The following is a 288,358-nucleotide window of genomic DNA, read 5'->3' on the forward strand; positions in this document are numbered from 1 at the left end:
CCTGCCTAGGACACTTGTCTCCACCCTTCTGTTTTTTCATAGGGGTCTGGTATTTGAGCCCTGGCGTAGCAAGTTTCTTTCTGATGATGGTGACCCCCTCATTCGGGATAGGTTAAGCAGTTCTGCTCCCTTTTACTCAGACAATAAAGACAACATTGATAACATTTCTCTACCCCTGCATTCAGTACTAAAGTGATTTGTAACCCAACACCAGCCAAATTTGACCACTTTGAGCAACACAGCTCTATCTGCTGGATAACTTGGCAGAGTAGATATGTTCATGTAAATACAGTTTGCTCCTGAAGTCTCTCCCCCTTCCAGTTAGCTGTCAGGGGAGAGCTCATTCAGATCCTGCTTACATCATGATTGTGGCCAGCTACCATGATGGGCACTTATTGAATCCTTGTAGTAAACCCAACACAACCAAGTTCTGATTTCCATCTTGTTGCTGTACCAGGCTTGAAGTGCTAGGAACGGCCAACTATTGTAAAAAAAACACAACAAAAAAAGGAACAGTATTGTTTCTGGGGAAGTCCTGCCATCTTTAATCAAGCAAGACTTCTATCACAGTCAATAGGGATTTTGCCTAAGTAGGGGCTTCAGGATTCATACTGTAAGTTTTTGTAAATTATTAGTTTCACACAGTTCATTGTATAGTATTAATGACTAGGGTAGGCATTATTTCTTTCCTGAACATTCCCGTTGTTACTAAGATCACAGTGAGTATATTTACATAGCCCTTGGAAGTGAGCCTCTTAGCCTGGCTCAACAGGCTTGGGGTAGCTGGGCTCCAACTAGTGCTTTAAAAATGGCTCTGTAGACAGAGATTTGAAGTTGTGGCTTGAGGTTTGAAGCCTAGAGAGAGAGGTGAACACTAAATCTGTCAACCTGGGCTGGGAGGCTTGCTTCAACAGGCTGTGTAGACATGCCCTGTGACTTTCCAAGCATGGCTGTTATCTGCTCGTTCACTCAGCTTTTGGGGAGTTTAGTCTTCTCTGTGCACTTCATTTATGGAATTCACTGCCCCTGAAAGTTCAGAGTCTGAGCCTTATGTCTGAAGATTGCATTAAAGACCTCTGTTTAGTTCAACAGTTGATTGGTTGCTTGCTGTAAATCAGCTTTTTATTGTAAGGTGCTGAGGAGACACGTGAATACAGAAGAAAAGCACAGATAAGAACAAAACATGTTTATTCAAATAAAAAAGTGGAACAGAAGAACAAAATAAAACTGACAGTTTCAAAAAATGAAACTCCGCAAGAATTTTGACACCACTATCTCAGCAGGGTTCCATATGCTCTTTCAGTGGCTGATCTGATAAGAAAAACACTGCTTTTTCAAACTTCCAGTATCCTGTGTTTTGTTAAAGATATTGCTTCTCTTCTACTTTTTAGATCAAATACTGCTTTTCTCCCTCAGGTTCATCTAAAAAACCCATCAGAATAAAATGAGTAAAGCATAATCAAATGTAACTGCCAATCTTTATATAACTATATTTATCCTGTCACCAGGATCTGGCATTCAGAGTTTTAAGCAATCATATTCTCTTGGGAAAAGAGGAGCTATTTTTAAAGAAATAAAAGTTTGTATAACCCACTCACATTTCCAGTTCTACTTTCACAAAGAACTCCTACTAGGCACTATGGCCTTACTTGCTACTGGCTGATCTGGAAACATTATTTGCTAAATCCACCATTTCCCATGTGCTAGGTATTTCTGCCATAACAGTTTTTTTTTTTTTTTTAAAAAAACCCTCTCAAGAATCTTGAAGTTGCACAGCTAAGTGCTGATGTCAGGAATTTTTCTCTCTCTTTAGGATTATTTTAAGTCTCACTATGCATCCATATTATACTGTAGGAATCTATTACAAAATTAAAATACAAATCATACAGTCCAGGATTACTTACTCCACCCTGGGATATAAATAAATATCCACTGACAAATACAATGGTAAGAAAATAAATCCATTGGCTTCAAGCCAGAGTCAGTTGCACATGCAACCTTAGCTCTGCCTCTTGTGTGAGTGCTTTTGGATACTCTATTTACAAGCTCTCATAGTGTTTTTCTAATTTAATAAATTATACAATTTTTCTATAACTCTGTGTGTGTTTAGCATCTTGCAATATATTTTCACTCTTGAATACTTACACTGGATCTTTGTAACAACTAAATCAGTGTATCTTTATTTACCCAGGCCCAATTCACAAACAGCTCCATGTTGGTGAACCCCACTCTGTGCCCAGACAGAGCCCATTGTAGTAAAGCAGGAATACAGGATTGGGCTCACAGGCATTTTACATTACTTTTATCTTTTTACCTTTACGTGTATTCCAGTACCTTTGACAGAACCATCTATGTTGCTATTTCTTTCCAACCAACTAACTTCCTTAGGGTTGATTCAGGTGATAGGCAGTTAACTATGAAGCTAAATTGCCTACCAATTTAGGTACCGTATCTATGTCACCAAACTTTCACAGTTCCTCTAGGTTGATATGGGTTGTTCATAGCCAATTGTTTGGTACTATAGACACATCTGTGACAATTTAGGGAATCTTTCTATTTAAAATGTATGGATTCTGGTTGATGTTATGAAGTTGTTACGGATTTGTTGTATCAGGGAATGCCTCTCTGTGGACATGGAATCCAACATTTTCTGATGGTATGAAGCATGTCCATATCAGATGGACAACAGAATGTTATTATGGAGAGTGGCTGGAGCTGGGAGAAGCTACTTCCTCTAATTGGTTTGCAGGAATGGTGACGTGAACACAGTGCAAAATCCCCAAACAGGACAATGGGTCAGAGGTGACATAACAGGGGTTTTAAAAGGATTCATAGGAGGAACAAAAGGGAAAGCTTTGGGAAGGACATGAACTTTTGGGCAGGAGAGAAGAAGAGATGGGCAGGTTTTCATAGCAGGGGTGGGGATGTTCAATTTAACGCTGGTCAGTAAAAGAAAGCTAGCTGGGATGAAAAGGCTCCACGATTCTGAAGAGCATATAGGAGCTGCAGGAAGAGGATCCTGGACACTCCAGAGGATTCTTTTGGCTTTCACTGTGGCAGAAGAAGTAAGCTGTAAACCCAAAGGCTTGCATGTTTGGAGGGATTCTGGGGAATGTTCAAAAGCTGCTGGGAAGAGGCATTAGTTGCAGGGTCCAGGCATTTGGACTGCAGTGGTCCCCATTGCCTGAGGAGTGTCATACGTGAGGTCTGCCCCTGGAGTGCTGGCCTAGAGGCTCAAAGCCAGGAACAGTGGCTAAACTCTGCCCAGCTCCGGTAAGCTAAGGGCATGGGAAGGTCACTGTATGGATACTCTCATAGTAGTCTCAGTGTCCACCAGCGGGAGTGTGACCAGATCTGTCAGAGAATCTTGGGCTAACAATGGACCTGTTAGGAACAGACTCCAACAGGAGACTGCTGAATTGGAATTAATTTGCAAACTGGATACAATTAACTTAGGTTTGAAAAAAGACTTGGAGTGGATGGGTCATTACAGAAAGTAAAACTATTTCCCCATGTTTATTCCACACCCCCCCCCCCCCCGCCCCGTTCCTCACACGTTCTTGTCAACTGCTGGAAATGGCCCGCCTTGATTATCACTACAAAAGGTTCCCCCCCACCCTCCTGCTCTCCTGCTGGTAATAGCTCACCTTACCTGATCACTCTTGTTACAGTCTGCCTGGTAACACCCACTGTTTCATGTTCTCTGAGTATATAAAATCTCCCCACTGTATTTTCCACTGAATGCATCCAATGAAGTCAGCTGTAGCTCACAAAAGCTTATGCTCAAATAAATTGGTTAGTCTCTAAGGTGCCACAAGTCCTCCTTTTCTTTTTGCGAATACAGACTAACACGGCTGCTACTCTGAAACCTGTCATCATGCAAGGCACTGAATTTAGCCGTATGGAGTAGAAATCTATCAACTTCATGAAAAAACTCATACAGACAGACATCATCTTCCTTTCCAAATGCAAACAGATGGATATCATACCAAAAGGACTGAAGGTAAAAAATCCATTACCATCTACATACCACACAGACTATGCTGACAGCTTATGCCACACATTCTCAAAGAAACTGCGGAACCACCTAATCAACATCCTCTACAGCAAACAGGGAGAGATTAAGAATGAGCTCTCAAAACTGGATACTCTCATAAAAAAACAACCTTCCACACAAACTTCCTCGTGGCTGGACTTTACAAAAACTAGACAAACCATTTACAACACACACTTTGCTTCTCTACAAAAGAAAAAGGACACTAAAGTATCTAAACTACTACATGCCACAAGGGGCCACAGCAATGGTTCCCTCAACCCACCTAGCAATATTGTTAACCTATCCAACTATACTCTCAGCCCAGCAGAAGCTGCTGTTCTATCTCGGGGCCTCTCCTTCTGCCCCTCCACCCCCACGAACATGATACAGTTCTGTGGTGACCTAGAATCCTATTTTCGACGTCTCCGACGCAAGGAATATTTCCAACACACTCTGAACAACATAATATGTATGGGGAGACTTTGGCAAACCAGTAAAGTGCCTAAAACCACTATGGCTTATTGCTAAAAGCAGCCAGGTCAGCAGGCTGTAAATTGGCCATTCAGCACTCTCAGTTTGACAAAGACAGGCGTGGGTGGGGGGGGGTGGGAGTTTTGGGTGCCACAGAAAGGGCAGCTTGACCCCACGTCCTTCCTGATAAGAATTGTGTTGAAGTGGCTGATACATGCATTTTCGAAGAACTGGATGTGTCCCAGAAATGTCTGCTGGGGCCTCAAGGCTGCAAACTCTGGAAAAACCCGCACCTGGTTAATCGATAATCAGAAGGAACCTCTTGCTTGACTATTGAAACTGCTTACTTAACAAGTTTTCTTTAAGGGACATGTCATTCTATTACTAATGTATAAATGAGGGGGAAAAGTTTGAGGTAGTTGGACTCTTTTTGGACTCTCCCTCTGGATACATCTTGCAGTCCCCACTGGCAGACGGAAGATATGGCCACCGGAAGCCTGCTGCTGTGCCACTTGAGAGCCACACTCAGCTTTGGTAATTATCAAGGGTTGGGGGTGTTTTACTAACCTTTTGCGGACGTGTGTTAGTGCTTGAGACCTCATAAAGTTTAGCTTTCCGTGAAAGCACTCTGGTGTTGTCCTGTTTGTGCCAGCCATCTATTGGTTGAATGGCCGTGTCTCCCCTGATTTATTTCCTGACACCACCTCACACAGAGTAAAAGTTACCAAGAGCTTTGGGTGGAAAGAACCCCGGGTAACAACTAATCCACAGAGACCTTCCTACCAAGACTACAAAAAGAAGGATTCTGGGTGGACTCCTCCTGAAGGTCGAAACATCAGACTGGACTTCTACATAGAGTGCTTCCGCCGACGTGCATGGGCTGAAATTGTGGAAAAGCAGCATCACTTGCCCCATAACCTCAGCCATGCAGAGCACAATGCCATCCACAGCCTCAGAAACAACTCTGACATCATAATCAAAAAGGCTGACAAAGGAGGTGCTGTCGTCATCATGAATAGGTCAGAATATGAACAAGAGGCTGCTCGGCAGCTCTCCAACACCACTTTCTACAAGCCATTACCCTCTGATCCCACTGGGGGTTACCAAAAGAAACTACATCATCTGCTCAGGAAACTCCCTGAAAAAGACCAAGAACAAATCCGCACAGACAAACCCCTAGAAGCCCGACCAGGGGTATTCTTTCTGCTACCCAAGATCCATAAACCTGGAAATCCTGGACGCCCCATCACCTCAGGCACTGGCACCCTGACAGCAGGATTGTCTGGCTATGTAGACTCCCTCCTCAGGCCCTACGCTACCAGCACTCCCAGCTATCTTCGAGACACCACTGACTTCCTGAGGAAACTACAATCCATCGGTGATCTTCCTGAAAACACCATCCTAGCCACTATGGATGTAGAAGCCCTCTACACCAACAGTCCACACAAAGATGGACTACAAGCCGTCAGGAACAGTATCCCAGATAATGTCACAGCAAACCTGGTGGCTGAACTTTGTGACTTTGTCCTCACCCATAACTATTTCACATTTGGGGACAATGTATACCTTCAAATCAGCTGCACTGCTATGGGTACCCGCATGGCCCCACAGTATGCCAACATTTTTACAGCTGACTTAGAACAACGCTTCCTCAGCTCTCATCCCCTAATGCCCCTACTCTACTTGCGCTACATTGATGACATCTTCATCATCTGGACCCATGGCAAAGAAGCCCTTGAGGAATTCCACCATGATTTCAACAATTTCCATTCCACCATCAACCTCAGCCTGGACCAGTCCACACAAGAGATCCACTTCCTGGACACTACGGTGCTAATAAGCGACGGTCACATAAACACCACCCTATACCAGAAATCTACTGACCGCTATGCTTACCTACATGCCTCCAGCTTTCGTCCAGACCACACCACCTGATCCATTGTCTACAGCCAAGCTCTACGATACAACCGCATTTGCTCCAACCCCTCAGACAGAGACAAACACCTACAAGATCTCTGTCAAGCTTTCTTACAACTACAATACCCACCTGCTGAAGTGAAGAAACAGATTGACAGAGCCAGAAGAGTACCCAGAAGTTACCTACTACAGCACAGGCCCAATAAAGAAAATAACAGAACGCCACTAGCCATCACCGTCAGCCCCCAACTAAAACCTCTCCAACGCATCATCAAGGATCTGCAACCTATCCTGAATGATGACCCATCACTCTCACAGATCTTGGGAGACAGGCCAGTCCTTGCTTACAGACAGCTCCCCAACCTGAAGCAAATACTCACCAGCAACCACACACCACACAACAAAAACACTAACCCAGGAACTATCCTTGCAACAAAGCCCATTGCCAACTGTGTCCACATATCTATTCAGGGGACACCATCATAGGGCCTAATCACATCAGCCACACTATCAGAGGCTCGTTCACCTGTACATCTACCAATGTGATCTATGCCATCATGTACCAGCAATGCCCCTCTGCCATGTACATTGGCCAAACTGGACAGTCTCTACGTAAAAGAATAAATGGACACAAATCAGACATCAAGAATTATAACATTCAAAAACCAGTCGGAGAACACTTCAATCTCTTTGGTCACTCGATTACAGACCTAAAAGTGGCAATTCTTCAACAAAAACACTTAACTTAGTGTTAACTTAGTGGATACAATTAACTTAGGCTTGAATAAAGACTGGGAGTGGATGGGTCGTTACACAAACTATTTCCCTGTGTTTATTCCCCCCCCCCCCAAGACCCCCACTGCTCCTCGGATGTTCCTGTTAACTGCGGGAAATGGCCCACCTTGATTATCATTACAAAAGGTTTTCTTCCCCTCCCGCTCTCCTGCTGGTAATAGCTCACCTTACCGGATCACTCTCCTTACAGTGTGTATGATAACACCCATTTTTCATGTTCTGTGTGTATATAAGTCTCCTCACTGTATTTTCCACTGAATGCATCCAATGAAGTGAGCTGTAGCTCACTAAAGCTTATGCTCAAATAAATTGGTTAGTCTCTAAGGTGCCACAAGTACTCCTTTTCTTTTTGCGGATACAGACTAACACGGCTGCTACTCTGAAACCTGTTAGGAAGTGTAGGAAGGATGTGCTTTTGCAGAACTGGGATTAGACATAATTAGAAGTGTCACAATGTTGTCACAATTTAAACATGAATGGAATGGAGGATGGATCTAGACTGTTCTCAGTGGTACCAGATGACAGAACAAGGAGTAATGGTCTCAAGTTGCAGTGGGAGAGGTTTAGGTTGGATATTAGGAAATGCTATTTCACTAGGAGGGTGGTGAAGCACTGGAATGGGTTACTGAGGGAGGTGGTGGAATCTCTTTCCTTAGAAGTTTTTAAGGTCAGGCTTGACAAAGCCCTGGCTGGGATGATTTAGTTGGGGATTGGTCCTGCTTTGAGCAGGAGGTTGGACTAGATGACCTCCTGAGGTTCCTGCCAACCCTGATACTCTATGATTCTATGAATGTTACTCACCTTCCAAGGAACTGAGAAATTTGAGCTTTTTTAAAAAATGCCAAGCTGGTGATCAAAAGGAGAAAAAGAGTGCCTCCAATTACAGTTCCCAAAATGATGTTATCGGAAACTTGGAAAGAAACAAACACAGAACATTACACTTTGCAGTCAGACTTACAGACACAAATGTCATAAATATTTAAGTAGCAAATGTAGCTTGTCATTATATGGAGTGTGCATGTCTCTCTCACACACATACAGACAGAGCTATCTCATGTGTAAATTATGTAACAATGCTAGCAAAGAAGGTTTGTCAGGACCCTCAAACATGCAGACTTTGCAAAAACACATCTGTCTAATTAACGGTCTGAGGAAACCTCTTGCTTTACCTTTGAAATTGCTTGCTTAAGAAGTTTTTTGGATGGACGTTATTGTTATACTAACACAGTAAATAAGGGAGGAGAAATTTGGGCTAGATCAGGGGTTCTCAAACTTCAATGCACCATGACCCCCTTCTGACAATAAAAATTACTACACGACCCCAGGAGTGGGGACCAAAGCCTGAGCCCACCCAAGCCCCACTGCCCCAAATGGGGAGGTCAAAGGCAAACCCCAAAGTCTTCAGCCCCAGGCAGGAGGCCTGTAACCTGAGCCTCACCATCCAGGTTTGAAGCCCGAAGGCTTCAGCTTCGATCCCAGACAGTGGGGCTTGGGCTTCAGTCCCAGGGCCCAGCAAGTCTAAGCCAGCCCTGGCGACCCCATTAAAACTGGGTCACGACCCACAGTTTGAGAACTGCTGGGCTAGATGGATCACTTTGTGAACACATCCAAGGCTCCCCAACGGCAGATGGAAGATGGGCCATCGGACGTCTGTCACTGTACCACTTGAAAACCACTCCACCAGACTTCATGACTTATTAAGGATTGGGGTATTTTACTAACCTGTTGCAAATGTGTGTAAGTGCTTCAGACTAAATAAAGTGTAGGTTTAAGTAAGAGCACTTTTGTATTGTACTTCTCGTGTCAACCATCTATCAGGCGGACAGCTGTGTCCTCACTGATTTATTTCCTGCCACTGCTTTGCCAAGAATAAAGTTACCAAAAGCTTTGGGTTCAGAAAACCTTGGCTAACAGGCAGACATCATTAGAAGTTCTGTGAAGCAGAACTGTCTGGGCCAATAGGGTGCTAAGAGAATAATACTGGCTCTGTTGCGATGTATCTTCCCTACAATTTGTGGAAATAGGGGAATGGAAGGACAGGCATACTTGAGGTTGTTCATCCAGGACAGCAGAAGACGCATGGCTTCTCTGGAACAATATAGGTGAAGCTTTCTGATAGTTCGAGATGCAAAAAGGTGTATCCCACTGTGTAAATATCTCACTTAGGACTATGTTGTGGACATCCCACTCACAGTTTGCTGAGAAGTTTCTGCTTAGTCTGTTGGCAAAGATGTTGTGAACACAGGTGCTGGAACTGTGGGTGCTACCGAACCCCCTGGCTTGAGAGCCATTGAACCAGAATGATCTTATGCTATGATATGACTACATCATATGGCTTCTCAAATATAGAACAGAAATATTTATTGAACTCTTCAGACTTTTCTGTATCATGATGTGGTTCCTGATGCACCAGTTCCAGAGACTGACGGCTTCCAGACAGAAGAGACAAGACCTTGCTCCTCCTTGTTTGTTTATATAGACGACAGTGGTGATATTGTCTGACATTATCTACATGTATCTTGTCAGCAAGTTAAAGAAGTATGGGCTGGATGAATGCACTGTAAGATGGGTAGAAAGTTGGCTAGATTGTCGGGCTCAACGGGTAGTGATCAATGGCTCCATGTCTAGTTGGCAGCCGGTGTCAAGTGGAGTGCCCCAGGGGTCGGTCCTGGGGCCGGTTTTGTTCAATATCTTCATAAATGATCTGGAGGACGGTGTGGATTGCACTCTCAGCAAATTTGCGGATGATACTAAACTGGGAGGAGTGGTAGATACGCTGGAGGGCAGGGATAGAATACAGAGGGACCTAGACAAATTGGAGGATTGGGCCAAAAGAAATCTGATGAGGTTCAATAAGGATAAGTGCAGGGTCCTGCACTTAGGACGGAAGAACCCAATGCACAGCTACAGACTAGGGACCAAATGGCTAGGCAGCAGTTCTGCGGAAAAGGACCTAGGGGTGACAGTGGACGAGAAGCTGGATATGAGTCAGCAGTGTGCCCTTGTTGCCAAGAAGGCCAATGGCATTTTGGGATGTATAAGTAGGGGCATAGCGAGCAGATCGAGGGACGTAATCGTCCCCCTCTATTCGACATTGGTGAGGCCTCATCTGGAGTACTGTGTCCAGTTTTGGGCCCCACACTACAAGAAGGATGTGGATAAATTGGAGGGAGTCCAGCGAAGGGCAACAAAAATGATTAGGGGTCTGGAACACATGACTTATGAGGAGAGGCTGAGGGAACTGGGATTGTTTAGTCTGCAGAAGAGAAGAATGAGGGGGGATTTGATAGCTGCTTTCAACTACCTGAGAGGTGGTTCCAGAGAGGATGGTTCTAGACTATTCTCAGTGGTAGAAGAGGACAGGACAAGGAGTAATGGTCTCAAGTTGCAGTGGGGGAGGTTTAGGTTTGATATTAGGAAAAACTTTTTCACTAGGAGGGTGGTGAAACACTGGAATGCGTTACCTAGAGAGGTGGTAGAATCTCCTTCCTTAGAAGTTTCTAAGGTCAGGCTTGACAAAGCCCTGGCTGGGATGATTTAATTGGGGATTGGTCCTGGTTTAAGCAGGGGGTTGGACTAGATGACCTCCTGAGGTCCCTTCCAACCCTGATATTCTATGATTCTATGATTCTATGTGGAGCAAGCGTCTGAGCAGAAGGAAGGTTTTGCACGCAGACCACCCTCAGTTCCAGTACATCTATATGTAGTCTGACCTCTCATGGGGTCCAGGTACCATGAGCAGTGTGGTTGTCCACATGAGCACTCTACTCCAGGAGGGAGGCATCCATCACAATGATGGCTCTGGGGCTGGGAGGGCTGAACGGAACACCCACCAGGACTGTTTTCAGGTTCGACTATCAGTCAAGGGAGGTGATAACCCTGGTAGAAATGGCCACCTTGGAGTTGATGTGGTCCTTCTTTGCCTGATAGATCAAGCAGAGCTAGGCACTGCAAGTAAAGCAAGTCAAGAACATGCCATGCAGATGAATATAATTAATATAATGAATGAATATAAATGAGAAACTAGGAACTGTAGAAAATTGACAAGGGAAACAAAAGGACACAAAGAGAAATTTATGAGCCAGCAGAGGTCAGGACAATAAGTAGGAATTATTTAAGGAACAAAAAGAATTCTAAAAGTGGTATTGATCCATTACTAGATGCAAATGATAAACATCCATAATGCAGAAAAGTCAGAAGTGTTCAATAAATATTTCTATTCTGTATTTGAGAAGCCATATGATGTAGTCATATCATATGATGATGATGAAACACTTTCTATTCTGATAGATGGATATTAAGCAGCTCCACTAAAGTTAAACATTTTTAATCGGCAAGTCCAGATAACTTACATCCAAGTCTTTGCCTACATCTTTGGGGATCATACTGTCACTGGCCACTGTCGGAAGACAGAATACCTATATGGACTATTGGTCTGACACAGTGTGGCCATTCTTTTTTGTTCTTAAATTCCAGCCTACATGCATAAGGTGTAGAAAAAGTCATATCCCAAGAGATGATTTATGTCCAGCTAGAGGAAAAAGGTTTAATGAATGCACAAATTATGGACATTTTGTAGTGTTTACCACACCAAAGCAGTCAGGGAGTTGACTTATATTACAGACAATCAAGAACCATTATTCCCCTGATCTATCACATGTGATGGATGACACAGAGCCTGCCTGGAGAGTGTAACTGAATATTCTTGGAAAAATGATTGATTTAAAAATTGACTTCGGAGCTGATTTTACAGTCATCTCAGAAGGGATTTACAATAACCTTCAAGCCCTCATAAAGCTGAAGTCACATGACACAGCTCTGACCAGCCCTGGAGGTACTCTGAACTGTCTGGGCCAGTTCACCACAAAAATAACTCACAAAGAGAAAAGTTTTGCATTCAGAGTGTATGTGATCAAAAGCGCAAAGACCACCAAACTTCTCAGCTGCAGTGTGGCATCCACGATGGGCCTAGTAAGAAAGGTGGAAGAACTCGATGGAGGATTTGATGTTACTGAACTTTTGAAAGGACAGTACAAATCAATGTAAGAGACAATGCTGCACCATAAAATGTACAAAACCTGTACCAGACAGACCTTGGAAGAGACTAGCTGCAGATTTATGCGAATTCAGAGGACATCATCACCTGATTGTAGTGGACTATTTTTCCAGGTATATAGAAATAATGTACTTGAAAGACATAACATGTTGCAATGTTCTTGATAAACTAAAGTGCATTTTTGCTCATTTTGCTATTCCAGAACAACTAGGGACAGACAACGGACCAAAATTCACTGCAGCAGAATGTAAGTCATCCTGAACAAAATATGATTTTGATTATATTACTAGAAGCCCACATTACCCACAAGCAAATGGAGAAGCTAAGAGAGCTGTACAGACAGCCAAGAAAGTCCGACAGCAGAAAGATCCATTCCTGGCAACTCTGACCTACAGATCAACACCACCAGCAGCTACTAGATATAGGCCAGCACAACTCCTGATGGGAAGACAACTCAGAAATCTGTTCCATCTTTGGAAAAGAATCTATCCCCAAAGTGGCCAGACATGAAGAGAGTAGCCAAATTGGATAAAAGAGCTAGAAGAGCTTATGAACACTTTTACAACAGACATCACTCAGAGAACTGCCAGGTCTAGAACCTGGTGACTATGTTCTGGATGGAGAAAAAGAATGGACAACTCCACGCATCGTAAAGAAAAATAATAGAGTGCCTAGATCATGTGTAATCATATGTGACCATGAGAGTTCAACAAAAACTGTCAACAGCTACAGTTTGTGCCTCAGAAAGAAAAAAGAAGACAATGACTCAAGGATTCCAGACTCATCACATCTCGTCATTGCAAGTAATGGACAGCCAGACGACCAAGTTGTTACATATTTGGGTCACGGAATTAGAAAACTAATATGATTCAGACATGCTTAACAGACTGATCCGTATTGAACATCAAAGTCAGCATGATAGTGTAAATTTTGCAAATGGTAGGAATGTAGAACTTAAAAGGGGAGCTGTAATACACTGCTAGACTGTATTTATACTGTTTCACCACTAGGTGGCACTGCGCACAGCATTGTTATTTAAGCTAACCTCAGCCATCTCTGGCAGAGCATTCAAACATCTTGTGATGAACACATCGGGTGTACCTTGCTAAGAAGGAAGCTCTGTAGCCAGTCCATATCTGTTACGGGGCAAGACAGTGGTTAGCAAACTTTTTAGAAGTGTGGCTCTCTTACAAATACAGTGGGTGCTGCAGGGCTCTGCCCTGGGTCCAGTGCTACTCAACATTTTTATTAATGACTTGGATAATGGAGGGATCCAGATAAGCTCCCTACCCGAAGTGGGAGTCAAAGTGTCTGTCATCAGCTTCTTGGTTGATAGAGATGGAGAAAACAATTCATACTGGAGAGGACCCTTCCACCAATTTAACAATGAAATGACTTCATAGGGGACCTGCACTCTTGTCTTTATGTGATGTCTATTGGGTAGATATACAGATTTTACCCCCATTGTATGCAGCATACATGAAATCTGGCATGCTCTGTGATAATATGTGCAGAGGGCCATGTGATCTTGAAGTGTGAGCCAGACTCTTACTGATGTTTGAGGGTGAGCCTGCAGCTGGCTGATGAGATTGACTAATGATGTTGAATCTGTCCTGAGGTAGATATGCCTGAACTCGGGTTTGACTTGGGTGCAAAGTTGTAGAATCTGATGGATGGAGCTGTTTAATTGCTGAAGTGATGTTACTCGAATAAGCCAATCATTAAAGTGTGGGTACACTTATAGATTCATAGATTGCAAATCCAAAAGAGACTATTGTTATCATGTAGTCTGACCTCATGTATAACACAAGCCAAATAACTTTCCCAAAATAATTCCTAGAGAAGATCTTTTAGAAAAACATTGAGTCTTGGTTTAAAAATTGTCAGTGAGGGAGGATCCACCACAATCTTTGGCAAATTGTTCCAAAGATTAATTACCCTCACTGTTAAAAACATATGCCTTATTTCCAGTCCGAATTTGTCTAGCTTCATTTTCCAGCTATTGGATTGTGTTATACCCTTCTCTGTTAGATTGAAAAACCTGTTATTAAATATTTGTCCTCCATGTAGGTACTTATAAACTGTAATCAAGTCGTCCCTAAACCTTCTTTTTGTTAAGCTAAAGAGATTGAGTTCCTCAAGTCTATCACTATAAGGCATGTTTTCTAATCATTTAATCATTTCTGCGACTCTTAAATCCTCTTCAGTTTATCAATATCCGTCATTAAGTGAGGGCACTAGAACTTGACACAGTATTCCATCAGTGGTTGCACCAGTGCCAAATATACAGGTAAAATAATTTTTCTAGGATCGCACCAGTTCTTTCAGCCACTGTATCACATGGGGAGCTCATGTGCAGCTGATTATCCACTACAACCACCAAATCTTTTACAGAGTCACTGTTTTGCAGGTGACTAACCCATCCTTCAATTATGGCCAAATTATTTGTTCCTAGATGTGTACTTATAAATAGTTTTAGGCCAAGAACATATCACTGTGGGACCCCTCTAGAAAAACACACTCTCAATGATGATTCCTCATTTACAGTTACATTTTGAGATCTGTAAGTTAGACAGTTTTAAATCCATTTATTGTGTGCCATATTAATTTTATATTGTTCTAGATTTTTAATCAAAATGTCATGTGGCACCAAGTCAAACATTTTACAGAAGTCTAAGTGTTTTACCTCAACATTATTATTTTTATCAAACAAACTTGTAATCTCTTCAAAAAACATATCAAGTTAGTTTGACAGAATCTATTTTCTATAAACACATGTTGATTGTCATTAATTTTATTACACTCCTTTAAATCTTTATTAATCAAGTCCCACATCAGCCGCTCCACTATCTTGCTGGGATTGATATCAGTCCTATAATTACCCACATCATCTCATTTACTGTTTTTAAATATTGGCACAACATTAGCTTTCTTCAGGAACTTCCCCAGTGAACATCAATATTAATAGTCCAGTGAACTCCTCAGCCAGCTCTTTTACGACTCCTCAATGAAAGTTACTAGTACCTGCCAATTTAAAAATGTCTAACTTTAGTAGCTGCTGTTTAACATCCTCCTGAGATACCAGTGGAATAAAAAGAGTGTTACCATCATCATATGATGAGATTACAACTTCTGATTTTCCACAAAAGCAAAACAGAAATATTTATTGCACATCTCTGACTTTTCTGCTTTATTATTGATAATTCTACCATTTCATCAAAAATGGACCAAAACAATGATCAGAATTCTTTTTGTTCCTACTATATTTTTAAAAAACCTTATTCTTACTGTAGAGTCATAGAACCATAGAATTGTAGGAATGGAAGGGACCTTGAGAGGTCATTTAGCCCAGTCCCCTGCACTTATGGCAGGATTAAGTATTATATAGACGATCCCTGACAGGTATTTGTCTAACCTGCTCTTGAAAATCTCTAATGATGGAGATTCCACAACCTCCTTAGCAATTTATTTCAGTGCTTAACTACCCTGACAGTTAGAAGTTTTTTCTAATGTCCTATATAAACCACCCTTGCTTCAATTTAAGCCCATTGCTTCTTGTCCTATCCTCAGAGGTTAAGGAGACAATCTTTCTCCCTCCTCCTTTTATGTACTTGTCAGGGTTCCCTCCCCACTCTGAACTCTAGGGTACAGACGTGGGGACCCACATGAAAGACCCCCTAAGCTTATCTCTACCAGCTTAAGTTAAAAACTTCCGCAAGGCACAAATTGTTCCTTGTCCTTGGAATGCTACCACTGCTGCCACAAAGTGAGTTAGACAAAGATTTAGGAAAAGGACCACTTCATAGAATCATAGAATATCAGGGTTGGAAGGGACCTCAGGAGGTCATCTAGTCCAACCCCCTGCTCAAAGTAGGACCAACCCCAACTCAATCATCCCAGCCAGGGCTTTGTCAAGCCTGACCTTAAAGACCTCTAAGGATGGAGATTCCACCACCTCCCTAGGGAACCCATTCCAGTGCTTCACCACCCTCCTAATGAAACATGGGTGTGAGAGGAGAATCAAAATGGGGACTATAAATCCAGGATCAAAGTGCGCAGGATTTACACTGATGTCACAGGGAGCAGAATCTGGCCTCCACTCCAGTTGAAATGCTTCTTTTGCAATTGGAAAAACACTTCAATCTGTTAAAAACAACGAGGAGTCCTGTCCAAATAAATCCGTCAGTCTCTAAGGTGCCACAAGGACTCCTCGCTGTTTTTGCTGATACAGACTAACACCGCTACCCCTCTGAAACCTGTCTTCCATCTGTTGCGGCCGCCAAAATACTCCAATCCGCCAGCACGTGGCGCGAGAGAGCTGCTGTCAAAGCCGGCTCTCCTCAGCAGTGTCATGTAGACACACTGCAATGCGGTGTCTGTACATCATGCTTCAGGGCCGGACTTGGAGTTCCTGTTTCCCCAAAATATCCCCCCAATATCACCTCGTCTCCTGGGGAGGCTTGGGAGTAAACAAGGTGAGCACAGACCAGCCCCTTGCGTTTTTAGGATACTAAAAACCAATCAGGTTCTTAAAAGCAGAACTTTATTATAAAGAAGAAGTAAAAGAAGCACCTCTGTAAAATCAGGATGGAAGGTAATTTTACACGGTAATCAGATTAAAAACACAGAGGATTCCCCTCTGGGCAAAACTTAAAGTTACAACAACAAAAAAATAGGAATAAACCTTCCTCTTAGCCTAGGGAAAATTCACAAGCTAAAACAAAAGATAATCTAATGCATTTCCTTCCTATTACTTACAATTTGTAATCTTAGATGCTTAGTTCAGGTATGGCTTTAGGAGATGTATTTTCTCTGCCCTGGTTTCTCACTGTCCCGGAGAGAAAAACAAAGAAACCTAAAACAAAAACCTTCCCCCACAGATTTGAAAGTATCTTCTCCCCTTATTGGTCCTTTTGGTCAGGTGCCAACCAGGTTATCTGAGCTTCTTAACCCTTTACAGGTAAAGGAGGGATTTTATGCTACCCTTAGCTGTATGTTTATGACAGTACTTGACAACTGTTATGTCCCCTCTCAGTCTTCTGTTCTCCAGACTAAACAAACCCAGTTTTTTCAATCTTCCCTCATAGATCATGTTTTCTAGATATGTAATAATTTTGTTGCTCTTCTCTGGACTTTCTCCAATTTGTCCACATCTTTCCTGAAATGTGGCACCCAGAACTGGACACAATACTCCATCTGATGCCTAATCAGCATGGAGTAGAACGGAAGAATTACTTCTCATGTCTTGCTTACAACACTCCTGCGAATACATCCCAAAATGAAGTTTGCTTTTTTTGCAACAGTGTTACACTGTTGACTCATATTTAGCTTGTGGTCCACTATGACCCCCAGATCCCTTTCCACAGTACTCCTTCTTAAGCAGTCATTTCCCATTTTGTATGTGTGCCACTGATTGTTCCTTTCTAAGTGGAGTACTTTGCATTTGTCCTTATTAAATTTCATCCTGTACACTTCAGACCATTTCTCCAGGTTGTCCTGATCATTTTGAATTTTAATCCTATCCTCCAAAGCACTTGCAGCCCCTCGCAGCTTGGTATAATCCACATCCACAAACTTTATAAATGTATTCTCTATTCCATTATCTAAATAATTGAAAAAGATATTGAACAGAACCAGACCCAGAACTGACCCCTGTGGGACCCCACTTGATATGCCCTTCCAGCCTGACTGTGAACACTAATAACTGATAGTAGCTCCATCTACCCTTGTTTGTTTATGAGAAGGTCATCCAAGACAGGATCAAAAGCCTCACTAACGTCAAGATATACCACATCTACTGCTTCCCCCCATCCACAAGGGTCGTTATCCTGTCAAAGAAAGCTATTAAGTTAGTTTGACATGATTTGTTCTTAACAAATCCATGCTGACTGTTACTTATCCTCTTACTATCTTCTAGGTGTTTGCAAATTGATTGCTTAATTATATGCTCCATTATCTTTCTGGATACTGAAGTTGAGCTGACTTGTCTGTTATTCCCCATCCTTAACTCTGCTGACCCCATAGCTTTCTCCTTGTGTCCCTTTGCTTACATGATCAATTTTTTTACAATTTCTAGCTTTTGATTTATTACTATCAACCACCCATTTCTTCCATTTATTATACACAATAATTATGTAATAGAATATATAATTATTTCTTTCATTTGCTATTCATTATTTTATATATTATTATTTGGCTTCCCTATTTTCTCAGGTGAGCAGCACTTTGTGAAAACTCTTGGGGCTACTGATAGAAGGAATTTCCCACTTGGAATTTCAGGTACTTTCTGTTTGCCAGGTTGTTATGTGAAAATATCCATCCTGAGCTGTAAGCCAGTCCTGAGGCTCTAAGGATGGAATTATAGAGGCTAGGGTTACCATCCTGAACTTGAAACAGCAGGTGAAGGCACTAAGCTGCCTCAAGTCCAGGACTGGGCATCAGCTCCCCTCCCCCCCCCCGGCATCTTCTTCAGGATTAGATAATAATGAAAACCCTTCCCTCTGAACTTTAGAGGCACTTCTTCCACTGCTCCATGATTTAGAAGTGAGTCCACTTCCTGCTATAAGAATGTCTTGTCATAGGGGTCCCCTGAATTGGAAAGAATGAATATGCCACTTCTGAAGGTGGAGATAGTTTGACAGATATCCCAGGCTGAACTATGGACTCTGCTCTTACCGGCACTAATGAAGCATACCAGTATCAGTGGTTGGTACTGTGGATGAAATTCTCACCACCAAAGACAGTAGTGATGATTTAGGCTGAGCACTCACCATTAGGTCGCTTGGTACTGAAAATGACTTGAGTGTTGAGAAGTTTGGTATCGAGTGGTCACCAACCCCAGAGTCATGGTGCAGTTTGCATTCCAAGGATACACTGAAGTTGGTATTGGAAAGTCAGCAGCAGGGGAAGTATGGAACTCGATTTGATATGGTGTCAGCATTGCTCAGCAACATGTCTCTGTGAGGCTGTCAGAGAGACCCGCTCTGGGCCGTGAACTTTCTTGAGAAAGGCGGTTGAGGCAGTCTGTCTTTTTCTATGAGGTCGTGATTCACGTGACCTAGACTTGTGCTCTCCAGTGCAGCAGTGTTCTCTTTTACCCCTTTCAGTTGACTTAGCTTCTTTTCTGGTCTCAGCAGACACCTTCTTAGTTGAGAGAGCCTGGGAGCTTGGAGTTAAGCTGGTGCTCACATGAACACTGCAATGAAGGCTGCTCAAACCTACCAGGGCCTTTCTTCTCCAGATCTGAGGGGCTGAAGATTAATGTAAGGCAAGCCTCTCTCATCAGCTGTGTCTTTTTATAAACAGAATGGCAAACAAAACTTCTGTCAGGGATGTGCCCCTCCATGAGGTAAAAAAGACACCTTGAGTGTCCATCGTTCAGAGGAATGGCTGCACTGCAAGATGGGCAAGTCTTGACGCCAGGAGTCTTCGGTTCATTCACAAGGGCTATATCTCGGTACCAGGTAAATCCCTAACTAAGAATTATTTTTTAAATATATACTAATGGACACTAACAAATACTAATACCATGCTAAGCTAACACTATACTAATTAACTAGTTATTTACAAAAACAGTTTTTGGGTCAAACAGTGTGCAAGAGATACGGATATAGCCAAGTGTTACATTTCACTGCAATGGGCGATAAGGAGTAACTGAGGGATGGTTGGGCCCCCTCCACTTTATGCCTTCTCGTGGGAATGTGTGAGGACGTGTAAGGTGCAGACACAGTCCCAAGGACACTGCGGGCCAAAATAATCTGAACTTGATTGTGTGGGACACATGCATTACAGAAGTGGACTATTTGTGGACTATCATTTGAAGAAGAACTGGGGATATGGGAATTTAGTGAGTTTACAAAAAAATTGGAAAGTAAAGTTAGGATATAGATATTCAGGCCTGTCTGCAAAGGCCTGTACTTTAAGAATTTAGGTGTATTCTTATCACTTGTCTAGTTCTAGAGGTATAAAAGAAAGAATCAAAATCACTGTCTGCTGGTGTAAGGGCCTTCTCTTACTGTGACAGTCTGAGGCCCTGTTCTTAGGCTAAGGCCTTTGGCTAAGCAGCAGAGGCAGCCATAAGCTAGGAAGTGAACAGTCACATCCTCACATTCCAAACTAGTCACATTGAAATAAGGTGCTATTGGGCTGTTAGGCACTATCAGGACAGGACTGTATTCCTATCACCTCCAGAGAAAGGGAAGTGCCTAGAAAATGTAAAAGGAAACAGCATCTTGTCTGGCAAGAACTCACTTATCAATAGCTGGGATGTGAAATCCTCACTTCTGTATTGTCTTGTCATTATAGTTCCCACTTTGCTATTGTTTGTCTGTATGTAAGCAGTGTCAGGATGAGCTCCACCCTGACATCTGGTGGTGAAGTGTGGCAAGTTGTGGAAAAGAACTTCAGGGGCCAATCTCATTTGCATAGGCACACCCACCACGCCTAGAATGAGACCATAGCTGCCCAAATGGTCACTTTGGCTGCTGTGGGATCCCCAATGTCTCTGTTATTGGGGCAGGAAGAATAAATGGTTATTACCCTGATTATGGGAACTGTGCTTGGAACTGTACGTGGCCTTTTGTTATGATGGAGGGATTCACCATCAACTAAGTAGCACTCGCTAGGCAAGGGTCATGGGTTCCAAAACTGTGTGAATGGAGAGAGGCTGGGGACAAGTATTAATACTTGGTGGCATGGGCCCCTTGGTGAGGGCCTTACATGCTAATTGCACTTCCTCCTCTCTCCACTGTGGAATATCAGAACTAATTTTGATTTCATTAGAAGTCTGGTTATAGGCTGCTGAGCTCACTTTGGGCTGACAGTGCACCAGCACTGGGGCTCCCCTACTACAAGCTGAATTCACCTAAGAGCTGAAATCACTGAGTGTTGTGTTAAGGAGTGGGGGAGCCTGAAGATATATTGTGGAGCAGTTCGACGTGGAGCAGTTTGTGGATGGCAGGAGCTGCTTGTGGGCCGTGGAGCTGAGCGAAGGAGCTCGTGGAGCTGAGCGAAGGAGCTCGTGGGGCGGCTGGCGGAGCGGAGCGCAGCTGAGCGAAGGAGTTTGTGGGACGGCTGGCGGAGTGGAGCGGAGCACAGCTGAGCAAAGGAGTTCGTGGGACGGCTGGCGGAGCGGAGCGGAGCGCAGCTGAGCGAAGGAGTTCGTGGGACGGCCGGCGGAGCGGAGCGCAGCTGAGCGAAGGAGTTCGTGGGGCGGCTGGCGGAGCGGAGCGCCGCTATGGAGCTATGGGGCGGTCAGCTTCAGATCATGTAAGGTGCCTCTTACCCCCGTCCCATTTCCACCCAGGTTGGGAGGTAAAGCTCCACAGATAAACTTTCGAACTCTGGGGCTGCCCTGACCAGGGACAGAGACTTTTGGGGCATTGGACTTTTGGGACTTTGGGTGATTTGGGGTTGCTGGACTCAAGAACCAAAGGGAAAAGGGCATGCCCCAATTTGCTTGGGGTGGGTTTTTTTGCTCATGGGTTGTGTTATGAATCCTGTTGGTGGTGTTTCCCCAACATAATGCCACATTGTTTCTCTCTGTTATTAAAAGGCTTTTCCTACACTCAGACTATGTGCTTGCGAGAGGGGAAGTATTGCCTCTTGGAGGCGCCCAGCGGGGGTGGTATATATTTGTCCCAGGTCACTGGGTGGGGGCTCGAGCCGGTTTGCATTGTGTTATTGGAATGGATCCCCTAGATATTGAACCCGGCCCTTGTTGCTGCCAACTCTGACGGGCAGAAGGGTTACATGTATAATCTCTGTCTGGTTCTGTGATTGTTCCTGTCTGCTGTATAATTAATTTTGCTGGGTGTAAACTAATTAAGGTGGTGGGATATAATTGGTTACATAATCATGTTAAGATTGGTTAGTTAAATTTCAGGAAAATGATTGGTTAAAGTATAGCTAAGCAGAACTCAAGTTTTACTATATAAATCTGTAGTCAATGAGGAACTGAGTGGGTGTGGGTGGGTGGGGGAGATGGGAGCAGGGAATGGGGGTAAGAAAATTGGAATCATGTTTTGCTAAGGGGGAAATGGGAACAGGGAATGGGAGTAAGGAAGTTGGAATCATGTTTGGCTAAGGGTAGGAATGGGAACAGGGACACAGGTGAAAGGCTCTGTGGTGTCAGAGCTGGGAAGGAGGATACTAAGGAAGGAAACTGGAATCATGCTTGCTGGAAGTTAACCCCAATAAACATCGAATTGTTTGCACCTTTGGACTTCGGGTATTGTTGCTCTCTGTTCATGCGAGAAGGACCAGGGAAGTAAGTGGGTGAAGGAATAAGCCCCCTAACAAGTAACACTCAGTTAAAAGGAATGGGTGACTCAACCCACATTGCGGGATATAGGCTTATAGTCAGATAGAGAAATGCTACATAAGTGAATAGAAAAAGTTCACGCGCTTTGGGTAGGAACATAATTGGGGCCAATGTGCTACACAGAAAAAAAGAAGTGCATGACATTCTTTCCCATACTCTTTTGCCTCTGGTGTCCATTTAGGGCCAGATTATGATACCCTTACTTATGTTGAATAGTACCATAACACTCCAAGATCCTACTGAAGGCAGTGGAGCCATTTCTGGAGTAAGGTATGTTACGATAATTGGTCTATAAATTTTACCTGCTTGGGAATTAACCATGAAAAGAAGGCCAATTTATTTAAAATAAAGAATGTTATAAACAGGTACAAGAAAACCACACAGAGAGACTGAATTAGTCCAAACGATAAAGGCCTACCGATATGGTTCAATGACTGTGCTGAGATTGGATTTAATAAGCAAATGTGAGAACGAAGTTGTCTACGCCAAGTTTATGAAAACAGATTTAACTGGTGAACAAAATAATGAGGGAATGAACCAGGGGGTCACCCAATAAAATTAATAGCCAATATGTTTAAAACAAACAAAAGGAAGTACTTTTTTACACAATGCATAGCAACCCATGGAACTTGTTGCCAGAGAAATATTGTGAAGGCCAAAAGTATAACTGGGTTCAAAAAGAAATAGATAAGTTCATGGAGGGTAGGTCCATCAGTGGCTACCAGCCAAGATGGTCAGGGATGCATCCTATGCTCTGGGGCTATGGCTACACGACAGAGCACACAGCGGCGGAGCTGCACTGCTGCAGTGCTGCTGGTACAGATGTTCTAAGCCGACAGGAGAGAATTCTCCTGTTGACTTAATTGCTCCAGCCCCCGGGAGTGGTGGTAGCTATGTTTGCAGGAGAAGCTCTCTCACCGACATAGCGCTGTCCACACCAGCACTTAGGTTGGTGTAATTTACATTGTTCGGGGGGTAGCTTATTCATACCCCTCATGTAAGCTGTAGTATGTACATAAACTGGGTGTCCCTAAGCTTCTGACTGCCAGAAGCTGGGAGTGGATGACAGGGGATGGATCACTCGATAATTGCCCTCTTCTGTTCATTCCCTCTGAAGCGTAGGCCACTGTCGGAAGACAGGATTTGAGGCTAGATAGACCATTGGTCTGACGGCTGTTCTTATGTTCTTATCTCATCTTCCCTGACATCAAGACATAAGGAACAGACCAGACTGAATGATTGTCTTCCAGACAGGAAGGCCACCAGTCCTTGCTCTTGTGTAAGGAACTTCGTTTTTCATCTGTGAGACCTGAAAGTCACTATATCATCATGACATCCAGTCCTCAGCCCATAAGGTGGGATACCTAATTGTCAGCACCTCAGAGGCCCAAAAGATCCTGTTCTGTCTTCCTTTTCCTTTTGTGTTACTTTCTACCCAACTATTTCATAGAATCATAGAATAGAATATCAGGGTTGGAAGGGACCTCAGGAGGTCATCTAGTCCAACCTCCTGCTCAAAGCAGGACCAATCCCCAACTAAATCATCCCAGCCAGGGCTTTGTCAAGCCTGACCTTAAAAACATCTAAGGAAGGAGATTCCACCGCCTCCCTAGGTAACGCATTCCAGTGTTTCACCACCCTCCTAGTGAAAAAGTTTTTCCTAATATCAAACCTGAACCTCCCCCACTGCAACTTGAGACCATTACTCCTTGTTCTGTCATCAGCTACCACTGAGAACAATATAGATCCATCCTCTTTGGAACCCCTTCAGGTAGTTGAAGCAGCTATCAAATCCCCCCTCATTCTTCTCTTCCACAGACTAAATCATCCCAGTTCCCTCAGCCTCTCCTCATAAGTCATGTGTTCCAGTCCTCTAATCATTTTTCTTGCCCTTCGCTGGACTCTTTCCAATTTTTCCACATCCTTCTTGTAGCGTGGGACCCAAAACTGGACACAGTACTCCAGATGAGGCCTCACCAATGTCGAATAGAAGCGAATGATCACGTCTCTCGATCTGCTGGCAATGCCCCTACTTATACATCCCAAAATGCCATTTGCCTTCTTGGCAACAAGGGCACACTGTTGACTCATATCCAGCTTCTCGTCCACTGTAACCCCTAGGTCCTTTTCTGCAGAACTGCTGCCGAGCCATTCGGTCCCTAGTCTGTAGCGGTGCATGGGATTCTTCTGTCCTAAGTGCAGGACTTTGCACTTGTCCTTGTTGAACCTCATCAGATTTCTTTTGGCCCAATCCTCTAATTTGTCTAGGGCCCTCTGTATCCTATCCCTACCCTCCAGCATATCTACCTCTCCTCCCAGTTTAGTGTCATCTGTGAACTTGCCGAGGGTGCAATCCACACCATCCTCCAGATCATTTATGAAGATATTGAAAAAACCGGCCTGAGGACCGACCCTTGGGGCAGTCCACTTGATACCGGCTGCCAACTAGACATGGAGCCATAGATCACAACCTGTTGAGCCCAACAATCTAGCCAACTTTCTATTCACCTTATAGTCCATTCATCCAGCCCATACTTCTTTTAACTTGCTGGCAAGAATACAGTGGGAGACCATGTCAAAAGCTTTGCTAAAGTCAAGGAGCAACACATCCACTGTTTTCCCCTCATCCACAGAGCCAGTTATCTCATCATAGAAGGCAATTAGATTAGTCAGGCATGACTTGCCCTTGGTGAATCCATGCTGACTGTTCCTGATCACATTCCTCTCCTCTAAGTGCTTCAGAATCGATTCCTTGAGGACCTGCTCCATGATTTTTCCAGGGACTGAGGTGAGGCTGACTGGCCTGCAGTTCCCAGGATCCTCCTTCTTCCCTTTTTTAAAGATGGGCACTACATTAGCCTTTTTCCGGGACTTCCCCCGATCGCCATGAGTTTTCAAAGACAACGGACAATGGCTCTGCAATCACAGCCGCCAACTCCTTTAGCATTCTCGGATGCAGCGCATCCGGCCCCATGGACTTGTGCTCATCCAGCTTTTCTAAATAGTCCCGAACCACTTCTTTCTCCACATTTTTCCTGCTATCCTCTCTCTCACTTTTTTGGCTTTTCATCAGATCCTAAGATCAACAGAACTGCACACATCAGCACAGCGAGATGAGATAGCCCATCCATCCACTGCCTTGTCTGAGCAGAAAAGACCCAACCAGATGATGTTCCTGACAGGAATGTGATTCAGGGTCCAGTGAACAGATGTTGTGGCTGACCTGCCAGCCTAAAGCATCCATTTGTGACCATACAACAGGTACTAATTGGTTTGACTAAGATATCTGAATCAGGCCTTCTGGGTTTTGTATAAATAATGACTTCCAGTTCTTTTCAAGGGCAGCCCCAAGTTGATCACATTGTTATAGTGCAGACTGGAAGTGACAAAGATGTGGGTGACATCTGCCAGGTTTACATTAGAGTACAAGTTACAGCTTCCTGGCCTTAGATTAAAAAGGTATCACAATTCATTCACCCCACATCAAGAATTCAACAGCAGTGATGGGACCAGTAAAGCCTCAAGTCAGCAATCAGAAAAAAGAGTGAACAAGCCTCACAGCTGAAGATGCAGACAACACTTGCATATTTGCCTAATATTTCCCTCCAACTAGCATGACTTCCATCTTATATGAGTTACAGCCAGTTTGCTCTCATTCCAGTCCTTCTCTTAGTCAAACTCTGGGAAAGTAGACATCTCAGAATCTGCATCCAAGAAGAAGACATTGTAGAGCTGAATCAGTCAGTACACAGATGAAAATGCAGTTCCTGAGGCCTAGTATGAGCTTTCAGACAGTTCCATAGAGTTTGTTTATACGCCACTTCTCTCGCATGTTCATGGTAAGTGAGAAGTACCAGTGTTAGTTAACAACAGTGAAACCCCTTCCCGTCCTGGTTTCAGACTGCTGTATTTGATAAATATCTGTTAATAACAATATCTAACTTATCCAAGTTCCAGGGAAAGCCTAGCCATTAAAAAGATAATAGTTCAATGTGGAGAAAGAGACGTATCCCTGATACGTATTAACAGGAGAGTTTAGGATAAGATGGTAGGGGCAGAGAGTAAGGAGGTGATCCCACTTTATCTTTCAACCTTCTGGTGGCTGCTTTTTCTGGTACACTCCCTTCAGATGTAAGTTATGTTCATATTGCACATCCAGTGAGTGCCTAGTTGGAGCAAGGTACATTACTTTACCACCTACCACCCATGGGCAGTTTCTGCCAGCATAAGTCACTGAGGAATGTGTCCTAGAAGTTTCTTTGGAAGATGCACCTGCTTTCACCAGTTCTAAATTTGACCCACTGATTAATTACTTAAAATTAATAAAAAAAAAAACCTAGATAAGTTCATGGAGGATAGATCCATCAATGGCTATTAGCCAGGATGGGCAGGAATCAAAACCATGCTCTGCAGTGTCCCTAGCCTCTGTTTGCTAGAAACTGGGAATGGGCAACAGGGGATGGACCACTTGATGATTCCCTGTTCTGTTCATTCCCTCTGAAGCACCTGGCATTGGCCACTGTTGGAAGACAGGATACTGGGTTAGATGGACCATTGGTCTGACCACTATGATCGTTCTTATGTTCTCTTCACCATGTTCCTGTGAGGTATGGTTAAATATTATTTCTCTTTTAGAGATGGGAAAACAGAGCCACAGAGAGGACTTCCCATGGCTACAAAGGAGTTATTGTCAGGGCCAAGATGAGATCTCAGAAGTTCCTAGTTTCCAGGCCTGCTCTCACACCATTAGATTTCAACTCTTTCTCTAAAATGTTTGGAATGGTATTAACAAATATGGGAGGATTAAGCAATGGTGAGATGTAGTATGGTTAAATTATGGGAAAAGAATGAAAGGTGGGGTGTGTTGTTGTTGTTTTTAAGAACAGATGGAAAAGTACAACCTTAAGAGAGAACAAAGGTCTCAGAGATAAAGAAAAAGAGTGATCAACTGGAAGAAGAGAAGATAAAAATTCCAGAAGCAGCAAGAGACAGACTGTGCAACGGAAGACCCTAGCAGCCAAGAAAATCAGAACCTACAGAAAAGGAGGACATAAACAGAAAATATAAACATCAATCCATAGTGCTTTACTCAAGGACACAGCCAAGATCAATCCACCCAAAGCAGCTGCAAATCTGATGTTACTAATTTATATATGAGTAAATTACCAAATATAAGACTTTATCTGTTAGAATCTGTTATTTAATTGATTATTGCTTAAATGGTGTTTTACAAAAGGTTTTTCAAATTTTTCACAAAGCAAATTTCCAAAACAAGATTCAACATGCTACATGTTATTATACTCAGAAGAACATGAAACATGTTGTTTCCCCTACAGCAGATACCACGAAACCAAACTTAAGAACTCACTGGTTTGGAGGAGATTTGGTACAGATTGGAGGTCACTTGTTTGGCGTGTGAGAGCAATGTATGTAAGCTCCCGCATTCAGACTATATGTTTTAGAGTTTGCCAAGCCAAACTGGCAAGAGAAAGAAAGGTTACCCACTATACAAATATAACTTATGGAAGTGAAGTCTGGAGGCTCAGCAGTGAAACAAATAAAAAGATTGGCAACAGCAGACAAACTGATGTTGATGTAACAGAAGATAGAGAAGAAAGTGAACTGTCTCGAGTGCTTAGTTTTTCACAGCACTTACCATTTGGAGTCGGAGGGGGCCCACTGTCAACACTTCCTCCAAATCCTTTGTATTTACAGTCTGGAGGGGCCCACCCAAAATCACAATGGCAGTTTCGGTTGCTATTGCACACCTGAAATAAAATAAATGTATAAATGGCATGAAACAATAAAATCTAAGGGATAGCATTATTGAAGGGCTAATATATGAAAAATTGTAATTTTATTGAATCATGTTGAAAGCACACAGGAGAAAGATAGGTAGCAAGAAACCAACAGCAGAGTGCATATGGGAGAGTTGTTTTTTTCCTTCTCTCTGTACTATAAAAAGTAGAGACCTGGGTATTCTTATCTTGGAGGAGAATCTTTTACTGTCAGAGCTAGGTGAAGCTGGCTGTATTAACCTGTAGTTCTTGAACTCCACTTGTTGCCATTCCAGTGCTTCTGTTTCTATTTTTCCACTGCACCATCTGGTGCTAGGAAAGCAGCTTGGAAAGCGGGAGTTGGCTCACTGACTGATTTAAAGTGGAGGAGGATCCATGGGATTTATAAGCAGGTTTTCTACTTCTAGGAGTAAACTGAGGTCAGAACACAATGCTAGTTGTTATCATTTAACATTTATTTTGCAGAAGTGCCTAAAGGAGACAAAGAAGGTTGGGACACCATTGTGCTAGGTGCTGTACGAATGTGTAATAAATGACAGTCCCTGCCCCAAAGAGTTTGGTTAGACCTTGGTTAAACTCAGGTTAATACTCAGTAGTATGGTGACCTCAGATCAGACCAGAAATCAGACAGATGTTTTTTACACTGTAAAATTCCGTTTTACGAAAGGATGATTCTTAGTGAAGGTACTACTAATGGTCTAGCTCAGAAGGGAGCATGTACATCCTGTCATACTATCATCTTGTTCTTGTTTCAGTTTCCTATTTGTGTGTGATTTAAATAATAATTGCATCTGTGGTCTGCATGCATCTTCTTATACTGCTGGACTTAAACTCCTGTGAACCTCAGGATGAAAAATGTCCAACTGCAGATGAGTAAGTAATGAAGTAACTGTGTGCATTGCTTTTTAGTGGCTGACTGACAGAGGATATGCGATCCACTTCCATTATTAGCTGCTACAGGAGCTCTCCTATAACTCAAGTGGCAGAGGCAGGTGAGGACTTTTGGAGTCAAAGGATCAGGGTTCTGGTTCTAGTCCCAGCCCCCAGGGCCTTATAGCCATGTCTAGAAGGTATCCTATATAGTCTGTGCCATGCTGGGGCTTTGGGCAGTTTATCAGGAATCCAGGTTACTCCAGTTTCACAGAATTGATGACATTAAAAAATTGTTCATATTTATGTATATCACTACAGCAAAGTATTTCATTGGCATTTGAGATTTTCTGTTCCTCAGTATCATTTATTCCAAAAGTATCTGAAATACCCACATTCATCTCTCCATGATTCCGCCTAGACTTTTGGTGTGTACAGCTAAGCTATTACCTAGAGTAGACAAGCCTTTATCCTGCATAGCAAATTTCCTCTTTAAAATTAGCATGGGATGGGTTCAATCTTACTGTGGAGGGCAATCTTTTATCTGAGGTTTTCCCATTCAACTGACACTCTAGAGGTGTTCAGTCTCTTCAGTAAGAAAGTCATAGAACAAGGGTTGCTGGTCATAGGACTGTCACAAAATACAGGATTTGTAAACATTCCTATGAAGTCATCTAGAAATGCCATGCCATTAAGAGCAAGGGAAGTTACAGTTCTATCATTTTCTTGTTGATGATGGAATGAAAGTTGTTGTGGGGAGAAAACAAGAGAGAATAAAGAAGAGGAGACATGGTTGTACGTGGATGGGAAGCCTGGTCAAAAGGACTAATGAAAACTAATGAAATACTTTGCCCCTTCCATCTGAGGATCTCAGTGCACTTTAACTGAGGTTTGCAAACCTCACACCCCTCTGTGAGGAATGTATTACTGTATCCAACAATAAACCATGGAGTCCTAGGGGACAGTAATGGCCCAAAATGCCTTTTATCACCTTCAGCTGGCCTGAAGATTATGATCTTTCCTATCTAAGGCAGACCTCACCTCAGTTATCAATATCTCTGTCCGGCCCATGCTGGATGACTGTATTGTGCTTCATTTAGTGCTATTCTGGAACCTTCATCTAGTGCTATGAGAATGTAACACCCGTGTTTCTTGCTCTGCACTGACTCCCTAGCTGATTGTAAGTGCAATGCATAGAAATAATTTATTATCTATAAAACCTATAAGGCATGAGTCCTGACTGCTTTGGAGATCTTACTACATCATGTGTCATACACTGTAGTGGCTTTTCATCAGATGGAGCACAAGATAGCTAATGTGAAACATAGCTTCTGAGAGAACTAATTCCAGTGTTTTATTTATTACATTTTAATATACAAGGGATGTTCCAATCTTTGCTACTTACCCCTCTACCACTGCATTTTTTGTCATGACAGTCATAATTCAGAACTGTTATATTGACACATGTCCTGTTTATACATATCTGTAAAAGTTCACACATAAATATACGTTAGATAATGGAATGACAGTAGGAAAGCCTGTATTCTGACTGATTAATAAATGTGGAAATCACACCGTGGGTCAAAAAGAAAAATTAGTGGTAAATAATTGTTTTTTCAAAGTTTCACTGCATTCTTGGCACCAAAGCCGAGCCCTCCAGAAAGTAGCAAGCATAAAGGCTGTGAATGTGCTCATTTGCAGAATGGTGTTCCTTCCACTTCATCAGAATCTATATCAGAGATGCCGAAGAAGTGGGGAGGGTGGATCTATATAGACCAGGGGTAGGCAACCTATGGCCCGGGTGCCAAAGGTGGCACACGAGCTGATTTTCAGTGGCACTCACACTGCCCGGGTCCTGGCCACTGGTCCCAGGGGCTCTGCATTCTAATTTAATTTTCAGTGAAGCATCTTAAACATTTTAAAAACCTTATTTACTTTACATACAACAATAGTTTAGTTATATATTATAGACTTATCGAAAGAGACCTTCTAAAAATGTTAAAATGTATTAATGGCACGCGAAACCTTAAATTAGAGTGAATAAATGAAGACTCGGCATACCACTTCTGAAAGGTTGCCAACCCCTGGTATAGGCAGTCTACTCAAAGAATCAGTTTCTAGAAAATAACATTTCTCCTTTAAGTATTTTTAGTGTAAAACCTTGCACTATAGGTAGCTCTCTTGAAACATTACATTTAAATTTCTTATCTTTCTTTGTTACCCTCTCAGTGCAGTTGGTCACATTTAATAATTTTTGGCCAGTATTTGACTAGTTCAGTATTTCAAGCATTACTCAATAGGTGCAAACCTTTTATTTTATATCCTATGCCTTTTGCAAGATTAAGGTCAATTCCTGTTGGGGAGATTCTCTGTCGTGAAGCTGCTCCTTAGGTATATCATATTGACATCTAGGATTAAGTTTTGTACTTTATAAATCAATTGATCATTGAAGATTATATAGGAAGATGAGAGCAAGGTGGTGAGCAGCTACTGGGTCAGATGGGGAATCAACCTGGAAACTGAAATACCTAGGATAATGGTGGTAAATTGAGATGAGAAGAAAAAAGGTGAGCCAAGCATCAAAAAGAGTGGTTACTTCCCTTACAGTAACTGTGATTCTTTGAGAAGTTCTGAACATGTGGATCCCACTCATGATTTCTGTGTGCCCCAGGACAGGAATTTGGAACATTTTAGCTAATAGTGTACAGCAGGTATTGTGCTTGCACCCAGTATGCTCTCACACTCCCTCTCCTGATGGCATAAAGGGCCTGGCGACACCAACTGCCATGCAGTTCCTTTGCCACCTAGTCTGAATGTTTGAAGGAGGACTCACTAATATTGTACAATATCCTAATACAATCTGATATCCATTTTTAGAGTTTTTGTGATGAAATAGCCATCCCTTTGGATTTATTACTATAAACAACAAAAAGTTTTGAAGTCTTATTAATAGGTTTAGTTCTATCCAGGTAATATAACAATGATCTTCTCACATGTAAAGTATTTAATTTAGATTCAGCTGACAAGGAATGAGGTTTCTGGGGAAAAACCTGGTAAGTGAATAGACTGATTTATACGAAAGTCTGACAATACTTTTGGAATCAAAGACAGGTGAAGCCTCATAGTTATTCTAGCCATATCAAAAACTATGTTGGGAGTGTTGATCATGAAAGCTTGCAATTCACTTTCATTGACAATAGATGAACTGAATAATTGGATAAAGGTTCAAAAGTAGGTTCCATAAGGGTGGAGAGACTGGGAGGCAGGGAGGCTGGGATATTTGGCGGGCGGCTGCTCGGGCTCCCCGCTCAGGGCAGGGGGAGGGTCTGCTGTGGCTCTGCACAGCTGCCTGCCCGGCTCTTCCCGTGGCCGGGCTGCAGCTCCGAGCCACCTCCCTGGCCGTAGCTGGGGCCAGAAGAGCCATGCTGGCAGCTGTGGGGAGCCTGACTCTGTCCACCTGCCCTGGGTGGGTGGAGATGCTGGAGGGGCGGGGATATGGGCGGAGGGGCTGGGACATTTGACGGGGGGCTCAGAGGCAGAGGCATTTGGTGAGGGGCTGCACAGGAAGAGGGTGTTCTGCGGCTCCCCACAGCTGCCAGCGCGGCTCTCCCTTACCCGGCTCCGTCCGGGGAGGGTGGTGGCTTGGAGCCGCAGGCTATGGTAAGAGCTGGGCAGACAGCTGTGGGGAGCTGCAACAGACCCTCCACCTGCCTTGGGCGTGGAGCCCAAGCAGCCCCCAGGCAGCTCCCCAGGTCTCCCCCTCCCCCCCGGCCAGGCCAGCGTGGAGCCCAGCTAGGAAGCCTTGGGGAGCGGTGTTGGACCCTCCACCTGCCCGCAATGCGGGCGGGGGTGGGGGGCTGAGAGCAGCCCTGACTGTGTCCCCGCCCGCCAGGCTTACCGCCTGGCTGAGGGCAGGTGGAGGGTCTGTGACTCCACGCAGGCTCCCCACAGCTGCCCACGTGGCTGTCCCCGACCGGGCTCCGGCAGGGGGGATGCCTTGGGGCCTCAGCCTGGCCCCCAGTGTAGAGCCCTGCAAACCCACGAATATCTGCGGATATCCGCGGATATTTTTTGCGGATAGCGAATCGGATGCGGATACACATTTGTGTATCCATATAGGGCTTTAGGCAGTGCTCACGCCTTTTGCCATAGCCCCCTCCCCTCGCTAGATGAAGTGGCACTGCCCCCCGCCCTCCTCAGTTTCTTCACCCCGAACATCCATGAGATGAGATTCCAGTACAGAGGGTGGATCATGGAATATACTCTGCATCACATCTCGAAGAATCACAGTTACAGTAAATAACCATTTCTTCCTCTTGCAAAAGATGCAGCCATGTATTCCACTTGAGTAATTCACAAGCTGTACCCCTCCCAAGAGGAGGGCCTTGGAGTCTACCTAAACAAGAATTGCAGGACCACCCTTATGAATCTTGTATCCGCCGTGGAAGATGTGGTAATGGCATTATGGTTCGAAAATGTATGTATGTATGACCACGTAACAGCCTTGCAAATATCCAATATGGAAATGTCACTGAGGATTGCTACAGACATTACTTGTGCTCTTGTTGAATGAGCTTGCACCCACTGAGGTGGCATAGCCAAAGCTATTTCATATGTAGTCTTGACACAAGATATTATCCATTTAGAGATGGTCTGTGAAGAGAACACTTGACCCTTCATGCGATCTGCATATGACACAAACAGGTGAGGAAAAGCATGAAATGGTTTAGTCCTATCCAAATAGAAGGCTAGGCATTGCCTGACATCTAATGTTTGGAGACGCTGCTCCTCCAGAGATGAATGTGGCTTATGAAAGAATACAGGAAAGTATACTGCCTGGTCCAAGTGAAACTGAGAGGCCACTTTAGACAAACATTTTTGGTATGGTTGTAAAGTCACCTTATCTTTGGAGAATCTTCTATAAGGAGACTCTGCCATCAGAGCCTGTTCCTTACACCCTCTCTTTGCAGATGTTATTGGAACCAGGAAAACAGTTTTCCAACAGAAGAGTGGAAAGGGACAAGATGCTGTGGGCTCAAAAGGAGGCCCCATTGGCACCACTATGGCTATTTAAAGGTCACACAGAGGAACTAGCTCTTGAACTGGCAGATATAGGTGAAGAAGCCCTTTTAAGAACCTTGCTATCATGGGATTGGAGAAGATTGATCTTCCCTTGCTAGGGGGATGAAATACGAGTATCACTGCCAAATGCACTTTGAATAAACTAAGCTCAAGTCCCAAAGACTGAAGGTGCAGCAGGTATTCCAATATGTCCTGGATAGAAGACAGTATTGGTTGAATTCCATGGGCTAATGACCACACAGAAAACAGCTTCTCTTTTGCCATCTTACTCAGAGATGCAGCCACACACAGTAACAGGTCCTGGTATGCTTTGAAATCCTCTGGTACCAAAGGGGAGGAACATCCCAGCACCACAGAACCACCCAGGGGTGAGAATGAGGCAGGTAGGTGTGCCTGAGCTGGATCCTGCTCCAGGGCTGATTGGCCCAGGCAGGACAACTCTGGAGGCTCCCTGAGGGGAAGCCTCACCAGTACCTGCAGCTGTGGTGAACTGACAGTCACTGCCATAGATGTAGTCAGTGGTCTTGGCCTTGAGCAGGACGAGGAGCGGGATCTCTGCGACTGAGGATCGTCCCATGGATTTTGTGGAGATTACTGGTATGCATAGGGCATTGGTGGCCCATAGGTGCCAGGGCAGGGGCCTCCATCAGATAACGAGATGTGTGCCAATCCTGGTACCCATAGTGTTCCATGAACAGCTCTCAATCAGGTGATGGGAAGAAAGAAAGAGGAAGGTCCTGACTCAATTATCGAGTGGTCCTGGGCTTTGGGGAATAGTGGTGAGCCAACCCTGAGGGTGTGAGTAGCTGGTCCCACTCATCCATAGCCCAGAATGACAAGGGGGCGCACCAACAGTGGAAATGGCACTGGCATCACTGAGTATGCCTTTGTTGCTTCCAGTGCAGGGAGTGGGGTTGACACCAGAGTCAGCATTGGTACTGAAGTAACCAATGACACCAAAGTTGAAGGCAGTGACTGCCAACATGGCAACACTTGTGGTGCCAGCCATAGGGGGTACCAAAGTTCCTAGTGCCATGGAGATCCTTGTGCTGGGTCTGGTACTGGCCCCATTTCCACTGAGTTTGGAAGGGAAGCATTTGGGTGAAGCACTGACAGACTCTTAAGTTCAGTGGCCTGGCCAGCCAATAGGGTTATAAAGGAGACAGCCCTGGCAAAGTTCTGGACCAACGGAGAGCTGAGGACAGAAAGGCAGAGGAGGTCTGCTATTGCCTGATATGTTGCCGGCATGGAAGTAGCTGGTGCCACTGTTGCCCTCATTGGTATCGGACTCAGTGGATGCCTCAGGGCTGGAACCAGCGTTAACAGTACAGGATCTCTGACCTCCCTGGTTGACAGGACATGCTCCATGCCGTGCACCAGGATTCATCGCTTCTTCTGGGGGAGGGAGATAAGTCCTGAATGACCGAGGCCACTCCATGTCCCGTCTTACATGACCTTTTCCTCGGTGCACTTGATGGGGAACTACTCCTCTGCCTCCTCAAAGAGGTGCCAGCTCCAGGATGCGAAGTGGCAGCATTCTCTGCACTAGAGGGCAACCTCTGAGCTGATGAGATCCTCTGTGCCAAAGCAGGCTGCCTGGCTTCTTCAAGCAGGTGCTGTTTCAGATGAAGATACCTTGCCACTTGAGTCTATTTCGTGAACGATCTGCAAATTGAACACTACTACTTGACATTGGCTTCACCTAGACACAGCAAACACTCCACGTGGGATCGTTCCCAAAACAACAGACAATGTTTAAATCCTGGTGAGGGCAACACCAGGGAAAACTTCAACAACAACTACCTAACACTAAATCTAAGTAACTATACTCGGGGTACTAATTAACGATATACAATTAGAGAACAAAGTCACTAAATAGAAGAAGGTGAAATAAAAACCACACAGAGCTCTGACTCCAGCTACGGGCGATAAGAAGGAACTAAGGGAGGCTCGGGGCAGCACTGCCTGATATAGTCAGTGCAGGGGCTATGGCCATGAGATTATTGGTGAGTCGGGCTCTGTAGTAATCCTGAGATCTAGTGAGGACACAGAGAGGTGTCAAGAAATTACTTGTAAGGGACATCAGTGCTGAGGAAGCCGGTGCCACATCCCTCCATATTGAAGATTCCACAGAGACTGAAACAGTCAGTGGTGAGTGGGATTTATTTAGTAATGGCAGTGCCAATATAGATGGCACTGGGATGACCATGCTGAACACCCTGGAGCTGTGAGGGATAGTGCCAACAACTCTGGTGTCATGGTGGAGTGTAACAAGTGCATCTGTGCCCTCCTATCCCCTCAAGCCTTCGGTACCAGCTCAGAAGGTTTCTGGGATGGTTCTTTATGGTGATGCAACACTGACAGCTCTGACCCTGCTTCTTCCCATGCCAACTCCAACAGCACGATTAAAAAACATTTCCTCCTACCCAGCACTGGAGACAGAGAATGGTGAAGAGAAGCTGACTTGGAGTCCAGCTCTCTCAGTCCTTGGACAGCAGGGATCCCTAACTGACTGAAGGATTTTGTAGAGTCTCTTTTGGTTTCTTTGCTCCTCCTGAGCTTGGTGTCATGTCTCTGGTAACATGACTCTGTTCAGAATCCACCATAAACCTCATGCATTTTCCATGAGGAAAATGTTTATTCTAGTTTGTCTCTCCTTCCATGTATATTTCTTAATAATTTGCATATTGAACACTTAGCAATGATGGGCTCTTCATCCAAACAGTAGAAATACGTGTCATGGGTCTCTGTCAGAGGAATACCCCCTCTCCCTCATCTCCCCAGACACTCCTCAACAAGAGGGGCATGATTTAAAGCCAGGAAATCTGTTAGACCTGCAAGAGAGGTCTCCCTACTGAATGGGGAGCAAGCAGATACCGGAGACAGTGTTGGTATATAATACTTTAAATGCTCTTTATTGATTATAAAACAAACCTTACTCCACATTCACACCCCAAACATACTATTCCAGAGTCCAAAGATCAGAGTGGTCCTGATGGCTAGTCGACATTCCTTCCATCAGGATAAGTTCATAAGATGCGGGGAGCCGGCGAAAACCACATCTATATCCAGATGGGGCTCTAGATCAATAAATGACTCTGATTTGCAGAAGTCATAGGCAAACATTTATAGTCCATTCTGTCGCGACATCGGTTCTTTGCCTTTGTTTACTAGGCCTTCTACGCACACAATTCCAAAGAGACAATCCTGGCCAGGCCGCCATGATCCAAGATGTGCCACTTCCTCCAGTTCTAATATAATTTTATATTAGTCCAGCTGGTGTTATTTCATTTTCTGATGATTTCCTGTATTTTTCTCGGAACATAAGATTGTTTTTGCACAAATAGTTCTAATAGTCCTTGACCTTAAATTCTTGTTTCAGTTGCTAACTTGCAACGCACGTATTCATGTCAAGCATGCGTCATTCATACCAGGCCGCAATGACCTATAACATACTACATTGTGATGAATATATATATATATATATCCCAACAAATCTAGGCTCAGCCATCATTCCCAGATACAGTCTATGCTCTATTATTTTTTATTTCTTTTTTTTTTAAATATATTTTACTGCCAATGGGCTAAATGAAACATTAACAACTACAGGAAATTAAACAAACTACAAACTTCTACTCTAACTACAAAGTAACAAAGTACAGTAGGGACACAATGTTATTCCAACTTTCTGTCTAAGCAGTGGGAAGGAACAGAGTGGCACTTGGGAGGGGGAGCACGAAGGTGTATCTGGTACATTCTGAACTCCTGTGATGGGGCACACAAGCACCTTTAGTGGGATCCAATTTTGCAGTAACTCAAAGAAGAATGCAGACTTCCTTTTATGCTGTTGGGGAAAAGATACCAATACAGGAGTTAAAGAAGTTGTACAGAAATGTTGTTGTTTATAAATTTCCTGGGCCTTTTTGCATTTTTAAAGACAAACTTTAAAGAATTTAAAAACCACAGCTGAGAAAGTGAGTATTATGCACCTAGTAGACTAGATTGTACAGTCATAAAATAAAAATATAGTCACAGAAAAACAGATAAGTAGCTAGATAAACTCCTGTACACTCACCCAATGGAAGAATGAAATGGGCCCAATCATCCCATCAGTCACAAGCATGTAACTGCTGGGACAAATACCCTCCAGGTTTTTAAGCACTATTTTAACATTTGAGGATTTTGCTTCTAGATTAATATTGCAAACCCAGACAGATACCCAGGCAGAGCAGGCTTAGCTCAAGCCTAACTATTCTCAGAGCATGTTGCAAGATACACCTTTTTGTACAAGCCTTCTTCCTGGAACATTAGCATGTGTCTTTTTATCCTGTGCTGGCATATACAGAGAAAATGAAGATTGATTTAGACAGTTTAGCACATTCAGGAGAGTAGGAGACATCCAGAGTCAGATTTTTAAAGGTATTTAGGTGCCCAAAGATAGGCAGCTAGTGGGATTTTCTAAAGTGCCTAAGCACCTAACTTCAATTGAAATGGGAATTAGGCACCTAGGAGCATTGGAAAAATCTGACTCTTATCTCTCCACATACCCCACAAAAGGGAAGAATATCTGTTGCCACTAATCACTCATGTCTTTTGAAAGATTAAGAAGGGGGTACCTACTGGTCTGCCTAAGCCACCTGTGGAGAACAGGTTGTCCTCAGAAGTGTCTTAGAAGCTTTTCAGGTAAGGGGAGGGAAGGAAACTTAGAGAGGGGAACAAGGGTTCAAGTCCTCCTCTGTATTTAATCCATTCACAAATCTAACCGTACTTACTACAGTACCTTGTTATCACCACATGCTGTGCCATCTCTCACCGATCCAATGTCTACTACCTCCATCCCAGCACTAAATTCTGTACCCCAACACAAAACATTGCCAACTGGAGTCTGAACTATGGACCCACGATAATTGCTTTGAGATATTTTTTTAACATTAACACACTGTAGTCTTCCACACAAGACATCTCTGAAAGAAAAACAACAAGAACAATTGCTTCAAGATTTATACAGACATTTGAAGAATTCTGTATGGGAGTTGTGGTGTATCTTACCATGGAAGATTCAGAATCACTCCCATAAGACCTTCCCTACATCCTCTGTGCCTTGATAATCCCACTAATAGCCCAGCCTATGATTACTGACCTTTCTGCCATGGAGGATTGTGTCCAGTTCAATCAGGAGCTCATCAGTATGGTTGCAGTTGGTAAAGAGGTGAGGGCAGAACAATGTGGGTTGCTGCCTCTGCCTCCTAGGCTGAGAGCAATGGGGAGGGGTGTGCACTGCTGGCCTGATGCTCAGGAATAAAGAATTGAACTAAAGACCTGAATTTGGAACCTAGTCTATAAGCCTACTGTTCTACTCCAAGCCCTATTACCATTCTCTGTAAAGTGCTCTGGTATGTATGAATGAAAGTAAAGTGATTTACCTAACAATACCTGAATTTCTTTGAGATGTATTGTATATATATATATACACACTATATATATATATATATATATTCTACTCTTGTTGCACATGAGCCACATGCACTCAAAATTGAAGTCTTTTGTCCAGCAGTAGTGTCTGGTGGGCCTTCCATAAACCCTGAGTGTCCTTGTGCTCACATACCAAGGGCACAAAGGATGGAGCAGCTCCCAGTGAATTCCTTTGCCACTGCAGAATCTAGAGCTCTATACTAATAGATAAGATGGGCCATGAAATATATATATTTATAAATATATATTAAATAAATATATATATATGGACAACACATTTAGAAGAACTGCAGTTACTCCAGTTCTTTCTTTTTAAGGGCTTTTCCATATATATATATTCCACTTTTGGTGACTCACAAGCAGTAACCCGAACTAAGTAGGTAGAAAAGACACATCTGACCTTGATGTTTCTACGATGGAATACTGATTTGTAAAAGTATGGATTGAACCCACCTAGCTGCCTGAAAGGGGTATGCTTTGTAAGAAAGCTACAGTAGTATGAGCCAGAATCCATCCTGGGGCAAATAAGATCTAGCTGTGTTAGAGTCTGTTACTGCAGCCATGTATTCTATTCTTTGCACCAGTGTTAATCTAGACTTTTCCTTGTTGGCTCTTAGGCGGACAGCAAGGAAGAAATGAAGAATCAGTTGGATGGTGGATTCCACCTACTGTGGTGACTTTCCCCGAACAAGCCAATAGTCCAGATAAATTACATTATTGTACCCTATCTTCTTAGGTAAGACAACTGCTAGAAGCTTGATAAACACTACTGGCCTTGAATAGATACCAAAAGAGAGGGTCCTCTGAGACTCATAGGGATTCTATCCAAGCTACAGGCTTAAACACTTCCTGTGCACTGGATGTGAAAGTGTGCGTCTTGCAAATTAAGAGTTGCAAACCAGTTTTGCGGATCTAGTGATGGAACAGTGGATGCCAGGATTACCGTTCTGAATCTGAAGTGATGGACGAAGGTATTGAGCTCCTTGAATCCAGAACGACGTGCCGATCTCCCTTCTTCAGAGTTATGAAATTATTGGAATAAAACCTTTCCCTCTGATATTGAGGCTGAGCCTTTTTTATTACTCCGAGATACAGAAGTGAGAGCTCTCCCCAGTGCAACAGCCGCCTCCCATGAGATGGGTCCCTGAAGAGGGAACAGGAAAGGTGGGGAGAGAATAAGAGCAGTATGGAACTGAATGAATTATCCAGATGAGATTATTTCTAGGACCCAGCAGCCTGCTGGTAAGTTCCATGCATCATGGAAAAAGCAGAGATGCTTCCAAAGTGGGAGGGGAAGAAGGATCTAGATCCTGTGAACAGACTGTAGTGCAACTCTTGATCAACCCATCACAATGGCTGCTTGGGTGCAGATGAAGATTCAGTTGAGACTGTGTCTTGAGACAGGTCTCCTCTTTTGACAGCATTGCCCCTTTCAAAGAGGCTCTGAAGTTCTTTGGTGGAAGAAAGTGCTGGGCAAATGTCTTTGTCTTGATGAATTGCAGGGTCTTCCTTATTTCTCTTCGGGGAAGAGTGTAGATCCAAAAAGAGCAAAGAGTGGCTTGGGAGTCCTTCAGGAAGTGAAAGACATCAGCAGTCTATGTACTAAAATGTTCTGGACTGTCCAAAAGAAAGATCTTCCATGGTTCACTGGGTCTTTTGAGGAGATCTAGAACCCTAGAGCCAAGATATCCTCTTCATTAACACTGAAGTTGCCGTAGGTCAGGGTATGGTGTCAGCAGCATCCAGAGCTTCCTAGAGAGATGTTCTTGCAATTAATTGGTTCTGTGAAATTGATGCTTTAAACTCTTCTGATACCTTGAGGCAAATTTTTTATGAAGTGAGAGAATTTATTATAATTCAGAAAATTATAATAGGCACATAATGCCTAATAATTTGAAATTCTAAACTGAAGGCTTGCTGATGAATAACTTTAACATCCAAATCAAGATGTTTTGGTATTTTTCTTTTGTTTTCATTTTTTGTTGTCTGTTCTTCTCACTGGCAGCAACTAGCACCACCAAGCCTGCTACCAAGTGTGTGTAAAAATATTTTTGTTAGGTTTTGTCTCTGGCCAGGAGGGAATTTATAGCACTGTATACAGAAAGGTGGTTACCCTTCCCTTTATATTTATGACAAGGGAACAGGAAGATATGGCTATAAGCAAAGCTAATTTACTGGTCTGAGGCAGCTCCTGCTCAGAAATGTCCTCTGAATGTTCAGGTTGATGTACTGCTAGTTGAGAAACTGCAGTTTCCTGATAAGTAGCTGTCAAGGCTGATTCCCAACTCTGGCACTTCGAGTGCAGAAGCTGGGGGCCCACAAGGATTTTAAAAATTAATACTGGTCACTCCAGGCTGGTATTAAACTCCTAAGGTCACAGCTTCTCTCTGACCTTGGATAGGTACATGCTGCCACCACCCAAGTGCGAACCCCCCCGCCCCCTTTTGAGAACCCAGGAAGGAACACTTGGGAATTCCTTCCTGTGGGGCACCCTCAAGCCCTTTCACCCCCCTTCCCAGGAAGGGCTGAGAAAAATACAAAGGAAATCAGCTGTTGCCACCAGCTAATTAAACAACATATGCACAAACCTTTTAGGGACACAAAAATCCAATTCTGTTCTTAAAAAAGGTAAATTTTATTAAACCCAAAAAGAAAGGAAATACATTTGGAACTTAGGCTTTTTGCTAGATCTTAAAAGAAACAATTACAAAAATCAAGCATCAAGATAGCTCTCTTGAGGTTCAGCTTAAAGGTTACAAGCAAAACAAAAGCATCTGGGGTTAGCACAGAGGCGTCCACAAGCCAATAAGAAATAAAAGAAAAAACCCTAATCGCGTCTTCCTAGACATTCCCTAATTACTTACATATTTGGGGTTTCAGATAAGTAAGTTGAGGTATGATCTGATGCTTTTTCATACTTGATTTTAAAGCTTTTTACAGCATAGCTCCAAGCCCTCTCCTGCTCTGTCCCCTCTCTCTGGGGGGGGGGGAGGGGGGAGCGGAAGGGAGGGGAGGGACAAAGGGAAGTTTTTTCTCCCAATTTTAAAAAGTTCTAGCCCTCCCATTGGCTCTTTTGGTCAGGTGCCCACTCCTTTTCTTTTACCCAGCCAGGGAGACTTTTTAACCCTTCACAGGTAAAGCAAGCAGATAACAGCCATCAAGAGGGACTTTATAGCTAACTGGCTGGCTGGGTGTCCATAAAAGGCAGCTACGCCCCTTCATTTATCACAGTAGCAAAGGAGGACTTAATCCTCGGAGGTGATTTAAAGGTGTGATGTCTCAAATGATAAGGACCCCAGGTGTTCCAATAAGGGTGTGTTGGGATGTTGTAGGGGGAGGGGCCCGGGGGTCATGGGACAGGATACCAGGGCATATGTCTACCCTCATATTCCCTAAAAGAACAAGATCTAAATGAATCCCTCAATTTCCAACCTAGTTAATTCACATGAAGAGGCCTTAGGGGAATAATGAATGGATCCCCTGTCTATTATGTTGTGACTCAGAAGACAAAGAGAATAAACATTCCAAGTCTAGGGGAGGGGCTGCCAAAGCTGACGTACTAGGCTGAAAGATAAGTCTAGGGAGCTTGTTCTGAGGAGACACCCAGTGACAGTGGGCATTGGTACTGTCGAAGGAATGTTATTTCTTGCAGGCAGTAAAGGAGATTCAGGCTTCTCTGACACTCATAAATCCCCTGGTACCACCTACTTTCTTGGTACCAACCAGAATGGCGTTGCAAAAAAAAATCACACTTGATGGTGCCGATATGGTAAGTACCGAAAAAAATCAGTATCAATATAAGCTCTATCAAAGTGGTCATTACCAACGATGCTCTACCATGACAGCCATCGTTGGAGTGCTCGGTGCTGAAGTAGCCATTTATTTAGTATGTCATTGCAGTACCGGGATTCTGGTACCATGCTCCTTCAGAGGTACTGCAGTACTTTAAGACAGTGGAATCTCATTGGAACAGGAGCTATGGGGTGACTTGGACCTCTTCTTAATATAGGTTTATGTAGGTGATCTCCCTCTTTACCTGAGGAGTGATGCTCCTTTTCCTCTAAAGACTTAGTTCTGCTGGTCCTAGCACATCTGAAGCTGAAGCCTTGAAAGACAGGGCCCAGGAGCGAACAGATCCTGAATTCACAGGGACGCACCTGAGGTGGATTTTGAGGACTTTACACATACCTGGATCTAAAGCCGGTTGCCAAGAGCAGTCTAACAAAAGCAGCCAGTACATTGCTGGCCGAGAGATCCTGATCTTGAGCACATGGGACACGTGCACACCAAGAGTGGAACATATATAACCTGTTCTTCAAAACCTCCAATGATGGAGATTCCGCAACCTCCCTAGGCAATTTATTCCAGTGCTTAACCACCTTGACAGTTAGGAAGTTTTTCCTAATGTCCAACCTAAACATCCCTTGCTGCAATTTAAGCCCATTGCTTCTTGTTCTATCCTCAGTGGTTAAGAAGACCAATTTTTCTCCCTCCTCCTTGTAACAACCTTTTATGTACTTGAAAACTGTTATCATGTCCCCTCTCAGTCTTCTCTTTTCCAGACTAAACAAACCCAATTTTTTCACTTTTTCCTCATAGGTCATGTTTTGTTCACATCTTTCCTAAAATGTGGCTCCCAGAACTGGACCCAAGACTCCAGTTGAAGCCTAATCAGCTTGGAGTGGAGCAGAAGAATAACTTCTCGTGTCTTGCTTACAACACTCTGGCTAATACACCCCAGAATGATATTTGCTTTTTTTGCAACAGTGTTGCACTGTTGACTCATATGGACAAGCACTTGTAGAAATAGTAGTTTTCTTGTTATTGTCATCAGAGTTCTGACAGGGTCTATTGTGGTTGTCCTGTTTCAGGTCAGAGCTCAGATGGTCTCCCTTCCATGCATAGGAGAGAGCTGATGAAAGACATTTTTTTCCTGGATGGGGAAGGGGGTGAAAAGGTAAGGGGAGCAGGACAGAGGCCAAGGAGAGAAAGCATGGAGATTTTGGGAGGGGAAGGCTGAGGAGAGATCAAGGAGATATGGAGGTGGGCTAAAGAAAGATAGGAGAAGGAGGAGAAAATGAGGGCGAAAGGAATAAGAGGATTTCCAAGACAGTTATGAAATGAGAGAACCTTTGAGCATTTGGCTAATCTAAAAAGGGTCTCTCCTGCTTCAGCTCTGCAGAGTCATACAACCCACCACCTAATGAACACAGTTAGTCTGCTCCCTTTCAAAAACTACATCTCTGAGGATAGATTCCCTGTCAGCCTCCCACCCAGGGTCATCAGCTTAAATATCCTCCCCCACATCAAGAGCAATGGAGCAGGAAGCTCTAACTGTGGTACACGTGGGGCCGATATGTAATAATTTAGGAAAACTGATCTATATTAATTTATTGTATTTAACCAGGTCATGGGGAATGTTTGCTGTATGACTATATTGAAATCTTTACTGTATGCATATGGGGGTTTAGGTGAATAGCGGGCTGTTAGAAGGTAAAACACCCACCTCCTGGTAAAAAGGGCAGGAAGTGAAGAAACAATGCCTGTGCTATTAAGCTGTGAAGATGCTGCTCCCAGGCAACAGATAAATTACAAGATTTATTTTGCCAAGATTTGGAGTTAACAGATCAAAACGACAACAAACAGTTAAAAAGTCACTCTCTAAAAGGGAGTAGGGGAGTTGTCAGAGAAGTATTCAGAGGAGCAGACTCACTCAGAGACAGGCCCTGCGGGATAGGTCTAAAGCAACTGGGTCTTCCTAAGCTTTCAGAGGTATGACAAGCTTTAGATAACACAGGTATATATGGCACCTTAGAGACTAATCAATTTATTTGAGCATGAGCTTTCGTGAGCTACAGCTCACTTCATCGGATGCATCCGATGAAGTGAGCTGTAGCTCACGAAAGCTCATGCTCAAATAAATTGGTTAGTCTCTAAGGTGCCACAAGTCCTCCTTTTCTTTTTACGAATACAGACTAACACGGCTGTTACTCTGAAACAGGTATATATATATATAGACCTTTTATTGTTTTCAAATCTTTTTTCTCTTATGCTGTGCTGTGTTCCTGCTTTTAAGAATCAACAATGCTTTGTTTTAAGAAGGTTGTCTGGTTATTGTATAAAACATTAGTCACAACTCAAGGGAAGTTTTGCTGGGCCAAATTCAGTCAGGCCTGCTGACAAATCCTGGTTGTTACACACAGGGCTGTAGCCTGAGACCAGTCGGAAGGGTGGGATAATCATGGGATGCTACCCCAGGACAGGGGAAGTCAAGAGGGGAGTATGTTCAGAGAGAGTAGAGGAGTCAAAGGTGCAGCGAGCTCTGTAACTGTGACACTAACTTCCTGGCTGTTTAGAAGAAAGGTGGATACACTGCAGTCAGGGAGCCTCAGTGCTGCAGGGAAATTCCACCCAGTCTGCAGGTGAAATAGGTTGTGTATTACTTTCAACTAAAAATTGAGAAGGCAGGACATACTGCAGGATGAGAGCCACATCTCCATCCAGTGATCCTTTGAATGAGAAAGGCAAAGTAAAATGGACACTTCTCTGGGCAGAACTCTGCATTAATTAATTCTACAGGAAGGAAAAGACTTAGGGAAATAATCATCAAAATGAACCAAAGGCAAACCCAAACTGACCCATGGCAAAATCAAAGCTTGGCTTAGTTAACAAGAAAGTTATTACCACATACTGGGAGGCAGGACAAGTCGGCAAGATCAACTATCCAGCCTCCATTTACAGAGGATGAGAAATATGAGGCAAATAGGCCTGCATATACAAACTGAATCCCCAAATTATGATTATTTTTAGGAGGAAAATACTTTTTAATGTCTCAAAGTTAAAATCTAACTTTTCATCTAGATTGTGGGTGAAAAAATGCTGTTCAAAGTTGAGCCCCTGAGTACCAAAATATAAACGGGAAGTTACAGCATCTGTTTGTAGAATAAGGAACTGTGCTCTATGTGCATGGCTGAGTGTATGTACAATTGGTGCTTTCCTATTATTTCAGTTACAACTTTTTACCAGCCTTGCATTTTTAAAAAAATACATTTTTGAGTTGTGGCATTTTAGGATGGTTGATCTAACCTCTGTGAACTGACCCATGACTTCAACAGACTAAATACACTTTTCATCTATGTAATTTCTGAAATTACTGGATTGGGCTAGTTCTTCACTTACTTAGAGGTGAACTAATCAAACCCAATTGGGTAATGCCAGTGACCTCAGAAGGAGAGTGTCCCATTCTGATTCACCAAATGATTCCTGAGGACTTTCAAGGGGGAGGAACCACCTGGCTACCATCTTCAAAAACTGAAGGAACGGAAGAAGGCTTGCTGCTCACTTACCGGCTTCAAACCATGGCTTGCTTGCCTGCAATAGTTGTTGCTATGACCCTGGCTGCAGGGCTCTGGTTATACAATGTTATCATGTCTGACAAAAAGGCCTGTGTTTCCCTCATCCTCCCAGAGGCCACTGAGGGGTAGGAGTCTAGTAACAAGCAATATGTAAGATTCAACATCTACAAGCAAGTAAGCTCTAGCCACCTGCAAGTCCATTCATATAAAACAGCAGAGCTGACAAGACCACTGACTAATCTTTTCAGCCATGTGTCAGCTCCTGAGGTAGAATGAAATCACAAGAGTTGTGACAGCCATTGCCACTGCCCAGGCTGGCATGTTGTAAACTACCTTTCAAAAACCAAAGCACCCTCCTCAAACCCACTGTGGGTGAAAATGAAATGCTTAAATAAACTGTACCTCTGGTGAAATGCTGCTGAGTCTCCTCTCACTTGTCTATGACTTATTCTTCTACACTACTTCTTAAAATGCGTTTTTTTATTTACAGTGATTTCTCCTGAGTACATTTTCCAGTAGATCATACAGATCAATGTAAACAACTTACTTGTGTTGGCACTTCTTGTAAGCAAGACCATCCCCACCACAGTTGCCACACCGGTCACCTTTAGTGTTCACTGTTTTGAAACAACTCAGTGGGGCCAGATGTGCTTCTGCAAAAGGGGGAGAGGAAAAGCACAAGGTAAATGACAAGGCAGAAATAAAGTGCATGGTGCATTGTACTAACCCCTCCAATCATTTCAAGGGCTTGAAGAAATGGAGGTTACTCACTGTAACCCGAGTTCTTTGCGATGGACTCGGCATAGTCACATGCATGGGAGGCACGGCCGGTGCAGCTGTGATGGTGGAACCTTTGGATAGCAGTGTCTGTTGGGGCACTCTCACACTCTCTTCTACCGCTGCCCTCATTGTTCCTGAATATTCTGAGGGCAGGACTGTAAAAGGGGACATGGTGCTCCATCCGCCTCAGTGCTTTCTGCTGCCTCCTCCAAATCCCAGGTTGTCTTTAGGACTTGGAGGAAGAGAGGAAAGTGGGGTAGGAGTGTGAATATGAAGAGTCCCTCTTCAGAAACACTAGTCATAAATGAGTAACCTCCATTTCTTCTTTGAGTGTCCTATACATATTCTCAGTCACGGGATAGTCAAGCATTACTCCTGTTAGACAATGGTGGGTCCTAATTAAAGAGGGATTGAAGTACTGCCCTGCCAAATTGTGCGTCCAATTTGGGTGCTAAGTCCAAAGAATAGTGTTTTGTAAACGTGTGCATGGAACTTCAGGTTAAAGCCCTATAGATCTGTATGAAAGGAATATGTGTAAGGCATATAATTGAAGCTGCGTTGGTCCTAGTGAAATGCGACCTCATTTTCGGAGGGACAGGGTTCAATACTAAAGTGCTGGCCTCACGAATGCACAACCTAACTCATTTTGAGAGTGTTGGAGATGTGATCACTTGACCCTTTTTATTAACAGTATAGGGAATGAATAGATGACGGCACTTTCTGAATTGTACAGTCTGATTAAACTGAAGTCCCTTTTGCATCTAAAATGTGAAGCTTATTTCTCCTACATGTGTATGTAGGCTGGATAAAACCACTGGCAATTAAGCACTTCAGGTAGGAATTTGGGATAGGAATGTAGCACAACTTTGTCCTTATGCAAAACAGTGAATGGTGGGTCAGTCACAAGGGAGTGAAGTTCACTAACTCTTCTGGCAAATGTTATGGCTATAATGAAAGGTGCTTTAGCCAAGAGGTGAAATAAAGAGCTTTCTGCCATTGGCTCAAATGGAGGTTTAATTAGCTACGTGAGGACGATGTTGAGGTCCCGTGCTAGAGAAGGGTCTTTAACTGGTGGAAGGATTTTCTTAACCCTTTCATGAATCTCTTAACTGTGTTGTGTGTGAATACATGAGAGAATGGTATACTGATATAACTGCTAGATGCAAATTAACTGATGATAAAAAGAGACCTGAGAGTTTCAGCTGTAGCAAATATTCTAAGATATGCTGAACCGGGGACATTGTTGGGGCTACATTATGATTGTTTGGCCAGAGAACAAATCTCTTCCATTTGAGGCTATTACACTCCAGTATTGATTCTTTCCAAGAGTTAAGTACGACATGTACTGGACAACAAGATTGTTCTATCAAAGCCCAGGCCATCAGATGTACAGAATATAGGTCTGGGCAATCTACTTTTCTGTTAAGTCAACAGATCTGGTGTAAGAGGGAGAGATTGGTAAACTCCTTTTGATAGCTGAAGGGGGTCTGGGAAACACTGTACTTCTTTGCCAATCAGTGCCTGAAATATCTCATTTTTGAACAAGGTGTAATGTGTTACATATGTAGCTGAGGCCATAAAGGTCAATTTGCATTTGCCCTATATTACTGACTTCCCCAATCCAGACAACTAAAACCTCAGTGAGTACATAACCCTTTAACACCATGGTACCGTATGCCATAAAAACTAGAACAATATAAAATACCTTAAATGGATTAAAAGTGAGCCAATACATCTTAAAATGTAATTGTAAACGGGGAATCACCATCTAATGGGGTCCTGCAGGGATTTGGTCTTGGCCCTGTACTATTTAACATTTTTATTGATGAACTAGAAGAAAACATGAAATCACCACCGAAAAAGAGTGCAGAATACACAAAAATTGGAGGAGTCGTACATAATGAAGAAGACAGATCAGTAATATGGAGCAGTATAGATTGCTTGGTAAACTGGGAAGAAATAAACAATATGCATTTTAATGTGCTAAATGTAAAATGTATACTTCTAGGAACAAAGAATGGGGGACTCTACCCTGGGAAGCAGTGAGTTTGGGGGGAGGGATAGCTCAGTGGTTTGAGCATTGGCCTGCTAAACCCAGGGTTGTGGGTTCAATCCTTGAGGGGGCCATTTGGGTCAAAAATTGGGGATTGGTCCTGCTTTGAGCAGGGGGTTGGACTAGATGACCTCCTGAGGTCCCTTCCAACCCTGATATTCTATGATTCGATGAGTCTGAAAAAGATTTGGGGAGTGTGGTGGATAATCAGCTGAATATGAGCTTCCAGTGCAATACTGTGGCCAAAAGGGCTAATGCAATCATTGGATGCACGAACTGGGGAATCTCCAGTAGCAATAGAGTGTCAGAGACGCAAATATAGGTGGTCATGCCTACTCAGAACCAAAGTCAGAAGTGGGCTTCTGGCCAGAATTGGAGCTGAGGGTCAGAGCTAGGTTATCTCGAGTGAGACAAGGCAAAGACAAGGCCAGAGCCAAGACAGGAACCAGGCTGGTTCCAGGGCAGGAGCAGGGCTGCGTCCCAGGCAGGTGCAGGGTTGGAACAAGGTGGGATCAGGGCTGGGAACAAGCAAGCAGAGGGCCGTGGGCAATCCAGTTTCTCAGGTTACTTCTGAGGGAGCTCTTAGAATATCAGGGTTGGAAGGGACCCAGAAGGTCATCTAGTCCAACCCCCTGCTCGAAGCAGGACCAATTCTCAGTTAAATCATCCCAGCCAGGGCTTTGTCAAGCCTGACCTTAAAAACCTCTAAGGAAGGAGATTCTACCACCTCCCTAGGTAACGCATTCCAGTGTTTCACCACCCTCTTAGTGAAAAAGTTTTTCCTAATATCCAATCTAAACCTCCCCCACTGCAACTTCAGACCATTACTCCTCGTTCTGTCATCTGCTACCATTGAGAACAGTCTAGAGCCATCCTCTTTGGAACCCCCTTTCAGGTAGTTGAAAGCAGCTATCAAATCCCCCCTCATTCTTCTCTTCTGCAGGCTAAACAATCCCAGCTCCCTCAGCCTCTCCTCATAACTCATGTGTTCCAGACCCCTAATCATTTTTGTTGCCCTTCGCTGGACTCTCTCCAATTTATCCACATCCTTCTTGTAGTGTGGGGCCCAAAACTGGACACAGTACTCCAGATGAGGCCTCACCAATGTCGAATAGAGGGGAACAATCACGTCCCTCTATCTGCTCGCTATGCCCCTACTTATACATCCCAAAATGCCATTGGCCTTCTTGGCAACAAGGGCACACTGCTGACTCATATCCAGCTTCTCGTCCACTATCACCCTTAGGTCCTTTTCCGCAGAACTGATGCCTAGCCATTCGGTCCCTAGTCTGAAGCTGTGCATTGGGTTCTTCCGTCCTAAGTGCAGGACCCTGCACTTATTCTTATTGAACCTCATCAGATTTCTTTTGGCCCAATCCTCCAATTTGTCTAGGTCCTTCTGTATCCTATCCCTCCCCTCCAGCATATCTACCACTCCTCCCAGTTTAGTATCATCCGCAAATTTGCTGAGAGTGCAATACACACCATCCTCCAGATCATTTATGAAGATATTGAACAAAACCGCCCCAGGACCGACCCCTGGGGCACTCCACTTGATACCGGCTGCCAACTAGACATGGAGCCATTGATCACTACCCGTTGAGCCCGACAATCTAGCCAGCTTTCTACCCACCTTATAGTGCATTCATCCAGCCCATACTTCCTTAACTTGCTGACAAGAATACTGTGGGAGACCGTGTCAAAAGCTTTGCTAAAGTCAAGAAACAATACATCCACTGCTTTCCCTTCATCCACAGAACCAGTAATCTCATCATAAAAGGCGATTAGATTAGTCAGGCATGACCTTCCCTTGGTGAATCCATGCTGGCTGTTCCTGATCACTTTCCTCTCATGCAAGTGCATCAGGATTGATTCTTTGAGGACCTGCTCCATGATTTTTCCAGGGACTGAGGTGAGGCTGACTGGCCTGTAGTTCCCAGGATCCTCCTTCTTCCCTTTTTTAAAGATTGGCACTACATTAGCCTTTTTCCAGTCATCCGGGACTTCCCCGGTTCGCCACGAGTTTTCAAAGATAATGGCCAATGGCTCTGCAATCACAGCCGCCAATTCCTTCAGCACTCTCGGATGCAACTCGTCCGGCCCCATGGACTTGTGCACGTCCAGCTTTTCTAAATAGTCCCTAACCACCTCCATCTCCACAGAGGGCTGGCCATCTCTTCCCCATTTTGTGATGCCCAGCGCAGCAGTCTGGGAGCTGACCTTGTTAGTGAAAACAGAGGCAAAAAAAGCATTGAGTACATTAGCTTTTTCCACATCCTCTGTCACTAGGTTGCCTCCCTCATTCAGTAAGGGGCCCACACTTTCCTTGGCTTTCTTCTTGTTGCCAACATACCTGAAAAAACCCTTCTTGTTACTCTTAACATCTCTGGCTAGCTGCAGCTCCAGGTGCGATTTGGCCCTCCTGATATCATTCCTACATGCCCGAGCAATATTTTTATACTCTTCCCTGGTCATATGTCCAACCTTCCACTTCTTGTAAGCTTCTTTTTTATGTTTAAGATCCGCTAGGATTTCACCATTAAGCCAAGCTGGTCGCCTGCCATATTTACTATTCTTTCGACTCATTGGGATGGTTTGTCCCTGTAACCTCAACAGGGATTCCTTGAAATACAGCCAGCTCTCCTGGACTCCTTTCCCCTTCAAGTTAGACCCCCAGGGGATCCTGGCCATCCGTTCCCTGAGGGAGTCGAAGTCTGCTTTCCTGAAGTCCAGGGTCCGTATCCTGCTGCTTACCTTTCTTCCCTGCATCAGGATCCTGAACTCAACCAACTCATGGTCACTGCCTCCCAGATTCCCATCCACTTTTGCTTCCCCCACTAATTCTACCCGGTTTGTGAGCAGCAGGTCAAGAAAAGCTCCCCCCGTAGTTGGCTCCTCTAGCACTTGCGCCAGGAAATTGTCCCCTACGCTTTCCAAAAACTTCCTGGATTGTCTATGCACCGCTGTATTGCTCTCCCAGCAGATATCAGGAAAATTAAAGTCACCCATGAGAATCAGGGCATGTGATCTAGTAGCTTCCGTGAGCTGCCGGAAGAAAGCCTCATCTACCTCATCCCCCTGGTCCGGTGGTCTATAGCAGACTCCCACCACTACATCACTCTTGTTGCACACACTTCTAAACTTAATCCAGAGACTCTCAGGTTTTTCTGCAGTTTCGTACCGGAGCTCTGAGCAGTCATACTGCTCCCTTACATACAGTGCTACTCCCCCACCTTTTCTGCCCTGCCTGTCCTTCCTGAACAGTTTATAACCATCCATGACAGTACTCCAGTCATGGGAGTTATCCCAGCAAGTCTCTGTTATTCCGATCACGTCATAGTTCCTTGACATCACCAGGACCTCCAGTTCTCCCTGCTTGTTTCCAAGGCTTTGTGCATTTGTATATAAGCACTTGAGATAACCTGTTGATCGCCCCTCATTCCCAGTATGACGCAGGAGCCCTCCCCTCACAGACATTCCTGCCTGTGCTTCCTCCCGGTATCCCGCTTTCCCACTTACCTCAGGGCTTTGGTCTCCTTCACCCGGTGAACCTAGTTTAAAGCCCTCCTCACTAGGTTAGCCAGCCTGCTGGCAAAGATGCTCTTCCCTCTCTTAGTAAGATGGAGCCAGTCTCTGCCCAGCACTCCTCCTTCATGGAACACCATCCCATGGTCAAAGAATCCAAAGCCTTCTCTCCGACACCACCTGCGTAGCCATTCGTTGACTTCCACGATTCGACGGTCCCTACCTAGGCCTTTTCCTTCCATGGGGAGGATGGACGAGAACACCACTTGCGCCTCCAACTCCTTTATCCTTCTTCCTAGAGCCACATAGTCCGCAGTGATCCGCTCAAGTCATTCTTGGCAGTATCATTGGTGCCCACATGGAGAAGCAGGAAGGGGTAGCGATCCGAGGGCTTGATGAGTCTCGGCAGTCTCTCCGTCACACCGCGAATCTTAGCCCCTGGCAAGCAACAGACTTCTCGGTTTTCTCGGTCAGGGCGGCAGATAGATGACTCAGTCCCCCGGAGGAGAGAGTCCCCGACCACCACCACCCGCCTTCTCCTCTTGGGAGTGGTGGTCGTGGAACCCCCAACCTCAGGACATAGCATCTCTTGTAACAGGTCTGGGATGTGCATGTTCTTTACAGGTTCCCAAGACTGCTCATCTGGACCACAGCCTTCCCAGTCACCAGGTGCTGGTACTTTGCCCTAAATCGCTGTGAGTCAATGTCAAGGTTCCTCCCCCACGCTGAACTCTAGGGTACAGATGTGGGGACCTGCATGAAAAACCTCCTAAGCTTATTTTTACCAGCTCAGGTCAAAACTTCCCCAAGGTACAAAATATTCCACCCTTTGTCCTTGGATTGGCCGCTACCACCACCAAACTAATACTGGTTACTGGGGAAGAGCTGTTTGGATGCGTCTTTCCCCCCAAAATACTTCCCAAAACCTTGCACCCCACTTCCTGGACAAGGTTTGGTAAAAAGCCTCACCAATTTGCCTAGGTGACTACAGACCCAGACCCTTGGATCTTAAGAACAATGAACAATCCTCCCAAAACTTGCACCCCCCCTTTCCTGGGAAATGTTGGATAAAAAGCCTCACCAATTTGCATAGGTGACCACAGACCCAAACCCTTGGATCTGAGAACAATGAAAAAGCATTCAGTTTTCTTACAAGAAGACTTTTAATAAAAATAGAAGTAAATAGAAATAAAGAAATCCTCCCTGTAAAATCAGGATGGTAGATACCTTACAGGGTAATTAGATTCAAAGCATAGAGAACCCCTCTAGGCAAAACCTTAAGTTACAAAAAAGATACACAGACAGAAATAGTTATTCTATTCAACACAGTTCTTTTCTCAGCCATTTAAAGAAATCATAATCTAACACGTACCTAGCTAGATTACTAACTAAAAGTTCTAAGACTCCATTCCTGGTCTATCCCCGGCAAATACAGACTATAGACAGACACACAGACCCTTTGTTTCTCTCCCTCCTGCCAGCTTTTGAAAGTATCTTGTCTCCTCATTGGTCATTTTGGTCAGGTGCCAGCGAGGTTACCTTTAGCTTCTTAACCCTTTACAGGTGAGAGGAGTTTTACTCTGGCCAGGAGGGATTTTAAAGGGGTTTACCCTTCCCTTTATATTTATGACAGTCAAGGATTCAGTGGACCAAGTATTCCTCCTTTCCATAGACTGTTATGGGCTTTGGTTGGCAGGTTGGAACAGTTTGAGTTTGGATTCTCAATGCAGGGCTTTAAAAGTGAGATGTGAAAGATGGGGTAGATCTTCAAGGACTCGGGCAGCTGTAACCTCTGGGTTTACCTGTTTTATAATCTTGAAAGGGTCCAGGTGTTGGTAGTCTAGTTTGGCGGATAGGTGGCTCAATTTAAGGTTCTGGGTGTGGTAGAAAGAGAGAGCCTGAGACATGAGGCCTTGTATAAGAAGCCCACTCTGAGGCCTGAGGCCTGAACTAAGGTAGTGGTCAAGCCCTGCTACTATAAAGCAAAATTACCAAAAGTCAGGCTGTGAGCAGAAGCCAGGCTCTGTCTGCGTGCTGGCTCATGGACACTGGCAAGAACAGGGCTCGTATTGCAAAAACACACACATTCCTGAGAAGCGCTAAGCACAGAACACTCATGCAAGCACATTCCAGAAGGGTGGTACCAAGTACGGTATGAAAACACTCCCCATAGATGATACAAGGACACGCTGACCCCCTCTTAAAGATAAAGTCAGATAGCAGGGTGATGGATATAGATGATTAGATTGAACCAACACGTACAAGGTAAAGGGTGGTAACTAACCACATCAGAGGGGCAGTAACTAGCTACATCAGAGGGCAATATGTAACTTGTTTGTATCAGTGTATAAAATGGAGTCTCAGAGGGAGTGTCTTTGGCCATCCTAGGGGGGAATGCAAAGTCCCGCCATTCACTGAGCAGAGTCCATTGTTACAGGAATACACATATTAGTGGTCCGGTAGAGTCTGTGGGATAGTAGTACTGTGCTTTGTTGACAATAAACCTGGCTGGGTGCCTTCACTACTAATCTGAGTCTTGTGGTCTTTGTGGGCAGTTCTATCAAGGTCTGCTGTGTCCACTACCTGCTCAGAGCTGGGACAGCACACTGAAAGAACACACACACAGCCAACATCTGACAACATTGGGCAGAGACCCACACCTTGTCCCCTACAGCCAGATTGGGGGCAGCCTGATGATCTTGGTCCACATGGTGTTAATAGGCCTTTTTGACTGTGTTCCCTGAGCTCCTGGTGCACCTCATGTAGGTGGGAGGCTAAATCCATGGCGGCCAGTACTGGGGAACTTATGGGTAAGTGGGGCTGAAAACTATAGTTTGCAAAGGATGTGCTATATTGGGTCATGACATGATTTGCATTCTTATATGTGAACTCAGCACAGCACAGCAGGGGGAGCCTGAAAGGAATCAATTGCAAAACATTCCAGCATTCTAACGCTGGAGATTGCATTTAGTTATATTGTGATACATGCCTTAAAATGTAACTGAAATGAAAAACTGATTTGGCTAAAAGTGAAAATCTATTTATGATATGAGAATGTGTATATGTACTGCACACTTAAATGCTGCACAGTAAAAAGAGTGAACAAACACTGAGTATCATTGTAAACAAAGCAAACACCTGGCAACTGGAGATTTTACACCTATTTGCAACATTAACCTTTCAGACCAAAGTAGGAATTGAGGGTGATTTACATTCTTTCTGGGTATCTCAATACCCCATCTCTTATGCTCCAAAATGTAGCCTGGCCCCTCAACATTTCTTTTGTCCTCAGTCTGTCCTACTCCCTCTACTCTTTAAAGTGAGCCCTTCCCATATCAATAGTCTGGATCTAGCACCTTCTGTAGTCAAAGATGACTCCCTTACCACTTAAGCAGGCATCTCATCCAACTTTCCCAAATCACCTATTCCCAAACGCCAGCTGCTTTGCTATCAAGGAGCCACTCCCGACCTCTACTGTTACTTCCTGGGTTGAGGGAGTGTGAAGGATCTAGCAGCAGAAGTTGGGCACATTATGAATGTTTAGGTATGACAGTTGGGTGACCAGATGTCCTAATTTTATAGGGCCAATCCCGATATTCGGGCCTTTGTCTTATTTAGGAGCATATTACCCCTCTCCTTCTGTCCTGATTTTTCACACTTGCTATCTGGTCACCCAATATTACAGTGACTGGTGCTATAGAATAAACTAACATGTAGGTATGATGTTCAAGATTCACTAATTAGACAGGATAAGTTCAGGGAGAAGGGGGGTTTGCCAGCAGAGGGCAGGCAGTGTCACTCAAGGCTCACTGCATCCAGGAATCTTGACTTGACATTGCCTCCCAGTAGCCATACAAACTCTCCCTTCCTCTATGGCAGAGACACCTTCCCAAAAGGAGAATTAGCCCATCCCCAGATGGCAGCCATTTAAGAAGTTACCAGTTTCCTAAGAGTTAAGTGATGCTATTATTTATTTTTATATACAACCAGGGAAAACTTGCCTTTGCCAAATATAGCTTTGCACTGTCTCTCATGGCTGGGGCATCTCCTTTGGAAACAATGGACATTGTCACCACACGGAGTTCCATCTTGCTTAAACACATCCTTTGGGCACCATTCTGAAGTCCCATTGCAGTACTCAGGTAGGTCACACTCACCAATTCTTTCTCTGCATATTTTTCCTTCTCTATGAAACTGTTGAAAATAATAATACAAAGATCTGAAGGTGATTTCTCTCAGGAAGCCTATCCCACAGGCTGTCATTAAAATGTTGTTTTAGCAGTTCCCTAACATCTAACCTGTAGTTACTTAGCCATTTGTTTTAACACAGCTCAGGTAAAAGGAAGATGCAAAATAAATACATTAAGTAGAACTCACTTTCTTGGTCTTATGTTGACATTTATCACAGTGCATTCCAATTCTAATCTTTAAAATAATTGTAATTCTTTTCCACTCCAAAATGATGATTAAACTCTTAGTGCTTTTAATAATTAACAATGATCAAAGAAAATATTGATTCTTGCCTATCTATTCATTTTCTTTTGCATGTTGGGTCTGCCAAGGCTAGGCCTGGGGTCACATCACTAACAATGCACAACAGCTGGAGTTAACAGTCACTGGTAAGTGGGGGAAGGGACTCAGCCAGCAATTTACTTCATATCTTTTTACAGCATTAGAATGTCTGGCGTAAATGAGGGTCAGATCAGCAGATCCCCTATGTCAAAGAAAAGAAACTGATAGCTGAGGGGTGGGCAAACTTTTTGGCTGAGGGCCAAATCAGGGTTGCAAAACTGTATGGAGGGCCGGGCAGGGAAGGCTGTGCCTCCCCAAACAGCCTGGCCCCTGCCCCCTATCCGCCCCCTCCCACTTCCCGCCCCCTAACTGCCCCCCTCAGAACCCGTGACCCATCCAACCCCCCCGCTCCTTGCCCCTAACCACCCCCCCAGAACCCGACCCCCTTCCTGTCCCCTGACTGCCCCGACCTCTATCAACACCCCCGCTCCCTGACAGGCCCCCTGGGACTCCCACGCCTATCCAACCCGCCCTGTTCCCCGTCCCCAGAACCTCCGCCCCATCCAACCGCCCCCTGCTCCCCCGTCCCCTGACTGCCGCCTGGGACCCCCTGCTTCTTATCCAGCCCCCCCGCTCCCCGCCCCCTCACCATGCTGCTCAGAGCAGCAGGAGCTCGCAGCCCAGCCACCTGGCCGGAGCCAGCCATGCCACTGTGCTGCCCAGCAGGAGCGGTGGGCCAGAGCTGAGGCTGCGGGGACGGGGGACAGCAGGGGAGGGGACAGGGGCTAGCCTCCCTAGCCGGGAGCTCAAGGGCCAGGCAGGATGGTCCCGCGGGCCAGATGTGGCCCGTGGGCCGTAGTTTGCCAAACCTCTGTGATAGCTTGACAGGTAGGAATTAAACCTCTCTCTTCTGGAGTACTGAAGCTGCTGAGCCTGTGTATCTGGGCATCAACATGAATGATTCAGGTTGCTAAAGGTTATCACATTTTTATCTCACCTGACAGTTTTCACAGCAGAGTCCAGAAATACAGGCAGCACCTGGCTTTACCGTACAATTGGCTAGGCAACAACCATTCCGTAGGCACACCTTCAAATACAAAATGAAATAGCACCTCACTATAACAATCTGCTGCAGAGTTCTCCTGGCATAGCACTGCTCTCATACTTTATCGTTTTACTGAATGTCATTAGTGCTATTTCTTTCAAATAGTAATAAAGTTAGTGAAGTTGAGAGACAAATTCCCATTCCCCACCAGAGTTCAAATCATATAGATTTAAAAGAAATATTAAAATTTTAGATCCAAATGCTACACAAGAAATCCAAAGAGAATGCTACCGTCTAGAGAGGAAGTATAGTCCAGTGGTTATGAGAGTAGCCTAGTACTGAGAAGACTGGGTTTATTTCCATGCTTTGCTGTAATCTTCATGTGAGCTTGAGGACAAGACACTCAGGGAACGGAGGCACAGAAAAACTATTTGTGAACAGGGATAAGAGTACTTCCCTATCTCCTTGGGGTCTTATGAGGATAAATACATTTAAAAGATTGTGAGGTGTTCAGATTCTACAGTGATGGGGGTCACATAAGTACCATAGACGGATGTAATATTTCTAATGATTTGAAGACATGTGCAAACAATCTTCAATAGTTTTATTTTATGTATGCTTTTAAAAGCAGATTCACCAGGACACTAAAGAAGCATTCAGCAGCCAAAGCGCACTCGAGAATCTGGTGCTCAATTTGTAATTTACCTGCTGGTTTAGAGGATTGCATTAGTGAGACTGGTCCTATGTGCAGTTAGGTATGGGGATAGCGTAGTCCCGGGGTCTCAAACTCAAATGACCACGAGGGCCATACGAGGTCTAGTACATTGGCCTGAAGGCTGCATTACTGACACCTCCCCCCATGCCACCCTCGGCCCCACCCCCACTCCACCCCTTTTATGAGGCCCTGCCCCTGCCCCGCCTCTTCCAACCCCTTCCCTGAGGGCCGGAGCTGCTCTAGGTAAGTGCTGGGTGGGACAGGGGGACCGCAGGGAGCTGGCAGGCCACAGGAAATAGCCCTGCGGGCTGCATTCGGCCCACAGCCCATGTGTTTGAGACCCCTGGCGTAGTCCCTGAGTCCCAATGTTTCTGGGTTTTAAGGGCTTCCCCTGTACCCCCATCTTAGTTCTCCTGGTACTGCTGCCAAAATGGGAGTGGTGCTAAGGCAACAATGGCATGGAGAGCCTTACAGGCACTGATGCAGCCATGGAACCTTTAAAGAGCAGTGACAGTTGGGCCAAGTAAACTAGATGTGTCCAGTCTCCGCTTGGACCACTGAGTCATTACAGCCAACAGCACGGTTGCATACAGATTAGCAGCAGAAGAAATTTGGCAACTGGTGTAGTTAGTACTGATGTCACAATGGCCCCAGTGAAGAGTTACCCAAGCTCTTAAACTGAGCCTATTAACGGCCTATTATGGTGACAAAGGTGTTGGTAACAACTTCATAATGTAGGTTGAGTTCCATTCTGCACTTACAGCAGGGATTCAACTGCTTTGGTATACATGAAAAATACAGCACCTCCTTCCCAAAATGGTAGCACTTACTCTCTCAATAGAGACTGAACTAATTTTCTAGAATTTACAATTTTAATTAGTTCATGGGTTAAAATTAACGATAAACTAGGTCCTTTAAGAAATTTAGCCTCCCCAGGGAAGAACCCAAGGAAGGCAAAGAGGATACAGATGAGTCATTTATGTCTAAGCTAAAGAGCTTATTCCCATGAGCCTCTGGGGTTGCTGGTAGGGAATCATAGAATCATAGCACTGGAAGGGACCTTGAGAAGTCATCTAATCCAGTCCCCTGCACTCATGGCAGGACTAATCCCTGACAGGTTTTTGCGTAACCTACTCTTAAAAATCTCCAATGATGGAGATTCCACAACCTCCTTAGGCAATTTATTCCAGTGCTTATTCCACCTTGACAGACTAAAGAAACCCAATTTTTTCAATCTTCCCTCCTAGGTCATGTTTTCCCAGACCATTAACCATTTTTGTTGCTCTTGTCTGGACTTTCTCCAATTTTTTCACATCTTACATGAAATATGGTGCCCAGACCTGGATACAATGCTCCAGTTGAGGCCTAATCAGCGTGGATTAGAGCAGAGAATTACTTCTCGTGTCTTGCTTAAAACATAAGAACATAAGAATGACCATACTGGGTCAGACCAAAAGTCCATCCAGCCCAGTATCCTGTCTACCAACAGTGGCCATTGCCAGGTGCCCCAGAGGGAGTGAATTTAACAGTAATGATCAAGTGATCTCTCTCCTGTCATCCATCTCCACCCTCTGACACACAGAGGCTAGGGACACCATTCCTTTCCCATCCTGGCTAATAGCCATTAATGGACTTAACCTCCATGAATTTATCCAGTTTTCTTTCAAACCCTGTTATAGTCCTAGCCTTCACAACCTCCTCAAGCAAGGAGTTCCACAGGTAGACTGTGCGCTGAGTGAAGAACTTCCTTTTATTTGTTTTAAACTGGCTACCGATTAATTTCATTTGGTGGCCCCTAGTTCTTATATTATGGGAACAAGTAAATAACTTTTCCTTATTCTTTCTCCACACCACTCATGATTTTATATACCTCTATCATAGCCCCCCTTACTCTCCTCTTTTCCAAGCTGAAAAGTCCTAGCCTCTTTAATCTCTCCTCATATGGGACCCGTTCCAACCCTAACCATGTTAGTTGCCCTTTTCTGAACCTTTTCTAATGCCAGTATATCTTTTTTCAGATGAGGGGACCACACCTGTATGTAGTATTCAAGATGTGGGGGTACCATGGATTTATATAAGGGCAGTAAGATATTCTCTGTCTTATTCTCTATTCCTTTTTTAATGATTCCTAACATTCCATTTGCTTTTTTGACTGCCACTGCACACTGCATGGACGTCTTCAGAGAACTATCCACGATGACTCCAAAATCTTTCTCCTGATTAGTTGCAGCTAAATTAACTCCCATCATATTGTATGTACAGCTGTGGTTATTTTTTCCAGTGTACAGTTCTTTACATTTATCCATATTAAATTTCATTTGCCATTTCGTTGCCCAATCACTTAGTTTTGTGAGATCTTTTTGAAGTTCTTCACAGTCTGCTTTGGTCTTAACTATCTTGAGCAGTTTAGTACCATCTCCAAACGTTGCCACCTCACTGCTTACCCCTTTCTCCAGATCATTTATGAATAAGTTGAATAGGATTGGTCCTAGGACTGACCCTTGGGGAACACCACTAGTTACCCCTCTCCATTCTGAAAATTTACCATTTATTCCTACCCTTTGTTCCATGTCTTTTAACCAGTTCTCAATCCATGAAAGGATCTTCCCTCTTACTCCATGACAACTTAATTTACATAAGAGCCTTTGGTGAGGGACCTTGGCAAAGGCTTTCTTGAAATCTAAGTACACTACGTCCACTGGATCCCCCACATGTTTCTTGACCCCCTCAAAGAACTCTAATGGATTAGTAAGACATGATCTCCCTTTATAGAAATCATGTTGACTTTTGTGCAACAATTTATGTTCTTCTATGTGTCTGACAATTTTATTCTTTTCTATTGTTTCAACTAATTTGCCCGGTACTGACGTTAGACTTTCCGGTCTGTTATTGCCAGGATCACCTCTAACCAGTCCTGTTACAGTTACTTCTTAGACCAGACCCTGTGCTCCACTCAGGACTAGATTGAGAGTTGCCTCTCCCCTTGTGGGTTCCTGTACCAGCTGCTCCAAGAAGCAGTCATTTAAAGTATCAAGAAATTTTGTCTCTGCATTTCATCCTGAGATGACATGTACCCAGTCAATATGGGGATAATTGAAATCCCCCACTATTATTGACTTTTTATTTTGATAGCCTTTCTAATCTCCCTTAGCATTTCTTCGTCATTATCTCTGTCCTGGACAGGTGGTCGATAATAGTGCCCTACTGTTATATTCTTATTAGAGGCATGGAATTATTATCCATTGAGATTCTATGGAACATGTGGATTCATTTAAGATTTTTATTTCATTTGATTCTACATTTTCTTTCACATATAGTGCCACTCCACCGCCCCCCCACATGACCTGTTCTGTCCTTGCGATATATTTTGTAGCCGGAATGATTGTGTCCCATTGATTGTCCTCCCTCCACCAGGTTTCTGTGATGCCTATTATAGAATCATAGAATATCAGGGTTGGAAGGGACCTCAGGAGGTCATCTAGTCCAACCCCCTGCTCAAAGCAGGACCAATCCCCAACTAAATCATCCCAGCCAGGGCTTTGTCAAGCCTGATCTTAAAAACTTCAAAGGAAGGAGATTCCCCCACCTCCCTAGGTAACGCATTCCAGTGCTTCACCACCCTCCTAGTGAAAAAGTTTTTCCTAATATCCAACCTAAACCTCAACCACTGCAACTTGAGACCATTACTCCTCGTTCTGTCCACTGCTACCACTGAGAACAGTCTAGATCCATCCTCTTTGGAACCACTTCAGGTAGTTGAAAGCAGCTATCAAATCCCCCCTCATTCTTCTCTTCTGCAGACTAAATAATCCCAGTTCCCTCAGCCTCTCCTCATAAGTCATGTGTTCCAGTTCCCAAATCATTTTTGTGGCCCTCCGCTGGATGCTTTCCAATTTTTTTGCACCCTTCTTGTAGTGTGGGGCCCAAAACTGGACACAGTACTCCAGATGAGGCCTCACCAATATCTAATAGAGGGGAACGATCACGTCCCTCAATCTGCTGGCAATGCCCCTACTTATACATCCCAAAATGCCATTGGCCTTCTTGGCAACAAGGGCACACTGTTGACTCATATCCAGCTTCTCATCCACTGTAATCCCTAGGTACTTTTCTGCAGAACTGCTGCCGAGCCATTCGGTCCCTAGTCTGCAGCGGTGCATGGAATTCTTCTGTCTTAAGTGCAGGACTTTTCCTTGTTGAACCTCATCAGATTTCTTCGGGCCCAATCCTCTAATTTCTCTAGGTCCCTCTGTATCCTATCCCTACCCTCCAGCGTATCTACCTCTCCTCCCAGTTTATATCAATATCCTCCTTAAACAAGAAGCACTCTAGTTCACCCATCTTATTATTTAGATTTCTAGCAGTTGTGTACGAGCACTTTAAAAACTTGTCACTGTTTATTTGTCTGCCCTTTCCTGATGTGTCAGATTCTTTATGTGAATGTTTCTCATCTGATCTGGTCCATACTTTACCCTCTTCCATCCTCTCCTCCTGACTAAAACCTAGAGAATTTCTATCAATAGACTCTCCTCTAAGATAATTCTCTGTCCGATCCAAGTGCGCCTCTGCAGCAATCAGCTTTCCCCCATCTCTTAGTTTAAAAACTGCTTTGCAGCCTTTTTAATGTTAAGTGCCAGCAGTCTGGATCCACTTTGGTTTAGGTGGAGCCCATCCTTCCTGTATAGGCTCCCCCATCCCAAAAGTTTCCCCAGTTCCTAATAAATCTAAACCCCTCCTCTCTACACCATCATCTCATCCATGCATTGAGACTCTGAAGCTCTGTCTGCCTACCTGGCTCTCCGCGTGGACCTGGAAGTATTTCTGAGAATGCCATCATAGAGGTTCTGGATTTCAGTCTCTTTCCTAGCAGCCTAAATTTGGCCTCCAGGACGTCTCTCTTACCCTTCCCCATGTCATTGGTACCTACATGTACCATGACCACCGGCTCCTCCCCAGGACTACACATAAATCTATCTAGAACCTTTGCACCAGGCAGGCAAGTCACCATACGGTTCTCCCGGTCATCACAAACCCAGCTATCTATGTTTCTAATGATCGAATCTCCCATTACTAACACCTGCCTTTTCCTAATGACTGGAGTTCCCTCCCCCAGAGAGGTAACCTCAGTGCGAGAGGATACCCCAACATCATCTGGCAGGAAGTTCCCAATTATGGGAAGGTTTCCCTCTGTTCCTGTTGACTGCTCTCCTTCTCTGGGCCTTTCATCCTCCTTAAAAGCGCAGGGGCTATCTGACTGGAGGTGGGACAAATCTACAGTGTCCCGGAAAGCCTCATCAACATACCTCTCTGCCTCCCTTAGCTCCTCCAGTTCCGCCACCCTGGCCTCCAAAGCCCCTACACGGTCTCTGAGGGCCAGGAGCTCCGTGCACTGAATGCACGCATACGCCACCCACCCACAGGGCAGGTAATCATACATGCTACACTGAGCGCAATAAACAGGATAGCCCCCACTCTGCTGCTGGGCTTCTGTCTGCATTTTCTCCTATAGCTAACTAGGTTAATAATAGGGGTTTTGTTTAAATCAAGACGTTTTGATTATAGTTTAGTTTTGATTATAGATTATAGTTTAGTGTAAAGGTTTTAAAGAATGGCAAGTGTACCTCGCCCCCTTCCCACTCTCCTTCCCAACTCCCTCTCGAAACTTCCTGTTAGTGGCCCCTGTTCGCAAAGCTCCCTGTTCGCTTGCTCACTTCTTTATAAAGCCCTGGCCTTCTTGATAGCCCTGCCCCCTGACGAAGGCTCAGCCAATGAACAGAGGCTTCTAGATTTCAAAACTTGTTTAGAAGGTCACAGCTTCCAACTGCCGACCAGAGCACACGGTCCTTGAAACAAACAAACAAACACACACACACACACACACACAAGCTCAGCACACAGCAAATAACCCCCAAACACAAACACACACTACAGTCAGCCACTTACCCCAAGGGTCCCGTATTTGCTCCTCCTTCACCTGGAGAACTCCCTCTCAAAACTCCCTGGTCGCGGTCCTGCTAATACACTCCTGCTAATACATCCCAGAATGAGGTTTGCTTTTTTGCAACAGTGTTACAGTGTTGACTCATATTTAGCTTGTGGTCCACTTTGACCTCCAGATCTCTTTTTGCAGTACTCCTTCCTAGGCAGTCATTTCCCATTCTGTATGTGTACTACTGATTGTTCCTTCCTAAATGGAATACTTTGCATTTGTTCGTACTGAATTTCATCCTATTTACTTCAGACCATTTCTCCAGTTTGTCCTGATCATTTTGAATTATAATCCTATCCTCCAGAGCACTTGCAACCACTCCCAGCTTGGTATCGTCCGCAAACTTTATAAGTGTACCCTCTATGCCATTATCCAAATCATTGATGAAGATATTGAACAGAAGCAGACCCAGAACTGATCCCTGAGGGGGTCCACTAGTTATGCCCTTCCAGCATGAATATGAACCACTGATAACTACTCTCTGGGAAGGGTTTTCCAGCCAGTTATGCACCCACCTTATAGTAGGTAGCATCTAGGTAGCATTTCCCTAGTTTGTTTATGAGAAGGTCATGCGAGACACTATCACTATAAAGACACTATAAAGACACTATAAAGCTTTACTAAAATGAAGAAGTACCATGTCTATCCCTTCCCCCCTCCATCCACAAGGCTTGTTACCCTGTCAATGAAAGCTATCAGGTTGGTTTGACAAGATTTGTTCTTGACAAATCCATGCTGACTGTTACTTATCACCTTGTTATCTTCCAGATGTTTGCAAATTGATTGCTTACTTATTTGCTCCATTATCTTTCCAGCTACAGAAGTTAAGCTGACTAGTCTATAATTCCCCAGGTTGTCCTTATTTCCCTTTTTATGGATTGGCACTATTTTTTCCCTTTTCCAGTCTTCTGGAATCTCTCCCATCTTCCATGACTTTTCAAAGCTAATAGCTCAGATATCTCCTCAGTCAGTTCCTTGAGTATTCTAGGATGCATTTCATCAGACCCTGGTGACTTGAAGACATCTATCTTGTCTAAGTAATTTTTAACTTGTTCTTTCCCTATTTTAGCCTCTTCTGATCCTACCTCATTTTCACTGGCATTCATTATGTTAGACGTCCAATCACTATCTACCTTCTTGGTGAAAAACAAAACAAAGAAATCATTAAGGACCTCTGCTATTGCCACATTTTCTGTTATTGTTTTCCCCCCTCATTAGTAACGGGCCTACCCTGTCCTTGGTCTTCCTCTTGCTTCTAGTGTATTTGTAGAATGTTTTCTTGTTACCCTTTATGTCTCTTGCTAGTTTGATCTCATTTTGTGCCTTGGCCTTTCTAATTTTGTCCCTACATACTTGTGTTATTTGTTTATATTCATAGTTTGTAATTGACTTAGTTTCCACTTTTTGTGTGACTCTTTTTTGATTTTTAGATCTTTGAAGATCTCCTGGGTAAGCCAGGGTGGTCTCAAGCCATACTTCCTATCTTTCCTACACAGTGGGATAGTTTGTCACAGGTGTATAGATTCCAAATGATTTCAGTGTTGCCCTGGAATCTTTTAGGCTATGCAGCTTATCTTCCATCTTTTGTGAAAAGAGGAAGAGACCCTCAAAGAGCAAATCCTGGATGGTATGCTGTATTTCGGGAGGGAAACCAGAAGACTGCAGCCACAAACACCTCCTAATAGATATGGCAGATACCATGGATCAAGCTGCTGAGTCTGCCATATCCAAGCTGTCCTTGCCACCAGCTTGCCCTCCTCTATGATAAGAATGAATTACTGCCTGGAGTCCTCCAGTAGCCTGTCTTTAAACATCATGATATTTTCCCCTAGGGTGAAGTCGTAGCAACATAGGAGTGCTTGTTGGTTAGCAATTCTAAGCTGTAGGCCTCCTGTAGAATAAAGTTGATGACCAAACAAGTCCAGCCTCTTTGATTCTTTACCCTTTGGTGTCAACCCTTCTTGGTGTCCCTGCCTCTGCCACTCATTAGTTGTTGCAGCTACTGGAGATGTAGGGGGATGAGAGCAGAGGTGTTTGGAACCCTTAGAAGGGACACAGTGTCTGTTCTCTGCCTATTTAGCCGTGGGGAGAAAGGGTTTGCAAAAATGTTTTGATTGGTTCCAGAACTGCTTCGTTAATTGGAAGCGTCACGCTGGAGGGCCCCGCACACGCTAATATGTCCACTATCTTGTGGGATTTTTTCATGGACCTCTTCTGCTTGAATGTCTAACACTGGGGCACTCTTTTAAGCAGTCCGTGGTAAGCCTTGTAATCCTCTAGTGGTGGTGCATACTTCTCTACAGCCTCATCTGGCAATGAAGAAGATGCACCAGGATGCCGAGGCAAAGGCTGATCTACCTCTTGCAATGGAGGAGCTGCCTGAGCAACTTTCAGCTGATCAGTACCAGTGCCTGTACTGGGTGTTGGAGAATGTTGTCTGCAGTACTGATGGTCTCTGTGCACCCTTGAGGAAGGCAACTCAGATGGGAGAGGGGTTGTCATAGCAGGGGCTAGGGTACTTCACAGGGTCCAGAAAGGCCACTGACATAGCAGTGGTGGACTCCATGGTTGTACAGGCCATTACCCCTTATGATTTGGCCACTGTTGATACTGCTGTGACTTCCATGGACACTAAGGCTCTGACAGAGGATAAGCTTCCTGTATGGTATGGGACACAAAAGACCCTTCTTCTGAATCCAACAAAGATGAGTCAGATTCCTGCTATAACAGTGGAGAAGAACCCATGTGGACAAGAGATAGGTAAGCTGAACACGGAGATGGCGGTAGTGAGGATATTAATAGTGGCTTGCCCCTGGAACATACTGGCTTTTTAGGTACCGGAAGCAACATCAGAACCGCATGTTCTTGTGGAGCTGATGTAGGAACTACAGTCACTAGTACCAGCTGAAACCCTTCCTTAAATGCTGGGGACATTGATACCAAAAGGTTAAGCAAATCTCAGCATTATTGGTACTGGAATTGGGTCTTGAGTCTGGTGTCTTTGTATAGAAATTTCGTGGGTCAGGCTTGATGGGTCTAGCATAAGTTCCAGAGTCAAAAAACACTCTTGTAGCAGATGAATGTTCTGTGGAATGCCATCCCACAGAGTCCTTGTCTCTAGCTGGTCTCAGTACCTAAGGTCTTGCTGAATGAATTACCGAGGCCTTGGAAGATCTGTATCTCTTCTTTAGTACTGGAGACACAGAACGTGGTGCCAAAGACATCTCAGGAGGCACCTCTGTGCTGAGGGTGCCACACTTGGAGTATATTTTGAGTCCTATGTTTCCATCAGAGGGTGAAGTGCCACCTCCATAAGGAGACACTTATGCCTTGCTGGTCCATCCTTTTTAGAGTGAGGCTTAAACCCCCTACAGATGTGACACTTGTCACTTATGTAGGATTCCCCCAAACATTTTAGACAGTTTGGGTGCAGGTCACTGACCAGCATCAGTCTGGCACATGACAGGCAGGACTTAATCCCAGAGGGCAAGGCATGGCTCTGGACCTAGTCCTGAGAATCAGATTTCGTCCAAAAAGGACTTAAAAACTGAAACTTATCACTAACACAATCTAAGCACTATATCTACTAACTACTAAACAACAAAGAGAGTATATGCAATGAGTGATGGAAAAACTTGGATAGCAAGACTGGAAGTGCACCAACAGCCCTCTCTGGTGGTAAGAAGGAACTGAGAGGGCTGGGGTCAACTCCATCCTCTTATACCCATGATGCACAATGGCAGAGGGTGCTCAAGCCACCCCAATGGGTATCGCTGAGAGAAAAAGTTCTCCAACAACTGTGCACAAGGCGAAGAATAACAAACATAAAGAAGTACTTCTTCACACAATGCACAGCCAACCTGTGAAACTTGTTGCCAGGGGATGTTGCGAAGGCCAAAAGTATAACTGGGCTAAAAAAAGAATTAGAGAGGTTCATGTAGGATAGGTCCATCAGTGGCTATTAACCAAGATGGTCAGGGTATCCCTAAACTTCTGACTGGCAAAAGCAGGGGCTGGATGACAGGGGATGGATTAGTTGATCATTCATGTTCCCGTTCATTCCCTAGGCTAGATGGACCATTAGTCTGACCCAGTATGGTCATTCTTATGTTTTTATGTTCTAATCCCTGCTTTGAGTGCCAAACTGAACTCAGCCTTAACTATGGAACCATGAACAATGATAAAACCAAAATGACCTCCCCACAGTATTTTCTTGAAGAGTAGTTTTGAAATTGGATAAAACACAAGAAACGTACAATGCTTCTGTAAAACCTGCATTAAACTGATGTCTTCAGTTACTAACCTCATCCATGCCACAGTCACATTCCTCCTCATCGTCTGTCACACCATTACCACACATCTGTACTCCAAATGCTTTCTTTTCTGGTATGTCAAGTAGACAAGTTTTTTCTGGTTTTCTTATCATGTCATAATAGTTTGCTCTAGAGCAGTTACTGAACTCTGTACACTGTATCCTCCTGCGTAAGGAGAAGATATCTAATACTAAAGAGCACTTTAATCTGTCAGATAGATGTATATCAAAATCCAATGGCTGGAAGTTAGACTCATAGACTTAAAGGTCAGAAAGGACCATCATGATCATCTAGTCTGACCTCTTGCACAGTGCAGGCAACAGAACTCACCCACATACTCCTGTAATAGACCCATAAACTCTGGCTGAATTACGGAAGTCCTCAAATCATGATTTAAAGACTTCAAATTAAAAAGAATCCACCATTTACACTAGTTTAAACCTGCAAGTGATGCACGCCCCATGCTGCAGAAGAAGGTTAAAAAAACCCTGGGGTTTTCTTCTTGAAGTAGAAACATGTATTACTTTGAAGCCATTCATTCAGATGGTGGTCTGATTTAAAATTAAATGGACTCCTCTAATACACAGACAAACTGACCATGCACATAAAATATAAAAAACAGACTAATCACTTTACAATAATGTTTATACTGTAGCATGAAATCAACTTTGCTCTATATTTTCAATTGAATATTCTCTGATCAGGAAATTAAAGTTGTTATTAAAATACTTTTGATTTTATAATGAATCATGTTTTAAAAATAATTCCTTACCTCATCATTGTTCCCTGCAGATTGATTCCATTGGTGCAAACTAGGTGGATAGTCCTTTCTGTATATGCAAATCAGCTTGGAGTCAACCAGTAGTAGCTGAGAATTTTCCCACTCTCAGTCACTGACTCCTCTTCCTGTTTTCTCCAAAGTTTTTCAAAGCTGTACCTTCAGTTTAAGTGAGCCAGCAAGTGAACTGTGGGGGGTTGTAGTGTTGGATTTTGTCCACAGAGAAGAATTCCCAGATGAGAAATTCTTTCTTCTGCATCCTGTTTCTACCAGGATGAGAGACAAAGCTGTGGTGAAAGGAATATCTTCCCTCTCAGCAGGGGCTAGGAGGGAGAAGAGTCAGAAAGAACCAGACATCAGAGCTTTGGAGGATTGGGAGGGATGGTCCTAGCAAAGGAGCCTATGAAAGAACACAGAATCATGAACTCGTAAGACTGGAAGGGACCTAGAGACGTCATCTAGTCCAGTCCCCTGCGCTCATGGCAGGGCTAAGTATTATCCCAACATGTTAGAAAAATGAAGGTTACTTACCAGTAACTAGAATTCTTCAAGATAGACTCTGCTTATTCTGACTCAGCGGATGCTCTGACCAGTGGAACCCTAGCTAGCAATGCCCATTACAGAACTCACACAGCTCCCCTGCCCCTCCCCTTAATGAATGCAGAATGTTCCACTGCAAGGGTATACAAGGGCACAGTGCTTCTGCAGTCTCAGTTACTTCTGCTCCGGCTTAAGGTCCTTTGGTAAGTAAGGCTTCCAGGAAGTGGGGAAGAGTATACGGAGAGCATGAATATGTAGAGTCCATCTCAGAGATCTCTGGTTACAGGTAAGTAACCTTCATTTCTTCTTTGAGTATCCTCTGCATATTCCCACTCATGGAAATAACAAGCAATAACTAACCAATGATGGTGGGATATGGAGTCCTAACTGAACAATGATTGCAGAATTGTTATATCAAACTTTGCATCTGATCTAGAGTCTCAGTCTAATGAGTTGTGCTTAGCCCTGGTCTACACTAGGACTTTAGGTCGAATTTAGCAACGTTAAATCGATTTAAACCTGCACCCGTCCACACAGTGAAGCCCTTTATTTCGACTTAAAGGGCTCTTAAAATCGATTTCCTTACTCCACCCCTGACAAGTGGATTAGCGCTTAAATCGACGTTCCCAGCTCGAATTTGGGGTACTGTGGACACAATTCGATGGTATTGGCCTCCGGGAGCTATCCCAGAGTGCTCCATTCTGACCGCTCTGGACAGCACTCTCAACTCAGATGCACTGGCCAGGTAGACAGGAAAAGAACCGCGAACTTTTGAATCTCATTTCCTGTTTGGCCAGCGTGGCAAGCTGCAGGTGACCATGCAGAGCTCATCAGCACAGGTGACCATGATGGAGTCCCAGAATCGCAAAAGAGCTCCAGCGTGGACCGAACGGGAGGTATGGGATCTGATCGCTGTTTGGAGAGAGGAATCCGTGCTATCAGAACTCCGTTCCAGTTTTCGAAATGCCAAAACCTTTGTGAAAATCTCCCAGGGCATGAAGGACAGAGGCCATAACAGGGACCCGAAGCAGTGCCGCGTGAAACTGAAGGAGCTGAGGCAAGCCTACCAGAAAACCAGAGAGGCGAACAGCCGCTCTGGGTCAGAGCCCCAAACATGCCGCTTCTATGATGAGCTGCATGCCATTTTAGGGGGTTCAGCCACCACTACCCCAGCCGTGTTGTTTGACTCCTTCAATGGAGATGGAGGCAATACGGAAGCAGGTTTTGGGGACGAAGAAGATGAGGAGGAGGAGGAGGTTGTAGATAGCTCACAGCAAGCAAGCGGAGAAACCGGTTTTCCCGACAGCCAGGAACTGTTTCTCACCCTAGACCTGGAGCCAGTACCCCCCGAACCCACCCAAGGCTGCCTCCTGGACCCAGCAGGCGGAGAAGGGTCCTCTGGTGAGTGTACCTTTTAAAATGCTATACATGGTTTAAAAGCAAGCATGTGAAAGGATTACTTTGCCCTGGCATTTGCGGTTCTCCTAGATGTAGTCCTAAAGCCTTTGCAAAAGGTTTCTGGGGAGGGCAGCCTTATTTCGTCCTTCATGGTAGGACACTTTTATCACTCCAGGCCAGTAACACATACTCGGGAATCACTGTAGAACAAAGCATTGCAGTGTATGTTTGCTGGCATTCAACCAAAATCCGTTCTCTCTCTCTCTGTGTTATCCTCAGGAGAGTGAGATATAATTCATGGTCACCTGGTTGAAATAGGGTGCTTTTCTTCAGGGACACTCAGTATAGCCCATTCCTGCTGGGCTGTTTGCCTGTGGCTGAACAGAAATGTTCCCCGCTGTTAGCCACGGGGAGGGGGGAGGGTTGAGGGGGTAGTCACGCGGTGGGAGGAGGCAAAATGCGACCTTGTAACGAAAGCACATGTGCTATGTATGTAATGCTAACAGCAAGGTTTACCCTGAAAGAGTGTAGCGACTGTTTTATAAAATGTGTCTTTTTAAATACCGCTGTCCCTTTTTTTTTCTCCACCAGCTGGATGTGTTTCAATGATCACAGGATCTTCTCCTTCCCAGAGGCTAGTGAAGCTTAGAAAGAAAAAAAAACGCACTCGAGATGAAATGTTCTCCGAGCTAATGCTGTCCTCCCACACTGACAGAGCACAGACGAATGCGTGGAGGCAAATAATGTCAGAGTGCAGGAAAGCACAAAATGACCGGGAGGAGAGGTGGAGGGCTGAAGAGAGTAAGTGGCGGGCTGAAGACAGGGCTGAAGCTCAAATGTGGCGGCAGCGTGATGAGAGGAGGCAGGATTCAATGCTGAGGCTGCTGCAGGACCAAACCAGAATGCTCCAGTGTATGGTTGAGCTGCAGCAAAGGCAGCTGGAGCACAGACTGCCACTGCTGCCCCTCTGTAACCAACCGCCCTCCTCCCCAAGTTCCATAGCCTCCACACCCAGACGCCCAAGAACGCGGTGGGGGGGCCTCCGGCCAACCAGCCACTCCACAACAGAGGATTGCCCAAAAAAAAGAAGGCTGTCATTCAATAAATTTTAAAGTTGTAAACTTTTAAAGTGCTGTGCTTAAAGTGCTGTGTGGCATTTTCCTTCCCTCCTCCACCACCCCTCCTGGGATACCTTGGTAGTCATCCCCCTATTTGTGTGATGAATGAATAACGAATGCATGACTGTGAAGCAGCAATGACTTTATTGCCTCTGCAAGCGGTGATTAAAGGGAGGAGGGGAGGGTGGTTAGCTTACAGGGAAGTAGAGTGAACCAAGGGGCGGGGGGTTTCATCAAGGAGAAACAAACAGAACTTTCACACTGTAGCCTGGCCAGTCATGAAACTGGTTTTCAAAGCTTCTCTGATGCGTACCGCGCCCTCCTGAGCTCTTCTAACCGCCCTGGTATCTGGCTGCGCATAACCAGCAGCCAGGCGATTTGCCTCAATCTCCCACCCCGTCATAAACGTCTCCCCCTTACTCTCACAGGTATTGTGGAGCGCACAGCAAGCAGTAATAACAGTGGGAATATTGGTTTCGCTGAGGTCTAAGCGAGTCAGTAAACTGCGCCAGCGCGCTTTTAAACGTCCAAATGTACATTCTACCACCATTCTGCACTTGCTCAGCCTGTAGTTGAACAGCTCCTGACTACTGTCCAGGCTGCCTGTGTACGGCTTCATGAGCCATGGCATTAAGGGGTAGGCTGGGTCCCCAAGGATACATATAGGCATTTCAACATCCCCAACAGTTATTTTCTGGTCTGGGAAGAAAGTCCCTTCCTGCAGCTTTTGAAACAGACCAGAGTTCCTGAAGATGCGAGCGTCATGCACCTTTCCCGGCCATCCCACGTTGATGTTGGTGAAACGTCCCTTGTGATCCACCAGAGCTTGCAGCACTATCGAAAAGTACCCCTTGCGGTTTATGTACTCGCCGGCTTGGTGCTCTGGTGCCAAGATAGGGATATGGGTTCCGTCTATAGCCCCACCCCAGTTAGGGAATCCCATTGCAGCAAAGCCATCCACTATGACCTGCACATTTCCCAGGGTCACTACCCTTGATATCAGCAGATCTTTGATTGCATGAGCTACTTGCATCACAGCAGCCCCCACAGTAGATTTGCCCACTCCAAATTGATTCCCAACTGACCGGTAGCTGTCTGGCGTTGCAAGCTTCCACAGGGCTATCGCCACTCGCTTCTCAACTGTGAGGGCTGCTCTCATCCTGGTATTCATGCGCTTCAGGGCAGGGGAAAGCAAGTCACAAAGTTCCATGAAAGTGCCCTTACGCATGCGAAAGTTTCGCAGCCACTGGGAATCGTCCCAGACCTGCAACACTATGCGGTCCCACCAGTCTGTGCTTGTTTCCCGAGCCCAGAATCGGCGTTCCACAGCATGAACCTGCCCCATTAGCACCATGATGCATACATTGGCAGGGCCCATGCTTTCAGAGAAATCTGTGTCCATGTCCTGATCACTCACGGGACCACGCTGACGTCGCCTCCTCGCCCGGTATCGCGTTGCCATGTTCTGGTGCTGCATATACTGCTGGATAATGCGTGTGGTGGTTGATGTGCTCCTAATTGCCAAAATGAGCTCAGCGGCCTCCATGCTTGCCTTGGTATGGCGTCCGCACAGAAAGAAGGCGCGGAACAATTGTCTGCCGTTGCTCTGACGGAGGGAGGGGCGACTGACGACACGGCTTACAGGGTTGGCTTCAGGGAGCTAAAATCAACAAAGGGTGTGCCTGTACATCAAGGAGTATTTCAGGCAGGACTGCACGGAGGGTTCCAATAAGAAATGGTGCACCAAAGTTATCATTGTTATTGGAACAAGGAGGTTAGCCTGGCCTCTGATTGATACATGGCTAGATTAACCTCGCTGCGCCTTCTCTGTGACTGACTGCAGTGTGATCTAGACAGGGGAGGAGGAAAATGAGTCCAAAACAAATCTGGTCTATTTCTTGTTCTGACCCACTCCATCTATCCTTTACATCTTTGGCTGGCAGCAGACAAAAAAGGCGCGAAATGATTGTCTGCCCTTGCTTTCACGGGGGGAGGGAGGGTGGGAACGGGGTCCTGACGATATGTACCCAGAACCACCCGCGACAATGTTTTAGCCCCATCAGGCATTGGGATATCAACCCAGAATTCCAATGGGCAGCGGAGACTGCGGGAACTGTGGGATAGCTACCCACAGTGCAACGCTCCAGAAGTCGACGCTTGCCTCGGTACTGTGGAAGCGCTCCGCCGAGTTAATGCACTTAATGCACTTAGAGCATTTTCTGTGGGGACACACACACTCGAATATATAAAACCGATTTCAAAAAAACCGACTTCTATAAATTCGACCTAATTTCGTAGTGTAGACATACCCTTAGTGAAAGTATGGATTGAACTCCATGTTGCCGTTCTACAGATTTCCACTACAGCTGCCTTTGTCTTATAAGCTTCTTGAATACATAACGCTAAACCATCTAGAAAGCATTTGCACACTGACAGTTTTCCCCTTGTTTTCCTTCTTATAAGACATTAGCAAATTGAGTAATTGTCTTAAATGCTTAGTTTTGTCTAAACAGAAAATGAATGCCCTTCTAGCATCCAATGTAATCTAGTTTCACCCACTTGGTTGGTAAAATTAATGACTGATTAATATGAAAACCAGAAACCACCTTGACAAGAACTTCATGTGATTATGTAATACTATTTTATCTTTATGAAAGACAGGAAAAGGAGGCTCTGCCATTAACAGTTGTAACTCACTTACATGCCTCACTGAGGTAATAGCTACTATAAACAGTCTTACTCAGTAAATGAAACGTACAATCTTCCATACATTCAAACAGATGCTGTATTAACTGTGAAAACACTAAATTTAAAACTCAAAAAGGTACAGGATCTCTAATCGGTGGATATAGATTATTAATACCTTTTAAGAAACTCTTAACCACATAAGTAAATACCAATTTAATGACAGGTTTCAGAGTAGCAGCCGTGTTAGTCTGTATTCTCAAAAAGAAAAGGAGTACTTGTAGAACCTTAGAGACTAACCAATTCATTTGAGCATAAGCTTTCATGAGCTACAGCTCATTTCATCGGATGCATTCAGTGGAAAATACAGTGGGGAGATTTATATACATAGAGAACATGAAACAATGGGTGTGACCATACACACTGTAACGAGAGTGATCACAAGGTTAGCTATTACCAGCAGGAGAGCAGGGGCGGGGAACCTTTTGTAGTGATAATCAAGGTGGGCCATTTCCAGCAGTTGACAAGAACCTCTGAGGAACAGTGGGCGGTGAGGGTTGCGGGGGATAAACATGGGGAAATAGTTTTACCTTGTGTAATGACCCATCCACTCCCAGTCTCTATTCGAGCCTAAGTTAATTGTATCCAGTTTGCAAATTAATTCCAATTCAGCAGTCTCTCGTTGGAGTCTGTTTTTGAAGTTTTTTTGTTGAAGAATTGCAACTTTTAGGTCTCTAATTGAGTGACCAAAGAGATTGAAGTGTTCTCCGACTGGACAGATTGACAGAGCCAGAAGAGTACCCAGAAGTCACCTACTACAGGACAGGCCCAAGAAAGAAAATATGTGTGATTTGGCCTTCCTGATTTCACTCCTGCATGCCTGAGCAATATTTTTATACTCCTCCCTGGTCATTTGTCCAATCTTTCACTTCTTGTAAGCTTCTTTTCTGTGTTTAAGATCAGCAACGATTTCACTGTTAAGTCAAGCTGGTTGCCTGCCATATTTACTATTCTTTCTACACATCAGGATGGTTTGTCCCTGTAACCTCAATAAGGATTCTTTAAAATACAGCCAGCTCTCCTGGACTCCTTTCCCTCGCATGTTATTCTCCCAGGGGATCCTGCCCATCAGTTCCCTGAGCGAGTCAAAGTTTGCTTTTCTGAAGTCCAGGGTCCGTATTCTGCTGCTCTCCTTTCTTCCTTGTGTCAGGATCCTGAACTCGACCATCTCATGGTCACTGCCTCCCAGGTTCCCATCCACTTTTGCTTCCCCTACTAATTCTTCCCCGTTTGTGAGCAGCAGGTCAAGAAGAGCTCTGCCCCTACTTGGTTCCTCCAGCACTTGCACCAGGAAATTGTCCCCTACACTTTCCAAAAAGTTCCTGGATTGTCTGTGCACCACTGTATTGCTCTCCCAGCAGATATCGGGGTGACTGAAGTCTCCCATGAGAACCAGGGCCTGCGATCTACTAACTTCCATTAGTTGCCGGAAGAAATCGTCGTCCACCTCATCCCCCTGGTCTGGCGGTCTATAGTAGACTCCCACCACGACATCACCCATGTTGCTCACACTTCTAAACTTAATCCAGAGACTCTCAGTTTTTCTGAAGTTTCGTACTGGAGCTCTGAGCAGTCATACTGCTCTCTTACATACAATGCAACTCCCCCACCTTTTCTGCCCTGCCTGTCCTTCCTGAACAGTTTATATCCATCCATGACAGTACTCCAGTCATGTGAGTTATCCCACCAAGTCTCTGTTATTCCAATCACATCATAATTCCTTAACTGTGCCAGGACTTCCAGTTCTCCCTGCTTGTTTCCCAGGCTTCTTGCATTTGTGTATAGGCACTTGAGATAACTCGCTGATCGTCCCTCTCAGTATGAGGCAGGAGCCCTCCCCTCTCGCATTCTCCTGCTTGTGTTTCCTCCCGGTATTGCACGTCCCCACTTACCTCAGGGCTTTGGTCTCCTTTCCCCGGTGAACCTAGTTTAAAACCCTCCTCACTAGGTTAGCCAACCTACTTGCGAAGATGCTCTTCCCTCTCTTCCTTAGGAGGAGCCCGTCTCTGCCTAGCACTCCTCCTTCTTGGAACACCATCCCATGGTCAAAGAATCCAAAGCCTTCTCTCCGACACCACCTGCATAGCCATTCGTTGACTTCCACGATTCAACGGTCTCTACCCAGGCCTTTTCCTTCCATGGGGAGGATGGACGAGAACACCACTTGCGCCTCTAACTCCTTTATCCTTCTTCCCAGAGCCACATAGTCTGCAGTGATCCACTCGAGGTCATTCTTGGCAGTATCATAGGTGCCCACGTGGAGAAGCAGGAAGGGGTAGTGATCCGAAGGCTTGATGAGTCTTGGCAGTCTCTCCATCACATTGTGAATCCTAGCTCCTGGAAAGCAGCAGACTTCTTGTTTTTCCCGGTCAGGGCGGCAGATAGAGGACTCAGTCCCCCTGAGGAGAGAATCCCCAACCACCACCACCTGCCTCCTTCTCTTGCATAACAAGTGCAAATACACGAAGTAATCCAGGACAAAATTGTCTGTGAAGAGATTGGGAGACCTTTCATCATGTGAGCCATAGCTGTATATAGTTGGGTGAAATTTTGGAATAGTTTAGTTCTTTCTGGTAAAGATCATTTGTGTATTCCATGAGGGGATGCAAGGTCAGGCACCTTTTACAAAACAAAAGTAAAAGAAATACTAATAAGAGAAGCACTTTTTGCGGATGATTGTGCCCTCCTAGCACACACAGAGGGAGATCTCCAGTACATCGTAGATGGCTTTGCCGAAGCATCAAAATTGTTTGGCCTCAGAATTAGCCTGGAGAAAACTGCGGTGGTGCATCAATCATCTTCACCGCTCCCTGCCATATCCCCGAGCATCTCCATGAGTGGAACCCAACTAAAGCAAGTTGACAATTTTACCTATCTTGGCAGCAACATCTCCAATGATGGATCTTTTGATAAAGAGATCACGAACAGGATACAGAAAGCTTCTCAGTCACTAGGAAAGCTATGTAGAAAAGACCTGAAATCCTACAACATAACCCTCTCAACAAAAAGAAAACTTTACAAACTTTTGTGCTCACATCTCTTCTCTATGGCTGTGAGACCTGGACATCATACAAATGACATATCAAAGAGCTAGAGGCCTTCCATATGTGGTCTCTGTACGCCATTATGGGGATCTGCTGGCAAGACAAATTACAACCCTGGAGATTCTCCAAAAGTCAAATGCCACAAGCATCGACGTCATGCTGATAAAAGCCCAACTATGCTGGGTTGGCACATTATTAGGATGCCTGTACATCGACACCCCAGAATTTTTTTTTACGGAGAATTGGCACAAGGATACCGGAATCAAGACCGCCCCAGAAAGCACTACAAGGACAGCATCAAGAACAGCACACGCTTTGGTGCAATAAAATCGGATGATCTCAAGAAGGCTGCGTCAGTATGGCAAAACACCACACTCAGAGTTTTCCGAGCCTTTGAAGAGGACAGAAATAATCAACTGTTAGCTGCAAGGGAAAAGTGTCATACCACTGCTATAGCTACCAAGATGCTCACCAATGACTTTTTTCAGAGTAGCAGCCATGTTAGTCTGTATTTGCAAAAAGAAAAGGAGTACTTGTGGCACCTTAGAGACTAACCAATTTATTTAGTATAAGCTTTCGTGAGCTAGAGCTCACTTCGTCAGATGCATAAAGTGGAAAATGCAGTGAGGATGTTTTATATACACAGACCATGAAAAAATGGGTGTTTATCACTTCAAAAGGTTTTCTCTCCCCCCACCCCACTCTCCTGCTGGTAATAGCTTATCTAAAGTGATCACTCTTCTTACAATGTGTATGATAATCAAGGTGGGCCATTTCCAGCACAAATCCAGGGTTTAACAAGAACGTCTGAGGAACAGTGTGGGGGGGCGGGGGTAGGAAAAAACAAGGGGAAAATAGGTTACCTTGCATAATGACTTAACCACTCTCAGTCTCTACTCAAGCCTAAGTTAATTGTATCCAATTTGCAAATTAATTCCAATTCAGCAGTCTCTCGCTGGAGTCTGGTTTTGAAGTTTTTCTGTTGTAATATTGCAACTTTCATGTCGTTCACCTGCACATCTACCAATGTGATATATACCATCATGTGCAAGCAATGCCCCTTTGCCATGTACATTCGTCAAACTGGACAGTCTCTACGTAAAAGAATAAATGGACACAAATCAGATGTCAAGAATTGTAACATTCATAAACCAGTCGGAGAACACTTCAATCTCTCTGGTCACGCGATTACAGACATGAAAGTTGCGATATTACAACAGAAAAACTTCAAAACCAGACTCCAGCGAGAGACTGCTGAATTGGAATTAATTTGCAAATTGGATACAATTAACTTAGGCTTGAATAGAGACTGGAAGTGGTTAAGTCATTATACAAGGTAACCTATTTCCCCTTGTTTTTTCCTACTCCCCCCACTGTTCCTCAGACGTTCTTGTTAAACCCTGGATTTGTGCTGGAAATGGCCCACCTTCATTATCATAACATTGTAAGGAGAGTGATCACTTTAGATAAGCTATTACCAGCAGGAGAGTGGGGTGGGGGGAGAGAAAACTTTTTGAAGTGATAAACACCCATTTTTTCATGGTCTGTGTGTATAAAACATCCTCACTGCATTTTCCGCTTTATGCATCCTATGAAGTGAGCTGTAGCTCACAAAAGCTTATGCTCAAATAAATTGGTTAGTCTCTAAGGTGTCACAAGTACTCCTTTTCTTTTTACCAATGACTTTATCTGCCTGATCTGCTCACAAGCATGCATGTTATGCTTTGGACTTCAGAGTCACTCCAGAATTCACAAAAAGAGATAGAATGAAAATATAGTCGAACAGATGGAGTATGTGAGATGTAAAGAGCTAGGGCTCATCTAACATCCAGTGACTGAAGGCATTGTTCATTCCTATTTGCATATGGCTTCAGGTACAATAAACTTTCCTACAAAACAAGTCTAATTTCTTTGAACCTTTTGATTTTGGGGTTGCACCCTGATGACCCTGCCTTTCTTTCTCATTGGCCGCAGATACCATCAGAGATACTAGGGGGAGGGACAACGGGTGTACAGGAACTTGTGGCCTGGGCCGGAACAAAGAGGGGAAGGGATGCGGGGTCTGCCACAAGGTCTTAACAGGATCCATAATGGCCTCATTGAGAGGCAGGGCTACTTTTGAGGGGCCCATAGCAGCTAACATGCCAAGTAGGCTTTGCACTACCTCCACCTGTATGCTTAGATTTAAGGCCACACTCTTCAACAATTCTTGGTGAGTCTTACAGTCACTGAGGGGCAGTGACACGCCCCCTCCTGAGACAGCTTATCCAAGGAGGAGGAGGAGGCGGCCAGCACTGGCTGTGGAAGCTCTTCCTCTCTTTCTGCCTTGGCAGGATACCACTGATCTGGCTCTTGCAGCTTGGTTTCGGGTTCAGTACTGCAGTCCAGATTGGGTGCTGCCCAAGAGGACAATGCTCCCCTTCTTTCCAAGGCCACTGAATAGGAGTACCAGGAATGAGCCCTGGAAACTGGGGGAACACCCCAGGGGGCTCTAAAAGGGCCACTGGACCAGCGCAGTCCCCAATGACCTCCTGGGCATGCACTCAATGGTACTTCTGTGCCCAGGTCCATGGAAGCATAGAAATGCCTAGAGGAGTAGCAAGAACTGCTCCTCAGATGGGAAGAGTAAGACCCGGTCTCCAATTCCAAAGAAGACAGGTCTCTCTCCAGTGAACACAGTGGTACCATTCCCACCTGTGCCAGAGACTGGTGCCAGGGTGGAGATGCCTGCACCAAGGCCAGCAGAGCTTGTTTCCCTTTTACAGTACTGAAGGGTACAGGACTGAACGATGACAGGATCCAGCAGGTTCCCTCCTCATTGCCAGCACCGATAATGCTGACTCTTGTACCACCATTGACACTGATATCAACAGTAAGACACAGTCTCTGGCAGTGGCAAATGACTCCAGTGTGGTCGGTACTGTTTGGATTGCACTCTACTCTGATCCCAATGCCTGTCCGTCTTTGGTGTTGGCGATTGCCCCCTCTTGGCCATCTGTTTCTTGTGCCTTTTCCTAGGCACTGCGGATGGTGATCATTGCTGGGACTCTAGTACGGTAGGGGGAGCACTCTTAACTGAAACTGAGGCACTCGGTGCTGAGTCTTACTGGCCTGGCTCAGATGGAGGTCTCAGTGCTGTCTTCATGAGCGAAAACTTTAGTCTGGCCTTCTGGCCCTTTTTTGTGCAAGGTTTTAAGTCCCTGTAGACCTAGTAATGGTCCCCAACGTGAGCTTCACCCAGGCACTTCAGGCAACATGAGTGTGGGTCACTCAGGGGCACAATCTTGTTGCAGGAGATGCAGGGCTTAAGGTGCTGCCTCGGCACCAGGGAACCAACAAAATTCTGCTAAAACACAAACTTACAGAACTTCACTAAAATTATCTAAAACTGACTACAACTAACTATGTACAGAAAGAAGAAAAAAAGTCCACTGAGGGAGTTTTCAAAGGCAAGAATAGCTGTTCCAATGACCATCACGGGCACTAAGAAGGAACTGAGAGGGCACAAGGTTGGCTGGGCATTTTATACCGGTGCTATTGGAAAGATAACAGAAATAGATCTGCAACTAGGGTCCTAGATTTCAAAAGATTTCAACTTTAAAAAAATAATGGAATTAGTTAGGGAAGTGGACTGCATCAAAGAACTCAAGGATCTGAATGTGGAGGAGACTTGGAAGGAGAAAAACCAATACACCCAAGTCTATCAAAGAATGACTATGAGCTGAGCTGCCAATGCGATGCCACCATGAAAAAGGCTAATGCAGTGTAAGGATCCAAGGTATTTCCAGTAGAGACAGGAAAGTTAGTACATTTATACAAGGCACTGGTGAGACCTCATCTGGAATAATGTGTGCAATTCTGGTCTCCCATGTTTAAGAAAGATTAATTCAAACTAGAACAGGTGCAGAGAAGGGCTATTAGGATGATCTGAGGAATGGAAAACCTACCTATCAAAGAGCTTGGCTTGTTTAGCCTAACCAAAAAGAAGGCTGAGGGGAGATATGATTTCTCTCTATAAATACATCAGAGGGATAAATACCAGGGAGGAAGAGGAGTTATTTAAGTTAAGCACCAATGTGGATACAAGAACAAATGGATATATACTGGCCATCAACAAGTGTAGGCTTGAAATCAGGTGAAGGTTTCTAATCAGCGGAATGAAGTTCTGGAACAGTCTTCCAAAGGGAGCAGTGGGGGCAAAAAACCTAACTGGCTTCAAGGGTGAGGCTTGATTAGTTTATGGAGGGGATGGGATGATGAGACTGCCTACAATGGCATGTAGCTGATCTGCGATATATCTCCAATGGCTAGTGATGGGGCACTAGATGGGGAGGCTCAGAGTTACTACAGAGAATTCTTTCCCAAGGGTCTGGCTGGTGTGTCTTGCCCACATGCTCAGAGTGTAACTGATTGCCATATATGGGCTCAGGAAGGAATTTTCCCTCTGGGTCAGATTGGCAGAAACCTTGAGAGTTTTTTACCTTCCTCTGCAGCACTGGGCACAGGTCACTTGCAGGTTTAAACTAGTGTAAATATGAAGTCTTTAAATAAATATTTGAGGACCTCAGTAACACAGCCAGAGGTTATGGGTCTATTACAGGAATGGATGGATGAGGTTCTGTGGCCTGAAATGTGCAGATCAGACTAGATGATCATGATGGTTCCTTCTGACCTTAAATTCTGTGCATCAATGACCCTATCCTTTGCTCCCCTGTCTCATGAAGCTATACACCGGCCACCTCGACAGCATCAAGGAAAGATTCAACTAACAACTCAGCAGGTACAGAATGAATTAGATGTGCTTTTGGAAGACTGAAGTGACCCTGGCATTTTTTCCTCACAAGATTGGATCTCAGTGAGAATAACATCTCAATGATTACAAGTCTCACAGGTGCACCAGGCTGAGGCTGATTGTGCCCAGAGGAGCCCTTTAACTCCTTTCTGACTGGCGTGGGGATCTGCCCACATACTCTCCCATTTAACGTGATCCTCAGGACCCCAATGACTGAGCCTGACTCCTTCACTTCCCATAAAAAGAAGTCCACATTGATGCAGGAAAGAAACACAAATAAAATTCTTAAAAAATCTGGACTGAAGAGGACAGGCTCCTAGCACAGCCTGTCTTTCAAAGCGCTAAAGTCTTTCTCACAATGTTCATCTCTATGGACCTTCTTTGAACTCCCATCTTGTATCAGGTCTACCAAAGGGATGGGATGGCAGTGAAACTGGGAATAAACAGCCTATAGTAAGTAGCCAATTAGTCCAATGAAGTGCCACACCTGCCTCTTAGTGTGCAGAATAGGACATACCAACAATGTCTGTACATTGCTGACTAGTGGCCTAAGTTGGTCTCCTCTCACAGTATAACCAAGGTAATTCACCAATTTGCATTTTGCTGGATTGACTATGAGCGGGATGTATGGACATCCCACTGCACTTTTTCCCCAAGGTCCTACCATATCCATCCCAATTCAAGTGAAGGGAGTTTTGATTGGGAGAGTGTGATCAAATGGGCCTTTGGGCACACAGGACAGGAGGCACAGTACTCTCTGACTTCCTGGTAGATGCCAGGCCAGTAGAAATGAGCCAACATTCAGGACAAGGTTGTGATGCTGGCACCATTAATAGACGGATCGTTCTCTTGTGGATTGGTACTAGAAACAGAGACTGATGCCACTGAATGCTGAGTCAGCCTTCAGAGCCTTTCTCTGGCTCTGGGATCCCTTGGTGCCTCCTTTATCCCAGAAGCTGGTCTAGGAGGCTTAACCAAAAGCGTGGGAACCCTCAGTTCTAGGAGGCTTCACTGCTAACGCTTCTTAAGGCAAGATTCCCTGTAGTCTTTTCTGCCACTTTTTCTTTGTTCATATGCTAAATATTAAGTGTATTGAGTACTTTGATGCTGAGTGACCCTGGCCCAAGAATGCCAGGCATCTAGATGCTGGGAATACTAATGGACATGACATGCATCTTTTAAAACCTGATTTCTTGGTCTTTGGTTCTGCTATCAAAGCACCAAAGAAACTTATACTTATAAAAATTCAAACTAAACTATACTAATACATGTCTAACTAACTACAACTACCATCTAACTAGGCACTACATATATGGATCTGGAAGAATCCTGGATGGATTCCTAATCCATCTGCTGGTCATGGCTGGAAGAACATGAAGCAGCTGAAGTGCTTTTATACCCTCACCATGGAACATCTGATGTTTGCTAAGGGGATGGATGAGGGAGGCATGCGAGCGCTCCAATGGGCACTGCTACCTAGGCTTCAACCATTCAGAGTGCACTAGTCAGAGCATCCCATGAATGGGAATATGCAGAGGACATTCAAAGAGGAACTTATACATATTTTAGTCTTTGAAGGGAAAACTCCTGACAAAGAACTTAGCCCTGAATTATGAAGGGGAGGGGTAAAACTGTGTTGTTTTAGTCATTAATAGCCACATCCAGCTGAATCTCCAAACAATATAGAACATGGCATAGCCATCAATGTACCAAGGCCTTAACTACAAGGCCTTGAGAGCCAAAAGAGAAGGATGCTGCATTTGTCTTTTAAATGTCCTTTGTTCAAACAAAAAAAGACAACAGGAATACCAATCAAGGGCATCGCTTCCTGATAGTACGTAGACAACATGTGTGAGGTAATATCTTTTATAAAAGTAATGACAGTACATACAGTGTTTAAATCCTGGAGAGTCTGTGTAGTTATTAGCAGAAAGGACTACAGAGAAACAAAAGAACTATTTACCAATAACAAGAGATGATAAAGCTAGGTGAAGCAACACAGGGAGCTCCAACTTGCATCACAGGCAGTGAGAAAGAACTAAGAGGGACTTGAGGTGATCTCGCCCTTTATGCCCTGAGCTGCAAGCACAAGGACATGCAGGGCACATGCGTGCGCACAACAGTACTGCTAGCAAAAATCTGACTCAAGTGTCCTGGGTGCACATACACCTATAGTGAAATCGCTTGAAGGAGAACCAGTGCCACAAGGTGCATTCACCTCCTGGGGAAGGTCACTGCAAAGTGGGCTAGCACAAGGAGTAGGAGGCCCATAATCATTTTCCATTCTTGGGTTTCATACTGAACTCCAAAACTGCAATGCAATGGAAATGAGGTCAAATGTGGAATAAGCAGCCAAAAAATCCCAAAACAACTCCCCGCCCCCAAACGGACAAATAAAAACCAAAGGAAAAATATTACTTGTTCGAGACAGAGAAGACTTCTGAATTTAACTAATTCGTCAAAGGCTGGAGCCAACTGGCCACATGGAAAGGGAAGCGGAGTCAGTGACTGAAGATGAGAACATTTTCAACTGCTATTCTGTTCCCGTACATGATATGTTATGTAGAGGAAGGACTATCCTGTCCCATGTGCATCGGAGACAACCAGTCTATAGAAAAAAGAAACTATTCTCCAAGATGATCTTATCAAAAGCCATAACTGTTGTATTTAAAAGTTTAAAAACAAAATATTACTCACGAGGCAAATGACCACATGATGCATTTTCCTCCTCCAGGGCATTTGCAAACACAGCCTCTAGCTGTATTTCTCTTAGAATTATCATGAGGGAAGCCAAGAGAATGGCCCATCTCATGTGCAACACTGATTGCATCATAGAGCACTGAGCTAGATCTCGCCTGTACACAGTTAGACAAAACACAAAGACAAGAGGGAGTTATGAATTACATATGAACATAAAAAGCCACATTTTTAGTTATTGCACGGACACACTGGATAATTTCATTTGCAAACAGATAATTCTAGAACATTGCAGAATTCGAAAAGAGAACTTTCAGAGTGAAGGAATAATTTCTTCACACTATTCTCTGAGATCCTTTTAACAGGGGGAAAAAATGAACTACTTACGAGTGATATGCCTAGCTCCGCCAAGGTCCCCAGGCCATAAAATTTCATCCCATAATTCCTCTACATCAAGCCTATAAGTGGAGATTACTTACTGTAACTGGATGTCCTTAGAGATGTGTGGTCCCTATCTGTACTCCACCCATGGGTATGCGTGCACACCATGCACGTGAGTCCGGAAATTCTTCAAAACAGTGTCCATTGACTGGCATATAGGCAGGAGTTTTCCTCATGCTACTAACTGATGGTATGAGAGGCAGCATGGGTCAATGCCTCTCCAATTTCTCTTCTTACAGCAAATCCAACAGGATCTGAAGCAGATGGGGTGGAGGGCAGGTTGTGGAATACAGATAGTGACAATACATCTTGAAGAACCTCCAGTTACAGCAAGTAACTTTCACCACTTCTTTTTCAAATGATGGTGTATTCTCCATGTGGGTGACTGGTAAGCAGTGTTCAGACTGGAGGAGAGTGCAAGGAAGATGACACAAAAATGCCATTCCTACCGCTTCATCCACAGTCAATCCATTACAGTGTAATGTGTCACAAACATGTGGACAGAACTCCAAGTCATTGCCCTGCAAATGTCCCAAAGCAGGACATCAGATAGGGATGCTGTCAAGGCTGCTTATGCTTACATGGAGTGAGGTGTCATATCCCCAGGGAAGGAGGAATTCTTGATATTTTGTAGCACTCCAATATGCATCCTGAAACCCACTTAGAAATCCTCTGGGAGAATATATCTTGCCCATGCGATCTTTCAGCTATGGCAATAAAAAAGCTGAGATTTTCTAATGGGTTTGTTTCTTTGCATATAGAATGCCAGGGTGCACCTGACATTAAGAGAGTGAAGTCTCTTGTCTTCAGAAGCAAGGGGTTTCAGGAAAAATACAGTAAATTGTATTGTTTGATTGATGTGGAATTTAGAAACAATCATGGGGAGAAATATGGGGTGTAACTGAAGAGAAATCTTCTCTCTGTGAAACACTGTATAGAGAGTGTCTGCGAGGATGGCTCCTCGTTCACGTACCCTTCTGTTGCCATAGGTTCGAAGGGCAGACCTGTGAGTGTTGACAGGACAAGGACAAGGTCCCATTGCGGTATAGCCTTAATGATCAGTGCGAATAGCCTGATCTAGCCCTTCATAAATTGTACAGTAGTTGGTGAGAAAGAAGGAATGTTGTTCCACTGGAGGGAAGAAGGCACTAATCACTGCTAGGTATACCCACAGCAAAGTAAGAGCTAGACCTGAAGTCTTCAAGGATAGGAGATAGCTTAGGTCAATTGGAATGCCAATGGTATCCAGCAAACATTGGTGGAGACATCCATAGGCCGAAAAGTGCCTCCATTTGGTTAGTTAGCAGGTTCCTGTAGAATCCTTTCTACTTTGCTTAATGATTTCCTGAACAGGGGTGGAGCATAAGCATTCTATTTTGGATGCCCATCCAATCACCAGATCATGAGGTGGAGAGAGCTCGGGTTGGGGTGCTTGATCCCTCCCTCCTTGGGTTAGGAGATCTGTAAATGGTTAGATCCTGATAGGTGGGCAGATGGACGTATCTAGAAGTTCTGTGAACCAGAACTGTCTGGGCCAGTAAGGTGCTAGGAGAATGATGTTGGCTTTGTCGCAATGGATCTTCCCTATGATTTCTGGGAGTAGGGGGATGGGAGGAAACACGTATCTGAGGCCATCCGTCTAGGAAAGCAGGAGAGGGTCACCCTGGGAGTTGCAACCCATGGCTCCCCTGGAGCAATACACTTCCTTTAATCTGGGACACAAATCAGTCCCATAGTGGAGTACTCCACTGTGTAAATATCTTAGTTAGGACTGTGTCATGAATCCCTCATTCATGATCTGCAGAGAAGATTCTGCTTAGTTTGTCTGCTAAGGAGCTGTGAACACCTGGGAGGTACAAGGCCTATATTGTGATATGGTTTCTCATACACCTGTTCCAAAGTCTGACATCTTCCAGGCAAAGAGAATGAGATCTTGCTCTTCCTTGTTTGTTTATAGGCATCACAGCAGTGATACTGTTCAATGATATCTATACGTGTAGCGAGTGTAGGAGGGGAAGGAAAGCCTTGCATGCAAGGTGGACGGCCCTCAGTTCCAGTGCGTTTATATGTAGCCTTGCCTCTCGCAGTATCCAGGCACCCTGAATGGTGTGGCAGTCCTGGTGAGCAACCCACCTCATAAGGGAGGCGTCTGACACTATTTCCTGCATGTGGGAGGGATGAAAGAAGTCCCCACCATGACTTTGTTTGGGTTCAACCACCAAGTAAGGGAGGTGAGAACTCTGGTGGGAACAGTCACCTTGGAACTGTGGTCCCTGTTTGGTCAGTAAATCAAGTGGAGCCAAGCTTGCAGACACTGCAAGTGGAGACTGGTGAAATGTGTCATGTAGGTGCATGCAGCCATGTGGCTTAACAGAAGGAGACACCTGGCACCATAATTCATGGTCTGTCGGTGACATGGGAAATCAGGTTCCTCATTGCATAAAATCTGTCTCTGGGGAGGAATGCTCTACCAAAGACCAAGTCCAAACATGCTCCTATAAAACATGCTCCTTTTATTGTCCTTGTGGGAGATAAAATGGACTTTTCTTCATTTATGCAAATGTTTAAGGTAGCAACAAGTTGCAGAAGAGATCCTGTTGCTGACAGGACTGCCTGATGAGACTGGCCTACCAGAAGCCAGTCATCCAAGTACGGGAACACAGTTAAGCCATGGCACCTCATCTGGGCTACTACCACAGAGAAAATTTTCATTAAAATCTTGGGTGCTATAGTAAGCCCAAAGTGGAAGACCTGAAACTGGTTGTGTTCCTGGCCAACCATGAAATGCAGGAACTTCCTGTGTGAGTGGTGAATGTTCACATGGAAATACGTGTCCTTCGTGTCAAGAGCCACAAACCACATCCCCTCCTGAAGAGAGGGGATTACAGAGGCCAATGTAATTGTAATCCATGTGCCTAATAGGGAGATATCCCTTTAAGAGATCTACGTAGGGGGATGAGTTGTGACTCTTTCTGTAGCTGCCTGTACCACTGATTTGGGGGCAGGATGGGAAAACAAAGTCAGCTCCTTTGGCAGGAACAAAATGCCTCTCAGCCCTTTTTGGTGTATGCGCACAAGATGTTTGTGTGTGCCAAACCACGCCATCCAGCTCTAATATAGCCTCTTTAATCGGAAGGGCCACCTTACTCAGTCCTTGCAGTTGCAAGATGTCCAGGAGCTGGTGTTGAAGGTTCTGGACCTCTTTAAATGGGATCTGTAGATCATTTGCAATCTGCTGTAACAGCTCCTGGTACTGATGGTGGTTATCTGGCAGAGAATGTGATGAAGAAGTGACAGCATGGTCCAGAGATGATGAAGAAGCTCCTGTTGGAACCATCAGTACCAGTGGAAGCAGTTCTGGCTCTTTCTCCTCGTACACCAATGGAACCAGTGAGCGAGAGGGGGAGGAGTGGTACTACCTCTGAGAATGGCCCAGATGCCTGATATATGGATCCCATGGGCACCAATAAAACCAGAAGGAGGGATCCACTGGTTGCAGAGGACTGCCAAGGGAATCAGTACCAGCGGTTGCTTGGGGAGGGAGTCATACCCAGAGGAGTGGTGAACATATCCTCTTGATTGTCGGTCAGGCTCCTGTACCTCTGAAGAGATACTGGTGCATATATCTCCTCTGACTCCGCTGATTCAGAGGACTGTTCCCTCAGTAGTGGCGATGCCATCAGTACCGGGGTACTCTGGCCCCATGGTTGGAGATGGAACCGCTCTTGGGATATCGGCATAGATTCATCTTCCAGAGTAAAAACATCAGTTAGTAGGGCAGAGCCAAGGAGGAGTGAAGAGTAAGGGTGTGGGAGAAATATATCCTCCAGTGTTATATCCTCCAGTGTTATGTAAGTCTCTGTATGGCCCATGGTAGTCCAACAGACACGCCTGAAGGACCTAGCTTATCTGTTTCAGCTAAACTGTTTTTAGATGAACAAGGCAGTACCGATGATGAGTCTGGCCCTTCACTCACAGAAGGAACTGGCAAGCATCTGTCTTTCTATTTCAGTACCACAGTCACCATTGAAACTAGTGGATCCCTCTTTCTGTGCACCTTGCCCTCCAATCTGGGGATCTTTGATGGAGCCTGTTCCATGGGTTCCATATGTGATGTCTCACCCGACCTGGACTATCTCAGGGAGGGAACGCATTTCCTATGGACATTCCTCTGTGGAGATCTGTCCTTGCACCCATGGGAGTGCCCTCTACTGTCATGGGGAGCCCTCGAGGAAGACTCATTGGACTTCAAGGTTAGAGGCTCTGCTCCAAGGCAAATGCTCGGAGGGGCACTGCTGGTTGGTTGAGGCTGAAGTATATGGTGGTCTCCTGGACCCAGATCAGAGGAGGGCCTCATAACCTCCTCCATCAGAAACTTTCTAAGTCAAAGCGCCTAGGCTTCTTGAGTTCTGGGTAGAAAAGATCACTTTGCAGCAATATGTGCCTCACACAGAAAGTACAGGCACCGCAGATGCTCATCACAGATGGAGAAAGAGCAAAGGGAGGAGAGACAACTCTTGAATTCCAGACTCTGTGTATAATCCCAGAACGGGGAGAACGTCCCCCGACAGGGGGCTGGGCGGAACTACTCTATACTACCTATAAACAATACTAACTACAAACTACTTAAGCTAAGATATTTACAAATATTTTTACTTTACAGTTTGTACACAGAGTGAAGGAGGACATGATTCTGACTAAGCCCAGGCAGCGGGTAAGAAGGAACTGAAAAAGCATTTACCTACACTGTCTCTTAAATGGTCAAGAGCATGGGGAGAACTACTACACATGTGCAGGTCAACGGACACTACTTTGAATAATTTCCAGACTCAAGTGTATGGCATGCATGCATACCCATGTGTGGAATACACATAGGAACCATCACTTGAGGAAGAACTTCTGGTTGTGCTGAAGCATTTCTTTTAGAAGGAAATTAATTCCTGATTTCAAGACTCCATGTCATGGAAAATCCATCACAATGGTCAATAAATTGTCCTAATGGTTAATTACCTGTGATGTGCCTTATGAACATAAGAATGGCCATACTGGGTCAGACCAAAGGTCCATTTAGCCCAGTATCTTGTCTGCTGACAGTGGCCAATGCCAGGTGCCTCAGAGGGAATGAAGAGAACAGGTAATCATCAAGTGATCCATCCCCTGTCACCTATTCCCAGCTTCTGGCAAACAGAGGCTAGGGAAACCATCCATGCCCACCCTGGCTAATAGCCATTGATGGACCTGTCCTCCATGAACTTATGTAGTTCTTTTTAAACCTTGTTATAGTCTTGGCTTTCACAACATCCTCTGGCAAGGAGTTCCAGAGATTGACTGTGTGTTGTGTGAAAAAATACTTCCTTTTGTTTGTTTTAAACCTGCTGCCTATTCATTTCATTTGGTGACCCCTAGTTCTTGTTATGAAAAGTAGTAATAATACATTCTTATTTGTTTTCTCCACACCAGTCGTGATTTTATAGACCTCAATCATATCTCCCCTTAGTCGTCTCTTTTCCAAGATGAAAAGTCCCAGTCTTAGTAATCTCTCCTCAGAAGGCAGCCGTTCCATACCCCTAATCATTTTTGTTGCCCTTTTCTGAACCTTTTCCAATTCCACTATATCCTTTTTTTTTTTGAGATGGGGTGACCATATCTGCATGCAGTATTCCAGATGTGGGCATACCATGGATTTATATAGAGTTAATATGATATTTTCTGTCTTATTATCTAACCCTTTCTTAATGATGTTCAGCATTCTGTTCGCTTTTTTGACTGCCACTGCATATTGAGTGGATGTTTTCAGAAAACTATCCACAATGACTCCAAGATCTCTTTCCTGAGTGGTAACAGCTAATTTAGACCCCATCATTTTATATGTATAGTTGGGATTATGTTTTCCAATGTGCATTGCTTTGCATTTACACTGAATTTCATCTGCCATTTTGTTGCCCAGTCACTCAGTTTGGAGAGATCCTTTTGCAGCTCTTCACAGTCTGCTTGGGACTTAACTATCTTGAGTAGTTTTGTATCATGTGCAAATTTTGCTCCCTCACTGTTTACCCCTTTCTCCAGATCATTTATGAATATGTTGAACAGGAGTGGTCCCAGTACAGAGCCCTGGAGAACACCACTATTTAACCTCTCTGCATTCTGAAAACTGACCATTTATTCCTACCCTTTATTTCCTATCTTTTAACCAGTTACCAATCCATGAGAGGACCTTCCCTCTTATCCCATGACTGCTTACTTTGCTTAAGAACCTTGGTGAGAGACCTTGTCAAAGGATTTCTGAAAATCTAAGTACACTATATCCACTGGATCCCCCTTGTCCAAATGCTTGTTGACCCCCCCAAAGAATTCTAGTAGATTGGTGAGACATGAGTTCCCTTTACAAAAACCATGTTGACTTTTCCCCAACAAATTATGTTCATCTGTGTGTCTGGCAATTTTGTTCTTTACTATAGTTTCAACCAGTTTGCCCAGTACTGAAGTCAGGCTTACTGAGCTGTAATTGCCCGGATCACCTCTGGCATCATATTAGCTATCCTCCAGTCATTTGGTACAGAAGCTGATTTAAATGATAAGTTACAAACTACAGTTAGTAGTTCTACAATTTCACATTTGCATTCTTTTAGAACTCTTGGGTGAATACCATCTGGTCCTGGTGACTTATTATTGTTTAGTTTATCAATTTGTTCCAACACCTCCTTTAATGACGCCTCAAGATGGGACAGTTCCCTCAGATTTGTCACCAAAAAGACTGGCTTATGTTTGGGAATCTCCCTCACATCCTCAGCCATGAAGGCCGATGCAAAGAATTCATTTCGTTTCTCCGCAATGGCCTTATCATCCTTGAGTGCTCCTTTAGCATCTTGATTGTCCTGTGGTCCCAGTATTATTTATCAGGCTTCAAGCTTCTGATGTACTTATATATTTTTTTTGCTATTACTTTTTGAGTCTTTGGCTAGTTGTTCTTCAAATTCTTTTTTGGTCTTCCAAATTGTATTGTTACACTTCATTTACCAGAGTTTATGCTCCTTTCTATTTTCCTCACTAGAATTTAACTTCCACTTTTTAAAGGATGCCTTTTTGCTTTTCACTGCTTCTTTTACTTTGTTGTTTAGCCATGGTGGCACTTTTTTCCTTCTCTTGCTATGTTTTTTAATTTGGGGTCATTTTAACATTTAAGTTGAGCCTATATTACGGTGTCTTTAAAATGTTTCCATGAAGTTTGCAGGGATTTCACTTTTGGCACTGTACCTTTTAATTTCTGTTTCACTAACTTCCTCATTTTTGTGTAGTCCCTCTTTCTGAAATTCAATGCTACAGTGTTGGGCTGCTGTGGTGTTTTCCCCTCCACAGGGATGTTAAATTTAATTATATTATGGCCATTAGTACCAAGCAGTCCAGCTATTCACCTCTTGAACAGATCCTGCACTCCACTTAAGACTAAATCAAGAAGTGCCTCTTCTCTTGTGGACCTAGGGGTTATAATGGATGAGAAGCTGGATATGAGTCAATGGTGTGCCCCTGTTGCCAAGAAGCCTAACAGCATTTTGGGCTGTATAAGTAGGAGCATTGCCAGTAGATCGAGGGATGTGATCATTCCCCTCTATTCAGCATTGGTGAGGCCTCATCTGGAGTACTGTGTCCAGTTTTGGGCCCCACACTATAAGAAGGATGTGGAAAAATTGGAAAGCGTCCAGCAGAGGGCAACAAAAATGATTAGGGGCCTGGAGCACATGACTTATGAGGAGAGGCTGAGGGAACTGGGATTATTTAGTCTGCAGAAGAGAAGAATGAGGGGGGATTTGATAGCTGCTTTCAACTACCTGAAAGGGGGTTCCAAAGAGGATGGATCTAGGCTGTTCTCCATGGTAGCAGATAACAGAACAAGAAGTAATGGTCTCAAGTTGCAGTGGGGGAGGTTTAGGTTGGATATTAGGGAAATCTTTTTTACTAGGAGGGTGGTGAAGCACTGGAATGGGTTACCTAGGGAGGTGATGGAATCTCCTTCCTTCGAGGTTTTTAAGGTCAGGCTTGACAAAGCCCTAGCTGGGATGATTTAGTTGTGGATTGGTCCTGCTTTGATCAGGGGGTTGGACTAGATGACCTCCTGAGTTCCCTACCAACCCTGATATTCTATGATTGCTATTAGGATTCTGTGTCAAATTCTAGTGTGCACACTTTGTGGAAACACTGGAGAGATTTTAAAGGAGAGCCATAAATATGATCCACACACTAGAAAACAAGCCTTATGATGTTAAGCTTATAGAGCTCAACTTATTCAGCTTATTGAAGAGCAGGTTGAGAGGTGAGTTGATGACTGTGTATATAGCTTGTTGGGGTTTTCGATCTTGTTGATGAAGCCATAATAAGATCCTATGGTTGGAAGTTGAAGTTAGACAAATTCAACCTTGAAAAAAGGTGCAATTTCCTAGCAGCAAGGATAATTGAACACTGGAACTGAATAATTTCTTAGAGTCTTTAAAATCAGGTTAGATATCTTTATAAAATATATGCTTTAATCACAACTGGCCAGATGTATCCAAGCAGGGGGAGTTCATTTTCCTCTGAAAGATCAGAGATTGTCCACAGCTGGAGATGGGGCACTGAATGGCTGAACCAATGCTTTTAGGTAGTACAGATGTCTGACTGGTGGGTCTTGCTCTCATGGCTCAGGGTCTAACTGATTACCAGATTTGGGTTTGGGAAGGAACTTTTTCACAGATCAGATCAGCAGGGACCTTGGGTTTTTTTTGTTTGTTTTTGATTTACTTCCTCTGCATGGGGCATGAATAACCTGCTAAGATCATCTAGACATCTTCCACCTAGTTGTTTCTCTGTCATTGCAAGGGCCTTGGTGGCACCTGTGTCTTTCCTGTGGTCTGCCTGTGGTACACAATAGTTTAGTCTTCTGAGGATTGAAATGCTTTGGCCTGACTCAAGTTATTGGGATTAATATAGGGATGTCTGGGTGAAATTTAATGTCCTGTTATATACAGAATGTTAAACTCGACCATCCTTCTATGCTTAAAATCTATGAAATTATGAATTATTAGCATAGTGTTAATTAAATTATCAGTGTTCAAAGTGTACGTACTGCGAACTATACTTCACATACTTTGACAGTAGCTACTGAGGGAAAATTAGTGCACAGATAGTCTCCATATGAATATCCATCATATCCTGGGTATCTTCCACCACTGCAGTACAAAATACAAAAAAAGATATAGAATGTTCTGTTGATATTACACTGCTCTCTACAGCTATAAATGCATTCAGTCTAAATAAAAAGAGTGATATATAAACCTATGTTTAGAACGATAAGACGACAATTTATTCTCACCTGTAAATACATCTTCTCATAACATAAATGTCCACCAATCCAGAGTCACTTACTGACTAAAGTCTGCCCCTCAGAAACAATTGGAAACATCTCTGCTGAAATGTATTTCACTGGGAGCAGTGACCATGTTAAAATATTAGCTATTTATGTGACACCATATTCAAATATTAGTCACGCAGTCAGGATAAATATACATTCCATTCTCATATTCATAGGGCCAGAACTTAGCTGCTGTGAACTGGTGCAGGTCCCAATTGAGCTATACCAATCTATATTATGTGCTGATCTGGCCCAAATTGTCTTCACTACTGGGGAACTGGTTTACAGTAGTGCAGAAAAAAGGGGCATTGAAACTATTTTCAGAAACATGTCAGTTTAGACAGGCTCTTTGTCAACGAATACATTAGAAGCAAGAGGAAGACCAAGGACATGATAGACCTGCTACTCAATGGGGTGTGGGGGGAAGACAATAACAGAAAATGTGGAAATGGAGAAGTACTAAATGACTTTTTTGTTTCAGTTTTCACCAAAAAGGTTAGTAGATATTGGATGTCTAACATAGTTTATGCCAGTGAAAATGAGGTGGGATCTGAGGCTAAAATAGGGAAAGAACAAATAAAAAATTACTTAGACAAATTAGATGTCTTCAAGTCAGCAGGGCCTGATGAAATACATCCTAGAATATTCAAGGAGCTGACAGGAGATATCTGAGCCATTAGTGACTAGCTTACTTAGAAAACTCATGGCAGACGCAGTGTTCCCTCTAAGCTGTGCGACTGCGCAGCCACACAGCAATCCATCAAGTGCCGCGCACTAGATTATTGCAGCTGCATAACAGGGTTGCCAGGTGTCTGGTTTTCAGCCAGAACACCCGGTCAGAAAGGGACCCTGGTGGCTCTGGTCAGCACCATTGACTGGGCTGCTAAAAGTCTGGTTGGTGGTGCAGTGGGGATGGTAGGCTCCTTGCCCAGCTCCGTGCGGCTCCCAGGAAGCAGTCAGCATGTCCCTCCAACTCCTGGCAGAGGGGCAGCCATGGGGGCTCCACACGCTGCAACTGCCCTGAGCGACAGCTCCGCAGCTCCCCTTGGCCACAGTTCAAACTACAAAGCAATTTATGAAGTGATCAATCCCATTGTTCAGTCCATTTCTAGCAGTCAGAGGTTTTGGGACACCCAGAGCATATGGTTGCATCCCTGACCACCTGAGCTCATAGCCACTGATGGACTTCTCCACCATGAACTTATGTAATTCTTTTTTTAACCCACTTATGCTTTTGGCCTTTGCAACATTCTCTGTCAATGAGTTTCACAGGTTGACTGTGCGTTATATGAAGAAGTGCTTCTTTATGTTTGTTTTAAACCTGCTGTCTATTAATTTCATTGGGTGACCCCTGGTTCATGTGTTCTGTGAAGGGTTAAACAACATTTCCCTTATTTATTTTGTCCTCACCATTCATGATTTTATAGACCTCTGTGATAGTCCCCCTTAGTTGTCTCTTTTTTAAGTTAACCCATCCCAATCTTTCTAATCTTCCCTCATATGGAAGCTGTCCCATACCCTTAATCATTTTTGTTGCCATTCTTTGTACTTTTTCCAATTCTAACATATCTTTTCTGAGATGGAGTGACCAGAACTACAAGTGGTATTCAAGGTGACAGTGTACTACAGACTTATAAAGAGGTATTATGATATTTTCTCACTTATTATCTATCATTTTCCTAATGGTTCCTAAATTTCTATTAGCTTTTTTGACTGCTGCTACACATGAAACAGATGCTTTCAGAGAACTATCCATGATGATTCCAAGATCTCTTTCTTGAGTGGTAACAGCTAATTTAGATCCCAACATTTTGTATGTACGGTTGGAATGATATTTTCCAGTATTTATTACTTTGCATTTATCAGCATTGAATTTCATATGCCATTTTGTTGCCCAGTCACCCAGTTTTGTGAGATCCCTTTGTAAATCTCCACAGTCAGCTTGTTTCTTAACTATCTTGAGCAGTTTTGTATTATCTGCAAACTTTGCCACCTCACTGTTTATCCGTTTTCCCAGCTTATTTATGAATGAACAACACTGGTCCCTGCACAGATCCTTGGGTGACCTCGTTATTAACCTCTCTCCACTGTGAAAACTGACTGTTTATTCCTACCCTTTATTTCCTATTTTTTAACTAGTTACTGATCCATAAGAAGACCTTCCCTCTTATCCCATGATTCCTTACTTTGCTTAAGTGTCTTTAGTGGGGACATTGTCAAAAGCTTTCTGAAAGCAAAAGTATGCTATATCCACTAGATCATTTTTGTTTGTTGACCCCCTCAAATAATTCTAATAGCCAGCTGAGGAATGATTTCCCTTTACAAAAAACATGTTGACTCTTCCCCAATAAATCGTGTTCATCTATGTGTCTGATAATTCTATTCTTTACTCTAGGTTCAACCAATTTGCCTGGTACTGAAGTTAGGCTTACAAGCCTGTAATTGCCAGGATTACCCATAGGCCTTTTAAAAAAAAATTGGCGTTACATTAGCTATCCTCCAGTTGTCTGATACAGAGGCTGAATTAAGCAATAGATTATACACCACAATTAATTCTGCAATTTCATATTTGAGTTCCTTCAGAACTCTTGGATGAATCTCATCTGTTCTTGTGATTTATTACTGTTTATTGATTTGTTCTAAAACCTTCTCAACTGACACAGCTCCTCAGATTTGTCACCTAAAAAGAATGTCTCAGGTGTGAGAATAATAAAATCATAGGACTGGAAGGGACCTCGAGAGGTCATCTAGTCCAGTCCCCCACACTCAAGGCAAGACTAAGTATTACCTAGATCATTCTTGATAGGGGTTTATCTAACCTGCTCTTAAAAATCTCTAATGATAGAGATTCCACAACCTCCCTGACAATTTATTCCAGGGCTTAACGACCCTAACAGTTAGTTTTTCCTGATGTCCAACCTATACCTCCCTTGCTGCAATTGCTTTTTGTCCTAACCTCAGAGGTTAAGAACAACAATATTTCTCCCTCCTCCTTGTAACCACCTTTTATGTACTTGAAAACTGTTATGTCCCCTCTCACTCTTCTCTTTTCCAGACTAAACAAACCCAATTTTTTCCATCTTCCCTCATAGGTCATGTTTTTGAGACCTTTAATCATTTTTGTTGCTCTTCTCTGGACTTTCTCCAATTTGTTCACATCTTTCCTGAAATGTGGCACCCAGAACTGGACACAATACTCCAGTTGAGGCCTAATCAGCGCAGAGTAGAGCAGAAGAATTACTTCTCGTGTCTTGCTTACAACACTCCTGCTAATATATCCCAGAATGATGTTTGCTTTTTTGCAACAGTGTTACACTGTTGAGGCATATTTAGCTTATGGTCCACTGTGACCCCCCCCCAGATCTTTTTCCACAGTACTCCTTCCTAAGCAGTCATTTCCCATTTTGTATGGGAATCTCCATCACATCCTCTGAAGTGAAGACTGATGCAATGAATTAACTTCTCTGCAACAGCCTCATCTTCCTTGAGTGCTGCTTTAGTACCTCAATTGTCCAGTGGCCCCATTGACTGTTTGGCAGACTTCTTGCTTCTGATGTACTTTAAAAAATTGCTATTAATTTGTGTCTTTTTCTAATTACTCTTCATATTCTTTTTTTGCCTGCCTAATTCTTTTACACTTGATTTGCTGGAGTTTATGCTCCTTTCTATTTTCCTCAGTCGGATTTGACTTCCACTTTTTTTACTCTAATTGGCTCTTTTACTCTGCTTAACCAGGGTGGCATTTTTTGGTCCTCTGTTTTTGTTTGTTTTCATTTTGTATATACATTTAATTTGAGCCTCTGTTATGGTGTTTTTTTTTAAAAGTTTCTATGAAGTCTGAAGTCATTTCACTCCTGTTACTGTTCCTTTTAATTTATGTTTAACTAGCTTCCTTATTTTTCTGTAGTTCCTCTTTCTGAAGTTAAATGCTACTGTGGTAGACTTTTTTTGGTATTTCTGCCACATCCAAGGTTGTTAAATATAATTACATTATAGTCACCCATTGACAAGCAGTTCAGATAGATTCACCTCTTGGGCCCGGTCCTGTGTGCCACTCAGGACTACATAAAGAATTGCCTCTTTATTGTTGGTTAGAGGATTAGTTGGTCCCAGAAGCAGTCATTTATGGTGTCCAGCAATTTTATCTTTGCATCCCATCCCGGGGTGATATGGAGCCAATCAATATGCAGAGAGTTGAAATCCCCCCTTAATACTGAGTTTTCTATTTTTGTAGCCTCTCTAATCTCCCTGAGCATTTCACAATCTCCGTTACCATCCTGGTCAGGTGGCTGATAGTATAGTAGTAGGAATGTACTCTTATTATTCAAGGATGAAATTTCTATCCATAGAGATTCTACGGTACTGTTTGATTTAAACACTTATAAAGTTTGTCAATATTTAGTTTTCTACCTTCATGTGATGTAATTGAATGGGATTCTTTTTCACCTGTTTCTCTTCAGTTCCTACCTATATTTTATCAATGTCTATCCTCTCCTCTTCACTCGGATATAGAGAATCCCTGTTAATTGATTCTCCACTAAGGGATATCTCTGTCTGAATCTTGTAATCCTCTTCCGCAATCAGCTTTCCCTTAGCTCTTAGTTTAAAAACTCCTCTATGACCTTTTTAATTTTACATGCCAGCAGTCTGTATCCATTTTGGATTAGGTGGAGCCCATCCTTCCTGTATAGTCTCCTTCTTTCCCAAAAGGTTACCCAGTTCCTAATAAACTTGAAACCCTCCTCCCTACACCATAGTCTCATGCACTGAGACCCTGCCATTCTGCCTAACTGGCCCTACATGTGGAACTAGAAGCCCTACCTTCCCTATGTCACTAGTACATACATGGGCCATGCGTACCAGCTCCTCTCCAGCACTGCACATGAGTTTGTCTAGATGTCTTGAGAGATTCTCAGCCTTACCACAGCTCCTACAGGAACTAAAAAGTGTGTGTGTGGGTGTGATTAAGGTGATGCACTCAGATTGTAAGCACCTCAGATTGTAAGCACTTGCATATACTGATTCAAAATCAACATACAAAGAAAAGCCTTGTCGAAGGGTTGGAAAAAACTTTGGTCTAATAGGGTCCCACAAGACTGATGGGTGACTCCAGGTGTGTTTAAATCTGTTTATTTTTATTATGCTTTCTCTGTAATGCTTTTACCTTATGTGACGGGGCAAGGCCAGAAGGCTATAGAAAAGTAGTGGGAGATAGATATATTAGCTCCAGGCTAAACAAATCCCTGGTACCAGGATAAGTGAAATGGCAGCTGCTCCAGGTCAATTAAGACACCTGGGGCCAATTAAGAACTTTCCAGAAGGCAGGGAGAAGGCTAGGTTGATTGGGACACCTGAAGCCAATCGCGGCTGGCTGAAACTAGTTAAAAGCCTCCCAGTTAGTCAGGTGGGGGTGCATGTCAGGAGCTGTGGGAGGAAGTTGCGCTGTTGGAGAGGCTGAGTAGTACACACCATATCAGGCACAAGAAAGGAGGCCCTTAGGTAAGGGTGAAGTAGAGCTTGAGGAAGTGAGAGCTGCTGTGTGGGAAGTAGCCCAGGGAATTGTACATGTCATGTTTTTAAAAGGTCAGCTACCATAGCTGATACTATTAGGGTCCCTGGGCTGGAGCCTGGAGTAGAGTGGAGTAGCCCCCACTTTGCCTCCTGATTAGTCACTGAGACTGGGAGACAATAGAGACTGTGCAAGGAAGGATAACTTCTCCTCACCTCCCTCGCTGGCATATGATGCAAATGGCTCAGTAGACTGTGACCCTTGTCTCTAGAGGAGGGTCACAGTGAGCCTCTGAGGCTAGCGAAATACGCCAGGAAACGCGGGACCCACGGAGGCAAGGACAGAGCTTTGTCACATTTAAGAATAAATGTACTTGCTTAAAAAGAACTGTGTGGTTACTTGTAACTGCTGACAATATACCGTTCATACCCCTCAGATAGAAAGGAAAGCATAGGTGCTGGCCGTTAGGCAGACTGGCTTGCTAGGGATATCGCAGTGTAAGGCAGGGAGCTTTGTAGCCTTAAAATCCCCAGTAGGAGGGAGAGACACATGGGTCTCCACCCAAGAAAGGTGGTGGCTGGAAGCCAGAAACTTTAAGTGGGTGCCCTCAAGGAACCACTCATAAGCAGGAATATCGAGTAGTAGTAGAGAGGTTATATAACCTCTGTACTTGGCACTGGGGCAACTGGAATATTTTGTCCAGTTCTGGTGCCCACAATTCAAGAAGGCTGTTGAAAATTAGAGAGGACTCAGACAAGAATTAGGAAAATAATTAAAGGATTGGAAAACATGTTTATATTGAAAGACTGAAGGAGCTCAATCCCTCAAAGACAAGATTATGGGTTTACTTTTATCAGAGGCTATAAGTACCTATATTAGAAACTGAAATTTTAAAATAGGAGGCTCTTCAATCTAGCTGTAAAAGATTCAGTGGCTAGAAGCTGAATTTAGACAAATTTAGACTAGAAATAAGGCATATATTTATAACCAACTTACCATAAATTGTGGTGGATTCTCTATTTTAAAATCAAGACTGGATGTTTTTCTGAAAGATATGCTCTAGTCCAAAAAGGAATTAATTCAGGTAAATCCTGTGTCCGGAGTCATGCAAGTCAGACAAGATGACGACAATGGGTGCTTCTGGATTTAAAAAATCTATGGATGTTTGTACAGTTTCTAGAATAAACTGAGATTTTCCAAAGCAAGTGAGAGACTATCAAACTCCCCACGTTCTTAGAGTACACCTACACAGTAATTAGACTTCAGCTGACACAGGTTTGCAGGGCTTAGGCTGAGGGACTATTAAATTGCAATGTAGATGTTCCAGCTCAGGCTGCAGTCTGAGGTCTGAGATCCTCTCACCTCGCAGGGTCCTAGAGCCTGGGCTCCAGTCCAAGCCAAGAAAACTACACTGGAATTAAGCAGTTCCGCAGCCCAAGCCCCATGAGCCCAAGTCGCTGGCATGGGCTAACCATGAGTTTTTAATTGCAGTGTAGACATACACTTTGGGTGCAGAAGCAAGCGAAAACCCAGTACTGAAATGGTCAGCTGGGTTACACCGGAAAATAAGGGATACTTTTTGGGGATATTTTTTCTAGTTTCCAAACAGAATCTTGCAAAATATCTTTAAAATCCTAATTAATAAGTGTAAATCACAGTATTTACATATTTTTACAGATTAAGATAAAAGTCTTACACAATTAATTCCGTGTGGTCAAAATGTACCCGGTGCTGAAGAAAATTTTCAACATAGCTTAAAAAAAATCCAATAACCTGATCCAAAAGGTGAGTAATTGTTATTAGGTCCCTTTCTGTCCAGATCTCTAATCCAACCAGTATAATATGAAGACCAAATGGACGGTACATCTAAAAACATAATATTAAGTATTAAAAAGAAGTCATCTACATGTAAAACTTTGAAGCTATTATCCTTAATAGATCCACATTGTTGGTGTCCCTCCCCATGTGTATTTCTGTTGGCATCATCAGTAGCTGCAGGACTCAATTTAAAATCACAATGTTAAAGGGAGGCTTATGGATTTGAAAATCTTATTTCTGGCTGGAAAAACGTTTACATATCATAATTACAAACAACACTTGTAACTACAAAAGCTGAAATAACTTAGAACAATATCTGCTTTTTCATTTCTTTACTTTGTGCATTTGACAGTATTTTGTGTACAGCTTTTCTGTTCTGTCGATGGTCACTTGTACTTTCTGCCTCATGCACGAACATACCATCACTTTCATGCACTGTTCGGGGAATGGGGGGGGATGGGCTTCACTCACGTGCATATTGTTTAACTGGAACTGAAGAGAGGGTTTACCATTAACAAAATTATGTTGTAGAGAACAATCCAACAATAAGTTGGCAGGAGGCTAAACTCGTGGTGGCTTGATATACTCATGGCAGCTCTATGCTAGACGTGCTCCATTGGCACAGCTGCACTGATGCAGCTGCACTGCGGTAGTGCATCTGGTGAAGCTGCTCTATGCTGATGGCGGGGCACTCTCCTGTCGCCATAATTATTCCACCTCCGTGAGAGGCAGAAGCAATGTCAGTGGGAGAGCATCTCCCACCGACATAGTGCCGGCGTGGATAGCTCTTAGGTTGCTGTAACTTGAGTCTTTTTCACACCCTTGAATGACGTAAGTTAGATTGACTTAAGCTGTCGTGTAGACCTGCCCTCAGACTTTAAGGCCAGAAGGGACCGTTATGGTCATCTAGTCTGATCTCCTGCACATTGCAGGCAACAGAAGCCCACCCACCCACTCCTACCATAGGCTCATAATGTCTGGCTGAGTTACCAAAGTCCTCAAACCGCGATTTAAAGACTACAGAGAATTCACTATTTACTCTAGTTCAAACCAGCAAGTGACCTATGCCCCACGCTGCACAGAAAGGCAAAATCCTGTCAGCACCTCTGCTAATCTATCATGGGGGAAAATTTCTTCCCGTCCCCAAACATGGTAATCAGTTGGACACTGAGGAAGTGAGCAAGACCCACTGGCAAGACACCTGGGAAAGAATTCTCTATAGTAACTCAGACTCCTCTCCATCTAGTGTCCCATAGAATCACAGAATCGTAGGACTGGAAGGGACCTAGAGAATTTATCTAGTCCAGTCCCCTGAACTTATGGCAGGACTAAGTATTATCTAGAGCATCCTTGACAGGTGTTTGTCTAACCTGCTCTTAAAAACCTCCAATGATGGAGATTCCACAACCTCCTTAGGCAATTTATTCCAGTGTTTAACTACCCTGACAGGCAGAAAGTTTTTCCTAATGTTCAACCTAAACCACCCTTGCTGCAACTGAAGCCCATTGCTTCTTGTCCTATTAATGAGAACAATTTATCTCCTTCCTCCCTGTAACAATCTTTCATGTACTTTTATGTCCCCACTCAGTGTTCTCTTTTCCAGACTAAACAAACCCAATTTCTTCAGTCTTTCCTCATAAGTCATGTTTTCTAGACCTTTAATCATTTTTGTTGCTCTTCTCTGGACGAGGCCTAATCAGTGCAGAGTAGATCGGAAGAATCACTTATTGTGTCTTGTTTAGCACACTCCTGCTAATACATCCAACCCCTCTCAATTTGGTATCATCCACAAGCTTTATATGTGTTCTCTCTCTGCCATTATCTAAATTATGATGAAGATATTGAACAGAATTGGACCCAGAAATGATCCCTGAGGGACCCCACTTGATATGCCCTTCCAGCTTGACTGTTAACTCTTCTCTGGAAACAGTTTTCCAACAAGTTATGCACCCACCTTATAGTAGCTCCATCTAGGTTGTATTTTCTTGCTATTGGGCTTGCAATTTCATGTGCCAATTCCTTTAATATTTTTGAACAGAGATTTATCCAGACTGCCTGATTTGGGTTTGATTAAGCTGTTGGAATTTGGCTTCCACCTCGGATGTGGTAATTTCTACTTCCATATCCTTGTTCCCATTAGCCACACTGCCCCCAAGCTCCTCATTATTGTTACTAAAAACTGAGGCAAAATATTTGTTTGGGTGTTGGGCCAGACCTATATTATCTTTAATCTTCACCCTGTCGTTCAGTCCTTAGCAACCCCACTGGGAAGCATAGATCAGTGTTCATGTCCCGCTCCCTGCCAGTATCCAGCCCAGGCTGAGGAAGCTAATGATCCCCAACAGCAGCTCATGCACTCATGATCTGTCTCTTCTTGTGACTCAGCCCTCTGACCAAGTCATTTAAAGCCTCACCCCCTTCCGAGATAACAAAAAGTCCAAATAAAACTTAAGGTCTAATGACTTTAGATTAGGTCTTCAAGCCTGATCTAGGCTCAATATTCCTTGCCTCTTTACTCCTGAGGTTTACACCTCCCCTCCTGCGGGCAGTGGTAAGGGAACCCAGGCTCACCTTCTTCTCTGGGTTCCAGCCCAGGGACCCTGTGTTAAGCAGTTAAGATCTACTTCTTACAATCCATTGGTGCTTCCCTGGGTGGCTTCTATCTTTGCCTGGTTGCAGACATCTTTCACAGAGCTACACTCTAATCCTCTGTCCCCAAAGCTCCATCTCCTTGGTCAGCTTCTTCCCAGTCTGCTGCTGAGGAACTTCCTCAAGGTAACTCTCAGATTCTCTAGTAGGGTTGCCACTGATGCATCCCCAGAATACCGGGAACCCAGGTACTTCCAAAACAGCATAGATCCACCCCTGCCTGCATAATCCCTCCCCGAGACCTTGCATGAACTCACAAAGAGGACACCATTTTGCAGACCATGCCACCCCAGCCTGTCCAGTGCATGTGAGGTCACTCCACATGGAGGATGCCATTTTGCAGAGGGTATCACCCCTCCCTTTACCAGCATGACCTTGCAGGCACCATGCGTGTGAGGTTGTGTTGCACAAAGGATGGTGTGACCTCAGATGCACAGTACATGGAAAGTCATTCCAGCAGTGGCAGAGCAACATGCTCTGGAAAATGACATCTTCTGTGTCATGACCTCACATGCACTGTGCGTGCAAGATCACACTGGCACAGGTGGAGCAGCATGCTCTGATACCAGACAAAACCACATCCAGTACCAGATAGGAACAAACATTACCAAAAACAGGTCCAGCTGGCTTAAAACCAGTTGAATGGCCAGCCTGCTGTTTGGTTGTCTCCCTTTTCTGCCTAAGCTATAGCCTTTTATCACAGCGAATGCTAATTATCCACTTAATCACAGCTAGAGATGTAACTGATCCATTTATTCACCTCTTCCTGACTGCTACCGTGTGAGATCTAGACACCCCATCACAGATGGACTATATTTTGTTGGTTCTACTCGATGCCAGCAAAAAACAGGAAATTTGATTGCTAAAGGAAAAGGCATAACAAGACATTCCCTTGAATTGGGTAGGTTACTAACCTAGACTAGGTACAATTGGTCAGTCCTAACACTGCGTCAGCCACAGGAGTCCCAAAAATGAGAATAAGGAGAGTAAATAATAACTCACTTCACTTGTTAAATGGATATATTGAAGCATCTTCAATGTCACTAAAGTTTCATTGGAATCCTCAAGGCGAAACTAGGAGTGAAAAGAACATTTTAGAATCTCCATCCTGAAGAGAAATTAATTCCATGTGATATCTTTAAACAGTAGCACATTTCATGAAAAATCTTTCCATTAAGTGTGATTCAGACATATTTGCTTACATATTACTATTTCACTTCTCCCATTAATTTTTATTAACTTACATTTTCCAAGAAAAGGGAGTTATATTCCTGTGATTCTACTTCTCTGAAAATACTCCATCAGGATTTTCACCCTTGGATCTTGACTGAAGAGCTCATTATCAAAAAACTAATGTTCTTGTAGGCAATTATCAACTGTGATCAAATCACCCCTTAACCTTCCTTTTGCTAAACTGAGTAGATTGAGCTCCTTGAGTCTATCACTATAAGGCATGTTTTCTAATCCTTTAATCATTCTTGTGACTATTCTCTGACCTTTCTCCAGTTCATCAAACATCCTTCTTGAATTGTGGACACCAGAACTGGACACAATATTGCAATAGTGGTTGTACTAATGCCCAACACAGAGGCAAAGAAACTCTCTACTACTACTCAAGATTCCCCTGTTGATGCATCTAATGATCACATTAGCCCTTTTGGCCACAGCATCACGCTGGGATCTCATGTTCAACTTGGACTTAGGCAAATCTTTTAGAAAGTCATCCAATCTTTATTTCGAAACTTCAGTGATGGTAAATCTATGGTATCCCCTTGTAAATTGCTCACAAGGTTAATGAACTGCTCTGTTAAAAATTTCCAGTCTGAATTTATTTAGTTCCAGTCTCCAGACACTGGGTCTTGTTATATCTTTGTCTGTTAAACTAAAGAGCCTCTACTATCACTGATCATCTCCCATTGTTGTAGACTGTATGCAAGTCACTTCTTAACCTTTTTCTTTGTAAACTGAACAGATTGAACTTCTTAAACCTCTCACTGGAAAGCAGGTTTTCAGACCTCAAATCATCTTTGTGGGTATTTGCTGAATCCTCATCCATTTTGCAACATCCTTTTTAAAGTGTGGATATCAGAACTGGACATAGTGTTCCAGTAATGGTTTTACCAATGCTGGATACAGAAGTAATACCATCTTCTTACTCTGACTCAGTGTTGCCCTGTTTATAAACCCAAGAAGTGGTTTAGCTCACTTAGCTAGGGCATTACACTAGGAGTTCATGTTCAGTGGGTTATCCACCACCATCCTTGTTTTCCAGAGTTTTCCAGTCTCCTATAGATGCCGATTCTGAGGGTGCTCCGGGGCTGGAGCACCTACAGGAAAAATACGGTGGGTGCTGATCACCCATTGGCAGCCCATCAGCTCCCCTCCACCCACCAGTGGCTCCCGCCTGCTGAGGCCCCCACAAATCAGCTCCTCCCTCTCCCTTCCTGTACCTCCTGCCTGACGCGATCAGCTGGTTCGCGGGGTGCAGGAGGCTGGGGGAGGGAGGAGCGAGGGCACGGCATCCTCAGGGGTGGGGGCGGAGTGGGGTCGAGAAGAGGCACGGCAGAGCCTTGGAGGAAGGGGTAGAGTGGGGGCAGGGCCTGGGGCAGAGCCGGGGTTTGAGCACCCCCCAGCACTTTGGAAAATCAGCACCTGTGCAGTCTCCAATTCTGCTAGTTACATTCTTTGCTCCAGAGGTCTGTCTACACTGCAGACTTACCACATTCTTATGTGTTTTAGCCCAAACGCTCCTACCATCCACACACAAAACCATTAGCCACAAGCTTATATGTCCTTTGAACCGATGTTCTATTGCACTCCTGGGGTATGGGTAAAAGCATGTGTTTCGTTTTAAGGTGTATGCCTACTTCCTAACTTCGTAATGATCATGGAACTAAAGTATGTGTAACTGAGTGGGTGTTTGGTTAATCCTCGAATACCATCTCATAATTCCTAGGGCTTGTGCCTTCCACCTCTTCTGTTTACTTCCTTCCTTTTACCCTCCTATGAACAGGTAGCTACCTGCCAGTTTATTTACACTGGTCAATTAATCTTTCTTTCCACATGACTTGCTCCATTTTCTACAGAGCTCAATCTTCAAGCTGAGCCAAATACATGATGCTTACCCAGCATGCTGCTATCTGGCCAGAGGAGCATGCCAGCGTTCTGGTTAACCTATGGTGTGAGGAAAGCAAGGACCATGATTTTAGAAGAAGCATCAGAAACCTGAAATTATATGTAAGGATCTCAAAGAATTTGATGGAGTGGGGATCAGTTGGACTGCTACCTAGTGCAGGGAGCATAGTAAATACCTCAAAACCATCTACTCACAGGCCAAGGATGACAATGGCAGATCCTGGAACTCCCTGACTACTAGCCCCTACTACAAAGAGTTCAAATAGCTGCTTGCCCCCATCCTGAGCTTAGAGCCCACAGTGACTAGCTTCCTAACAGGGATGGTATGATGATTTTCAGACTGAAGGAAGAGGAGATGTGGATAGCACCAGAAGACTGACAGAGGGGGCAGAATAGCAGAAAAAGACCCCAGAACAGACTCTGCAGCAGGAACCAGCACCATACCAGGCCATGCAGCAGAGTGGGCCTGGAGCCATATTCCAAAGAGTTGTTCAGGAATGAGCCTGGGGAACAGCTTGGAGAGGAAGAAGCGATACAGCAGAAACCTGTTGAGGTTTCAAAGAAATCTGATGAGGTTCAATAAGGATAAGTGCAGGGTCCTGCACTTAGGACGGAAGAACCCAATGCACAGCTACAGACTAGGGACCGAATGGCTCGGCAGCAGTTCTGCGGAAAAGGACCTAGGGGTGACAGTGGACGAGAAGCTGGATATGAGTCAGCAGTGTGCCCTTGTTGCCAAGAAGGCCAATGGCATTTTGGGATGTATAAGTAGAGGCATAGCGAGCAGATCGAGGGACGTGATCACCCCCCTCTATTCGACATTGGTGAGGCCTCATCTGGAGTACTGTGTCCAGTTTTGGGCCCCACACTACAAGAAGGATGTGGATAAATTGGAAAGAGTCCAGCAAAGGGCAACAAAAATGATTAGGGGTGTCATAAATATAAAGGGAAGGGTAAACCCCTTTGAAATCCCTCCTGGCCAGGGGAAAGCTCCTCTCACCTGTAAAGGGTTAAGAAGCTAAAGGTAACCTTGCTGGCACCTGACCAAAATGACCAATGAGGAGACAAGATACTTTCAAAAGCTGGGAGGAGGGAGAGAAACAAAGGGTCTGTGTCTGTCTGTATGCTGGTTTCTGCCAGGGATAGACCAGGAATGGAGCCTTAGAACTTTTAGTAAGTAATCTAGCTAGGTATGTGTTAGATTATGATTTCTTTAAATGGCTGAGAAAAGAATTGTGCTGAATAGAATAACTATTTCTGTCTGTGTATCTTTTTTGTAACTTAAGGTTTTGCCTAGAGGGGTTCTCTATGTTTTTGAATCTAATTACCCTGTAAGATATCTACCATCCTGATTTTACAGGGGGGATTTCTTTATTTCTATTTACTTCTATTTTTTATTAAAAGTCTTCTTGTAAAACACTGAATGCTTTTTCATTGTTCTCAGATCCAAGGGTTTCGGTCTGTGGTCACCTATGCAAATTGGTGAGGCTTTTTATCCAACATTTCCCAGGAAAGGGGGGGTGCAAGTGTTGGGAGGATTGTTCATTGTTCTTAAGATCCAAGGGTCTGGGTCTGTAGTCACCTAAGCAAATTGGTGAGGCTTTTTACCAAACCTTGTCCAGGAAGTGGGGTGCAAGGTTTTGGGAAGTATTTTGGGGGGGAAGGACGTGTCCAAACAGCTCTTCCCCAGTAACCAGTATTAGTTTGGTGGTGGTAGCGGCCAGTCCAAGGATAACGGGTGTAATATTTTGTACCTTGGGGAAGTTTTGACCTAAGCTGGTAAAGATAAGCTTAGGAGGTTTTTCATGCAGGTCCCCACATCTGTACCCTAGAGTTTCAGAGTGGGGGAGGAACCTTGACAAGGGGTCTGGAACACATGACTTATGAGGAGAGGCTGAGGGAACTGGGATTGTTTAGTCTGCAGAAGAGAAGAATGAGGGGGGATTTGATAGCTGCTTTCAACTACCTGAGAGTTCCAGAGAGTGTTGGTTCCAGAGAGGATGGTTCTAGACTATTCTCAGTGGTGGAAGAGGACAGTTGCAGTGGGGGGGAGGTTTAGGTTGGATATTAAGAAAAACTTTTTCACGAGGAGGGTGGTGAAACACTGGAATGCGTTGCCTAGGGAGGTGGTGGAATCTCCTTCCTTAGAAGTTTTTAAGGTCAGGCTTGACAAAGCCCTGGCTGGGATGATTTAATTGGGGATCGGTCCTGCTTTTGAGCAGGGGGTTGGACTAGATGACCTCCTGAGGTCCCTTCCAACCCTGATATTCTATGATTCTATGAACCGCAGCTAGAGCCTTGCAAGTGGCACCGATCAACTCTGTTATTATTATAATGTTGGAAATTGCCAGATAAGTGGAAGGGGAGGAAGGAGGGATATCCAGATTCCAACCAATAAAATTATTGTTACACAGAGATTACATTAATGGGGGATGAATTTAGCTTCAATTGAGCGTGGAAGCCACACCTTTTCTCTAGCCCCCCTTTTACCTCCCCAACCAAGACAGATTCCAAATGGGATAAAGATGTAAATAAGCCACTATCAATTCATTTTTTACAATTAAAAAAGGATGAGGACTACAGATTTAGTAATCATTGGTGCATATTTCTGCATATACTGTTCTCTTTGTAACTCTGTCACATTAGTAGATTGCTATAAAATTATACCACTGTTGTAGGCAGTGTTGTTGCAGCTATGTGCATCCCAGGATATTACAGAAGGTGGGTGAGATATTATTTTATTGGACCAACTTCTCTTGGAATGCTTTCAAGTTTACACAGAGCTTGTTTACAAGTCTGGGTACATTTCTGGTCTATGTGAGCTCAAAACCTTGTCTCTTTAACAAACAGAAGCTGGTCCAATAAACTTCACGCACCTTGTCTCTATAGAATTATAACACTATTAGCAGTACAGTAGTATGCTTTGGTTGAGAAGTCCCAGTGGCTCTAGTAAGTGGAAAAGTCCCTTGGGGATGGTGATACTGGGCTCCTGGCCCTGTCCATTCGTGGCATGCTATCTGGAGTGTGTGTGTGTGCTGGGGGGGAGATGGAGGAGGCAGAAGAGAGTCAGTCCTGGTGCATCTTACTTCAGCACCATGCCAATGTTTGCCTGGATTTTCTCCCATTGCCGGCAGTTGATGCTTGAAAAGTTTGCACATAAGAGAAATTCTAGATGGTTGGCGAGATTCCTGGGCAAGACAAACTTCCAATGGCCATCCTTGTATTTTAATAGCCTTCTTCTCTAATTGACATGCTCTTCAGTTAGCAGATGATAAAAATAAATCTCCTCTGTATAGATGGAATTCCTCTGCTGGCCTGGAAAAGTTGCTCCCTCTTCCACTCTAGGACCTCCAACAGATTAATATCTTCCCAGGTTTCTCTGGCCTGAAAGAATGTTAAAACCTAATACTGGTAAGAGGCCATGATCTGATTACCCCCACATGCCAAAAGCAGGTCCCAATTAAAAAAAATAAATCAAATTGTCACAACAGTGTATCTTTGGTCTGGATATCTGACTAGCATGAGAATCTGAACAGTCCTGTGTATAAAGATAGAATAAAAGTATACTTAGATGATAAAAGTATTAAACTTTAGCCTTGTCATGATGTTCAACACTAAAAGGGGGAGCGGAATTTTTTTTTCCTTTCTTTCTCTCCATGGACAGAAAATATACTCTTCCATGTTCTTGATAGACCCTCCCACTTCTGCTGAACCAAGGCAAGCACCTGGATCTCTTACAGAGAGGACTCTCAACCAGTACAGGAAAAGGCTCAGATGAACTGCTGCACGACAACGTGGACAAGTCAGACGAACAACTGTACTATCGCCAAGGGAACGAGGATCAGAACATGTAGAGCATGTAGCATCAAGAGTCTCAACACTGCCATGGATTAATTGCCCAACAAGACCATCACCATTGCTTTCTGAAGGACAGAAACTGCTGCTGAAATGCCCACCACTGGCTCACAGAAATGACAACGCAGCTGCAAGCAAAAACAGCTCTTCCACAGGTACTATATCCATGGCTTGCCACTGGCTGGGATTCACATACAATGCCAAGCTTACATAGTGCCTCCAGGACCCAAGCTTTATTGGTGATAGGTCCATGTGTTAGGAAGTCATGGCATATAGCGGAAGAACTCAGCTGCACGTGCTCAGAGCCAGGAATCTGATTACAGGTAGGACGTCTCCTCTAAAAAAAAAAAAGTTGCTAATGAGCATCACTCCTGTGGCTAATATCTGAATCCCATTAACACTGATGTTAATGGGACAGGACTGGTTCCTGGCAAAATGTTGCCTTTAACCTGAAGTTGCTATTATCACAATTACTATTAAGAAGCATCCACTATAGGAGTACAAGATGTACTGGTGCAGAACTGATATCCAAATAGGTGAGTCTGTTGAGTTTATGTCAGAGCATATTCTTGAGGCACTATTTAAGACCCCTTCCTTAATCTCAAAGCAGATCGATCCAGCCTTAACCAGCACCATTTTCACACAGGCTGAACAGCTGCAACTATAACCAGTGACAATTACATTTCATGGACACACAAATTATGTCAGTGAACTTTCATCAACTGAAGAGTATATTTACATTTCTAACCAATGACTAAGGAGAATGGTTCACATCCTGATCTATAAATCAAACTTCAATGTTTCATATATATTTCTACTGGGAGATTTAAGTACAGAAGGATTACTACTAAAATAGTTTTAATGTATCAAATTACAATTAGAACAAAGCACTATCGTTATAATTTGATGAGACTTACCTTGGCTTTGTCTGCTACAAAATAACATTCTAAGTATCTGGAAGATGTGTACGAAGGGCTTAGTCCATCTTTCTGGAAGTGAAGATATGTAAAGCAGGGTTATGTAAAGTAAATTCAGGTGTTTTACCTGTATGAAGAGTCATAGAAATACAGCTCTGAACCATACTCTCCTGTATTACACAATTCACCCCATGGGAACATCTCACAGAAATATAATTCAATACAATTCTGCAGAATAACATTGTCATGGCACCTACAATATGAATTTGAATAGAACTGCACAAAACTAACTGACAACACTGAGTATGTAATACTGTAAAAATAATTTTTCTTTGCCATAGGGCTTCTCTAGAGCAGTGGTTGTTCACATTTTTTTCAGTGGGGAAACAAAACCATCTGCAGTTTCTTGCTGTAACCCACCCAATCCCACAATCTTTTTGTGCAGCAAAGGATTTAGGTCAAAATAAGAAGTAGTTCTTTTGGTCCCAGTGCTGTTGCTGGGTATGGACAAGCTTCTCACTTCTTTTTTTCCTGCAACACTTGGTTTCAGTGAAGCTGGGCTTTAAGAGGCTGTGAACTGCTCATGACAGTTTAGCAGTCATGGAATTTTATATATTTCCACCTCACTACACCTGGAGGGCTGTCATTGAAAAGGCACGCACAGTTGATCTGCCTCTGCTGGAGACAAGAGCCCCAGATCTATTTCCCTCCAATGTAAGTTGAAGGGCTCCATTTGTTAACATCATAGACTACTTGAATGCAATCAGCAATCCATCCTGAACACTTCTGAGCTGAAACTGATTGTTCTTTTGATATGCAACCGAATGCCACAAAGAGTGATTGATTTGCAGGTGGGTTTTGTTTTGATAAGGTGGTACAAACGTGTTCTTTAATATGAAAAATATGAAGCTTTGCTTCCCCTGCAGATGAATGAGTTCTTAGGGAAAAAACACTGATAAGTGGAGGTATTGGTTGATGTCAAAGTCTGAGACCCCCTTCAGAATGAAAATTAGGACAAGGTCTCATTGTCATTCTGTCCACAATAAAGACAATATATGGAGAATTTGACATGAATTGTATATCTTTACTTTTTCTCATAGAATAAGCAAAGGCTACTAGGAATACAGTTGTCACTGATCACTGATGTAACAAACAAGATGACAGGCTCATAGGGTGGAACAATCTATTTTGAGAGAATCAAGTTTAGGTGCCATGAGAGAAGTATCCAATTTATGGGTGGAAAAACTCATGTTAAACAATTTAAAAGTCTGTTAACTGTCTGGTGGGGAAAAACAGAAGTTCCTTGTTCTGGTGGATGACAGGCCAACATTGCTGCTAAATGGGAAACTGAACTTTTGGGAACTTAACAACAAACCTGATATCTTTAAAGATAATAAATAGCACAAAAATCATGAGAACAGAAGCTTAGATCAGAACACAACTATGACTGGATGCCAACTGTTAGAAAGCTTATTCCTTCGCTCTCCCACTTCCCTGGTCCTTCTTGCATGAAGAGAGAACAATACCCGAAGTCCGAAGGTGCAAACAATTCAATGTTTATTGGAGTGAACCTCCAGTAAGCTTAAATCCAAGTTCCTTTTTCCTTATTTTCAAATCCCAACTTACTTCCTGTTTGCCCCTAATTTATATAGTAATATTCTTAGCTATACCTTAACCAATCATTCTACTGAAATTTACCTAACCAATCCTAACATATTGTAACATGATTAGCTAACCAATTATATCCCACCACCTTAATTAGTTTACACCCAGCAAAATTAATTATACAGCAGACAGAAACAATCACAGAATCAGACAGAGACCATGCAAATAAACAATAGCAAAGTGGGAACTATAATGACAAAACAATACAGAAGTGAGGATTTCACAACTACATCTATAAAGACATAAGGGTTTCCCAGCTGTGTCTATTGATAAGTGAGTTCTTACAAGACAGAAAACTTAAATTTCCTTTTACATCTTCTAGGCTCTTCCCTTTCTCTGGAGGTGATAGATTGGATCACCTTCCTAACAGCCCCATATTGACTAGCTTGGAATGTGAGGATCTGACCGTACGATTCCCAGCTTATGGCTGCCTCTGTTGCTTAGCCAAAGACATTGGCCTAAGAACAGGGCCTCAGACTGTCACAGTGAGAGAAGGCCCTTACACAGATTCTTTCTTGTATACCTCTATTACTAGCTAAAAGATAAACATATACCTACATTCTTAATGTGTAGGCCTGACCGGCAGGCCTGAATATCTATATCCTAACACCAACAAGGAAAAATGCTTCCATTTATCCACGTATGTTCTTCTAGTTGCTTTCACGCTCTGTAATACAATATTTTGAATGTCCAAGAAGCAGCTCTTGTCCACAGAAGTCAACCATGCAACATCCACGCCGTCAGGCAGAGGGATACTGACTCTGGATGAAGGATTAAATCATGATTCTGAGAGATTATGTCCTTCTGTGGTGATAATGTTTATGAAGCCACAGTTGAATAGATGTACAAGGTCTGAATACCAGAAGTGGTGTGGGCATGTTGGAGCTATCACAAGACCGGCAGGTAATTGCCTCTGATGACGCATCACACTCTTTGGCTCAGGGATGACTCACTGGGCTTAAGTAGGCACAGGCCCAAAGGTAACTCAGAAATGACTCATCACAGTCACAGCGGGGAGAGCCAATGAGAATGGGACTCTCTCGCACAGGTTGTCTTGGTTTATCTACCAGTTCAAAGATGACAATACCCTGGCTGGATGCATACTAACTAGTCCAGATGGTGTATCTGAGGGGAGTAGACTGATTTGAGCCATGCCTACATACCTCAGAGATGGAGTCTGGCATGCGGGGCGGAAGTAGCAGCCATGTGCCCAGGAGCCTTAGGCAATTCTGCCTGTGGTTTGTGGCTGACCTTTGAACATCACACAAAGGTCCTGTATAGCTCAAAACATAGGTAAGAGCAAATAAGCCTTGGCTGAGGTCAAGTCCAGGACCACCCCAATGAACTCTATTCTTTGGAGTGGTGACAGGAATGATTTTTCTCTATTTATTTTCAGGTGTATAAAGGTGAACAGATAGAGTCTACGGGATATTGCTCTTCACCTGATGACTGGAGTGACCCCAGAGCAACCATGAACGTCTCAACAGCAGAGTTAGGCTGCTACAACTGCCATGCACTAGGTGAAAACCCTCGGTGCAGATGATAGTTCAAAGGGTAGTATGAGTAACTGTTAATGATGTCCTCCGATCAAGTACCTTAGGAGCCTTCTGTGGCCAGGGCTGATTGCCCCATGGAAGTAGACATCCTGCAAGTTGAGGACAGTATGCCAGTCACCCAAATCTAGAGAAGAGATAAAGGGTAGAAAGGGTAACTATATGAAACATTAACTTTTTGAGTGTGAGGGTTCGTCCTGAGATCTAACGCCAGCCCAAGATGAGTGGGGGGCAATCTCCACAGCTGTGGGAAACAGGGACTGGAGAACAGAGTCCTAATTTCACTTGCCTGCTCCCAATGCACTCCCCCACTTCAGTCCATAGGTCAAGAACACACCAAGAGGAAAAGGAGAAAGAAAGGTGGGAAAGATTAACTGCAACACTAACTCTACTCTCCGTTCTACCCCAGAATTTCAGGCCTTCCCTATGTGAAACACAAACAGAGGGGGAAAAGTGAGCTCTTTCTGCAAGATGGAAGCAGAATTTTGGGCTTTTTCTAATCCTGACCAAAGGGAGACAACATTTCTAGAAAGCATAGATGACAACATTTCTAGAAAGAAATCAGCAAATAGAAATAGAGCTGGAACTTCTACTCCAGCAGAGACAGATCAACTGGGGCATTTAGGCACACAGGTTTAGCATAGATTCCATGATTCTGACAAATTGCTTTCCTCACAATCAGACAGGAATGCTTTTAGTTTCCAGACTTATAGATGGACAAACTATGGAAGAAGAGATTTATTTTGTGAATTTCCAGCAGAGGTGAGCTCACTTCTAACAATGAGTTTGAAAGATGGGTCTAACACGCATACTTTGTAAGTTCTCCATAATATCAATTTACTTTACGTGAATCTATATAGAACACTTACACCTATTACAAGCTGTTTCTCAGTTTGAATCTCAGGTATTTGATGTTCTCTGTTTTCAGCTGCTCCATCTTTGATATCTTCATCAATTACTCCACACCGACCAGGTGAGTCTTCTTCAGCCATCATTCGATAAATAATGTGTTGAAACGTAGAGGAAGATTTAACAGGTTCAATTTCATAGTTTAAATCATAAACCTTCAAATGTCCCCTGAGAATTGCAAAATTGAAGTGTGATTAAGGGGCTCAAAACTGAAAAGTTTCTTAAAAGATGTACATAAATATTAGAGTTGGTCAGAAATTTTTCATCTCAATTATTTTTGATGTATAATGCAGTTTTTGAAATATTGAAATTTCCTCTCTTCCTTCCTGAAAGAAAAGTGCTATAGGGGAAAATCATTTTCAATTAACAATCAAATACAAATGTTCTTGGTAACACAGCTACTCTGGAGAGGCAACAATTAAGAGCTTGAAGAGTCCCAAGTGATCACCATGCCACAGATCAGTCATCACTGCACTACATTCTGTTTTACAATCTATAAAATAAAAAAAGAAAATAAGATTACAGACTTTTGAATCTCGCTCTATGGAATAAGAAAAGGAGGACTTGTGGCACCTTAGAGACTAACCGATTTATTAGAGCATAAGCTTTTGTGAGCTACAGCTCACACGATATGCATCTGAGGAAGTGAGCTGTAGCTCACGAAAGCTTATGCTCTAATAAATCGGTTAGTCTCTAAGGTGCCACAAGTCCTCCTTTTCTTTTTGCGAATACAGACTAACACGGCTGCTACTCTGAAACCTGGCTCTATGGAATGACCCTTATGAACTAGTTTGCATGAAATCTGCATTCGGAAAAGAAGGCACTAAAAAATGATTCTGTTATGTTAAATCTACATTCCCATCTCAGAAGAAAGTAATTCACATTGTTTACAATCTAACCAAATGAGGGGCCAACATTACCAGAGCCCAGAGCAGGTGCTGAGAACTGCAACAGATTCTGGCACATCCTCCACATATCCAGAGTAGTAGCAATCATCCTGCAAGGTCCAAAAAAATGTTTTTCTTCTCTACCATTAATTGTAGTCAAATAGAACAACAGACACTAGTTACACAAAATTAAAGATACACAACACAATGACAAAACTCTTTTGCATCTGCTCTCAAAATGTGGTTCCAAGATGAAAAGTGACCATATATAAATGGCACCTTTTCACGCAGCAGATCTGTTTGTGTGTGCACTCAGAGTTAGTTCTGCTGACTTTGGTAGCAAAACCACGTTTTGCTACTTTTTACTCATGTTAACCATGCAGAGACAATGCAGCTGAAACAGAGTGAGCTTCAAAAGGGAGGTTCTCTTATATTGCACCTTTCACACAACAAATTCCTATCTACCTTACTATTCACACTTCTGCAGCCTTAGCATCAACAACTAGCTGAAGGCTGCTGTTTGCAGTACATGATGGAAATGATATTAATTTTTCTCATTTAGTGCAGTCTAGGGAAGGTAAAGGAAAAGGGATGAAGCAGCCTCAATTTAACACCCAAACTACATAATCTTGCTTTATCTAGTATTTCAAATAGTTGAGAAAAAAGTACTGATTCATATGGAAATCTGACACCATATGTAACAAGGATGATATATACAAGTGCTGGCAAGAAACAGAAGTTAAAAAGCAGCCTTACTTGTGTATTTTCTTCCTCAGACCCTCCATGTCCGGACAATGGCCTGTTCCCCTTTTCCCTAATACTGGAGGCAGACCAACTCCAGAACAATATAATTTCTTCCACTTGAGAAGACAACTGCATAAAAGTTAAAGTATTATCTGGCTCCGTTCATTTGCAACAAAGCCTTGATAAGAAGAATCCCCAAATCTCTTAAGAAAATAAAGCATTCTTCTCTTTCAAATTACTTAAATGAATGATCCTTGAAGGGAGAATCAAATTGTCAGACATGGGGGATATTAGAAAGGATATTCACAAGCAGGACTGAAGTTTCCTATTCATGTATTTGTATTACAGTACATAATAATTGGGGCTTATTAGGACTACTCCAATATGTAAAGTACACTAGAGTATAGATCAGTGGTGGGCAACCTGCAGCCTGCACGCTGCACACGGCAAGTCAGGGTAATCTACTGGCAGGCCACCAAACAGTTTGTTTACATTTGCACGGCCACCTGCAGCTCCAGTGGCCAGGGTTCGCGGTTCCCGGCCAATGGGAGCTGCAGAAAGCAGCACGGGCCACAGGGACATACTGGCCACTGCTTCCTGTGGCTCCCATTGGCCGGGAACAGCGAACCGCAGCCACTGGGAGCTGCGGGCAGCCGTGCAAATGTAAACAAACTGTTTGGCAGCCTGCCAGTGGATTACTCTGATAGGCCACAGGTTGCCCACCACTGGTATAGATCATATAAAACAGTAAATACTGCGCACATGTAACTGCCATATTTTCCTCACCACTCCAGGGTATTCTTTGGGCTTGGGTTGTCCAGAGTTCTTGGACCATCTGGGCTTAACAAAGAAGACAGAGCCCCCCCTTGTTCTCTTGCCCCCAAAGCCTCCTCCCTGTCTGGCTCTCTCTGTTTCTGTGCGGCTCACTATTTAAAACCCTTCACTCCCTTCCTTTCTTCTGTCTTTTGGATAACTTTCCTCTCTCCTTCTTTCCCTGTTCCCTTCAGACTCAGCTAAACTGCTTTTCTAAGGATGCAGCTCACCCATTGTTCAGGTGTTTGCGCCTGAATAGGGTCACTGAGGCCTAAGCACTGCCCCATCATATCTGTATGGTGTATACCTTCCTGTCATCAATGGTGAATCCACAGACATTAACACACTCATGATACAGCCGTTTTTCATAATACAACTTTTCAATATCAACCAGAATTCATAAGCTGTACAGACATAGGCCCAATTCATTACATTTCTCATTTATAAAAAATAATAAAACAAAACAAAACCATACACATCAGGAGTACCTCACCAGTATTCCCAAGATGTGCTGGCACCCCACCTTTAGACAGAGCATCTGCTGTTACTACTTATTAATTCAAACTTAATATATTAACTCAGTTATTAAACAATTCCAATGATTGTATCAAAATACAAATTTCAGGAAATCACAGATCAGCTCTTACCTAACTTGCACAAATCTCCTCCCTCATTATTCCATGGAAGAGGTAACTACGGTTAGAGTTGCTGAGCTCCCATATGCTCATTACCCCAATATGTCTGATTGGTTGGGGTCGCCACAAAAGCCTGGGGTTTTTGTAGGGTGAGTCTTAACACTGTAGCACTTCAGTCAGAAGACTCATACCTGTCCCAGGGTGAGGTGGTATCTACACACTTTTCTCTGAGCCCAATCCCCTTCTTCACACCTCCTGGAGAGAGTTGAAGTGTTACCCTCCTCCGTTCCCCTACATTTAATTACATCATGACTGAACAAGCTGAAGCCAGAGATTCACAGATTCCAAAGCCAGAAGGGACAACTGTGATCATCTAGGCTGAACTTCTGTATAACAGACTAGAGAACTTTCCCAAAATAATTCCTAAGCAGATTTTTTTAGAAAAACATGCAATCTTGATTTAAAAATTGCCAGAGATGGAGAATCTACCACAAGCCCTGGTAAGTTGTTCCAATGATTAATTACTCTGACTGTTAATACTTTACATTTCAAATGCTTTAACTGTTCTTTCCTTATCTATATCTTTAATAAAGGTTAAAATGATGTTTTAATTGTGTGTTTGTCATGGGATTAAGCAGGCCAATGTGTCTGTATTGTATTCCAAACCCCAAGGTTTAACTGTATAATGTTGAACAGTGATAGGGTCACAGTAACACCTTTGATTCTCTGGGCACATTTATTCCATCTAAATTAACACCACAGCACTATACAAAAATATAGTAAGAGACAGTTTCTGCCCTCAAGAGCTTACATTCTAAAGACAAGATGGACAAATCGGTGGGTGGAGAATCAGAGGCAGAGAGATGTAAAGTGACTTTCCCAATGCCACACAAGTCAGATAAATTTGAGAACTGAACCCAGGTCTCAGTCCCACTCCAGTGAATTATCTACTGAAGTGTATTGCCTCCTTTGCTCTCTCCCCTCCATGTTTGATGGTCTTTATACTGGGATGTAGAAAGCAGTAAATCATCCCTAGAGAGGAAGGAAGATTCAGCTTAACTATGTACATGTTGGAAAGAAAATAAAGGATTTCTGAGGCACTGTGTGCTGTAGTGCCCATCTACCAACAACGCATGTGAGATATGTGGATGTCAACCTTATGTCTCTAGCCTCACTGGCTACTGCAGTATCTCTTCTGACTGGCTCCTGAATGGTGAATTTAAGTTTACTGCCAGCAACAATTTTAGCCACTTCTACTTCTCACTTCCTTCGGCTGAAGTTAAAGAGCACCAAAGCTTACATAAAAAAAGGACAAAATACCAACAAACCAAAGAAAAGGGGGCTGTCAAACTATTGAAAGTGAGTGTTTTTTAGAGTGTCCTTGTTCGATTTTCTTCCTTCAGGCACAATCAATCCTCCTCTCAATGAGGTCAACAGGAGTTTGACCAATGACTTCAATGGGAAAAAGATTGGTCCCTTCCCACCATCACACTCTGTTAGGATATAGATATTCAGGCCTGTCTGCAAAGGCCTGTACTTTAAGAATTTAGGTGTATTCTTATCACTTGGCTAGTTCCAGAGGTATAAAAGAAAGAATCAAAACCACTGTCTGCCAGTGTAAGGGCCTTCTCTTACTGTGACAGTCTGAGGCCCTGTTCTTAGGCTAAGGCCTTTGGCTAAGCAGCAGAGGCAGCCATAAGCTGGGAAGCAAACAGTCACATTCTCACATTCCAAACTAGTCACACTGAAATAAGGTGCTATTCAGCTGTTAGGAATACAATCCTGTCCTGATAATTCCTATCACCTCCAGAGAAAGGGAAGTGCCTAGAAAATGTAAAAGGAAACTTAGTTTGATAGCATCCTGTCTGGCAAGAACTCACTTATCAATAGCTGGGATGTGAAATCCTCACTTCTGTGTTGTCTTGTCATTGTAGTTCCCACTTTGCTATTGTTTGTCTGTATAATCTCTGTCTGGTTCTGTGATTGTTCCTGTCTGCTGTATAATTAATTTTGCTGGGTGTAAACTAATTAAGGTGGTGGGATATAATTGGTTACATAATCATGTTACAATATGTTAGGATTGGTTCGTTAAATTTCAGGAAAATGATTGGTTAAGGTATAGCTAAGCAGAACTCAAGTTTTACTATATAATCTGTAGTCAATGAGGAAGTGACTGGGTGTGGGTGGGCATGGGCATGTGGGTGTGGGAAATGGGAGCAGGGAATGGGGTTAAGAAAATTGGAATCATGTTTTGCTAAAGGGGGAAATGGGAACAGGGAATGGGAGTAAGGAAGTTGGAATCATGTTTGGCTAAGGGTAGGAATGGGAACAGGGACACAGGTGTAAGGCTCTGTGGTGTCAGAGCTGGGAAGGAGGATACTAAGGAAGGAAACTGGAATCATGCTTGCTGGAAGTTCACCCCAATAAACATCGAATTGTTTGCACCTTTGGACTTCGGGTATTGTTGCTCTCTGTTCATGCGAGAAGGACCAGGGAAGTAAGTGGGTGAAGGAATAAGCCCTCTAACACACTCTCCCACTCCACTTCCTGCTACAAGTCAGCACAGCTCTTGTCCTTGCAGTAACTATTCATTTGTGTCTACATTTATTATATATTTGGAAAAGGACTCTCTAAACATTTGAACAGAAGAATGTAGGAACATAAGAATGGCTGTACTGACCAATGGTTAGCAAACTAGTGAAACCAGCAGGAGAGTGAGTTTCTGTGTGTGGGGGGGGCAGAGGGTGAGAAAACCTGGATTTGTGCTGGAAATGGCCCAACCTGATGATCACTTTAGATAAGCTATTACCAGCAGGAGAGTGGGGTGGGAGGAGGTATTGTTTCATGGTCTCTGTATATATAAGGGTCAAAGGGTCAGACCAATGGTCCATCTAGCTGGGCATGAGGACAGAGAGTAGGAAGGACAAAAAAGGGTTTTTAAACTTTTATTTTTTTAAATTATTTTAAACCTTTCACTAGTTTGACAGCTCATTTTCTACAGGTTATCCCCTCTTTCATTTAGAATTTTGCTAATGAATTCAAAGATTTAGTATTTTACCTCAGGGTTTTTAACCAATATTTAGGGATATAAATATCACTCTTCAGCCCAGGACACGGTTGTCTCAATGCACAGAATACACCCTCAAGTTATAACCCAATTAAAAAAACCACGAATTTGCTATCAAAATTGACACTTTCATACATCCAATCTTTAGAGCATGGCAGCTTAATTTTACTCAGTATTGTATCCTCTTAGGTACATTTCTCACACTTACCCGTATATATGGATAATCTGTTATCAAGTCTCCCTTCTGATTGTAAGTAAAAACTGGGAAATTTGGAGCTATGAACATTCTGAAAATAAAGATTACAAAAACCTAAAATTAGAAATTCAAAAGAATAGGACCTGCTGCTTTCAGTCTTGATGTATATGATTTGTTGGTTACATGTGGTCTAAGGACTAGATCCTCAAAGGTATTTAGGCACCTAGCTCCCACTGAAATAAATGGGATTTAGTCATATCTTTGAGGCTCTAGGTCTATGTCAGGGCCCAATACATCCTGTAGCTGTGAATTTGCTGTAGAATTCACTTCTTGCCACAGAGCTGTGCTCTAAAATCTCATCATTCATTACAAAAATATTTCTAGCCCTTGTGGTAGTGAAGAAAATAATGTGAACTGAACTGCAGAGATCCCATTATTCCCATTTTACAGATTAGTCTGGGAGCACATGTAATTGCATGGGCAAATTAATGATAAAGAAGTAAAAGAGGTGTCATTTGATTAATAAAAAACTACAGAATCATTATTTCAGCCACACCCTTCTGTGGTATGGCAGAGGTGATTGCTTCTCACCACCCTGGCTCCCAGGTCCCCCAGTTGGTGAAAATTTTGATAACACAATGTCATTGGAAATAGGTCAAGTTGGGTATCATTCAAAAGCCCCTTCTCTCACAAGCACAATGGTTCCAAACATGACAAACCTAGAATGATTAAGTAGCTGACAGGAGATTTTTGGTTAAATAAATTAAGAGCTTCTCTCCAGGCACAGAGTGAAGTTGCCCATACCTACAGCTACATGCCAAACAGAGAAACCAAGGCAATAAGAGATGGTGTGACATTTTATAACCTTAGCTCTGAACAATAGCTCTGGGAAGGAGTGTTTGTGTGGACTCATGGGCGCTGCTTTTCTAGGAGGTTCAAAAAGCTCAGCAGCACTAGGAAGCTTACATCCTACAAGTGCTGACATGGATTCATCACCTCAAAGAGGAGCGTCTTGTTCTTTTAGAGTAGCAGCCGTGTTAGTCTGTATCCGCAAAAAGACAAGGAGGACTTGTGGCACCTTTAGAGGCTAAAAAATGTATTTGAGCATAAGCTTTTGTGAGCTACAGCTCACTTCATCGGATGCATTCAGCGGAAAATACAGTGGGGAGATTTATATACACACAGAACATGAAAGAACGGGTGTTACCATACACACTGTAACCAGAGTGATCACTTAAGGTGAGCTATTACCAGCAGGAGAGCGGGGGGGGGTGGGGTGGGGGGGACCTTTTGTAATGATAATCAAGGTGGGCCATTTCTAGCAGTTGACAAGAACGTCTGAGGAACAATGGGGGGTGGGGGGGAATAAACATGTGGAAATAGTTTTACTTTGTGTAATGACCCATCCACTCCAAGTCTTTATTCAAGCCTAAGTTAATTGTACCCAGTTTGCAAATTAATTCCAATTCAGCAGTCTTCTCCTTGGAGTCTGTTTTTGACCCATCACTTTCACAGATCTTGGGAGACAGGGCAGTCCTTGCTTACAGACAGCCCTGCAACCTGAAGCAAATAATCACCAGCAACCACACACCACACAACAGAACCACTAACCCAGGAACCTATCCTTGCAACAAAGCCCATTGCCCACTGCGTCCACATATCTATTCAGGGGACACCATCATAGGGCCTAATCACATCAGCCACACTATCAGAGGCTGGTTCACCTGCACATCTACCAATGTGATCTATGCCACCACATGCCAGCAATGCCCCTCTGCCATGTACATTGGTCAAACTGGACAGTCTCTACATAAAAGAATAAATGGACACAAATCAGACGTCAAGAATTATAACATTAAAAAAAACAGTCGGAGAACACTTCAATCTCTTTGGTCACTCGATTACAGACCTAAAAGTGGCAATTCTTCAGCAAAAAAACTTCAATAACAGACTCCAAGGAGAGACTGCTGAATTGGAATTAATTTGCAAACTGGATACAATTAACTTAGGCTTGAATAGAGACTGGGATTGGATGGGTCATTACACAAAGTAAAACTATTCCCCCCCTTCCCTCCCCCGTTCCTCAGATGTTCTTGTCAACTGCTGGAAATGGCCCACCTTGATTATCACTACAAAAGGTTCCCCCCCTCCCCCGCTCTCCTGCTAGTAATAGCTCACCTTACCGGATCACTCTCCTTACAGTGTGTATGGTAACACCCATTGTTTCATGTTCTCTGCGTATATAAATCTCCCCACTGTATTTTCCACTGAATGCATCCGATGAAGTGAGCTGTAGCTCATGAAAGCTTATGCTCAAATAAATTGGTTAGTCTCTAAGGTGCCACAAGTCCTCCTTTTCTTTTTGCATCTTGTTTGTAGCTCTCATCTCTCTGAAATATATTAATTGAAATAATAGAAATGTAAGGCTGGAAGGGGCCTCAAAAGGCCATCTAATTCAGCCTCCTGCACTGAGGCAGGACCAAGTAAACCTAGACCATCCCTGCCAAAAACCTTCAATGACGGAATCTACAACCTCCCTTGGAAGCCTATTCCAGTGCTTGACTATCCTTATAGTTAGAATGTTTTTCCTAATAGCTAACCTAAATCTCCCTTGCTGAAAATTAAGCCCATTACTTCTTGTCCTACCTTCAGCAGACATGGAGAACAAATGATCCCTGTCCTCTTTATAACACCCTTAACATATTTGAAGACTTACCAGGTCTCCCCTCAGTCTTCTTTTCTCAAGACTAAACATGCCTAGAGTTTTTAACTTTTTCTCTTAGGTCATATTTTCTACACCTTTTATCAATTTTATTGCTCTTCTCCAGATTCTCTCCAATTTGTCCCCACCTTTCCAAAATGTGGCACCCAGAACTGGACACAGTACTCCATCTGAGGCCTCACCAGTGCCAACTAGAGAGAGAAAATTACCTCCCGTGCCTTACACATGACACTCCTGTTCATACATCTTGAATGTATTAGCCTTTTTTGCAACAGCATTACATTGTTGACTCATATTCAATTTGTGATCCACTAAAACCACCAGATCCTTTCCACTACTGCCCAGCCAGTTATTCCCCATTTTGTAGGTGTGCATTTGATTTTCCATTCCCAAGTATAGTACTTTGTCCTTGTCTTTACTGAATTTCATCTTGTTGATTTCAGATCAGTTCTCTAATTTGTCGAGGTAATTTTTTTCCTGCTCCCAATGTATTTATAAACTTTCTTCTTATTCCCTTGTATGTCCCTTGCTAGGTGTAACTCATTTTGTATCTTAGCCTTTCTAATTTTATCCATGTTTCCAATTTTACTAGGATTCTTTTTTGATTTTAATTGTGTCTTTTTAATTCTCCAGTGTGTTTCAAAACTTCCCAAAATATCCTTTCTGGCAGACGATTACACATGTGTAGAATTTCATGTGCATTGGTTTGCTCTTGGCAAAGTTAGAAAGTATGTAAAAAAATCAAGCTTATAAAATGGAAATTTAGCTTTAACTTTAAAACATGGAAACACTTGACCCGCTATAATTATTACTCCTTTAACTGCTTCCCATATAAGCAGTTTTATTTGCATCCCTTTCCTCCTACTTTACCATTTCAGTTATTTCTCCATATCTAGACTGACAGATTCTGGGGAAAGGAACTTTTGTCTTCATACTTTATTATAAAGCCCCACATACACCTATTTCTCTATAAAAAGAGCAGATGAAAGGTTTGGAAGAGAGCAGTTACTTACTTCTTCTGTAACAGGTGAACAATATGGTGTTTTCCTTCTACTCTAATAAGATAAGACACCTCCTCCTAGAGCATTCAAATAAAAAAACATAATTTAATAGTATCATAAAACTCATACTAATCAATCCCTATACGATATTGCATTTTATGAAAATTGTATCCACTACGTTTCCTCAGACTGTGTTCAGAGAAGGTATCTTTCTTCCATCTAAGAACCCTCTGTACTAGGGAAGTTTTCTAAATACTTCTCAAAGCTGTAACATTGGTTCAGCTGGATCACTGTTAGCAGTATTGGGATCCCTTGTATAAATCGACTTCCCATGGTAACAACAGTATTTAACTTTAGGATCCTGTGACAAGGGGGTGGGGCTTACTGAGAGAAAACAGGGGTTTCAAAAGTCAGCTCCTAAGCGACCAGGGAAGATTTGCGAGGGAGTTTAGAGAGGGAGAAGGAGAGCCAGGTACACCTAATGAACATTCTCTAAATTTAGGCCAATACCACCCCACCGCACCCCACCCCCCTAAAACCTCAGCAAGAGTAAAAATAATGCAAGCAGAAGTCCAGCAGCAGAGTGGGGACTATCCAGTTTATTACAATAAATGCACCGTGTACAATGACTTGCTTTGTGGGCAAGGAGGCATGAGTGCATTCAGGCAAGCAACTCATGGCTCTCAGAGACTAAGTATTGGCTCTTGAGATAAGTGGCTGAACTAGAGGAGCTAAGGGAGACAGATAGGTACATAGATGAGCCTTTCCAGAACATGGCAGAGCAGTCTCATTCCCAGTCTGATAGCCTCTGTGCTGTTGAGGAGGATGAAGGTCCTCGGTAAGGAGAACATTATGCTGGAGCAGAAGGAAACGACCCAATAGTTGGAACCCTCCTTCCAGATGATGTGATGACTGGGAGAACTACATGGTGGATTGCCTGCTGGGCACAAAGGATGCATCCTCTCAAGACATCTAGGTAGACTTATGTGTAGTACTGCGAAAGAGTCAGTGGTTGTGGTACGTGTAGATACCAATGATATGGGGAAAGGCAGGAGAGAGGTCTTGGAAGCCAAATTTAGGCTGCTAGATAAGAGATTAAAGTCCAGGACCTGCAAGGTGGCATTTTCTGAAATGTTTCTAGTTCCATACACCGGACCAGTTAGACAGGCACAACTGCAGGGTCTCAATGTGTCGATAAGACAATAGTGTAGGGAGGAGGGATTTAGGTTTATTAGGAACTGGGGAACCTTTTGGGAAAGGAGGAGTCTATAGAGGAAGGATGGGAACCACCTAAACCAAAATGGAATCAGATTGCTGGCATGTAAACTTAGAAAGATTGTAGAGGAGTTTTTAAATAAGGGCTGGCAGAAAGGCAACAATTGTGGAGGAGCACAGAGTTCAGATTGAGCCATCCCTCTGGGGAGGATTTATTAAAGAGGAGAGGATAAAAGTTGATAAAGTTAGGTAGGAATTGAAGAGAAAGTCAAGTGAAAAAGAGTTCCATTCAACTACATCACATGACGGCAGACAACTAAATACTGACAAATTGTATAAGTGCTTGTATGCAAATGCCAGAAGTCTAAATACTAAGATGGGTGAACTTGAGTGCTTGGTATTAAATGATATTTATGTAATAGGTATCACAGAAACTTGGTGGAATAATGATCATCAATGGGATGGGGTAATACGAGGATATCAAAGATATCGGAATGACGGAGTAAGTTGCTCTGGTGGGGAGTGGCACAATATGTTAAACAAAGCATAGAGTCAAATATAGTAAAAATCTTAAATGAATCAAACAATATCATAGAATCTCTATGGATAGAAATTTCATGCTTGAGTAATAAGAGTATAACAGTAGGAATATACTATCAATCACCTGACCAGGATGGTGATGGTGATTGTGAAATGTTCAGGGAGATTACAGAGGCTACGAAAACAGAAAACCTGATAATAACAGTGGATTTTGAAAACTATCCCCATACTGACTGTGAACACGTCACCTCAGAATGGGATGCAGAGATAAAACTCCTAGACACCATTAATGACTGCTTCTTGGAACAGCTAATCATGGAACTCACAAGGGGAGAAGCAATTCTTGATTTAGTCGTAAGTGGTATACATGATCTGGTGCCAGAGGTGAATATAGCAGAACATCTTGGTAGTAACGACCATTGTGTAATTAAATTGAACATCTCTGTACGGGAAAAATGCAAAAGAAACCCACCACAGTAGCATTTAATTTCAAAAGGGGGACCTTACAAAAATGAGGAAGCTAATTAAACGGAAATTAAAAGGAACAGTCACAAGAGTGAAATGCCTGCAAGCTGCACACAAACTTTTTAAAGGTTTCAGAGTAGCAGCCGTGTTAGTCTGTATCCGCAAAAAGAAAAGGAGGACTTGTGGCACCGTAGAGACTAACAAATTTATTTGAGCAAAGCCTGTTGCCAACTGTGTCCACATATCTATTCAGGGGACACCATCATAGGGCCTAATCACATCAGCCACACTATCAGAGGCTTGTTCACCTGCACATCTACCAATGTGATCTATGCCATCACATGCCAGCAATGCCCCTCTGCCATGTACATTGGTCAAACTGGACAGTCTCTATGTAAAAGAATAAATGGACACAAATAAGACGTCAAGAATTATAACATTCAAAAACCAGTTGGAGAACACTTCAATGTCTTTGGTCACTCGATTACAGACCTAAAAGTGGCAATTCTTCAACAAAAAACTTCAAAAACAGACTCCAATGAGAGACTGCTGAATTGGAATTAATTTACAAACTGGACACAATTAACTTAGGCTTGAATAAAGACTGGGAGTGGATGTGTCATTACACAAAGTAAAACTATTTCCCCATGTTTATTTCTCCCCCTACTGTTCCTCACATGTTCTTGTCAACTGCTGGAAATGGCCCACCTTGATTATCATTACAAAATGTTCTTTTTCTCTCCTGCTGGTAATAGCTCACCTTACCTGATCACTCTCATTACAGTGTGTATAGTAACACCCATTGTTTCATGTTCTCTGTGTATATAAAATCTCCCCACTGTATTTTCTACTGCATGCATCCGATGAAGTGAGCTGTAGCTCACGAAAGCTTATGCTCAAATAAATTTGTTAGTCTCTAAGGTGCCACAAGTACTCCTAAACTTTTTAAAAACGCCATAATAGAAGCTCAAATTAAATGTATACAACAAACAAACAAACAAACAGTAAAATAAATTTGTTAGTCTCTAAGGTGCCACAAGTACTCCTTTTCTTTTTGCGGATACAGACTAACGCGGCTGCTGCTCTGAAACCAGTAAGAAGATGAAAAATTGCAATCATGGCTAAACAGAGTAAAAGAGGCGGTTAAAGACTTCTTTAAAAATTGGAAGTCAAATCATAGAATCATAGAATATCAGGGTTGGACGGGACCCCAGAAGGTCATCTAGTCCAACCCCCTGCTCAAAGCAGGACCAATTCCCAGTTAAATCATCCCAGCCAGGGCTTTGTCAAGCCTGACCTTAAAAACCTCTAAGGAAGGAGATTCTACCACCTCCCTAGGTAACGCATTCCAGTGTTTCACCACCCTCTTAGTGAAAAAGTTTTTCCTAATATCCAATCTAAACCTCCCCCACTGCAACTTGAGACCATTACTCCTCGTTCTGTCATCTGCTACCATTGAGAACAGTCTAGAGCCATCCTCTTTGGAACCCCCTTTCAGGTAGTTGAAAGCAGCTATCAAATCCCCCCTCATTCTTCTCTTCTGCAGGCTAAACAATCCCAGCTCCCTCAGCCTCTCCTCATAACTCATGTGTTCCAGTCCCCTAATCATTTTTGTTGCCCTTCGCTGGACTCTCTCCAATTTATCCACATCCTTCTTGAAGTGTGGGGCCCAAAACTGGACACAGTACTCCAGATGAGGCCTCACCAATGTCGAATAGAGGGGAACGATCACGTCCCTCGATCTGCTCGCTATGCCCCTACTTATACATCCCAAAATGCCATTGGCCTTCTTGGCAACAAGGGCACACTGCTGACTCATATCCAGCTTCTCGTCCACTGTCACCCCTAGGTCCTTTTCTGCAGAACTGCTGCCTAGCCATTCGGTCCCTAGTCTGTAGCTGTGCATTGGGTTCTTCCGTCCTAAGTGCAGGATCCTACTGAGGAAACTAGAAAGGAGCATAAACTCTGGCACGTCAAGCATAAAAGAATAATTAGGCAGTCCAAAAAAGAATCCGAAGAGCAACTAGCAAAAGAGACAAAAACTAACAGCAATTATTTAAAGTACATCAGAAGCCAAACAATCAGTGAGGCCACTGGACAATAAAGGTGCTAAAGGAGCACTCAAGGAAGACAAGGCTGTTGCAGAGAAGCTAAGTTAATTCTTTACATCAGTCTTCACTGCAGAGGCTGCGAGGGAGAGTCTCTCACCTGAGCCATATATGTTTTTACTACAGTCAAATGATTTATGTTATTAATGCCCACTGTGCTCCTCTAATAAAAATATCAACTGCAGTCACACAGGCAATGATAAAAATGTATTAAGGATGATCAACCTTTGTGATTTAGAACAGTCCCAAACCACTAATTGCTCAGAATTAGGAAGAAACTTTCCCCAATACACACTTTTTTAATGGAGGTGTTACACTTCCCATCAAAGCATCTGGTACTTCCATTGTCAGAGATAGGATTAATGGACCATTGGTCTGATGCAACATAGCAATTAACATTTTCTAAAAGAGCAGTACTACCTTGTTGTCAATGCCATCCCTTGGTTCAAGCTTTTTTGGCACTATTATTTCAGAATAAGAAAAGTTTGAGGTCTCAGAAAATCCTAGAAAGAGAAATAGTTACAAAGACAAAACACAATATTTAAAGTTTATAATAACTGGGATATGTTCTACCAAACTAGCACTGCAAATAATTTTATACAGAAGTCACTCTGTACAATATGTTAATGAGGAAAAATTCAAGGGGAAATGAGGGGGATGAAGTCTTAACTCAATAATATTTGTAAACCATTTGAGGAGCTTGGACAGAGAAAAGAGCATTACTATTCTCTTGCTTCTCTTTCCCAACTCAAGTTAATTTTTCAAGCAGGCCCCTCCCATCCTTGTTTCATCACCCTGATTTGCTCTCCCCCCATCAAACATATTCCCCCTTCAGCAGGCCCTCTCTCCTCACCCCCACAGCCAGCCAAAACCCTCACTGGACCACCTTGCTTCCTTTATTTGGATAAAAGGTGGTTAAAAATTGATGATTTAAAAAAAAACACAGATTTTTTATTTAAATAAGATTTTTTAATTTAAAATTAACTAAAGTTTCATTCTGTTAAAAATAAACAATTTAAAATTAAATTTGAGATTAACAACCTGTGTTAAAGGCCTAAACTTATTATAATCTATTAAAATCATTTAACTACAACAATAGTAAGCAGTACATTTTTGCTGCAAAGTTTAAAGAAAGTCAAACCATTGAACTGGTGGAAGTCACTGGCTAAGCATGGGGAACCAGAGTTTGTTGAAGTTCTAAACCAGCTTTTGACACCAGTATCCTCTTCTGCAGGTGCAGAGAGAATATTTTCTTAATTTCAGTTTATTCAACTAGTTCAGTTCAATGACTAGTTTTTTCAAATTTAAGAAACCAATGGGAGATTAAAAAACAAAAACTCATTTTCCTCTTTCATAATATGAATAAAGACGATGTATGAAGGGAGGAGCTCTACTGGTTCTAAAATTTTGAAGGCTACAGAGACCACAAACAATGAAACTTAATTCACCAACTCCTGATAATAGTTACTTTCTTTAATAGATCTGTTTTAAATGAAAAACATTTTAACAATTTTACATATCCAGAACATTCAAGCTAATTCAACTTAATAAAAAAAATAAATGTGGCTTGTTCATTTTTAATTGAACCTGAATTTCCTTCTAAAAAGAGCTTGACACAAATCTCAAATAAAAAAAATCAAACACCAGCTGGTAAATAAGAAATGCAACCCCCCCTTGGAGTGCTCCAAAACCCCCTCAGCAACCCTATTTCCTTCAAAATCACCATGCCTAGGCTCCACTACAAAACACTAACTCTTTGTGGATCCCCCATCACTTTCCCTGTTCAAGCATCCTTCAAGCCTTCTGTGGGTCCTGCCCTACCCCTCCACACTACCTCTGACCACAGCCATGACCCCCAAACTCCCTACTCCACACCTTTCCCCCTCCTCCCCCATCCTGTTCTGCCCCTGCCCTCACAAAATCATTCTCATCCTCCCAAAAACTCAGTGGGCCTGGCTCCTCATTTCCTGCTGTGTCACCCTCTGAATCATAGAATATCAGGGTTGGAAGGGACCTCAGGAGGTCATCTAGTCCAACCCCCTGCTCAAAGCAGGACCAATCCACAACTAAATCATCCCAGCCAGGGCTTTGTCAAGCCTGACCTTAAAAACTTCTTAGGAAGGAGATTCCATCACCTCCCTCGGTAATGCATTCCAGTGTTTTACCACCCTCCTAGTGAAAAAGTTTTTCCTAGTATCCAACCTAAACCTCCCCCACTGCAACTTGAGACCATTACTCCTTGTTCTGTCATCTGCTACCACTGAGAACAGTCTAGAACCATCCTCTTTGGATCCACCCTTTCAGGTAGTTGAAAGCAGCTATCAAATCCCCCCTCATTCTTCTCTTCCGCAGACTAAACAATCCCAGTTCCCTCAGCCTCTCCTCATAAGTCATGTGTTCCAGCCCCCTAACCATTTTTGTTGCCCTCTGCTGGACATTTTCCAATTTTTCCACATCCTTCTTGCAGTGTGGGGCCCAAAACTGGACACAGTACTCCAGATGAGGCCTCACCAATGTCGAATAGACGGGAACGATCACGTCCCTCAATCTGCTGGCAATGCCCCTACTTATACATCCCAAAATGCCATTGGGCCTTCTTGGCAACAACAATCCCACCTGGTGGGCCCCTCCCCGTCTCTCCTCCAACCTCACTGCCCCTCTTCCCTTCCCCCTGCAACGCCACACTGCTCCCCCTCCCCACGAGAGGCACCACTACCCCTTCCCCACCTAAACTCATCTGACCAAGGGCAGGAGCAAAGTCCCAGCATCAGCCCGGCCATGGAACCCCCAGGAGGCAGCACCACTGCACTGCTCCTCACACACACCAGCCAAGTACCGGCCTCGAGAGACGTCACCTCAGCCACTTCCCAGCCAGCCCCTTTTCCAGCTCACCCCTTTCCAGCGGGTGCTTTGGGCCAACCTACTCCAGAATCCATACGCCTCGCAGCCCTTTGCCCCGGTTCTAATCTCTCCCTGCCTCATTCCTTGAGCCTCCCCCTTGGTCGTCTGTGCTCACTTTTCCCTGCCCCCGAAAGAGTCCCTTTGCCCCCTTCCCAGTTTGCCTCCATGAACCCTCAAGCCCACAGCCCCTTTCTGCCTCCTGCCTGGTTCCAGGCCCTGACCTGCTCTCAGGAAATCCTGCTCCTAGTCCCACTCTGACACCTCCTGAATCCCCCGTCCATGCACCCTGCTCTGGCTTCACAAATCCCCCACCCTTTGATTTACCCCCCAGTGCTCCCTGCTGCCCCCAAGACCCCATATTCCCCCTCCACTCAAGCCCCTGTTCCCCTCCTTGTGCCCCAGTCCTGCTCCTCCTCCTGTTCTGGCCCCGTTTTCCCTCACAACCCTGCTCTGACTCCTGGCTCCCCCCTTCCCTGCATGGCCTCCACCTTGCAAGCATGACCTCAAATATCTACCCGCTCTGGCATCTCCACCAGACTCACTGCCCCCCTCACCTGGGCTGAGGAGCAGGAGCAGGGCCCAGACCTGCAGCCCCATCCCTGCGGCTCCTCACAGACACCGGCCAACCACGTGCAGCAAGAACAGAGACAGCGTCTCCCACCCCCTCTGCTCAACTGCCCTAGTGCCAGCTCCGCTCCAGCCCCACTGCCCCAGCCCCAGCCCCCTCCGCTCCTATTGCCTCAGTGCCCGCCCCGCCCCCGCTCCAACGGCCTCAGGGCCAGCCCCGTCCCCTCCTCTCCCCTCCCACTGCCCCAGCCCCCGCCCCCTCCGCTCCTATTGCCTCAGTGCCCGCCCCGCCCCCGCTCCAACGGCCTCAGGGCCAGCCCCGTCCCCTCCTCTCCCCTCCCACTGCCTCAGGCCCAGCCCCGCCCCCTCCGCTCCTATTGCCTCAGTGCCCGCCCCGCCCCCGCTCCAACGGCCTCAGGCCCAGCCCCGCCCCCTCCTCTCCCCTCCCACTGCCCCAGGCCCAGCCCCGCCCCCTCTGCTCCTATTGCCTCAGTGCCTGCCCCGCCCCCGCTCCAACGGCCTCAGGCCCAGCCCCGCCCCCTCCTCTCCCCTCCCACTGCCCCAGGCCCAGCCCCGCCCCCTCTGCTCCTATTGCCTCAGTGCCCGCCCCGCCCCCGCTCCAACGGCCTCAGGGCCAGCCCCGCCCCCTCCTCTCCCCTCCAACTGCCTCAGGGCCAGCCCCGCCCCCTCCTCTCCCCTCCCACTGCCTCAGGCCCAGCCCCGCCCCCTCCGCTCCTATTGCCTCAGTGCCCGCCCCGCCCCCGCTCCAACTGCCTCAGGGCCAGCCCCGCCCCCTCCTCTCCCCTCCCACTGCCTCAGGCCCAGCCCCGCCCCCTCCTCTCCTCTCCCCTCCCACTGCCTCAGGCCCAGCCCCGCCCCCTCTGCTCCTATTGCCTCAGTGCCCGCCCCGCCCCCGCTCCAACGGCCTCAGGGCCAGCCCCGCCCCCTCCTTTCCCCTCCCACTGCCCCAGGCCCAGCCCCGCCCCCTCCGCTCCTATTGCCTCAGACCCATCCCTGCCCCATTGCACTCCTACTGCATCTGTGCCAGCCCCACCCCCGCCCCTGCAGCCCTAGTGCCAGCTCTGCTTCAACTGCCTCCTCCCCTCCAACTCCCTCAGTGCCACCCTGGTCCCCTCCCTGCCTCAGGCCCAATCCCACCTGCCACCCAATCCGATCCCCGCCCCCTCCTAGCCCCAAGACCCTGCCCCCCCGCGCCTGAACCTGCCCTTTGCCACGTCCCATTTGCCTCGCTCCCCCAAAGATACCTTGGTGGCTCCCACCCGGACTGGCTCCCACATGAATCCCCCTCAGCCTCGTTCCTCCACCCCACCATGCCGTGCTGCCAACTTAGCAATTCTGTCACCAGGCTTAGTGACGTTTTGGTTTCCCGAGCAAGGAAACAAGTGTCAAAGTGAGCAGGAACACATCTAGCAACTTTCACTGCCGCTTACAGGGATATTCGGAGAAAGAAGTTGCCAATCTGCATAGGAGGCTCACCAGTGTTAATAAAATCAGTCCCACGCTCTTCTTACTATGCCAAGGTACTGCCATTACGGCTCACGTGGGCATGTCCTTGGAACTTCCTGGGCTGAGACGCTATGAATGAGAAGAGGGGTTTGACTAGAGCGCCTGGTGGCAGAATAAATCCTTAGCCCATAGCTGGGGCTTAGCCCGTAACTGGGGCTCAGCTTCGATTCCTTGGTGGCAGGGAGGGGGTGAAAAGCCAGATCTAATGGGGTGGGGAAGCTGGAAGGGAAAAGGATACAACTGCCTTTATGGAGAAAAATTTTGATCTTCTGCTTAGTAAAAGCCATTAGTGATCAGGGCAGGTGCCAGTCCCTAGGTGAGGGTGATGCAAGAAAAAACATCTGTCAACAGATCTTCGAGCCTTTGGCCACTGAAATGTTAACTGATCAAAATCCCCCAGCAAGGAGTGTGAAGCCGGCTTGCCTAGCTGAGCAATTCCTCTGCACTCTGCTGAACCTGCCCCTGTTACTAGCTTCTGTGCTCACCCTGCTCGGGCAAGAGGACACTTCCAGGTCCAGAACAGAAAGCAGAAGCAATGCTGGGTGCTTCCTCTCCAGTTAGATAGTTTTGGCAGCAGCTCTATTGGTGTCTCTCAGCTGGTAGGGGACTGGCAAGAGGTTTCTGGCTGTCCTGGTTACATGGGGCAGGGCTGGGGGTTCCCCCCTGTTCTTAACCTGGCATTTGGCTGCCTCTCCAGCCCTCTCTTTGTGGCTCTCCTCTCTGGGGCACAGCCCAGATTCCCTTAGCCCCTGCAGGTATGATCTGTCTCAGGCAAAGCGAACATGCCTCCCTAAGTCACCCCCTGTCCCCATGGGCCCTGCTCCACTTCCCAAACCACCCTCAGTGCATCGCCCCCTCAAGCCTTTCCTCAGCAGGCTGTGTTCTGCTCCTTCTTGTTCCACCCCCAAACCTCCCATCTATGAATCCCCCATCTGCAAGCCACATTCTGCCAACTCATGACTCTACTTTTCATTGATGTTGACAGAGTTTCAAGGAAACAATCTCTCCATGAATCCCATGGAGTTGGCACTTGTAACACTGACCCATGAAGGGGAATCGGCAGCAGTGATCAAACCAGGGACCCTCTGGAGCTAAATGCCTGAGCTGCTAATGCATGAGGTAAAAGACACATATCTCTTAGCCAAGGCTGCAGTAGGCTCATCGATCGCTCAGGGGCCTAACCACCCTAGAGGGGACCAGAGTGCCACTTCAAGCACACAGGCGTTACAAGACAAACAGTACTTTTTCAACTTTCCTATATTTTATGTTTACTTCTCAGAGTGAATACTGCTTTTCTCACACAGTGTCTTGTAGAAAGGTAATACAAGTAAAGCATATATTGTCTTTTTATGTTCCTACATTTATCTTGTTCACAGTCAGGATTTAGTATTTAGTGCTCAGTTATGCTCCATTCAAAAAACTGATTCCACTTTTCCAAAGAGGTAGAGTTTAACAGAAGAAGTATGTCATCTCTCCAGTTTTACTTTTATACAGAGCTTCTCTTAGTGTCACTTTATATTTTACTGACTGATTTGGCAACATTATTTGTTAAACCTACATATTACATTGTTTTCCATATAACAATTTATATTTGCTCCCTCAAAAAAATTCAGGAAGAGAAGATTAAAGTTGTGCCATTAATCACCTCAAAGTCAAGAAATTTCAATTTTTAGTTGTAGAAAAGCCTTAGAACAGTAATTATTAGGTTTCAGTGTTAACAACCAGTTGAAGAATTAAAGTAGTTCTCACTTCTGGGAGTTATTGTTTTAAGCTGTTTTTCAAATTTTGGAGGACATTTTGTTAATTTTTTAAAAAAATTTTTCAGCTTGGTTATATTCTGGAGCAGTATTGAACAGTTAAAGGGTGGATTCTGTGGAAAATATATTCATACCAGTCTCAGAAAAACTAAGGTAACTATGAGGAATTTTATTTTCCTCAGGAATTTGGTCAACTCTCTTAGATCTAAAATAGGCCTGTGATCTCCTTTTGCTTTGAGAATAAGAAAGTAGCGGGAGTAGACAACTTTCCCCTAAAGCACAACTGCACTTCCTTTATGGCCCATGCCTGAAGGAGTGACTGGATCGCCTGCTGAAGGACAGTCTGGTGAGAGGGGTCCCTGAAGAGAGACAAGGGATTGGAAGGAGGGATAGAAATGAACTAGAGGACATATCCCAGTTTGATCATGCTTGAGACCCACAGATCTGATGTTACATGGGCCCAAACACTTAGGAAGCAGATAAGCAATTTGTAAACAAGAGGTGGGAAACAGATGGAACTAAAGTAACTGGTTCACTGCCCTGGACCAACCCATCAAAATGCCTGTTTATATGAGGTAGCTGGAAAGGATGAACATACTGATGCTGAAGAGGAGGGTAGTGAAGGTTGTCTCCTATCCTTTCTCCTTGTTGGATCTTGAGAACAGGGAGTAAATCCCTGGTGTCTGCATGACTGTTGTGGAGGGAACTGTTTCCTTTTTGTTGCCAGAGTATAGATTCCAAGTGATTTTAATGTTGCCCTGGAATCTTTCAGGCTATGGAGCCTATCGTCCATCTTATCCAAAAACAAAGAGAGACTTTAGAAATGGAGGTACTGGATAGTCTGTTGGACCTGTGGGGGAGCCCAGATGACTGCAACCACAACCATCTCCTCACAGAAAAGAAAAGTGACTAACCTTTCCTTAACTGTTGTTCTTCAAGATGTGCTGCTCATGTCCATTCCACGTTAGGTGTGCACATGCTGCATGCACTGTCACCGAAGATTTCCCCCTCAGTGGTATCTGTTGGGCCAGCTCTAGCACCCTCTGCTGCCACATGCTCATTGTTAGGATATAGATATTCAGGCCTGTCTGCAAAGGCCTGTACTTTAAGAATTTAGGGGTATTCTTATCACTTGGCTAGTTCTAGAGGTATAAAAGAAAGAATCAAAATCACTGTCTGCTGGTGTGAGGGTGTTGCCGACACCCAGTGCCGAGAGGCTGAACAACAGCTTGAGTTGGTTCGTTACCCGGTGTGCTACACCCAATAATCACAACGGGGTGGAGAAGCAGAAAAGTTTATTTGCAGCTGCAAAAAGGTACAGGGAGAATAGAATCTCAAATCCTGCACAACAGAGCAGGAAGTTACACAGGCTTTTATACATCCTTTTTCCCAGCATACTTATCCAATAGCAAGCTGCCCCAAGTATCCATATAGCCAGCCAATCCAGTTCCCAGCTAGTTCCCTGATTCTCTGTATCATTTGTTAAACTATACATAAAGCTGCTTTATTCAGCATTGTTCTTCCATATCTGCCCTGTTTGGCCTTGCTTAGTTTCAGGCAGTCTGACTCTGCAGCATATTGTTGCAGATCCTCAGCATAACTGCTGTGTGTGCCTCCAGGCGGGGGGGGGGGGGCAAGGACACTTGGGCCTAGTACGCAGAGCTGCTGCGAGTGCCTCCAGGCAGGAGGGGGGGCCAAGGACACCGGGGCCTAGTGCGAGCGGGCTTCATCGACACTCGTGGTCTTCCATCCCCTCGAGTTACCTAGTGGCCATGCCCCAGTGTCCCCAACAACGGCCTTCTCTTACTGTGACAGTTTGAGGCCCTGTTCTTAGGCTAAAGCCTTTGGCTAAGCAGCAGAGGCAGCCATAAGCTAGGAAGCGAACAGTCACATCCTCACATTCCAAACTAGTCACATTGAAATAAGGTGCTATTGGGCTGTCAGGCACTATCAGGACAGGATTGTATTCGTATCACCTCCAGAGAAAGGGAAGTGCCTAGAAAATGTAAAAGGAAACTTAGTTTGATAGCATCCTGTCTGGCAAGAACTCACTTATCAATAGCTGGGATGTGAAATCCTCATTTCTGTATTGTTTTATCATTATAGTTCCCACTTTGCTATTGTTTGTCTGTATAATCTCTGTCTGGTTCTGTGATTGTTTCTGTCTGCTGTATAATTAATTTTGCTGGGTGTAATCTAATTATTGTGGTGGGATATAATTGGTTAGCTAATCATGTTACAATATGTTAGGATTGGTTAGTTAAATTTCACTAGAATGATTGGTTAAGGTATAGCTAAGAATATTACTATATAAATTAGGGGCAAACAGGAAGTAAGTTGGGATTCGAAAATAAGGAAAAAGGAACTTGTATTTAAGCTTGCTGGAAGTTCACCCCAATAAACATTGAATTGTTTGCACCTTTGGACTTTGGGTATTGTTGCTCTCTGTTCATGCGAGAAGGACCAGGGAAGTGGGAGAGTGAAGGAATAAGCTCTCTAACACCCATGCACTGGTATAAGAGGCCCAGCTGGCCCCACACACTCTCAGTTCCCGCTTGCTGGCTAACTCCGACAGAGGGGCAGAAGGGTGGGTAAAGGATTGAAACAGTGCTCTACCAAACTTGGCGTCATCCCTAGTCTGCTGAGTGATGATGTAGTGGGAGGAGAAAGTATGTACTGATGACCAGGTCACTTGCCCTGCAGATATCCTGTATCGGGACTGGGGCCAGAAACACCGCCAATGAAGCCTGAGCTCTCATCAAATGGGCAATCAAGGTGGCAGGAGACAGGGCGCTTGCTTTCTCATAGCACGTACGAATGCAGGAAGTGATTCAGGATGAAATTCTTTGGGCCAAAATTGGTAGGCTTTTGATCCTGTCTGCTATTGCCACAAAGAGCTGCATGGATTTATAGAACAGCTTGGCTCTCTCAATGTAAAAAGCCAGACATCCAGTGTGTAGACGTTGCTTCTCTGTACTCTTGAGCAGCTTTGGGAAGAAAATTGGCAGGAAAATAGACTCATTACTACGAAACTGCAAGATCACCTTTGGGAGGAATGCTGGATGGGGGCACAGTTGAACCTTGTCCTTAAAGAACACCACATAAAGGGGTTCAGGTGTAAGGGCCCTGATTTATGAGACCCTCCTGCCAAGGTAATCGCTACCAGGAAAGCGACCTTCCAGGAAAGATACAACAGAGGGCACAATGCCAGCGGCTTAAATGGAGGGTCCCATAAGTCTGTCTCATTGGCCGCTGTGACCACAAGGGACCTGGGGTGGGGGGGTCAGAATATAGGTATTTGTATACCTTGGCAGGAAGATAGTACTTTTTCTCTGCTCTTTTTGACATGCGAGTCAGAGAGGATGGGACCCATAATGGCCTCACTGCGGGATAGGGCCACCTTTGATGGGGCCGCCATGGCCAAAATGTCAGACTGTGGGAGGACTCTTTAAGAACCTCCACCTCTAGACCCAGGTTGGAAGTCACCATTTTCAATAGCTCCTGGTGAGCTCTAAAATCATCCTGTGGCACCAAGCTGCTCAGTCCCAAGACGGCTTCATCTGGGGAAGAGAAGGAGGAGGTCTGCACTGGGTGGGGGGAACCTTCCTCCTCTTCTTTTGCACCGACCATATCCTGCAGGCCTAAGTCCTGAGTGTTGATACTGGGCTCGGTACCAGAGTCTGGGTCGAGTGCCGCAGGTGCAATAGAGGAGCCCTTCTCTCAGACACCACTAAGTATGAATGGCTGGAAGGTGGTCCCAGTACTGGGAGAAAAACCCACAGATTCCAAAACGGTGATTGGACCTGCATCGGCCACTTTCCTCTGGGCCAGGTGCCAGGGGTGGAGGGGGAGAGACACACGCACCAAGATCTGGTGGAATGTAAGTGACGTACTGGTGATGGCTCCATGATTGGGTGAAGGTCTTCACCTCCAACTCTGAGGACAAGTCCACTTGAGGAGGCCATAGGAAGGCGGTATCTCCCACTTCCACCGCCCAGTGCCAGGAGTCTAGGAAATGGTGCCAGAGTGGGGAAATCTTCACTGATGTCAGCAGGGCTGATTTCCCTCTAGTCGGTATCGGAAAACACAGTGCTGGATATGAACTTGGGGTAAACAAGCTCCTTAGAATCATAGAATATCAGGGTGGGAAGGAACCACAGGAGGTCATCTAGTCCAACCCCCTGCTCAAAGCAGGAACAATCCACAACTAAATCATCCCAGCCAGGGCTTTGTCAAGCCTGACCTTAAAAACTTCTAAGGAAGGAGATTCCATCACCTCCCAAGATAACCCATTCCAGTGCTTCACCACCCTCCTAGTGAAAAAGTTTTTCCTAATATCCAACCTAAACTTCCCCCACTGCAACTTGAGACCCTTACTCCTCGTTCTGTCATCTGCTACCACTGAGAACAGTCTAGATCCATCCTCTTTGGAATCCCCTTTCAGGAAGTTGAAAGCAGCTATCAAATCCCCCCTCATTCTTCTCTTGTGCAGGAGACTTTAGCAAACAATCTCAGTTCCCTCAGCCTCTCCTCAGAAGTCATGTGTTCCAGTCCCCTAATCATTTTTGTTGCCCTCCGCTGGACGTTTTACAATTTTTCCACATCCTTCTTGTAGTGTGGGGCCCAAAACTGGACACAGTACTCCAGATGAGGCCTCACCAATGTCGAATAGAGGGGAACGATCACGTCCCTCAATCTGCTGGCAATGCCCCTACTTATACATCCCAAAATGCCATTGGCCTTCTTAGCAACAAGGGCACACTGTTGACTCATATCCAGCTTCTCATCCACTGTAACCCCTAGGTCCTTTTCTGCAGAACTGCTGACTAGTGACTCAGTCCCTAGTCTGTAGCGGTGCATGGGATTCTTCCGTCCTAAGTGCAGGACTCTGCACTTGTCCTTGTTGAACCTCATCAGATTTCTTTTGGCCCAATCCTCCAATTTGTCAAGGGCCCTCTGTATCCTATCCCTACCCTCCAGTGTATCAACCTCTCCTCCCACTTTAGTGTCATCTGCAAACTTGCTGAGGGTGCAATCCACACCATCCTCCAGATCATTTATGAAGATATTGAACAAAACCGGCCCCAGGACTGACCCTTGGGACACTCCGCTTGATACCGGCTGCCAACTAGACAGGGAGCCATTCATCACTACCCGTTGAGCCCGACAATCTAGCCAGCTTTCTATCCACCTTATAGTCCATTCATTCAGCCCATACTTCTTTAACTTACTGGCAAGAATACTGTGGGAGACCATATCAAAAGCTTTGCTAAAGTCAAGGAACAACATGTCCACTGCTTTCCCCTCATCCACAGAGCCAGCTATCTCATCATAGAAGGCAATTAGATTAGTCAGGCATGACTTGCCCTTGGTGAATCCATGCTGACTGTTCCTGACCACTTTCCTCTCCTCTAAGTGCTTCAGCATTGATTCCTTGAGGACCTGCTCCATGATTTTTCCAGGGACTGAGGTGAGGCTGACTGGCCTGTAGTTCCCAGGATCCTCCTTCTTCCTTTTTTTAAAGATGGGCACTACATTAGCCTTTTTCCAGTCATCCGGGACCTCCCCCGATTGCCATGAGTTTTCAAAAATAATGGCCAATGGCTCTGCAATCACATCTGCCAACTCCTTTTAGCACTCTTGGATGCAGCACATCTGGCCCCATGGACTTGTGCTCGTCCAGCTTTTCTACATAGTCCCGAACCACTTCTGTCTCCACAGAGGGCTGGTCACCTCCTCCCCATGCTGTGCTGCCCAGTGCAGTAGTCTGGGAGCTGACCTTGTTCGTGAAGACAGAGGCAAAAAAAGCATTGAGTACATTAGCTTTTTCCACATCCTCTGTCACTAGGTTGCCTCCCTCGTTCAGTAAGGGACCCACAATTTCCTTGACTTTCTTCTTGTTGCTAACATACCTGAAGAAACCCTTCTTATAATTCTGAAGATCTCTTGCTAGCTGCAACTCCAGGTGTTATTTGGCCTTCCTGATTTCACTCCTGCATGCCCGAGCAATATTTTTATACTATTCCCAGGTCATTTGTCCAAGCTTCCACTTCTTGTAAGCTCCTTTTTTGTGTTTAAGATCAGCAAGGATTTCACTGTTAAGCCAAGGTGGTCGCCTGCCATATTTACTATTCTTTCTACACATCGGGATGGTTTGTCCCTGTAACCTCAATAAGGATTCTTTAAAATACAGCCAGCTCTCCCCCTCATGTTATTCTCCCAGGGGATCCTGCTCATCAGTTCCCTGAGAGAGTCAAAGTCTGCTTTTCTGAAGTCCAGGGTCCATACTCTGCTGCTCTCCTTTCTTCCCTGTGGCAGGATCCTGAACTCAACCATCTCATGGTCACTGCCTTCCAGGTTCCCATCCACTTTTGCTTCCCCTACTAATTCTTCCCAGTTTGTGAGCAGCAGGTCAAGAAGAGCTCTGCCCCTAGTTGGTTCCTCCAGGACTTGCACCAGGAAATTGTCCCCTACACTTTCCAAAAACTTCCTGGATTGTCTGTGCACCGCTGTATTGCTCTCCCAGCAGATATCGGGGTGATTGAAGTCTCCCATGAGAACCAGGGCCTGCGATCTAGTAACTTCCGTTAGTTGCCAGAAGAAATCCTCGTCCACCTCACCCCCTGGTCCGGTGATTTATAGCAGACTCCCACCACGACATCACCCTTGTTGCTCACACTTCTAAACTTAATGCAGAGACACTCAGGTTTTTCTGCAGTTTCATACCGGAGCTCTGAGCAGTCATACTGCTCCCTTACATACAGTGCTACTCCCCCACCTTTTCTGCCCTGCCTGTCCTTTCTGAAGTTTATATCCATCCATGACAGTACTCCATGTCATGTGAGTTATGCCATCAAGTCTCTGTTATTCCAATCACATCCTAATTCCTTGACTGTGCCAGGACTTCCAGTTCTCCCTGCTTGTTTCCCAGGCTTCTTGCATTTGTGCACAGGCACGTGAGATAACTTGCTGTTTGTCCTGCTTTCTTAGTATGAGGCAGGAGCCCTCCCCTTTCGCACTCTCCTGCTCGTGCTTCCTCCCGGTATCCCACGTCCCCACTTACCTCAGGGCTTTGGTCTCCTTCTCCTGGTGAACCTAGTTTAAAGCCCTCCTCGCTAGGTTAGCCAGCCTGCTTGCGAAGATGCTCTTCTCTCTCTTCATTAGGCGGAGCCCGTCTCTGCCTAGCACTCCTCCTTCTTGGAACACCATCCCATGGTCAAAGAATCCAAAGCCTTCTCTCTGACACCACCTGCGTAGCCATTCGTTGACTTCCACGATTCAACGGTCTCTACCCAGGCCTTTTCCTTCCACGGGGAGGATGGACGAGAACACCACTTGCGCCTCAAACTCCTTTATCCTTCTTCCCAGAGGCATGTAGTCTGCAGTGATCCGCTCAAGGTCATTCTTGGCAGTATCATTGGTGCCCACGTGGAGAAGCAGGAAGGGGTGGCGATCTGAGGGCTTGATGGGTCTTGGCTGTCTCTCCGTCACATCGTGAGTCTTAGCTCCTGGCAAGCAGCAGACTTCTCAGTTTTCCTGGTTGGGGCGGCAGATAGATGACTCAGTCTCCCTGAGGAGAGAGTCCCCGACCACCACCACCCGCCTTCTCCTCTTGGAGCAGTGGTCGTGGAACCCCCATCCCTAGGACAGTGCATCTCATGCCTTCCAATCGGCTGAGTCTCCTTCTGTTCCCTTCCCTCAGATGTATCATCTGGTCCACTCTCCGAATTAGTACCTGTGGAGAGAACATGAAAACAGTTCCTTACCTGTATCTGTGCTGCTGGTACATGGACGCTCCCCCTTCTTCTTCTGGAGGTCACATGCTGCCAAATTTCTTCACCGTCCTCCTTCACCGTCCTCCTGTCTCCGCTGCGCAGCCTGCTCTGAATCTTCAGAATGTTGTGTCCGTAGAAGCATATCCTGATATCTGTCCAGGAAATCTTCAGTTTCTCTTATGCAACGCAGGGTCGATACTTGTTTCTCCAGACCTTGAACCTTCTCTTCCAATATGGAGACCAGCTTGCACAAAGTCACTTCTGTCCTGTGGAATAAAGACAGACATGGCACATCCAGTGCAGGTCACAACAGCTGAACGCTCCCCATCCATATTACCTTCCTTCTACGAGCTTCCTCAGGAGTTGTAGTAACTACTCAGAGAAGCCGGCAAGATGTAAGCCTCAGTGGGCTCTCCCCGGGGAAACTCCCAGGCAAACCCCCTCTGTTAGCCTCTCTGCTGTTCGCCGCTCAGCTGGTTTGCAGCTGACTGGCTTTTTATAACAGTCAGGCCCACTCAAGGCTCACCTGGAACAAAGCATTCCCAATTCACACTTTTTCCTTCTACTCAACACTCTTGCCAGTGCCAGGAGTTGCCTTATTGGGGTGGGTGGTAACAGAAGAATCAACAGGTCCCTGGCTGCTGCGAAGGCCTCTGGGGTGGATGGCACCTCAATCCCACTGGTGCCACGATGTTGCCCTCGTGTCAGTGGATGGTCTGGCACCAGGACTCAATGGCACCTGCAAGCAGGGCAGATTCGATGGTGCCACTTGTGAAGTGGGACAGGAGGAGTGGCCCAACGCAGGTAGTACTCTACTATACTCGCCTTGCTTGTCCTTTCTTGATTCCAGGGAGCGTCCCCTCTCAGATAGTTGTTTCTTGTGCTTCTTTCTAAGTACTGGAGAAGCGGAACAGTGCTGAGAAACTTGAGTTGCAGGAGGAGCACTCCGTACCAAAGCTGAGGTGCTTGGTGATGAGTCTGACCGGCTTGGCTCTGACACTGGTCTAAGTGTGGCTTCCATCAGGATAGCCCTTAGCCTAGCCTCCCCGTCCTTTTTTATACAAGGCTAAAATTCACGACAGACTTGGCAACACTTTTGTATGTGAGCTTCCCCCAGTCACTTCAGACAGTTGGACTGTGGGTCGCTCACCAGCATAGTTTTGCCACAGGAGGCACAGGGTTTGAAGCCCGGAGACTGGCCATGCCCAGCCCCAGGGGTGGAGGAAGCCCCTCTAAGCTACAAGAGAGGGGGGTCTAACTGTATACACTGTTACTTTATACACTATGTACACACCTACTAGAAAATAAAACCGAAGGTAACTTGTTGCGGTTCAAATACAAGACAGCACAGAGCTTTAAGCAAGCAAACAGGCTGGTCTGCCAACGGACTTGTCCTGTCAGCTTTCCACCCTCTCCTTTATTCTCTCTCTCCCCCCGCGCATTACATTCTCCAACAGATAAAAGGAATACACTGGCTTTGTTTAACATTCTTATTTACCGATTTCTATCTACCGCATTCCTTGCTCTCGGGCCTTGAGCCCAGTCCTGGGAGGCTTCCCACGGTTCATGTCATCTGGGCGAGATCCCAAGGTTCATGCCCTTGAGAGGAGCCGTGTATGCACAGCTCCTACACAACACTCTGGGTGTGCCCTGAATGTTGCCAAGCACATGAACCCTGTATGAATCCTACAGTAACTAAATTTGAGAATAACGGAAACGCTGATGAATGTCTTGTGTAAACAAGAGAAGTTGTTCCAGTGACCCTCATGGGTCGTAAGAAGAAACTGAGAGGGCACAGGGGTGGCCTGGACCCCTATACTTGTGCATGAGCATGCGGCTCCAGAGGGTACTAGAGCCAGCCCAACAGATACCACTGAGGGAAAAATCTCCAGCGACAGTATATGCAGCACACACACACATGTAACGTGGAATGGACGTGAGCAAGCACTTGAAGAAGAAATAGCGGATGTCCTGTTCAAGCAGCCAAGTCTGTGCCTTCTAAACTGTCCTGGAGAACAGTTCTGGCAATCAGCTTGGCCTCTTCCACAATTACTGCAAACTCCTGCCTACAGTCCTCTGGTAACTCATCTTTAAATTTTTTAGCATTTTCCCAGAGAGTGAAGGCTTAGTGAATCAGGAATGCCTGTTGGTTTGCAATCCTGAGTTGCAGATTTCCTGTGGAATAAAGTTTGCATCTAAACAAGTCCAGTCTCTTTGAATCTATTCCTTTCAGCATTCATGTTTGGTGTCTTTGTCTTTCTTATTCATTAGCAGATGACGCCACCAAGGAACCTAGGAGAGGGTGAGAGTACAAATGCTCATATCCCTTAGGGGGGACATAGTACCTCCTCTCAACTCACTTTACTGTAGGAGGCAAGGAGGAGGGTGTCCACCACAGTACTTTAACTACTTCCATAATGGCTTTATTAAATGCCAGAGTCACACTGGGAGCGACCACTGATACTAAGATGTCCACCAACTTGTGAGAGCACTCACACATCTCCTCTGTCTAAATGTCAAGAACACAGGCCACACTTCTCAATAGATCTTGATGAGCTCTGTGGTCCTCTGGCAGTGGTGAATTGCTTGCTGCCCTCAACAGCTTTGTCTGGTGACAAGGACAAGGATGCAACAGGATTCTGAGGTGGTGACTGCTCCAGGACTTGTGGTGGGGAAGCTGCCTGAGTGACTTCTGGCTGCTCAGTATTGATCTCAGTCCTGAAGAATGATGCCCTCTGTGTTGATGCCCCAGAGACCAAGATGGTTGCGTGGAGGTCCTAGGGGGAGGAAGGATGATAAACTGTGTCTGGAATGTCCACTGATATGTCCCTGGAACCCACCCTTGACCAGGCCATTGCCCCTTAGAAGGAGGTCAGTGCTGAGATTCCTGTATAACCCATGGTCTCCATGTCTCTGATGGAGTGTATGCTCTCTGTCTTGGATGGCACACAGACAAACACATTTCCGAGTCTGAAGAAGAAGAAACCAGAACAAACGACAGCAGGGGAGGCAGAACCAGTTGGGACTATGGATAGGTAGCCTGAACTTGGGGATGGTGGTGCCAGGGAGGTTTGTCATTCAATTGCACTACCCTCTACAGAAGCTTGGGAAGCAATGGTACCACAAGTTCCTCAGGCGGTGAGATAGGAGCTCAGTAACCCTTCCTACACCGCTAGGGATACTTGTACCAAGCGGTTAAGCAGATCCCTTTTGGCTGAATATGCCTCTGGGGTGGTTGAGGGTGGCAATGACTGATGGCTGTGCCGCAGAGATCTTTCAGGGGATGCCCTTGACAGACCTGGCAGAAGCTCTAGAGATGGGGATCCCTTCTTCTTAGCTGAAGAGTGCACTAGCAAGAGACTCTCACCTGAATGTCTTCTAGAGTCTCTGCCCCTACTTGGCTTTGGTATTGACACACCCAAGCCAGGTACCTAACCTGAGGAGGGCCTATGCCTTTTCTTTAGCACCAGCGAAAAAGACCAAGGAGCTGCAGATATCTCCGGTGGGCCGTTCCATACCTTAGCTCAAGGGTGGCCAGCCTGGGGCTCCGGAGCCACATGTGGCTCTTCAGAAGTTAATACGCGGCTCCTTGTCTAGGCACCGACTCCGGGGCTGGAGCTACAGGTGCCAACTTTCCAATGGGCCGGGGGGGGCTCACTGCTCAACCCCTGGCTCTGCCACAGGCCCTGCCCCCACTCCACCCCTTCCCGCCCCCTCTCCTGAGCCTGCTGTGCTCTCGCTCCTCTCCCCTCCCCACCAGAGCCTTCTGCACGCCACGAAACAGCTGATCGGGAGATGCGGGGAAGGAAGGGGGAGGTGCTGATCGGAGGGGCTGCCGGTGGGTGGAAGGTGCTGGGAGCGGGGGGGAGGAGGACTGACGGGGGGCTGCTGACGTATTACTGTGGCTCATTGGCAATGTACATTGGTAAATTCTGGCTCCTTCTCAGGCTCAGGTTGGCCACCCCTCCCTTAGCTGATGTACTTGTGACGCTCTCCCCATGAGATGAGTCCAAGGGAGGGTGAAGTGCTGCCTCCCTGAGTCAACACTTGAGCCTCACCACTCTTTCTTTGAGTGGGCCTTAAAGCACACACACACACACACACACACGGGAGGAAATCACTTACCACAAGTTTGACATTGCTTCATCAACCATGACTGATGGTAAGAAGAAACCGAGGGAGGTTGGGGGCAGTTCCACCTCTCACACTAGTATGCAGTGGCATGTTGCAACAGAGGTTGCTCAAGCCGTCCCGATGGGTACCAGGAAGGAAAGAGTTCTCTGACAACTGTGCATGAGGCACGTACACACCTATAGTGGAATACACATGTGTATGCACTCCAAGAAGAACAGCTAAGTTTCTGCTTCCTAGGGATAGAGAGTTCTAGGGATAAATCCTAGAGGACATGACCAGCTTAGAAGTAGGATGAGATTCTATGAAGTTCTGAGGAGACACTTATGTGAATACAGAAAGAAAAGCATAAATAAGGATAAAACCTGTTTATTCAAATTAAAAAGTGGAATAGAAGAACAAAATAAACTGACAGTTTAAAAAAAAAGGAAATTCTTTATGAATCCCATGTCACTGGCAGTTTTGACGCATCACTATCTCAGCAGGGTTTCACATGTTCTTTCAGTGGCTGAACGGATAAGAAAACAATTGATTTTTCAAATGTCCAGTATCCTGTGTTTTGTTAAACAAATTGCTTCCCTTCTAATTTTTAGACCGAATACTGCTTTTTTTCTTCAGGCTTTTCTAAAAAAACAAAACAGTAAAATGATTAAAGCATAGTCTATCTAACTGGCAAACTTTATGTAACCACATTTATCCTGCCTGCACTCATTCAGAATCTGGCATTCAGAGTTCTAAGCAGTCATATTCCCTATTGAAGAGGCAAAAGTCACATTTCCAGTTTTACTTTCACAAAGACCCTCTCTCAGGCACTATGATTTTATGTGCTGCTGACTGATATGGAAACATTATTTGCTAAGCCTCCAGTTTCCCATGTGATATGAATTATTATGCCAAAACATTTTTTAAAAGCCCTTAAGAGACCTTCATGTTGTATAGCTAAGCACGCAAGTCAGGACATTTTCTTTCTTTCATTAGATTTATAATAAAAGTCTCACTATTCATCAATCTTCTCCCTTGGAAAATATTACAAAATTAAAATATAAATAACCACACAGTCCAGGGTATATAAGAGATATAAATAAATAAATACATAAAATGACAATAAAAAATACAGATGCCTCCAGGCCTCAGCCGGTAGCATACACAAGCTTAATTCTGCCCCTTGTGTGAGTGCCTTGGGATGTTGCATTGCATGTTCACATACTTGTTTTCAAATTTCATAGATCACTACACAATTTTTCTACAAGTTTGTGTGTGTGTGTGTGTGTAGCATCTTGCAATGCATTTTTCATTCTTGAGTACTTACACTGATGTAAAATTTCCAGTATAATTTTATGCCCCAGGCCAGCAAGTAGCTCCATTAGGGAGAATGCCATGCCCATTCAAGCATAAACACAGGACTGGGCCCTTGGACTTTTTACATTACCTTTTACTCTTTTTTTATTTTCTCTATATTGCAATACCTTTGACAGTATCCAGATACACTGTGTTTTTATCCAACTAGCAGCACAGCCTTCCCTCTGTTTAGTTCAGGTGATGAAAAACTTAAATAAAAAGTAGGGCTGTCAACTAATTGCAGTTAACTCAAGCGATTAATGCAAAGCAAATTAACTGGTTTAAAAATAGTTGTGATTAATCGCAGTTTTAAAACACACTTTTAAACAACAATAGATTTTATTATAAATATTTTTGGATGTTTTTCTACATTTTCAAATACATTGATTTCAATTACAACACAGAATACAAAGTGTACAGTGCTCACTTTATATTATTATTTTTAATTACAAATATTTGCACTGTAAAAAGATAAAAGAAATAGTATTTTTCAATTCACATCAGACAAGTACGGTAATGCAATCTCTTTATCCTGAAAGTGCAACTTACAAATGTAGAGTTTTTTTTCCACATAACTGTACTCAAAAACAAAACAATGTGAAACGTTAGAGCCTAGAAATCCATTCAGTCCCACTTCTTGTTCAAGCCAATCGCTAAAACAAACATGTTTACATAATGCTGTCCACTTCTTATTTACAATGTCACCTGAAAATGAGAACAGGGGTTCGTTGGCATGGCACTGTTGTAGCCAATTTGCAAGGTATTTATGTGCCAGATATGCTAAATATTTATATATCCCTTCATGCTTTGACTGTAGATTGCACTTTTTTTTACAGTGCAAATATTTGTAATAAAAATAATAATAAAAAGTGAGTACTGTGCGTTTTGTATTGTAATTCAAATCAATATATTTGAAAATATAGAAAAACACCCAAAATATTTATAATAAATTTAAATTGCTATTCTGTTATTGTTTAACAGTGTGATTAAAACTACCATTAATCATGACTATTTTAATCTTGCGATTGTGATTATTTTTTGTAATCATTTGATCACCCTAGTAAGAAGCTAAATTGCCTGTCAATGTAGGTGGCCTTGTAACATCTTTTAACATGGTTTTCATTCTTGAATACTTATGCTAATTTTGCTTACTTAAGTGTACTGTTGACCGAACCCATATACAGTGCTAAATATTTTCTTTTCAACCAGTAGTACAGTTCCCCTATGTTCACTTCAAGGGATGAAGCAATTATCTACATAGCTAAATTACCTGCAGACTTTATGGCCTATCTACATCACCAAGCTTTCACTGGTTCTTTAGGTTGTTACACATAATATGTAATATGTGTTGTGCACATTTTACTTTGTCTTTTTCATCTAAATGACTCTCCTCTCTCCTGGCCCATGATTAACTTGCATACACAGTACTGCAAGCAGGGCCTTGTGTACTGTGCTGCAAGCTGTATCTCATTTCTATTGGCACCCCAGTTCAGCAGTCTAGAAATTCTGAGACAGCTTCAGGGAAATGAAGAAAATGACTGTTTCAAGTCCTTTGAAGATGTGGTGGTAAATTCTGGGTGATGCTACTGTTTCAGACTGTTTGCAGATTCAGGCATGGGCTGCACCACCTGAACCCTGTGGCCCAGGTCTGTTTATGGATTGCTTCCAGGAATGGAGGAAAGAGAAGAGGAGAAGAGAGGGTTACTCATCGTGTGCAGTAACTGAGTTTCTTTGAGATGGGTGTCTCTGTGGGTGCTCCACTTCAGATGAACGTGCATCCCTGCACCTGCAATCGGAGCATTTCAGCAGCAATGCCCATTTGGGTTGCACATGCGCTCTCCCCATCTCGCGCCACCTCGTGGCAGCTACATAACGCTGGGCGATCAAATCATCCTCAGTTCCTTCTCCATCACAGAATGTATATCTGAATTCCAAAGTAGAAGGGAGGAGGGCGGGTAGTGGAGGACCCACAGGGACAACCATCTCAAGGAACTTCAGTTACTGCACAAAGTGAGTAACCTTCTCTTCTTCAGGGAATGTCCATGTGGGTGCTCCACTTTAGGTGACTGTAGAGAAATGCCGCTCCCTGGAAGGATGGGGCTTCACAGTTGGATCTACAAATGGTGATAAGACAGTGAGTCCTAACAGAGCATCCTAGATTGAGTCTTGCTCAATTGTGTAATGCTCCATGAAGTTTTGGTTTGAGGCCCAGGTGGCTGCTTTACAAATGTCTGTTATGGTGTAGCGGGGTAGCCGCCCTGCTCCTGCCCTGAAAGGGTTAAAGCCCGCCCTGGGAGTGGGCTGGGGCTGTGAGAAAAGGCTAGACGGATTGGGAACGCAGCCTCAGCTGGGGCCATGCCCCAATCAGGCCACAGCTGGCCCTATAAAAGGCCAGTGAGCCAGGAGCTGGGAGAGTCTCTCTCTAGCTGTAGAGAGAGAAGGACCTGGCTGCTTGGGAGCTGAGCAGGGTACTTAGAGTGGAGCAGGGCTGGGGGAAGGCCAGAGGAGCTGGGGAGCTCCAGCCTGGAAAACCCCCAAGCTGCAGGCCTTGCTAAAGGCCAGGAAAGGTACTTGGGTACAGAGGGAATAGGCAGAGGCAGCTGCTCCAACCCCCCTTGCCAATGATGAGTGGCTATTACAGACTGCAGTCTGCCCCAGTGAGCGGGGGCTAGATGGTGACTGGCAGTAGCCACTGAGGCAAGGTGGGGATAGAGGGTTGGGAGTTCCCCTGGGTGGGGAGACCCAGATTGTGGGTTACTGCTGGGGCAGAACTCCAGGGTAAAGGGCATTGGGGTCCGGGAGGGACACAGGGCCAGTGGCAGGCGAGACACCAGCCTGCAGAGGGCGCTCTGAAAGCTGGAAAGAGCTAATTCCTGAGATTACCAGCAGGATGCGCCACGCCGGTGAGTCCTCGCATCACTATATATGGGTACACTGTTTACGAAGGCTATCAAAGTGGAGAGCAATCGGGCAGCGTGTGTTCGAGCCCCTGGTGGTAGCAAAGATGAATGCACCCAGAAATCCATTTAGAGAGTCTCTGCTTGGATATGGCAGAGCCATGGCTGCACCTCTTTGCTTGCTTCACATTTACCGCTTGAAGTTTGTGTTCGTATAGCTTTAGAGTAGCGTTAGTTAGCTATAGCTATCCTCCTCTCTCCCCATTTATTTTCTTTCAATTTTTTAAAAATTATTATTAGTTAAGATTCCATTCACCCTTGTAGTGTAGTGTAGCTTTAACTTCCTTCACCTGGGAAAACGCTACTTCTGGGGCATGCCCGGATCACTGGGGTTTAAATGCTTTTCTTGCCAGGAGTTACGGGCACTCTCAATGTATCTGTTGTCTGGGTGAGATATACATACCTCAGAAGTGCCCCCATTGACACAATCTCAAGTCTCGCGCCAGAAAAGCAAGGAAGCTCAAGTTGAAACCTATCCTTATGGAAAAGTCACTGCTCCTGGCTTCCGACCCTGGACCACAGACCCTCCCCCAGGTACTGGTCTCTGCCAACCCCAGTAACAGCTTCCAACAGACATTCCCTGTCATCCTCACAGAGGAAATTACTGTCGTCAAAAAAGGTGGTTAAAAATCGAGCAACAACCTCCCCTTCCAGGGAATCAGCTAAAAAGAAACAATCACTAGCTCATTTGACACTCTCGGTATGGACCATGGTGCTGCTGAGCACCTACGAGTCAGTGGGATCCTCTGGTATCACTGATACTGCAGAACCCATAGACCCTAAGTGGATGGGCTTTGAGAGGAATGGCAAAGAGAAGTGTCCTTCCTCATCCATGGTACCCACAGAGCCGCTTAAATGTACCGCACCAGGCAGCTTAGTATCACTGCATTCCATGGTGCCACCTACTGGTCACCCTGTGCATAGCACAGCCACATTGGTACCAACAACCTCTACAATTTCAGTGGCATCACCACCAACATCCTCTGCGGCACCGATGCTCAGATTTCTTGTGATGGGGTGTCTGCCCCAAGCTGGCCCATAAGGGGTTAATAGAGCCCTAGGGAGGCTGCGCAGGAAGCAGCCAATCAGGGCTGGGCTTGCCCATATAAGAAGAGCTAGGGAGCACAGCACCTAGGGAGCAGAGTCACTCCCTGGAGCTTGAGGAGAGAGGTCGACTGGCTGCCTTGGAAGCTGAAGGCAGCAAGCACAATGGACAGAGCAGCGCTGCAGGCAGAGACCTGGGGAGCTAAAGGCAGCTCCTTGCAGGTTGCAGGGATTTGCAGGCTGAGGCCCTCAGGCAAGGGCAAAGAAGGTGCTGGGGCCACAGGGAAGTGGCCCAGGAAAATCTACTGAGGAGTCAGAGGGAGCGCTGCAAGCAGCGGCCATCTATAGGGTCCCTGGGCTAGGACCCAAAGTAGTGGGCAGGCCTGGGTTACCCCCCACTCCCACAATTTGCTACTGAGGAAGTGGCTGGACTAAGGGACTGCAACATTCCCCTGGAAGGGGGGAGCACAGAGTGTGGCACAGCCAGAGGGCTGTGTCCTGAAGAGGATGCCATGGTCCTTGGTGCGACATAGGTCCAGGAGCTCAAGTGACAGTGGCGAGGCACAACCAGAAGAGGGCACGCTGGTGAACAGAGCTAATCCCTGGGACAGCCAGCAGGAGGAGTCGCAGTGGTGAGTCACACCTGGCCACAGTTCTACAATTCCTTTTCCTGTTAGCTTCCTTTAATTCCTAAGGACCTGTTAGTCTCTGCAACACAGGAATCTCCCCTTCTTGGTAGTGATGTTACTCTGGCACACTCGGTACTGTTCCAATCTACACCACCATCCAAATCGACCCCTCCTTTTTCCAGTGAGGATAATGATGAGGAGGAAGGGGACATTTACTCCTCATGCCACTTCTCACCCATTCAGACAACCACTGGACGAGGTCCAATTGAAAAAAACTTGATTTCAGATGCTCTGTTAGGACTCACTGTCTTATCACTTGCAGATCCAACTCTGAAGTCCCATCTTTCCAATGAGGGGCAGTGCTCTTCAGTCACCTAAAATGGAGCACCCCTAGGGATACTCCTCAAAGAAGAAGAGAAGGTTACTCACCTTGTGCAGTAACTGAGTTTCTTCAAGATGGATGTCCCTCCCTCCTCCCCTCTACTTTGGAGATCAGATATGCACTCTGTGGTGGAGAAGGAACCTAGGGTGGTTTGGTTGCAAAGTGCCATGTAGTCACCAGGAGCAGTGCGAGATGGGGAGACCCAAGTGGTCACTGCTCCTGAAATTCTCCAATCCAAAGGCAGGAAAGCACATTCATCTAATGTGGAGCACCCACAGGGATATCCCTTGAAGGAAAGATTAAAGAGGAGGTGAAGGTGTAGAAAGACTGCTGTGGGTGGCCTATATTTCTCCCCTCCCCCTTGCAGAACAGATTGCTGAGAGGCTGTGTGTTCTGTCATAGAAGCAGCAAACTGAGCTGTGCAGCAGTTCCAAATTAATATAGAAAGCAATTTGGACAAAACAACAGTTTCAGCTATTTTGGTGGGTGTGGTTAAATCAGAAGTCAGACCCCTGACCAATGGATTTCTTTTTATGTGTGAGAACAGAATTTTAGAAACTAATCTTAGCATCTGGAGCAGGAGCTCCTTGGCAAATTCCACACCTACAGAATCATGGATTACATTGGACCTACTGTTCCCTCTAAGCTGTGTGCGTGTGCGTGCGCACACAGATCCTAAACCCTGCGCACACGGTGAAACACCGCGTGCACAAAAATTTGCACTGAAGCATAACAGTTTGCACAGAAGAAATTTTTTGCGCACACGGCCTGTCAAAAATTAGAGGGAACATTGATTGGACCCTGACTAAAATATGCTACATGCATATGTAAAGTTGCAACTGTGTGATTAATATTAGATTATTAGAAAAATAATAAAATACCACGTAATTAAGTAATGTATAATAAAAATGTTCCCCCAACTGGGCAAAGTTAAGGTTGTGGTTGCAATTTTAACTTTGGCATCTGACTTTTGAGTATTTAGTCATGCAACCTTAACACTTCACTTTGAGTGACAAATGCTAGAATTATCATGCGCCCACTACTAAAACATCCTTGCAATTTCTAAATATTATAGGCGACCATTTCCTAACTCAGAGTGTTGCACTCAGCATGGGGAAGTTTTTTATTAGACCTCATCTTGACCAATAAAGAGGAACTGATCACAGAACTCAAAATTAATGCTAAATTAAGTACAAGAGATCATGACTTGGTCACCTTTATAATGTGCAAACAGAATAAAGTACAGACCAGTGATAGATATATATTTGATGCTCTAAGAGGTCTAGTTTCACAAAGCTGAAAACAATTATAAGCCAAAGCAGTTGGGAGGAAGAATGTAATCAGAAAAATGTGAATGATAATTGGGAACTGTTAAAGAACACTTTACTAAATGTCCCAAAAGCCACAAGCTCACAAACAACGAAGAAGACTGTATTGGTTAAAAAAAACAATCTTGCTTCGAGGGGAAGTGAAGGCAGCTGTGAAAAATAATATAAGAGAAGTTGAAAGTAATGAATATAAATCAGAAGCTAGAAATTGAAAATTGATAATGGAAGCAAAGGGACACAATTAGAAATACATGGCCAGCAGAGTTAAGGACAATGAGAAGGAGTTTTTAAAGTATATTAGCAACAAAAATAATGTTAATCATCACATTGGTTCATTACTAGATGAAATGGTAGAACTATCAATAATAATGCAGAAAAAGGTAGAAGTGTTCATAAATATTTCTGTTGTATACTCGGGTAAAAATAAAACAGATGATGTAGTCATTTCAAAGGAAATACTCCTTGCACTCCACTGTATCTCAGAAGGATGTTAAACAGCAGCTACTCAACAGTTAGATATTTTTAAACAAGCAGGTCTGGATAACTTGCACCCAAGAATTTTAAAAGAGCTGGGTGAGGAGCTTGCTGGACCATTAATGTTGATTTCCAATAAGTCTTGGAACACAGAGGAAATTCCAGAAGACTGGAAGAAAGCTAATGTTATGCCAATATTTAAAAACAGTAAACATGATGGATAAATCTAATAGTGTTGATGCAATATCCAGAGACTTCTGTAAGGCATTTGATCTGGTACCACATGATATTTTTGTAACAAATATGGCAATGTCCTGCACTATCTTTGGAAGATCTTACTGCATTAAGTGTATGTACCATTGTGGAACAGGGACTATAAGTAATGCCATGGGAAAGGTAGCTACAGTTCCTCCTGGAATTAAGAAAAATGTGGGGTAGAGAGGAAGATGGGTGATTAGGTAAATTCACTCAGATTGTAACACTTCCAGAGAAGTACACCTCCCTGGGTGATGCTTACATATACTAGTTCAAACTGGATTATCCAGAAGCCAACAGACAAAGAAAGGACTTTTGGATAAATAGCCTGTGTTTAAATTCACTCAGGGCCTTCTTTCTGATCCAGAAAATGAACAGGACCTTTTGTCCCCAGTGGGTGTGGGGAAGGTTTGGAAGAACGGATAGCTGCCATTGGGGTGGAGTTGGAGTGGGGTGACATCTGGTAAGCTTTTTAGCATGCGTGTAAATTCTTGTATTTTAATCTGTTTTTAATGCTTTCACCTTAAGAATAATGTGCTTGCTTAGAAAGGGCTGTGTGGTAACTTAGAACTGTGGGCAATTACAACTGTTCATAGCCTCTGAGGAGAAAACAAAGTGCAGACACAGGTCAGTTTAGGCCCTCTGGCTTGCTGGGAAACTCACAGTATAGGCAGGGAACAGTGCAGCTTGAGAAAACCCTGTTCAGGAGAAAGAGATGTAGGTCTATGTCCAAGAGAGATGACGGATGAAAAGCCAGGAGCCTACAATGGGTGCTGTTGCTAGACCATGAGTGGGAAGTACAGGTGCCCCAAAATGTGGCTATTTTGATTTAAAATCTAGAAAGATATAAAATCAACATGACACATATTAAATGGATTAAAAGATGCCTAATTATTAGGTCTCAAAGTAATTGTAAATGGGGAATCATCAGATGGGTGTGTTCAGGCCCGCCGACGGGGGAGGGCAAGGGGCAATTGCCCAGGGGACTGGGAGATTTAAAAGGGCCCAGGGGGCCCTGGCTGCCACCACTGCTGTGGTAGTGGCGGTGGTAGCCGGGAGTCCCGGGCCCTTTTAAGTTGCCCGGCTGGGCTGCAGGGCTCCTACAGGCGCGCTGGACTGCTCCGAGTCCAGCGCTTTGGGGGCCCCGTGTGGGCCGGTGCAGTCGATATGGGAAGTAACGGCATCCCGGAAGTGACAAATCGTCACTTCTGCCCCAGAACCCTTCCCCTCAGGGTTGGCCCTGGCCCTGGCACCCAGAATTGCTTTCAGCGGGCCTGGGTGTGTTTCTAGTGGGTCCCACATGGATCAGTTCTTGGCTCTAATTTAACATTTTTATTAATGATCTGGAAGAAAACATAAAATCATCACTGATAAAGTTTACAGATCAAACAAAACATTGGGGGAATAGTAAATAACAAAGAGGACAGGTCACTGATACAGAATGATCTGGGCCATTTGGTAAGATGGGCACAAGTAAACAATATGCATTTTTAATATTGCTAAATATAGATGTATATATCTAGAAACAAAGAATGTAGGCTATATTTACAGAATGGGGGACTCTATCCTGAGAAGCAGTGATTCTGAAGAAGATATGGTGGTCCTCGTGGATAATTAGCTAAACGTGTGGCCAAAATGGATAATACAGTCCTGGGATGTATAAAGAGGGCTTTTTTCCTGCCAAATATCAAGTTGCTATCCCAAAATGTTCCTGTGCTATAACTGAGAGAAAGCTTGCAGATTTTTTTTTGCATTGGGAAAATGTGTTTCCAAATCTCCTTGTTTGTAAAATAGCTCAATGACTTTTTTGCTTAATCAAAAAAACAAAACAAAACCTAACCAACCAAAATAAAAGCAACCCATGGGGTTCAAAAAATTCACCCCCAAATGTGAATGTTTTGGAAAGCTACAAGGAGCTAAAAATAAAAGATTAAGATGGAATGGCTTTGGGAACCTTATCTGTAGCAGTTGCAATACTCATATTCTGGCTTTATTATTTTCAGCTCTCCATGATCATTTTTCAAATTGAAAAAAAGAAGAGAAATTTTGATCTTCCAGACTAGAAAATGCTCATGTGCTCTTCGCATATTAAAGAGTAACTGAAGTGAGCTATGTGAAAAACACTTACTGTGTCTGCAGCATCAGATCTACCTTCTGCTGTCTGTCTTTTTCTGGAGGGCCTACAATACAAACCACATGCTGTTTAGACAATTCAGTTTGTGAACAAGCTGAAACTGTAATTATTATGCATGGTTTTGAGAAGATGCTTCTAACATCTATCAAACCAGCTGTGTTACATGAAAGAATGTTAATTAATCATGTTTCTGCATTTCAGATTAAACCAGTCTAGCTGGATGGGTTGCTCTTTCACCTTAAGTAACTGGCATCAGTGTGCAAATGTTGGCTCCTGCCAGCCTCCATCTCTCTGGAATTCCTCACTCCAGGTTTTCCATAGCACTTGGTATAACCTTTGATCCCTGAAAGTGGATTGATGCTAAATTTAGGTTTGGCCAGAGGGAAAAATGCCAATAAACCCACTTAAAGCAGCAGAGCAGCCTACCAGCTGTGGAAGACTGGAGGCAGAAGGGAAACTGCGGCAGCTGAAGCACCCAATGCTAGAGCAGGTAAGATACTCCTACACTCACACACAAGTTTCTTATTACATCTGCAGTCATGATGCTATTATAATAGGTCCTGAACAAAGTAAAATAAGTGCACTCTGATGACCAGCGAAGCTAGTCTCTTTAGAATGTACCAGAAACCCATTTGGAGTCTTCATGATGTAATATCCAGAGACTTCTGTAAGGCACATCTCCCCAACACACACACCGTTTCCTCTGTCCTCCCACAAAATATGGGAGGCTAAGATCCTCTTGGGGACTATGACTAATAAATAGAGACCATGTTTGCTTGGCATGTATACAGTCCATAACAAAACTTGTACCCATCTCATCTGGAGCCTTGGAAACAGGGTCAACATAGGTCATACCACTGCAAGCACCTAAAAGGGCCAGGCAGCATCACACTGACATTCTGAGGGTCATCCAGATTTCCTGTCTGAGTCTGACAATAGAGAGGAAGTGATCTTCTGTGTGACATATGGTAGAATTCTCATGCTGCCAGTATTAAAACATTCTTCGAATTTCTAAACATAATCAATGACAATTTCCTAACTCAAAAAGTGTTGCAGCTAACATTGGGGAATTTTATATTAGACCTTGTCCTAACAACTAAAGAGGAACTAATCACAGAACTAAAAAATAATGGCAGGTGAGATACAAGATCATGACTTGATCCCATTTATAATATGAAAGCAGAATAAAGTCAGATCAGTAATATAGACACATGGTGCTTTAATAGAGCCAATTCACAAATCTGAAAACAATTATGAGCCAAATCAGCTGGATGGAAGAATTTAATCAGAAAAATGTGACTGATAATTGGGAACCATTTAAGAATACCTTACTAGATGCCCCAAAAGTCACAATAAAGGAAGAAGGCAGTGCTGGTTAAAAAATCCACTCTAATTTAGAGAGGAAGTGAAAACAGCTGTAATAAATAACAAAATAATATATAACAAATGGAAGAAAGCGGAAGTTGAGAGTAAAGAATATAAATCAGAAGTTAGGAATATTTGAAAATTGATAAGGGAAGCAAAGGGACACAAGCAAAAATCTATGACCAGCAGGGGCAAAGACCATAAGAAAGAGTTTTTTAAATACAGTTGGAACAAAAATAATTCTGAAAATGGTATTGGTCTATTACTAGATGGAAATGGTAGATTATCAATAATAAGACAGAAAAGGCAGATATGCAAAAATTATCTCTGTTCTATATTTAGGTAAAAACATCTACAGTATCATCATATGGTGATTTTAGAAGCTTGGAGTCGTTCCTCCTTGTTTGCATCAGAGGAAGGCCCTCTGCCTCGCTACACCATCTAATGGCTAAGGGCTGATCAACAGGGGATTAGCACTCTATATTAGTAAAGAGTCTATAGCCAGCCCGCTGGCTAGGGCAGGCAGCAAACACATCCAGGCTCAGCCCTCTGGGCAGGGCCAAGCAATACTAAGTAGTCAGGCTCATGTCCTCTTGGTGGGGCAGAGCAAAAACAGTCTATAGCAGATGGCAGACAGTCAGGCTCCAGATGCCTGGATGGACACAGCAGAAGCAGTCTATCGCCCAGCTCTCTGACTGGGGAAGACAGCAAACAAATGCAGGCTATCCGACCTAAGGTGGGTAGGCTGCCATCCCAAGGATGGGGTTGGCAGCCTAATCCACCAGGTCCCAACCCAGGGCCTAACAGTGGTGGGGAATCCCACCACTTGGTCAACTGGGATCCTGCTGAAAAACGCTGACTGTGGCTTCAGCAAACACAACCAGACTAGTGTCTGGCTTCCCTGGGCTACTTTCTGTCCCTACTTGGTCACAGGGCTTTATCGCTCATGGGTCCTCGAGGTACTTGGCAGCCAGCAGTTCCAGCAGCTCCTCGTGGTATTCACCGAGTGGCAGCTCCTCCAGATATTTGCCAGGTGGCAGCTCCCCTGGATATTCCTCCAGAGACAGGGGTTGACACAGCTCAGTCCCTAGTTCATGGGCAAACAGCAAGGCAGCAGCGCCTGACTCTTTCGCTGGCTCTCCCTCAACTGAGCTGGAGGATCTGCCTCTTATACTTCCTGTTCCTCCCCTCTGCTTCTAGTGCAAGAGGTGGGCCTGGCCTGGCTCCACCAGGAGGTGGGGAGTGGTTCCTCCCTGTCTGTATCAGAAGGAGGCCACTCCACCTTGCTACAGTGATAACAACCTCTTTCCATTCCACTACTATCTATGGAAGATGTTAAACTGAAGCTACTAAAGTAAGCCATTTTAAAATTAGCAGGTCCAGCTAACTTCTGTCCAAGAGTTCTAAAAGAGCTAGCTGAGGAGCTTGCAGGTTTGTTAATGTTGATTCTTAATACGTTTTGGAGCACTGGGGAAGTTGCAGAATACTGAAAGAAAGCAAATGTGCCAATTTTAAAAAAGGGTGAACAGGACAGGCTTAATTATAGGCCTGTCAACTTGATGTTGATCCCAGGCATGATAATGGAGCGGCTGATATGAAGAATTGTGAACATAGTTCCTATTTTTAAGAAAGGAAAAAAAGTGATCCAGGTAACTACAGGCCTGTTAGTTTGACATCTGTAGTATCAAGGTCTTGGAAAAAAATTTGAAGGAGAAGGTAGTTAAGGACATTGAGGTCAACGGTAAATGGGACAAAATACAACATGGTTTTACAAAAGGTAGATCATGTCAAACCAACCTGATCTCCTTCTTTGAGAAAGTAACAGATTTTTTAGACACAGGAAACGCAGTGGATCTAATTTACCTAGATTTCAGTAAGGCATTTGATACGGTGCCACATGGGGAATTATTAGTTAAATTGGAAAAGATGGGGATCAATATGAAAATTGAAAGGTGGATAAGGAATTGGTTAAGGGGAGACTACAGCGGCTCACACTGAAAGATGGACTGTCAGGCTGGAGGGAGGTTACCAGTGGAATTCCTCAGGGATCGGTTTTGGGACCAATCTTATTTAATCTTTTTATTACTGACCTCGGCACAAAAAGTGGGAATGTGCTAATAAAGTTTGCGGATGATACAAAGCTGGGACGTATTGCCAATTTAGAGAAGGACCGGGATATCATACAGGAGGATCTGGATGACCTTGTAAACTGGAGTAATAGTAATAGGATGAAATTTAATAGTGAGAAGTGTAAGGTCATGCATTTAGGGATTAATAACAAGAATTTTAGTTATAAGCTGGGGACGCATCAATTAGAAGTAACGGAGAAGGAGAAGGACCTTGGAGTATTGGTTGACCACAGGATGACTATGAGTCATCAATGTGATATGGCCTTGAAAAAAGCTAATGCGGTCTTGGGATGCGTCAAGCGAGATAAGGCGGTGTTAATACCGTTATACAAGGCACTGGTGAGACCTCATCTGGAATACTGTGTGCAGTTCTGGTCTCCCATGTTTAAGAAGGATGAATTCAAACTGGAACAGGTACAGAGAAGGGCTACTAGGATGATCCGAGGAATGGAAAACCTGCCTTATGAAAGAAGACTCAAGGAGCTTGGCTTGTTTAGCCTAACCAACAGAAGGTTGAGGGGAGATATGATAGGGATAAATACCGGAGAGGGAGAAGAATTATTTAAGCTCAGTACCAATGTGGACACAAGAACAAATGGATATAAACTGGCCATCGGGGAGTTTAGACTTGAAATTAGACGAAGGTTTCTAACCATCAGAGGAGTGAAGTTCTGGAATAGCCTTCCAAGGGAAGCAGTGGGGGCAAAAGACTATCTGGCTTCAAGATTAAACTCAACAAGTTTAGGGAGGAGATGGTATGATGGGATAACATGATTTTGGCAATTAATTGATCTTTGACTATTAGTGGTAAATAGGCCCAATGGCGTGTGATTGGATGTTAGATGGGGTGGGATCTGAGTTACTACAGAGAATTCTTTCCTGGGTATCTGGCTGGTGAATCTTGCCCACATGCTCAGGGTTCAGCTGATCACCATATTTGGGGTCGGGAGAAATTTTCCTCCAGGGCAGATTGGAAGAGGCCCTGGGGTTTTTTTGCCTTCCTCTGTAACTTGGGTAACGGGTCACTTCCTGGAGGATTCTCAGCATCTTGAAGTCTTTAAACTATGATTTGAGGACTTCAATAGCTCAGACATAGGTAAGAGGTTTATTGCAGGAGTGGGTGGGTGAGATTCTGTGGCCTGCGTTGTGCAGGAGGTCAGACTAGAGGATCATAATGGTCCCTTCTGACCTTAATATCTATGAGTCTATGAATCTATGAGAAAGATTTGGGGGTCATGGTGTATAATCAGATAAACATAAGCTCCCTGTGTAATGCTGTGGCCAAAAAGTGCTAATGGGATCCTGGAATACATAAACAGGGGAATCTTGAGTAAGAGTAGAGAGATTATTTTTCTTCTTCTGCTGCTGGAATACTATGTCCAGTTCTGGTACCCACAATTTAAGAAGGCTATTGATAAATTGGAGAGGGTTCAGAGAAGAACCAAGAGAATGATTAAAGGATTAGAAAAATATGTCTCAGTGATAGACTCGAAGTTCAAACTATTTAGTTTAACAAAGAGAAGGTAACATGGTGAGTTGATTTCAATGTATAAGTATCTACAAGGGGAACAAATATTTAATAACGAGCTCTTAAATCTAGCACAAAAAGGTGTAACAGGATCCAATGGCTGGAAGTCAGAGCTAGACAAATTTAGAGTGGAAATAAGGCATACATTTTTAACTGTGAAGGTAATTAACCATTGGAACAATTTATCAAGGGTCACAATGAATTCTCCATCACTGGCAATTTTAAAATCAAGATTGTATGTTTTTCTAAAAGATCTGCTCTAGGAATTATTTTGGGGAAGTTCTATGGCCTGTATTATGGATGAGGTCAGACTAGATGATCAAAATGGTCTCTTCTGGCTTTGGAATTTATGAATCTATGAATCTATAAGTATGCCCTTGTCCTCACACTGTCCACCCACATTCTGATAAATTATCTGCATGCTGCAGGTGGACTTTCCCAGGTTCGTCTTGAGACTGAGCCTTCTGACCAGGTCTAGAAGCATGGTGGTTGCTTCCTGTGTTTCCTGGTAAGATTGTCTCTTTAAAAGCCAATTGTCCAAGTAAAGGTACATCACCATCCGTGTTGATTAAAATAAACTTCCACACCTACAATACCTCAATGAAAACTCTCAGTACTGCCAAGAGTCCAAAGGGAAGGACCCGATACTGGTAGTGTTGCTGGCTGGCCATGAACCTTAGGAATCTCATGTGTGCTGGTTGAGTATTCACATGGAAGTAGACGTCTCTAAGATCAAGGACCATGGATCAAGGACCATGAACCAATTTCCTGGATTTAGAGAAGGCATAATATGCAACAAGGTCACCATTCTGAACTTCAGCTTGCAGATAAATTTGTTCAGTTCCTTGCAGCCCAAGATGGGTCCCTGTCTTTTTAGGACAAGGAAGTACCTTGAATAAACCCCTTTCCCTTTCTTGCTGAAGGTGCTAGTTCTTTTGCTCCTGTTTTGAGGAGTGACTACCTCCTGCAGAAGAATAGGTTAGTCCATTTCAGGTGCGCATACGCCTCTTGAGCCCTTAATCGGAGATTTTCCATTAGCAGTGTCCATTCAACCTGCGTGTGCATACTATGCACTCTTGTGCTGCACACTGAGGATATATAGAGCTGTACGGGAGAACTGCACTCTGTTCCTTCTCCATCCAAACATCCTACTGAGAACAGTCTGAAGTAGAGGAGAAGGGAAAATAGTGGAGCACCCACAGGGGGACACATCTCGAAGAACTGCAGTTATGGCATAAGTTGAGAAACCTCTTCTTCACGTAGTGTCTCTATAGGTGCTCCACTTTGGGTGGCTCCTGAGCTGTATCCCTAGAAGGAGGAGGGAGCTTTAGAACTAAGCGCAGAACTGACAATAGTACCTCATTACTAAGTGCCGCCTTGGATCAGGTGGCATGGATCAAGGCATAGTGCTTAGAAAATGTATGTAATGGAGCCCATGTAGCAGCCCTACAATATCTCAGATACTGGAACATTTTTGAGTAATTATTCCTTCCTGTTTATGGATGTAGAATATGCAGGCCATATTGGCCATCATGATCTAACTGATTTGCCCCATTGAGAGGCGAGAAATGAAGGCAAGCATTCCTGACAGCCCTAATTTCCAAAAGGTAGATGTGGAGATTGGTTTCCTGAGGTGACCATCTACCCTGAGTTGTGAGAGTATTGAGGTGAGCTCCCTATCTCAAGAGAGATGTATCCTTTGTGAAGGTTGTTGTTGGAGGTGGGAGAATGAAAAGAATACCAGCACAGACATTGAATTGATTTTTTTACCAGTCTAGGGAGTTCTTCATGGGGAGGGAAAACATGACTTGCCTGCTCAGAAAACAGGCCATTCTGAGCCAGCTCTGGAAGCAGCGGATGCATAGTTTTGCATGATCAGTCACGAAGGTGCAGGCTTCCATATGACCCAGGAGCTGTACACAATTCCTTACTGCAGTTCATGGACTCCCCTGAATGGTCCTGACTAGATATGCTAATGTTATGAATCTGTCGGTGGGGAGGTAGACCCTGGCTGTCAGTGAATCCAAGTATGCCCCATGAATTGTATTTTCAGTACACGGTGGTATGTTGGTACCAGGGAAAAAGACAATATAGAGGACAAGTGGGATACCAAAAGACCCTGCGTACCTATGTGCAGTGGAGAGTCAGGTTCATCTGAGACAAAGAGGTCTTTAGGAAAGCTAAACTCCTCCAGGACCAGAGGTCAGCTGAATAGAGGGGGGACTAGTTAGAGTTTAAGCCAATCGGGGTAAGTACCGGTGCTACTCTGGTCTTTGGGGGCATCTGGTGCTCCGACTGCACAGTAGTTGTCTGTGATTCAGAGGCCATGGATGGTGTGGAGGGTGCAGAGGTCAGTACTGAGACTTTCGAAACATCAGAGTGTCTCTTGTATGGTTTCTTTGGTACTGGACACACGGCATGGGTCAATTGGTGGTTCCCAGCAGTATTGGGTACCAGGAGACTTAGAGCTACTGGAAGCCTTTTTTTTAGGTGGCACTGGGCACTCAATACTGAAGGAGCTTGGAGCCTCAACAACACTTCTTTTTTGGGCATCAATTCTCTGAAGTGATCTAGGTCTCTTGGTGCTGACAACTCTCAGAGGATAATTGGAAAACAACTTATTTGAAGCCTTAGAGGAGTCTCCCATGGTCTCTTCCCAAGAAGGCCTATCAGGAGAATAGGCTGCAGTGAAAGTCAACAGGGACTTCAGTTACCGAAGACTGTTATATGTGGGGATTGTGCAGGCCTGGGTCTGATGAGGATCACAGGGAGTACCCACTCTAAGTGTCATCTACCTGTTCTTCCTAGACCTGCTCCCAAAACCAATACAGATTTGGCACCTAGAAAGGCAGTGGATATAGCTAGCATGCCCATCACTAATGGGAAGTCTGTGTATGTCTCTTGGCTTTCACTAGAGGTACCCCTGAAAAGTTAAACTGTAAACCAGAAGGCTCACACCTTCAGTGGGAATCTGGGGAATGTGCTAAAGCTGTTGGGGACACTGCACTAGTTTTAGGACCTAGACATTTAGACTGCAGAGGTCACCGCTGCCAAGAGGGGTCTCCTACTTGAGGTCTGCTCCAGGAGTGTGTGGCCAGAGGCACAAAGCCAGGAACAGTGCCTAACTCAACCCTGTTCCAGCAAGCAAAAGGCACATGGGATTCAATTTGTGGATTAAAAGTGGGCAAAAAGAGGAAGTGTGTGAGGGAGTCTCTTTCTGTTAAAACTTTCATGGTTTTGAGAATATTTAATCCCAAAACTGGACAAAATGTCAAAACCACAAAAAAAAAAATTGAAGTAAGGACTTGGAAGAAAAATTCCACTTTGAGACAACCAAAACATAACTTTTTAGCTTCCCAGCTACCCACAAGGAAGGTTCAAGTCAATTTCACAATAAATTGACAAGAAGCCTCCAGCCCTGCTGCTGGAGAGGCAGAGAGCCCCTTCTCTCTGTTTCCCTGCCAATCCCCTCAAGTTCCCAGAGCAAGTAAGGTGGTGCTCTGCCTGTCTGTCCCCTAGAGCCAGTTGGGAAAGTGGGGAGGCAGAGCTTCCGATGCAGAAACTATCTGTCCCTCTGGAGCTATGGGAAAGGTGGGAAGGTAAAGAACACCAGTGCTGTCCTTCCCCATCCCCTGGCACTGTGTGGAGATGGTGATTGATGAAGGTTTCATTGAATCTGTACTAGATTTGATGAAACGTTTTAATCTGCCTAACTGGCATTTTCTGACTAAACTAAGTTTTGGCAGAAAATTTCCAGCTGGCTCTAAATTAGATTACCTCACAGCAGTCTGGTGAGTGTCCAGTAGTGGGGAGCCCATCAGTCTGTGACAGCACCCTAGGCTAATAATGGACCAGTTAGGAAGTGTAACAGAGGTGCTTTTGCAGGTGACCAGCAATGCTTGGCAAGTTTACAGCCAAGTGTAACACTGGGGGAGCTGGGATTAGAAATAAGTAAGTGTCATAACCTTATCATATAGTGTAAATATGAATGGAATTTTACTTACCTGCTAAAGACCCGAGCAATTTGAGTTCTTTTATGCACAGCAAAGCTGAGAACCAGAAGAAGAAGAAGTATGCTTCCAATTGCTATTCCCATGATGATGACAATGTCACTATTGGACACTTGGAAAGAAACAGACACAGAACATTACACTTTGTTTGCACTTAGGACTTACTCATACAACTGTAACAAACATTTCCGTGTAAACAGAAGCTTGTCCCTGTATGAAGTGTACATGCCTCACACACACATACAGCTATCTCGTACGTACATTGACAATACTAGCAAAGAGGGCCTCCACATTTGTTTGGTCTGCAGAAAAGGTGCCAGCATTGATGCTTGTTTCTGCTGTGCGTCCCCCCTAGTCATGGATGCCATGTGCTGGCAGCACGTGGGCATGCTGTGTGGTTGGCTTATTGCACATGAATTATGATGCAATATAGCTGACCAAAAAAAAGCTAATGCAGTTTCAGGTTGTGTACGCACAAGCATCAGATCATGGAGTAAGGAAAGAATACTTCTTTTCCATATGGGTTTAGAGTGACCACACCTGGAATTGAGTTCATTGTTCAGCACTACAGTTACAGAAGGATATTTACAGATTAGGGGGAGTGAAAAAAAAATAACGAAACTATCAGGGATCTTGAGGGTTTGATTCACAAGGAAAAAGTAACAGAGGTACAGGCTTGGTTGAGCAACAACTAACGGGGATCATGGCAACAGTCTACAACTATGTAAGTGTTCTCAAATGAGAATGCTCTGCTTCTCCCAACCCTGGTAATTCAACCAGAGCACCCCAGCAAATGTTAGCTGCCGCTGTAAGAGAGGCAGTCTCTCGAAACCTGGATTCCAGGCTAGACAGAGCTTTAAATGTCATACCCAACATCCAGAACTGCAGCCACAAATGAACAGATACCTAGGACAGATCACACAACATTCCTGTCACATGCTAATAGGCGAGCCACTGCCTTCTGCACCAACTACCTTCTGGGGGGCAGACTGGGATCCACAGGAAGCATGGAAGGAGTATATAGGCCAGACAGGGTCCCTCCCTGTGACCACCCCATGGACAGAAAAACGCTTCTCTAAAGCAGTGGCACTAACAGCCAAGGCGCCACATGGGTGATACATACACTACAGAGCAACTGCCTGAACTCATGTCTCTGGCTGCCTCCAGCTATCGCCATGATGTCAGCAGCACCAGTGTGTGTGTAAAATGCGTATCTGTGCAGGAGAGAGAGGACTGAATGGAAGTGTGTTGAAGTTGCTGGAGGAGAGGCTAGGAATTGCTGTGTGGAGGGAGAAAGAACATTTATTCACCTTAAAGTAACTTTGCTAAATCAAGGGTAGTAATATACTGTGCCTCTCCCAGGTGGTCTACCTGCGGCATTGGTTATGTGTTGAATTGGAAAATTACATTGACCCTCCGGAAGTTGATACAGAACTGCCAGGTCCCGTCCGGCTTGGGGACAAGCACAATAGGGCTCTGCCACTTCTGGAGGATCGCTTGATGACCCCAAGTTCCAACATAGCTTGGATCTCCTGTTCCACCACTTCTTACTAGTCGTGCAAGAGCGGCTGGGTTGTTCCATGGATGACCTCTCTGGGGTTGGTGCAGATGGTGTGGCAGACCTGGGTGGTCTCCCCCAGCATGGCTGTGAAAGTCCTAGGCAAAGCCTCAGTGAGACACCAGGCTTGCTTCAGATGGTCCTCTAAAAGTGTATCCCTGAGCAGGGGTGTCTCCGGTTCTGTTTCCATGATGGCCTGTGGCCCCAGTTTGTGTTCCAGGGGGTAGAGGATCATCAATAGCACTTCTCTTTCGTGCCAGGGTTTCAGAAGATGAATGTGGAAAATCTGGCACTTCTTTTTCTAGTTGGGCTGTTGGACCTCACAGTTGACAAGGCCTGTCTGGCAGATCATCTCATACAGATCCTGCCAGCAAGCTAGCAATTTTGACTCCTTGGAGGGGAGCAGTACAAGGACCTGATCTCCTGGTTCGAAGGTCTGCACTTGTGTGCCCTGATTATATCCTCTCATCTGGGGTCCTTGGACAGCTCAGAGGCTCTGTTTTATGTGGAGTTCTTGGAGCTGTATTACATATTGGAGTAAACCCTTGGTCTGGGACAGTGTCTGCTCTCATGTCTCCCTCATGAGATCCAGCAATCCCCGTAGCTGGCGGCTACATAGCAGCTCAAATGGAGAAAATTTAGTGAAGGCCTGTAGCACCTCCCAAATGGCGAGTAATGGGGAAGAAGAAGCTGCTCCCACCAGTGAAGTTCTTCCAGTGGAAACTTCCAGAGAATGCTTTTTAATATTGGGTTGGACTGCTCAATCAAACCATCTGTCTGCGGACGATATATGGATGTCCGGAGTCTTTTGATTCCCACGAGGCCACAAACCTCTCCAAGGAGTCAGGACATAAAATTCGTGTTCTGGTTGGTCAGAATCTCACGGGGCAGGCCCACCTGGGTGAAGATCTTTAGGAGTTCTGCTGCAATGAAGGAGGGCTGTGGCACTCCTCAGTGGCATGGCCTCGGAGAAGCAAGTGGCATCTCCTCTATAAAAAAGGTGTATCGGAAGCTCATGGCACTCTTCGCGAGGGGCCCCACCAAGCCTATGGCCACCCTCCTGGAGTGATGAGTGTGTATTAGGTATATAAGTAAAGCATGGCTGAAACACAATGCCTATAGCAGTGGAAGGCAACCTGCGGCCCATGGGCTGCACGTGGCCCGTCAAGCTAATCCTCTGGCGGGCCACAAGACAGTTTGTTTACATTGACCATCCACAGGCATGGCTGCCCGCAGCTCCCAGTGGCTGCCGTTTGCCATTCCCAGCCAATGGGAGCTGTGGGAAGCGGCAGCTAGCACGTCCCTGAGGCCCACCACTGGCCTATAGGCCGACACCTGTAAGATTTTATCTTAGACATAGTAGGCCAGGCTTAAGAATGCTTGACATGAGTGGGTGGCCTAGGAATAACCCCATGCCAGCAAGGTCACAAGGTTACTGCATAAGATGTGCAAACATGCGATGTTATGGAAACATGCATTGCATGTTTGCATGCATGCATTGCACTGTGGATGAAGGGAAAGCAGTGGATGTATTGTTTCTTGACTTTCTTGACTTTAGCAAAGCTTTTGACACGGTCTCCCATAGTATTCTTGTCAGCAAGTTAAGGAAGTATGGGCTGGATGAATGCACTATAAGGTGGGTAGAAAGCTGGCTAAATTGTCGGGCTCAACGGGTAGTGATCAATGGCTCCATGTCTAGTTGGCAGCCGGTATCAAGTAGAGTGCCCCAAGGGTCGGTCCTGGGGCCGGTTTTATTCAATATCTTCATAAATGATCTGGAGGATGGTGTGGATTGCACTCTCAGCAAATTTGCGGATGATACTAAACTGGGAGGAGTGGTAGATACGCTGGAGGGGAGGGATAGGATACAGAAGGACCTAGACCAATTGGAAGATTGGGCCAAAAGGAATCTGATGAGGTTCAATAAGGATAAGTGCAGGGTCCTGCACTTAGGACGGAAGAACCCAATGCACAGCTATAGACTAGGGACCGAATGGCTAGGCAGCAGTTCTGCGGAAAAGGACCTAGGGGTGACAGTGGACGAGAAGCTGGATATGAGTCAGCAGTGTGCCCTTGTTGCCAAGAAGGCCAATGGCATTTTGGGATGTATAAGTAGGGGCATAGCGAGCAGATCGAGGGACGTGATCGTTCCCCTCTATTCGACATTGGTGAGGCCTCATCTGGAGTACTGTGTCCAGTTTTGGGCCCCACACTTCAAGAAGGATGTGGATAAATTGGAGAGAGTCCAGCGAAGGGCAACAAAAATGATTAGGGGACTGGAACACATGAGTTATGAGGAGAGGCTGAGGGAGCTGGGATTGTTTAGCCTGCAGAAGAGAAGAATGAGGGGGGATTTGATAGCTGCTTTCAACTACCTGAAAGGGGGTTCCAAAGAGGATGGCTCTAGACTGTTCTCAATGGTAGCAGATGACAGAACGAGGAGTAATGGTCTCAAGTTGCAGTGGGGGAGGTTTAGATTGGATATTAGGAAAAACTTTTTCACTAAGAGGGTGGTGAAACACTGGAATGCGTTACCTAGGGAGGTGGTAGAATCTCCTTCCTTAGAGGTTTTTAAGGTCAGGCTTGACAAAGCCCTGGCTGGGATGATTTAACTGGGAATTGATCCTGCTTTGAGCAGGGGGTTGGACTAGATGACCTTCTGGGGTCCCTTCCAACCCTGATATTCTATGATTCTATGATTCTATGATTCCAAGACCATGAGACACCTGATTGTAACATCTTTGAATGTCTCTCCTGACCACATCCCAATGCCGCACCCCAATATTCATGGGGTGTGGAAGTACCAAAAAGGAAAAGAGGATTGACATCTTCATGCATATGAATAAGATGTTAGGTGTGGTCAGAATGACAAAATAAAAGAGGGTTACCTGGTTGGGTAAAAGTGGAAAAAACCAAGGTCTGGTTTCACAGGAAACCCCATCAGGAAACATCCTGTGACACTGCACCCCATATTATTCACAGTGATATTATTATGATATGATTATGACATAATTATAATGTATTTTATGCAAGATAAGTCATGTGAGATGTCATTGAAAATGTTACTTGCTGACTATGATTATCCTGTTTGTATACATATATCATTTTTGTATCTGAATTTGTGAATATTGACTAAATATCTGTATTTCAAAATGCAGTTACATCTGGAGAATGCCCACTAGACAAGAGGCTTTCATTCTAGATAGCTGGGTGAGGAAGGGCCTATTCAGGGCAATGAGCTATTAGGAAAAAACAATAGGCCTTAGCAGAAGCTTATCTCCCACCTGGGAAGCCTTCTTGAGAATGCTACTGACAGCCTATGAGTAATGGCTGCTATGACTCTACAAAGACATTCAATGTAACCACATGTCTCTAGACTCCATCTGTTTTTCCACAGACCGGTCTGGGAACTAAGCTTTGAAACAAAGGGTTCCCGCCATATGCAAAAGCTATATAAGGCGGGGAGTGACATCATCTGGTGTTCTTCACTCCTCACACAAGATGACTCCTGGAAACAACTGACGAACAAAGACTGAACTGAGGGGAAGTGCTGGACCCCAGCTACAGGGATTTTTAGCCTGTGAATGGAACACATGGGGATTCCAAGCTGTAAGCAAGTGCAAATTGCCCCTTAAGAATCTGCAGCTTGCTTGTATCATCTCTTAAAATGAGGCTTTGTACTTGTGTGTCTGTGGTCATTACCCTTGGACTTCATGTGTTCCTAGAGCCTCCAAATTTGAGAAAAGCACCAGATGCAATTTCACTCTGTTGAGCTTGAAGACGAACCCAAGGTTGTGTAGTAATCAACAATACATTTACTTTAAATACAATAGAAAGCTACCTACTCAATCCTTCAGGGACCACTCATGAATCTAAGAACTGTCCCTGTTGAGACAGTCTGCTAGCACATTGTTTTCCCAGGCTAAATGTAGGGCCACTGGATAGATCTCCTGAAGGATGCATCAATCCCATACTCTGACTGCTTTAGCACATAACTGGAAGGAATGATGTCCCCCCGTCTGTTCACATACATAGTAGTTGTATTGTCCATTGCCACATGTACCACACTCTCTTGTACATGGGGGAGAAACGAACTGAGACCCAAATGGATGGTTCTTACTTCCAAGACACTGATGTGAAAGTTCTTTTCTTGAAAAGTCCAGTGACCCTGGATTGTAAACTGAATTAAAGGGGCTCCCCATCCAGTACCGGATGTATTTGATCTTATTGTAACCAACAGTGAAGGGTGAATGAATAGGACGCCCTCTGAGAATATTTGATCTCTTTGTCCACCACATCAATGAATCCAGAACATCCCAAAGAATGGTGACAAATATATGAAGACTGTCCCGACTGCATGTGCAAACTGGGAACATCCAATGCTGCACTGGGTGCATTCTGAGATGAGCAAAGGGGATTACATAAGTGGAAGTTGCCATCAAACTCATGAGAATGAGAAAGAGGATCCAGTATTGACAGACTCAATTTTGGAGAATCACTTGTTATAGACTGTCTTCTGGAGGAAAAGCTCTTCCTTCTACTGAGTCCAGTATAGAACCTATAAAAGGGATTCTCTGAGTTGGACAGATATTTGACTTCTTGCCATTGAGAAGCAAACCCAGATCCAAAAGGACAGAGATTGTAACTTTGATGTGGAGTGACAGATCCTCATGTGTAGCACTTTTCAGTAACCGATAGTTCAAATATGAGTCAACAAAAATAGCAGCACATCTGAGAAAACAGGGTAAGACAGAAATACACTTTGAAAAGACTCTTAGTGAAGATGATAGGCTTAAAAGGAGTACCTTATACTGGAAATGGGACCTTGCCACAGCAAAATGCAGGTATTTTCAATGACTGGGTCAGATGTAAAAATGAAAATAAGCATTCTTGAAATCAGGATTGGTGGTATCAATGTAAGTGAGGAAAGTATGGAGGCCAGGGTTAAAAAATGAAACCAGAATTTCCACATGTACTTGTTCAATTTTCTGAAATCTAAAATCAGACCAAGAACCCCATCTTTTTTTCTGTTTCAGGAAGAGATGTTCAGATACAGCCTCTACAGCTCCTACCTAGAGCAGCTTGTGATGTTCCATTAGTAAAATAATTTTGTGAGTTAGGTCCCACAAGAGGAAAGGGTGGAGGAATTGAAAGGGGGCAGTTTTTTTAACTGAATGGCATAGCCTGTCTCTATATTCTCTAGTATCCATACATCCAATGTAATCAGCCTCTATTTGTTAATGCATTGGGCTATCCTGTCCCCAAACAGAAGAGGGGACTGATCCTTGCTGATTGGTCAATGACTCTCAATCCTCACATCAAATCTGAGGTCTGATGTTTTCTGAAGTTGAAGAAGAGGAGCTAGTTGCATCACCTGAGGTCTAGAACTGAAAGACCTCTTTTTATGCTGGCTATGAAATGAAGACAGGTTTCTGTTGCCTCTGATTAAAGGAAAAATAAGTAGAAGACTGAGGGAAATACTGCCGCTGGTATAGAAAAGAACAAGTAGAAGGTCTCTTTCTGGTTGAGGGATAGAGACCCAGAGAAGCTGAACAGACTCTCAAAGTGGAGGGCTTCCATTTTAACTTTAGTGTCCTCAGCCAAAGAAGATGACAGAGCCAAGCATACCACCACAAGCAGACTGCAGATGCCAAAGCTCTGGCAGAAGAATCTGAAGCATCAAATGATGCCCTGAGATCTTTGCCTTGTTTTGTTCTTCTGTCAGAATAGCATTAGTTAGTCTTCTTTTATCCTCTGGCAACCCTAACAAAGTATGCCATTCTTTTCTTCAAATGGAAATGGTAATAGGCCATCACTACCTGTTAATTAGCCACTCTAATTTCCACAGAAAAGGACGAGAACTTCTCTCCCAACTGCATCAATCTTTCTCTCCTCTCTATCCACAGAGGTAGAGAGAGCATGGCTAGATCTAAACATGTTATTGGCAACTGCCACCACCAGCAAATTTGGTATAGGATGGGTAAGAAAATAAGAGAAACCTTCCTGAGAACCTGATACAATTTGTTCACTTTCTTGGACATAAACTGACAAGAAGTAGGAGTTGACCAAAATACTTTAGCAGGTTGCAAAAGACCATCCAAAATAGGGAGTGGCCTGTTTGTGAAGGTAGCTCCAAAGATGTCAAATACTGGATGGATGTTTTCTTGCACAGCTGATTTCAAAGAGGGACTGGGGGGAAGGCATACAGCAGTGGGGCCTCCCATTTCACAAGGAAGGTGTCTCCCAGAGAGTCATGCCCCAGTCTGGCCTGAGAGCAGTATTTTGGGCACTTGGCATTGTATGCCATTGCGAAGAGATCTATTGAGGGGAATCCCCATTGTCTCAATATAGTTTTTATTATTCAGGGATCCATCTCCCACTTGTGGGTTAGTGAAAAGTTCCTGCTTAGGTGGTCTGCTGTTGCATTCTGGCATCTGGGCAGATAGGATGCTATGATGTCTATGTTGTTGGAGATGCACCACTGCCAGAGGTGGACTGCTTCTGCACAGTGGGGATAAGATTGGGCCCCTTCTTGGTGATTTACATAAAACATAGTGGTCAAGTTGTCCGTAAGAATCTGGACAGTCCTGTTGCGGATCAGAGGGAGAAAGTGCTAGCAGGTGTTTCAGATTGCCCTTAGCACCAGTAGATTTATGTGGAGATTAGATTCTGCTAGGGACCAGCAACCTTGGATGGTATTGTCACACAAGTGTGCCCCCCATCCCACCAGAGTGGAGTCTGTGGTGATTGTTACAGTTGGAAGTTTTTGTCGGAAGGGAACACTTGGGCAAATGTTTGTATGTTGTGTCCACCATGTGAACGAGTCTTTTAGACTGCTGGGCATTGTAAGATGTCTGTTTACTGAGTGCCTGTGTGGAGTCAGGCCTGTAGGCATCTCACATGGAGCCTGGCATGTTTCACGACAAACGTTGTAGCCGCCATGTGCACCACGAGTTGTAGGCACGTTCTGGTGTACGTTTGTGGGCTGTCTCTTACTGTTGTAATTAGATTTGTTAAAGTAAGAAAGCGTTGTTGGGGTAGCTGTGCTGTTGCTGTGAGGCAGTCGAGGTGTGCCCCTATAAAGTCTAACTGTTGGGTGGGCATCAAAGTGGATTTTTGAAGGTAGATTTGTAACCCTAGGTCCGTAAACAGGGTTATAGTGGTGTGAGTGGCATCGATTGCTGCCTGATGTGTTGGTGCTTTTAGAAGGCAGTCATCTAGGTAGGGAAAGATGATCACACCCTGCCTGCGAAGGTGTGCTGCTGCGATGGCGAGAACCTTGGAAAACACCCTTGGGCAGTGGACAGGCTGAAGGGGAACACTCTGTACTGGTAATGCAGGTTCCCTAGAGTTAATTGCAGGAACCGCCTGAGTGCCAAGTGAATGGTAACATGAAAGTAAGCATCCTGTAGGTCAAGGGCCAAGAGCCAAGAGCCAAACTCCTTTCTCCAATGCCAGAATTATAGTTGCTAGAGTCACCATCTTGAAACATTGTGTTCTCTCAAACTCGTTTAGTTTTCCCAAGTCCAGAATGGACCTCCATCCACCTGTTTTCTTCCAAGTGAGAAAGTAATCTGAATAAATCTAAATAAATAAGTAATCTGAATCTTCTGCCCCTGTGTTGAGCTGGCATAGGTTCCACCACACCTAATTGTAGGAGATAATTTACTTCCTTCTCTAGCAGGTGCACATGAGAGGGGTCCCTGAGGAGGGATGGGGAAGCGGGGTGGATAGGTGGAATAGAGATAAAAGGGATGGAGTAGCCCTTCTGGATAATTTCCAGAACCCATTTGTTCATGGTGATGGCTTTCCAGACTGGGTAGAATGGTAACAGGCGGTCCTCAAATGGGCTGAAGATTGGCCATAATTCTGGGATTGGAGAATGTGGGGTTCTCATGTCTTCAACCAACACTTCAAAATGTTTGCCTCAAAGTGGATGGCTGAGACATAGATGACTGATCTTGTGGTTGTCGGCATCATCTGCCTCGGTTTGTGGTGCTGGTTGTAGTGTCTTTGAGGTTGGGTGTATTGGGCAGTTCGGAACCATTGATTATAGAATCTGCCTTGTTTCTTTTTGTTTGCAGGGACATAGATTCCGAGTGTCTTTAATGTTGCCTGAGAGTCCTTCAACGTGTGCAAGGAGACGTCCATGCTCTCTGCAAAAAATTTTTGGCCTTCAAAAGGTAGGTCCTCTATGGTTGCTTGAACTTCCCTGGGAAACCTGTAAAGATGGAGCCAGAAAATCCTATGCGTGACTACGGACGTAGCAATGGATCATGCTGTTGTGTCAGCAGAATCAAGAGAATCCTGCAGGGCTGTTCTAGCAATGAGGGAACCTTCTGCAATGTTGGCCTTATATTGCTTCTTTTTGTCTTCTGGAAGATGTTCAATAAAGGTTGCCATCTGAGAAAACATGTTGTGCATGTATTTGGCTAGTAGGTAGGGTATGGGTAGGTAGGAGGCTATTGCCTGCAGCCACATCCTCAGGTTCTTCAACTTGTTCCTCCAGTGTTTCTGAGGAAGCTGGGGCAGGCGACAAAGGTGATCACATTGTTCTGGACCTGGGTGGGTTGGGAAGCCTGAAGTTCTGTGCCCTGTAAAATGCCCGTGGGTCTGAGTATGTCAAGTTTGGTGGGAGAGCAATGGGGGTGGCACCCATTGTGGAACCTCCCAGCCTCTTCCATCCAGAGATGTTTGGTGCTTCGAGGGTCTAGGTTTGGGTGAGGAATGGTGAGGGGTGTACATCCCTGCCTCCTCTTCCTCCTCCTCATCGCTGGCAAGGGGAGGGGCTGAGCCAGTGGGGGTAATAGCCAGGCTTGGTCCCAGTCTCGCTGGGGTGCCATCAGAGTCTGGGTTTTCTTTGGCTCCACCGGTGCTGAGCTAGGAGTCTTGACTTTGGTATGTGTACCTCCATGACACACACCAGGTCTTTAGCTCCTCGGAACGTCTCAGTATCGGATGTTCCCGGTGCCTCATGGTCCGGTGCTGTCGGTACTGGGGCAGACTTTGTGGTCGGAGATGTCTTTTTCTGAGGCAAATCTCACTACGGTGAAGAGTGAGACTGCTTTTTTTAGGAACAGAGTCCTCAGTAGATGTTTTAGAAGAGGGTCCCATGTCTGAGGCATCTGTTGGAGACCATTGACCAGGTGTCCCAGACTCTGGGTCGGAGGCTAGTCTGAGGGATTTCTCCATCATCAGGAGTTTCAACTGGAGATCCCTAGTCTTCCTTGTCCTAGCTGTCATTGTTTTGCAGTAGGGACACTTTTGAAATATGTGTGTCTTCCCCCAGGCAACGGACACAGTGCACGTGGCTGTCAGAGACTGGTATAGACAGTCCTCAAGTGAGATAATGTCTGAAGAACCAGACATCTCTGAGAGGCTATTTTGAAAGGAAGAATAGAAATAATCCCGTTCTTATGCCTCTTCTGTCACTGGAAGTTTCCCATCTGAGGCAGGAGAAAGAGGAGGACTAGGAAAATGATTTTTTTTAATTGTAAAAGAAAATTAAAGAAGAAATTAAGGGAGAGAGGTACTAGCTGGGAAAGAACTGAAATAATAGAAATAACTAAAGCTGTGAGGGTGCTGCTGTCATTCCGACTGAAGCCAAAGGCAGTAGAGAAGGAACTGGGGGATGGTTGGCTGCGCACGCGGGATAACCGCTCGGAGTGGTGCGAGATGGCTGCCACGTGTGCACGGTCATCTGGGGCATTGCTACTTCAAATCTCTGATTAGAAGCGCAGGGCGCCAAGACAACTAAAATGGAGCAGCCACACGGATGCTCCTCGAAGAAGAAGCACAAGTTAATGGAATTCCAAACATTCTCAGAAAGGGAGGATGCCCAAGTCATGCCCACATGCTTGTTAGGTGACAAATCGAGATCAGAATCAGTATCCATTTCCTCCTGTTGAAAAAGAGGACTCAGCTCCTCATCCTGTTCTTCAGAAAGAGTATCAGGCAATACTATCTGAACTACCAACGGATCTGGAGGAACTAGATCTGAGGACTGTTGGGCCACCAGATTATACTTAATAGATTATACTTCACAGTTCACTTCTCTATCCTCCCTCAAAAATTGTTGTGGTGAAACTCTAGGGCCATGAAGACTATGGTTGCCAGTGTCTCCAGTAGTTGGGATCTGGAAACATACCCATGAGAGGAGGAGCAAACAGATAGGGTAGCATAACCTAGGATGAAGCAGGTCTCTTGAGTCCTCCTCTATCCTGCTCTAAGGACAGATCCGACCTTGGATGTGGTATGGATGTCACTGGAGAAAACATAGCAACTGGAGGGTGAAGAGAAATAAAGTGTGAGAAAGATCTACCTAGAGATCCCATCGGAGTCTTAGGAGGAGGTATAGAAGGATCTGGAGAAAGCCTACTATACTCTGCTCCTCTTTTCAGATGATGACAAAGCAGACCTTGGAATTGAAGATGACTCCCTCTTCTCCTTTGCCAAGTTTCTGTTGGTCAGATCTGAGGACCGCTCACGTGGAGGAAAATAGACATCAGTCACTACTGTTGATATCCTCTTTGGCCTGATGATGGTCTAGGAACTGGAGCAGAAAATGGGCCTGGAAAATACTGGATCCAGGAAAACACTCAGCTACATAATACTGGGCTTTGAAATAGAACCCGGAACTGATTTGAACTTCAAAGTCAGAACCATAAAGGTTATGTTTGTATCAGACAGATCTGATAAGTCTGACTAGTGAGATCTAGCACTGCTAACAGTGCCCCTGTTCTTCCTCAGCTTCTGCTTCTTTGGAACTGATACAGCTGGAATCAGTATGTCTTTAGGTTCCCTGACAGGTCAACAACCCTTTTCTATTTCCAGTGCCTTTGAAGCCCTGGCAGCTTTAGCTGAAGAATTGGAAATGAGCATCGACAAAGATTCCAATGATGTAGAACTCAGTCTTGCTAGAGGAAGCTACTAGAACTGAGTCAGGCCTCTTATTTTTCCTTTCTGATGAATGCCTGGAACTGGATGGCTTAGCAGCCAAGGCCTCCTTGAGCAACAGTATTTACAGTCTGGTCTGCCTGTTCTTGTGTGCACTGGGAGTGGAAGTTCAGCAAATGAAACACCCAGAGGGAGAGTGTCCTTCTTCCAGGCACTTAAGACACTTTACGTGTTCTTCTGATGCTGGAAAAACAGCAGGGCATGAAGCACATCTCTTAAAGCCCATACTCTTCCTCTACGGTTTTGCCATAACACAAGGAACTGACTTTACAGAGTATATTACACTATCTCTATTATCCTATACTTAAAACTACTTTATACTAAAAGCTACACTAAGAACAACACCTATAAACTAACAAGGCACTATAAATGGAGAAAACCCTGGATCCAAAGGACAGGAGCAGTTCACTTCTGTCTGGTGGTTGGAAGGAACTGAGGGGGTAGAGCACACAGTGCCCTCTGACATAGTCTTACCCTCAGTTTTTAGTACAAAGTAGTTTAGGTGAGAGGGAGGAGTGGAGACACGTGTGCTATATCAGGCCCTGCTTGGAGAAGGTTCTACTGTTGAGTACAAAGAGAGACTACCAGTAAGTGGGGATGTGCAGAACACGCAAACAAAAACTAATTATTCCCCAATTAATAGCAATCTGGAAACACTTAAGAAATTTCCTTACTAAACCCAGAAATACATGAGCCAGCTCTCCAAAGACAGTTAAGAAGAAGCAACAATGCCTTTGTAAATGGCTACATAAATTTAAAGACACATTAAGAATTAGTTAAGTTTAAAAAGACTATTTGAAAACTGAAAAATGTTTATATAGAAAACAATGACAGGTTTCAGAGTAGCAGCCGTGTTAGTCTGTATCTGCAAAAAGAAAAGGAGGACTTGTGGCACCTTAGAGACTAACAAATTTATTTGAGCATAAGCTTTTGTGAGCTTATCTGATGAAGTGAGCTGTAGCTCACGAAAGCTTATGCTCAAATAAATTTGTTAGTCTCTAAGGTGCCACAAGTACTTCTTTTCTTTTTATATAGATGTCATAAATATAAAGGGAAGGGTAAACCCCTTTAAAATCCCTCCTGGCCAGAGTAAAACTCCTCTCACCTGTAAAGGGTTAAGACGCTAAAGGTAACCTCGCTGGCACCTGACCAAAATGACCAATGAGGAGACAATATACTTTCAAAAGCTAGGAGGAGGGAGAGAAAAAAAGTGTCTTTGTCTGTCTATATGCTGTCTTTGCCGGGGATAGACCAGGAATGGAGTCTTAGAACTTTTAGTAAGTAATCTAGCTAGGTACGTGTTAGATTATGATTTCTTTAAATGGCTGAGAAAAGAATTGTGCTGAATAGAATAACTATTTCTGTCTGTGTATCTTTTTTGTAACTTAAGTTTTTGCCTAGAGGGATTCTCTATGTTTTGAATCTAATTACCCTGTAAGGTATCTACCATCCTGATTTTACAGAGGTGATTTCTTTACTTCTATTTCTATTAAAAGTCTTCTTGTAAGAAAACTGAATGCTTTTTCATTGTTCTCAGATCCAAGGGTTTGGGTCTGTGGTCACCTATGCAAATTGGTGAGGCTTTTTACCAAACCTTGTCCAGGAAGTGGGGTGCAAGGTTTTGGGAAGTATTTTGGGGGGAAAGACGTTTCCAAACAGCTCTTCCCCAGTAACCAGTATTTGTTTGGTGGTGGTAGAGGCCAATCCAAGGACAAAGGGTTGAATATTTTGTACCTTGGGGAAGTTTTGACCTAGGCTGGTAAAAGTAAGCTTAGGAGGTTTTTCATGCAGGTCCCCACATCTGTACCCTAGCGTTCAGAGTGGGGAAGGAACCTTGACAATAGAAAATAAGTGTGTTTGGACTTATTTGAAATAGAATATAAACACCTATTATACCCTGATGAAACTCAATGTATATCTCAGAAAATGGACTGAATAAAATAGAGTTATAACTCTAACTTTAAATGGTGTTCAGAGAAATTCCCACCACAAAGAGAAAGGCAGTAAAACTATCAAGTTCAGGAAAAATTACAACCCTACTGCACAAGTATTAGCAGATCACCATTCACTAGCTGAAATTGTTACCAAGACCAAACAATGAAGGTGTTGAGCGAATGAAAGGATGACAACAGAAAATTTTGAATCCAGCCTAGCCTGAGAGAGTTGTTTTCCTCCTTCCATGAAGTTACGGAAAGAGAAGGGTGTAAAAACCCTCAGAATTAAGCAAATTCTCTCTGCTCCTATCCTCAACTTTACAGCATTCACTATAGCATCTCATCTCTGCTTAGCTTGTCTCTACAAGCAAGCCAGCTAAGGAGAAAACAGCCAAAGAGCAGCATCAAGAAGAAGCAACCTTCCAGTTCAGATGACATCATCAACAAGATTTCAACATGTATGGTGAAATGAAGTTGTAAAGCCCTGTCAAGGGATTAAATTTAATGTTTTTCTTGTAATGATTTTAATGGTACTGAAATGCTATTCGACAGACAAGATGGGTGAAGTAATATCTTTATTGGACCAACTTCTGTGGGTGAAAGAGACAAGCTTTTGAGCTATGCAGAGCACTTCTTCAGGTCTGGGAAAGGTAGTACTTAGAGTGTCACCGCTAAATATAAGGTGGAACAGATGTTTTGCATAAGTAGTTAACACATATTCTAAGGGACCATTCAAGGTGAAGAAGCCCACTTGTCTCTTTCACCAACAGAAATTGGTCCAATAAAAGATACTATTTTACTTCCTTGTCTCTCTAATATCCTGGGACCAACATGGCTACAACAATACTGCAAACATTGAAATTTTATTGTCATTTAAGATATAACAGCTTCTCCTGTTAAACCAAAACAAATCTTGTACAAACCATGGCATGCAAAGTGTCAATGGAAAAGTTGTGATTTGCTAAGTACGATTATCCTATTTATATACATGTATCATTTTTGTATATGAAGCTATGAATATTGGCTATGCACTGGTATCTTACCTATGTTTGCTGTATTCCTGGGTAACACACACCAGATAAGATGTACGTCAAGGCTAGACAGCTTTGAGTTGATGGCCCATTAAAGACACTTAGCTCTCACAATGAGCCATAGAAGAAACTCATTCCCCCCATTTAGATCTTCTGACAGATGCCTCAGCCTCCAAGGGGCCAATGGCTACCCCCTGTGAGTCATCAAGCCATGTAAGGCATGTGACCCTGGACTCCTGTGATGTTCCCCTCTGGTGTTATCCGGACCGGTGATCTGCTAGGTCACTCCAAAACTCCTTGACTCTGGGAGCCAGCCTTACCCTGCTCTGCTGTGAGAACCCCCACTCCAAGGCTGTTCACGCACAGCCTCTGGCATGTAAGAGGCTCCTTGGACTGTGCAACCAAATGACACTAGCCAATATCTCCGGTCCCAGACACAACCCTAGGAACCTCCATTTTGCAGTGTCCAGTTATGCCCGCTGGATGCTGCAAGCTTATATAAGTTCATCAATTTAACAAAGAAATTGATATATACCAGGCTTGTTATCCCAAGGGGAGTCTCTGACACGCTTCAAACCAAACACACTGCTTCTGGGAGAATAAATAAACAGATTTATTAAACTATAAAGATAGATTTTAAGTGATTATAAGTCAAAGCATAACAAGTCAGAGTAGTTACCAAAATAAAATAAAATATAAGCACCTACTCTAAACTCTCAACCCTATTAGACTGGAAAACTAGATTAAGCAGTTTTTCTCACCCCACTGGATATTGCAGTCCTTAACATACAGGTTTGTTCCCTAAACCTGGGCCAGTCTCCTGTGTTGGAGTCTTGTCTTCTTCTCAGTGTCTTGGTTGCTTGCAGCATAGATGGGGGCAGGAGAAGGGCCCAGTATGTGTCCACTCTATCTGTTTTATACTCTCAATCCATGTGCTTCGGGAGCACAAGTCAAGGCATGTCTGGAGGGCATTGCTGAGTCTCTCCAAGCAAGGTTGAGCAATTTCCCTGGTGTGGCCTCATGCAGGTGAGTCATTGTAGCTCCCTTGCTGGATAATGGCTGTTGATGGGTTGTTTAACACCCTGCCCAGGCATTGGTTACTTTCCTTGCTGTTGCCTCTGGGGAGCTAATATCTGGCTGATTCCCCTATTTACAGCATGCTTTAGTGACCACCATACAACACAATTCTCATAACTTCATATGCATTAACGATACACATATATGGATAGAGAAATGACTCTCGGCAGATCATAACCTTTCCCCTAATACCTTAAAAGACATGCTTTATATGTAAGATCATGAAGTATTGGTAGCCGAGTGATTATTGCGATATTGACCTGGCTAAGTGACTGATCTCTTGGGATTAGTAGGACCCTATATGAGATGAAATTGGTTTTCCATAACCACTCATCATACAGTCAATGGTCTGTGTGGTGAGATAAGGGCTAGAATGCCTAAGGAGACTGTATTTTGACTTCTTTTTAACTAATGTGGTGAGACAGAAGTTTACTTTGGGTTAGTATATCTAATAATAGAATAACTACTAGTTTAGGGTGAGTCTGCCCTATTTCTCAGCTGTTTGTCCTGAACCTGATATTCTCAGCTGTGACCCACTGAGGCACAGTGACAGCTATGTATTCCTGGACAGGAGACATAAATTAACATTGGTAAACAGAGAGAAAAAGTGGGATTTAATATTTCATCAATTTGCCTCTTTCAGTGAAGCTCCTTGAATGACTTCTTTGAGGAACTGATTTAAATAGGTTTTTTTTTACTTCATAGCACATAATTAAGATTACTCACTTTTGCCTATTTATAACCTGTTATGTTATCCATTATAACTCAAAAAGGGCTCCTCTGCTCTTAAACAAAAGTCTTTTGCCCATCTATAAACTGTTTTATTATCTATGACACACTAAGACAAGGCTCACTCCCAATTTTGGGAAATGAGGTACTTTGGCCCCCTCCAAGGGTAGATCAAGGGTAAACTCTGAAAAAGTGTAATGTCTGTCAAAGCTCTCCACAGAGAAACATATAGACAAGATTGTAAGTGAAGTAACCGTTATTTATTGTTTGTGTTCTCTTTTGGTTTTAATTTTTTCCCTTTCTTTAATAACAGTCAAAGTTATTAATTATTATTATTTTGCTTGTCTTTAGTTGTGGTATCCTTTAAGGCCTGGCAAATAACCTCATGTGACTAAAACAGTGGAAGTAATGTCCCTGAATTGGTATTAAGAGAGAACTTTATTAAGATTTGGCCTATTATTCCTTATTACTCAAGACTATACAATTTTAGTCATTTTTAAGATGAAATTACTTGGTGCTCAACAACCTGGAACAGTCCTTTTTACCCCAGATGCACCCCAGAAATGGACTATATGTGGACAGTCACTGGAAGAATTGGGGAGATATGGGAATTCAGTGAGTTTACAAAAATTGTAAAGTAATAACCAGTTAAAAGGAATGGATGCCTACTAGGACTAGGGGATTTAGGGTTATGGTAAGGTGGAGAAATGCTACATAAGGAAGAAGAAAAATTCAAAGGGTTTGGGTAGGAACCCCCTAGAAGGTAGGTAGGAAAAAAGTGCATCACCGTCTTTACATTACTCTTTTGCCTCTGGTGTCTATTTAGGGCTAGATTCTGATCCACTCATTAATGATGAATAGTACCTTATCTCCACAAGATCCCACTGATCCATTTGTGAAGTAAGATGCTACTTGTGTAGCTTTAGCATTTATTTTATTTGGCAGTAATATAAGGAACCTACAGGCCTGTAACCTGTAAGACATGGGCTTCAGCAGTTAACATAAGGCTTGCAACCTATGAGCTGTGGCACAGATAAATGGCCTAAACGCCACTCCTAAGTTTTGGGGAACTGGAAATAGAGTGTGTAAGTGGGAATTTTGTCCATAATGACACCAGCTAACCACAGGAACATGAGCTAACACTGGTTTTTGGAGAGAACATCTGCAGATATCTGACCACAAGAGTGTCATAGCAATGAACTGATGTATATGATAATAAGTTGAGATCATTAGTATACTAACCAATAGGAGAAGGGAACCTTAACATTAGTAGGGTGAAGAAATACAGATAAGGAAGAGGGGAGAACCCCCTATTGAATATGCATTAGGCATAGTGGCATTAGTGTAACATAATATAAAAGTTGCATCCAAGCCTGTGTGTGGGAGGAGAGAGAGGTGTAGCCCTTGCGAACTGCCAGGATGATGGCCACTGGAGATGATGAGGAACATGATGGTGATGAGGAAGATAATGGTTAACATTTCAGGCTGTTCTTCCAGGGATGGTGTGAGTATATGGATGTTCAGATGTACATTCTGTATTATCTCTATTCACTTTACTGGGTTCGAGTGTTTGTGACTTTGCTAAATGTATTAATAAATTATTGTAGAATAGTGAGAGTGTTGCAACTGTGCACATCGGGGCTCTCAACTATACAGTAATTTTAATAATACTGGGCCTGATCTTGGGACAAGAACCTGTCAAATCTCAGAGTGATAACTGGGAATTCTTAAGTAATCAATATAATTAATATGTAATTTATGGATTGGGCTACACTTGATATGAGTAAGAATATCAGAATCAGGCCTTTTGAGTGTTATATAAGTAAAGACTTCCAGCTCCTTTCAAGGGCAGCTCCAACTGACCACATTGCTGTAGTATAGAGGTGTGGGTGACAGCTGCAAAGACCACATTAGAATACAAGTCATAGATCCCTGGCTTGAGACTGAAAGACAGGATAAAATATAGAGCGCTTAGTTTTTCACAGCACTTACTAGTGGTAGTCGGAGGGGGTCCACTGTCAACACTTCCTCCAAATCCTTTTAATGTACAGTCTGGAGGGGCCCAACCAAAATTACAATGGCAGTTTTTCTTACTGTTGCACATCTGAAATAGAATAAGGGTTTAAATAACATGAACCAAATGAGCAATTTGATGAAAATAGAGCCTTCCTGAGCTCTTGGTGCAATCTTACTGCCCTGTACAGTATGGCATCACATACTAAATAAAAGACAGAATGGTACTTTCTTATCTGCTATTTTAGGTTTCTCCAAGTCTCTTGACAGGAGCACCAAGATAACTAATTACCCAGAGTCTCCATCTTTGGCAGGAGGAGTTAATGTACGGCCTTTGGTTTATTAGTGTGCAATCTTTATCATCTAGTGGCTGACCAAGAGATCTAAAAATTGAACCAACTTCTCTAACCACTTAAATCAGTTCTCCTTCAGTTTAACTTCATTAGGGCTGTATTTCGCAGTTGAAAGACAAAGTTTAATGGAATCACTGCATACCCAATCTGATAGGGATCTCAAAGCCTTTGAAAACAGAGTACACAACAGAGCAAACTTCCCCTCAGATGAGAAAATCCAATGTGTAGAGTTATTAATTTCATATAAAAGACATTTTAATGTTATCGAAACCCCTAGTGAAATCATGTGGAAAGCCCCAAGAGGAAAGATAGGAAGCTAGAAAGCAACAGCAGATTGCATATGGCAGAGTTGGTTTCTTCCTTCTTTCCGGCTTGTAATATAAAAGGTAGAGATCTGGGCATGTTTATCTTGGAGGAGTATGTTTTACCTTCAGAGCCAGGGGAAGCTGGCTTTATTAACCTGTAGGTCTTGAACTCCAATTTCAGCCAAGTAAGTGCTACTGTTTGTATTTTTGCACTGCTCCATCTAGTGCTAGAAATGCAACTTGGAAATCAGGAGTTGGCTCATTGACTGATGTAAGGTAAAGAAGGAGCCATGGGATTATAAAACAGGTTTTCTACTTCTAGATGTAAATCAAGGACAGGACACAATGCTGGTTGTCATAATTTAACTTTTACGTTGCAGTAGTGCCTAAAGGGCAGAAGAAGGTTGGGCTCCCATTGTGTTGGTGCACAAATATGTGATAAATGACAGTTCCTGCCCCAGAGAGCTTGGTTAGAACTTGGTTGAGCTCAGGTTAATACTCAGTAGTACAGCAACCTCGGGTCAGGCCAAAAATCAGCCAGATGGTTTTTATATTGTAGAACTAGGTTTTAAGAAAAATTCTTAGTAAAGGTACTACTTGAATTTTTGTTACTAGAATTTCATAAACCACATTTATTTTTCTCAGGGTTATCAATTAAAATCTCTCCATTCCCTTTCATCAGAACAGCCAAATATTCTGGGGCCCCCTTTCTTGAAGGGATTAAAGAAGAGAGTGGTTGTCCCATTTCCAGGCTCCAATCCACACACAAAATCCTTTCCCCTCCATTTGGGCAGAAGCCATGCTTCTTCTTCCCAGGAGCACCTGCTTCCTACTGAAACCTTTAACTTCTTATGACTTCCTCTGTCAGTACCATTCAGCTAGCTAATGTGCTACAGCCCTCACGTCTTCTCCTCAAGCCTGACACTTAAAGTGATCTTTATAGGCTGGGCTCTTCCTCTCAGCCCACTGAAGAGTTTAACTAAGACTAAGGGTATGTCTACACTACGAAATTAGGTCGAATTTATAGAAGTCGGTTTTTCTGAAATCGGTTTTATATATTCGAGTGTGTGTGTCCCCACAGAAAATGCTCTAAGTGCATTAAGTGCATTAACTCGGCGGAGCGCTTCCACAGTACCGAGGCAAGCGTCGACTTCCGGAGCGTTGCACTGTGGGTAGCTATCCCACAGTTCCCGCAGTCTCCGCTGCCCATTGGAATTCTGGGTTGATATCCCAATGCCTGATGGGGCTAAAACATTGTCGCGGGTGGTTCTGGGTACATATCGTCAGGACCCCGTTCCCACCCTTCCTCCCCCCGTGAAAGCAAGGGCAGACAATCATTTCGCGCCTTTTTTGTCTGCTGCCAGCCAAAGATGTAAAGGATAGATGGAGTGGGTCAGAACAAGAAATAGACCAGATTTGTTTTGTACTCATTTTCCTCCTCCCCTGTCTAGATCACACTGCAGTCAGTCACAGAGAAGGCGCAGCGAGGTTAATCTAGCCATGTATCAATCAGAGGCCAGGCTAACCTCCTTGTTCCAATAACAACGATAACTTTGGTGCACCATTTCTTATTGGAACCCTCCGTGCAGTCCTGCCTGAAATACTCCTTGATGTACAGGCACACCCTTTGTTGATTTTAGCTCCCTGAAGCCAACCCTGTAAGCCGTGTCGTCAGTCGCCCCTCCCTCCGTCAGAGCAACGGCAGACAATCGTTCCGCGCCTTTTTTCTGTGCGGACGCCATACCAAGGCAAGCATGGAGGCCGCTGAGCTCATTTTGGCAATTAGGAGCACATCAACCACCACACGCATTATCCAGCAGTATATGCAGCACCAGAACATGGCAACGCGATACCGGGCGAGGAGGCGACGTCAGCGCGGTCCCGTGAGTGATCAGGACATGGACACAGATTTCTCTGAAAGCATGGGCCCTGCCAATGCATGCATCATGGTGCTAATGGGGCAGGTTCATGCTGTGGAACGCCGATTCTGGGCTCGGGAAACAAGCACAGACTGGTGGGACCGCATAGTGTTGCAGGTCTGGGACGATTCCCAGTGGCTGCAAAACTTTCGCATGCGTAAGGGCACTTTCATGGAACTTTGTGACTTGCTTTCCCCTGCCCTGAAGCGCATGAATACCAGGATGAGAGCAGCCCTCACAGTTGAGAAGCGAGTGGCGATAGCCCTGTGGAAGCTTGCAACGCCAGACAGCTACCGGTCAGTTGGGAATCAATTTGGAGTGGGCAAATCTACTGTGGGGGCTGCTGTGATGCAAGTAGCTCACGCAATCAAAGATCTGCTGATATCAAGGGTAGTGACCCTGGGAAATGTGCAGGTCATAGTGGATGGCTTTGCTGCAATGGGATTCCCTAACTGGGGTGGGGCTATAGACGGAACCCATATCCCTATCTTGGCACCAGAGCACCAAGCCGGCGAGTACATAAACCGCAAGGGGTACTTTTCGATAGTGCTGCAAGCTCTGGTGGATCACAAGGGACGTTTCACCAACATCAACGTGGGATGGCCGGGAAAGGTGCATGACGCTCGCATCTTCAGGAACTCTGGTCTGTTTCAAAAGCTGCAGGAAGGGACTTTCTTCCCAGACCAGAAAATAACTGTTGGGGATGTTGAAATGCCTATATGTATCCTTGGGGACCCAGCCTACCCCTTAATGCCATGGCTCATGAAGCCGTACACAGGCAGCCTGGACAGTGGTCAGGAGCTGTTCAACTACAGGCTGAGCAAGTGCAGAATGGTGGTAGAATGTGCATTTGGACGTTTAAAGGCGCGCTGGCGCAGTTTACTGACTCGCTTAGACCTCAGCGAAACCAATATTCCCACTGTTATTACTGCTTGCTGTGTGCTCCACAATATCTGTGAGAGTAAGGGGGAGACGTTTATGGCGGGGTGGGAGGTTGAGGCAAATCGCCTAGCTGCTGGTTACGCGCAGCCAGACACCAGGGCGGTTAGAAGAGCTCAGGAGGGCGTGGTACGCATCAGAGAAGCTTTGAAAACCAGTTTCATGACTGGCCAGGCTACAGTGTGAAAGTTCTGTTTGTTTCTCCTTGATGAAACCCCCCGCCCCTTGGTTCACTCTACTTCCCTGTAAGCTAACCACCCTCCCCTCCTCCCTTTAATCACCGCTTGCAGAGGCAATAAAGTCATTGCTGCTTCACAGTCATGCATTCGTTATTCATTCATCACACAAATAGGGAGATGACTACCAAGGTATCCCAGGAGGGGTGGTGGAGGAGGGAAGGAAAATGCCACACAGCACTTTAAGCACAGCACTTTAAAAGTTTGCAACTTTAAAATTTATTGAATGACAGCCTTCTTTTTTTTGGGCAATCCTCTGTTGTGGAGTGGCTGGTTGGCCGGAGGCCCCCCCACCGCGTTCTTGGGCGTCTGGGTGTGGAGGCTATGGAACTTGGGGAGGAGGGCGGTTAGTTACAGAGGGGCAGCAGTGGCAGTCTGTGCTCCAGCTGCCTTTGCTGCAGCTCAACCATACACTGGAGCATTCTGGTTTGGTCCTGCAGCAGCCTCAGCATTGAATCCTGCCTCCTCTCATCACGCTGCCGCCACATTTGAGCTTCAGCCCTGTCTTCAGCCCGCCACTTACTCTCTTCAGCCCGCCACTTACTCTCTTCAGCCCTCCACCTCTCCTCCCGGTCATTTTGTGCTTTCCTGCACTCTGACATTATTTGCCTCCACGCATTCGTCTGTGCTCTGTCAGTGTGGAAGGACAGCATGAGCTCGGAGAACATTTCATCGCGAGTGCGTTTTTTTTTCTTTCTAAGCTTCACTAGCCTCTGGGAAGGAGAAGATCCTGTGATCATTGAAACACATGCAGCTGGTGGAGAAAAAAAAAGGGACAGCGGTATTTAAAAATACACATTTTATAAAACAGTCGCTACAGTCTTTCAGGGTAAACCTTGCTGTTAACATTACATACATAGCACATGTGCTTTCGTTACAAGGTCGCATTTTGCCTCCTCCCACCGCGTGACTACCCCCTCAACCTTCCCCCCTCCCTGTGGCTAACAACGGGGAACGTTTCTGTTCAGCCACAGGCAAACAGCCCAGCAGGAATGGACTATACTGAGTGTCCCTGAAGAAAAGCACCCTATTTCAACCAGGTGACCATGAATTATATCTCACTCTCCTGAGGATAACACAGAGAGAGAAAGAACGGATTTTGGTTGAATGCCAGCAAACATACACTGCAATGCTTTGTTCTACAGTGATTCCCGAGTATGTGTTACTGGCCTGGAGTGATAAAGTGTCCTACCATGAAGGACGAAATAAGGCTGCCCTCCCCAGAAACCTTTTGCAAAGGCTTTAGGACTACATCTAGGAGAACCGCAAATGCCAGGGCAAAGTAATCCTTTCACATGCTTGCTTTTAAACCATGTATAGCATTTTAAAAGGTACACTCACCAGAGGTCCCTTCTCCGCCTGCTGGGTCCAGGAGGCAGCCTTGGGTGGGTTCGGGGGGTACTGGCTCCAGGTCTAGGGTGAGAAACAGTTCCTGGCTGTCGGGAAAACCGGTTTCTCCGCTTGCTTGCTGTGAGCTATCTACAACCTCCTCCTCCTCCTCATCTTCTTCGTCCCCAAAACCTGCTTCCGTATTGCCTCCATCTCCATTGAAGGAGTCAAACAACACGGCTGGGGTAGTGGTGGCTGAACCCCCTAAAATGGCATGCAGCTCATCATAGAAGCGGCATGTTTGGGGCTCTGACCCAGAGCGGCTGTTCGCCTCTCTGGTTTTCTGGTAGGCTTGCCTCAGCTCCTTCAGTTTCACGCGGCACTGCTTCGGGTCCCTGTTATGGCCTCTGTCCTTCATGCCCTGGGAGATTTTCACAAAGGTTTTGGCATTTCGAAAACTGGAACGGAGTTCTGATAGCACGGATTCCTCTCCCCAAACAGCGATCAGATCCCGTACCTCCCGTTCGGTCCATGCTGGAGCTCTTTTGCGATTCTGGGACTCCATCATGGTCACCTGTGCTGATGAGCTCTGCATGGTCACCTGCAGCTTGCCACGCTGGCCAAACAGGAAATGAGATTCAAAAGTTCGCGGTTCTTTTCCTGTCTACCTGGCCAGTGCATCTGAGTTGAGAGTGCTGTCCAGAGCGGTCAGAATGGAGCACTCTGGGATAGCTCCCGGAGGCTAATACCATCGAATTGTGTCCACAGTACCCCAAATTCGAGCTGGGAACGTCGATTTAAGCGCTAATCCACTTGTCAGGGGTGGAGTAAGGAAATCGATTTTAAGAGCCCTTTAAGTCAAAATAAAGGGCTTCACTGTGTGGACGGGTGCAGGTTTAAATCGATTTAACGTTGCTAAATTCGACCTAAAGTCCTAGTGTAGACCAGGGCTAAGACAGTTTAGCTAAGACTAGGACACATACATCCTGGGCTTCTTGTCCAGCTTCCCATTTGTGTGCGTGTTTGATTTAAATAATAATTGCATCTGTGGTCTGCACAGATCACCTTACAGACGGGCATCTGACTGCTAGATACCAACTCCTGAGAATGTCAGTTGCTCAGGCTGAACATTGTCTAGCTGGTAGGAGGGTAAGTTTATGGACTGACTCTCTCATGTTGCTTTTTAACGAGATTCGCAGTTCCATTAGTAGCTACTACAGGAGCTCTCCTTATCTCAAGCAGTACAGACCTGGATTTTCGGAGCCCAAGGATCAGGGCTCTAGCTCTTGCTCCCCAAGTCGTATAGCTGTGTCTGGGAGGAACCCTGTCTAGTCTGTACCATGCCGGGACTTCGGACAATTTATCAGGAACCCCAGTGACTCCACTGCCATGGAGCTGATGATATTTAAAACTTTCCTGCAGTGTTACACATAGATATTGCATGTCACTTGGAATTTGAGGACAAGTTAAGTCTTCCCGTTTCTCAATGTCAGTCATTGCAAAAGGATTTGAAATAACGATGTAAATCTCTTCCTGATTCCTCACATTAATTGTGGTGGATAAGCTAAACTATTACCTACAGTCAATAGCCTTTTGTCCTGCCTAGCAAATTACTCCTTTAGTTAGCATGGGATAGATTCAGTCTTACCGAGGAGAGTGCTGTCAGATGTTTGGCTGGGTGCGTGTTCTCCCATGTGTTCTCCCGTGTGCTGTCCCAGCTCTGCGCAGACAGCTGGCACAGCAAACATCAAGCGAACCACCCAATAAATCTACAGACTTGTCTCAGCGAAGGCACTTGGTTAAGTTTATTGCAGACGACGTACAGTGATAATGACGCAGCTCAATGGTTACAGGTACACTAACACATGTATGCTTGTGACAATGGACCGGCTCAGGTAGTGGCGGGACTTTCCACTAGCTCCTAGGCCAGACAAAGACACTCCCTCTGAGATACATCTTTATACACCAATAAAAACAAGTTATGTATCACGCTTAATGTATCAGAGTGCCACCCATTGCCTTGTACCTGCAGGTTAGATCAAAACATCTATATTTATTATGCTGTCATCCTGACCTTATGTCAAGGTTCCCTCCCCACTCTGAACTCTAGGGTACAGATGTGGGGACCCGCATGAAAGACCCCCTAAGCTTATTTCTACCAGCTTAGGTTAAAAACTTCCCCAAGGCACAAATCCTTCCTTGTCCTTGGATGAGTACTGCTGCCACCACCAAGTGAGTTAGACAAAAATTCAGGAAAAGGACCACTTGGAGTTCCTGTTTCCCTAAAATATCCCCCCAAGCCCCTTCATGCCCTTTCCTGGGGAGGCTTGAGAATAATTTACCAACCAAATAGGTAAACCAGATTCTTAAAAAACAGAATTTTATTATAAAGAAAAAAAAGGTAACGGAAGCACCTCCATAAAATCAGGATGGAAGGTAACTTTACAGGGTAGACAGATTCAAAACAAAGAGGATTCCCCTCTAGGTAAAACTTTAAAGTTACAAAAAAAAAAAACAGGGATAAACCTCCCTCTTAGCACAGGGAAAATTTACAAGCTAAAAACAAAAGATAATCTACCATGCCTTGCCTTATTTACATATTCTTTTTGCAATATTGAGACTCATTTTAGGATGATTTTAGGAGAAGTAGTTTTCTGACCTGATGCTTCTCTGCTTCCCCAGAGAACACACAATGCAGAGCACAAACAAAGCCTCCCCCCCAGATTTGAAAGTATCTTCTTTCCCCATTGATCCTTTTGGTCAGGTGTCAACCAGGTTATTTGAGCTTCTTAACCCCTTACAGGTAAGGAGGAATTCTAGGCTACCCTTAGCTATATGTTTATGACGCCTTATCCTTAAGATGGGTCAACATGTTCCTGTTATCTTTGGGGAATGTGTTTTTCAGGGTGTTCTTGTACCACCCTTCTGGAATGTGCTTGTGTCATAAATATAAAGGGAAGGGTAAACACCTTTAAAATCCCTCCTGGCCAGAGGAAAAACCCTTTCACCTGTAAAGGGTTAAGAAGCTAGGATAACCTCGCTGGCACCTGACCACAATGACCAATGAGGAGACAAGATACTTTCAAAGCTGGAGGGGGGGAGAAAGACAAAGGGTCTGTGTCTGTCTGGGTGATGCTTTTGCTGGGAACAGAAAAGGAGTCTTAGAATTTAGTAAGTAATCTAGCTACATATGCGTTAGATTGTGATTTCTTTAAATGGCTGAGAAAATAAGCTGTGCTGAATGGAATGGATATTCCTGTTTTTGTGTCTTTTTGTAACTTAAGGTTTTGCCTAGAGGGATGCTCTATGTTTTGAATCTAATTACCCTGTAAGGTATTTACCATCCTGATTTTACAGAGGTGATTCTTTTTTACTTTTTCTTCTATTAAAATTCTTCTTTTAAGAAACTGAATGCTTTTTTCATTGTTCTTAAGATCCAAGGGTTTGGGTCTGTGGTCGCCTATGCAAATTGGTGAGGATTTTTATCAAACCTTCCCCAGGAAGGGGGTGCAAGGTTTCAGTGAGGATTTTGTGGGGAAAGACGTTTCCAAACGGGTTCTTTCCTAATAAAATAAACCCAGTTAGACGTTTAGTGGTGGCAGCAAAAGTCCAAGGGAAAAAGGTAAAATAGTTTGTACCTTGGAGAAGTTTTAACCTAAGCTAGTAAAAGTAAGCTTAGGAGGTTTTCATGCAGGTCCCCACATCTGTACCCTAGAGTTCAGAGTGGGGAAGGAACCTTGACAGATTGCATAAGTGTTTTGTGCCTAGCACCTCTTAGGAATATGTGTTTTTACAATAGCAACCCTATGCTTGCCACATTCTGTGAGCAGGGCCTGCCTCTTGCTCACAACTTAACTTTGCTTCTACTTGAGGCCTCAGGCCTCATATCAGGCCTCTGATGCATGGGCTTATGTTTCAGGCCCTCTTCCTACTACAGAGAGGAAGTTTTTTTCTGAGATTTCCCATTGTGCTGACACTCTGGAGCCTTTCAGTCTCTTCACTAAGTAAGTGACAGAACAATGGCTGTTTGTCATAGGACTGCTGTAAAATACAGGGTTTGTAAATATTCCTAGGAAGTTCATCTATAAATGCCTAAGTTCACAGGACTCAAGTTCTATCATTTTCTTGTTGAAGAAGGGATGAAAACTGGGGAGAAAACAAAAGACAATATAGAAGAGGAGAAATGGTTGTATGGGGATGAGAAGCCTACTGAGAAGGAATAAAATTAATCAAGTATTTTGCACCATTCATCTAAGGAGCTCAAAGGACTTTGAGTCTCATGCCCTTCTGTGAGGAATATGGGTAATACTGTATCTATCAGTAAACCAAGGAATCCCAGGTAACGATGATGGTCAAAAATGTTTTATCACCACCTTCTGCTGGCTTGGAGATGACGACCTTTGCTATTAAATGAAGACCTCACCTCAGTTTGTGGCTGAGCAAAGTGAAGTGGCCCTACACACAGCACTTCTCTTCCTTCCTCTGTGTGTGTGTGTGCGCGCATGCGGGCACAGCCTCTCCAAAGTCTGCTCCATGGTTGTTGTTGGGGGAGGAAGAAACAAGCTGTCTGTCCATCCCTTCCATCCCAGGGGAGAAAAAGATCATTGGGGGGCCGGGGGAGAACGAGGAGACACACACCAAACCCCTGCCACAGGAGTTGGGAGCAGGGAAGACAGAGCATAGAGGGTAATACAGAGCCCCTGGTATGAGGGAAGGGGCAGGGTGGTTGCAGGGAGTTCCTGAAATAAAGGTGGATTGGAAGGTGGAGCAAGGAGCTTATAGGGAGAAACAGAAGATGTGAACTGGTGGATTCTCTCCTGTACCAGGGAGTTTGGCAGATAATCATTAATGTACTTATACTTAAAAAGGCATATATAGTATTTAGTTTCCCCCCCATCCCCATCTGTGTTTTGTCATCTTCTCTTAACCATTTCTGGAGCTGTTTTCCCCTATGTACTTGTAGGAATATAGACCTGGTAAACTATGATTTTAAACTAAGTTTGGATGTTAGTGCAAGTGATAAGCCTAAAACATGTAACCAAAAAGAATAAGAAATAGTGTTTGTGTTAAATTTATACAGATCCTTGAAATACCAGCATTATCTTATGTAAGGTTTAGGTCAGATGCAGTAAATAATTCTTTAAAAATTAAGAAAACATAGTTAATTGGGTACCAGGTGCAGTAAATAATTGATTGTATATACTTCTTTATTATAAAGACCTGCTTAATCCAGTAGCTGGGAGAAATACAGTAAAATAAGATAAGAAGAAAACCTGGAAGAGACGGGGTCCAGCCATTAAACTTGTCTCAACCAGTCCAAAGGTCAGAGTTCAGCCATAAACTGACTCAGACTTTAGCTAAGGGTCTGATAACCAGCAATGACATCACTTGATTATAATGTTATAAAAGGCAAAACGTTAGGGGTTCCTTTGTCACAGTTTTTTCTTATTCCTCTGCAGTCATGCCAAGATAGAAAGGTTTATCCCAAGCTTGATCCTATTGTGCATATTTGCACAATGCTTATAATTTTATTGTCACTAAAATATAATATGCTGGTATTTGTATTTTGAATATAATCAACACCAAGTGGCCTTTAGACTAATAAAGGAATACTTATGTGCACTTATGATATACTTATGATATACTTATCATGGTGAACCTTAGTAAATGTATTAGGAAAATTATTTCCAACAGCACTGCTTCAGCATTCCAGTCTTTTAGAGTGTCACCACACCTTTCTCTCCCTCCTTGGAATGATCTCGGTCATACTTATATAGGTCCAGAACACTCCCATACCCATTAGCCTCTGAGGGGGACTTCTTAATTGGAGTCTGTTACTTGTTCCCCCCACCCCACTATGTAGCAGTTCACTCTCTAACAGACGGATGCAAGACTGTGCAAGCAATGAACTTGGCCTACAGAAACAATGAAGTGTGCAACCCTCTAAATCCTATCCTTGTTTGCTCCAAGATGCATTAGTGTAATGTGCTTCATGTAGGCCTATTCTTGAAGGCCCCAGAAAACCTTTTTCTTGTGCTATGAGAATAAAACACCTGAATTTCCTGTTCTGCACTACCTCCCCAGTTGACTGTAAGTGCAACATATAGAAATAAATGTTATTAGCAATAAAATCCAAAATGGCATGAGATCTGGCTATTTTGCAGCTCTGACTGTATCATGTGTCATATGTGGCTTTTCATCAAATGATGTATAGTTGATAAGATTCTGCCTTTAAAATAGTTTAATTACTGCTTTTCAAGATCTGGTCTGACTAAAATAATCTTAAGTCTAATGTGAAGCATCACTGCTAAGAGACTAAGTTCAGTGTTCTACATATTATACTTTGAAATTCAGAGAATGTTAAAATCTTTACTACTTACCCCTCTGTTATTGCATTTTGTGTAATTACAATCGTAATCCAGAGTTTTTATATTGACACATGTCCTGTTTATACATATCTGTAAAAGTTCAGAAATAAATATACATTAGATAATAGAATGGCACTAGGAAAGCCTAGATTCTGACTGGTGATTCAATGTGGAAACCACACTATAGGTCAAAAAGAAAGGTTAATGGTAAATAACTTTTCAGATTTTCTTAGCACAGTGTGATCTTGGCACCACAGTCAAAACCCTCTAGAAAATAGGAAGCATTAAGGTCATGCATGTGCTCATTTGCAGAACAGAGTTACCTCCACTTCTTCAGAATCCATATCAGAGACTCTGAAGAAGTGGCAAGGGTGGAACTATGTGGGCATTCTACTCAAAGAGTCAGTTTCTGGCAAATAGAACTTCTCCTTTAAGTATTTTTAGTGTAAAGCCTTGCACTACTGCTTTCTTGAAACAGGCATCAGCTGCCAAGTTAAGAGAGTAATGCTGGATGAATATATCAATTGAGTTAAGGAGCAGCCATACATGGTAACAGCTAAAAGTCATCCACAGCCTCTTGACTACTGCAACATCCTTTTTTCTAGGGTGTCCCCATTGCTCCCCATCGATTCAAAAATATCATCCTAGCTCAAATATCATTTCTGACCATATAACCCTCCTCCTTCTCCTCTGTATTCCTTTACTGGCTCATCCTTTATTCATTGCATTGCATTTAAAATTCCTTACCTTCACCTGTTACCCTGTCACCTGGTCAGATTTAATCATTTTTGGCCAGTATTTCCAGCATTACTTGATAGAAAACTAGTCTGTCATTTTATATCCTATGCCTTTTGAAGAATTAAGGAAAATTCCTGCTGGGGAGATTTCCAATGAGCAGCTGCTCAAGACAGCATCTAGAGTATCAAATGGACATTTATGATTATGATTTATGCTTTATAAATAGGACCCTACCAAATTCATGATCCACTTTGGTCAATTTCAGAGTCATAAAAGTTTTAAAATAGTAAATTTCATGATTTCAGCTATTTAAATATGAAATTTCATGTTTTTGTAATTATAGGGGTCCTGACCCAAAAAAGGAGTTGGCGGGGAGGAGTTTGCAAGGTTATTGTAGTGGTGGTTGTTTTACTGCTATCCTTACTTCTGCAGGCAGCTGTGCTGCCTTCAGAGCTGGATGGCCAGAGAGTAGCGGCTGCTGGCCTTGAGCCCATCTGTCAAGGCAGAGTTGCTGCCAGCAGCAGTGCAGAAGTAAGGATGGCACAGTATTGTATTGCCATCCTTACTTCTGCGCTGCTGCCTGAAGAGCTGGGCCCTCAGTCAGCAGTCACAGCTCTCTGGCCTCACAGCTCTGAAGGCAGTGCAGAAGTAAGGATCCTCCCTAAAATAACCTTGTGACCCCCCCTGCAACTTCCTTTTGGGTCAGGTCCCCCAATTTGAGAAGCTCTGGTCTCTCCCATGAAATTGGTATAGTATAGGGTAAAAGCACACAAAAGACCAGATTTCACGGTCCGTGACACATTTTTCATGGCTGTTAATTTGGTAGGGCCCTATTTATAAATGGATGCATAGTTGAAAATCATATAGGGAGGAGAGAGTAAAGAGCTGAGTAACAACTGGATCAGATGGGACATCAACCTGAAATTCCTAGGATGATGGTGGTAAACTGAAATGAGAGGAAAAAGGGTGGATCCGGCATCAAAATACAGATTTTATTTGATGCTGTTGGGGAGAAAAGTTACCAGTTCAGAAGTTAAAGACACTGTGCAGAAGGAGAGGTCACTCGCTTTGTGCGGTAACTGTGCCTTTGATTGGAGATATTCGGTAGCAGTACCCATTTGGCCCACTCATGCACTCCAGACTTCTTCGTGCCCTGTACTGAGGATATACAGAGCTGTGCTAGTGAACTTCCCTCAGTTCCTTTTCTACCATGAAGTCCAACAAGATGAAACTCTGAAGCAAAGGTGAAGGAAGGAGGAGAATGGAGCATCCATAGGGAAACACATCTGAAAGAACTGCAGTTACTGCACAAGGTAGTAACCGCTCCTTTCAGAAGTGTGCCTGAGGATGCTTGAATTTACAGATTCCTGAGCACTATCCCTGGAAAGAGCTTTGGATTGGAGTCCAACACTGAGGACACAACTTAGTTGCCAATCGCAGCATGTGATCTGGCTGTGTGAATCAAGGCATAGTGTTGGCTGGTGCTCTACAAATTTCAGCCACTAGAACATTATTCAAGAGTGCTAGAGAAGTAGACTGGGATCTTGTAGAATGGGCTAATACCTCAGAAGAGATCCACCTTGAGAGTCTTTGAACAGACACTGTGGATTCCCTGAATCTGTCTGTAAATGAAACAAAACAGATTGGGAGTCTTTCAAAAGGGTTCAGTTTTGTCCAGACAAAAGGCTAATGCCCTTCTGACATCCAAAGTGTAGAGAACAATTTCCTCCCTGGTCTGGTGTGATTTCAGGAAAGGAGACTGGAAACTGAATAATCTGGTTAATATAGAATTCAGAAAATACATTTGGGAGAAACTTGGGATATGGTTGTCATGAACCTTTCTTCCTGAAGAATACTGTACTGGGAGGGACTGCAATTAAAGCCCCCCAGTGACCGGGTTCCCTCTCTGCTCATGGCACCTCCTGCTCGTCGCTCTGGAGATTAGCTCAGTCTCTCAGTTGCATCCTCTTCAGTGGTCTCTCCACACGTCTTCTCTCCTTATGTGGCCTCTCTCGCTCTCGGTGCTGCTGCTTCAGGTCCGTGGCTTGGTACTCCATCCAGGTTACTAAGTCCTTCCCCTTCTGGGGAAAAATCACAATCTTTATGGATGAGCTGTCTGGCAGGCATCTTCAGTGCTCCAAACCACTACCCAGTGTCCGGTAGGGGTACCCAAGTCCACCCTCTATACCCTATAGCATGCAGCCTAGACCTGTACTGGCTGTGACCTTGCTGCTGTTTCCCTAGCTTTTTCCTACCTAACTGGCTCCCCGCCTCTGGGTTTGCCATCTTCCCTCCTCTCAGGAAGTCTGTGCAGCTTGCCAGCCTGCAGCCACAAACACTTCTCTCTTTCCAGGGGGTGACTGCCCTTCCCTAGCTGCCATGCCCCTCTCTAGCCAGCTACTTGGCTTTCTAGAAGCCCCACCTCTCCTGTCCAAGTGAGCCTGTTCCTCATCAATTAACTCTTGCTTGTAGCCTAGTTAGTAGCTTAGGCCCATCTGGTCCCACCCAGCTCTTGCTTGGCCATTGTGGGGTGCATGTCCCATAACACCCTTAGTTCCCCAACTCTTCATGCAGAAGTGATACCACCTTTCACGGCCAGGTGAAGATGGGGAGAGGTGGCCAATGTCTCATGGCCCTCAGAGACTGAGTACAAGCTCCTGAAACCAGAGTGCCTAAACTGGAGGAGTTAAGGGAGACAGTAGTACACAGATGAGACTTTCTGGGACACTGTCGAGTGATCCCAGCTCCAGTCTGACAGCCTCTGTGCTGCTGAGGAGGAAGAAAGTCTTGGGGAAGGAGAACATCAAACTGGAGCAGAGGGAAATGATCCCATAGTTGGGACCCTCCTTTCATATCATGGTATCCTCTAGCACTGAGGATACCTCTTGGGAGGGAATCTCAGTTATTAGGAAGAGACAGGTAATAATAATGGGGGATTCAATCATTAGAAACAGATAGTTGGCTTTGTGATGACTGGGAGAACCATATGGTGAATTGCCCACCTGGGTGTGAAGACTGGATTTCTCGAGACATCTAGACAGACTTATGTATAGAGCTGGGGAGGAGCTGGTGGTCCTGGTACATTTAAGTATTAATAACATATGGAAATGAGGAAAGAGGGCCTGGAGGCCACATTTAGGATGCTAGGTATGAGACTGAAGTCCAGGATCTCCATGGTAGCATTCTCTGAAATGCTTCCAGTTCCACATGCAGGGTCAGTTACACAGGCAGAATGGAAGGGTGTCAATACATGGATGACAGGTTTCAGAGTAACAGCCGCATTAGTCTGTATATGCAAAAAGAAAAGGAGGACTTGTGGCACCTTAGAGACGAACAAATTTATTTGAGCATAAGCTTTCGTGAGCTACAGCTCCCTTCATCGGATGCATGCAGATGATGGTATAGGGAGCAGGGGTTTAGGTTTATTAGGAACTAGGGAATCTTTGGGGAAAGGGAGGCCTATCCAGAAAAGATGGGCGCCATCTAAACCAAAACTGATCTGAATTGCTGGCATTTAAAATTATCAAGGTGTTAGAGGAGCTTTTAAACTAGGGACTGGGGGTAAAGCCGACAGGTTCAGAGGAGCACACAGTACAGACAAAGACATCCCATAATTGAGGATCTATTAATGGGGATTCTCTACATCCTAGTGAAGAGGAGATGATGGATGTTGATAAAGTACAGGTAGGTGTAATAGGAAGACAGCCTGAGATCATAAGCCCTGATATTAGAGGCCTGGTATGAGGCTCACAGAATCTGGCAAGAACAGGGCTGATATTGCAGAAATACACATTCCTAAGAAGTGGTAGTCACAGAGTAAATACGCAAACACACCCCGATATCAAGTGGTACCAGAACATCCCTATATGAAGGATGATACAAAAACACTCCCCAAGTAGAACAGGAACATACTGACCCCTCCTAAAAGATAAGGTCAGGATGACAGTACTGAATAGAGATGTTTTGATCAAACCAACATGTACAAGGCAATGAGTGAGAACTAGCCACATCAGGGGGCAGTAACTATGTCAGAGGGGCAGTATTAATTTGTTTGTATCGGGTATAAAGATGTATCTTAGAGTGAGTATCTTTGTCTGGCCTAGGGAGGAATGGAAAGTCCCTCAGTTCACTGAGCTGGTCCATTTTTATGGGTGTGTGTATATATATATATATATATGTGTGTATATATATATATAGGTCCAGTAGAGTCTGCAGGATACTAGTACCATGCTTTGTCAACAATAAACCTGGCTGGGTGCCTTCATTCCTTAACGGATCTTGTGATCATTGGGCAGTTTGCTTGAGTTCTGCTATGCCAGCTGTCTGCACAGGGCTGGGACAGCACACAGAGGGAACACGCACACAGCCAAGCATGTATCAACATCTAACAGTAGGAACTGAAGTGAAACAGTCAGATGAAAAAAGTCCCATTCAATTACATCACATAAACAACTAAAAAATGACAAATTTAAAAAAAGTGCTTGTATACAAATGCTAGAAATCCAAATACTAAGATGGGTGAACTTGAGTGCCTAGTATTAAATGAGGATATTGATATAATAGGCATCACAGAAACTTGGTAGAATGGCAGCAATCAATGTTTGAATAATAAGAGTACAGTGGTAAAAATATACTACCAACCACCTGACCAGGATGGTGATGGTGAAATGCTCCTAGAAATTGAGGCTATAAAAAATAGAAAATTTTGTAGTAATGGAGGATTTGAACTATCCCCACATTGACTGGGAGCTTGTCACTTCAGGACATGATGCAGAGAGAAACTTTCTGGACCCCATTAATGACTGCTTCCTGGAGCAGCTAGTCCCAGAACCCATGAGGGGAGAGGCAATTCTTGATTTAGTCTTAAGTGGCGCACAGCATCTGGTCCAAGAGGTTAATACAGTTGAAATGTTTGGTAATAGTGAGCATAATGTAATTAAATTTAACATCCTGATGGGGGGAGAGGAACCAAAAGAAACCCACCACTGTGTTTCTTAACTTCAAAAAGGGGAAGTACACAAAAATGAGGAAGCTAGTTAAATGGAAATTAAAAGGAACAGTCACAAGAGTGAAATGTCTGCAAGCTTCAAGGAAACTTTCTAAAAACAATATAATAGAGGCTCCAATTAAATGCATACCCCAAATTAAAAAAAAGTAGTAAGGATAAAAAATGCCACCATGACTAAAACTAGGAGAGTAAAAAAGTTGGTTAGAGGCTAAAAGGCATCATTTAAAAATTGGAAGTCAAATCTTGCTGAGTACAATAGAGAAGAGCATAAGCTCTAGCACGACAAGTGTAAAAATATAATTAGGTAGGCCAGAAAAGAATTTGAAGAATAACTAGCAAAAGACTGAAAAACTATATAGCAAAAAAAAAAGGTACATCAGAAGCAAGAAGCCTGCCAAACAGTCAGTGGAGCCACTGGATGATCGAATTGCTAAAAGAATACTCAAGGAAGATAAGGCCATTGCGGAGAAGCTAAATGAATTCTTTGCACCTGTCTTCATTGCAATATATACTCCCTTTTCCAGATCATTTATGAATATGTTGAACAGCACTGGTCCCAGTACAGCTCTCTGGGGAACATTGCAGAATGGAGACAGTTAAGTAGCAAACTGACAATTTCTTCTTACCCTTGTTTCCTGTCTTTTAACTAGTTACTGATCCATGAGAGATTTTTCCCTGTTACCCCATGACTCCTTACTTTGCTTAAGTGCCTTTGGTGAGGTACCTTGTCAAAGGCTTACTGAAAGTCCAAATACAATATATCCACTGTATCCTTGTCCATATGTTTGTTGACCTCAAATAATTCTAATAGATTGGTGAGGCATGATTTCCCTTTACAAAAGGGGTGTTGACTCTTCCCCACAAAATTATGTTAATCTCTGTGTCTGATAATTCTGTTCTTTACTATAGTTTCAACCAGTTTGCCTGGTACTGAAGTTAGGCTTACCTTATTTGGAGGGCAGGAGGGATATCAGGGCTGTGGCAGGGGATTGGATGATCACGGGGTGGGGGGGGGCTCAGGGGTGCAGGTTTCAGGCAGCACTTACGCAAGCAGCTCCCGGAAGCACATCCCCCCTCTGGCTCAGAGGCGCAGCCAGGCAGCTCTGCACACCGCCCCGGCCGCAGGCACCACCTGTACAGCTCCCATTGGCCAGGAACTGTGGCAAATGGGAGCTGTGGGGATGGCGCCTGCTGACGAGGCGGTGCGCAGAGCCACTTCGCCATGCCTCTGTGTTCTACAGAGGAGCCGGGAGGGTGAGGGTTTGAGCCGGAGGGAGGTCATGCTGGTTGCTTCCTGGGAGACGTGCGGAGCAGAGCAAGCCCTCGACCCCACTCCCCAGCTGGAGTGCCAAAGCGGGGCAAACTCCGACCCTGCTCACCGGTGGGAGCTGGGGGCCTGATTAAATGGTTTGATGGGCCGGATGTGGCCCACGGGCCATAGTTTGCCTGCCCCTGAAATAGACCCTAGATGTTTTAACCACTATTTTAACACTTGAGGATTTTGTATCTAGATTTGTAGTTCAAACCCAGATAGATACCCAGGCGGAGAAGGCTTAATTCAAGTCTAACTATACTCAGACCATGTTGCAAGATCAACTTTTTTGTAAAAACATTCTTCCTGAACGGTATTGTCTTTTTAGTCATGCTCTGGTATATACTGAGCAAATGAAGATGGATTTAGATAGTTTAGCAACTTCAGGAGGGAAGAAGACATCTAGGGACAGATTTGTAAAGGTATTTAGGCCCTGAGGTGGAATTTTCAAAAGCGCAGAGAACCTCAGGACTGTGACACTGGCCCCTACTTACCATTTCTCCATCCACCCACAAAAGGGAATAGAACATCTCCTGATCCTTGTAAAGAGAGTTAAGTTGGTCTTCTTCAGCTGCTTGTGGGTGAGAACAGGCTGTCCTTACAGGGATCGCTAAGGTTTTTCAAGTAAAAGAAGGGAAGGAAATCTGGAGTGGGGAAGAGATGTTCAAGGCCTTCCTCTCCATTTAATCTCTGTTCCACCCTATTCACAAATCTAACTATACTTACTACAGTACCTTGTTATCACCACATGCTGTGCCATCTCCCACTGAGCCAACATCCACTGTGTCTCTCCCAGCATGAAATTCTGTACCCCAACACAAGATATCATCAACTGGGGTTTGAACTATGGACCCAAGACTTTTCATCTGAGGTATTTTTTTCACATTAACACACTGCAGTCTTCCACACAAGACATCACTGAAAGAAAAAAAAACCAAAGTTGCTTAAAAATTTATACAAGATTTAAATATCTCTGTGGGATATTTGTGGTATGTCTTACTATGGAAGAAGACAAGTCTCTCCCATAAATCTTTTCCGACACCCATTCTCTGTGTGACTTGTTAACCCCACTAATGTTCCAGCACAAATACGGATCATTCTGAACTGAACACAGCCCTTCGTGGCAAACAGGAGCTCAATGTTGCAGCAGCAAGGTGGAGAGGTGACAGCACAGCAGTGTGAAAGGCTGCTTCTGCAGTACTCCTGGCCTGATGCCGAGGAATAAAGAATTGAGTTTGTGTCCTGAATTTTGATTCTATACTGTAAGTCTACTGTTCTATCAGCAGCCCTACTACCCTCCTCTGTAAAGTGCTCTGGTATGTACAGGTGAAAACGAGTAGTTTTCTCATTTCTATTGGAATTCTCACTGGCTCTATCATTGTTGTCCTGTTTCAAATCTGAGGGATCAAATCACTGTGGTAGGAAACAATATAATGCAGTGTGAAAAAAGGCTAATATCATTCTGTGGTGTATTAACAAGAGTTGTATTTAAGACATGGGGTTAATTCTTCCGCTTGACTTGGTGAGGCCTTGCCTAGAGTATGTGTCCAGTTTTGGAAGTCATACTTTAAAAAAAGAGACAAATTGAAGAGTCCTGAGGACAAAAATAAAAATGATAAAAGGTTTTTAAAAAGCTGACTTATGCTGATAGGTTAAAGTAGGGTATGAGAAGAGTGCTGAGAAGAGAAGAACAGCTCCCAAACAAGATACATACATTTGCAATAACTGCCAAAGATCATGGAAATCTATGATAGGCCTATTCAGTCACGTGAGCCGTTGCAAACCACCTATATCATAGACTGCAATTCCCACTGTCTCTCGCAAACTAAAAGATAACAAAATGAAAGAAGACTGGGGGTGGGGTGGGTGGGGGACCTGAAAAAAGTCTTCCAAAATGTTAAGGGCTGTTATAAATAGGACAGTGATCCACTGTTCTCCTTGTCCACTGAAGGCACGACAAGTAGTAAAGGGCTTACTCTGCAGCAAGGGAGATTAAGGTTAGCTATTACAAAAAACAAACTATAAGGATAGTTAAGCACTGGAACAAGCTTCCAAGGAAGGTTGTAGATTCCCTGTCATTGAAGGCCTTTAAGAACAAGTTACACAAACACCTTTCAGGGATGATCTAGGTTTACTTGGCCCGGCGTCAACATGAGTGTGTAGACTAGCTGACCTCTCAAGGTCTGTTCCAGCCCTACGTTTCTATGATTCTATGTGATCTTTTTGGACTATGTGGCCAGCTGGGGAATCAGAGTTGAAGGGTGTGGTCAGAGGAAGCAGAAGAAAGGAAGGAGTTTGAAGAGTCTTTCAAAAAATAAAGCCTACAGTCTTGGACAGCAGCCAACTTCTGGAATCCTGACTCTGCTTGCTACAAACCAGCACTTCAGCCCTTTCTGCTTCTCATAGTTCAGAGAAAGTGCACTATAGTAGATCACTCATCTTTACTGCTGGCAGGAAGTGGAGGAGGACAAGGTGGTGGTGGCAACAGCACCATCTGCCTGGTCATTGTATTACCCAAAGGTCATAACTCTCAAAGGAAAGACCTGCAGGAGCCAAACTCAGTCAGACCTACTGAGGAATCATGGTTAAGGCTATGTTTTAGTCATAGACATGTCACGGGCAGTAAACAAAAAATTCACGGCCCGTGACCTGTGCATGACTTACTATGCGCCCCTACTAAAACTTGGGGTGGGGGTGGCTTGGGAGGGCAGCCCAGGGGGCACAGTGGGTGCTGGGGAGGGGGGCTGGCAGGGCTGGGGTAGGCTCCCTTCCCAGCTCCTGGGAAGCAATGACCCCAGCTCCTAGCTCAGGGGTGTGCAAACTTTGTGGCCCCAGGGCCACATCTGGTTATGGAAATTGCATGCAGGGCTGGGGCAGGAGATTGGGATGTGGGAGGGAGTGCAGTGTGCAGGAAGGGGCTCAGGGCAAGGGGTTGGGGTGCAGTAGAGGTGCAGAAGGGGGTTGGGATGCAGGCAGGGGGCTCAGGGCAGAGAGTTGGGGTGCGGGGTGCAGGAGGGGGTTGGGCTGCAGCCTGGCACCGTTTACCTGGAGCAGCTCCGGGGTGACAGTGGCGTGCACAGGTGCCAGGGCAGGCTCCCTGCCTGTTTGCCCTGGCCCCATGCTGCTCCCAGAAGCAGACAGCACCATGTCCCTGCGGCTCCTGGGGGGGCAGAGGGCTCTGCGTGCACCTCCCCTGAAGCTCCCATTGGCTGCAGTTCCCCATTCCCAGCCAATGGGAGCTACTGGGGGTGGTGCCTGCAGGCGAGGGCAGCGCACAGAGCCCTCTGCACCACCAACCAGGGGCCACAGGGACTGGTGCTGGACATCCGGGAGCAGCACCATGGGGGTGGCAACCCTGCGGGCCAGATCCAAAGCCCTGAGGGGCTGAATCCAGCCCGTGGGCCATATTTTGCCCACCCTTGTCCTAGCTCCATGTGCTGCCTCCGCTCCGCCCCAAGCCACGGTTCTGTAGCTCCCATTAGCTGGGAACTGTGACCAGTGGGAGCTGCGGGGGTAGTGCCTGTGGGCAGAGGCTAGGAGAAGCCTAGCTAGGAGCTAGGAGTTGAGGAAGGAGAGTTCCTGTCACCCTTCTAGGCCCTGTCCCCCAACCGCCCCTTACCCAAACTCCTGCTGCTGAGGGGTGTGGGGGCATGAGACTGCTCTAGAAGTGGCAGGTGCACCTGGCCCGGAGGCTGCCCAAGCTGCTCAGGTGGTCCTCGGGCCAGGCAGACCAGCTGCTGCAGAAGTCATGGAGGTCACGGAATTCATGACTTCCATGGCCACTGTGACAAACACAGAGCCTTAATCATGGTTGGTTCACCATGCCCAAGACCTGGTTGAAGATTGGGGGAATCTGAGGCAAGGGAAATGTGCTCATAGAGGGGTCTGTGGAAATACCTCAGTATCAAAACAAAAATAGGTATTAAATTATTCTTACAATATAATTAATTACAAACTTATTTGCACATTTCCTGAATATTAAGATACATCTACATGTATGTTGTAGCCAGGATGCTCGGTGAATAGGACAATGCATGTTATGTTCTTAGTTAGTTATGTTATGAGATGTTCAAGCTAATCAAAGGTTTCAGAGTAACAGCCGTGTTAGTCTGTATTCGCAAAAAGAAAAGGAGTACTTGTGGCACCTTAGAGACTAACCAATTTATTTGAGCATGAGCTTTCGTGAGCTACAGCTCATGCTCAAATAAATTGGTTAGTCTCTAAGGTGCCACAAGTACTCCTTTTCTTTAAGCTAATCAAAGGAATTCCAAGACGCTTCTGCTTTCTGTCATCTTGGGGATGTGTGTCAAGGGAGATCAGACCATATTTATTTCTCCTAAGAGGGAATATACAAACTCAGTAAAGCTCCATTTTTAACTTTATTTTGCTTTAATGTTCTATGCCAATTTCTTAATACTAATTTTTTGGTTAGAGATGTAAACATGGTTGTTGTGATGGGTGCTTTTTATAGAGTATTTGATAGGAGTTTTAATTCTAAAAATAGCAACTGGTAACACCATTTGGTCGAAACTAAATGAAAAGAGTGTTTTATCAAGATCAGGGCACTTCTGCCTGGAAGAAGATACCTGTTCGGTAGATATATAAATCCTTATCTCAAGAAAAACAAACGTTGTAAAGATAGTTTAGGAAAAACCTGGTCATGTAACAGACTGTAAGGATGTTCTTTACTCAGGATATTTCACAGAGGAATGTAGGGATGTGTTCTCTAAGCATAAAGTGAACCCTTCCATTCTCTTTTCGCAAAGAAGGGCCTGTCAAGGTTCCTTCCCCACTCTGAACTCTACGGTACAGATGTGGGGACCTGCATGAAAACCTCCTAAGCTTACTTTTACCAGCTTAGGTTAACACTTTCCCAAGGTACAAACTATTTTACCCTTGGACTTCCACTGCCACCACCAAACTTTATCTGGGTTCCTGAAAAAATGTAGTTTGGAAATGTCTTTCCCCCCAAAATCCTCTCAACCCTTGCACCCCACTTCCTGGGGAAGGTTTGGTAAAAATCCTTACCAATTTGCATAGGTGACCACAGACCCAAACCCTTGGATCTTAGAACAATGAAAAAGTATTCAGTTTCCTTACAAGAAGGCTTTTAATAGAAGTAAAAAAAGAATCTCTGTAAAATCATAGAATATCAGGTTTGGAAGGGACGTCAGGAGGTCATCTAGTCCAAGCCCCTGCTCAAAGCAGGACCAATCCCAGATTAAATCATCCCAGCCAGGGCTTTGTCAAGCCTGACCTTAAAAACTTCTAGGGAACGAGATTCCACCACATCCCTAGGTAATGCATTCCAGTGTTTCACCACCCTCCTAGTGAAAAAGTTTTTCCTAATATCCAACCTAAATCTCCCCCACTGGAACTTGAGACCATTACTCCTTGTTCTGTCATCTGCTACCACTGAGAACAGTCTAGAGCCATCCTCTTTGGAACCCCCTTTCAGGTAGTTGAAAGCAGCTATCAAATCCCCCCTCATACTTCTCTTCCACAGACTAAACAATCCCAGTTCCCTCAGCCCCTCCTCAGAAGTCATGTGTTCCAGTCCCCTAATCATTTGTTGCCCTCCACTGGACTCTTTCCAAATCCTTCTTGTAGTGTGGGGCCCCAAACTGGACACAGTACTCCAGATGAGGCCTCACCAATGTCGAATAGAGGAGAACAATCATGTCCCTCAATCTGCTGGCAATGCCCCTACTTATACATCCCAAAATGCCATTGGCCTTCTTGGCAACAAGGACACACTGTTGACTCATCTCCAGCTTCTCATCCACTGTAACCCCTAGGTTCTTTTCTGCAGAACTGCTGCCGAACCATTCGGTCCCCAGTCTGTAGCGGTGCGTTGGATTCTTCCGTCCTAAGTGCAGGACTCTGCACTTGTCCTTGTTGAACCTCATCAGATTTCTTTTGGCCCAATCCTCCAATTTCTCTAGGTCCCTCTGTATCCTTTTCCTACCCTTCAGTGTATCTAGCACTCCTCCCAGTTTAGTGTCATCTGCAAACTTGCTGAGGGTGCAATCCACACCATCCTCCAGATCATTTATGAAGATATTGAAGAAAACCGGCCCCAGGACTGACCCCCGGCGCACTCCACTTGATACTGGCTGCCAACTGGACATCGAGCCATTGATCACTACCTGTTGAACCCGACAATCTAGCCAGCTTTCTATCCACCTTATAGTCCATTCATCCAGCCCATACTTCTTTAACTTGCTGGCAAGAATACTGTGGGAGACTGTGTCAAAAGCTTTGCTAAAGTTAAGGAACATGTCCACTGCTTTCCCTTCATCCACAGAATCAGTTATCTCATCATAGTAGGCAATTAGATTAGTCAGGCATGACTTGCCCTTGGTGAATCCATGCTGACTGTTCCTGATCACTTTCCTCTAAGTGCTTCAGCATTGATTCCTTGAGGACCTGCTCCATGATTTTTCCAGGGACTGAGGTGAGGCTGACTGGCCTGTAGTTCCCAGGATCCTCCTTCTTCCCTTTTTTAAAGATGGGCACTACATTAGCCTTTTTCCAGTCACCCAGGACCTCCCCCGATCACCATGAGTTTTCAAAAATAATGGCCAATGGCTCTGCAATCACAGCTGCCAACTCCTTTAGCACTCTCGGATGCAATGCATCTGGCCCCATGGACTTGTGCTCGTCCAGCTTTTCTAAATAGTCCCGAACCACTTCTGTCTCCACAGAGGGCTGGTCACCTCCTCCCCATGTTGTGCTGCCCAGTGCAGTAGTCTGGGAGCTGACCTTGTTCGTGAAGACAGAGGCAAAAAAAGCATTGAGTACATTCGCTTTTTCCACATCCTCTGTCACTAGGTTGCCTCCCTCATTCAGTAAGGGGCCCACACTTTCCTTGACTTTCTTCTTGTTGCTAACATACCTGAAGAAACCCTTCTTGTTACTCTGAACATCTCTTGCTAGCTGCAACTCCAGGTGCGATTTGGCCTTCCTGATTTCACTCCTGCATGCCCGAGCAATATTTTTATACTCATCCCTGGTCATTTGTCCAATCTTCCACTTCTTGTAAGCTTCTTTTTTGTATTTAAGAGCAGCAAGGATTTCACTGTTAAGCCAAGCTGGTTGCCTGCCATATTTACTATTCTTTCTACAGATCAGGATGGTTTGTCCCTGTAACCTCAATAAGGATTCTTTAAAATACAGCCAGCTCTCCTGGACTCCTTTCCCCCTCATGTTGTTCTCCCAGGGGATCCTGCCCATCAGTTCCCTGAGGGAGTAAAAGTCTGCTTTTCTGAAGTCCAGGATCTGTATTCTGCTGCTCTTTCTTCCTTATGGTAGGATCCTGAACTCGACCATCTCATGGTCACTGCCTCCCAGGTTCCCATCCACTTTTGCTTCCCCTACTAATTCTTCCCGGTTTGTGAGCAGCAGGTCAAGAAGAGCTCTGCCCCTACTTGGTTCCTCCAGCACTTGCACCAGGAAATTGTCCCCTACATTTTCCAAAAACTTCCTGGATTGCCTGTGCACTGCTGTATTGATCTCCCAGCAGATATCGGGGTGATTGAAGTCTCCCATGAGAACCAGGGCCTGCAATCTATTAACTTCTGCAAGTTGCCAGAAGAAAGCCTCGTCCACCTCATCCCCCTGCTGTGGTCGTCTATAGTAGACTCCCACCACAACATCACCCTTGTTGTTCACGCTTCTAAACTTAATCAAGACACTCAGGTTTTTCTGCAGTTTCATACTTGAGCTCTAAGCAGTCATACTGCTCCCTTACATACAGTGTAACTCCCCCACCTTTTCTGCCCTTCCTGAACAGCTTATATCCATCCATGACAGTACTCCAGTCATGTGAGTTATCCCATCAAGTCTGTTATTCCAATCACATCATAATTCCTTGACTGTGCCAGGACTTCCAGTTCTCCCTGCTTGTTTCCCAGGCTTCGTGCATTTGTATATAGGCACTTGAGGTAACCTGCTGATCGCCCCTCTCTCTCAGTATGAGGCAGGAGACCTCCCCTCTCATGCGCTCCTGCTCGCGCCTCCTCTCGGTATTCCACTTCCTCACTTACCTCAGGGCTTTGGTCTCCTTCCCCCGGTGAACCTAGTTTAAAGCCCTCCTCACTAGGTTAGCCAGCCTGCTTGCGAAGATGCTCTTCCCTCTCTTCGTTAGGTGGAGCCTGTCTCTGCCTAGCACTCCTTCTTGGAACACCATCCCATGGTCAAAGAATCCAAAGCCTTCTCTCCGACACCACCTGCGTAGCCATTCGTTGACTTCCACGATTCGACGGTCTCTACCCAGGCCTTTTCCTTCCATGGGGAGGATGGACAAGAACACCACTTGCACCTCAAACTCCTTTATCCTTCTTCCCAGAGCCACGTAGTCCGCAGTGATCCGCTCAAGGTCATTCTTGGCAGTATCATTGGTGCCCACATGAAGAAGCAGGAAGGGGTAGCGATCCGAGGGCTTGATGAGTCTCGGCAGTCTCTGTCACATCGCAAATCAGGATGGTAAATACCTTACAGGGTAATTAGATTCAAAACAGAGAATCCCTCTAGGCAAAACCTTAAGTTACAAAAAAGGCACATACACAGGAATATTCATTCAATTCAGCACAGCTATTTTCTCAGCCATTTAAAAAATCATAATCTAACACATACCTAGCTAGATTACTTAACTAAATTCTAAGACTCCATTCCTGTTCTGTCTCCAGCAAAAGCATCATTCAGACAGACACAGACGCTTTGTTTTTCTCCCTCCTCCCAGCTTTTGAAAGTATATTATCTCCTCATTGGAGATTTTGGTCAGGTGCCAGCGAGGTTACCTTTAGCTTATTAACCCTTTACAGGTGAGAGGATTTTTCCTCTGGCCAGGAGGGATTTTAAAGGGGTTTACCTTTCCCTTTATGTTTTTCTTGAAGGCTCTGTCATAAATATATAGTTGGAAATGTTATAAACCTTTTGTTTATTTCTTACGTGCTGAAATGGCAAACATCTCTATGAAATGCATAATTGTAAATAGAAAAGGAGTACTTGTAACTTGGATTTAAACTTGGAGAGTGGTCAGTTTGGATGAGCTATTACCAGCAGGAGAGTGAGTTTGTGTGTGTATGGGGGTGGGGTGTGTGTGAGAAAACCTGGATTTGTGCTGGAAATGGCCCACCTTGATTATCATGCACATTGTAGGGAGAATGGTCACTTTGGATGAGCTATTACCAGCAGGATAGTGAGTTTGTGTGTGTGGTTTTTGGGAGGGGGGTGAGGGGGTGAGAGAACCTGGATTTGTGCAGGAAATGGCCCAACTTGATTATCATGCACATTGTGTAAAGAGTTGTCACTTTGGATGGGCTATCACCAGCAGGAGAGTGAATTTGTGTGGGGGGGTGGAGGGTGAGAAAACCTGGATTTGTGCTGGAAATGGCCCAACCTGATGATCACTTTAGATAAGCTATTACCAGCAGGACAGTGGGGTGGGAGGAGGTATTGTTTCATATTCTCTGTGTATATATAAAGTCTGCTGCAGTTTCCACGGTATGCATCTGATGAAGTGAGCTGTAGCTCACGAAAGCTCATGCTCAAATAAATTGGTTAGTCTCTAAGGTGCCACAAGTACTCCTTTTCTTTTTGCGAATACAGACTAACACGGCTGTTACTCTGAAACCTGTCATAATTGTAAATAGGTTATCTAAATGCAAAGCTTCTAACATAATTTCCTAATATCATTGCTATGTCAAATGTTGTATGTACCAAATTTAGTACTATAAACTATTAAACTGATTAATAATATAAGAAGCCATTTAAAGTATAGAATATTTATATTAGTGGGGGATTACTTAATTATTTAACAGGACAAAAACAACTCCCTCACCCGACTCTGGAAGACAAAAAGAATCATTTCTCCAAAATTATGAAGAATCAAGGACTTCTTTAATAACTATTTAAGCTACAAATATTGCATTTCAAAGAGACTGTTTAGAAAACGAAAAACTTTTAGATAAAGAACAGGAGCATTAGGACTTTTTGAGAACAGAATTTTATCTCCTGTTGAATTTGAATATAATTGAAGGAATATCTTAGAAAATAGACAGGATAAAAAGAAAATTAAAACTCTACAAGTTCTGATATTTTCCTGCCAAAGAATAAAGACAATTAGAAGCATACACATTCTTTATTCATTAAGCAGACTGCATATTTAGAAGCTGCAGGTGTCACTAAAACCAGCCCTCAAAGGCATGGAGCCAGTGAAAGGATGACAGGCAGCCAACTTTAAATCTAAACAAGACTTAAAGAGGGGTATTTGCCTATAATTTTATGACAATAGGAAGAAGAGTATAAAAACTCTGCAATGAACACCCTCAGCCTCTGCTACAACATATAGCACCCATCAATTCATCCTGTCTAGCTCTGCAAAAAAAGTGCTACAGATACATAAGAACAGAGAAGCCATCACCAGAAAAAGCTCATGAAAACCTACCCAAGGACAACCTCCTGAAGAGTTCAATATAGATTGGTGAGAGGAAGTTAACTGAAATGCTGTCAATAGAGTAGATTAAAAAACTGGTTTTATTGTGATATTGAAATGCTTTTTGTTAAAAGTTTCTCCTGTTATATACCAAATGATTAGACCCTATATTCCTGGAGAACATAGAATTCCTGGAGAGAATATCAATTATTGGTAAACAGAAAAAGTTGGGATTTAATTGGATTTAAGATTCTTAACATTCATTACTTGGCCTGTCTTAAAACAGCTCAAATGACTTCTTCTAAATAATATCAATACTTTCTTTGCGTTCATAGGATTTAGTTAAGATTAAGCATAGTAAACAATTATAAAAGTAGGTTTCAGAGTAACAGCCGTGTTAGTCTGTATTTGCAAAAAGAAAAGGAGTACTTGTGGCACCTTAGAGACTAACCAATTTATTTGAGCATGAGCTTTCGTGAGCTACAGCTCACTTCATCGGATGCATACCGTGGAAACTGCAGCAGACATTATATACACACAGAGATCATGAAACAATACCTCCTCCCACCCCACTGTCCTGCTGGTAATAGCTTACCTAAAGTGATCATCAAGGTGGGCCATGTCCAGCACAAATCCAGGCTCTCACCCCCCCACCCCCATACACACACACAAACTCACTCTCCTGCTGGCAATAGCTCATCCAAACTGACCACTCTCCAAGTTTAACCAGAATGTCTGGGGGGGGGGGGATAGGAAAAAACAAGGGGAAATAGGCTACCTTGCATAATGACTTAGCCACTCCCAGTCTCTATTTAAGCGTAAATTAATAGTATCCAATTTGCAAATGAATTCCAATTCAGCAGTTTCTCGCTGGAGTCTGGATTTGAAGTTTTTTGTTTTAAGATAGCGACCTTCATGTCTGTGATTGCGTGACCAGAGAGATTGAAGTGTTCTCCGACTGGTTTATGAATGTTATAATTCTTGACATCTGATTTGTGTCCATTTATTCTTTTACGTAGAGACTGTCCAGTTTGACCAATGTAAATGGCAGAGGGGCATTGCTGGCACATAAAAATGGTTATTCCTGATAATCAACAGAACTCACCTATCCTGAAACAAAGTTCTTTGGCCCATTGTGAGAAAGAAAAGGAGTGAGAGAGAGCGAGAGAGCTGCCCTGCAGGAGACCTGAAGAATCCAATATGAGGAGACTTGAAGCCTGGAGCAGTCTTGCTAAATGACTCAACCAGACACACCTGGCACAGGAAGGAACCCCAAGCAGCTGATTCCCTATAAGGGAGCTGAAGCAGCCCTTTGGGAGGGAGGATGGACAGATTGCAGTTTCTCAGAGTCAAACAGATAAGAGATCCTGGGAAGGAACCTCTCTCATTTGCCAAGGCTCTGAGGTAAGAGGCATAACCTGGGATAGATTTTTGGGATTCTGTAAGTGACTGGGGAAATTCTGTTTAAGTTTGTTTTTGGATACTTACCCCAAGAAAGGAGCCCAAATGGGCTCTGTGTTGATGAAACAGACTTTCATTAACGTTTGACTTCTTATTAAACTAAACTGCCAACACAGATCTTTGTGAGAGAGAAGGTGGTAGGTCACCCCTTCATTGCCTTTCTATACCCATTTATATTAGCAGTCTTGTTTTCTGGACTCACAGTAATTTGTGGAAATAATACCTCTTGTTAATTTAAGAGAAGAGCACCCCACGGGCAGTTCAGGACTACTAATCTTGAGGTTAATGAGTTTGACTGCTTGTTTTTCTCTCTTTCAGGTTACTTAAAGTTACAGGATCAGTTGAGATTGTGTGTTTGGGCACTGCTTGAGCCTTTGTTCCCTGGATCATCCTTGATTAGCCTCAATCAGCCTTATGATCATCCTCCCCTTGTTTGATTAATGAGAGGGTTAGTTTGATCTAGGAGAGAAGGCCTAAAAAGCCACAGGTTAAGTGACGAAGGGGAGCTAGGAAGCGAGGGAGTTGTAATATAATTGCATATATATAATATGCCATATATAATATATAATGGTTTGGAAGAGCACATCACCAGTACCAATGCTGCTTCTGTCTCCTCCTGGCCTGCACAGAAGACGATGTATTGAAAAAAAAATCAAGCCTCACGTCAAGGTTCCTTCCCCACTCTGAACTCTAGGGTGGAGATGTGGGGACCTGCATGAAAGACCCCCTAAGCTTATTCTTACCAGTTTAGGTTAAAAACTTCCTCAAGGTACAAACTTTGCCTTGTCCTTGAACAGTATGCTGCCGCCACCACCACCAAGTGTTTTAAACAAAACAGGGAAAGAGACCACTTGGAGACATCTTCCCCCAAAATATCCCTCCCCTCCCCAAAGCCCTACACCCCCTTTCCTGGGGAAGGCTTGATAAAAATCCTCACCAATTTTCATAGGTGAACCCAGACCCAAACCCTTGCATCTTAAGAACAATGAAAAAGCAATTAGGTTCTTAAAAGAAGATTATTAAAGAAAAAGTAAAAAAGAATCACCTCTGTAAAATCAGGATGGTAAATACCTTACAGGGTAATCAGATTCAAAACATAGAGAATCCCTCTAGGCAAAACCTTAAGTTACAAAAAGACACAAAAACAGGAATATACATTCCATTCAACACAACCTATTTTACCAGCCATTTAACAAAAGGAAATCTAATGCATTTTTAGCTAGATTACTTACTAACTTAACAGAAGTTCTGAAGAGCATTCCTGACCTGGTCCCAGCAAAAGCATCACACAGACAGACAGGCCCTTTGTTCCCTGCCCCACTTCAGCTTTGAAAGTATCTTGTCCCCTCATTGGTCATTTTGGGTCAGGTGCCAGCGAGGTTACCTTAGCTTCTTAACTCTTTACAGGTGAAAGGGTTTTGCCTCTGGCCAGGAGGGATTTTATAGCACTTTATTCAGAAAGGTGGTTACCCTTCTTTTTATATTTATGACACCTCATTAAGCACAGTGGGGGTGAAAATGAAAGGTTTAAATAAACTGTACTGCCCATAAAATGCTGCTGTGCATCTCCTCATTTGTCCGATTTTCTAACACTACTTAAAATAAGGGTGTGTTTTTTTATTTACAGGGGTTTCTTAGTACATTTTCCAGTGGCTCAGAGACACATGTATAGAAAAAACTTACTTGTCTTGACACTTATTGTAAGTAAGTCCGTCTCCACCGCAGTTGCCACACCGGTCACCTTTAGCATTCACTGCTTTGAAACAACTCAATGGGGCCAGCTGTGCTGCTGCAAGGAGCGGGGGGGGGGGGGGGGAAGAGAAGCACAAGGTAAATGACAAGACAGAAATAAAAAACACAACATATTCTACTAATTCCTCCAATCATTTCAAGGAGTTAAGGGGAAACTGAAGTTATTCATCTGTAACCAGAGTTCTTTGGAATGAAGTCTGCATATTCACCCTCATGGGAGGCACCCCTGGTGCAGATGTGATGGTGGAACCTTTAGGTAGCAGTGCCGGTTGGAACTCTCACATCCTCTCCTACCCCTGCCCTCGCTGTTCCTGAATTTTCTGAGGGCCAGGCTATAAAAGGGGGCATGGCTCTTCACCCACCTCAGTGACTTCAACCACTTCATCCAATTCTCAGGTTGTACTTAGGACTCTAAAGAAAAGGAAGGGTGTGTGTGGAGAGTGAATATACAATACATCTTGAATTCTGGCTACAGGTTGATAACTTCCATTTCTTCTTTGAGTGTCCTCTGCATATTCCACCTCATGGGACAGTCTGACAAGCAGTACTCCCTTTGGATGGAGATGGGCCCTATAATAGAGGGAGATTGAAGTACTGCCCTGACAAATTGTGCATCCAATCTGCATCCTAAATACAAAGAATAGGGTTTTGTAAAATGTTTGCAAAGAGTTCAAAGTTGCAACACTATAGATCTGTATAAAAGGAATATGTCTAAAGCATACCATAGAAGCTGCCTTGGTCCTAGTGGAATGTGACTGAATTCTATCCAGAATAGGGTCTGACGCTGAAGTGTAGGTCTTATGAAAGTACAGCTTAACCAATTCTGAATGTGTATGAGACTTAAGTACTTGTCTCTTTTTATCAGGATAGAAATGAATAGATTATGGCACTATCAGAATCATTTAGCCCTATTGAAGAAATAAGCTAAAGACTGTTGGGCACCTACAGTAAGAAGCGTGTTTTCTCCTGCACAGGTGTGGCCTTAGAAAAAAGGCTAGTGAGTTAATTGACAGATAAAGTTAAAACTCAGTCACCACATTAGCGATGGGGATGTAGCTCTCTTCTATCCTTATGAAAAAGAGTGAATGGTGGGCCAACCATGAGGGCCTGCAATTTACTCTCTTCTAGCAAAGTCCTTCACAGTATTTCCTTTTACTCTGGACAGGAGGAGAAAAGGTCCTGAACCGGGAGCGGGCTGGGCTCTGTTTGTTTAAAAAGCAGCAGCCACATGACAAACCAGGAGCTGCAAAGAAGAAATTCCAGGAACTGTATGCGGAGCCACCTGTGGAACAGGCTGAATATTACAGCGGGGAGCAAGTCTGTATGGGACTTATGAGGCAGAGACAGGAAGCCAGAGCAGAGGGCCCCAATGAGAGAAACTGAGCCTAGCTTGGAAACTGGCAAGAGCCTATTTACTTTAATAGGGACTAGATTGGAAAGGGCACCCCAGGCACTATCCTGATTTTCAATAGGACTGCCCCGGCCCAAAACAAGAACCCCTATTGAGAACTTTGAACTGTAACTCTTAAGCCTTTATACCTAGTGTATTTGCAGACTTTCCTTTCCCTGCCAGCCCTAGCACGTTACCCTTTCACTTAAGCATTCGGCTGAGTGATTATTGGGACCTACCAAGTCTAGCATCTACAAGGCTTAGCTGCTGAACCACCTACAGGACTTGCTTCAAAGTTGCTGTACACCAGGCATGCTGCTAGTACCTCAGGAATTTAGAGTACTTCAACACAGAGCAGCCCGCCATGATTACACAGATGGTATGGCTCTCTCACTTCCTGCAGCAGGGGAGTTTAGATTAGATATTAGAAAAAAACTTTTTAACTATAAGGTTAGTTAAGTTATGGAATAGGCTTCCAAGGGAGGCTTTGGAATCCCCACTGGAGGATTTTTAGAACAGGTTGGACAAGCACTTGTCAGGAATGGCCTAGGTTTATTTGATCCTGACTCAGCACAGGAGGCTGGACTTCATGGCCTCTCAAGGTCCCTTCCAGCCCCACATTTCTATGATTCTATGATAAAAGCTGTTTTCACTGAGCATTAAAATAGACACCATTCTGCTATTGGCTCAAATGGAAGCTTCATTAGCTACTGGAGCTTCCTTGCTGGATACAGGTCCTTTTACATGTAGGAAGATTTACTGAACCCTTTCATAAAAAGAAAAGGAGTACTTGTGGCACCTTAGAGACTACCCAATTTATTTGAGCATGAGCTTTCGTGAGCTACAGCTCATTTCATCGGATGCATACCATGGAAACTGCAGCAGACTTTATATATACACAGAGAATATGAAACAATACCTCCTCCCACCCCACTGTCCTGCTGGTAATAGCTTATCTAAAGTGATCATCAGGTTGGGCCATTTCCAGCACAAATCCAGGTTTTCTCACACACACCCCCCGGCCCCCATACACACACAAACTTACTCTCCTGCTGGTAATAGCTCATCCAAACTGACCACTCTCCAAGTTTAAATCCAAGTTAAACCAGAACATCTGGGGGTAGGGGGTAGGAAAAAACAAGAGGAAATAGGCTACCTTGCATAATGACTTAGCCACTCCCAGTCTCTATTTAAGCGTAAATTAATAGTATCCAATTTGCAAATGAGTTCCAATTCAGCAGTTTCTCGCTGGAGTCTGGATTTGAAGTTTTTTTGTTTTAAGATAGCGACCTTCATGTCTGTGATTGCGTGACCAGAGAGATTGAAGTGTTCTCCGACTGGTTTATGAATGTTATAATTCTTGACATCTGATTTGTGTCCATTTATTCTTTTACGTAGAGACTGTCCAGTTTGACCAATGTACATGGCAGAGGGGCATTGCTGGCACATGATGGCATATATCACATTGGTGGATGTGCAGGTGAACGAGCTCTGATAGTGTGGCTGATGTTATTAGGCCCTGTGATGGTGTCCCCTGAATAGATATGTGGGCACAATTGGCAACGGGCTTTGTTGCAAGGATAAGTTCCTGGGTTAGTGGTTCTGTTGTGTGGTATGTGGTTGTTGGTGAGTATTTGCTTCAGGTTGTGGGGCTGTCTGTAGGCAAGGACTGGCCTGTGTCCCAAGATTTGTGAGAGTGTTGGGTCATCCTTTAGGATAGGTTGTAGATCCTTAATAATGCGTTGGAGGGGTTTTAGTTGGGGGCTGAAGGTGACGGCTAGTGGCGTTCTGTTATTTTCTTTGTTAGGCCTGTCCTGTAGTAGGTAACTTCTGGGAACTCTTCTGGCTCGATCAATCTGTTTCTTTACTTCTGCAGGTGGGTATTGTAGTTGTAAGAAAGCTTGACAGAGATCTTGTTGGTGTTTGTCTCTGTCTGAGGGGTTGGAGCAAATGCGGTTGTATCGCAGAGCTTGGCTGTAGACGATGGATCGTGTGGTGTGGTCAGGGTGAAAGCTGGAGGCATGCAGGTAGGAATAGCGGTCAGTAGGTTTCCGGTATAGGGTGGTGTTTATGTGACCATTGTTTATTAGCACTGTAGTGTCCAGGAAGTGGATCTCTTGTGTGGACTGGACCAGGCTGAAGTTGGTGGTGGGATGGAAATTGTTGAAATCATGGTGGAATTCCTCAAGGGCTTCTTTGCCATGGGTCCAGGTGATGAAGATGTCATCAATATAGCGCAAGTAGAGTAGGGGCTTTAGGGGACGAGAGCTGAGGAAGCGTTGTTCTAAATCAGCCATAAAAATGTTGGCATACTGTGGGGCCATGCGGGTACCCATAGCAGTGCCGCTGATCTGAAGGTATACATTGTCCCCAAATGTGAAATAGTTATGGGTAAGGACAAAGTCACAAAGTTCAGCCACCAGGTTAGCCGTGACATTATCGGGGATAGTGTTCCTGATGGCTTGTAGTCCATCTTTGTGTGGAATGTTGGTGTAGAGGGCTTCTACATCCATAGTGGCCAGGATGGTGTTATCAGGAAGATCACCGATGAATTGAAGTTTCCTCAGGAAGTCAGTGGTGTCTCAAAGGTAGCTGGGAGTGCTGGTAGCGTAGGGCCTGAGGAGGGAGTCTACATAGCCAGACAATCCTGCTGTCAGGGTGCCAATGCCTGAGATGATGGGGCGTCCAGGATTTCCAGGTTTATGGATCTTGGGTAGTAGATAGAATATCCCAAGTCGGGGTTCCAGGGGTGTGTCTGTGCGGATTTGATCTTGTGCTTTTTCAGGAAGTTTCTTGAGCAAATGCTGTAGTTGCTTTTGGTAACTCTCAGTGGGATCAGAGGGTAATGGCTTGTAGAAACTCGTGTTGGAGAGCTGCCGAGCAGCCTCTTGTTCATATTCCGACCTATTCATGATGACAACAGCACCTCCTTTGTCAGCCTTTTTGATTATGATGTCAGAGTTGTTTCTGAGGCTGTGGATGGCATTGCGTTCCGCATGGCTGAGTTTATGGGGCAAGTGATGCTGCTTTTCCACAATTTCAGCCCGTGCACGTCGGCGGAAGCACTCTATGTAGAAGTCCAGTCTGCTGTTTCGACCTTCAGGAGGAGTCCACCTAGAATCCCTCTTTCTGTAGTGTTGGTAGGGAGGTCTCTGTGGATTAGTATGTTGTTCAGAGGTATTTTGGAAATATTCCTTGAGTCGGAGACGTCGAAAATAGGATTCTAGGTCACCACAGAACTGTATCATGTTCGTGGGGGTGGAGGGGCAGAAGGAGAGGCCCCGAGATAGAACAGCTGCTTCTGCTGAGCTGAGAGTATAGTTGGATAGGTTAACAATATTGCTAGGTGGGTTGAGGGAACCATTGCTGTGGCCGAAGAAACAGATTGATCGAGCCAGAAGAGTTCCCAGAAGTTACCTACTACAGGACAGGCCTAACAAAGAAAATAACAGAACGCCACTAGCCGTCACCTTCAGCCCCCAACTAAAACCCCTCCAACGCATTATTAAGGATCTACAACCTATCCTAAAGGATGACCCAACACTCTCACAAATCTTGGGACACAGGCCAGTCCTTGCCTACAGACAGCCCCACAACCTGAAGCAAATACTCACCAACAACCACATACCACACAACAGAACCACTAACCCAGGAACTTATCCTTGCAACAAAGCCCGTTGCCAATTGTGCCCACATATCTATTCAGGGGACACCATCACAGGGCCTAATAACATCAGCCACACTATCAGAGCTCGTTCACCTGCACATCCACCAATGTGATATATGCCATCATGTGCCAGCAATGCCCCTCTGCCATGTACATTGGTCAAACTGGACAGTCTCTATGTAAAAGAATAAATGGACACAAATCAGATGTCAAGAATTATAACATTCATAAACCAGTCGGAGAACACTTCAATCTCTCTGGTCACGCAATCACAGACATGAAGGTCGCTATCTTAAAACAAAAAAACTTCAAATCCAGACTCCAGCGAGAAACTGCTGAATTGGAATTCATTTGCAAATTGGATACTATTAATTTACGCTTAAATAGAGACTGGGAGTGGCTAAGTCGTTATGCAAGGTAGCCTATTTCCTCTTGTTTTTTCCTAACACCCCCCCCCAGATGTTCTGGTTTAACTTGGATTTAAACTTGGGGAGTGGTCAGTTTGGATGAGCTATTACCAGCAGGAGAGTGAGTTTGTGTGTGTATGGGGGTGGCGGGGGGATGTGAGAAAACCTGGATTTGTGTTGGAAATGGCCCACCTTAATTATCATGCACATTGTAGGGAGAATGGTCACTTTGGATGAGCTATTACCAGCAGGATAGTGAGTTTGTGTGTGTGGTTTTTGGGAGGGGGATGAGGGGGTGAGAGAACCTGGATTTGTGCAGGAAATGGCCCAACTTGATTATCATGCACATTGTGTAAAGAGTTGTCACTTTGGATGGGCTATCACCAGCAGGAGAGTGAATTTGTGTGGGGGGGTGGAGGGTGAGAAAACCTGGATTTGTGCTGGAAATGGCCCAACCTGATGATCACTTTAGATAAGCTATTACCAGCAGGACAGTGGGGTGGGAGGAGGTATTGTTTCATATTCTCTGTGTATATATAAAGTCTGCTGCAGTTTCCACGGTATGCATCCGATGAAGTGAGCTGTAGCTCACGAAAGCTCATGCTCAAATAAATTGGTTAGTCTCTAAGGTGCCACAAGTACTCCTTTTCTTTTTGCGAATACAGACTAACACGGCTGTTACTCTGAACCCTTTCATGAAGGTCTTAACTATGTTGTGTGTGAATACAGACTAGTTATCTATGAGAGAGTGGTATACCAATACAACTGCTAGATGGACATTAACTGCTGATAAAGGTCTGAAAGTTTCAGCTGTAGCAGTTATTCTAAAATATGATGAATTGGAGCCATTGGTGTAACTACATTACTACTCTTTATGCAGAGACTGAATCTCTTCCATTTGAAGCTATAACACTTATAGGTTGATTCTTTCCTACAGTAAAGTAGGACATGTGCCAGCAGACAGCAAGATTGTTCTAATTCTATCAAAGACCTGTAGTCCAGGTTGTCAGATCTGGGTGATCAACTCTTCAACAAACCTGGAGGAAGGAGAGATTGGTAAACTCCTTTTGTTAAATGGAGACCTGGCAAACACTAAATATCTTGGCCACAATGGAGCCACTAGAATTACTTTGGCTCTGTCCAGTTTTATTTTTATCACTTTGTGAATGAGGGGAAATCGGAGGGTGGGGGGGAAGCATATAGACAATTGTGACACCAGTTTATTAGGAATGTGTCTGAGATGGATTGGCTGTCTCTTCCTGCTTTTGAGCAAAATCTGGGACATTTTGGCTACTTGCAATCAGGTCTATATGCAGATGTGGAAGCAGAATTAAGAGAAAAAGGAGGATCTGGGGGAAGAGGTCTTAATCAATTTTAGGATAGGGTGAAACGTAACTCTAACCCTAACCACGCGAGAGTTGTAAGAAATACTGTTTCAGAGTAACAGCCGTGTTAGTCTGTATTCGCAAAAAGAAAAGGAGTACTTGTGGCACCTTAGAGACTAACCAGCTTAAAGCTTATTAAAGCTTATTATTATTAAGCTTATGCTCTAATAAATTGGTTAGTCTCTAAGGTGCCACAAGTACTCCTTTTCTTTTTAAGAAATACTGTCTTCGCCTTGCTTTAGTTGATAAGGATGGAATGCTGACTTAAGCAGAAACCTTGAGATAAGGCAGCATCTGGAGGGAGTTTGTATAAACAAAAGGATAACCGTTAGCTGTTGATGTATGTAACGGGAAAGTATAAATACCTGTCTTATACTGCTTGTAAGGGGAAGATCTGCCTATGGTCAGGGGCCCTCCCTGTCTGACCGCAGTCTTCCCTTGCAATTGCTCATAATAAACTGTCTCTGGCTTGTTGCTAACAAACGCAGAATGAGGACTTGTTTTCTTCCACGCAGAGGACCCCCACAGGTTGAAGATCTTGTGTATCACTGAAATCTTTAATGACCAATCCTGGAGTTCTATTGTGTGTCTACCCAGTTGGTCTGCAGTACTGTTGCATTTCTCTGCAAGGTGTAGCGTTCAATACAAGAATGTACTGTACTGCACCACTCCCCCACAGCCACTGCTTCTCTGCATAGATGTGTGGATGAGTGCCTTCTTACTTGTTTATATAAAACATCACTTTACTTGATAGCAGCTGGCCTATGTTGTCCTTGCTAAGCTGCACTGTGGTCAAAACTAAGTGAGGCAGAAAAGACTTGAGAGCATAACATATTGCTCTGAGTTCCAGCACACTGATGTCTAGTTTAGTGTCCTGGGAGTTCTAGTGGCCACAAGCTATCAATGTGAGCTCCCCGCCAAGGTTGGATGTAGTTGAAACTATTGTTGCTGATACTGCTGTATAGTTTAAAACTACTCTCTTCATCTTGAGACAGTTCACCGTAACAGAGGCGCAGGGTCACATTCTTTGACATGGTCAATATAAGAGACATCTAAAATAAGTCTACTTGTTTGTCAGTCACTGCTGGATAGACCACATTTCCAGTTAGGTATAATGTTTCACCTGCATAGCTGAGTCTATGAGGTCCATTAATCTGAGCAAGATGACGACTTTCTCACATGGAAATTGGTGCAGCAAGGCTATGGCTGATAGAATCTTTGCCAAATTTCCTCTGGCAAGAAGGCTGTGCTGATATAGGAGTCCAACATTGATATCCACAAGGCAGTGGGCAAACTGGGAGAAGTCCCCAATATTCTTAGACCTACTTCTCTAAGTACGAAGCACGTGTAGGATATGGATCCCACTAGACTTTATTCTAACACCACTAATTAGTCAGTTCTTTTAGTATGAGGTCACAGGCTGTCACTCTTGAGGCTCTCTGTTGTTGCTTGCAATCATTTATTCAGATTTAGGCTTGACTGTGAACCACTGATAACATCTACACACACACCTTATAGGAGTTCCAGCTAGGTTGAATATCCCTAGTTTGTTTATGAAAAGGCAATGCAAGACAGTATTAAAAGCCTTACTAAAGTCCAGATATATCACATCTACTGCTCCCCCACAGCCAGAAGGCTTATTACTCTGACAAAGAAAGCTTAGTTTGGTTTGGCTATTTGTTCTTGACAAATCCATGCTGACTATTACTTATTCCCTTATTATCTTCTAGTTGTTTGCAAGTTGATTGCTTGATTAATTGCTCTATTATCTTTCTGGAGACTGAAGTTAAGCAGACTGGTCTGTAATTCCCTAGATTGTTCTTATTTTCCTTTCTATAGATGCGCACTATATTTGCCCCTTTTCCAGTCCTCTGAAATCACTCCCGTCTTCCATGACTTTTCGAAAATAATGCTAATAGCTCAGACATCGCCTCTGTCTGCTCCTTGAGTATTCTAGGATGTTTTTCATCAGGCCCCAATGACCTGAAGACATCCAACTTGTCCAAGTAATTTTTAACTTCTTCCTTCCCTATTTTAGCCTCTGATCTTACTTCATTTTCCCTGGCATTCATTATGTTGGACATCCAATTGCTACTAACCTTTTTGGTGAAAACTGAAACAAAAAAGTCATTTAGCACTTCAACCATTTCCATATTTTCTGTTACTGTTTCCTCCTCCCTTCATTGAGTAACAGGCCTATCCTTTACTTGCTCTTCCTCTTGCTTCTAATGTAGTTGTAGAATGTTTTCCTATTACCCTTTATGTCTCTAGCTAGTTTAGTCTTATTCTGTGCCTTGGCCTGTCTAATGTTTCTCTACATACTTGTAGTCTTTGTTTATATTCATCCTTTGTAATTTGACCTAGTTTCCACTTTTAGTAGGACTTTTTTTTTGAGTTTCAGATCACAGAAGATAGTCTGGTTGAGCCAGGGTTAAAGAATTGAGTTTCTTTGGGTCTATTATCAGACAGATCTCAGTCCTTCTTTGGAATTAGGAAGTACCTGGAATAAAATGTTTTAACACTGACTCCTTGTACTATGACCACTTCTTCCTGCGGAGAGAGCTTCTGCTCTAAATAGGTTCACATGAGAGTTGACTCTGAATTGGGATTATAATAAAGGAAGAGAATTGAGTTGGATAGTGTATCTGCTGTGTATTATTTCTAATATCCATTTTTCCAGCGATATAGCACTCTAGCTGTCCTGTCAGACATGACATGGCAGTCTTCAAATGGGGTAGATAAGAAATATCTCAAAATTGGTCTGCACTTCTCAGGACTTATGAAATTTACATCACATGAAGGCAGACAAATACCGACAAATTTTAATAATGCTTGTATGCAAATGGAAGAAGTCTAAATGCTAAGATTGGTTCACTTGACAGCCTAGTATTAGATGAGGCTATTGATATAATAGTCCTCACAGAAACTTGATGGAATGATAATTAATGGAACACAATAATACCAGGGTACAAAATACATAGGAATGACAGAGTAGGTCATGCTGGTGGGAGATCACCACTACATGTGAAAAAGAATAGAGTCAAATATTGTAACAACCTTAAAGTTAATTAAATAGTACCACAGAATTTTTATGAATACAAATTCCATGCTTCAATAAGAGGAGTACAACAGTAGGAATATGCTTCCAACCACCTGACCAGGATGGTGACAATGACTTTGAAATGCCCAGGGAGATTGGAGAGGCAACAAAAACAGAAACCCAGTAATAATGGAGGATTTCAACCATCCCCATAATGAATGGGAACATGCCACCTCAGGACAGGATGCAGAGATAAAATTTCTAGACACCATTAATGAGTGCTCCTTGGAGCAGGTAGTCCTAGAACCCAAAAGGGGAGATGCAATTCTTGACTTAGTCCTAAGTGGAGCATAGGATCTGGTGCAAGAACTGAACTGCTCAGTAATAGCAACCATAATGTAATTCAATTTAACATCCTTGCAGGGAGGAAAATACCAAAGAAACCTACCATACCAGTGTTTAACTTCAAAAAGGGAAAATATGCAAAAATGAGGAAGCTAGTTGAACAGAAATTAAAGGGAACAGTCACAAGAGTGAAATGCCTTCAGTCACAAGAGTGAAATTTCCTCATGGAAACTTTTAAAAAACACCAAAAAAGAGGCTCAAATTCTATGTATGCCCCAAATTAAGAAAAAAAGCCAGGAAGAGGAGGAAAAATGCCAGAATGGATATAAAGAGTAAAAGAGACTGTTACAGACAAAAAGGCATCCTTTAAAAATTGGAAATCAAACCCTACTGAGGAAAACAGAAAGGAGCAGGAACACTGGCAAGTCAAGTGTAAACATATTATTGGTCATGTCAAAAAAAGAATTTGAAAATCAACTAGCCGAAGACACGCAAACTAACAGCATTTTAAAAAAAAAGTATATCAGAAGCAGGATGCATACCAAACAATCAGTGGGACCACTGAACTATCAAGCCATGAATTCTTTGCATTGGTCTTCAGAGCAGAAGATGTGAGGGAGAGCTCCAAACCTGAGCCTCTCTTTTCAGGCAACAAATCTGAAGAACTGTTCCACACCGGGGTGTCAGTAGAGACAGTTTTGGAACAAATTGATAAATTAAACAATAAGAAGTCAACAGGACACATAGTATTCACCCAAGTTCTGAAGGAACTCCAATATGAAATTGTAGAACTACTAACTGTGGTATGTAAACTATCACTTAAACCAATCCCTGTACCAGATGACTGGCGGATCGCTAACACGATGCTGAGTTTAATAAAATAAATAAATAAAAAGCTCTAGGGGTGATCCTGGCAATTTCAGGCTGGTAAGCATAACTTCAGTACCAGCCAAATTGGTTGAAACTATAGTAAAGTACAGAATTATCAGAAACTTAGAATATGATTTGTTGGGAAAAAGTCACCATGGCTTTTGTAAAGGGAAATCATGCCTCACCAATCTACTAGAATCCTTTGAGGGGGGATCAACAAGCACGTGGACAAGGGTGATCCAGTGGATATAGCTCTTGGTTATTATGTCCTGAAGTTTCTAAAACTGTTACTTTTAAATTTCGAAGTCTGAACAGCTAAAAGGTTTATTTTGGCTTCTCTGGACAGGCATTCATGGGATTTTCAAAGAGGGAAGGAAGAGTTCTGGAGACTATCTTCTAGTTTGCCTGGAAGTAGAACTGAACTTCCAGGCAACTATAGGTAAGGGAATGAAGTCCTATCCTGACTGACAGTTCTGGTTTTGCCTTTAGTCTTATCCTAAGAAGAATTCTAAAATAGAATATCTTGAGTACAGTAATTTTTTGAGGAAATGCTCAATCTAGCAAGAGATTACACATAATTCCCTGTAATCAGGAGCCTCCTCACAAGAGATTATGTTCCTTTCCTGCATTCCTGACAATCAGACAGAAATGAAGTAGTTCAGTCCCATGTCTGATTCCCCAGATTCTCACAATCATTTGGTTCTCCTCAAAAGTTAACTGTAGGGCTCTGATGCTTGAGAAAAGAACATTCATCCTTTTCTTTGGAATCTAGTCTCCAGAAAAGGAAGCACCCATAAATTTAGTAAGAAAAAAAATCTACAAATCTAAGAATTGGGAGCATTCATCTTTTCTTTGGCGTGTACAATAGGCAAGGAAATATTCACAACTAGTAACTAGACACTGTGGGTTTGAGTCATTTGATCCCTGAGAATGAGGGTTGTCACCTTTTCATCAGCCTAATATAGCCAATATCTGTCGAGTAAAGTATCTAATTAAAAAAAAAATCTAATGCAGTGTGCTTCAGTACCATAAAAATAGTAAATGAGCACTGCAAACAACCCAAACACATAGAAACTGGGAATTTTACATCTATTTAGGATATTAACCCTTCAGACCAAATGTAATGGTATCAGCACACGCCTCTCATAAGCACCCCCCCTCTGTTCTGATATATGCCTGCAATCACTCAGTTTTGAACGGGGCAGCACCCATTTCTCACAGGCACTCCCTTTCTGGTCAGGTGTATGCCTGCTTTTCTTTCAGTTCTTACAATGGGGTGGCACCTGCTTCTCACAAGTACCTCCCCAGCTGATGGCTCTTTCAGCAGCTCTTCAGTGACTCAGCCCTTCAGTCACACGCAGTCCCCCATTCCAGATTATACAATCACCAGTTCTTTTTCACAGCCCTGGAATGTGGCCATAGCACCAAGGCTTCCTCCCCAGAGGTACTACCTTCTTTAAGAGCACAACGGGGGCCCACCTCAGTACCTTCCATTGGTGTCCTTTCAGCAGCCCTTCCTGAGCTCAGTCTTCAACCAGAACAGCAGGGCCCATCACAGCCCTCCCCACAGTCTGGCTAGATTCTGGGCTCAAGCCCCTGGGGTCAGACTGCCTGCACTGACCTGTTCATGGTTCTGCTGCCATTCCAGGTACCCAGTCCTCCCTTTTTGACCTACCAGAAGGAACTGGCTGCTCTGCCACTGCTGCTTCCTTTTATATGGCCCTTTTGGCCCCTGATTGGTCACTCCAGCAGCTCCTCTGATTGGCTGACTGGAGGACTTCTCCTCAGCTCTTTTCTAAGGAGGGAAGAGGCAGGCCACAAGGCCTCCAGCAGGGGGCCTCCGGATCTAGTCCACCCTATCACACCAAAGTAGATACTGAGAATGATTGCATTCTTCCTGGGTGTTTCAGCACTCTTTCCTCTTTAAAATGCTTCCCATCTCATTAGTTCTCACCAAGCACCTTCTGTAGCCAAAGAAGACACCCATACCACTTAAGAAGGTATCTACCCCAACTTTCCAAATCACCTGTTCCCAAAAGTCAGCAGTCTTGTGTGCTAGGAGCCATTCCAAACCTCTTCTATTGCTTCCTGAGCTGCGGAAGTGTGTAGAATCCAGCAGCAAGGGAAGTAGGGCACAGTGAGACTGTTTAGATATTTCAGTGATTGGTGTTATAGAATAACAATCCTTATCTTTAGGTGTGATATGCAAAATCCACTGATTAGACAGGGGAAGCTCAGGAAGAAGGACAGATTCCTTGCAGAGGTGAGGCAGGATCAACCAAGACTGCAGCCACTCTCAGCAGCGACACAAACTCTCTCTCCTTTGTGCAGAGCCCCCTGGCCAAAAAGTCTGTTTGCCATCTTGGGATTAGGTATCATTTAAGAACTGGCCAATTTCATAAGAGTTAATTGATGCGGCTATGTGTTTTTATAAATAATAATGCAGGTCTTGCCTTTGCCAAATACAGCTTTGCACTGTCTTTCATGGTTATGGCATCTCCCTTGGAAACAACAGTCTTTGGTACCACATGGAGTTCCATCTTGCTTAAATACATCCTGTGGGCACCAGGTTGAAGTCCCATTGCAGTACTCGGGAAGGTCACACTCACCAATACTTTCTCTGCATATTTTCCCTTGTCTATGAAGCTGTTAAAATAAGAATACAAGGATCTGGATGAGATTTCTCTCTGGAGGCCTATTTCATGAGCCACCATTTACCTTCTTAAAATATGTTTGTTATCCAACGGATAAGAAAAAAGCCACCTGAAGTTTCTTTGCCATTTACTTTAACATAGATAAGAGGAAGATGCAACATAAATACTCCTTGTACTGTTTATTAAGTAGTGCACTCTAATTCCAATATTTAAAATATTTGTGATTCTTTTCCACTCCCAAATGATGATAAACTCTTCATGCTTTTAATCAATAACAATGAAGAAAGGAAAAATAGTTTTTGCCCATCTACTCATTTTTTTCCATGTTGAGTCTGCTGAGGCTAGAGCTGGGGACACTTCACCCACAGTGTTCAGAAGCTGGATCTGTCAGTCACTGGGGAGAGGGGGATGGGACCCACCTATCAATATCCTTTTCAGAATGAGCACTTAGTACAAGTGGTATTACTGTAGCACCTAGGAGGCGTAGTCAAGGAACCAGACCCCCTTGTGCTTGGTGCTGTACAAACACAGAACAACAAGACAGTCCCTGCCCCAAAGAGCCAGAACCCAAGTATAAGACAAGAGACAAATGATGGATACAGACAGATGTGGGAGCATACAAGAAACAATCTGACAGTATTGGACAGCTTTTTAGGCAGTGGTCTCAGCTCACCAGCAACCTAACTATTGTGAATTTTTGGTAGGCATTAAGGAAAAGGAGAGTTTTGACATGGGTTTTGGAGGATAATTACTTAGTTTTAATCAGTGTTTATGGAGAGCTCCACCCAAATATGAGGGGAAGCATGGGAGAAAGAATGAAAGTCCTTGTTTGAAAATTTAACAAGTGGGTAATGGAGGCTGGCATCAAGGGTAGATTGGAGTTGAGCGTCGAGTGCTCAATAGCAAACAAGATGATATGGTGGGGTTTGGCCATGAAGGGCCTTGAAGGTAAAGACAAATTAGGTGAAGACAAATGTGATAGAGAAGAGGGAGTCAGTGGAGGGAAGCAAAGAGACAGGTGACATGATCAAAGTGACACACTAGGAAAATGAAATTTGCAGCAGCACTGAAAGGATATGAATGGGCAAAGATTGCATTTGTCAAGATCCGAGAAAAGGATGTTGCAGTAATCAAGTTGAGAAGATGGAAACAGGGATGAGTTTTAGGTATGTGATTGTATAAGAAAGGCCATATCTTAGATATGTTATACAGAAAGAATTGGCAAGGTTTACAAACTGCCTGGATTTGAGGTCCTAGACAGAAGTCTAAGTCAAAGATGGCACCCAGATTACAGGCCTAAGGGACAGACATGATGGTATTGTCCAGTGATCAGGAAAGGAGGTGGTGGGGAGGGCATGGAAGGGCTGGAGAGAAACAGATGAAGAGTTCCGTTGTAGCCACGTTGAGCTTGAGCTGATGGCTGGACATCCACAAGGAGAAATCAGAGAGAGAGGCTGAAATTTCCATTTGGAGAAAGAAAGACAGGTCTGGAGTAGCAAAGTAGATCTGTAAGAATGTGTTTTGTTTTATCTGTGGCCTGAAAGTATAGTCTGGATGTATCCTCCTATGTTGATTCTAGAGGATTCCATGAATCTTTGAGTAAATGCAGCCTTGTGGCAAATATTTCTGAATAACTGGGCACTGAGGAAAAAGAAGGCCTGGCTGTGTGCCCAGTGCTAAACATCTATCAGAAAATATCCTTTGGAATGTTTGCCCAGTTTTCCTGAGCAACTGGGGTGGAAGGATCGGGTGATGTGGTGAAGCTGGATTGCTCTGAGAGCAATGAAAACAGAAGTACAGGGCTGAAACGATGGTAGAGAAAGATTTTCTCCAATCCCAGGGAGCTTCTCTGCTGAGTCCTGTATGTCCTGACCAGTAAAGATAATGATCTGGAGGGTGGGCTGAATGGAAGTACTTTCTGCTACTGTACTGGATCCCGTGGTGGTGGATGCCACATTTATTGCATCAGTGATAGCACAAGAACTCTCTGCTATTGACATAGGCTTTTCTAGAGTCCAGAGGAGGTGACTTTATCCTTTATTGCAGAACTCTTAGTTGGGAGCCTGGCTGTCAACTATGTCTTCTCCAGTTGATCTGAGGAATCTCAGAGAGATCTCCAGAGGGAGCAGAAGAATTTCTTTCCACCTAAATAAGGATGCCTTGTACTGGGAGCTGGAGAATAGGCAATCCTTTTCTTCTTCATGTGAGCCATCTTGAGAGTGCCCAGGCTCAGATGACTCTGGAAATAAAAGTGCTCCAGGCTATGTCAGGAAGCCAAGAATGATGATGAAGGAAGAGAAGAACAATAGAGAGAAATCATAAGTCTATGTAGGAAGATAATATTGGGGGAAATATCAATTTGGGGATGTTTTGAAGTCACATAGGTTATGTCTACACAGTATTTGGGAGTGAGCCTCCCAGCCAACGGCCACAGACTTGTGTTAGCAGAGCTCATGCTAGTGCACTATTTTTAGCTGTGTAGATGGTGCTTTGACATTTTGACTCAGACTGGAACTTGTGCTCTCAAGCTCACTCCACCCACCCCGGGTTTGGAGTCCAAGCTCCACCCCAAGCTGCAATATCAAAGCACTGTCTACACAGCACACTAGAGCACACACTGCTAGCACAAGTCTGACGACCTAGGCTGGGAGGCTCACTCCCAAAAGCTGAGTAGACATTCCAATAGGGCTTGGATCTATGCATTGCCAATAGAGGCAGAACATTCTGGAGAGGATGTTGATGGGCAGGTACTTTCAACCTCTCACCAGTCTGTCATTGATAGCTTTAGCTGCCATCCTAGGTGAGTGCCATAACTACCAGGTTATAGAATCATTCTCAAGCTTTCCCTGACCTAATGACTATTCAGTCATGTATAATGATAGTGGATAGTTATTGGGATAGTTATTCCTAGGAAGGAAAGCGAGAATGATTTTTTAATCTGGTAGTTTTGGCATTTACCTAGAATGTAGGTGTCATAAATATAAAGGGAAGGGTAACCACCTTTCTGTATACAGAACTATAAAATCCCTCCTGGCCAGAGGCAAAACCCCTTCACCTGTAAAGGGTTAAGAAGCTAAGATAACCTCACTGGCATCTGACCAAAATGACCAACGAGGAAACAAGATACTTTCAAAGCTGGAGGGGGGGAAACAAAGGGTCTGTCTGTCTGTGTGATGCTTTTGCTTGGAACAGATCAGGAACGCAGTCTCAGAAACTCTGTTAAGTAAGTAATCTAGCTAGAAATGCGTTAGATTTCCTTTTGTTAAATGCTGGTAAAATAGGTTGTGCTGAATGGAATGTATATTCCTGTTTTTGTGTCTTTTTGTAACTGAAGGTTTTGCCTAGAGGGATTCTCTATGTTTTGAATCTGATTACCCTGTAAGGTATTTACCATCCTGATTTTACAAAGGTGATTCTTTTACTTTTTCTTTAATTAAAATTCTTCTTTTAAGATCCTGATTGCTTTTTCCTTGTTCTTAAGATCCAAGGGTTTGGGTCTGTGTTCACCTATGCAAATTGGTGAGGATTTTTATCAAGCCTTCCCCAGGAAAGGGGGTAGTAGGGCTTGGGGGGATATTTTGGGGGGAAGACGTCTCCAAGTGGGCTCTTTCCCTGTTCTTTGTTTAACACGCTTGGTGGTGGCAGCATAGGGTTCAAGGACAAGGCAAAGTTTGTACCTTGAGGAAGTTTTTAACCTAAGCTGGTAAGAATAAGCTTAGGGGATCTTTCATGCAGGTCCCCACGTCTGTACCCTAGAGTTCAGAGTGGGGAAAGAACCTTGACAGTAGGGGATCCAAGTTCAAGTCCCTACTCCAATGACTACTTAATTATTTCTTAAAAATGGAACAGCTTCAACAGGTGACATTGAGAAACACTGACACCCCATACCCCAGTGGCTAGGGTACTCTCTTGTAATATAGGAAACCCAAATTTAATTCCCTTCTCCTCATCAGCCAAAGTGGGGAATTGTATATCAGGTTCCCACATCCCAGCAGAGGATCCTAGCCATTGAGCTAATAGTTATAAGGGAGCCCCGCCCCCTGAATTTTGCAAATTTCTCCTGCTTTGCATCTGTCAAAATGCCTAAAGTCAAAACAAAAACATTTTATTTGAGGTGAAACAAAACATTTCATTTGAACATTATTGAAACATTTTAATATTTTGGTTTAGTCAAAATCATTCAGTGAACTCTGCATGAATTAGTAAATAGCTTTGGGTTGGGGTTAGGCAACTATTTGCTAAAAACAAGTTGCCAAACTGTAATCCCAACACATCTACATGGGATTAGTAGATCTAGTACTTGAGAAGGAAATTGTGAAAATGAATAGCATTGCCACTGGTATTAACTTTAAAAGAAAGTAATTAAACATTCAGTTTACCATAAAATACAAAATCTACTACAGGTTTTTCTTACCTGACAGTTTTGGCAGCAAAGTCCAGAAACACAGGCAGCACCTGGCTTTATTGTACAATTGGATAGGCAACAACCACCCCGTAGGCACACCTTCAAGTACAAAATGAATGGCACCTCACCTTAAAAATCTGTTGTGGGACTCTCCTGTAATAACACCAGTCTTACCATTTATTGTTTGATTTCAAACAGTAATAAAACTCAGTGAATTTGAGAGACAAATTCCCATTTCTCACCATAGTTATGGTGACCATACGCCCTGTTTTGGCCGGTACAATCCCTTTTCTAAGCCCTGTCCCAGACGACTCAACTTTTTTGGCAAAAGTGGGCATTTTTCCCATTTGCTTTTGCCAACAAATGGGACAAATAGCCTCTTTTGTCAAAAAAGTGGGGTCCAGAGGAATGTGCAGGAGTGGGTGAGTGGTGATGCCAGCCCCACACAGGGGAGGAGGCAGGGCTTGGGTGGGGGGCAGGCAGGACTCCACTGAGCAGCAACGCCAGCCCCAGCCATAGCCTGGGCCAGGCAGGGCCCAGATGAGCAGCTGGGGTCAGCTCAGTGTGGAGAGGGTGGAGAGCTTAGGCTAGCCCGACATGGTGTCCCATTTTCGCTGCCATCCCCTAGGTGAGTGCCATAACTACCAGATTTGGAAAATATGGTCACCCTAACCATAGTTCTAAATACATAGCATTTTTATAAAGTATTAATATTATTATTATTTTCAATTTCTGCTACACAAAGAATCCAAAGAGAATGCTACCAAGAGAGGAAGGATGATCCAGCAGCCTGGGACAAAGGACACTGGGTTCAATTCCCTGCTCTGCTGGAGCTTGGACAAGTCATTAAGTTTTTCTGTTCCTCAGTTCCCTATTTGTAAAAATGGGGAAATAGAGAAATACTATCTCACAGGTGTGTTGTGAGTATAAATACATTAAAAAGATGGAGAGGTACTAGTCCTTACAGTGACGTGGGTCACATAAGTACCACAGATATATGTAATATTTATAATGATTTTAAGATATGTGCAAACAAAATTAAATAGTTTCATTTTAATGTAAACTTTTAAATGTAGATTCACCAATACACTAGAGTGGAACAAAGAAACCAAAGTGTACTTGTGATTCTGACACAACACTGAATTTGTAATAGACTTACTGGCTTGCAGGGTTGTGTTAGTGAGACTGGTACTATGTGATATTAGGGGTGTGGATAGCATAGTCCCTGAGTCCTAATGTCTCCATGCTTTAAGGGCACCCCCTGTACTTCTGCCTTAGTTCCCTTGGCTGTGTTGCCAAAATGGGAGTGGTGTCAAGGCAACCTTTTAAGGTGGAGAGCCTTTTAAGCACTGATGTCCAAGATAGTATGCAGCCACATAATCTTTAAAGAGCTGTGAATTTGGCCAAGAAAGCTACACATGTACAGTCTCTCCTTGTACCAGAGTCATTATAACCAATAGAATTGTGGCATGCAAATTAGCTGAGACAACAGGTGGTTGAGTTAGCACTGATGTCACACTGACCGCAGTGAAGTTACCCAAGCTGTTGACCTGTCTATTTGTAGCCAGTTGTACTAATTGGGCCTACACATTTACCCTAATTATAAGCTTAATGGTAAAATGTAAGTGTGAAGGAACTGCTCAGGTTGGTGACAACACCAGTGGTGATGTTGTGGTGACATCATCAGACGGGGAGAGGTTGGTCAAGGTGACAGTTGGAAAGTGGATCTTGAGAGAGGGAGATCTGGTAATTTTGACAGGACAGTCACAGGCTAGACTTGCCTACAGAATGGGCTAAGTGAGGAAACGTTAGTAGAGCTCTGAGAAGGGAAACTGAAGAGGCTGAAGAGAGCTGAGCTTGATGTCCCTAGCCCCAGAAGCTTCCCATGTAAGTAGATCATGGTGTATGATAGTGTACCTGGTCTACACTAAAAAGTTAGGTTGACCTAGCTACGTCACTCAAGGGTGTGAAAAATCCACACTCTTGTGTGACATCATTAAGCTGAAATCATCTCTGGTGTAGACACCACGGTGTAGACAGAACTGCAGTGCTGTAGCTGTGGTACCCTTGCATTTCAACTCTAGACAAGCCCTATGTGATTTAGGCTTTGAAGTGATGCTACCTAATAATACCACAAGCAAGAGTGTATCTCTTGGTTTTCCAGTTCCTGAGGAGAAAAGACAAGCCCTTTAACTCTAAGTCTAAAAGAACCCAGGAGTGAATAGTACCAGATAGAGAGGATATATGTCAGCTTTTCACCAGGGGGGAAATAGGGCCTCAAAGAAAGTGAAGGTTTATAAATTGTCACAATGACCTGTTATATGTAATTGTTTAAGAAAGATGTAGGATGGAGACAGAGTGAATTAAATTAAACAAAGAGGGTTTTACTGATACCACTGACCAACTTAGTTCACAGAAAGGAACCCAGAAGGGCACTGCCACCTCCACCTGCTCTGGCTAAATCCTGAACCCCAGCTCGGATGGGAGACTTCATCTTTCTCAGCTCCCACCCTAATCTTCCCCAGCTTGTCCTCTTCCTTTCCCACCTTGTTCCTTCTCTTTTCTAACACTCTCCTTTTTCCTTCTGTTTAATAACAGCCTGGCTTAGCTGGCCGAGACTGTATATTTTGCAATATGGCTGTAAGCCTGTGACCAGAAAGGCAGCTAAAAACAATGCCCTAAACAGCTCAATGCTGGTACAAGTTTGTCAGGTCTCAGAGTGGCTGATAAGATCGTGTGCTGTGCCTGTGTTTCTCCAATAATAAGGCTGTAAGTAAGAGTTAGCACCAGAAATAGAAGCTGCATTTTCTATCTTTGCTGTTCTTTTCTATCTCATTTTGTGTAATTGTCTTGGTTTGTCAGGATTGGACTTCAAGAAAAAAAGCCAAAACAACAGTTCCAGCCCATTTCAACTGACCTTCCTCTCTTTTCCCCAATAAGAATAGTTATTACCATCTTTGACACCATCTAAAACACTGCCAAATGAGGGTTTTTTTCCTTCTAAAATCTTTGCCCAGTTAAGGAAAAAGAATAAGGGATATTGTTAAAATAAAAGCCTTATTTAATACCTTATATTTCAAATGCTTGAACTGTTTTTCCTTTTCTTCTGCATCTTTAATAATAGGTTAAATGGATTTAGGATGCTTGCCATGATACTAAGTAGGTTGTGGTGTCTGAAAACCAAACCTTGTTTAACACTGGTTAATGTTGGATAGTGACTGGGTTATGTTAACAACTTTGATTCTTTGGACTCATATATTCCATCTAAATTAGTACAACATACAGAAGGACCTAGACAAATTGGAGGATTGGGCCAAAAGGAATCTGATGAGGTTCAATAAGGATAAGTGCAGGGTCCTGCACTTAGGACGGAAGAACCCAATGCACAGCTACAGACTAGGGACCGAATGGCTAGGCAGCAGTTCTGCAGAAAAGGACCTAGGGGTGACAGTGGACGAGAAGCTGGATATGAGTCAGCAGTGTGCCCTTGTTGCCAAGAAGGCCAATGGCATTTTGGGATGTATAAGTAGGGGCATAGCGAGCAGATCGAGGGACGTGATCGTTCCCCTCTATTCGACATTGGTGAGGCCTCATCTGGAGTACTGTGTCCAGTTTTGGGCCCCACACTTCAAGAAGGATGTGGATAAATTGGAGAGAGTCCAGCGAAGGGCAACAAAAATGATTAGGGGACTGGAACACATGAGTTATGAGGAGAGGCTGAGGGAGCTGGGATTGTTTAGCCTGCAGAAGAGAAGAATGAGGGGGGATTTGATAGCTGCTTTCAACTACCTGAAAGGGGGTTCCAAAGAGGATGGCTCTAGACTGTTCTCAATGGTAGCAGATGACAGAACGAGGAGTAATGGTCTCAAGTTGCAGTGGGGGAGGTTTAGATTGGATATTAGGAAAAACTTTTTCACTAAGAGGGTGGTGAAACACTGGAATGCGTTACCTAGGGAGGTGGTAGAATCTCCTTCCTTAGAGGTTTTTAAGGTCAGGCTTGACAAAGCCCTGGCTGGGATGATTTAACTGGGAATTGGTCCTGCTTTGAGCAGGGGGTTGGACTAGATGACCTTCTGGGGTCCCTTCCAACCCTGATATTCTATGATTCTATGATTCTATTATGGAGGTGCTGGCAATGACTTCATAATTTAAGTTGAGTTCCACTTTGCACTTAAAGCCAGGATTCAGCCTCTTTGCTATGGTATCCAGAGTAGCCATGGATTGTAATGTGAGTGTGTGAACAATATCTCAGTCAGAAACAGAAAGATTTCTGGGTGGACAAGCATATCACAAGGCATTCCTGACGTACCATGGTTTGCTGAAATTAGGGACAGTATAGTTGGGTTTACAGAAACCAGATCAGCAGGCAGGGAAACAAGATTCAAGAGCCCATCAGGTTCACAATTGCAGAGTGGATTCCCTTTGGCTGAGTCCAGCAGCAAGTTCTACAGGCCTTACTCTTGTCAACTGCTCCTCTGGGAACCACTCCACTTTGACAATGTAAATGTACTGGTTGCTCACATTCACTGATGGAGACTCTTGGGTAAAGAGTTTCACTCATGATATAAGGGACCTTCTCAATTCAGGATTCACTTTCATTGGGAGGGCCAGTGCCCTATATTCAGAATAATAGTCCTGTTTGCAGCAGAAGAGAGGGTTACTCACCTTGTGCAGTTATTGAGGTTCTTTGAGATGTGTGTCCCTATGGGTGCTCTACTTCAGGTTCAGTGCATCCCAGTGCCATTGATCAGAGATTTACGGTAGCAGTGTCCATGGGGGTCAGGTGCGTGTAATAGGTGTCTCACAGTGCAATTGGCGCCGCGTCTAGCGCGTGCATGACCTGAGCCCTGCAGTTCCTTCTCTACCACAGAGTCCTTATTGTGAACTCCAAAGTAGAGGGCAGGAGGATGGGTAGTGGAGCACCCACAGGGACACACACCTTGAAGAACCTCAGTTACTGCACAAGGTGAGTAACCCTCTCTTCTTTGAGTGCTGTTCCTGTGGGTGCCCCACTTCAGGTAACTGTAGAGCAGTATCCCTCAGAAGGCAGGAAGGACTTCGGGTTCATCTGAGTCACAGAGGTGAGTAAGGTTAGGCCAACTATAGCATCAGCCCTGGAGTCTTGAGTGCTCAGTGAATATGTCGACAGAAGCCTAAGTGGCCACCCTAATATCAGAACATTGCTGAGGAACACTATTGAGGCAGAAACTGATCATATGGAATGCGCTCTGATGTGCGTAGGGGGGTCCATGTTCAGCATATGATAGCAATGTTGAATGCACACGGAGACCCATTTGGACAGTCTCTGAGTGGATATTGCACAGTCTTTCGGACACTCAGTGGTAGAAATGAAAACTCTAGATTTCCAGAAAGATTTGGTCTTTTCCAGGTAAAATGATAACGCACGCCTAACATCCAATGAATGGAAGCCAGTCTCTGTTGGAGTCCCATGAGACTTGTGATAGAACATAGGAAGATGGATTGGTTGGTTCACATGAAAGCATCGTGTTACCTTTGGTAAAAAGTTTGGGTGCGGACGTAGCATGACCTTGTCTTTGAGAAATATTGTGTAGGGAGGATTGGTCATGAGAGCCGCTATCTCACTCACCCATCTGGCAGAAGTAATAGCAACCAAAAAGGCCACTTTCATGGATAAATGTAGGAGGAAACAGATAGCTAATGGTTCAAATGGCAATCTGGTGAGGCACTTCAATACCAGATTGAGGTCCCAGGCCGAAGTATGTTGGCAAAGTTCTGGAAATCTGTGAGGAAGTGTTTAGTAATGGAGTGTGCGTAGCTCGAGGTCCCATCAATCTCATGATGGAATGCTGTAATGACCACGAGATACACTTTGATCGCGCTCATTGCTAAACCCGAATGTTTCAGCTCCAGTAGGTATTGGTAGTGGTGCTGTGGAGGCTGTCACATATTTTTCTTCACACCAGGCAGAGAATCTCTTCCATGTTTGAAGGAAGTTATTATGCATGGTCACTTTCCTGCTGTTTAGAAATAAATGTGTTTAACTTTTTCCAAGCAGGCTAGTTCACCATAATCGAAACATGCAAGAGCCACGCTTGAAGGTGGAGTTTCTCCGGATTCCAGTGAAGCGTGCGACCATTGTTCTGAGACAGCTATGAGTTGATCCTCGTTTACCATGGCCTGAAATTGTGATCATTTCTCTTTGGGGAGCTCTGCTGTGTATGAGCTAAGTTTGCCATAGTTATCATAATCATATTTAGCCAACAAGGCTGAATAGTTGGTGACTTGGAATTGAAATGTCGCTGAGGAGTAAACTTTTTGCCTGAAGAGGTCAAGCCTCTTGTGTTCCTTATCTTGTTTAGTCGATCTAAACTGTTGTTGTTTGCCTCATTGATTAGCTGCATTGACCATCAAGGAGTTGGGAGGTGGGTGAGAGAAGAGGAAGTCCACCCCTTTAGCAGGGATGAATACTTCTTATCCGCCCTTTTGCATGTCAGCGGAATTGAGGCTGGTGTCTGCCAGACTGTCTCTGCTGGTTTCAAAATCACATAATTGATGGGCAAAGTGCTTTTGCAAGCAGATGAAGGTTGTAGAATTTGTTCCAGCTTGTGCTGGTTTGTCTACACTTCCTCCAACAGGATGTCCTGGCTTTGGGTGACCCACTTAAACAGTTCCTGGAACTGTTTGAAGTAATCCACCAAGATAGGCGGTGGTGGAATAATTGCCTTATCTGGGGAGGAGGAAGAATTGTGAGCTGAAGATGTCACTCCCCGATCTGTGCCTGTTTGTGTCATCTCCAACATCCTGAGCCTCCGTTTGCTGCGGGATGGGTGACGTGGGATTAGACCACAGCTCACCTCTATGAGCCCTGGGTGGCCTGGAGCAGAGTCCCTGTAAGTTGCCTAGGGTCGGGCCCATTGCATTGGGAAGGCCATCGGTGGATACATCCACAGTGATCCGTACCACAGCTATCTGGTTGTAAGGGCATTTGGACCCCATCTGGCTCCAGGGTGGTCATCACTCTTTCGGTCATGAGTGGTGTGGTGAGAGCATGCATGGTTCCTGCACATCATCATCGTCTTCATTGGACGAGTGTACAGCATTATGAGAAGTAGGGGATCTCCTCTATAACTTACAGGAGAGCCCTCGGTACCAAATAGTAGGGACTGCAATGCCAACATGACAGTCAAATCTCTCTATTGCAGTAGATTTTGTGGCAGTTCTGATGTCGGTACCATCGGTGCCAATGGGGAGAGACCGCCTATGTTTCTGCGGTGCTCTCTGCGGAGACATCTGTGCCCTCTTCCTCCGTCTTTTAGAGGAAGGCATGTCTCCTGTCCCTGCCAAGAGGGTGCCCAGAGAGGAGGTTAGTTGGTCTGGCTCTGGTTGGAGAGATTTCTCGATCAGTATAATTTTCAAGCAGAGATCCTGGTTATGCTGGGCTCTTGCTTTAAGATTACTGCAGTGGGTGCATTTTTGCAGGATATGCGTCTCCCCAAGACATTGGACACAGAAAGAGTGCCTGTCTGAAATGGGCATTGCTACGGGGAAAGAGCCGCAACGCTTAAAGCCTGGGAAGCCAGGCATGTCTAATGGTTAACCAACCCCGCTGTGGCAAAACTACCGGGAGGGTAAAACTGGGGAAAGTTAATGTGTTTTTTTTTTAATGAAAACTATCACTAGCACTAACTATAACTTTTAAAATGACTGACTAACTACTGAAACTTATTTTTCTAAAAGTTTGGCAAGAGTGATGAACACTGCCCCAGAGCTCCATGTTCAGCAGAGGTAGGTCTAGTGTGTGGACATTGCTACCATAAATCTTTGATTGATGGTGTCGGGATGCATCAAAACCTGAAGTGGAGCACCCACAGGGACAGCACTTGAAGAAGAAGTAAGGGGACAGTACTTCTGAGCACTCCTGCTGGGGTCCAGGTTTGGTGCCACTAGTGGGGTAGAGAGGAAGAAGCAGAAGAAAAAACTCTCAGTTCCCTCTGTGTGAATGGCTAATCCATCAGTCTTTCTCCAGACTTGACTACTGTGTACAAGACTTGAGCATTGACATTAACACAAGTGTTAGGAAATCCATTTTTAAACACTAGGACCAAGTAAGTCTGGCATGCACTCTGAAGATACATAAAAAAGGAAAGATCCAGCCTACCAGGACAATGAACTGGCCATAAACGAAATCAGGCTGGAAATTAGAAGTAACTATCAGAGGCGTGGAACAGCTTTCCAGTAGGAGTAGTAGGGGGCAAACTAACTAGTTTTAAGATGGAGCTTGATGGGATTATATGAAGGGGTTGCTTGTGATAGCAGGGGACTGGACTCAATGACTTCCAGTTCTTTCTTCCACAAAAGCTACATCCCAATAGCAGAATCAAAAAATTGCAGGGGGCTTGTGTGTTGCACACCCTTTGCACAATCCCCCACATCTGTTGCACCCTCCCTTTACCAGTGGAAGCATACAGGCCTGTTGCAAAAGGGCTCTCTGTGGTCATGGAAGATGGGGCTAGGTTTGTACACAAAGGGCTTCATCCTGTTTGTAGGCAAGTAGTACATATAGTAGAATTCACATAAGAAATGCATTCAAAGTGGTGCCTCATTATACATGACTTTTGTTGATTTGAATGGAAGTTGTAGGCCTTATGATCAGTATTGGGATCAAACTGATACACTTTAAGGCCAAAAAAGGCCATCATGATCATCTACGCCTATGCCACAGAACCTTGCAGGCCACAGAACCTTGCCCACCCACTCTTGCAATAGACCCATAACCTCTGGTTCAGTCACTGAAGTCCTCAAATCATGATTTAAACACTTGAAGTTACAGAGAATCCACCATTTCCTCTAGTTTAAACCTGCAAGTGCCCCATGCCCCATGCTGCAGCGGAAGGCGAACTCCCCTCGCTCTGAGTCTCCGCCAATCTGACTTGGGGAAAATTCCTTCCTGACCACAAATATGGCAGCCATTTGGACCTTTAGCATTGCAGAAAACCAAACAGCCAGTCACCAGGGAAAGTATTCTCTGTAGTAACTCAGGTCATTCCCCATCTTTGTCTCACCATGGGCTGTTAGAGATATTTGCTACTTGCAGTCACAGATTGGGTACATTCCATTATAGACAGTCTCATTATACCATCCCCCTCCATAAACATATCAAGCTCAATCTTGAAACCAGTTAGGTTTTTTGCCCCCACTGTTCCCTTTGAAAGGATGTTCCAGAACTTCACTCCACTGATGGTAAGAAACCACCATCTCATTTCAAGCCTAAACTTGTTGATGGACAGTTATATCCGTTTGTTCTTGTGTCCACATTGGCACTTAAATTAAATGACTCCTCTCCCTGGTATTTACCCTCTTATGCATTTATAGAGAGCAATGAAATCTCCTCTCAGGCTTCTCTTGGTTAGGCTAAGCCTTCTCTTGGTTAGGCCTTGGTTAGTCCTTCTCTTGGTTAGGCTAAGCTCCTTCAGTCTCTTCTCATAAGGTAGGTTTTCCATTCTTCTGATCATCCTCGTAGTCCTTCTCTGCACCTGTCCCAGTTTGATTCATCTTTCTTTAACACAGGGGACCAGAATTGCACACAATATTTCAGATGAGGTCTCACCAGTGCCTTGTATAATGGTACTAACACTTCCCTATCTCTACAGGAAACCCTTCACCTGATACATCCTAGAAGCGCATTAGCCTTTTTCACTGATGAATCACATTGGCAGTTCATAGTCATCCTGTGATCAACCGATACACACAAGACTTTCTCCTCCTTTGTTGCTTCCAACTGATAAGTCCCCAGCTTTTAACAAAAATTCTTATTCTTAGTCCTCAAGTGCAAGACCTTGCACTTTGCACTATTAAATTTCATCCTATTTCTATTGCTCCATTTTCAAGGTGATTAAAATCTTCTTTTATGATATTCTGGTCCTCCTCCATATTGGCCTCCTGAATTTGTGCCAGCTGCGAATTTTATTAGTACACGCCCACTTTTTGTGCCAATAAAAGTGTTAAATCAAATTGGCCCCAAGACCAATCCCTGAGGAACTCCACCAGTAACCTTCCTCTAGCCTGACAGTTAACATTTCAATATGATGTTTTTGCAGTCTCCCCTTTCACCATCCTTATCCACCCTTGAATGCTCATATTAATCCCCTTCTCCAATTTAACTAATAATTTCCCATGTGTAAGTGTATAAAATGCATTACTGAAATCCAGGTTTCAGAGTAACAGCCGTGTTAGTCTGTATTCGCAAAAAGAAAAGGAATACTTGTGGCACCTTAGAGATTAACCAATTTATTTGAGCATGAGCTGAGCTGTAGCTCACAAAAGCTCATGCTCAAATAAATTGGTTAGTCTCTAAGGTGCCACAAGTACTCCTTTTCTTTTTGTGAAATCCAGGTAGATTTGATCTACTGCACTTCCTTTGTCTTAAAAAATCAGTCATCTTCACAAAGAAAGAGATCAGGTTGCTCTGGCATGATCTACCTTTTGTAAAACCATGTTGTATTTTACCCCAATTACTGGTTACCTCTATGCACTTAACTACTTTCACTATCAAAATTTGTTACAAGACCTTGCATACATCAATTGAGGTCATACTAACAGGCCTGTAATTTCCTGGATCACTTTTTTCCCTTTCTTAAAAATAAGTACTATATTAAGCAATTCTCCAGTCATACGGTGTGATCCCTGAGTTTATGGATTAATTAAACAGAAGGGGGAAATGTATTCCTGCTTTTTTAAAAATATCCTCATAAAATGTATTGTATACTCAAAGAGTAATTTGCTTTGTACTCAAAACTGTAATTTTGATGTGCATAAGATGTGTTCTTCATATGTAATAACAAAATAGTTGAATCCTGCTTTAAATGCAAAACTCAACTCTGAGTCTTAACTTTGGAACCATGAACAGCACTTCCATCATAAAACCATATGTCTCACGGAGTAGTTTTGAAGTTGGATAAACCAAACTTAACAATGCTTCTGTAAAATGTGCATGAAACTAAAGTATTTAATTACTAACCTCATCCATACCACAGTCACATTCCTCCTCATCTTCTATTATACCATTACCACACATCTGTGTTCCAAATATTTTTTTTTCTGGTATGTTAAGAAGGCATGTTTTTCCTGGTTTTCTTATCGTGTTGAAATAGAATCCTCTGGAGCAATTACTGAACTCTGTGCACATTATCCGCCTGCACAGGGAGAAAATATCTAATACTAGAGAGCACTTTAATCTGTCAATATATCAAAATCCAATGGTTGGAAATTGAAGCTAGACAAATTCAAACAATAGAAAAATGGAACAAATAGCTTCATTCAGCACACAAGATGGATGCACAAAAGTATAATGGTGTCAAGTATCAGAGAGGTAGCTGTGTTAGTCTGGATCTGTGAAAGCAGCAGAGTCCTGTGGCACCTTATAGACTAACAGACGTACTGGAGCATAAGCTTCCGTGGGTGAATACCCACTTCTTCAGATGCATGTAGTGGACATTTCCAGAGGCAGGTATAAATATGCAAGCAAGAATACAAGCTTATGCTCCAATACGTCTATTAGTCTATAACATGCCACAGGACTCTTTGCCGCTTTCAAAGGTATAATGGGAATCTTAAATGTGGCACTTTCCTAGTTTTTAAGTGCTTGACTTTGCAACCCAAACAATATTCTTCTTGAAGCAGAAACATGTATTACCTTCAGGCTGTTCACCCAGATAAAATTTGAAGATTTAATTTAAAATTAAATGAACTTCTCTAACACACAACATAGAACGGAGACCAACTGACTATGCACTTAGATATAAAATCAGACTAACTATGCTTGACTCAGGAATAACACTGGATCATTAAAAATGTATATACTGTAGTACCAAACCAACCCTGTATTACATTTTTAATGGAATATTCTCTGGTCAACAAGTTAAAATTTAAATGAATTAAAATACTTTTGATTTTGTAATGAATCCCATTTTAAAAAAAGAATTCCATACCTGGGTCATTCTTTCCTGCAGACTGATTCCATTAGTACAGACCAGATCGGTAGTCTTCCTGTATATGTAAATCAACTTAGAGCCTACCAGTAGTAGTTGAGAGTTTTCCAAGTTTGTCCACTGACTCCTCTCCGTTATTCTCCAGTCAAAGTTTAGCAAAATTATAACTTCAGCTTAGGTTAGCCAGTAACTGAAGTGAGGGGGATATGTAGTTTTGGACTTCGTTCACAGAAAAAATTCCCAGGTGAGAAATTCTTTCTTCTGCATCCTGTTTGTAACATGATGATAGACAAAGCTGTTTTGAAAGGAATATCCTCTTTCCCAGCAGGGGCTAGGAGGGAGAAGAATGGTCAGAAAGAACCAGACATTGTGGCTTTGGAGAATTAGGCGGGGGTGATGTCCTAGCAAGGGCCTATGAAAGGTAATCTTTGAAAAATGAAGGTTACTTACCTGTAATCAGAGTTCCTCGAGATAGACTCTGCATATTCACACTCATGGGATGCTCTGATCAGTGGAACCCAAGCTAGCAATGCCCACTGGAGAATTCACACACCTCTTTAGTAGACACTTAATGTTCCATGGTAAGGGTATAAAAGGGTGTGGCTCTCCAGCCACCTCAGTTCCTTCCCCCACATCCCAGGTCCCTTGGTAAGTAGGATTCCAAGGAAGTGGGGAAAGATGGGCGAGGAGTGTCCATAGGCAGAGTCCATATCAAAGAACCCCAGTTACACAAAAGTAATCTTAATTATTTCTTTGCAGGGCCTCTGCATACTCCCACTCATGGGATAGACGAACAAGCAGCAACTGTAATCCAAGATGGTGGGATACGGAATCCTAACTGAACAATGATTGCAGAACAGCCATACTACACTTTGCATCTGATATAGACTCTAAGTCTAATGAGTAGTACTTAGTGAAAGTATGCATTGAAGTCCAGGTTGTTGCTCTACAAATTTCCACAAGAGGAACATGTTTGGAAAAAGCCATAGAAGCTGCCTTAGCCCTGGTAGAAAGTCCAACAGACCTTGTACTTTTGTCCCATTGATCTATACAGGGACCATTATTTTAATGGGTCCTTGTTCTGCTCTCCATACCTGGGCATACTCACACTCCATAAGGGGGTATTCTGTTTGGACATGTCCTGGTAGGGGGCAGGGCATGTCAGGGAAAGGACCAGATTAGAGGAGGAGTAGAGTGGGTCAACTTGGGGCATGGCTGGGGAAGCCTGGCTGAAGCCAAGGCAGGAGTCACAGCTGGAGGTGAGTAGAAGGCAGAAAGGGCCCTACTTAGCATGTACCTTGGGCTACACAAGCAAAGTAACATGTGATAAGCTGTTGCCTACAACATATGTATGCAGCAGCACAGGGCAGGAGACAGCAAGGAGCAACTTCTTATATGTTCATGGCTTCTACACCAGGACATTCTGAGTTGACATAAAAGCCCATGCAACCTCAACTCTGCCTTCTTTGACTGATACCCCAATATGCCCATAACACATACTCCCATTCTACCTTTTCCCTGTAATGGAGAGGCAGTACTTGCACTTCCCCTACATTCAAAATACTGATCCTGTTCCCCCAACCAATACTATACTTGCAAAATTTAACAACCACTTCATACTGTTTTACATCCTCTTCACACCTGCACTCTGGATACCACCCAAACCTATATTTTTCCCTAACACTATTTAAATCCACAGACTGATCTCATAACCCACCTCACAATGAAATCTCCATATATCACAATCACAACTCTTCCAAGCTGCTCCAGTTTATTTCTCCACCATTCAATATAGCTACACCTAACACAATGAATGCCACTGGAGTGAATGCAGAGAAATCTCAGAGGCTATGGCAAGGTCCAGAGGAGCACAGTTAAGCTTGTGTGGGCTATGACCTTAACTCTGTATTTCCTGGTTTTCAGAATTTTGAGTTTTGCTGAACTCAATATTCTGGAAGGGCAGGAGTTAAGACCTGGCAACCTTATCTCTACATTAACACATTTTTTTGCCATTTAATAATTCCTTCTTTGGCACATGTAGAAGAAGCTGAAGAAGAAGGTGGGTATCATCTCTGATACCTAAACAATGGACAGATGATGATCTTTTGTTTTTTTTTTATAAACAAACACCTAAAGAACTAGCTGTATGTCATAACTCATGGGTCTTGAATTTGAGCCCACAGGGTTAAGCCGAACTCCATCCTCCACCCAACAGCCTGCTGCCAACTGTTTACCTAGGGTCCATGAAGCCCAGTCCCAGTTTGAAGCTCTGCCCCTGAGGTCCTATTGGCAGAGTCCTAAAACAGCTGATGGGCCTGTTGGTCTTACTGAAGCCAGCAGCAAGAAGAGGAAGGTATCTGAACAACTGGGCCCCTCCCTGTTCTGGACTGTGCGCCTTGCGCTTCCTGCTCCCCCAACTTGATTTCCTGGCATCTGATTTATGGTTCTGATCTTTAGTTTAACTCCTACCTCCGAGCCTCAGGTATCCTTACATGGCCTGACTCATGGTTCTGATTTCAAGTTTGTCTCCTGCTTCTGACCTTCCAGTATCCTGACCCAGCTGACTTTCGACTCCTGTCTACTGAGTGTGGACTCTGTCTCTGACCAGTAGGTCTGGCTGCGCACGACCTGGCCATGATACTGGGCTAGATGGACCTTTGGTCAACCCAGTATTGCCATTCTTATGTTCTTTTGTCCCCTCTGATGGAAGGCCATAGCCCGGTACTCTCAAACTGGGAAGATTTTCTGCAGTCAATATCAACCATCTTTGATGACCCGCACTGAGTTTGAACAGATGAGGCCACTCTGAGGAGACTCCAGCAGGGGCAAGGCATAGTGGCATCCTGTGCAGCACACTTCCACCTCCTCACAGTAGACACAGAGTGGAATGAAGCAGCACACCTGTACTAATTTTAGTGGGGCTTGCAGGAACAAATTAAAGATGAACTGGTCCATGTAGAGATACATAGGCCCACAGGGACTAGATGTGTTCATCTGTCCTCTGGAAGGTCATTCATGAACTTGGTAAGCTTCCCATAGTTGTAGTAGTCATACTTTGCCAAGAAGGTGCTGTAGTTCACTACCTTCCTTCCGAGGAGGTCCAGTCTTGTGTGGTCCTTACCCTGAGGTGTGGATTTGAAGTGAGGTTGTTCGGAGCAATGGTTTGCCGCCTCAACCACTAGTGAGTTTGGTGATGGGTGGGAAAAGAGGAAGTCCATTCCCTTGGCTGGCACATATTATTTTCTGTCAGCCCGTTTGCATGTGGGTAGGATGGTGTCTGGTGTCTGCCACATGTTTTGGCAGGTTCCAGAATGGCATGGTTTATTAGTTGTACAATTTTTGAGGAAGATGAGTGTTGTAAGATTTTGAGCATCTTATGCTGGTTTTCTTGGACTTCCTCCAAAAGTATGTCCTGGCTCAGCACAATTCTCTTAAAGAGTTCTTGAAACTGTTTGAAGTCATCTGCCATTGTAGGTGGAGGTGGCATGATGGCCTCGTCAGGGGAAAAAGAAGAGTTGTGTGTTCGTGACATCTTCTGGACCAATTTCTTCTCCTCTGTATAGGAACAATGGAGGAGACCTAAGTTTGACTCTGGGTGGCAATGAGGTTCTGGCATAGTGGACTTTGTAGGCAGCTCATGAAGACCAGGGCGGTCACTGCATGGGAAACTCAATGGGGACACACATCCGTAGTTGTCCGTACAATAGGTATGATGGTTGCTTTTGGCCCTCAGCGTGCCTCCAACAGGTCTGTGGTGAGGAGGCGAGGAGTGTTGTGAGGAGAAGATCCTGTCGCCCTGGCCCTCATCCTCACTGTCTCTTGGTACCGATGGTGCCATGGGAGAAGTGAACTGCATGATGCTGCTTCTGGTGGGAGATCCATCGGTGCTGAGAAGTGGCAACTGCAGCACCAAAGATATTGATATATTCCTCTGTTTTAGGAATTGCTCCGGTGCCGATGAATGCAGTGCCGAGGGTTTCGGTGCGGTCGAATAGTGTGGAGTCATCTTGTGGCTTGCCTTTGTAGGTGCTGGTGGACCCACAAGGCGACAGTGCTGACAGTGGTGGTGGTGGTGCCGATGTCAGTAGTGCTGATGTTGTTCTCAGTGCTGGAGGTGGCAGCATGCTCGGCGCTGGGTCCACCTCATGTGCCGGTGTAGGCGGTGCCGTGGAGGAGGCATGGCTGTGCCTGTGTCTCAACTCTGTGGTCTTTGCTTTGGGCTCCACAGTAAGGCCCGTGCTGGAGGTGCCAGGTCAGTCATAAGTGTGACTCTAGACATGGTCGGCACCGATGGTAACGACTTACAGGGTACCATTTCCTTTTGTGTGGTTCCCTCTGCAGAGAAGTCGATGCTAGCTTCCTCTTATCTTTAGAGGATGGAGCTGAGCTCTTCGTTGGTTCCAACCTTGTCTGAGAGCTCTTACGGAGAGGCTGTTCATGGCCCGTTTCTGGGCTTGGTTGAAGTGATATCTTCATTAGGATCATCTTGAGGGGGGAGGTCCCAGATGGGCCAGGCTCTCGCCTTCAGGTTGTTACAGTGAACACACTTTTTGGGTATATGTGATTCACTGAGACATCTTACACATAGAGTTTCCATCATAACTCAGCATTGCTTCCCAGCAGTAGCTACAGCTTTTAAAGCCAGGGGAACCCAGCATGTTTCAGAGAGCTCCGAAGGCATCAGGGAACAGGAGAAAAAACTTTTCTTTTTTTGAACAGGTTTACTATCTACTAAACTAACTATAAACTATAACTTATTTAATTTATCTAACTATTATGTCTCTTATTCTATCTACAGGGGAAGAAGCTGTTACACTGTCCCAAGCTCCGTCTTTAGCCAAGGATGGCTGAGAAGGAACTGAGGGGGTCGGGATGAGCATGCTAGATGAGACTCCAATGGCACCAGGGGATGTCTACTGCATACATGTGTCCTGACCAAGCACTGCTACCGAAAAACTCCAATCAACAGTGCTGGGACACACCAACACCTGAAGTTGAGCATTCACAGGCTCAACACCTGAAGAAGAACAGCAAGCTCTCCAAACAATTGCACTATTCCCTGTTCTGGACTCTGTGCCTTGTGCTTCCTACTCCTGCTCCTCCATTTTGATTTCCTGGTATCTAATTTGTGGTTCTGAGCTCCATTTTGTCTGCAGACTTTGACCCTCTGGTATCCTAACCCAGCCTGACTCTGGTTCCTGACTTGTGGTTCTGATTTAAAGTTTATCTCCTGCTTCTGATGTCCCAGTATCCTGACCCAGTTGACTCTCAACTCCTGTCTCATGAGTGTGGACTCTGGCTCTGACTAGTAGCGATGACCCAGCTGTGACATTATAGATTTCACATTTTCTCCAGAATCTCATCTGTCTTTACACTAAATAGACAATCTCCCTCAAAAATAATATCTTCAATTCTCATTCCTGTCTCAGAGGAAAGCCCACTGATCTCAACCAGGCATGACACCTTAAAGAAATAGCTGAGGCTATAGCCTTGGCTGAAGCAATTGAAGAGTCAAAAGTTGCCCTTAATTCATCCCTGGACACCAAAAGAGCATTTGCTAATTGAATATATTCCTCAGGGAGATTAATTAGAAAAGAAGACGTCTTCCTCCATAAACTGACACTACTGAGGGTTGAGTCATCTGTCTTCAGATCCTTTCAGAGATTAAGACTTAGACTTTAAGGTCAGAAGAGATCATCGTGATCATCATCCTGCATATCACATGCCACGGAACCTCACCCATCCATGAGTTATCCAAGTCCTCATGTCATGATTTAAAGACACAAGTTACAGAGAATTCATCATTTAACCTAGTTCATAACAGCAAGTAACCCATGCCAAATGCTGCAGAGGAAAGTGAAAACCCCCCTGGCTTCCACCTTCCTGGTGCCTCCCTCTGTCGTAGGGAGAAGCCCTTGACTGGTGTTGTCAGCTGTGACAGTTGACAGTGCCCACCACGATGGAGTTGGGTGGTGGGTGGGAGAATAGGAATTCAGATTCCTTGGTGGGGACATAGTATTTTTTGTCCGCTCGCTTGCAGGTTGGGGCCACTGATGCCGGGTTTGCCACATAGTCTTTGCTGAGTTTAAAATGGTCTCATTAATCTGAAGGGTGAAGGATATCAAGGAGTTGATGGTGGGTATCCTTGACTTCCTCCAATGGAATCTGGAGAGCGTCTGCCACCCTCTTTGCCAGTTCCAGGAAGAGACGAAAGTCGTCAACCAAAGATGGTGGGGAAGCCATGACAGCTTCATCTGGAGAGGAGGAGGATATGGTCCTTGGAGTCACTTCCTCATCAGTATTGGCTTTCTGTTCCTCTACATCGTGAGATGATTCTGAATCCTTGGATGGTGCAGCCCAGGGAGTGTGCCTCAAGGGTTCTTGGGCGAGGCTCAGAGCTTGAGACACATGCTGGCAGTGTGCTGCCCAAGGGTCCCAATATGGCTATTGGGATAGTGATGGCATAGAGCCTGGTGATGATGCCCATGTGTTCCCACACCAGGATGGTGGTGGTGGAGCCATCAGTGGGTATATCCTTGGGCTCTGTTGGTAGTGAGCACCATAAAGAGGAGGCAGGAGTACTGTAAAACTACCTCCTCAGGATAACTGTCTGAACCCTCGGTAGAGAGCAGAGGAGCATGATATGGCATGGCAGCGGGGATAATTCCAGTGCTTGGTAGAGGCTTGGTGCAGAGGTCTTGGTTACTGAGATGAGGGGACTCGGGTGCATCCAGCATGCAGAGGTCTCTTGAATGGCAGACTTACGTCTTTACCAATCATCCCGGCATCGGTGACAGTGCTGGGGGGATGAAGATCTTGTCCGCAACAGTGGCTCCTATGCTGGGTGAGCCATTGCTGCTGGTATCGATGTGGACTTGGGTACCAGGAATGTCTTTTTAAAGGAGTGCTTACTCCTGTCCTTTGGTGCCAATGACTCGGTGCCCATGCCCATTGAATCCATGGGCCTGTCAGTGGTACTGGTTGCTGTAGGTTTCCATGAGCCATGGGTGCCAGATTGAGAAGGCTTCATTGCCAAAGATACCAAGGGAGATGGTGATCGCTTGCAGCTATCTCATGACTCACTGTGGGGGCTTCCTGCTCTTTTCTTAGATGATTTGTGAGAGATCTCCACAGCCTGCTTCTTCAACCCTCAGTCCTTAGATGTAGAAAGCTGTACAGAAGACTCATGTCTGCCAGAAAACTGGTGTTTTAGCTGCCACTATGAAGATAATCTTCTGGGAAAGCTCTCTCTCTTTGCGGGATCTTGGCCAGAGTTGTTGGCAAAGACCACACTTCTGTTGTATGTGGCCTTCCCCAAGGCAGCAAATGCAATGAGTGCACTTATCTGCAATTGGAATCACCTCTTTACAAATGAGGCACTTTTTGAAGCCCAGAGAAGGGGGCATACCTTGTTGGGGGAAAGATCCCCAATGGGGAAGAAAAAACATGGGAGGAAAAATAAAGTTTCTTTTTCTTTTTAAAGGGAAAAACTGCAACTAGAACTAGAACTAGGAGACTAACTAACTATAGGTATGTAGATTAAGACAACAGTCTTAACGGACTGCTAATGGCTCTGTCTCTAGCCAGAGGTGGTTGAGAAGGAACTGAGGAGGGCTAGCCTATGCACATGGGCTAGCCTTGTGGCTCAGCACGAGGAGAGACAGTGCATGTGCGAGCCCAATGGACACTGCTACTGAAGTTCTCCGATTAGCAGTGCAGGGATGTAAGCACACCTACAGTGGAGCACCCATAGGGACGCTACATGAAGAAGAACAGGTGCTGCCAGTGGGTAGGTGCTGCTTTCCTTTCTGAGGTAACTGAATTGGAGTGCCTGGAATACAATCTGTAAATGGGGGAAAGCCCAACGGATTCCAAAGACCCCACGGGACAGGTGTAGGCCCCCAGTGAATTCCTGGCCAACCACTAAATGGTACTCCTATGAGTGGATCCATGGAAGAGTGGAAATGTCTGGAGGAGGAGCAGTGACAGTGGCTCAGAGGACGGAAAACATAGGATTGAACCTCTGATTCAGAAGACAACTCCTCTCCTTCTGTTCACCATGGAGGTGCAGTTTCAGATGATGCCAGCGACTGGTGCTTGAGGTGGAGAGGCCCACAGAGAAGCGAGCATTGTAGGTTCCCTCTTCAACAGTACTGAAGGGTGAGCTGTCAGGGGTACATGAGGCTGGTACAATACCAAGTGTAGTAGCGATCCTGCCCATTGTCCCATATGTGCCAGCACCGATAGCGTTGACTCTTGTATTGCTGGCAATACCAGCACCAACAGGGTCAGGATGTTCCGGGCAGTCACAAATGGCTCTGGCGGTTCACTATTAAGATAGTGTCATTGTGGTGCCGCAGATGAGGAAGGAGCTCCTTCTGTCTCTGGACTAGATGAAAACTGCCTAAGCATTGAAGTCAACAGTGTATTATTCTGCAGTCTCAGAAGAGTGCTTGGGCTTGGACCGCAGTCTACTCTTATCCCCATGCCTCGCAGACTTCAGTGCCAGAGATTTCTCCCTTTCGGCCATCTGCTTCTTATGCCTCTTCTTAGCCGCTGGGGAATGCGAGCAGTGTCAGTACTCAGGTATGGCAGGAGATGCACTCCTTACTGACATCGAGGCACTCGGTGCTGAGTCTGACGAAGCTGGTTCAGATGGAGATCTCGAGAACTCTTCCATGAGTACAAAGTTGAGCCTGGTTTCATGATCTTTCTTCATGTGTGGCTTAAAATCTACACATTTGGCAACACTCTATGATATAAGCTTCCTCAAGGCACTTCAAGCAAGTTCAGTGCAGGTTGCTCATGGGCATAGCCTTTTTGCAGGAAACACAGGGCTTGAAGCTGGGTGATCAAGGCATCCCTGGGTACTGGGAGTTGACTGAAATCCTGAGATGGTAAAAAAAAATCTAACTAACTAAACACAATAACCTTAACACTAATTATTTACAAAACAAGAGAACATAGTTCACTGGGAGAACTTTCAAATGCAAAAAAGAGCAGTTCCAGTGACTGTCACAGGGGGTGAGATGGAACCGAGGAGGGTTGGGTGAGTCTTTTGTACCCGGGACACCGTTGCACAGCAACAGAGGGCACTCAAGCCACCCTGATGGGTACCACCAAGGGAAAAAATTTCTGGCAACTGTGCACGGGGATATGCACACACCAAGAGTGGAATGCACATGTGCAATCACTCAAAGAAGAACTAACATTTAACAAATACTTAATCTATTTACGTTAGTGACTGTCTAACAGTGGTAAAAGTAACTTAAAGGACTTACCGGTACTCCGGAGTCCTGAACAGGGGGCGTGGCCTCTACCGGAAGAGGCAGGCCCTTTAAATCAAGATTTAAAGGCCCCAGGGCGCTGGCTGAGGCTGGGAGCCCTGGGGCCTTTACATCACCCCCAGAGCTACTAGCTGCAGAGGCAGCTGGGAGCCCCAGGACTTAGGGGCGATTTAAAGGGCCCTGGGATCTGGCCACTGCTACCGCAGTGGAGCTCCGGGTCCTTTAAATCACTGCAGAAGCCCTGACGCTACTACCCCAGGGCTCCGGCAGTGGGGCTCAGGTGGCACTTTAAAGGGCCCGGGGGCTCTGGCCACTGCAGGGAGCCCCAGGGGTGCTTTAAAGAACCAGCCTGGAGAAGCCAGTCCGGTCCCGCACGGCATAGTGGCTCTTGCCGATACGCCGCACCAGCTTACTTTCACCTCTGCTGCTTAACTATTTGCAAGTAACAATAGATGAGAAAGAGAGCTGAAAGAACCAGGGCTTGAAGGAACACAGGGCGCTCCAAATCCATCACAACCAGAGAGAAGGAACTGAGAGGGAGTTGGAGAAGCATTGTCCTTTATACCCTTCAGGTATGAGCACAAGGACACAGCACACATTTGCAATCCCAGTGGTAATGACTGCAACAATCTTCAACTCTTGTTCACTGGTCACACATAAACCTACAATGGAATGTATACATCTGCAATAACTTGAAGGAGAACCACTGCTGCAAAGTGCTACAGGCCAGTAAAAGGAGAGTAGGGCCCATAATCCCTTAGTATTCTTGGTTTCAACCTGAACTCCAAACTAATCCACAAAGCAATTGATATCAGGTCAAATGTGGAATAAGGAGCCAAGAGAGAGAGAGACACACACACAAAAAAAGCCAAAGGAAAAATATCACATATACAAGTCAGAAAAGACTTCTGAATTTAATTGATTCTTCAAAGGCAGGAAGCCTAATATCCATGTCAAAAGGAAGGGCAAAAGAGTTAGTGACTGAACATGAGAACATTTTCAACTGGTATTCTGTGCCTCCTATATAATATGCAATGTAGATGAAGGACCATCCTGTCTTATGTGCACCAGGGGCAACCAGTTCATACAAATAAAACCACAATCTCCTAATTTTCCAGTGACTGTGATAGGGTGTACACTGATGAGGAAGGTGCCAGAAATGCCATGGGGGAAGGGCTAGCCCCACACTGCTGGTCTTGTCAATCATATATGGTAGGGAGGAGGTCTTTGAAATGGAGGAAACTGCAGTCAGTTGGAGGGGGAGGAGGAAGATTACCCTAAGCAGGAGGCTGCTGGAGTGACTCCTGGAGTCACAAGGGGAACTCTCATCCAGGACACCTTATCCCCAACCTGTGGGCAGTATAGCAAACACCCATGGTAAGCTGGACAGAGTAAGCTTGACTCAGCAGCCCAGCCCAAGAGATTTCTTAAAACCCACTACACAGGTCCTGTATTGTTGGCAGCACTGTGGACCTTCTTTCCCCCAGGAGGCGCCCCGGGAAGGGGAAACTCTCGAGTCCATTGGGGTACTTAATTTTCCTTTTGATTCCACCATCCAGAAAGACTCAAGGAGCCCCACAAAGGGCAGGGCCTCCTTGCAAAACTGAAGGAACTGGGGCCTGTGCTGGAGCCACCCAGTGTAAATAACCATCCCACCATCTGGGAGAAAAAATGTAGGTGACTTCTTTAAAATGAGCTAATCAAAAGACATAATTATTGTATTATAAACTTTAAAATCAAGCATTACTCACGAGGCATATGACCACATCACGCATTTTCCTCCTCCAGGGCATTTGCAAACACAGCCTCTAGCTGTATTTCTCTTAGTATTATCATGAGGGAAGCCAAGAGAATGGCCCATCTCATGTGCAACACTGATTGCATCATAAAGCACTGATCTAGATCTTGCCTGTACACAGTTAGACAAAATACCAAGACAAGGCGTTATGACTTACATATGAACATAAAAAAGCCAAATTTTAAGTGTTGTGACACTGCATGAACACATTGGATAATATCATTTGCAAACATGTATCTAGAACACTGCAGAATCCCACAAGAGAACTTTCAGGGTGAAGGAATAATTTCTTCACACTGCCCTCTGAGATAATTTTAAGAGGTGGGAAAAAATGAACCACTCACAAGTGATATGTCTAGTTCTGCCAAGGTTCCCAAGCCATAGAATTTTACCCAATAATTCCTACATCAAATCCAGAACTTCTGACTGTGCTAAAGCATTTCTTTTATAGGGACATCAATTCCTAATTTAAAGATTCCATGTGATGAAGAATCCACCATCACACTTAGCAAGCTTTTGTAAAGGTTAATTAACTTCACTGTGCCTTATCTCCCATCCAAATTCATCCAGTTTCAGATTCTTCTCTTTGATAAGACAAATAGTTGAACTTTTTAAGTCTCTCACCTTAAAGCAGGTTTTTCAGACTGAATCATTCTTATACCTCATCTAAACCACTTCCAATTTTTCACCATTCATGTGAAAGTAAAAAGTAGGTAATGGGGGAGAGGGAAAATGGAGACCCTATGTTTGAAAGATTAGCAGAAAGAACTTAGTCATAATGGATCACTGATATCAATTTCAGATAAGATAAGAGTAGGTAAATAACTTTCACCTATTGCTTCCATATCTTGGTTGTAGGGAGTCCACATTTTTTAATATTTCTAAATAACTGCACAGGATACAGACCAATTGGATTCTTGACTTCATACTAGTGAGACTAAGGACTAAGGCAGAAAATATGGTTTAAATTCCCCTCACTTTGGAGAGTGCCTGGATATTTACTTGTAAAAATGATCAAGTGGCACAATGTTCCCTACAAAGCTATTATAACAAAACCACTAAGCTGTGGGTGTATCAACTGGGAAAATAGGTCTCCCGCTGAGTCACTTTCAATTCAGTTCATTTGATCCCCTTCCAGAGTGTATCACATTTTCATAATTACTGACCCTCTTCGGGGGGGAGGGGGGAAACCGGGGCCTGCCCGCTACTCTGGGTCCCAACTCAGGGACCCTAGAAGTAGCAGCCACCTGTTGCGTCCCGGTACTAATTGCTGCATTTCCCTGGGCCACTTCTCCATGGACTCCCAGTACCTTTCCTTCACCCTTAGCTCAGGCTGAAGTCTTTCTTGAGTCCCAGCAGCCAGCCAGGTGCTGCTTCTTGCTCCCCCAGTCCCTGCCAGTAACTGCTCTGTCCCTGGTATTGCAGTTCCTTTAACCAGCCAGAAGCACTGTTCTCACTCCTCTGGCTCCAGGCAGCAACTGACTAACTCTGTTACTGCAGCTCCTTTTACATGGGCTGTCTAGGTCCAGGTTGGCTGCTTCCCTGCAGCCTCTCTAGGCCACTTGGAGGTTTCAACTCCCCTGCTCCTTTCTGGGATGTGGGGTGGCAGGACCACAAGGTCTCCAGCAGGGGGCCTCAGGGCCTGTACACCCCATCACAATGATGATACAATACCTTGGCTGATAAAGTTTGCAGATGAGGTATTGTTGGGGAAGTAAATAATGAGGGAGACAGACTACTGTTACAAATAGATCTGAACCACATGATTAAATGATCGTACTCCAACAAAATGAGTTTTAATACAGGCAAATGTAAGATAGCACATCTGAGAAAGATGAACAAAATGCAAGCTATACATACAGGATGGAAGACACCATCTTGGAAAGCAGTGATTATAAGGACTTGGGGATCATCAAAGCTAATTGCCTCAATGTGAACGGTCAGTGCATGCTCTGGCAAAAAGGGCTAACGCAATCCTTGAACATAGGAAAAGAGGAATATCAAATACAAATAGGAAAGTGGTCTTGCCTCTGTACATAACACTGGTAAGACTGCTACTAGAATATTGTCTCCAGTTCTGGTTCCACACTTCAAGAAAGCTGTGGAAACACTGGAGAGAGTTTTGTGGACTTTTGTGGAGGGCCACAAAAATGATCCAGGAGCTGGAAAAAAAACAGATACTAACCTTTCTGCAACTGTTGTTCTTCGAGATGTGATGCTCATGTCCATTCCACCACGTGCACAGTCGATGGAGATTTTTCCCTCAGGGGTATCTGTTGGGCCAGCTCTAATGCCTTCTGGTATCATGCGCTCATGTATACATATGAGGGGCCTGGCCGGCTCTGTACCTTCTCAGTTCCTTCTTGCTGGCTAACTCTGAGCAAGGGGCAGGGTAGTGCGTTGTGGAATGGACATGAGTGAAATATCTTGAAGAACAACAGTTACAGAAAGATTAATAACCGTTTTTTCTTTCTTGAGTGCTTGCTCATTCCCATGCCATACTAGGTGACTCACAAGTGGTACCTTAGGATGTGGGCTCAGAGTTGATAGATATGCGGATTGCAAGACTGCTCTACTAAACCCAGCATCATCTCTAGCCTGCTGGGTGATGGCATAATGGGATGAAAAACTATGCACCGATGACCAAGCTGTCACTCTAGAAATATCCAGAAATGCCACTGAGGAAGCTTGAGCTCTGGTTGAGTGGGCAGTCATGATGGCAGGAGTTGGGGCATCCACCTGCTCATATTACACGTAAATGCAGGACATGATCCAGGATGAAATTCTTTGGGCCGAAATTGGTAGGCCTTTCATTCCATTTGCTATTGCCACAAAGGGCTGCGTGGACTTACAGAACCATTTGGTCCTTTTGATATAGAGGGCCAGGGCACCTCTAACATCCTGCATGTGGAGCTGCTGCTCATCCCTATTCCTATGTGATTTCAGGAAGAATACTGACATGAAGATAGTCTGATTACTATCCACCTTAAGGAGGAACATGGGGAAAAGGTGAACTTGCACCTTGTCCTTAAAGAACACCGCATATGGGGGCTCTGACATTAGAGCTCTGGATCAACCAGACCCTCCTTGCCGAAGTAATTGGTACCAGGAAGTCAAGCTTCCAGGAGAGGTATTACAAAGGGCATGGTGCCAGTGACTCTAAGAGGGGGCCTGTGAGTCTGGACAGGACAAGATTTAGGTTCCACGGTGGAAAGGATTCGCAAATCTGTGGTACAGTCTCTCTGAGTCCTTGAGGAAGCGAATGGACATTTTGTGAAGCAAAACCCGACATACCATCCACTGGAGGGTGGAAAGTACAAATGGATGGTAGGTGTTCCTAAATGGACAAAATGTCTAGGCCCTGCTGTTTCAGATGAAGCAGATACTCCAGCATGGACTGGAGAAGTGACCTAGCAGGTGAGAGGCCTCACTGGAATTACCACATGGAGAAATGCTTTCACTTGGCAAGATAATTTGCTCCAATAGATGGTTTCCTACTATCTTGCAATACCTGGTGAACTTGCACCAAACAGGCCACCTCCACTGGGTTTAACCACAAAGTTTCCCTGCAGTCAGGTGGAGGGCCTTGAGGTTTGGGTGGAGCAATCAGCTGTGATATTGTGAGATCAGGTCTGGGAGAGGAGGAAGCATCATCAGGGTTGCTTCTGACAGGTGCAATAACGCAGTGAACCAGTGCTGGCATGGGGCTTTAAAAATAACCTATAGTCTACCCTGCTTGACTTTGAGTAAGACTTTGTTCATGAGATAAATGGGAGGAAATGCATAGAACAGGTGCTTTTCCAAGGGAACATGAAGGCATTTGAGAACAAGCCCAGGCTCTGCCCACACAGACAGCAAAACAGCTGACACTTCCTGTTCTGCTTGGTTGAGAACAGGTCTATGAGGGGAGTCCCCCACGACTAGAAGATGGTCATGGCTATATTGGGACAAAGGAACGACTCATGGTGAGAGAAGTAAGGTCTGCTGAGGGGACCTGCCACATTGATCCAGGATCCCAGAAGGTGAGAAGCTACAAGGTGGATCGAATGCTTCCCTCAGAATTCCCACAAGTGAATAGCCTCTTTTCACAGGGGGGAAGAGTGTGCCCCTCCATGCATGTCGATGTAAAACATGGCTTCTGTGTTGTTCTTGGGGACTTTCACTGCCTTGCCTGTGATATGGAGTAAAAACACCTGGCATGCTAGATGGACTGCTCTGAGCTCTCTGACATTTATATGCAAGGAGAACATCTCCTGGGACCACAGATGTTGAGTCCTGAGGTGCTCAAGGTGAGTCCCCCAACCTAGCTTATATGTATCCAAGATTGGGGATACTGAGGGTTGGGGACTGATGAAGGGAATACCAAAGCCAACCTCCAGGGGTCCCTCCACCAATCTAGAGAGGTGAGAACCTTGGTGGGAATTGTAAGCACTGAATCCAAATCATGATGGTTTGGTGAGTATGCTAAGGCCAGCCATGCTTAAAGAGGTCTAAGATGCAGTTTTGTGTATTGTACCATGTATGTGCATGCAGCCATATGACCCAATTGTATGAGGCAGAAATGGGCTGTCATGACGGGGTGGGCCTTGACCTGCTATATTAGGGATGACATTGCCTGGAAGCAAGCCTCTGGGAGGAAGGCTCAGATCCAGGTGCAATCAAGCACCACACCTATAAACTCTGTCCCCTGAATGGGGATGAGTGTTGACTTCTGCTCATTTGTCAGCAGGCCCCATGCTTGGAACATAGATTAGACCAGATGGATGCTGGCTCTCATCTGGGCCTTGGATAAACTCATGATCCGCCAGTTGTCAAGGTAAGGGTAGACTCACACCCCTTGCCTTCTGAGGAAGGCCACCACTATTGCCATGCATTTCATGAATACCTGAAGGGCTGCCAACAGGCCGAAGAGGATGACAGGGAACTGGTATTGGGTTTGGTTCACAATGAACCTGACAAATCTTCTGTGGTCCTGAAATATGGAGATGTGAAAATAGGTGGCTTTTAAGTTGAGGGCAATGTACCAGTTCTCTGGACTCAGGGAGGGAATAATAGAGGCCAGGGAGACTATGCAGAACTTCCATTTCTTGAGATAACTGCTGAGGAAATGCAGGTCTAGGATGGGTCTGAGACCCCTGTGGCCTTTGGGATTAGGAAATAATGGCAGTAAAATTCTTTCCCTCTCAAGCTCTGAGGTACGTCCTCCACGGTCCCTATCCGGAAAAGGGGTTGCACCTCCTGGGCTCAAACTGCTTGTGAGAAGGGTTCCTGAAGAGGGGTGGGGAAGGGGGGTGTCAGGGAGGGGTGGAAATAAACTAAAGAGTGCAACCTTCTTCCACCATACTCAGTACTCAGTGGTCCGAGGTGATGAGGGACTACACTAGGCTGAAGCGGGAGAGACGGTTTGAAAACAAAAAGGTGGGCAGATATGGTACAGGAACTGGTATAACGTCCTCAGGTGTCCCATCAAAAGTTCTGCTTGGGGCCTCCCAAGTATCTGTGATGGCCCAGCAGTGAGGCTGAAGTGGACAGGGGCAAATGTCTGCATTTATAACCCCTGTTTCGCATCTTAAACAGGTCCTGGCATGGTAGCAGAGCTGAAAAGTGGACTGGTTGTTGAGGCCTGAAGTGTTTCCTCAAAGGCACTGGGGCATATAGACCTAGTGACTTGAGGGTGGCTCTAGAAACTTTCAGGCTGTAAAACTTCACATCCATTTGTTTGGAGAAGAGCAAAGTGCATTCAAATGGAAGGTTCAGGATGGACTGTTAGACCTCCAGACCCAAGGCCTGGAGCCCAGAATATATATTGTGATAAAGTTCCTCCTCTACCTTGGTGGGTCCTTCGCTTATTGGTGGATTTGCTCACCTCAGAGATTCGCGGCAGCCCTCAGTTTGGCTACTTTCGTGGCTCAAATCTGCCATTCACTCAGATAACCTCATCACTGGCCAGCATGGGGAAAAAAAGAACAACCCCCGCAGTCTCTGCTGATCCACCATGTAGGTCGGGGAACAGCCCAGAGACCTTCCACTCTGGTGGAACCCACAGTCTAGGTCAACTCCTCCTGTGTCTGACCAGGAGTTGGGAGGTTTGGGGGGAACCCGGGCCTGCCCTCTACTCTGGGTTCCAGCCCAGGGCCCTGTGGAATGCAGCTGTCTAGAGAGCCTCCTGGAACAGCTGTGTGACAGCTACAACTCCCTGGGCTACTCCCCCATGGTCTCCTCCCAACATCTTCTTTATCCTCACCACAGGACCTTCCTCCTGGTGTCTGATAATGCTTGTACTCCTCAGCCATCCAGCAACTCGTCCTCTCACTCCAGCTCCTTACGTGTCTCTCCCTAACTGAAGTGAGGTCCTCTTTAAACCCAGGTGCCCTGATTAGCCAGCCTGTCCTATGAAGTGATGATGAAGTGAGCTGTAGCTCACAAAAGCTTATGCTCAAATAAATTGGTTAGTCTCTGAGGTGCCACAAGTACTCCTTTTCTTTTTGCGAATACAGACTAACATGGCCGTTACTCTGAAACCTGTCCTAACTGATTCTAGCAGCTTCTTCTTAATTGGCTCCAGGTGCCCAGATTAGCCTGCCTGCCTTAAATGGTTCCAGCAAGTTTGTGCTTGTTTTGGAACTGCCCGTTACCTTACCTAGGGAAAAGGGATCTACTTAATCTGGGACTAATATATCTGCCTTCTATCACTCTTCTGTAGCCATCTGGGCTGACCCTGTCACAATATGCATGAGCACTGCAGAAGCCAGGGATCCAGCCTCCAAAAACAGTGGCCTGTGGGGAGGCACTGGCCACAGACTTCCCTTCCTCCACCAAATCAGAGAACTCCTATCTGGACTTGTAGGGCAGACAGTCTTTCAATCTCATCATCAACTTCCAAACATTAAACCTGTATCTCCCCAGCAACGCCTGCTGGTTGGAGCTGTGGAGCTGTAGACCTCCTGTAGAATAAACCTTTCTTGCAAACAGGTCTAGTCTCTTTATGTCCTTTGCTTTGGGAGTCACTCCTTGCTGTCCCTCTCTGTCCTTCTCATTGGCTGCCAAGACCACCAGGAATCCTGGAGGGGGCTGAGAGTACAAGTACTCATAGACTTGGGTGGGAAGAAAGTACTTCTTTTCAGCACTTTTTGCAGTGGGAGGTAGGGAGGACATGGTTTGCCACAAGGCTTTAACTGGTACCATAATGGCCTCATTGAGAGGGAAGGTCACTTTCAATGGGCCCGGAGTGGATAAAATATCAACCAGGCTTTGGAGGATTGTTTGACTACCTCCACTTTCAGCTCCTGGTCAGCTGCAAAGTCGTCATGAGGGGAGGATACAGGCATCCCAGACGCTGCCTCATCCAGGGAAGAGAAAGAAGAGGCCTATATTGGAAGGGGGTCCTGTTCCTCTTTTTCTGCACTGACTGGGTCCCAGAAATCTAGGTCCTAAGGCTTGGTACTGGAGTCTGGGTCACGTGCTGGTTGTAGGATAGGGGCATTCTTCCTTCCGAGACTACAGAGTAAGAGTGTCTGAAAGAGGGCCCTTGCATAGGGGGAAAACCCCAGAGGTTCCAAAATGGCTGTTGTATCTGCATAAGCCAGTGCTCATTGTGCCAAGTACTCAGCAACACCCCTGCGCCCAGGTCCATCAACTGGTCGGGCTGCCCAGCGGGGAACTGACAGCAGTTCCTTGAGTGGGAAAACAATTCTACCTCCAAGTATGATGATGAGCCTTCCTCTGGGGAACATGGAAGGGAGGTATCCATCGGTGCTGGGGAATGGTGCTGAGGTGGGAATACCTGGGTTGACACAAGCAAGGACAATTTTCGCCTAGATGGTACTGAGGTGGCTGTACCGAATGGGAGCCCAGAGCCACAGGCTCCTTTCTGCTGCCTGGTACCAACACCACCAACTCTTGTACCACTGGCAATGGTGCTACCGAAAGTGCCAGCAGGTCCCTGGCTACAACAAATGCCTCCAGAATAGATGGTACCACAATCTTGCTGGTGTCGCATTGCTCCTCCGGTGCCAAGGGATGTGTGACGGTGCACCCCATAAGGCTTTATGGGAATATGCTCATGAATGTATATATGACATAACTGGAATATGTTTTATGCTACATATACCATGTAACATATCTCTGTAAAGGTTATGACCTGCTGAATCTATTAATCCTATTTGTATGCATGTATCATTTTTGTATTCAAAGTTATGAACATTGGCTGTGTACTGGCTTGATTTTTAAGTAGCCTTTGTAAAGCATTTGGTCAGCTTCTTGAGAAAGGATTGTGCAAATTAAGTGCCCAGACAAGAAGCACTTAAGGAACAATGGATCTTGGAACGCTCCAATCCACATAAGAAGTCTACCTGAGAATGTTCAAGATAGCATGTGACCCATGGCTGCTACATGTAAGTTCTGAGTCATGCATGGATATGTGACTTGCCCATGTGACTCCAAAACTCCATATTGTAGCTGGGATTCTACACAGGGGGAGTGAGAGGGTGTCTACCCACCAGAGAAAGTCTATGTAAACCCTGGGGAGACCCCTCCATTTTGTCTTCAGCTTGCTCAAGAGATAGCCTCTCCACCCCCAAGGATACCTGAAAGAAACTGGAACAAAGGACAGTAACTACAGGGGGTGTGAGTGATTGTTGGACTCACAATAGAAGGAGACTAGTCTGTAAAAGGAAGCTTACTGGGTGAGGTTTTTATCTGTATTCAGTTTTCTTAGACATAGATTTGCATGTTCTATTTTATTTTGCTTGGTAATTCGCTTCGTTCTGTCTGTTACTACTTGGAACCACTTAAATCCTGCTTTCTGTATCTAATAAAATCACTTTTTACTTATTAATTAATCCAGAGTATGTATTAATACCTGGTGGGGAGGGGGGAACAGCGGTGCATATCTCTCTATCAGTGTTATAGAGGGTGAACAATTTATGAGTTTAACCGGTATAAGCGTTATAGATGGTAAAATGGATTTCTTTGGGGTTTGGACCCCTTTGGGAGTTGGGCATCTGAGTGTTAAAGATAGGAACATTTTTTAAGCTGCTTTCAGTTAAGTCTGCAGATTTGGGGCACGTGGTTCAGACTCTGGGTCTGTGTTGGAGCAGACTGGCATGTCTGGCTCAACAAAACAGGGATCTGGAGTCCCAAGCTGGCAGGGAAAGCAGGGGCAGAAGTAGCCGTGGCACATCAGTTGGCAACCCCAAGGGGGTTTCTGTGATCCAACCCATCACAGGATGGTCCAGGACTGGACTCAGTGGAACTTGCCTATGAGGTGGAGTTAATGGTGCTGCCCTCAGAGTGGGGGGCAGAGGACTTGCCAGACTCAGGTCATACTCCATGGCACTCTACGTGCTTGGATTTCTCCAGAGTCTGAGAATGTCCCTTCTCTGCCAGCTGCTTCTTACGTTTTTTCTTTGGTACCAGCAAAGACCAGTGCAGAGATTCTCTCATGTCAGAAGGAGCACTCCGCATCGATGCTGAGATACTGGGTGCCAAGTCAGACTGGCTCAGCTCTGATAGGGATGGAGTGCCGCCTCCATCAGGAGGAACTTCAACCTGGCCTCTATGTCCTTCTTCATACAGAACTTGAAGTCCTGACAGATCTGGCAGCGGTCCCTGATATGAGTCTCCCAGGCACTTCAGACAAATGGAGTGTGGGTCACTCACAAGCATGGGCTTGCTATAGGAGGCACAGAGCTTGACACCCGGGGACCGAGGCATGCCCCAGTACTGGGAGCAGACAAAAATCTGCTAACAGGGCAAGAAGTGTTCACTAACTATATATAAAATTAATCTACAACAGTCCAGACTGAGAAAATAAAGAACCGGGATAGCGAAACCAGTAAGCAAGAGGAGCTGTTCCAGCAACCGTCATAGGAGGTAAGAAGGAACTGAGAGGATGCAGAACCAACTGGGTCCCTATCGGCACATGAGTGCTCAGTGCCAAAGGGCATTAGAGCCAGCCCGATGGATACCACTGAGGAAAAAATCTCCAGTGATGGTGCAGATGGCACGCATACACCTAACGTGGAGGAATGAATATGAGCAAGCATTTAAAGAAGAACAAGTTTTATGACACAGGCTTAAGGAGCTCAATTTATTCATCTTATTAAAGAGCTGGTTGAGAGGCAACTTGATTGCTGTGTATAGCTTTTTACACATGGACCAGATATCTGATAAAGAGGGGGGAGTTTCAGTCTTGCTGACAAAGCAATAACAAGATCCAATGGCTGGAAGTTAAATTTAGACAAATTGAACCTTGAAATAAGATGCAAATTCATAGCGATTAGGTATCTTTCTAAAAGATATGCTTTAATCAAGATTCTGGGAGAAATTCTATGGCCTTTGTGTGTGGGTGGTTGGCTGGACAGTCATAGTGGTCCCTCCTAAGTGACTTCTGGGAATCTATGAATCCCCTGTTCATTACCTCTCTTCATGAGCCATGGAGAACAGAAAGCTTTGCATTGCCCTCAACATGCTCATAATACTTGCAGCTCTGCATTAGTACAAGGAATATAATCAAATTGAATGCTTCAGGATTTCAGGTGTTTGCAGGGGTCAGGAAGGATTTCCCCTGCCCCCAAAATGCACAATTTATCAAATGTACCCTGGGGTTTTTTCCCCACCTTCCTCTGACTCATCAGAGTGTATTCAATTACCCACAGCTGGAGATGAGACAGTGGATGGGTGGACTAGGACTTTGAGGAGGTGCAGGGAGTCCTCCTTCTTAGATGACTGGCTGGTAATGCCTTGTTCATATCCTCAGGGCTCAACTGATCACCAGATTTTAAAGAAGGGATTTCCCCCAGATCTGTTTGGCTGGGACGTTGGGGTTTTTCCTCCTTCTTCTGCAGTATGGGACATGGATCACATGCTGGAATCATCTAGGCATAGCTCACCTAGTCAATTCCCTGCCATTGCAGGAGCCCTGGTGGCACCTTGGTCTCTTCTGTTCTCTGCTGTGGCACACAACAGTTTAGTCATCTAAGGACTGAAAGGCTTTGGTCTGACTAAAGTCATTGGGCTTTATCTAGGGATAACTGGGCGAAATTTAATACCCTGTGATATACAGGATGTCAGTCTAGATGATCTAATAGTTCTAGACTTAAAAGCTATGAAACAATCAATAATTAGGGTAATGTTACTGGAGAAAATATTTATATTAATTAAAATATCAATTTTTGAAGTGTACATACTGTAGACTATATTTCACATACTTTGACAGTAGCTACTGAGGGAGTACTAGTGCACAGATGGTCTCCATATGAATATCCATCAATCCCTGGATATTTTCCACCCCTAAAATACAAAATAAAGTAAATGTAAATACAGTAAATACAGAATTGCATTTGATATTAAACTGTTCTTTATAGCTGTAAATAAATTCAGTATAAATAAAAGAGTGAAATATAAGATCCGTATTTAGATCTATAACAAAACATTATGCTCTTACTTGTAAATACGTCTTCTCATAACATGAATGTCCACCTATCCAGAATTACTTACAAGCTAAAGTCTGCCCCATCAGAACCAACTGGAAACATCTTTGCTGAAGTGTCTTCTGCTGAGACCAGTGACTGTATTAAAAGATAAGTCACTTCTTCTTCTTCCATATGGCTTGGTAGCAACAATTACAAATCTATATCTACGTTTGATAGCCAGCACGATGTTGCATACCGGTGTTTGCCTCATCTTACATTTAGAAGGTTTGTCCACATCTCCCATGAGATGTCCTGATGTGATTCAATCTGCACCAGTTTTTCCAACATTAGTCAAAACCCAGTGGTTCCTTGGCGGGGTCGACGATGAGCTGTTTGTTTTGAGCCATCGAAACACTCTACGTGGCTCTCCATTGAGCCTCAGTGTTGAAGTTAAGTGTAAGGGACTGTCAAGGTTCCTCCCCCACTCTGAACTCTAGGGTACAGATGTGGGGACCTGCATGAAAAACCTCTTAAGCTTATCTTTACCAGCTTAGGTCAAAACTTCCCCAAGGTACAAAATATTCCACCCTTTGTCCTTGGATTGGCCGCTACCACCACCAAACAGATACTGGTTACTGGGGAAGAGCTGTTTGGAAACGTCTTTCCCCCCAAAATACTTCCCAAAACCCTGCACCCCACTTCCTGGACAAGGTTTGGTAAAAAGCCTCACCAATTTGCCTAGGTGACTACAGACCCAGACCCTTGGATCTTAAGAACAATGAACAATCCTCTCAACACTTGCACCCCCCCTTTCCAGGGAAATGTTGGATAAAAAGCGTCACCAATTTGCATAGGTGACCACAGACCCAAACCCTTGGATCTGAGAACAATGAAAAAGCATTCAGTTTTCTTACAAGAAGACTTTTAATAGAAATAGAAGTAAACAGAAATAAAGAAATTCCCCTTGTAAAATCAGGATGGTAGATACCTTACAGGGTAATTAGATTTAAAACATAGAGAACCCCTCTAGGCAAAACCTTAAGTTACAAAAAAGATACACAGACAGAAATAGTTATTCTATTCAGCACAGTTCTTTTCTCAGCCATTTAAAGAAATCATAATCTAACACATACCTAACTAGATTACTTACTAAAAGTTCTAAGACTCCATTTCTGGCCTATCCCCGGCAGAAACAACATATAGACAGACACACAGACCCTTTGTTTCTCTCCCTCCTCCCAGCTTTTGAAAGTATCTTGTCTCCTCATTGGTCATTTTGGTCAGGTGCCAGTGAGGTTACCTTTAGCTTCCTAACCCTTTACAGGTGAGAGGAGCTTTTCCCTGGCCAGGAGGGATTTTAAAGGGGTTTACCCTTCCCTTTGTATTTATGACAGGGACTTGAAGCAGTTCCATAGAGGGTTGAGAGATTTTAATCTTGTCTTTGGCGGGTTGTGCAGATCATCATGCAAAGGGATCCTGTTTGCATTGACATGGTTGAGAAAGCGAGATGTCTGGGCAGCTCTTCTAATCTGTGGAGGCTGGATATGTGATATGAATGGGAGCCAATCAACTGGAGTTGATTTGAGCATCCCTAACACTATGCACATGGCATTACTGAATTGGGTATTAAGGAGTTTAGTGTGAATGCTGTGAGACCATACTGGTGCACACTATTCAGCAGCAGAATATACAAAGGCAATTGTTGCAGTTCACAGGATCTATAGATTGGAGCCCCAGGATGTTCTGGCCATTTTCCTGATAAGGGTGACATGAGACCTGACCTTAACGTGGGTGTTCTCAAAATCTTGTTGGAAGGTCAAACTCTGGTCCAGTGTAATGCTGAGATACTTTGGGTTAGCCTCATGGCCGACAATCTCACCTCAGAACTGCACATCAAGTTTGGTATTAGCCATTTTATTGTTCAGATGGAAAGTAATCATCATGTTTTTTTCGGGTTAGGCCTAAGTTTCCAGCGTTGCAAATAATTAGCCATTGTGCTAAGATCTTGGATTAGGGTGCAGCTGATGGCATGGAAGCTTGTGTGCTAAGCAGGTAGGACAATGTCATCCACATGTACACATTTCCTCAACTCTCTGGTTGGTATATCCATGGCACATAGATTAAAAAGTATTGGGGCCATGATGGAGCCCTGAAGGATGCCTGAGTTAAGAGCTCTTCGTCTGCTGATGTGGCCATTAAGGTGTACCTCAGTCCCTAGATATTGCCACCAAGAGATGGATTGTTTGCTAGCAGTGAATTACATGGGGGATCTTGAGGAGGAGGCCCTGTCTCAAGATGGTGTCGTATACCAAGTACAAATCAACAAGGGCAATCCTCATCTTCAACTTATGTTGGAATCCTGTCAATGTGGCTGGTAAGTGATGCCACTTGGTCACAGCAGTTCCTCTTCAGGCAAAATCCTGCCTGCTCCACTGGGAGGATGTCTTCGAGAATGTCAGACTGATGGCAGAGCAGCACCCATTCCATGAGCTTGCTGATGGTTGAAAGGAGAGAGATGAGGTGGTAGCTGGCTGCATCCTCTGGGAGTTTCCCAGGCTTCAGTAGGCAAACACTGTTGCCTGTTGCCAGCTTGTTGGCACTTCTCTGGTTCTATGCACAGCAATAAAAAGCGCTGCCAGCCATTCCCATCAATGTCTCCCCATGTTCTTGAGAAACTCTGGAGGAATGCCATCAATCTCATTAGCTTTCCAGCTTTTGGTTTCTGATAGCACAACGTTGATCTCTGCAACAGAGTATGCAGAGGAGAGTGGAGATTCCTCCGGGCATTGGTGAACGTTTCTGTGGAATTGCCGCTGGACCTCCTGGCGTGTAATCTAGCCCCAGCACTGTTGGCATCATGCTGTTAGAAAGAAGATGAGAGGTGACAGCATTTTCAGTTACCTTTGCCAGGTGTAGCATTACTGGATGGGATCCTCCAAGTTGCCACAAAAGAGCCCATGCCTTGTAGCTCAAATGGGTGAAATCAAGATTCAACAATCTCTTCCCACATTTCCAGGAGCACCGAATTCAAGGACTGAAGCAGCGCAGTGGCTTTATCTGGGTTGCTGCTGTAATAGGTTATGCTCACCACCCTGGCACCTCCTGCTGGCTGCTCTGGGAATTAGCTCTGTCCATCAGCAGAGTGCCCTCCTCTTGTGCTGTCTCACTCTCTGTCACTGCTTCTCCACTGTCTCCACTGTCTGTGGGGACCCACGTCACTCCCTGACCATGTGCTCCAACTCTGTTGTCTCCCCACTTAGTGGGAACCAGCAGTCCTTCGCCTGGCCTCTCGCTGCAGTGGTGAACTGCAGACCCTAGTCCAGCCCCTTGCTCAGGGGCAAACTGGAGTCCTTTGGCTGGCCACTTTGCTCGGCGGCCAGTGGGGCAAAGTGGGGGGGACAGGCCTGCCCAGTACTCTGGGCCCCAATCTGGTAGCCACTCACTGCCTCTCCTTCACCTCTGCCGCTACCTGCTTTCCCTGGGCCACTTCTTTGTAGCCCCAGCACTTACTCGGTCTCTGTATCAAGGCCACAGTCTGCGAGTCAGCCAGGCCGGAGCTCCACTTGCTCTCCTGACCCTGCCCAGCACTGCTCTGCCCCAAGTACTTCTCTCTACATGTAGCCAATCAGAGCTCCTCTCTGCCCTGCAGCCCTTGTTATAGGGCCCAGCCTAGCTCTGATTGGCTGCTTCTAAGCCTTCCTCTGATTGGCTGGGTTCTGCGCAGATGCTCCAAGGGCTGCTATTAACCCTTTGCCAGCCAGTGAGGGGCAACTTCCGTCACATGCTCCTTTCCTGTTTCCTCAGTAGAGACTCAGATTTTGTCCAGCAGGGGGTGAAAGCCTTGTGGTGGCCGCATGGGATGTACTTCTTTGTGGTCAATTTTAGGATGTTTGTAAAATGGCCATAGTTTTTAGGTATCAGTTCTAGCCGTGGGATCCAATGTTCTGTTTCTGAAGTGTAGGTGGGTCAGTCAGCCTTATGGAAATTCCAACACAGCTTTGGCACCGACTGCAGAAGAGGCACTTTCAGGCTTAACTGGAGGATAACTGGATGATGTTGGCTATGCAGGAAGTGACTCAAGATGGTTCTTGTGGCCAGTGGGATGCCTGTGCTATTATGGGTCACAAAACACAGTTCAGGGTTGTGATCCATTATCTAACTTGCAGACAGAAAAGATATGGATTGCTTCGGATCATAGAGTAGGTGGAGGTCTTTGAGGGAGGCCCATTCTGTGCTCCATTCTCTGGCTATGTTATTTGAACAGTATCCTCAGTCTTTGTGATGGCTGTTAAAATTGCCTATGTAGATGGCCGGATGAGGAAGGGAAGAGAAGATGAGATCAGGCCACATTATGTTACATGGCTTGTATATGTTTACTATAATGATGTCCCTGACTCTAACCATGCTGATCTCTCTTCTGCTAGTCAATGATTCTTCCAAAACTTCTACATCCTCTAATCCATTCCATGTGTACACTCCTAGCCCATATTTTGGATGGTTGACAGCAGTGATTTTGGTATAGCCATAGATTTTTATGTCTGGCAGCTTTGTCATCTTCTTTCATATGTGTTTCTTGAAGGGCCACAATGTCAATATGATGGTCTTTGAGAGTCCTCGAGAGGTAATCCACTTTTTTCCTGGAAATCCCTTCTACATTAAGTTGGTATATTTGGAGGACTGGTCCAATTGTTCTTTTTTAGTTCTGAAAAGTGCAGGTTAAGGAAATCTAATCATTGCTACTTTCAGTAGGAGGTTGGTAATGCGAACTCCAGTGGATTTGTATGATAGTGAATTTGCACAAAACACAAAAAAACCCCAACACTTAACAGAAGCACCACGTGAAGGTTGTCTTCTTGCTCTCAATAAGTCACTTATGTTATGTGAGGACAAATATACATGTAAGAATGCAGTTGTCCCATTCTCACATACATAGGGCCAGATCCTCACCTGGTGTAAATTGGCTTTAATGGAGCTATACCAATCTATATCATCTGATGCTTTGGCCCAAATTATCTTCACTACTGGTTAACTGGTTTATGGTAGTACAGAAAAAGTTGCAATGAAAGTATTTATATAAACATGGCAGCTTAGAAAGGCCCATCATCACGCAATGAGTTGAAGATTATTTTACAGTATTTGGTAAAAGTATATAGATACACCCAGGTTGTGAACTTTTATATGACGTTATAAAGTAATATTTGTTTGTTTGCAGCTGCTGATTTCACTTTGCTGCAGGATATCTGACAAGTGATTTAATTCTAGAAATTGCCTTCAAGAATTCTGGTACCTGATCTTGAGATGATAGGGCTGTTGGTGGGCTCTGAATATTCCTACTATTGCTGTCTGCACTTTCAGGTTCCAATTTAGCAAAGTCCCAATGATTTCAATGGGATTTAACCACATGCTAAAAGGTTAGTTGAATATGGGCCTCGGAGAGCTGGAATGAAGGGCGTTAAGAAAGAGCAAGTAAAAACAATCGAGGAAATTAAATCCAAAATTTCATCAGCTTAATTTACTTTCTCTGTCTTCAAACACAGACTCCTAACTTCTGGATCATGATGCCCAAGCATCCTTGTTAATAAACAACAACTTGTCTAATCAGAAATATGAAAACTTTTGGACCTTCTCCTAGTTTCTCACCCATGCAGCAACTCCAATTCTGAATCTATAACTTACAGCACTTATAAAATTCCTTTCAGGTGGTTGGTTATAACTAGACAACAAAACTAACTAGAAAATTTTTAAAAAATAAATAATCTCAATTTTCTTACTTGTAAACTGGAAGTTCTTCAAGATGTGTGGTCTTTATCAGTATGCCACACACAGAGTATTGCATGCACACCATGCGCCCGAGTCTGGAAATTCTAACAAGCAGTGTCTGTTGGCCTATACATGCATAGAAGACCACCTAGTGCTCCCAACCAAGGGCATAAGAAGCAGCACAGGCTGATGCCTCTCCAGTTCCTCTTCTTACTGCGAACCCAACAGAATCCAAAACAGAGGGCACGAAGGGCAGGTAATAGAATTCATATAGGGACCACACATCTTGAAGAACCTCCAGTTACAGATGAGTAACCTCACTTTCTTCTTCAAGTGCTGGTCCCTAAGTGTATTCCACATGTGGATGATGGACTAGCAATGCTCAAACTGGAGGGGAGTGCAAGGAAGCCAGCAGCCAAGATGCTTGCAGTCCTTCAGTTCCCACTGTCCCACCTGCAGCAGTGGCCTCACCCAGCATTTCATATCTAGCAAACATGTGGATGGAGCTCCAGGTGGCTGCCCTGCTTATGTCTAGTATTGGAACTTCCTGCAGGGATGCTGTAGAGGCAGTTTTGTGCTCTTGTGGAGTATGCCCTGACTCCATACTAACCAAGACACGTCTGACATTGAGAGAAAGAAGTCTTTTCTCTTCGACAGAATCAAGGGGCTTCAGAAAAAAGACAGGTCAAAGGATACTTTGGTTGACATGGAATTCACAAATAATCTTGGGAAGGAACTTAGACTAGAGGTGATGGGAGAGGTTTTCCCTGTGAAAATCCATAAAAGAGGGGTCTGCCATGAGGCCTCCCAACTCACTTACTCTCCTGGCCACAGTGATAACTACTAAAAATGCAACTTTTGTGGACAGGTAGGACATGGAACACGTCACCAGGGCTTCAAATAGTGGTCTGCTGAGTGTTCACAGGACAAGACTGAGGTCCCATTGTGGTGAAGGTTTGACCCCTGGAGGAATGGTACTTGGGTGAGTGAAAACAAAATGTCTGTCTCCTGGAGAGAGAAAGGCACTAATTGCTGTGAGATGGACACATAGCGAGCTAATGGAAAAGCCTAAGCTTTTAGAGACCAGAGATAATCCAAAATGACCAGAATACTTGCAGTGCCTGGAGAAGGATGATTATGCTACACCCATGCAGAGAAACATCTCCATTTAGCTAGGTAGCAGGTCCTACTTGAATCATTCCTATTTTAGGTATGAATAGCCTGAAAAGGTGAAGAAGAGGAGTATTCTATTTCCAATGCCCATCCAAACACCAGGTCATGAGACAGAGCAAATCCGGATTAGGGTGTCTGATTCTTCCCCCCTCCTGAGTTAGGAGGTCTGAAAAGGAGTGGATCCTGATTGGTGACGGGCTTATATTTTGAAGAGCTCTGGGAATCAAAATTGCCTGGACCAACTGGGTGCTAGGAAAATGACTCTAGCCCTGTCATGATGGATCTTTCTCAGGACGTATGGTACCAGGGGAATGGGAGGAAAGGCATATCTCAGATTGTTTTTCCATGACAACAGGAGAGTGTTGCCCTGGCAGCTGTGACCCATAGCTCCTTTGGAGCAAAACAGAGAAGTATTCTGTTCATTTGGGAACAGGTGTACCCCACTGAGTGAATATTTTTCTCAGAGCAGAGTCGTGAACCTCTCACTCGTCGCCCACAGAGAAATGCCTACTCAGGTTATCTGCAGGTAGGTATATAGTTTGGATAGTGATGCGGTTTCTGAAGCAACACTTACAAAGCCTGACTGCTTCCAGGCAAACAGAAAGAAATTTTGCTCTGAACTGTTTGTTCACGTAAAAGACGATGCTAATATTGTCTGACATCACTTAGATATGAATTTAATGTGTAAGTGGGAGAAAGGTTGTGAAGGCCAGATGGACAGCTCTCAGTTCTAGTATATTGATGTGCAGTCTGGTCTTCCATGGGGTTGAGGTATCTTGAGCAGTACGGCTTTTCAGGTGGGCACCCCAGAAGAGAAGTGTCTGCTATGATGGTGACAGGGAGGGAGAGTTGAAAGGAACACCCATTCTCACTCTCTTTTGATTCAGCCACCAGATGAGGGACGTGACAACTCTGGTGAGAACAGTCGCTCTGGAATTGATGTGATCTATCTGGTGAGTAGACCAACCAGAGACAGGCCTGCAGATATTGTGGAGGAAGACTTGCAAAACACCATCACAAAAGTACACAAGGCCATATAGGGCTTGTCTACACTGCCACTTTACAGCGCTGCAACTGTCTTGCTAAGGGGTGTGAAAAAACACCCCAGAGTTCAGCAAGTTTCAGCGCTGTAAAGCACCAGTGTAGACAGTGCACCCCTACACCCCTCATGAATGTGGTTTTTTTAGAGCGCTGGGAGAGCTCTTTCCCAGAACTCTGCCATGACTACACAAGCCACAGCAGCGCTTTAACATTGCCGGTGTAGACTAGTCCACAGTCTAACACCAAGAGGCACATTCTCACCGTAGTTCTTGGTCTGCAAGTATCCTTGTTATCTGGTTGCTCATTAATGGAAATCTTTCTGTGGGAAATCTTTCTGCTGTCACGGAAACAGACCCTGATGTCGTTTATCATCTCTGTGGGTGACAAATAAGTTTTCTATGTTTATGCAGATACCCGGGGCTGCTAGAAGATGGAGCAGAAACTCCATCAGTGATCTGACCTCTTGGCAGGAGCAACCTACCAAGAGCCAATCGTCCAGAGATGAGAAAACTGGATGACTCTGACATCTCATTTGGGCTGTCACCACAAAGAAAATCTTGTGTAAGCATTCTGGTTGCTGTTACTAGCCCAAAGGAAAGAACTCTGAAATGCAAATGTTCTCGGCCAACAATAAACTACAGGAATTTTCTCTGGTCGGGATGAATGTCTAAATGAAAGCCTGTGTCCTTCCTGTTGAGAACCACAAACTACATCCTCTTCTGAAGGGAGTGGATTATTGTTGCTAACTTAACCATCCTGAATTTCAACTTTCAGAAAAAAGATGTTGAGTTGCCAAAGGTCCAGAATGGGTCTTCATTCTCTGCGCTTTTGGGAACTAGTAAATACAGTCAACAGAAACATCTACCTTGAGACTCAGATGAGATGCACTGCAGGAGGGAGTCTGCAACCTGATGTGAAAGTGGTCCCTGAAGGGGGACCAGGAAGGGGGTTTGTGAAGGGAGACAGTGATGAACTCGATAGAGTGACCTTGATCGATAATTTCAAAGAGTCAACTGTCTGTCATTATCAATGGATGCTGGTGGTAGAACGCTTGAGGAGGGGGTGGCCTTGGCCAATAGGCTTGTCTCTGGTGTTTTCTCCTTGGGACCAGATTGTAAATCCCCAGGGAGTGAAAAGTCAATCTTGAGCTCTTTCAAAAGTGCAGGAACTCATCCATTTCTCATTGAAGAGATTCCACTTATCACAGGGAAGGTCCTGTATGGTATTCTGGACCTCCCTGGGGAAACACAAAGACTGTAGCTAAGAATTCCTCCTCACGATTATACCAGTGACCAGGTCTCTGGATGCATCCACTGCAGCATGAAGGGATGTTCTAGCCACTAACTTGCCCTCCTCAATGAAGGACCAAAATTGGACTCTGTCCTCAGGGTTGTCCTTAAAGTCTGCTAGCCTGAAACAGCTGTTACAATCAATATTTTGCTAACAAGATCTGATTGTTAGCAATATGGAATTCCAGTCCCGTAGAAGAAAAGACATATTTCCCCAAGAAATCCAACCTCTTTTAACCCTTGTTAATCAGGTTGTTCCTTTGCTGTTGTAGTTGGGGACTGGATGTGAGAAAAGAAATTCAGCTCCCTTATGGGGGACAAAAGAGCACCTCTCGACTCTTACATGTGTGGGCACAGAATGCTGAAATGTGTCAGGCCAATCTAATCAGCTCTATAATGGCCTCATTACCTGGAAACGCCACCTTACTTGGGCCTGCAGGTTACAAAATATCCAGGAGTTGACTGTTGTGGGTCCTGGACCTCCTCCATCAGTATCAGAAAGTCATTGGCAATCCTCTGCAGTAGCTCCTGGTACTGCCTATAATTGTCCAGAAGAGATGGAGAGGAAGGAGGGACTGCTTCATCTGGAGACAAGGATGAGAGTCCCGTTGTTACTATCAGTACCTGTAGATATGGGTCAATATGCTCCTCTTCATACTCTAATGGATCCAGTGGGAGCTGAGAAGAAAAATGTAGTAGGATTCCTACTTGGGTCCTGGGCTATGTCATAGAGATCCCATGGGCCTCAATAAGGCCAGAAAAAGGGTTCTGCTGATTGTGGATGACCTGTTTGCATTGGGTACTGGCGGTCCCTGGAGGGGTAGCACCTTGATCTCAACTGACCATCAGAACTTGTCTCTCTCCAAGGAGGTGGATAAGTGGCCAAAAGGTCGGACAAGTCTGAGTCCAAAAACTGCTCTCCTTCCAATGGTGGAGAAATCAGTACTGGGGCACTCATGCCTGATGGCTGGAGTGGAGACGGCTTCTGAGAAACTGAAGTGGTATCCTCCTCCAGTGTAGCAATGTCCCTGAGGAGGCCTGGGCCAGAGAGGATGGGAGACTGTGGATAAGGGAGGAAGGTATCCTCCAGTATCATATATGTCTCTGTATATCCCGGTGTCCAGGGGGTTCTGACTGTCAGGACCGATTGTTCTGGTACTCCTTGGGAGGTAGTGCAGTCCTTGGGTGAGCAAGCTGATATGAATAACTGGTCCAGACCTGCATTCCTGCACTGCAGATGACTGTCTTTGTGTTTCACAGAAAGAATCACTGATGGAACAAGATCTTTCTTTCATGCTTGCCCTGGGGGCTTCCAGATGGTCTCTTAGGATCCATGCATGAAGGCTCACCCTACTTTGATGGGCTCGGGGAAGGATCACACCTCATATGGACAGTCCTGGATGGGGATCTGTCCTTGTTCTCAAGAGTTTGCACCCTACTCTCATGGGAAGCCATGGAGAAAGTCCTTGGGCCAGGACCCGCAGACTCCGCTCCTAAGCATGTGCTTGGAGGGGCACTGCTTACCTGTTGGGGCTGATATACAGGGGGGGTTCCCTGGCTTGGGTCAGAGTGGGGCCTCATATCTTCTCCATTAGGTGTTTCCTTGATGAAGGTCATGAGCTTTGCCCAAGTCTTGGTGGAAACAAGACACAAATTCTGCACTTTGCAGAGATATGCATCTCATCCAAGCAGTAGAGTCACAGAATGTGATTGTCACTGACAGTGAAGGAGCAAGGGCAGGAAACACAATTATTGAGCCCTTGGACTCTTAAGTATAATCTCAGACTATGAGGAGGGAGTCTCCAATAAGGTATAAAACCCAAGCTATACTAAAAAACAATGAGGAGTCCTTGTGGCACCTTAGAGACTAACAAATCTATTTGTGCATAAGCTTTTGTGGGTTAAAACCGACTTCATCAGATGCATGGAATGAAAAATGCAGTAGGCAGGATATATATTACAGCACCTGAAAAGATGGGAGTTTCCTTATCAAATGGGGGGGGGGGTGGTCAGTGCTAACGAGGTCAATTCAGACAGGGTGGATGTAGCCTATTCCCAACAGTTGACAAGAAGGGGTGAATATCAACAGAGGGGAAAATTACTTTTTGTAGTGCTAACAAGGGTGGATGTGGCCCATTCCCAACAGTTGACAAGAAGGTGTGAGTATCAACAGAGGGAAAATTACTTTTTGTAGTGACCCAGCCCCTCCCAGTCTTTATTCAGGCCTAATCTGATGGTGTCAAGTTTGCAAATTAATTCCAGCTCTGCAGTTTCTCGTTGAAGTCTGTTTTTGAAGGGTTTTTTTGTTGAAGAATAGACACTTTAAAGTCTGTTACTGAGTGTCCAGGGAGATTGAAGCACTCTCCTACTGGTGTTTAAATGTTACAATTCTTGATATCTGATTTGTGTCCATTTATTCTTTTTTTTCTCTATACAAAAGAATAAATGGACACCAAGTGCTGACATCAAGTGCTGTAACATATTTATATATACCTGCCTACTGCATTTTTTATTCCATGCATCTGATGAAGTGGGTTTTAGCCCACAAAAGCTTATGCACAAATAAATTTGTTAGTCTAAGGTGCCACAAGGACTCCTCGTTGTTTTTGCTGATACAGACTAACACGGCAACCCCTCTGAAGCTATGCTAAGAAGAATATAAAACTCTAACTATACTCATATAAAAGCTACAAAGAATAAAAACTTTAGAAATCTATTTACAAGTTCTATCTAAAAAAAAATCTCGAGAAATCTGTGAACATAGGAATTCTGACTCAGGCCACAAAGCGATAAGAAGAAACTGGTGAGGCACACTCCCTCTTATGCCCTTGGTCAGGAGCATGAGGAGGTCTACTGGGCATGTGAGGGAAAAGGAAACTGCTTGTTAGAATTTCCAGACTTGGGCATGTGGCATGCATGTGTACACCATGTGGTACAACTGGAAATCAGCATGCAAAGAACTAGAACATAAAAGAGAGAAGGCAAAACACCTTACACTTAGCCATATAGGTGACAGGAATCTACATACAGGAAACTCTCTACTTTCTTTTGTCTACTGAATGGGTGGGGGGCACGTTGTGGGGCACCGGGACGGTGTGACTGGGCTGCATGGTGTGTGTGGGGGGCCCATGGCAGAGTGAAGGGACAGGTGGGGCGGGGGCTGTGGGTGTATCATGGGGTGAAGGGAGCCAGTGGCGTGGGGGCGCGCCCAGGCTGGTGCATCAGGGTGGCTGGCTGGGTGCCTCGCAGGGCAGATGGGATAGGATGCTGAGGGAGGGAGGCTGCACGCACCTGAGTTGCGGGTAGGTAAATGGTGTGAGGCAAGCGTCGGGGA

General features: G+C 44.4%; 2 protein-coding genes and 1 long non-coding RNA gene across 3 annotated transcripts; 1 reads left to right on the plus strand and 2 right to left on the minus strand.

Moving 5' to 3' along the window:
• Positions 1-1,215: 1,215 nt before the first annotated feature.
• On the minus strand, positions 1,216-137,034 carry LOC311514748 (disintegrin and metalloproteinase domain-containing protein 20-like). Its single transcript, XM_084617441.1, has 15 exons — positions 136,899-137,034; positions 133,864-133,946; positions 129,128-129,192; positions 125,405-125,483; positions 119,971-120,047; positions 119,011-119,218; positions 114,924-114,995; positions 108,019-108,090; positions 59,041-59,130; positions 57,533-57,725; positions 47,721-47,826; positions 39,127-39,310; positions 30,670-30,747; positions 28,253-28,364; positions 1,216-1,422 (listed from the first exon to the last, which is right to left on the minus strand). Exons 1-15 carry the CDS (start codon positions 136,939-136,941, stop codon positions 1,388-1,390), a joined length of 1,497 nt encoding a protein of 498 aa, XP_084473567.1. The 5' UTR covers positions 136,942-137,034; the 3' UTR covers positions 1,216-1,387.
• Positions 4,730-22,101, plus strand: LOC311514751. The gene is made up of 4 exons (XR_014709933.1): positions 4,730-5,041; positions 18,489-18,554; positions 19,581-19,738; positions 21,057-22,101. It is a non-coding gene; the product is annotated as an uncharacterized lncRNA (long non-coding RNA).
• A 31,898-nt stretch (positions 137,035-168,932) lies between the features above and the next one.
• Positions 168,933-239,683, minus strand: LOC311514775 (disintegrin and metalloproteinase domain-containing protein 29-like; the record flags this gene model as incomplete). Its single annotated transcript, XM_084617470.1, has 8 exons — positions 168,933-168,972; positions 171,669-171,786; positions 190,952-191,063; positions 202,434-202,511; positions 210,214-210,397; positions 223,062-223,167; positions 236,760-236,880; positions 239,654-239,683. The coding sequence occupies 8 exons, from the start codon at positions 239,681-239,683 to the stop codon at positions 168,933-168,935; spliced, it is 789 nt and encodes a 262-aa protein (XP_084473596.1).
• Between the last annotated feature and the right edge of the window lie 48,675 nt (positions 239,684-288,358).

Source organism: Lepidochelys olivacea (assembly GCF_965140295.1).
Source record: "Lepidochelys olivacea isolate rLepOli2 genome assembly, chromosome: 1".
NCBI lineage: Eukaryota > Metazoa > Chordata > Testudines > Cheloniidae > Lepidochelys > Lepidochelys olivacea.

What these genes read in the sequence shown, in the direction of transcription:
- LOC311514748 (XM_084617441.1), bottom strand. Translation starts at nt 136,941, where the DNA reads ATGGGGCTGCAGGTCTGGGCCCTGCTCCTGCTCCTCAGCCCAG. An exon ending in AGCACCTGCTCTGGGCTCTG is followed by an intron (nt 119,219 to 119,970) that starts GTAATGTTGGCC and finishes TGCAATTCTCAG; the next exon opens with GGGACATTTGAAGGTTTATG. An exon ending in TCTGCTGTGAAAACTGTCAG is followed by an intron (nt 57,726 to 59,040) that starts GTGAGATAAAAA and finishes TATTTTCAACAG; the next exon opens with TTTCATAGAGAAGGAAAAAT.